Source organism: Lithobates pipiens, unplaced genomic scaffold, assembly GCF_037356315.1.
Source record: "Lithobates pipiens isolate NorthernLeopardFrog02 unplaced genomic scaffold, aLitPip1_a1.2 Scaffold_13, whole genome shotgun sequence".
Lineage (NCBI taxonomy): Eukaryota > Metazoa > Chordata > Amphibia > Anura > Ranidae > Lithobates > Lithobates pipiens.
In genome coordinates, this window is record NW_027507718.1 from 130,610,488 (window position 1) to 130,878,897 (window position 268,410).

At 46.0% G+C, this 268,410-nt stretch overlaps 2 protein-coding genes across 3 annotated transcripts; one reads left to right on the forward strand and one right to left on the reverse strand.

Annotated features, from left to right (window-relative positions):
* Positions 1–32,886: 32,886 nt before the first annotated feature.
* Positions 32,887–68,837, reverse strand: MICOS13 (mitochondrial contact site and cristae organizing system subunit 13). The gene is made up of 4 exons (XM_077475579.1): positions 68,680–68,837; positions 62,197–62,353; positions 37,917–37,968; positions 32,887–33,029 (listed from the first exon to the last, which is right to left on the reverse strand). The coding sequence occupies exons 1-4, from the start codon at positions 68,706–68,708 to the stop codon at positions 32,932–32,934; spliced, it is 336 nt and encodes a 111-aa protein (XP_077331705.1). The 5' UTR covers positions 68,709–68,837; the 3' UTR covers positions 32,887–32,931.
* Positions 68,838–79,729: 10,892 nt separating this feature from the next.
* Positions 79,730–212,428, forward strand: HSD11B1L (hydroxysteroid 11-beta dehydrogenase 1 like). 2 transcript variants are annotated; one of them, XM_077475578.1, is made up of 7 exons: positions 79,730–79,912; positions 84,134–84,264; positions 164,837–164,948; positions 187,182–187,273; positions 187,400–187,493; positions 192,069–192,234; positions 192,883–193,016. In XM_077475578.1, exons 1-7 carry the CDS (start codon positions 79,831–79,833, stop codon positions 192,986–192,988), a joined length of 783 nt encoding a protein of 260 aa, XP_077331704.1. In that variant the 5' UTR covers positions 79,730–79,830; the 3' UTR covers positions 192,989–193,016. The 2 variants fall into 2 exon arrangements, with proteins under 2 accessions (XP_077331704.1, XP_077331703.1); XM_077475577.1 differs by lacking the exon at positions 192,883–193,016 and adding an exon at positions 212,121–212,428 and having other exon boundaries at positions 79,734–79,912.
* The last annotated feature ends 55,982 nt before the right edge of the window (positions 212,429–268,410 follow it).

Sequence of the window (268,410 nt, forward strand, 5' to 3'; positions counted from 1 at the left end):
TGGTGTCCTTGGGGGGAATTGTGTCCTTTATTGGTGTCTTTGGGAGGAATTGTGCCCTTCATTGGTGCCTTTGGGAGGAATTGTGCCCCGTCATTTGTGTCTTTGGGAGGAATTGTGCCCCTCATTGGTGTCTTTGGGAGGAATTGTGCCCTTCATTGGTGTCTTTGGGAGGAATTATGCTCCTACATTGGTGTCTTTGGGAGGAATTGTGCCCCTTGGTGTCTTTGGGAGGAATTGTGCCCCTCCATTGGTGTCTTTGGGAGGAATTGTGCCCCTCCATTGGTGTCTTTCAGAGGAATTGTGCCCCATCATTGGTGTCTTTGGGAGGAACTGTGCCCCATCATTGGTGCCTTTGGGAGGAATTGTGCCCCATCATTTGTGTCTTTGGGGGGAATTGTGCCTCTTCATTGGTGTCGAGGAATTGTGCACCATCGTTAGTGTTATTGGGAGGAATTGTACCCCACCATTGGTGTCTTTCAGAGGAATTGTGCCCCATCATTGGTGTCTTTGGGAGGAACTGTGCCATTCATTGGTGTCTTTGGGGAGAATTGTGCCCTTCATTGGTGTCTTTGGGAGGAATCGTGCCCCATCAGTGGTGTCTTTGGGAGGAATTGTGCCCCTCCATTGGTGTCTTTGGAAGGAATTGTGCCCTTCCATTGGTGTCTTTGTGAGGAATTGTGCCCCATCAGTGGTGTCTTTGGGAGGAATTGTGCCCCTTGGTGTCTTTGGGAGGAATTGTGCCCTTCCATTGGTCTTTGGGAGGAATTGTGCCCCTCCATTGGTGTCTTTGGGAGGAATTGTGCCCCATCACTGGTGTCTTTGGGAGGAATTGTGCCCTTCCATTGGTGTCTTTGGGAGGAATTGTGCCCTTCCATTGGTCTTTGGGAGGAATTGTGCCCCTCCATTGGTGTCTTTGGGAGGAATTGAGCCCCATCATTGGTGTCTTTGGGAGAAATTGTGCCCCATCGATGTCTTTGGAAGGAATTGTGCCCCCATCATTGGTGTCTTTGGGAGGAGTTGTTCTCCTATATTGGTGTCTTTGGGAGGAATTGTGCCCCATCATTGGTGTCTGGGAGGAATTGTGCCCCTCCATTGGTGTCTTTGGGAGGAATTGTGGCCCTCCATTGGTGTCTTTGGGAGGAATTGTGCCCCATCACTGGTGTCTTTGGAAAGAATTGTGTCCTTCATTGGTGTCTTTGGAAAGAATTGTACTCTTCATTGGTGTCTTTGGGAGGAATTGTGCCCCATCATTGGTGCCTTTGGGAGGAATTGTGCCCCATCATTTGTGTCTTTGGGGGGGAATTGTGCCTCTTCATTGGTGTCGAGGAATTGTGCCCCATCGTTAGTGTTATTGGGAGGAATTGTACCCCACCATTGGTGTCTTTCAGAGGAATTGTGCCCCATCATTGGTGTCTTTGGGAGGAACTGTGCCCTCCATTGGTGTCTTTGGGAGGAATTGAGCCCCATCATTGGTGTCCTTGGGAGAAATTGTGCCCCATCGGTGTCTTTGGAAGGAATTGTGCCCCATCAGTGGTGTCTTTGGGAGGAGGTGTTCTCCTATATTGGTGTCTTTGGGAGGAATTGTGTCCCATCATTGGTGTCTGGGAGGAATTGTGCCCCTTCATTGGTGTCTTTGGGAGGAATTGTGCCCCTCCATTGGTGTCTTTGGAAAGAATTGTGTCCTTCATTGGTGTCTTTGGAAAGAATTGTGCTCTTCATTGGTGTCTTTGGGAGGAATTGTGCCCCGTCATTTGTGTCTTTGGGAGGAATTGTGCCCTTCATTGGTGTCTTTGGGGGGAATTGTGTCCTTCATTGGTGTCTTTGGGAGGAATTGTGCCCTTCATTGGTGTATTTGGGAGGAATTGTGCCCCGTCATTTGTGTCTTTGGGAGGAATTGTGCCCCTCATTGGTGTCTTTGGGAGGAATTGTGCCCTTCATTGGTGTCTTTGGGAGGAATTATGCTCCTACATTGGTGTCTTTGGGAGGAATTGTGCCCCTTGGTGTCTTTGGGAGGAATTGTGCCCCTCCATTGGTGTCTTTGGGAGGAATTGTGCTCCATCATTGGTGTCTTTGGGACAAATTGTGCCCCATCGGTGTCTTTGGAAGGAATTGTGCCCCATCATTGGTGTCTTTGGGAGGAGTTGTTCTCCTACATTGGTGTCTTTGGGAGGAATTGTGTCCCATCATTGGTGTCTGGGAGGAATTGTGCCCCTCCATTGGTGTCTTTGGGAGGAATTGTGCCCCAACACTGGTGTCTTTGGGAGGAATTGTGCCCCTCCATTGGTGTCTTTGGAAGAAATTGTGCCCCATCGGTGTCTTTGGAAGGAATTGTGCCCCATCATTGGTGTCTTTGGGAGGAGTTGTTCTCCTACATTGGTGTCTTTGGGAGGAATTGTGCCCCACCATTGGTGTCTTTCAGAGGAATTGTGCCCCATCATTGGTGTCTTTGGGAGGAACTGTGCCCCATCATTGGTGCCTTTGGGAGGAATTGTGCCCCATCATTTGTGTCTTTGGGGGGAATTGTGCCTCTTCATTGGTGTCGAGGAATTGTGCACCATCGTTAGTGTTATTGGGAGGAATTGTACCCCACCATTGGTGTCTTTCAGAGGAATTGTGCCCCATCATTGGTGTCTTTGGGAGGAACTGTGCCCTTCATTGGTGTCTTTGGGGAGAATTGTGCCCTTCATTGGTGTCTTTGGGAGGAATCGTGCCCCATCAGTGGTGTCTTTGGGAGGAATTGTGCCCCTCCATTGGTGTCTTTGGAAGGAATTGTGCCTTCCATTGGTGTCTTTGTGAGGAATTGTGCCCCATCAGTGGTGTCTTTGGGAGGAATTGTGCCCCTTGGTGTCTTTGGGAGGAATTGTGCCCCATCATTGGTGTCTTTGGGAGGAACTGTGCCCTCCATTGGTGTCTTTGGGAGGAATTGAGCCCCATCATTGGTGTCCTTGGGAGAAATTGTGCCCCATCGGTGTCTTTGGAAGGAATTGTGGCCCATCAGTGGTGTCTTTGGGAGGAGTTGTTCTCCTATATTGGTGTCTTTGGGAGGAATTGTGTCCCATCATTGGTGTCTGGGAGGAATTGTGCCCCTCCATTGGTGTCTTTGGGAGGAATTGTGCCCCTCCATTGGTGTCTTTGGAAAGAATTGTGTCCTTCATTGGTGTCTTTGGAAAGAATTGTGCTCTTCATTGGTGTCTTTGGGAGGAATTGTGCCCCGTCATTTGTGTCTTTGGGAGGAATTGTGCCCTTCATTGGTGTCTTTGGGGGGAATTGTGTCCTTCATTGGTGTCTTTGGGAGGAATTGTGCCCTTCATTGGTGTCTTTGGGAGGAATTGTGCCCCGTCATTTGTGTCTTTGGGAGGAATTGTGCCCCTCATTGGTGTCTTTGGGAGGAATTGTGCCCTTCATTGGTGTCTTTGGGAGGAATTATGCTCCTACATTGGTGTCTTTGGGAGGAATTGTGCCCCTTGGTGTCTTTGGGAGGAATTGTGCCCCTCCATTGGTGTCTTTGGGAGGAATTGTGCCCCATCATTGGTGTCTTTGGGACAAATTGTGCCCCATCGGTGTCTTTGGAAGGAATTGTGCCCCATCATTGGTGTCTTTGGGAGGAGTTGTTCTCCTACATTGGTGTCTTTGGGAGGAATTGTGTCCCATCATTGGTGTCTGGGAAGAAATGTGCCCCTCCATTGGTGTCTTTGGGAGGAATTGTGCCCCAACACTGGTGTCTTTGGGAGGAATTGTGCCCCTCCATTGGTGTCTTTGGAAGAAATTGTGCCCCATCGGTGTCTTTGGAAGGAATTGTGCCCCATCATTGGTGTCTTTGGGAGGAGTTGTTCTCCTACATTGGTGTCTTTGGAAGGAATTGTGCCCCACCATTGGTGTCTTTCAGAGGAATTGTGCCCCATCATTGGTGTCTTTGGGAGGAACTGTGCCCCATCATTGGTGCCTTTGGGAGGAATTGTGCCCCATCATTTGTGTCTTTGGGGGGAATTGTGCCTCTTCATTGGTGTCGAGGAATTGTGCACCATCGTTAGTGTTATTGGGAGGAATTGTACCCCACCATTGGTGTCTTTCAGAGGAATTGTGCCCCATCATTGGTGTCTTTGGGAGGAACTGTGCCCTTCATTGGTGTCTTTGGGGAGAATTGTGCCCTTCATTGGTGTCTTTGGGAGGACTCGTGCCCCATCAGTGGTGTCTTTGGGAGGAATTGTGCCCCTCCATTGGTGTCTTTGGAAGGAATTGTGCCCTTCCATTGGTGTCTTTGTGAGGAATTGTGCCCCATCAGTGGTGTCTTTGGGAGGAATTGTGCCCCTTGGTGTCTTTGGGAGGAATTGTGCCCTTCCATTGGTCTTTGGGAGGAATTGTGTCCCTCCATTGGTGTCTTTGGGAGGAATTGTGCCCCATCACTGGTGTCTTTGGGAGGAATTGTGCCCTTCCATTGGTGTCTTTGGGAGGAATTGTGCCCTTCCATTGGTCTTTGGGAGGAATTGTGCTCCTCCATTGGTGTCTTTGGGAGGAATTGAGCCCCATCATTGGTGTCTTTGGGAGAAATTGTTCCCCATCGATGTCTTTGGAAGGAATTGTGCCCCATCATTGGTGTCTTTGGGAGGAGTTGTTCTCCTATATTGGTGTCTTTGGGAGGAATTGTGCCCCATCATTGGTGTCTGGGAGGAATTGTGCCCCTCCATTGGTGTCTTTGGGAGGAATTGTGCCCCTCCATTGGTATCTTTGCGAGGAATTGTGCCCCATCACTGGTGTCTTTGGAAAGAATTGTGTCCTTCATTGGTGTCTTTGGAAAGAATTGTGCCCCATCATTGGTGCCTTTGGGAGGAATTGTGCCCCATCATTTGTGTCTTTGGGGGGGAATTGTGCCTCTTCATTGGTGTCGAGGAATTGTGCCCCATCGTTAGTGTTATTGGGAGGAATTGTACCCCACCATTGCTGTCTTTCAGAGGAATTGTGCCCCATCATTGGTGTCTTTGGGAGGAACTGTGCCCTCCATTGGTGTCTTTGGGAGGAATTGAGCCCCATCATTGGTGTCCTTGGGAGAAATTGTGCCCCATCGGTGTCTTTGGAAGGAATTGTGCCCCATCAGTGGTGTCTTTGGGAGGAGTTGTTCTCCTATATTGGTGTCTTTGGGAGGAATTGTGTCCCATCATTGGTGTCTGGGAGGAATTGTGCCCCTCCATTGGTGTCTTTGGGAGGAATTGTGCCCCTCCATTGGTGTCTTTGGAAAGAATTGTGTCCTTCATTGGTGTCTTTGGAAAGAATTGTGCTCTTCATTGGTGTCTTTGGGAGGAATTGTGCCCCGTCATTTGTGTCTTTGGGAGGAATTGTGCCCTTCATTGGTGTCTTTGGGGGGAATTGTGCCCTTCATTGGTGTCTTTGGGAGGAATTGTGCCCCGTCATTTGTGTCTTTGGGAGGAATTGTGCCCCTCATTGGTGTCTTTGGGAGGAATTGTGCCCTTCATTGGTGTCTTTGGGAGGAATTATGCTCCTACATTGGTGTCTTTGGGAGGAATTGTGCCCCTTGGTGTCTTTGGGAGGAATTGTGCCCCTCCATTGGTGTCTTTGGGAGAAATTGTGCCCCATCGGTGTCTTTGGAAGGAATTGTGCCCCATCAGTGGTGTCTTTGGGAGGAGGTGTTCTCCTATATTGGTGTCTTTGGGAGGAATTGTGTCCCATCATTGGTGTCTGGGAGGAATTGTGCCCCTCCATTGGTGTCTTTGGGAGGAATTGTGCCCCTCCATTGGTGTCTTTGGAAAGAATTGTGTCCTTCATTGGTGTCTTTGGAAAGAATTGTGCTCTTCATTGGTGTCTTTGGGAGGAATTGTGCCCCGTCATTTGTGTCTTTGGGAGGAATTGTGCCCTTCATTGGTGTCTTTGGGGGGAATTGTGTCCTTCATTGGTGTCTTTGGGAGGAATTGTGCCCTTCATTGGTGTATTTGGGAGGAATTGTGCCCCGTCATTTGTGTCTTTGGGAGGAATTGTGCCCCTCATTGGTGTCTTTGGGAGGAATTGTGCCCTTCATTGGTGTCTTTGGGAGGAATTATGCTCCTACATTGGTGTCTTTGGGAGGAATTGTGCCCCTTGGTGTCTTTGGGAGGAATTGTGCCCCTCCATTGGTGTCTTTGGGAGGAATTGTGCTCCATCATTGGTGTCTTTGGGACAAATTGTGCCCCATCGGTGTCTTTGGAAGGAATTGTGCCCCATCATTGGTGTCTTTGGGAGGAGTTGTTCTCCTACATTGGTGTCTTTGGGAGGAATTGTGTCCCATCATTGGTGTCTGGGAGGAATTGTGCCCCTCCATTGGTGTCTTTGGGAGGAATTGTGCCCCAACACTGGTGTCTTTGGGAGGAATTGTGCCCCTCCATTGGTGTCTTTGGAAGAAATTGTGCCCCATCGGTGTCTTTGGAAGGAATTGTGCCCCATCATTGGTGTCTTTGGGAGGAGTTGTTCTCCTACATTGGTGTCTTTGGGAGGAATTGTGCCCCACCATTGGTGTCTTTCAGAGGAATTGTGCCCCATCATTGGTGTCTTTGGGAGGAACTGTGCCCCATCATTGGTGCCTTTGGGAGGAATTGTGCCCCATCATTTGTGTCTTTGGGGGGAATTGTGCCTCTTCATTGGTGTCGAGGAATTGTGCACCATCGTTAGTGTTATTGGGAGGAATTGTACCCCACCATTGGTGTCTTTCAGAGGAATTGTGCCCCATCATTGGTGTCTTTGGGAGGAACTGTGCCCTTCATTGGTGTCTTTGGGGAGAATTGTGCCCTTCATTGGTGTCTTTGGGAGGAATCGTGCCCCATCAGTGGTGTCTTTGGGAGGAATTGTGCCCCTCCATTGGTGTCTTTGGAAGGAATTGTGCCTTCCATTGGTGTCTTTGTGAGGAATTGTGCCCCATCAGTGGTGTCTTTGGGAGGAATTGTGCCCCTTGGTGTCTTTGGGAGGAATTGTGCCCCATCATTGGTGTCTTTGGGAGGAACTGTGCCCTCCATTGGTGTCTTTGGGAGGAATTGAGCCCCATCATTGGTGTCCTTGGGAGAAATTGTGCCCCATCGGTGTCTTTGGAAGGAATTGTGGCCCATCAGTGGTGTCTTTGGGAGGAGTTGTTCTCCTATATTGGTGTCTTTGGGAGGAATTGTGTCCCATCATTGGTGTCTGGGAGGAATTGTGCCCCTCCATTGGTGTCTTTGGGAGGAATTGTGCCCCTCCATTGGTGTCTTTGGAAAGAATTGTGTCCTTCATTGGTGTCTTTGGAAAGAATTGTGCTCTTCATTGGTGTCTTTGGGAGGAATTGTGCCCCGTCATTTGTGTCTTTGGGAGGAATTGTGCCCTTCATTGGTGTCTTTGGGGGGAATTGTGTCCTTCATTGGTGTCTTTGGGAGGAATTGTGCCCTTCATTGGTGTCTTTGGGAGGAATTGTGCCCCGTCATTTGTGTCTTTGGGAGGAATTGTGCCCCTCATTGGTGTCTTTGGGAGGAATTGTGCCCTTCATTGGTGTCTTTGGGAGGAATTATGCTCCTACATTGGTGTCTTTGGGAGGAATTGTGCCCCTTGGTGTCTTTGGGAGGAATTGTGCCCCTCCATTGGTGTCTTTGGGAGGAATTGTGCCCCATCATTGGTGTCTTTGGGACAAATTGTGCCCCATCGGTGTCTTTGGAAGGAATTGTGCCCCATCATTGGTGTCTTTGGGAGGAGTTGTTCTCCTACATTGGTGTCTTTGGGAGGAATTGTGTCCCATCATTGGTGTCTGGGAAGAATTGTGCCCCTCCATTGGTGTCTTTGGGAGGAATTGTGCCCCAACACTGGTGTCTTTGGGAGGAATTGTGCCCCTCCATTGGTGTCTTTGGAAGAAATGGTGCCCCATCGGTGTCTTTGGAAGGAATTGTGCCCCATCATTGGTGTCTTTGGGAGGAGTTGTTCTCCTACATTGGTGTCTTTGGAAGGAATTGTGCCCCACCATTGGTGTCTTTCAGAGGAATTGTGCCCCATCATTGGTGTCTTTGGGAGGAACTGTGCCCCATCATTGGTGCCTTTGGGAGGAATTGTGCCCCATCATTTGTGTCTTTGGGGGGAATTGTGCCTCTTCATTGGTGTCGAGGAATTGTGCACCATCGTTAGTGTTATTGGGAGGAATTGTACCCCACCATTGGTGTCTTTCAGAGGAATTGTGCCCCATCATTGGTGTCTTTGGGAGGAACTGTGCCCTTCATTGGTGTCTTTGGGGAGAATTGTGCCCTTCATTGGTGTCTTTGGGAGGACTCGTGCCCCATCAGTGGTGTCTTTGGGAGGAATTGTGCCCCTCCATTGGTGTCTTTGGAAGGAATTGTGCCCTTCCATTGGTGTCTTTGTGAGGAATTGTGCCCCATCAGTGGTGTCTTTGGGAGGAATTGTGCCCCTTGGTGTCTTTGGGAGGAATTGTGCCCTTCCATTGGTCTTTGGGAGGAATTGTGCCCCTCCATTGGTGTCTTTGGGAGGAATTGTGCCCCATCACTGGTGTCTTTGGGAGGAATTGTGCCCTTCCATTGGTGTCTTTGGGAGGAATTGTGCCCTTCCATTGGTCTTTGGGAGGAATTGTGCCCCTCCATTGGTGTCTTTGGGAGGAATTGAGCCCCATCATTGGTGTCTTTGGGAGAAATTGTTCCCCATCGATGTCTTTGGAAGGAATTGTGCCCCATCATTGGTGTCTTTGGGAGGAGTTGTTCTCCTATATTGGTGTCTTTGGGAGGAATTGTGCCCCATCATTGGTGTCTGGGAGGAATTGTGCCCCTCCATTGGTGTCTTTGGGAGGAATTGTGCCCCTCCATTGGTATCTTTGCGAGGAATTGTGCCCCATCACTGGTGTCTTTGGAAAGAATTGTGTCCTTCATTGGTGTCTTTGGAAAGAATTGTACTCTTCATTGGTGTCTTTGGGAGGAATTGTGCCCCATCATTGGTGCCTTTGGGAGGAATTGTGCCCCATCATTTGTGTCTTTGGGGGGGAATTGTGCCTCTTCATTGGTGTCGAGGAATTGTGCCCCATCGTTAGTGTTATTGGGAGGAATTGTACCCCACCATTGCTGTCTTTCAGAGGAATTGTGCCCCATCATTGGTGTCTTTGGGAGGAACTGTGCCCTCCATTGGTGTCTTTGGGAGGAATTGAGCCCCATCATTGGTGTCCTTGGGAGAAATTGTGCCCCATCGGTGTCTTTGGAAGGAATTGTGCCCCATCAGTGGTGTCTTTGGGAGGAGTTGTTCTCCTATATTGGTGTCTTTGGGAGGAATTGTGTCCCATCATTGGTGTCTGGGAGGAATTGTGCCCCTCCATTGGTGTCTTTGGGAGGAATTGTGCCCCTCCATTGGTGTCTTTGGAAAGAATTGTGTCCTTCATTGGTGTCTTTGGAAAGAATTGTGCTCTTCATTGGTGTCTTTGGGAGGAATTGTGCCCCGTCATTTGTGTCTTTGGGAGGAATTGTGCCCTTCATTGGTGTCTTTGGGGGGAATTGTGCCCTTCATTGGTGTCTTTGGGAGGAATTGTGCCCCGTCATTTGTGTCTTTGGGAGGAATTGTGCCCCTCATTGGTGTCTTTGGGAGGAATTGTGCCCTTCATTGGTGTCTTTGGGAGGAATTATGCTCCTACATTGGTGTCTTTGGGAGGAATTGTGCCCCTTGGTGTCTTTGGGAGGAATTGTGCCCCTCCATTGGTGTCTTTGGGAGGAATTGTGCCCCATCATTGGTGTCTTTGGGACAAATTGTGCCCCATCGGTGTCTTTGGAAGGAATTGTGCCCCATCATTGGTGTCTTTGGGAGGAGTTGTTCTCCTACATTGGTGTCTTTGGGAGGAATTGTGTGCCATCATTGGTGTCTGGGAGGAATTGTGCCCCTCCATTGGTGTCTTTGGGAGGAATTGTGCCCCAACACTGGTGTCTTTGGGAGGAATTGTGCCCCTCCATTGGTGTCTTTGGAAGAAATTGTGCCCCATCGGTGTCTTTGGAAGGAATTGTGCCCCATCATTGGTGTCTTTGGGAGGAGTTGTTCTCCTACATTGGTGTCTTTGGGAGGAATTGTGCCCCACCATTGGTGTCTTTCAGAGGAATTGTGCCCCATCATTGGTGTCTTTGGGAGGAACTGTGCCCCATCATTGGTGCCTTTGGGAGGAATTGTGCCCCATCATTTGTGTCTTTGGGGGGAATTGTGCCTCTTCATTGGTGTCGAGGAATTGTGCACCATCGTTAGTGTTATTGGGAGGAATTGTACCCCACCATTGGTGTCTTTCAGAGGAATTGTGCCCCATCATTGGTGTCTTTGGGAGGAACTGTGCCCTTCATTGGTGTCTTTGGGGAGAATTGTGCCCTTCATTGGTGTCTTTGGGAGTAATTGTGCCCTTCATTGGTGTCTTTGGGAGGAATCGTGCCCCATCAGTGGTGTCTTTGGGAGGAATTGTGCCCCTCCATTGGTGTCTTTGGAAGGAATTGTGCCCTTCCATTGGTGTCTTTGTGAGGAATTGTGCCCCATCAGTGGTGTCTTTGGGAGGAATTGTGCCCCTTGGTGTCTTTGGGAGGAATTGTGCCCCATCATTGGTGTCTTTGGGAGGAATTGTGCCCTTCCATTGGTCTTTGGGAGGAATTGTGCCCCTCCATTGGTGTCTTTGGGAGGAATTGTGCCCCATCACTGGTGTCTTTGGGAGGAATTGTGCCCTTCCATTGGTGTCTTTGGGAGGAATTGTGCCCTTCCATTGGTCTTTGGGAGGAATTGTGCCCCTCCATTGGTGTCTTTGGGAGGAATTGAGCCCCATCATTGGTGTCTTTGGGAGAAATTGTGCCCCATCGATGTCTTTGGGAGAAATTGTGCCCCATCGATGTCTTTGGAAGGAATTGTGCCCCATCATTGGTGTCTTTGGGAGGAGTTGTTCTCCTATATTGGTGTGTTTGGGAGGAATTGTGCCCCATCATTGGTGTCTGGGAGGAATTGTGCCCCTCCATTGGTGTCTTTGGGAGGAATTGTGCCCCTCCATTGGTGTCTTTGAGAGGAATTGTGCCCCATCACTGGTGTCTTTGGAAAGAATTGTGTCCTTCATTGGTGTCTTTGGAAAGAATTGTACTCTTCATTGGTGTCTTTGGGAGGAATTGTGCCCCGTCATTTGTGTCTTTGGGAGGAATTGTGCCCTTCATTGGTGTTTTTGGGGGGAATTGTGTCCTTCATTGGTGTCTTTTGGAGGAATTGTGCCCTTCATTGGTGTCTTTGGGAGGAATTGTGCCCTTCATTGGTGTCTTTGGAAGGAATTGTGCCCCGTCATTTGTGTCTTTGGGAGGAATTGTGCCCCTCATTGGTGTCTTTGGGAGGAATTGTGCCCTTCATTGGTGTCTTTGGGAGGAATTATGCTCCTACATTGGTGTCTTTGGGAGGAATTGTGCCCCTTGGTGTCTTTGGGAGGAATTGTGCCCCTCCATTGGTGTCTTTGGGAGGAATTGTGCCCCATCATTGGTGTCTTTGGGAGAAATTGTGCCCCATCGGTGTCTTTGGAAGGAATTGTGCCCCATCATTGGTGTCTTTGGGAGGAGTTGTTCTCCTACATTGGTGTCTTTGGGAGGAATTGTGCCCCATCATTGGTGTCTGGGAGGAATTGTGCCCCTCCATTGGTGTCTTTGGGAGGAATTGTGCCCCAACACTGGTGTCTTTGGGAGGAATTGTGCCCCTCCATTGGTGTCTTTGGGAGAAATTGGGGCCTTCATTGGTGTCTTTGGAAAGAATTGTGTCCTTCATTGGTGTTTTTGGAAAGAATTGTGCCCTTCATTGGTGTCTTTGGGAGGAATTGTGCCCCGTCATTTGTGTCTTTGGGAGGAATTGTGTCCTTCATTGGTGTCTTTGGGGGGAATTGTGTCCTTCATTGGTGTCTTTGGGAGGAATTGTGCCCTTCATTGGTGTCTTTGGGAGGAATTGTGCCCCTCCATTGGTGTCTTTGGGAGGAATTGTGCCCCTCCATTGGTGTCTTTGGGAGGAATTGTGCCCCTCCATTGGTGTCTTTGGGAGGAATTTTGCCCCATCAGTGGTGTCTTTGGGAAGAATTATGCTCCTACATTGGTGTCTTTGGGAGGAATTGAGCCCCATCGGTGGTTTCTTTGGGAGGAATTGTGCCCCTCCATTGGTGTCTTTGGGAGGAATTGAGCCCCATCAGTGGTGTCTTTGGGAGGAATTGTGCCCCTTGGTGTCTTTGGGAGGAATTGTGTCCCATTATTGGTGTCTGGGAGGAATTGTTCTCCTACATTGGTGTCTATGGGATGAATTGTGCCCCTTGTTGTATTTGGGAGGAATTGTGCCCCATCATTGGTGTCTTTTGGAGGAATTGTGCCCTTCATTGGTGTCTTTGGAAAGAATTGTGCCCTTCATTGGTGTCATTGGGAGGAATTGTGCCCCATTATTGGTGTCTTTGGGAAGAATTGTCCCCCATCATTTGTATCTTTGGGAGGACTTGTGCCCTTCATTGGTGTCTTTGGGAGGAATTGTGCCCCACCATCTTTTGGTGTCAGTGGGGGGCGGGGGGGAATTATGCCCCATTGTTGGTGTCAGTAGTGCCCCAAGGGCTGGATATAAGCAAGCAAATGGCCACATTTAGCCCCTGGGCCGCAGTTTGGAGACCACTGTTGTAGAAGGTGACTAGTCTTGTATCCACCCCTCCTCTATTTTTTTTTTGTAGCCAGTCTGTAGTGGGAGGGGCATGCTAGGTCCCTCTCTGCACAGACTATATACAGCATGGTGATGATTTCACCACTACTTTTTAAAGTAAATATTTGGGTTTGCAAATTAATTTGGTGCACCTAAAGTGGATTTATATCCTTTATGTCTATTGTGGAATATATTATAATATAGGATACATTCACCTTTATTTGTTTATACAGGTATAAAAAAAAAAACTCCATCTTTTGTACAGAACACTGATCAAACTTCATCAAATCTACCCTTCACTCTTCCCACACTGCTGGAGATGTGAAAAGGAACCTGGCTCTCTTATACACCTATGGTGATCTTGTGATTGAAATTCAACCATTCTGGAAGGAAGTCCACAGATTGATTCAACAAATCAACACATACAAACTAGAATATACCCCAGCACAATTCTTACTTCACTTTCCAACAAGCCAAACACGCACATATTTACGCTCCCTCACTATGTACATGATCACCGCAGCAAACATGCGTATCCCCCGTAATTGGAGCTCCCCTAATCCACCGACTATAAAAGATTGGTTCTCCCGTATGCAAAAAAACAGCAGAAATGGAGGAACTGATCCACCAGGCAAAAGATTCACCCACTAAGTTCACTCAAGTTTGGTCCTGTTGGCTTTACTTTACGACAACCTTGGAATATGGTAACATAATTGCCTGAAGTGGACACCCAAACCGAATCTACATAACTACACCAAGCTCCCTTTCCAATCAGCCCTCCCAATCCTACCTCGTTGACCCACCTAAGTACCTCCATTCCTACCCTCGATGGCTGCTATCTTACTGAAATTAGGCATACTTTGCTCATATCTCTGAAGGTCTTAGTTACAATAAATACCATCCATTACTCAGGGACACAAGTCCAACCGAGCCACCTCGCTATTGGACTTATGGAACGAAAAAGCAAACTACCTTCCCTATTTTCCAACACATTGTTTCCCCTGACAATTCCTAAAAAAATATATATATAAAAAAAATCCCATTTATGCTATTATACATCTCTAATTTCTCCAATATACATTCAGAAGATGTTGAGCGGATTCACCCGCTATGATATGGTCATTTGTTCAAGTTTACGAGATAAGTTGTTTTTTTTTTCTCTCGTTCTCATTGTTATTAGCTCTTTACCACAGATTGATAATCAATTGATTATTATTATTTTTTTTATTGGATATCTTTTATAACAGTAGAAAATGTAGTTTTTTTTTTTTTTGGGGTCTTTTTTCGTTTATATTGTAAAAGTTAAAAAAGCCAGCGGTGAACAAATACCACCAAAAGAAAGCTCTATTTTTGTGGGAAAAAAAAAAATTATATAAATTAAATTTGGGTACAGTGTTGCATGATCGTGCAATTGCTAGTTAAAGTAGCACAGTGCCGAATAACAAAAAATGCCCTGGTCATGAAGGGGGTAAAACCTTCTGGAGGGCAAAGAATAAGTTCACCTTTAGCAGTGTGGTACATGTGTGTAACGTGTAAAATTTTAATATGCACCAGCCTCCCTCACCCCCTGAGCCCCGCTTCCCCGTGACAGTGGGCAGGGATTCCTCTCTCTGCAGCTGATGTTACAATTGTAATAGCTACAGTAGGGGCAGTTGATATTGTGTTTCCACAATGGTGTAACACAATTGAAATGGTGTAATTTCCGTGTGAATCCAATCATACCCATTCCTCCTGGAGCGGCAAACATAACATTGGCCCAGTCCCAGTCAGATCCCCATAGGGGTGACTGGGCATTAGGAGCACTTAAATATACACCTTTACGAGCTCCAACCCTAAACATAGGCTAGAACATCAGCCCTTCTGTAAGTAAACCTAGACCTCGTCTCATACCTTTCCATGCTCCACCTATCGGTCTAGACAAGACAATTAACAGCTTCTCTACAAAATTACTCCTGCAGATCATATTTAATAAGAATAGCCTGAAATATTGCATAGACAATTATCTGTTGCATATGTATTCAATATACGTTATATATGTCTTTTTTTTATATTCACCTGATTGTACACTTGTATTACTGTGTCTGTTAACCTGTAGAACGTTAATAAAAATGTATGTTAAAAAAAAAAAATATCCATCTTTTTTATTTTTTACACAGGAGCCTGCAAACAATTGCACCTGCGATCCACTGAGCAACGTTAGGCTCCTGCAGACTCTTTCTGCAGCTCTGTGCTGGTACCTCTATGCGGGCTGTCACTAACTAAACTGTAGGAAGTGTCAGTGCACTACAAGGGCGTTGTGTACTCAAAGTCTAAAGAACTAAAAGTCTCTGTGTCACAACAGCAGACAGGACTTGTAATTTGGTCATTCACAGATCACTGTTAATGAATGGTGCAGACAGAGCCTCTCATACAGCTGTTAGAGGCGAGATTGACACCTGCGAGCCCCGTCGCAGGAGCCAGCGCCGAGCTATGAGGCTCCTCCCGCTCGCCGCCCCCAATACATTCCTATGGATGCACAGCATCTCGTGGGGGTGGCAAGCGTGAGAAGCAGAGCTTGCAGCGTGATTTCCAGCACGATCCCATCTCGCTGGAAACACAATATCAGCTGCACCTACTGTAGCTATTACAATTGTAACATCAGCTGCAGAGAGAGGAATCCCTGCCCACTGTCACGGGGAAGCAGGGCTCAGGGGGTGAGGGAGGCTGGTGCATATTAAAATTTTACACGTTACACACATGTACCACACTGCTAAAGGTGAACTTATTCTTTTCCCTCCAGAAGGTTTTACCCCCTTCATGACCAGGGCATTTTTTGTTATTCGGCACTGTGCTACTTTAACTAGCAATTGCACGATCATGCAACACTGTACCCAAATTTAATTTATATAATTTTTTTTTCCCCACAAAAATAGAGCTTTCTTTTGGTGGTATTTGTTCACCGCTGGCTTTTTTAACTTTTACAATATAAACCGAAAAAAAACAAAAACTAAATTTTCTACTGTTATAAAAGATATCCAATAAAAAAATAATAATAATCTTCATTAATTTAGGCCAAAATGTATTCTGCTACATGTCTTCGGTAAAAATAAAAAATAAATGCCAATAGGTGTATATAAATTGGTTTGTGAAAAAGTTATAGCTAGTTTTTATATATATACACACACACACACACACACACACACACACACACACACACACACTGTAATTTACGCAGCTATAGCCGCTATACTGAAGTGGTAGTGATCAGCGACTTAAGAGTGGGACTGCAATAGGGTGGTGCGCAATCTGGCGCTAACAGACACTAGCTGGGAGGGTCACTAACTGACACCGCTAATGACTCTAACACAGTGATTACACTGACAGTGTACTAATGACACTGGCTGGAAAGGGGTTAACATCTAGGGGAAACCACAGTGTTAACTGTGTGCCTAACACTGTGTAATGTGTGCTTTTACTTTCTGATCTGTTTATTTCCTCCCTGTTTTTGAGAGAGATCAAACAGACAAATTGCTCTTCCTTTGCACACAGAGTGTTTGTAAACACAGAACTCTATGTGTGATTGGGCACAGCCAATCAACTTATTTCAGCCAAAATCTTTGGCCAAACTAGTGGTGTTCAAGCACAGCACGAGTCAGCATAGGCACACCAAACCCGCAAGAAGGCCATGTACCTACCCCCCCCCACCTCCCCCCCAGGTCTACAGTATACTGTGAACAGTCGGCAGGTAGTTAACCCCTTCACATCCGAGCTATAGCCAAAAGACGGCTACAGCGTGGCCCTTAATTGCCGGGAGGGCACCCATGTACATCCTCCTGCGCATGAGCTGCCAGCGCGCTCTGTGATCAGTGAGTCTACGAGACTCGTCTAATCATAGATTGGAGTAAGGGGCAGATCCCAACCCCTTACTACGTGATCAGCTGTCAGCCAATGACAGCTGATCACATGATATAAACAGAGCCCATAATTTTCTTTTTTTTTTCTTCACGCTGTCAGGAGGACATCAGTCCCGAACAGAGCGCAACCACCGTCTAATTTGTGGCCACCAGTGTCACCTGCCAGTGCAAAACAGTGCTGCCAATCAGGGCCCAGTCATCAGCGCTCATCAATGAAGGCACAAAATTACCTGTTTGCTAAATTTTACAGATAAAATTATATTATATTACAAACTATGAAAACTGGGGGTTTTTTTTCAACATTTTTGGTTTCTTTAGCAAAAAATAAAAACCCATAGTGTTTAAATACAATCAAAAGAAAGCTCTATTTGAGTGAAAAAAATAATAAAAAAACTTTCATATGGGTACAGTGTAGCATGACCGTGCAATTGTCATTCAAAATGCAATATCACTTTCATCATTCCTTTAGTCTTCAACCATCTCCTGTTGTGCGTCTGCTGTCTGTGACACTGACTATTATTTGTGGCCTTTGGCATTTCAGGCACTGCACTTAAGGCTCCCCCCACCCTTTTAAGAAAGCTGATCACCACTCCTTTATATAGTAGCAAACAACTGCTAGAACAAAAACTACAATGTAACTAACATTTTCAATGTACAAAAAAACATTACAATACAGTGGCTCATCAATATTGTAGAGATAAACAGTTGCAGAGTCTGCATTCTTTTAGAAGTAAAACTTTAGGAGCATCTCACTAAAGCTGAAATTTTTGTTGCAGGGCATGCCTAAAATCTGACTTAGTGCAGACCTTTGGGGAAAAAAAAATCAGTGAGCCAATCGCACAAATAGTAAAGGACATCTCCAGGGGTGTTCTATATACTGTACCAACTGTGTACGGAATGTCTCTAGGTTGCCATATTGCATTGAGTGTTATAGAAACTGACAGTGCTGCAGCTTGAAAATGAAAGATGATTTTTAAAAATAAATTACAATATGGCTTGTTTGCATTGTATGTTATATTCTTTTTTTATTTGTAATATTTTTTTCTCACGAAAGTGGAGTTACTCTTTAATGTATGAGTAGAGGGGATGTCTCTTTACTTGAGCCCATTGTAACCGGTAGGGAGGGGCAATAGTGAGAATCTTTCATTTGAAACAATTATAGCAAATCCCTAGTAATAGCCTAAATCAGTAATGACATCCAAGGCTGTTTTTAAAGACTTGTGGGGATCTGATAGGAAGAGAATTGTGTAATTTATGGAAAGAGTAAATTTATTCCTCTAGTTCTTAAATCCACATGCCCTGTTTTGTAGGGTGGGCTTGTATTTTTGCCAAACAAAAGCTCAGTTTATATAATATATAATAGGGGAGAACTTAAGGTACCGTTGCTGATTGCAACTTGATTGGGTGAATAAATGATAAATCCAGCTACAGGCAGTCCCCTAGAGGAAATCTACCCCTAGGAAGGGAAATTCACTCCTGTAAGAGTTATCGGAAAAAGGTGTCTCCACTGAAGCTTTATCATCAAGGCTTGTTTCCACAACCCCAAATTTTCAAAATCCAATTGTCACAGGGACAGAAAGTGAGGTGAAATCTTCTGAACAGGGGCACAGACAGAAAAACACATGTTACAGAGGTGTTAACCCTTCTCCATGCTATCCAAAAAGCTTAATATTGTTTTTGGCTGGAGCTAAACTTAAAAAATGTACTTGTTCCGACTTACAAACCAATTGAACTTAAAGGGGTTGTAAAGGGAATTTTTCTTTTTTTTTTTTAAACAACAAACCCGGATGATTGCGGCTTAACGCTGTGCTGTGATGCTGACATCTATCTCCAAGGCACTTCATCCTTGGACTGGTCTTTCCTTAGCCCGTTCGTAATACATGGGCAGGATATACCATTTGTCTTGACGGACATTTTTTCATTTGAAGTCCCTTTGAAGTCCAGCCTTTTTGTTTGATGTTACGCTTTTATCTATTCTTATGCTAATACTCTCTTGCATGCACTCAGGATGCATTGCACTTGTGTTTTATTAGTCTCTTATTGTCACAAAAATTACCGCCCCTGAAGAAGCGTATTCCATGTGCAACATGTCGAGCTTCTTAGAGAAAAAATTGTTATACCTGGACTTAGATCTGGATCCACAGTTTATCGGATATCTATATTTCTGTCAGGAAATAATCTGAGAACTCATCTGGTACAATTCTAAGGATGTGGTTATACTAGTCATTATCTATATCTGTAGGGTATACTAATAATTAATATTATTCTTGTTCTGTACATATGCATGTTTGAAATAACTGTGCCCCAGTTTTATATATATTTTTATCAATAAAACAAGATAAAAATGACTAACAGTTTGAGATGTATTACTCATGTGCCTGTAAAGTCCATCTTGTTTAGTATTTAAACTTCTAATTAAACTATTTCTGGGACGTTGGCACCTTGTTATCTGTGCTTTCATAGAGTCACCCTATATAAAGTACTTTTTTGAAATATACAATCTCCTTTGTCCTCTTTATAGCCCCGTTGTACGTGTTCTATGTCAGCACGTTCTGAACTATCAGATTTTCCGACAACTTTGTGCAACCGTATGTATACAAGACAAGTTTGGGACAAAATTCGTCTAAAAAAATCCGATGGATTTTGTCGTCGGAAAGTCCGACCGTATGTACAGGGCATAATAGCCCTGGTGGAGCGCACTTTGATTAGTAGATTTCAACGCTGCCTGTCCTTTCCTAGGACCTTCAGGCAACACAAAGCATCAGTTTTTCGAATCTGAGCAGTTACTTCCAAATAGATTTTGACTGCTCTCACTCCATCCAGAGAATGTAGTAACTTTTCTTCTGTAGAACAGAGTTCTGGAAAAAAATTAAGATAGAACAATATCCTGGTTTAGATGAGAACCTGAAACCACCTTTGGCAAAAAACTAGGATGAGGAAGCAATACTACTCTATCCTTCTGAATAATTAAATATGGCTATTTGCAAGAAAGAGCAGCCAATTCTTATACCCTTCTTGCAGAAGATATGGCTACCAGAAAAAACTGTTTTCTTGTCAACAGGACCAAGGGAATATTTTGTATCGGCTCAAAAGTCAGTTTCTGTAATGCCAACAGAACTAAATTCAAGTCCCAAGGGTTCAGGGGTGCTCCAACTGGTGGATTAAGCTGCATTACCCCCTGTATAAAGCTTAAGACCAAAGAATGCGAAGCAAGTAGTCATTGAAACAAATCGATAAGGCCGAGACCTGGCCTTTGATGGCACTCAAGGCCATCTTAATTTCTAACCACATTTCCATAAAGGCAAGGATTCTACCTATGAGATACTTTCTGGGATGCCAACCCCTGGATTCACACCAGGAAACATATGCTTTCCAGACTCTATAATAAATGACTCTGGAAGCTGGCTTCCTTGCATTAATCAAGGTAGATATCACTGAGCCTGAAAGACCACGATTCTTCAGAATGTGGGTTTCAATAGCCAAACCGTTAAATTTTGTGTTTGTAAGGTAGGATGGAACACTGGTCCCTGCAATAGTGGGTCTGGCCATGGTGGTAGGGTCCATGGGGCCCCAACCGCCATTTTAACTATCTCTGCATACCACTTGAGCAACAGATGCTTGATGTCGGAAGGCCCAATTTGCGGTTCAGCAGCAGTTTCACCGTGGCTCTGAGAGTCTGCAGCTTGCCTGAAGCGAGAAACACTCTCGCTTCCATGGAGTCCAGCAGCAAGCCTAGGTACTCCAAACGCTGAGTCGGTACGATCACCAACTTTTTTGGGTTCAACAGCCACCCAAATTCCTGCAGGGTCTGCATGGTGATCGCCACATCCTCCTCCAACTCTGAGGCAGAAGATGCTCTCAGGAGATCCTCTAGGTATCCCACAATCACAATCCCGCGTTGCCATAGCAACGCCAAAACAGGAGAAGAATACATTGAAAAAAAGGGAGAGCCACAAACTGGTAGTGTGCTTCCCGGACTGCAAATCGCAGAAACTTCTGATGCCGCAGGCATATGGGTATGTGCAGGTACGCATCCTGGATGTCTACGGATGCCAGGGAGTCCCCTTGATTGAGTACAGGGACTACTGAGCAAACTGATTCCATTCTGAACCTCTGTACTTTCACAAAGTAATTGAGGGCTTTCCGATCCAAGATTGGACGTACCCTTCCTTCTTGGGGACTACAAACAGGTTTGAGTAGAAGCCCTGGAAACATTCCGATTCTGGAACAGGTACTTTCACCCCACGACTCAGCAGGTCCCTTGCCGCCCCCAAAAGGGCCTCCCGGCAAGCTGGGAGTACGGGTATGCTGGAGGGGTAGAATCTGTTTTAAGGCAAACTATCTTGTAGCCGGAGGAAATCAGATCGCAGACCCATTGGTCGGACAGCCGAGAGGTCCACCGGGCTGCAAACTCCCAAAGGTGACCCCCCCACCCGTGTTGCGGATGGGGGCAAACCTTCATGTGGTAGCACTTTTGCTTGCAGGCTTGCGGTTCCAGGGAAGCTTTGGTCCTTCAGTGCTCATCCTGTTGGGCTGGAGACACTTGGTCGAAGCTCCGGGCGGAAGAAAAAGCCATTTGTGAGCGGAAAATGAGGGCCCTTGCCTACGGGGTGGCTCCTTAGCCTTCCTGGCCTGTGGCAGTAGAGTACGCTTACCATCTGTGGCATGTTTAATAATTTCATCCAAAGAGCCGGTCACCAAGGAAGGGAAGATCCATCAGTGCTTTTTTGAATGCCTGGTCAGCAGACCAGCAATTTATCCAAATCAGGTGCCTCAGCACCACTGCTGACACTGGAGCCCTAGATAACAGGGGAAGAGTATTCAGGGCCGCGTCACGAACGTACTTAAGGCCTTGCACTAGTTGGTCTGCTAATTCTACGCAGACAGGAGAAGCCTGTTGTTCTCCCAGCTCGCGGTGCAACAGTTATGCCCACTTAGTGTCTGCGACACAAGTGCGGATGCCAGTACTGGTCGCATGGTTGACCCAACAACCGTAAACAGGGAGCGAGCCACTGCGTCACCCTTCCTGTCCGTGGGGTCCTTAAATGCAGGAGTCCCCTCTACTAAGATTGTGGTTACTTTGTTTAACCTGGATACTAGGGGGTCCACGACCAGAGGAAGCGACCATTTTTTTGAGAAGGCTCTCAAAAGGGTAACACACCGCCATGTATTTGGGGACCGAAAAGGTCCGATGCGGTCGACCACATTCCATGTAAATGACCTTATCAAAATAAGTCAGATACGGGAACACCTTAGGTGAACAGGCTGGCTTACAGGACCCAAAAGGGACCACTACATCAGCAGAGGGATCTGCTGGCTCCTGAATCTTCAGGGTATCACGCACAGCTGTGATAAGTGCTCCAACAAGCACTTTGTCGCGCACGGACCGCTTTTTAGCACCTTTGCGCCCACGCACCGCCTCCATCTTGGCAACGAACGAATTGAGGACCGCCGACAAAGCGTCCAGGGACACTGCACATTCTGCAGGCGAATCGGTTGCAATTGCCTGGATTTCAGGGGAAGAAACACCAGTTTCTGAAGCAATGCTGACCCTACCCTGTCTGCCACCTGATGGGGACTTAGGACAGTGAGGGGCTCTTTCCTGCAGGACTCACCACCCTGACTGGTTTTGCGCTGTCCAGCTAGTAGTGCCTGTGTTCCTTGTCAGCTCTCGGGTGCATAGGAGATCACACTGTGACATCCAGAGCTGCTGCTTATGGCGCTGAAATCGATCTACGTGTTCAGGCTCAAAGGAAATGGCCACCGAGCATCCAGTATAAGGATGCTGCTGCTCCTTGCCCACACCTAAGATGGCCGCTGAACACTGAAATATCATGAGGGACAGTGACAAAAAATTGCGTTGAACAGCGCTGCAGGGATCACAGACAGCCTCATCAGACACCTCCAGGGAGAGTAAAAACACACATCAGGGCACAGCCAGCCAGCGAAGCCCCCCCAGGTGAGAGCCCCTGCACATGACACTCACCGCTCAGCAGCCACATGCAGCATCCCCCACAGGGAAGATAGGGACAGGGAGAGAAGAGAGGGGAGGTGAGGGACCCCCGAATCGACCTCCCAGGGCATGCCCAGCCCCACCGAGGCAGGGAGAGCTGTACTTACCAGTCCTGCAGAGCTGGGAGACATTCCATCACCGACCCACTCTCTGATCAGTACGGGGTGGCTGCTGGCCACGGCACACTGTGATGCAGACATCAGTAGCCCGGTCATGTGTGCCCCGGAGCATTAAAGCTCACTCACCACCTCTGGAGCTGAGGTACGTCGTGGCCGGCCCAGCGCGGGGCTCTGGTCTGCACACGCTCGCTAGCCAGGCTGGGAAGACTACAAGGATAAGGGTATCCAGCCTGTCACCCAGCTGGCTATTGATAGCAGATCACAGGATCCATAGTCTTGCGCAAAAAGCAAAGCTTCTGCAGGAAAAAACCCGGGCCGATGGGCCCGAAGGGTTCCTAGGTCCTTCTTCACTAGGCAAAATAAAACTGAGGCTGCATGGTAGGGGTTGTTACCTAAGGGACCGCCCCTTGGGCGGAACTAAAAGTCCTGTTTTTCATAACGTTATTCCTAGTCTTCTCCTAAAGGTGGCTTAACAACCCAATGGCTAAGAGAGGAGCTGTGTCAGTCAGTGAATATAAGAGAAATACTGCTTTCCCACTCAACCAGGGCCGAGATCTGACTGCATCGGCATGTGGGGGGGGGGGGGGGGGGCAGGGGGGGAGAGCTGCTGGAAGAAAACTGCCGTGCTATGGCGGCAGGAGCAGGGTGGCATACCGATGACTGGTCGGCGTTCCCTCGGCGATGGGGGCTATCTAAAAGAAAACCCCCACTCTTCCAACATCTTACCTGAGGCTTGGGACTGGAGGAAGCATGCAGCTTGTAATGACACCAAGCGAGACGGACAAGCATGGAACAGGTACGTGCTCTTGACAGGCCCCCGGTGGCAACTTTAAGGATGACAACATTTACTTAAAGGAGAAACCCCATTCATGGTGGGCTCCGTTCAAAAAACCTTTAAGGACCAGGGCCCATTTTTATTGGGGGTTCCACACCCATGGACTCATAAAGCACCCCACCCCAAATATGGCTGAAAAAAAACAAGCAAAAAGGGGAGTGTTACAGGCAAAACCTTGTTTCTTCCGACACATGGCCTGTGTACCATTCAATTTGGCCTGGAAAAGACGCTTTGAGTGGGTTCGGTTGCATAGCTTGCCCCAGCAACGGTATATTCCAGTGGAGCTCAGCCCTACACATCTTTACTCCTGACCAACACCTAAGACACTGGCGAAAAAACTAAGGATCTCCCAGTAAGGGGAGGGGGTTATACAGGGAGCTAAACTTCCTGTCTAGTGTGTGCCAGTGTCCATCACCTAAAGGTGCCTATACAGTGCCTTGCAAAAGTATTCGGCCCCCTTGAACTTTTCAACCTTTTGCCAGATTTCAAGCTTCAAACGTAAAGATATAAAATTTTAATTTTTTTGTGAAGAATCACCAACAAGTGGGACACAATTGTGAAGTGGAATGAAATCTATTGGATTTTTTAAACTTTTTTAACTAATAAAAAAAATGAAAAGTGGGGCGTGCAAAATTATTCGGCCCCCTTGCGTTAATACTTTGTAGAGCCACCTTTTGCTGCGATTACAGCTGCAAGTCGCTTGGGGTATGTCTCTATCAGTTTTGCACATCGAGAGACTGAAATTCTTGCCCATTCTTCCTTGCAAAACAGCTCGAGCTCAGTGAGGTTGGATGGAGAGCGTTTGTGAACAGCAGTTTTCAGCTCTTTTCACAGATTCTCGATTGGATTCAGGTCTGGACTTTGACTTGGCCATTCTAACACCTGGATACGTTTATTTGTGAACCATTCCTTTGTAGATTTTGCTGTATGTTTGGGATCATTGTCTTGTTGGAAGATAAATCTCCGTCCCAGTTTCAGGTCTTTTGCAGACTCCAACAGGTTTTCATCCAGAATGGTCCTGTATTTGGCTGCATCCATCTTCCCCTCAATTTTAACCATCTTCCCTGTCCCTGCTGAAGAAAAGCAGGCCCAAACCATGATGCTGCCACCACCATGTTTGACAGTGGGGATGGTGTGTTGAGGGTGATGCTTTTACGCCAAACATATCGTTTTGCATTGTGGGCAAAAAGTTTGATTTTGGTTTCATCTGACCAGAGCACCTTCTTCCACATGTTTGGTGTGTCTCCCAGGTGGCTTGTGGCAAACTTTAGACGAGACTTTTTATGGATATCTTTGAGAAGTGGCTTTCTTCTTGCCACTCTTCCATAAAGGCCAGATTTGTGCAGTGTACGACTGATTGTTGTCCTATGGACAGACTCTCCCACCTCAGCTGTAGTTCTCTGCAGCTCATCCAGAGTGATCATGGGCCTCTTGGCTGCATCTCTGATCAGTCTTCTCCTTGTCTGAGCTGAAAGTTTAGAGGGACGGCCAGGTCTTGGTAGATTTGCAGTGGTCTGATACTCCTTCCATTTCAAAATGATCGCTTGCACAGTGCTCCTTGGGATGTTTAAAGCTTGGGAAATCTTTTTGTATCCAAATCCGGCTTTAAATTTCTCCACAACAGTATTACGGACCTGCCTGGTGTGTTCCTTGGTCTTCATGATGCTCTCTGCGCTTTCAACAGAACCCTGAGACTATCACAGAGCAGGTGCATTTATACAGAGACTTGATTACACACAGGTGGATTCTATTTATCACCATCAGTCTTTATGACAACATTGGATCATTCAGAGATCCTCGCTGAACTTCTAGAGTGAGTTTGCTGCACTGAAAGTAAAAGGGGCCGAATAATTTTGCACGCACCACTTTTCAGTTTTTTATTTGCTAAAAAAGTTTAAAATATCCAATAGATTTCGTTCCACTTCATAATTGTGTCCCACTTGTTGGCGATTCTTCACAAAAAATTAAAATTTTATATCTTTATGTTTGAAGCCTGAAATGTGGCAAAAGGTTGAAAAGTTCAAGGGGGCAGAATACTTTCGCAAGGCACTGTATAACCCATACACTAATTACTGTGGCTGTGTGCCCCGTGATGTACAATAAAGAAAAAAAAAATTTTTCGCTGCTATTTGTAGCTTTGATCCAGAAATTTCCACTGCATTCATTTTTTTTCTGCTGCTAGATGACATAAGTCCAATGGCCAGTGTCACTCAAGCCACCCTGGACTGGATAGGGTGAAGGAAATGCAGCACAGCGACAAGCTCATGACCATACCACTGCTTTTTATTCTTATCAACATGCTTCTTGTCTGCACATGAAACAGTTTGCACCATGTACTGCTTCTTCCTCTCAACTGCAGTTATGCTGTACAGAGACTGAAATAGGCCAATAGCAGGTCAAATTCAGGTACTCGCATTGCTTGCATTTTAAAAATACATTAACATTATTATTGATTACAAAGCTGCATTGATATATCTTTTATATTTGCCCTTTGTTCAGCTTTTAAACAAATTTCAGGCCTGGCAAGTGGTCTTTAAAGCAGATCTTCACCCTCTTTCTAAAGTAGGATTAACATTCATTATTATGTTCCGATAGTACCATGTGTGATTTTTTTTTTTTTTTTACTCAAATAACTTATTTTTCATGAATCCCGTTTCTTCCACATTTGGCAGCCGAAGCGTTTTACGTCATCTGTGTATTCTTGAATGCTGGGATTCTGGCATCATCAATCCCAGGAGATTTCATCATTATCAGCTTGTAACAGTATGTGCCACGCAGTGCGAGTACTGCAAAAGTGCAAGATTTCTACAGCAGGGAAGCGACAGGCCAAGATGGGTGGAGAGTTTGGTTGCCCTTACTTGCACGTTCTCCAGTTTCTCAATGTCCTTTTTTGTGAGCTGGTGCTCAAAACTGAACTGCATATTCCCAGATAAGGCCTCACTAATGATATGTACAGGGGTAAAATTCTCTGGAAACTGCTGCTTGGTATTGCATGGCATTATTAAAGTGGAAGTAAACTCCCCTATCGTTTTCAGCCAAGGAAGCTGCCATCTTTGTCCATGGGTAATCTTCAACTGCTATGGTGCTGCACATGTGATTGGTTATGACACTAGCCATTGGATGGTTTGATAGTTTGGCTGAGAGCACAGCCAATGTGCAGTTAGCATTCCCGGCATGCCTTTTTTTTTTTTTTAACTATTTAAATCAGTGGGTTTACTTCCACTTTAACTGACAGGTGCACGGTCACGCGACACTGTACCCAAATTCAATTGATGACGCCCGCCCCCGCCCCCGCCCCCCCCAGAGCTTTCTTTTGGTGGTATTTTATCACCTCTGCAGTTTTTATTTTTTGCGCTATAAAGAAAAAAATTTTTTTATTTTAAAATATGTTTTTTTTACTCTGCTATAAAACATCAAAAAAAAAAAATCGAATGTCTTCATAAAATTTAGGCCAATATGTAGTATTCTACATATTTTCTGGCAAGAAAAATCCCAATAAGCATATAGTGATTGGTTTACACAAAAGTTATACAGTGCCTACAAACTATGGGATAGATTTATGGACTTTTTTGTTTCATTGTTTTAACTGGTAATGTCAGCAATCAGTGATTTTTAGAAGAATTGCGGCAAACAAATCTGACACTAAGTGACACATTTTGGGGACCAGTGACACCAATACAGTGATTAGTGCTATAAAAAAAAATTAAAATAAAAAAAGCACTAACACTGTATAAATTTCACTGGCAGGGAAGGGGTTAACATCAGGGTTAAGTGTGTTCCCTGGGAGTGTTTGCTAACTGCGTGGGGGATGGACTGACAGGAAGAACAGAGATCAATGTTCCTGCTTACAAGGAATAGAAGATCTGTGTACTTCCCTGTCAGGCAGATCTCCATTCTGCCTCTCTGTGGAGATCGCGACTGGCCAGCGGACACATCCCGATTGGCTCCCCCTCCATGCAGCGGGCGACCCACAGTATCAATTGTATGAAATAACGTACAGCTAATAGAGCAGCCCTGCCACAGTATATATGCGGTGGGCGGGTTTTAACTGGTTAAAGGAACAGGATAACATTTTTTTTCTTTTTAGGGTAAGCTTATGATCTATCAAGTAGGGGTGCTGAAATTACAATCGCTGCATCACGATTTGAGTGTCCCCTGATGCTGCATTGATGCACATGACCGGAAAAATAGATTGCCGGTTGACATCATCCCAACTTGCCCCGCCCCTCCAGAGAGAGCGCTCTGAGTATATAGGTGTTAAAATAATTGATTTTAACACAGGATTTATTAAAACAGTCAAGTGCCCTGCTGTATGTGTTTTTTTTTTTAAATATGCAGCTTCATACCTCATTTCTCAGTGTGTGTACAATACATGCTGCTCATGTGACTGCCTGGCCTGCCTCTCACGTCTCTCCTGATGTCAGCGGGGAATTCTCAGCCCTGCCCGCCTTTCTTCTAGACCAGTGATGGCGAACCTTGGCACTCCAGATGTTTTGGAACTACATTTCCCATGATGCTCATGCACTCTACAGTGTAGTGGGGCATCATGGGAAATGTAGTTCCAAAACATCTGGGGTGCCAAGGTTCGCCATCACTGTTCTAGACTGAAAATTACAGTCAGCGGGCGGGGCTGAGAATTCTCCACTGACATCAAGAGAGATGAGAGTGGCGGGCCAGGCAATCACATGAATGGCATGTATTGTGCACACACTAAGAAAGAGGTATGATTGTAATTGATTGTAACACAGGATTTATTAAACCACAGTAATTTTAACAACAGTAGAGTACAAATTTGTTTGTACTCACGCTCTGTGCTGAGAAGTTCCCTGGCTTCCCCTTTGCACATTCCACTGTGTAAACTCCTAGTGTACTGGATGGTGCAAACAGGAAAGCCAGGGAACTGTCAGCACAGAGACAGTACAGGGAACTTCACAGGGCTGTTTGTCAGCTGTGGATTGTAATCCCTCCTGACCTCCCAGCAGCAGCGAGTGAAAATACCTCTACTCTGTAGTGCATCGGATTAGTGCGCTTTTTAAGTGAGCGAGGTTATTTTTAATTCAAAGTGGAGTTCATCAATTTTTTGTTTATTAAAAAGGCAGCAGCTACAAAAAAAGTGCATCTTCTGACTTTTAATAAAAACACTCACCTGTACCACAATCCAGCGACATGACCACCCAAACCCTCCCTTCTCTCCTCCACCTGTCCACGGCGCTGGCAATGCTACTGTGGGCATCTGTCTGTGACAGCTTTGCCGGGTGTGCATGTCTCACTGCGCTGTCCTGCATAGCCGGGCAATCTTTTGGGACCTGTGATGTGTCCCAGAAGATTGCAGGGAAGAAGGGCCACCTAGGTGGTCCAAGCAGAAGTGGGAGCTTGTTGGTAAGCGTGATTCATCGCAGAATCGAACCGAATCATTGACCAGATAATCATAATCAAATTGAATCTTGAGACCAGTGAAGATGCGCACCTCTACTACAAAGACAAATACTTCACCATGATTCCCCTAGTTTTACTCCCCTTAGTATGTATGATGCATGGATATTCTTAAATCACCAAGTGCATAACTTTACAATTTATCAACATTAAACCTCATTTGCCACATAGTTGCCCAATTAGACAGTGCATTGAAGTCGGCTTGTAAATTGGAGACGTCCTGTAAAGATGTTATTCCTCTGCATAGCTTAGTGTCATCTGCAAAGACTGAAATACTACTAGTACTTTTAATCCCAGACCCAATATAATTTACATATTAAAAAGTAAGGGTCCCAACACTGGACCTTGGGGTATACCACTAACAACTCTAGACCAATCAGAGTAAGAATAATTAACCACTACTCTCTGAATTCAGTCTTAACCAGTTTTCTATCCATTTACAAACTGATTTTTCCAAGCCTGTAAACTTTACCTTACATATTGGCCGTGTGTGGTGTAAAAATTTTTGCAAAATCCAACTATACCACATCCACAGCCACTCCTTTCTCTTGTCCACTTGCCCTGAGTTAATAATATGACAGCATGCAAGACATTTTTACATAGAAATAATCAAGATTATTAGCAATAAGCTCCCTAAATAGGATTATTGCTCTTTTGAAAGCCTGAAGGTGTATTTTTTTGCCTGGAGTGCCTCTTTAACCACTTTCAGACCGGACCATTTTGCTGGTCAATGACCAGAGGTCTTTTTACAATTTGGCACTGTGCTGCTTTAACTGGTAATTGCGCGGTCATGCAATGTTGTACCCAAACAAAATTTGCGTCCTTTTCTTCCCACAAATAGAGCTTTCTTTTGATGGTATTTGATTGCCTCTGCGATTTTTATTTTTTGCGATATAAACGTAAAAAGACCGCAAATTTTGAAAAAAAAAATATTTTCTACTTTTTGTTATTAGAAAAATCCAATAAACTAAATTTTAGTCATACATTTAGGCCAAAATGTATTCAGCCACATGTCTTTGGTAAAAAAAAAGTCAATAACTGTATATTTATTGGTTTGCGCAAAAGTTGTCACATCTACAAACTAAGGTACGTTTTCTGGAATTTACGCAGCTTTTAGTTTACGACTGCCTATCTCATTTGAGGTGCTAAAATGGCAGGGCAGTACAAAACCCCCCCAAATGACCCCATTTTGGAAAGTAGACCCCCTAAGGAAATTGATAAGAGGCATGTTGAGCCCATTGAATATTTTATTTTTTTGCCTCAAGCGATTGCATTTTACACAAAGTTGTCACTAAATGATATATTGCTCACACATGCTATGGGCATATGTGAAATGACACCCCAAAATAAATTCTGCTGCTTCTCCCGAGTACGGGGATACCACATATGTGGGACTTTTTGGGAGCCTAGCCGCGTACGGGGCCCCGAAAACCAAGCACCGCCTTCAGGCTTTCTAAGGGCGTACATTTTTGATTTCACTCCTCACTACCTATTACAGTTTTGAAGGCCATAAAATGCCAAGATGGCACAAAACCCCCACAAATGACCCCATTTTAGAAAGTAGACACCCCAAGCTATTTGCTGAGAGAGGCATGTTGAGTCCATGGAATATTTTATATTTTGCCACAAGTTGCGGGAAAATTACAAACTTTAATTTTTTTTTTTTTTTTCACAAAGTTGTCACTAAATGATATATTGCTCACACATGCCATGGGCATATGTGAAATGACACCCCAAAATAAATTCTGCTGCTTCTCCTGAGTACGGGGATACCACATGTGTGGGATTTTTTGGGAGCCTAGCCACGTACGGGGCCCCGAAAGCCAAGAACCGCCTTCAGGTTTTCTAAGGGCGTAAATATTTGACTTCACTCCTCACTACCTATTACAGTTTTGAAGGCCATAAAATGCCAAGATGGCACAAACCCCCCCCAAATGACCCCATTTTGGAAAGTAGACACCCCTAAATTTAGGGGTACACTAGTGAGACTCACAGGTAAAAAAGCACCTAGGCTGTCAGCGACTGTATCAAAACGCTACAAGAAAAACTGTTAGCGATCGCAGGGATCAGGCCTGACTCTGCGAACGCTGCAGTTATGCGTGTTGTGTTTTGTAAGTGACAGTGATCGATCGATACTGCACTTGGGTGGGCTGGTCTGGGCTTGGCGGAGGGGCTAAACGCAGGTGCTAGCAGGTATCTGGGCTGATCCCGCTAACAATGCGTTTTGGGAAACCTAAACTGCTGGCGACGCCAATATAGATCTGATCAGATACTATATTACTAAGGGAGGTGTATGCTTTGTGCGTGGGTGTTAGCGGTACTGGCACTAACCTGACGCTGCCTGGGGCGACGCAGACCTTATCTGACCCTCAAACTTATATCACCCGCCGGGTGATCAGGGGGTTAAACCTTTATTAGGTAATAAATGGCGGGTGCCCTGAAACTATAAAAAAAATAACTAACCAACCAGCGTCACCTGTAACAGTTATATGGTGATCACTGGTGAAAGGGTTAACTAGGGGGCAATCAGGGGGCTTTATGCGGTAGTATATGGGGGTCCCTGGCGCTATAAAAAGCTGCGGCGAACCTAAATACCTACCTGCCTAACTAGCGTCACCTGTGACACTAATACAGCGATCAGAAAAACGATCGCTTATTAGGCTGGGTTCACACTGGAGTGATGCGGGAACGCCACGAATCCGCGGCGGGTTCCCGCATCGCATGCCTCCCGGCGGCAGTTCACACTGCCCTATGCGAACTGCTGGGAGTGTCAGTGAAATGTTAATGACACCCCCAGATCAGTTCGCATATCGCAGTGCGATCTGCAAACTCGGATCGCATGGTGTGAACACCCATGCGATCCGATTCTGCTGCGGACCAAAAAAAGGGTCCCGTGCGAGTTTGCGGCCGGTGCGACGCGAATTCAGCCATACTATCTGTATGGCTGAACTCGAATCGCACAGAGATCGGATGTGATTTGCACTGCAGTGCGAATCACATCCGTTCTCATAAACCGCTGCAATGTGAACCCAGCCTTAGTGACACTGGCGACGGGGGGTGATCACGGGGTTAAACCTTTATTGGGGGGGTTAGGGGGGTACCTTAGAACTAAAGGGGGCTAACCCTAACAGTTATTACAGTCACAAATGACACCAATGCAAAAAAAAAAAAAAAAAATGCAATTGGTGTCACTGTGACTGGGGGGGGGGGGGGGGGGGGGAAGGGGTAATTGGGGGGGGTGAAGGGGGGGTGTGAGTGTGCCTGGCATGTTCTACTGTGTAGTGTCGTGTTGGTGCAACTCACCGATCCTCTCTCCTCGGTGCCGGAACGAAAAATACAGACACGGAGGAGAGATTACATCACTTCCTCTGCCTGTGTTTACATTACAGGAGAGGAAGTGATGTCACGCCTCACTTCCATTCGTCAGGAGCGATCGCGAGGGGGTGGCCATGAACGAATTGCCGCCCCCTCAACCCGGATCGCTCCTGTACAGATACCGACCGCCGCTGGCACCGGGGGGGGGCCCGATCGGGCCCCCCACCCGCGGGAAGGCAGGGACGTATATATATATATATATATATATATATATATATATATATATATATATATATATATATATATATATATATATATATATATATATGCCCATATGCCTGCCCGTGCCATTCTGTCGACGTATATTGTCATGCGGCGGTCGGCAAGTGGTTAAGGTAGCACAAAAATAATTTAACAACTTTCTGCCTCAAATATGGATAATTAAAAATAATATGCATAGAGTCTAGCTGCAGCACCATCTATTTAATCACTAATAATCAGTCCTCAGATCAACACTTGTGTCCTGGAATCACAAATTTTATTTTTCAAACATCCTTGCAAAGTCAGTCAAATACACATTTTTCAAAAAACTAGAGCACAAATATGTAATGAATTCAAATCATACAAAAGAGAAAATAAAATGTATAAATAAAGTTTATTTTTTTCTTATATACAGAGGAATCACTTCATCAAGTCTTTTATATACTTCCAGCCATCCGCTGTGTACTCACAAGCTTTGGTTGGTGCAGATGAGAGAGCAGAGACAGACTTCTGCACCCCTGAAAACAAGAGGACAGGTACAGAATTAGTTCTGAACAGCTGATGCACAATATATGGTTTGCTGTAAAGGTTTATAAAATGTTTATTTCATATCTTCTGAATCAAGACTTATTGATGTAAAGTTTCAGCAAGAGTTTCAACCCTGATTGTGCACAGAAATCAAATCTGCATAGATGCTGCTTGCCTGGTTAAATACAAACAGATTTGAACTGCACTGATCGCACAAGTAGATGAGCTTTGAACCCTGCAAGAAAAAGTATTAGTCAAATGCTCAGCTTAGGGTCACACAGTGAGGTGGATTTACTGAACAAGCTAAGAAACTTTACTCAAATTGAACAGTCATACACAGATTACATAAATAGTGATTTACTTTTCACATGATTTGATAAATTAAGAGCTAGTTCACACCACATGAGTCCCAGAACCTGAACACATACAATATATTGTCAAAAGTATTTGGACACCTGCCTTTACACCCACATGAACTTTAATGGCATCCCAGTCTTAGTCCGAAGGGTTAATATTGAGTTGGCCCACCCTTTGCAGCTATTACAGCTTCAAATCTTCTGGGAAGGCTGTCCATAAGGATTAGGAGTGCGTCTATGGGAATGTTTGATCACTCTTCCACATTGCACATCAGGCACCGATGTTGGATGAGAATGCCTGGCTTAGTCTCCGCTCAAATTCATCCCAAAAGGTGTTCTATTGGGTCAAGGTCAGGCCAGTCAAGTTCTTCCACCCCAAACTCTCTCATCTATGTCTTTATGGACCTTGCTTTTGCACTGAAGCGCAGTTATGTTGGAAAAAGGAAGGAAGGGGCCATCCCCAAACTTTTCCCACAAAGTTGGGAGCACGAAACTGTCCAAAATGTCTTGGTATGCTGATGCCTTAAGAAGTCCCTTCACTGGAACAAAGTAGTCCACACACACACACACACACACACACACACACACACACACACACACCATAATTCCCTATCCACCAAATGATTTGGACCAGTGCACGAAGCAAGGTCCATAAAGATGTGGATGAGCGAGTTTGGGGTGGAGGAACTTGAGTCCTGACCTTAACTTGATACAACACCAGGACAACCAAGAACAAGGAACCACCATAGTAACACATGCAATGTTAGTGCAACAATCTCCCCTGCTGTGCCTGTGTATTCTGGCATGGTGGTAAACCACTGCAAAAAACACACTGATCAGCACTCGCAGCAATTGTGAGCGCTGATCAGATGCAAGTTTTCCAGCATGTCCCGTCATCAAAAGCCAGTTCTTAGAAAGGCTTCCGTCATAAAGATGCAGACTGTATGATAATTTTAATACAAGTGGTTACAAGCATAACTCACATTTAGTGTCCAAAACCGCTAGGTGGTGTTCAGCTGGCAGCGATGAATGGACATCAGAACGAGGCTTGGGAAACTGACTGTAATCCAGACGGAGGGTGATGACGTTACTGGAAATGTGACGCGTTTCTCGAGCTGGCTGGCCATTTCCAGCAACGTCATCACCCTCCGTCTGGATTACAGTCAGTTTCCCAAGCCTCGTTCTGATGTCCATTCACCGCTGCCGGCCGAACACCACCTAGGGGCTTTGGAGACAAACACAGGGACAGCAAATCCATCCCAGGGATTGACCTCACTGATGATCCCTGTTGTATTGGACCGCGCTATGCCTTACACTTACTACTGAAATGTGAGTTATGCTTGTAACCACTTGTTGTATTAAAATTATCATACAGTCTGCACCCAGGGGCCCCTCTTGTTTTTTCAGTGCTTTGGGAACAAGGTTTCTGTTTCCACTGGATGGCTGCCGTGATTTGTGGACTATGACTCCCCTGTCCTCCCCCTTCCCCTCCCATCCTGCTAACTGACATTGCCATTGAGCAGATTATGTATTTATAATCCTTGTGCTCTTTTCATCATTTAAAGTGGACTTTTAGTGCATAAATTTATGCTCATTCAGCACGTTTTAGTTTTGCACCATTTACTTGTATGTTCCGTCATAAAGACGGCTATACACACACTGACCAAATGTTGGCCAGTTCCTATTGAACCAGCAGAAATTTGGCCCACATACAATGAAAATATTTTTTTTGCATGCTAGTCTCATATCGAAAACTAATAGTTTAGTAGAGTTCTGAAAATTCTCGTAAGACAGAATACCTGTGATGATGTAATGTATTGTACTGCAATGTATTCTTTCCTTTCTGAGCAGGAGTAGCCTTGGTTACTCATGTTTTGCATGAACTGCCATGATCGGCTCTCGAAAGCTGTGTACTAACGAATAGATTATCATTCGATTGCTCCGTAAGATCGATATTTTTCATCTGAATGTCTCATTGTGTGTACTAATACTACTAGGCATAAATGTCTCAAACTATTGAATCAGGAGAGCCAACATGGCATCCAGGAGTTCTGAGTTTGCATAATGAGCCAGCATTGGTAGCCTCAATGCCTTTTCATAGAAACAATTTCATTTAAAGAAATTCAAACCTCTCTCGGCCTAAAATGTAAAAATGGACAATGGAATTTTTACTTTCTAAAGAGTTTAATATAACCTATTTTTTACACTGTGTATTGGCACCTTTATAGAAGGAAAACTCAAACATGTATGCATGCTGAGTGAAAAAAAAAAAAAAAAAAAAAAAAAAAAAAACACACAACCCTCATTGGAGGGTCGGATTTTTTATTTTTTTTGAAAAGTGATCAGGCTTCCTCTATATATTAGATACTTTTCAAGATTGAGGCAGATAAAAATAGGATTTTTGTACTCACTGTAAAATCCTTTTCTCTGAAGTTAATTGACGGACACAGCTCCAGTAATCTTGACCGTAGGGTTATTACGCTCTCTTCAGGAGAGGACTAGGCAGAACATGTAATACATGTGAAAACAGAACTTTACAGTTCTGCCAAGGTGCCGGTCCCTCTAATAACCCATCAGCCTGCTTCCAGCAGCTGATTACATTAACAAGCAGTATAACATAAAATAGGAGGGGAGGGTGCTGTGTCAGTCATTGAACTTCAGAGAAGGATTTTACGGCGAGTACAAAAGTACTATTTTCTCTTTCGTTCATTGACGGACACAGCTCCAGTAATTTTGACTGTAGGGATGTCCCCAAGCAGTGTCATAACGAGGGGTGGGAACAGCAATAAAACTTCACCCACAACCAACGGTGCTCCCTAACAGGGGAGTCACCATCTTAACTAACCACATCAGAACTTGCGGCCAACAAATGCAACAGTGCATTATACTAAAAATTAATGTTTTTTTTTTTTTTTAAACAGAAGAAAAGAGTGCAGAATTGCAACATTACACAGCCAAAATAGGCATCTGACGCCACCCCTTCTCCTCACACATGGAGATGTAGGCCTTGCAGGTACGATGGTATATCTTCCAAGAAGATTTTCGTGCCCTCAACATGGTTGAAATCACTGAGTCCAACAGTCCCTGGTTCCTTAGCACCTGGCTCTCAACAGCCATGCTGTTAAAACCAGCGATGGTAAAGCAGGATGGAGAATCAGACCCCGAGACAGAAGGTCTTTTTGCATCGGTAGTCGCCAGGGAGCGTACGCAACCAGGTGTACTAGGTTGGCGTACCAGGGACGCCGAGGCCAATCTGGGGCAATCAGTATTACCGGAATCCCCTCGTCCTCCACTCTGCGGAGCAGACGACGGAACAGTTTTAGCAGAGGAAAGGCGTAGATCAGTCGGTACGGACCCCATGGAGCCACCAGCTCGCCTGTCGAAGGATCTCATCCTGGATACGAATCTCGGCACCTTCCGATTGAGACAGAAGGCAAGGAGATCCACGGAGTGACGGGTGGGGGTAAACCTTCATGCGGTAGCACTTTTGTTCGCAGGCTTGTGGGTCCAGGGAAGATTTTGTCCCTTAGGAGGTCGTCCTGACGGACTGGGAGCGTTTAGCTGAAGTCCCGGATGGACAAAAAAAAGCCTCTTTTGAGCGGAAAATGAGGTCCCTTGCCTGTGTGGACCCGGACGGGGCTCGAGTCTGCATCAGAGCTCACCCTGGACGACGGGGAGGGGGGCTGCTTTTTACCACCTTTGTGCCCGCACACCGCCTCCACCCTGACAACGAACGTTTCAAGGAACACCAACAAAGCATCCAAAGGCACTGCACTGTTTGCAGACGAGCCGGTTGCAATTGCTGGGAGTTCTGGGGAAGAAACAACAGTTTCTGAAGCCATGCTGACCCACCCTGTCTGCCACCCTTGGGGACTTAGGACAGGTGCACAATCCCACCCTCCTAGCTGCTGCAGACTGACGGGGCTCCCACCGCAGGACTTACCACCCCGACCGAGTGCTGCGCCATTCAGTTACAGGTGTCTGCATCCAGTATCAGCTCCCAGGTATCCTGCGTCAAAAATAAATAAATAAATAAAAATAAAAACACGTACTGATCTAAGCAGCAGGGACCAGCACGAGGATAAAAAGCGCAATGGGCTACAACAAAATGGCCGCCCTGTATAAGGGACAAAGAAAATGGCCCCCCGACCATGATTTCCACTGAGGCACACAGAAAATGGCCAAAAAGCAACTGTACACATTGCATGAACAGAGATAATGGTGGCAGAATAGCGCTATGACGATCAGCACATGCAGACCTCCAGCGGGGAGACCACAGACACCTGGGGCACAGACACCCAGCACAGCACCCAATCTAAGGTCAGAGCCCCCCAGAAAACCCCTGGCTCAGGTACACGCACTGCCTAGTCCTCTCCTGAAGGTGGTGTAATAACCCTATGGTCAAGATTACTAGAGCGGTGTCAGTCAATGAACGAAAGAGAAATAATATATAACGGTTTAACAAAAATGGACAAGACAACTACTGCATGCATTGTAAAGAAACTGCAAGGAAATTTTTACCCCAATTCCATGACTCGCCAACAGAAAAGTCGAGCTTTGGTGTAGATGGAAGCTGTAAAAGGAAAAATAAACATTTACTGGTTTTCCCTTGATGTAAAGCAATGTTTACAAAATTATAATCTCTATACACACACACACACACACACACACACACGTAAAAGTACCATAAAAAAGGTTATTGCAGTACTAATAATAGAAAATTGTATCAAATACCGTAATTTTCCTTTCCTAACACCAATACATGGCAGCATTCATACGATCTAGCTCTGCCCCTATATCCACCCACATGACATGTTTAGCTCTATAAAAGTCTGACTGAGAGCTACCTCACCCATTCTCCTTATAAAGCAAAGATCAGAGGGAGGATTTGTATGCTGCCATGTATTGGCAACAGAAAAGGAAAATTATAATAAATATTGGATACAATTTTCCATTTTCTTGATGCCAACATGGCAGCATACATATAATAACAAGCTTTTGAGAGGAAGGGTTTAATGCTGTAAACTCAGTCTTTATTTAACAATAGACATAGAAGCTTGGATAGTTTTCCTACCAAACTCGACTGTAGCAAGAGCTGCTGGATGCATCCTCTAGTGTTTTATGAACATATGATGTGATGAACAGCTAGCCACTTTGCAGACTGTCTCCAGAGACACTCCTGCCCGTGCTGCCCAATACAACGACATCACCCTGGTTGAGTCTATATGCCCAGTGAATCTTTTTTTTTTACTATCCAGGCTGAGATAGTTCTGGCTGAGGCCCCCTTTCCTTTATAATTTTCCGGTAGGTATGGTGAAAAGTCGGTCAGAACATCTGACTGTAGAAGTAGCCTGGAAACAGGCAATGAGGACTTTGTAATGTCCATCTCGTGCAGATCTGCATCTGATTTTGCTTGGCAGGCTGAAAGCACCCATTCACTGGAGAGATGGAATATCAATGCCACTTTTGGGAACAAAGTGATCGAATGTTCTCAGCATAACCCAGTCTTCTACCGGAGCACAAGGAGGGTTTGAGGACTACTACCAGGTCCCACTGAGAGAACCCATGTCTCTTGGGAGGGCATAGTCTAAGTATCGCTCTCATGAAGTGCTCCACCAGCAGGTTTGCTGCCCCTTTCTTTTGGGTAAAAGCCGAGATGGCTGAAACTTGCACCTTAACCACTTAAGGATCGCCGCATGGCAATGTACGTCGGCACAATGGCACCGACAGGCACAAGCACGTACATGTACGTGCTTGCCTTCCAGCGGGTGGGGGGTCCGATCGGACCCCCTCCCGCTGGCTGCGGTGGTCCGTTTCGCTTCAGGAGCGATCCGGGATGAGGGGATGGCCGTTGGTTTCTGGCCATCCCCTCTCGATCGCTCCTGGCAAATGAGAAGTTTCCGCCGCCTGTGTAGTGTAACCACAGGCAGGGAGGAAGTGATGTCATTCTCCTCGGGGCAGTCTTTTTGACTGGACTGCGAGGAGAACACAATAGTAAGTGCACAAACACTACTCTGACATGCAAGTACACATAGGCACACAAATTGCTGCATTAGTGTCACTGGTGCCGCTAAGTAGCTAGTTCTTTTTTTAGGTTCACCGCCGGGTTTTTATAGCGCTAGGTACCCCCCATATACTACCCAATAAAGGTTTTAACCCCCTGACTGCCCCTAGAGTTAACCCTTTCACCAGCGTTCACCGTATAAGTGTCACTGGTGACGCTGGATAGCCAGTTATTTAGGTTCCCTGTCAGGTTTTTATATAGGGTCCGGGACCCCCATATACTACCTAATAAAGGTTTTAACCCCCCCCCCCCCCCCGATTGCCCCTAGTTAACCCTTTCAACCCCTTGTGCCAGTGTCACTAAGCGATCGTTTTTCTGATCGCTGCACTAGTGTCACTGGTGCCGCTAGGTAGCTAGTTATTTTTTATGTTCACCGCTAGGTTTTTATATAGAGTCAGGGACCCCCATATACTACCTAATAAAGCACAAAGCATACACCTCCCGTAGTGGTATAGTATCTGAACAGATCAATATCTGATCAGATCTATACTAGCGTCCCCAGCAGTTTAGGGTTCCAAAAAAAAACGCATCGTTAGCAGGTATCTGGGCTGATCCAGCTAACACCTGCGTTTTGCCCCTCCGCCCAGCCCACCCAAGTGCAGTATCGATCACTGTCACTTACAAAACACTAAACACAACTGCAGCGTTCGCAGAGTCAGGCCTGATCCCTGCGATCGCTAACAGTTTTTTTTGGTAGCGTTTTATATTTAAAGCCTGAAGGCAGTGCTCGATTTTCGGGGTCCTGTACGTGGCTAGGCTCCCAAAAAGTCCCCCACATGTGGTATCCCTGTACTCAGGAGAAGCAGCAGAATTTATTTTGGGGTGTAATTTCACTTATGCCCATAGCACGTGTGAGCAATATATCATTTAGTGACAACTTTGTGCAAAAAAAAAAAAAAAAAAAAATTTTTTTTTTTTTTAATATTCCTGCAACTTGTGGCAAAATATAAAATATTTCATGGACTCAACATGCCTCTCCGTAAATGGCTTGGGGTGTCTACTTTCCAAAATGGGGTCATTTGGGGGGGGGGGTTTGTGCTATTTTGGCATTTTATGGCCTTCGAAACTGTGATAGGTAGTGAGGAGTGAAATCAAAAATTTGCACCCTTAGAAACCCTGAAAGCAGTGATTGGTTTTCGGGGTGCCGTACGCGGCTAGGCTCCCAAAAAGTCCCACATATGTGGTATCCCTGTACTCAGGAGAAGCAGAATATATTTTGGGGTGCAATTCCACATATAAACTATGGCATGTGTGAGCAATATATCATTTAGTGACAACTTTTTGTAAACTTTTTTTTGTGTCATTCAATCACTTGGGACAAAAAAAAAAAAAAAAAAAATATATTCAATGGGCTCAACATGCCCCTCAGCAATTTCCTTGGGGTGTCTACTTTCCAAAATGGGGTCATTTGGGGGGGGGGGGGGGGGTTGGTACTGCCCTGCCATTTTAGTACCTCAAGAAATGAGATAGGCAGTCAAATTAAAAGCTATGTAAATTCCAGAAAATGTACTCTAGTTTGTAGACGCTATAACTTTTGCGCAAATCAATATACGCATATTGACATTTTTTTTTTACTGAAGACATGTGGCTGAATACATTTTGGCCTAAATGTATGACTAACATTTAGTTTATTAAATTTTTCTTATAACAAAAAGTAAAAAATATGTTTTTTTTAAAAAAAAATTCAGGTCTTTCCTTTTATAATCGTAAAAAAAAAAAAAAAAAAAAAAAAAAAAAAAAAAAAAAAAAAAAATCGCAGAGCCAATCAAATACCATCAAAAGAAAGCTCCATTTGTGGGAAGAAAAGGACGCAAATTTAGTTTGGGTACAACATTGCATGACCGCCCAATTACCAGTTAAAGCAGTACAGTGCGAAATTGTAAAAAGACCTCTGGCCCTTAGGCTGACAATTGGTCCGGGGCTGAAGTGGTTACCGTATTCATCGGCGTATAACACGCACTTTTTTCCCCTTAAAAGCAGGGGAAAATCGTGGGTGCGTGTTATACGCAGATCTCCCGAAAATTCTGAGCCTCTGGGCGGCTTTCAGCCGCCTTCGGCTCTTCAAGGCGACTTTCGGCCGCCTTCGCCCATTCTCGGCCGCTCCAAAGGCTGCAATGGTGGACAAGGCTGCAGATGACACTGATGAGCATATAAATGTAAGTTTTTTTTTTTCCCCTTAAACTTACCTCCTAAAAGTTTTTTTCCTTAAAATTCCCTCCTAAACTTGGGGTGCGCGTTATATGCCGGCACGCGTTATACGTCGATAAATACGGTAAGTGAATTTAGGCTGAGCCCTAATCCAATCCGGATTGTAGGAAAGACAGGATTTAAGATACATTTGGGTCACTAGGACCAAACGTACGTCCAGCTGCAAAGCTTGTGAACCTAGTCCAGATTCTGGAGTAGATGGCATTGGTTGAACTCTGTAAAGTTCTAATAACCTCTGGAGAACATATTAACTCTTGTAACCCCTGCCTTTCAATCTCCAGGCCGCTAAGGCCAGTCGTGATGGTTGGGGATATAGGATATCTCCTTGCGTCTGGAGATAAGGAGTCACCGGCAGAGTGATTGGTGGGCACACTCTGAGATCCATTGGCAGAGAGAACCATGGTCTGCGAGGCCAGTAAGATAATACTGTGATGATTGTCAAATTCTGTGTCGCCAATCTTCTCAGGAAATTCAGGATTAAAGAAACTGGGAAGGCATGGGCTAGTTGCACAATCCAAGGATGGGTCAAGGCATGCGATGAAGATGGCGTGAAAGGAACCAGCTCACCTTGCAGTTGGTTGATGAGGCAAAAAAGATCCAGTTGTGGACACTCCCACTCGTGGATGATCTGTTTGAAAAATTCGGGGTGAAGGGACCATTCGTTGGGATCCTTGAATCGTCTGGATAGGCGATCCGCTTCCAAGTTCTGACAGCCTGGAAGATATATGGCTCAAATCTGGGAGATATTTTTGTGCCAATGTCAGGGTCGGTTCCATCTCTCTGAAGAGGGATTGGCTGTGTCCCACTCTGTTGCTGTATATAGGACACTGCTGCCGTGTTGACGGAGCAGGACAGGGTGACCCTGTATGTGAGGTAGCCAACTCCATGAATGCTGCTCGAAGTTCCAGAATATTGAAAACTAGGCCCCGAGTGGGAAGTTTCCCCTTCACCCTGGATCTTGAGTTGTTCGCAGGTGGTGTCCTATCCTGCTGCGTTGGCATCTGAGTGAACAATGATTCCTGGCTGCAGCCCTAACGGATGATGCTGTTTAGCGATTGTTCTACCACCAGAGACTCTGGTGCATCCGGCTGGTGATCCTGATTGGCTCAGCTAGATGAACTCTTCCACTGCATCAGGAAGCCTTGTTGAAAAACGAAGTTTCCAGTGAGCCCAGGGGATCATCGGGATACATGACTGGTGCAGCCAATGCCTGTTAGAACGTCTTCCTGATTTTCGGAAGTGGCAAAGAAACTGAGTATTGATTTGGGTCCCTAGGTTGACCATATTCTGTGTAGGCTCCAGCTGGTTCTGGTAATGCCTGTCCCCCAACGCAAATCTGAGGAACTGCTGGTATGACTGAAGGATTTGATGGTAGGCACCCTGCAAGTCCACTGAAATCCTCCAGTCTCCTGGTTGAAGAACCTGGATTATGGTATGGAGAGACTCCATCTTGAGTCTCTCTATCTGGTTAAAATGATTCAGCCTCTTAAGGTCGTTCTGGACGCGGTAGTTTGAACAGCCAATACTGGCCTTGCGCCACTGTGGACTGAATCCGCTGATTTTGGCAGTGGTCTTGCCAGAACTGGGCCCTTTGGGCAGCCTAGCTCCAACTGCCACTTAAGTTCGGCCCACATATGAAAATGGTGTTCAACACGTGAGGCATCACCACGAACGTTAGAGCGAGAGCAATAATTCTAGCTAGACCTACTCCAACTCAAAATATGTAACAAGTAAAAAATTTTAAAGTGTCGCAAATGGGGATTTTTAAGTACCGAAGTTTGGCGCCATTCCACGAACCTGTGCAATTTTGATGCACGACATGTTGGGTATCTACTATTTACTCTGCGTAACCTCATCTTTCACATTATGCAAAAAAAATTAATAAAAATTGGGCTAACTTTACTGTTTGTTTAAAGCACTTATTTTTTTGGGGAAAAATAGTATTTTTAAAACAGCTTACCTGTAAAATCCTTTTCTTTGATGTACATCAGGGGACACAGAGCCATAGTAATAACTGTGGGTTATATCAGCGTATCAGGTGCTGGACACTGGCACGCCCCTAAAAAGGTGTGAACTTCCACCATATAACCCCTCCCATTACTGTGAGTCCTCAGTTTTGTAGCCTAGCAATCAAAGTGTATAAGAAGGGAGGGACCTCCGTGTCCCCTGATGTACATCAAAGAAAAGGATTTTACAGGTAAGCCGTTTTAAAAATCCTATTTTCTTACATCATGGGATGTCCTATAGCAATGGCAACTGAAGGGGGGGGGGGCGGAAATCAAGAAACAGGAGGCCAGAGGACGCATACTGCAGTGTATGCTGTGCCCAAATATTGATTTGAAAAAAATAAAAAATAAAAATATCAGATAAACGTCTGAACCAAAGGCCAAGTTGTGGTCTGACCCTGAGGTTGATCAATCACTTGACATATCCATCTGGAAAATAGTGGATCTTGATGCTGCCTGTCCATATCTTGGACCCTCTGGCAGTACAAACAAAACCTGTGTTTTGTGAACCCGAGCGGTCGCCCTTAAATAGATTCTGATCGCTCTTACTACATCAAGAGACTGTAGTGCTTTCTCTTCCCCAGATTAAGGCTTCTGAAGAGAAAGAAGAATGAATAATATCTTGGTTTAAATGAAAACCTGTTTACACTCTTGGTAAGAATTCAGGATGAGGACATCAAACCACCTCATCCTTATGCATGATGAAATATGGCTCTTACAAGACAGACATAGTTCCAATACTCTTCTTGCAGAAGAAATGGCAAGAAAAAAAAGAAGAAGAAGAAGATTATCTTTCTTGTCAAAGAACCAAGAGAATTTCTCGCAAGGTTCAAATGGCCGATTTAACAAAGCAGACAAGACCAATTTTAAATCCTAAGGATTTAGAGGTGCCTTGATAGGGGGAATAAACCGCGTTACCCCCTGAATAAGCTACGCACCAAGAGTGGGAAGAAAGAGGCCGTAGGAAAAGACATTGATGCGGCCTGGATCTGGCTCTTGATAAAAGTGAAGGCCAGCTTAATTTCAGATCCCATATGCAGGAATCCTGCCTATTGACATACTTCCTGGGGTGCAAACCTATGCCTTCCAGATTCTATGGCAAGTGATTCTGGAAGCCGACTTCCTGGCATTAGTCCAAACAGACACTACTGAAGGAGATCACCCACGATCTTTTATAGAGTGGTATTCAGTCAAACCTGTTAAACTCCTTGTCTGTAAAGTAGGATGAAATACCGGACCTTGTTCAAGAAGGTCTGGCTACAATTGCAGAGTCCAAAGGACTCCTACTGCCATCTTTATGATCTTGATAAATTAAGATCTTCCGGGACCCGGCTGGGGTCCCCAGAATCGCCTCCTCTTGTTCCTGCTTAATCCTGTGAAGAAGGCACGGAAGTAGCAGAACTGGAGGAAAAGCATAGATCAGTGAAAACTGATCCCCTGGGAAGACTAATGCATCTGTTCCACCTGCTAGCAGACCCCTTGTTTGACATAAAGTTGTCGACCTTCTTAATGAATCTGGACGCGAATAGGTCCATGTCCAGAGTACCCCATCTGACATACTGCTAGGAAGATGTCGGGGTGAAGAGATCATTCTCCCGGAAATAATTGTTGGCATCTCAAGTAGTACGCCTTAAATATTAAAATTGCCAAAGCTATAACATTATTCCCCTCTTTTTTGGGTTGCACGACTTCCCGTGCCTCCCTTGGTGATTGATGTAAGCCACCGCCATGGCTCTGTCAGACTGAATCCTGTCAGGCCAGTCCTGTAATCTGACCACCAAGATTCTATGGCCAGATGTACTGCCTAAAAACTTCCAAGTTGATAGGCAAGGTCCTCTAACCTGGACCATCTTCTCCTGGACAGAATCTTCTTCCAGGGCTGCTCCCTAGCTTAGAAGGCTGACATCTGTTGTTAACACCTTGCAGGATAAAGATTTTCCCTCCTGCTGGATAACAATCACCAATTTAGGCTCTGACCCATGTCGGGAGCCAAGCGTATTGAAAACTAACAATGCCTGAATCTTCTTTATTCCAGACCGACAGGATGGTGTCTTGAAGCAGTCTGAATAAAACTGCATGTAAGGGACGGCCTTGAAGGAGGCAACCATTTCCCCTAAAAATTTCCTTCAGCCAAAATTAAGGAATTTTGCTTTCCCGATAAGTTGAATTAGTCCTACAATGGAACTGATTCACGTCTGGAGTAAGAATACCTTCTTCTGTATGGCATCTATAACCAGCCCCCAAGTAACCTCCTTGATGGTTTTAGGCTGGGTTCACACTACAGCGATGCGGGAACGCCACTAATCCGCGGCGGGTTCCCGCATCGCATGCCTCCCGGCGGCAGTTCACACTGCCCTATGCGAACTGCTGGGAGTGTCAGTGAAATGTTAAATGACACCCCCGGATCAGTTCGCATATCGCAGTGCGATCTGCAAACTCTGACAGGAATCAGATCGCATGGTGTGAACACCCATGCGATCAGATTCTGCTGCGGACCAAAAAAAGGGTCCTGTGCGAGTTTGGGGTGGGTGCGATGCGATTTGCACTGCAGTGCGAATCACATCCGGGTCTCCTAGCCGCAGCAGTGTGAACCCAGCCTTAAGGAGAATCTTCCTAAGCTGAGAATCCAACCTAGAGATTTGAGCTATCTACAGCTGAGATCAGACTCTGGTTTTAGACCTGAGACTGAATGACCTATTCAAAGTAGATCTTCTAATAGGCTAGGACCACTATGCCTTGAGCCTTTAACCTGGCTAAAGGAGGTGCCAGAATCTTTCAGAACACTCGTAGTGTTGTGGCTAAGCCGAATGGCAGTGCCACGATTGATAAAAATGTTATATTTCAAACCGCAGAGATTTCTGATAAGTGGGAATCTTTGGCACATGGAGATATGCAACTACCCTTTTTGCAGGATGGACACAGCCGATCAAATTATGAAAGGATCGGATGTTTAAGTGCCGATTCAGATCTGAGATCTAGAGTGGGTCTTAGCTCACTGCTTAGCTCTGGGACCTTAAAAAGGTTTGAGCCAAAAACCCCTGTTCCACTAAGGGAATATCTGATATCACGGACTGGGATAACAGCTGATCCAGAAGCCAGAAGAGTTTTTCCCTTTTTTTTTTCTCTCTGGAACCTTTAGGAGCATTCTTTGAGGAGACAGACAATCTTGCATAAAGACTGCAGCATCAGCAGCCCCCCCAAGGACCCCACAGGCAGCAGGACCCGGACCCTCAGATCGAAAGCCGAATGGGCCATCTGGCCTCTTGGGGCTCTAGATGTAACCTAAAGAATAAAACAATTATAATAATAATAATTTGCAGAAATCACTCTGCTCTTAACATTGTTCCTGACAGACTTTGAGAATCGCAGGATCTTTCCCCTCACTCAAACAAGTGTGGATGTACTTATCCACTTTAAATAGCCATACCCCAGGAAGGGACACAGACTGGCTAAGGGTTTTCACCTGGTGCTTCAGCTGACCAATATCTCAGCCATGGACCTCTGCAAAAATGCACTAGTCCAAGTATAAGCCATAGGGCTTAAACGATTGAGTCCTTCTTAGCATCTGTGAGACACAATGCATCAAATACACCAGCCTCCTACCGGGCCTGCTGATCAGGCAGAACTTTCAGGTATCTCACACCTGTTCCTTAACCCCTTGGAGTCCACATTCCAATGCATTGGCATGACTCAAAATGTGCTCCACCAAAATAGTGGAGCACACGTTAAAGAGTTAATGGACCGAGTCCCTGAGCTACTCCAATTGCAGCCAGAACTGCAAAAGATATCTTGTCTTAAAAGAAAAATCCAACCTTAACTTGTTGGATCCTTTAAACATCAGTGCATTATCCACTGGACATGCGAGACTCTGCTCACTGAGGTGATTGCAGCATTAACCGGTTCACGACCAGCGCACGCCAATGTACGTCGGCAGAATGGCACGGGCAGGCATATTGGCATACAGGTACATCCAATCTTCAATGCCGCCCTGCCATGCGCAAACCAATCAATCACTTATTGCGATTTTTTTCCCAAAAATATGTAGAAGAATACGTATCGGCCTAAACAGGGAAAAAATGTTTTTTTTTTTAGATTTTTGGGGGATATATAACAAAAAGTAAAAAATAGAGCGACAATTTTGAAAAAAAACGCATTATTTTTGTTTATATATAGCGCAAAAAATAAAAACCGCAGGGGTGATCAAATACCACCAAAAGAAAGCTCTATTTGTGGGGAAAAAAGGACATCAAATTTGTTTGGGAGCCACGTCGCACTTGTCAGTTAAAGCGACGCAGTGCCGAATCGCAAAAAGTGGTCTGGTCCTTGACCCGCAAAATGGTCCGGTCTGTAAGTGGTTAATAGCTGGAACCCCTCCATTTCTTTCATAGAAATGTTCCCATTCAAAATACATAGCTCTGCACGAATAGGAAAAAAACATCCCCAGGTGGGGGAGGTTCAAATTAACACCATTAGAGGTAGATACCTCAAGAGCCTGTGGCAGGCAACAAAAGGGTTAAGTAAGGGACCCTGTTAGGATCCTCCGAAGAGGGAAAATAAGCCTCTTCCAATATTTGGGAAGATCTACCTGATCCCCAGCCTCCTGCACCTCAACAAAAGGGCCCAGAGGACTAGATGGGAAATCTGCTATGTTTAGTCCTACTATGGAGAGACATAGCAATAATCTTTTAAATGGTAGAAGAAAAAACGCGTTTGTATGAAATACACAGGGACAGAAGTGGCTCATCTGACTGGCCGTATTTTTCTTTTTACCTCCCGGGGAGGAAGACATTCTTTTGGAAGGGTTTTTAGTTTCTTGTATACCATTAACCCCCCCCCCCCCCCCCCGAGAACCATTAGAGGGGTTCCGGGTCCCTTTGTTACAAGAATGTAACACTTGCTAGGCTACAGTACAGTACCTGCTATTAGTCCAAGCTATACAGTACAATGTTGTCAAAAGGAAAATGCCTGTGTCACCAAACCTGACCAGCAACCACTCGGCTCTGTCCCTCCACCGCCAGGCAGCAGCTTCTCTTGCAGAGCTCGAACTACTTCCTACACGTGTGGCCGGCGTCTGACTTGCCAAAAAAAAAAAATAGTTTTTATTTTTTTTTAAAGAAAAAAGAGCCAGCTGGCTGGCATTCAAAAAGATCAAAATCGCCAATCTGGGGGCCCAGGAAGTGATCAGACCCCCCCCTTCTTACCCGAGGGTCTGAGCTGGCTTGAACGGAGAGGAGCTGCTGCTGTTTCCAGAGAGGTGAGTGCTCAATACAGCCTCCAGTGGTGACACAGACATGACATGACAACACAATACATGGAAGGAGAGATTATCTCCCCTACGTTTCCTCACAGCCGGGTTTGTCAGAGATAAACAAAAAACAACAATCTTCGCCCTTCACGGTAGGCTCTGAGACTTTGAAAGGAAACCTTCAGGAACATGGGTATACTCGGGTAATCCCGCAATCCTGGACCTGCGAGAAGACCTTGCCAGTAAACTTTTATTGGCCTTACTACCAAAAAAGTACTGGATCCTAGGGCCCAGCTTTAAAAGCATTCTCAAGCAAAACCTTGCGTCTTCGGATGACGAGGCCCGTTCATTTAGCCCATTACGGAGACATCAGAACGGATCTGGTCAGAGTGGCTGGCTCTCAAAGCATTACTGCCCGTGAAGCTCAGTACACACATCCTTACACGTGCCCAACACCTTAGACACTGGCGAAAAAACTGAGGACTCCCAGTAATGGGAGGGGTTATATGGGGGAAGTTGACGCCTTTAGGGGCGTGCCAGCGTCCAGCACCTGATACGCCGCTATAACCCATATAGTTATTACTATGGCTCTGTGTCCCCTGATGTAAGAAAAAGAAAAAGGGTTTCAAAAATTGCTGCACAAATACCGTGCGAGATAAAAAGTTTCAACGACCGCCATTGTATTCTCTATGGTCTTTGCGAAACACACCACACACAAACACACCATACCTCATATATAATGTTTGGGGGTTCTATGTAATTTTCGAGAGAAAAAAAAAAAAAAAAAATTATAGGATTTTTTTACTCACTGTAAAATCCTTTTCTCTGAAGTTTGACCTTAGAGTTATATTGCCCCTTTAGGAGAGGACTAGGCAGAACATGTTAAAAACAGCACAGTACCACCCAGGTACCCACTTGCGGTCCTACTTGCTATAACCCCTCACACTGCATCCAGCAGCTCAGTTAGTCAAAAGCAATACAAACATAAATAGGAGGGGTGGGTGCTGTGTCCGTCAATGAACTTCAGAGAAAAGGATTTTACAGCGAGTACAAAAATACTATTTTCTCTTTTGTTCATTGACGGACACAGCATCTTCATCTTGACCTTAGGGAGGTCCCCAAGCAATGTAAAAAAAAAAAAAACGAGGGGTGGGAACAGGAAGAAAACTCCATCCATAAAACAACCAGAGCTCCTCCACGGGGGAGTTGCAACCATAAATAGCCGCCTGCAAAACCTTGCGGTTGAAGTAAGCATCCAAAGATGCGCTCACATCAACCTTGTAAAATTTTGTGGAAGTGAACGGATGACCAGGTCGCCGCCTTACATACTTGAGAAACATACGCTTGATGTCGGAAAGACCAAGAGGCACCAATTGCCCTGGTAGAATGTGCCGTGACAGGAAAGGGAGGCGCCCGCCCCCTTATGGCATAAGCCTCAACCACAATCTGTCTGATCCACCGAAAAATGGTGGCTGACGAGACTGTCAGGCCCTGCTTCGGACCAGCCACCGATAAAAACAGCGAGTCCGACCTCTGAAAAAATTAGCCGTAGCAGACAGGTACACCCGCAGAGCCCAGACCACATCCAGGGAATGCAAAGCCACCTCTTTGGGGTGCGACAGCCGAGGACATAAGGACAGAAGTACAATGACCTCATTTAGATGAAAAGCCGAAACAACCTTTGGAAGAAATGAAGGCTGTGGGCGCAGCATCCTTGTGGAGGACCAAATAAGGAGACTTGCATGACAAGGCCGCCAACTCAGAAACCCTCCTGGCAGATGTAATGGCCACTAGAAAGACTACTTTCTAAGAGAGTGTCAATAAGGGAATCTCCCTAATGTTTTTCAAACGGCAGTTTCTGACGTACCGAGAGGATCAGATTTAAATCCCACGAAGGCAGCGGTGGTTGCATCAGAGGGGCCACATATCGAACCCTCTGAACAAAATGTACTCACCAATGAATGAGTCTCCAAGGGTCGCTGAAAAACCCCAAAAAAAAACTAATAAATAAATAAGGGGACAGCCAAAGCTTATATCTGCCCCTTAACTGTGCTTAAGGCAAGTTTCTGATCTACTCCTCGCTGCAAAAACAGCAGGATCCTGGAAACCGAGTATGTGTGCGGACGCCACCCCATCTACTCACACATGGATGTAGGCCTTCCACGTACGATGATAAAAATTCAGAGAAGATGACTTCTGTGCCCTCAGCATAGTGGAAATTACAGACTCCAACACACCTTGGTCTCTTAGCACCTGGCTTTCAACAGCCATACCATTAAAGTCAGTGACGGTAAAGCAGGATTTAGTATTCGACCTTACGACAGACTGTCCTCTCACATCGGCAGCCGCCAAGGAACATCCCCCACCATTCGTAATATGTCAATGTACCACGGACGCCGAGGCCACCTGGGGCAAATCAGAATCACCGGAATCCCCTCGGCCTCCACTCTGGATTTCCTGGGTCCAGCGACTTTGGGCTGACTGTATGCCCCAAACCCCCCCCTCCCCCCCCCAACCGGTCAGGCTGGCATCCGTTGTGATCACAGTCCAATGAAGAGGAAGAAGGAACGGCTTCCCGGACCAAAGGGCCGGCGACCTCAGCCACCAGAGCAGGGAATCCCCAACTAGCTGGCTCACTCGAATTTGACTTTCCAGGGACAACGGAGATTTGTTCCATTTGCACAGGATCTCCTTTTGCAAGACTCGAGTGTGGAATTGAGCATACGGTACCACCTCGAAAGTGGCTACCATGAGACCCAGGCCACGCATGCAAAAACGCATCGACGACCACCTGCGGGACACCAAAAACTTCACTGCAGCTTGAAGAGTCTGCAGCTTGTCTGAAGGGAGGAAGACTCTCGCCTCTAAGGAGTCCAGAAGCAAGCCCAGGTACTCCAGGCATTGAGTCGGTACCAACACAGACTTCTGTAGGTTCAGTACCCAAAGTCCTGAAGAGTGTGCATGGCGATTGCCACATTCTCCCATAAACCTGAGGCGGAAACTGCCCTCAGGAGGAGGTGGTCCAGGTAACCCATGATTGCGAACCCTCGCTGGCTTAGCGAAACCAAAATTGGGGCTAGCACCTTGGTGAAGACCCTCGGTGCCGAAGCCAGGCCAAAAAGGGAGAGCTACAAATTGGTAGTGCTCATTCCCGACGGCAAATAGCAGAAACCTCTGATGCATCTGGGGACATGCAAGTATGCATCCTTGATGTCCAGGGACGCCAAAAAACCCCCCTGATGGAGTGCAGCAACCACTGAGCCATGCGTTTCAGGACTGAAAAGGCCCGCTGCGGTTTTCCCTACTCCCTGTAAATAAACGTATCAAAATAAGTTGGGTGAGGAAACCCCTTAGCCGTGTAGGTCGGCTTTTGGGACTCAAAAGGGACCAACACCTCTGTAGATGTCCCCGCCATATCCTTCATCTTTAGGGTATTGCGCACCACTGTGATAAGTGCTCCTACAAGCGCCTTTTCCTGTGCTGATCCGGACACAGAGTCATTCTCACTGTCCAAACGGTCCTGGTTTGCATCCTCTGACATGTCAGAACATTGGCAGCCTGTCACAGCGGTGCCCGAGTCGGAATCAGAGCTTTCCCTAGAAAGCGTTTTTTTTACCCCCCCCCCCTGTGCCTGCACGCCGCTTCCACCCAGGCAACAAAGGCCTCCAGGACCGCCAACAGAACGTCCATAAGCACCGCAGGTGCCGCGGAACCGGTTGCCATAACAGGGATGTCTGGGGAAGAAGTGCCAGCTTCTGACGCCATGCTGACCCACACTCGTCTGTCACCACTTAGGGACCTGAGGCAAGTCACACAAAATGTCCACCCTCCTAGCTGCCACAGATTGAGGGTCCATCTGCAGGACTCTCTGTGCTGTTGCCTCTCCCCTGTGTTATCCACGAGGTGTACCGTGTAAAAAGCGAGCTGTTCTAGAAGGAAACAGGCACCCAGCGCTAGAGCCAAAACAAGCTGAGGTACTAGAAAATGGCCACCGGCCGCCTCAGCAAAGAACGTCTGAGGGCGCCGGGAAAGTGGATGAAAGAAAGACTGTGGCTGCAGAAAAATGGCCGCGGAGCGCGCGGTGGCCTCCCCACATGGCACCAAAAACAACCCACCATGGCCCAGAAACAGGAAAGAGGACGAGCGGTCTCCCAACACCCAGCGCAGCCCCATGCCAGGACCCAGAGCCCCCCCGGCCAGGTACATGCACCGCACCCCCCATGTGCCCAGTCACACAGTGGCCCATAGCATGGGGAGGAGGGAAGGGACTGGGAGAGAAGAAAGGAAGAGAGTGGGAGAACCCCCCCCAGTCGACATCCCAGGGAATTCTCAACTGCTCCATCCTGCCGAGACAGGTGGAACCATATTTACCCCTCCTGTAGGGACTGCTGGACGTATTCCACAGATAGACCCATCACCCAAGCAGTACGGGGTGACTGTCAGCCAGGGGCACACTTTAACACAGACAGCAGTAGCCTGGTCATACGTGTGCCCCAGAGCATTTGGCTCACCGGCCACCCCTGGATCAGACAGGGCATGTCGTGGCCAAACCAGCGCATAGCTAAGGTCTGCTCATGCTCGATGGCCAGGCTGGGGAGACTACAAGGATCTATATTATCCAGCCTGTCACCCAGCCCGGTTGTTGATTGTAAATCACAGGAATCAAAAATGCTGGAAAAAAAAAAAAATAATAATTCCCTCCCTCCGGGAGCCAGGTCCTTCGCCTACACTAGGCATAAAAAATAAAAAAAACTGGAGTCGCTGGATGCAGTGAGGGGTTACAGCCAGTAGGACCGCTCCCTGGGCGGTACTGTGCAGTTTTGCTGTTTTTAACATGTTCTGCCTAGTCCTCTCCTAAAGGGGCGATATAACCCTAAGGTTAAGATGAAGATGCTGTGTCCATCAATGAACAAAAGAGAAATTATGATTTTTACATGTAGGAGAGAAATGTCAGAATTGGCCTGGGTGGCAAGTGGTTACACAAGGTTGACACCTGCTGACTTTCTTACTCCTGGTCTCTGGCAAGCTGCCTGAAGCAGTTGCTGCAAAGTAGCTTTCCTGGCATAAGGTCATTTCCACATGACCAACATTTGCCTTTCGGGTGCTGAGCCATGAGAGAAGCGGTGTGCTTTCTCTTAAGCGTACATTTGCACCCTTTGTACTGGGGTCTGCCAGGACTGGAGAAGTCACTTTCTGCCCTGGAAAAATACGGACAATCCAGAGGGCCTCTGGACCTCCTAGAGCTGGAATGTGAGCAGCTGGGGCTGCAATAGACAAGAAGGCATGCTCGTCCAGGTATAATGCACTTTTTTTCCCCTCATCTTCTTACTTACCCAAAGCTGGCCCTTACCGGTTATTGCGGTGGTCGACTCATGCTGGCGGAAGAACCGAAAGGTGCAAGGGGGACTGCATGGCAACAGTGGAAAAAATACATATATACCCCCCTGCCCTTTTTTTTGGGCAAAAAAGAGAAACAAATTAAAATAAAAGGGATCTGGGAAACCACCCCCCCCATCCCCTAGTAATACATTCTTCCTCAATCCCTCCCTCTTCTATCCCCATTAATAGAATAGCAAGACTTACCGGTCATCAACTGTTCCTCAGAATGAGATGTCTCTGCATGCCAGAATCGCAAAGGCATTCATTACCTGGCCATTTGTGCCCTTTATATAGAGCACCTGAGAGACTCAGTCCTCCCCAGCCCCTGTTCTAATCAAAAAAAGGGCTAGCACAATTGGAGGGAAGCCAACACCCATCCACACAAAAGGACACTTAAGCTAGCTACACATCATGCAATCCTCTGCAGATTTTTTTTCCCCCCTCAGATTTGCCAAAACCATATAATACGAGGTCAAATCTAAGAGCCTCAATTTGTAAGCAAAATGCACTACATAATCCCGACAAATCTAAAGGAAATCAGACGACAAAAGCTGCCCAGTGTGCATGGGGACTTTAGAGACACGAGAGGAAGGAATAAAAAATAAAGTTTTATATAGATTGACAGCCCTGAAAAGAGTTCCACAGGAGAGAAGACATCATGCAGTTCCAGCTGCTGGATACCGACTCCAAAGCAAGCATGCCACAAGAGGATTGTCATCTGATTAGAGAACACCTCGACCCCAAAAGGTCACCGCATCTAAGAAAGGGTTCCCCACCTTGTTGGTGCATTTAGCAGCCTAAAATGTGAGACTGCATGCTGGGAGAGTCTTGAAACCAGACGGGTTCTGACATAGTTGGCAGGTAAGCGCTTATCCTGAGTGTAACTGTCTGTAGGTGTTGATCTGTGTGAGGACAAAAAGGAGAATGGGGGAAGGTAGCTGCAGTATTCCCAACATACTGCACATGGTAGCAGCAGTCATTGTATCTTCTTTCAAGGAGATATCTGCAGGAGTTTTTTTTTAAAGCCAACTACCTATTTTAATGCAAGTATCACAGGGGCACCATTCCTTTTGGCAACTGAAATGGTGAATTAAAGAAAATGCTAAAAAATTTAATTATTGCTAAAAGTCTTAAAACATTCAAAGATTGCTGAAGCGTGACGATCTGCAGTTGCAGAAGGCAACTTGATAGAACAAAATAAAAAATAAATTCAAGCACTGATATGGGAATGGTAAACCCGTTAAAAAAAATAAAATCTATTGTTCTGATATTCAGCAGCCTGAATACTGATACTGTGGTACTATTTTCTGAACCTGCAATTATTTCTCTGTGTAGCAGACCTCCCACCTCTCAAGAACTAACAATGTGCTCATCCAAGCACCTCCCTAATCTGGTAAGCAAGTGAGAGTAGCTTTCTGGAGAACAGCCTATACAGACTTGGGTCAGATTTACACCACTGCAAGGTGTTACTGTGCATGCATTAACGCACTGCAAGTCCAGATGGTTCACTAAAATGCAAGTGGAGCCATTATCTGGAATGTGTTTTTTTGTACTTACCGAAGGACACAGGAAATCAAATAGTCTGATTATATTGTCAACTACTGAGAGAACTGGAGGCTGGCAAACAGAAAAAATGTTGGGCCTCCCCAGTATAACGCCTCCTACTCCAAGCATGACTCAGGTTTTCAGCTAAAACAGTACCAAGAGCATGACAAACACAGGGGTGTGTCCCTCAATGAACACAGGCGCCTTTCACACCGAGGGCGTTTTGCAGGCGCTATAGCATTAGAAATAGCACCTGCAATCCACCCTCAAACTGCTGCACCATTCACTCCAGTGTGAAAGCCCGAGGGCTTTCACACCGGAGCGGTGCGCTGGCAGGATGTCAGGAAAAGTCCTGCCAGCAGCTTCTTTGGAGCGGTGAACTCACCGCTCCTCCACCGCTGCTCCCCATCGAAATCAATGGGGCAGCGCTGCATTACTGCCAGCAAAATGCCGCTACTGCGGCATATTGCTGGTGGTTTTAACTCTCTCGGCTGCTAGCGGGGGGTAAAAGCGATCCGCTAGCGGCCGAAATGCTCTGCAAATCCGACAGTAAAAGGCCACTAAAAATAGCAGCGTTCTACAGCTGACGCTATGGGTGGCTTGGTGTGAAAGCCATCCAAGAAACGTATTCTACAGTAAGTATAAAAACCGATGGTTACATACCAATAATGGTATTTCTACGAACCTTCAAAGATGGCAACACATGAGAGATGATAGGCTCCTCCCTACAGGAAACAGTCAGTTCATAGCTGTTAAAAGGCCCCACCTTGTGCCTCAGTTGTTGTAATATTCCAACCAATTCACAAGGGGTCTTTAGACACTTACCACCTATTGTTCACACCCTTTCCTCCACCCATAACAGGGCAGGAAGAAGGCCTACTGTCCTGGAAGGTTCGCAGAAATACAGTTTTCGGTAAGTAACCATTGGTTTTCTCACCTCACCTTCTAGGACGGCAACACATGAGAGGATAATCAAGTAATCCGCAGGCCAACTAATGTCCCATACACACAGTCGGACAATCCGACCACAAAATCCGTCAGATTTTTTCCGACGGATTTTGGCTGAAACTTGTGTTACATACACACGGTCGCACAAAGTTGTCGTAAAATCCGACCATTCAGAATGAGGCGACGTACAAAACATACGACGGGACTACGTAGAGGCCAGTAGCCAATAGCTTTCATCTCCAAATTTTTTCTGAGCATGCGTGGTACTTTGTGCGTTGGAATTCTCTACACACGATCAGAAAAAGTCAGATCGGATTTTGTTGTCGGAAAATTTTAGATCCAGCTCTCAAACTTTTTCCGTCAGAAAAAGTCAGATAGAGTCCACAACATAATCCGAAGAAAGGAAGAATGATGTCCTGGCTGAGGCAAAAGGCTAAAACTACTTTGGGAAGGAAGGCCTCAGCGCCGCCTTGTCCAAGACCAGAAAGTTCAGCCACCAACTCCTACTTTTTTCGGCCCAGGTGGTTGCCAGGGCGCTAGTTGAGTGCGCTTTCAACTTTGCTGGTGCAGGGATACCTGAGCTTTCGTATGCTACAGAAATGGCTTGCCTTATCCACCTAGAGACTGAGGATTTTGAGGCCTGAAGTCCCTTCCTTGGTCCAGAAAAAAGGATTAGGAGGTGATTGGATCTCCTAAAATCCCGAACTCTTTCTAGATATAAGGAGGCATTGCCTTACATCTAGGCAATGGAATCTCTTTTCCCCCTTATTTTTAGGGATAGAGATATATATATAAAAATGTTTGGGGGTTCCAAGTCATTTTCTAGCAAAAAATACTGATTTTAACTTGTAAGCAACCAGTGTTAGAAAAAAGGCCTGATCTTAAGTGGTTAAACTGACCTTGTTTGCAGACCGAAGTTCACCCCTTTGATCTAAAAGAACCAAAAAACATTAGTTATCTCAACGCTGAGGAAAGTTAAAACATTTTCCAGAGGCTCTTTTTTTTTTTGACAGCTGTGAGCAGAGAATGACTGTGCGGTTTTCATAGAATCGTGGAAATACCGGATTAAAGCGGAGGTCCAAATGTGGCACTGGAGGGGGAAAGCAGACAAATGAGCGGAAGTTCTACTTTTCAAGATCTCAATTCTTTAACTTAATTGTGCAGCTCTAATGCTTGGGAAGTGAACCCGCACAGCAGAAACTACATCCAAGCAATGGAGGGAGATCCCCTTCTGATAAATTCACCAGAGAGAAAGAAAGGAAGAATAATGTCCTGGCTGAGACAAAAGGCTAAAACTACTTTGGGACGGAAGGCATCAATGCCGCCTTGTCCAAGACCAGAAAGTTCAGCCACCAACTCAGACTCTTGTCTCTCAGAGGTGATGGCAACAAGAACAGCAACCTTGTGAGTGACATCAGAAAGGGAAATATTCCTCATGGGTTCAAAAGGTGATTTTCAAAGTGAACCAAATTCTGATGACACAGAATCACAAGATAGCTCACTGGGGAATCCACACGGGAAACACCCTATTCAAAGGGACGGATCAAAAAGACAGCAGTCTGCGGAACAAAATCAAAAGACAATCTCCTTCATGAAGGTTATGGCAGATTTTGTGGTTTCCATGCAGAATTTCTAGGCCAGAATAAAGACATTTAGGACCTTGGGATCCAGAAGAGAGCAGAGGCTCCTTTTGGTTTGGGAACTGTGTACAGGTTGGAGTAGAACCCCTGGAACCATGGCAATTACACCTTGCTCAAGAAAACCCACCAGGGCTGCATAGAGATATTAATACTATACAGGATTTATCTAGTGCCAACATATTGTGCAGGGCTGCACAACATAATGGGAGACAATACTGCAACAGTACAATTCAATACAAGAGGGTTAGAAGGGTCCTGCTCCTGTGAGCTTACAATCTACTAGGGAGGGGCTGGTGAAACAAAATAACTGAGGGATGAACTGATGAGGGAAGTAGAATATTTGTTTTTTTAGCCGAAGGCAGGTTAGGTCTCCCTGAAGAGAGGCGTTTTCAGGGATTGCCTAAAAAAAAAAAAAAAAAAAAAAAAAAAAAAGTGGACAGAGTAGGAGATAACCAGACAGATTGGGGTAGTGAGTTCCAGAGGATGGGAAAGGGATCTGCTAATCTGTGTGCTGACACAGGCAGGTTGGAAGTAAGGACCTGCAGAGGGTACTGGGAATGAAATTCTAGCCATTTGCCCCTGGAACTGACCTCCCGCACCCTCGCATCTGAAATGTTGGTTGTCCAAATGTCCACCAAGGCTAACCAATGTCCCCCACAAAGTATGCACACATTGCAAGCGTTTTGAAACACAATGAACCAGCTTTACATTAACTGGTACATGTTGTCTTTACTAAACTGACAAAAGATAAAGCAGTATTAAACACAAAACAAAACACGTAATATACTGTATTGCAGTTTACCAATCCCTAGATGTGTGGTGGCTGCATTTGTTTTCTTTTTTAATGCTTTTTTCTTCTGTTTTGACCTAATGATTTAGCTATTAACATAATACACCTCCTGGATTTGCATGCCTCCCCACCTCCCCCACACACTTTAGATGAAGGGGCATGGAGGCACAGCAGCATTGTTAATCTTTGAGTTGTAGTGTCTCTAAATCTGCCAGTACACCTAACAAAAAAATAATATTATATAAAAAAATAAATATAAAAATAAATCTTAAAGAAAAAAAAAAAAATCGAACTCCTCATTAAAGTGGTTGTAAACCCTTACAAACCACTTTGACCTACAGGTAAGCCTAGATTAAGGCTTACCTGTAGGTCCAAGCAATATCTCCTAAACCTATATGGTTAAGGAGATATTTGCCCGAAAACGGGCACCGCTGTCTACGGCGCATGCACCGTAGACAGCGGCGCGCAGGCGCACTGAGCGCGGCATTCTCAGTGACGGAGCTGCGAGACTCCACCAACAAGATGGATGCGGCGGACTACAGGGGACAGCGACGACTTCACTGGCTCCTGTGTCAGGTAAGTGACACCTAATGGGCTACTATGCGATGCATAGTAGTCCATTATGCTTTGCCTTTGCAGGGAATGAAAGAGGAAGTAAACTCATCAGGGTTTACTTCCTCTTTAATCCTTATGCCTCAATGAATACATTAAATGTTCTGGATGACATTTGCCTTTACTTTGTCTACAATAACCGAAATGTAACGATGGCAAACTTGACTGCCTTTTAAAGCTACAGCAATAATTGTGAAAACTTTCTATAAAGAATGCATTAAAAAAAAAAATAAAAAAAAAAAAAATAAAAACACTTTGGCTTTGTCAATCAGGAAAGGACCTAGAGGAGAGAATACCAAAAAAACATTTCTAGGATTGTCCAAAGTAAACATGGAAAGCTTATTTTAACAACTAATGAATACCATTCTTAACAAAAGACCAGTTACTTACTGATAACTGCCTTTCTAGGAAATCTTCCAGGATGGCACAACTGTAGGGAGGAGCCTCTCATCTCTCAGGTGTGCCGTCCTGGAAGATGACATGAGAAAGTAAGCTATTTGGGCTCCTAGATATTTCAGGGGCCACACTCCAGTCCCACTATTTTTAGAAGTTGACCACTGTGTTCTTGAATTACTATGGACAATTACATTTTAAAAGGGGAGGGCCGTTAAAATAAAATAAAAAATAAATTTAAAAAAGTGAGCAGCTGCAAACACTGCAGCTGCTGACTTAATAAGCACACTTACCTGTCCAGGGCGCCCGCGATGTCGGCCGCCCGAGGCCGACCCGTCCCTCGGGTCCCGGCGCCGCCATTCCTTCTAAGGGAAACAGGCAGTGGAGCCTTGCGGCTTCACTGCCCGTTTCCTACTGCGCATGTGCGAGTCTCGCAGCGCTTTGTGAATGGGACGCGCTGTGTTCTGGGACACACAGTTCCCAGAACACAACGCGACGAGGAGAGAAGAAAGAAGAGGAAGATTAGGATTATGTGCCTAGCAACAGGCATTTCTGGTAAGTTTAAAAAAAAAAAAAAAAAAAAAAAAAAAAATGGAGCCCACACACAGTCGGATTATCCGACAACGCGGTCCGATCGGACATTTTCCGTCGGAATGTCCGACCATGTGTATAAGGGCTTAGTGAAAAAAACTCTGGATTTGGGAGACACATCACTACATACACAGCATGTTTGTGCCTGGAGTTTCCATCCAAGGTGGCCACTGGATCTCCTTTTGCTGCACTCACAGAGCCACAATTTTTGATTGACCATCCCCAAATCTGCAGGAATATATTTTTATTAATTTTTTTTTTTATCTATGGTGCCAAAATTGTGATTTCACTCTGCCATAGTGCTTGTCTTTATATTACCCCAGGGATTTTATGTTGATATGTGTGTGGATATGAATGACGTAGCTGTATATTAAAAGCGCTGCGCAAACTGTTGGCGCTATATAAATTCTGAATAATAATAATAATAATAATAATAATAATAATAATATTATATTGACCAGACAGCATTGTCTATTTTAACCATGACTGAGGTGTTGGTGGTGGAAATTTTATCCAGTGATTTTTGTACTACTATATTATATTTTTGTATAATTAAAGTTCCCTTACCCTGAAGATGCATGGTCCTCAGTAATTACTTTAGGTGAGTTCCTTCATCACCTTTCTCTTTTTTGTATACTTTACCTTTGATTACCTGGATAACACCTTACCAGTGAGTCAGCAATCTGAGGAACGCTGTGTCTGCTCGTATACAGAGCCTTCCCAGTTTATATACACCAGTGAGCTACTGGCTATTTATTCCTTGGTTCTTTCTAAATTAATTTGGGGGACTGGAGGACCACAATTATGAGGAACAACTACAAGCACTAAAATGTATTCTTCTTGGAGAAGAGACATGATAGTGATGTACAAATATCTCAATTGTGATTCCAGTGAAAGTATGAAATTGTTCAGTCCCAGGGAGTGTAAGAGGCCACATGATGAGACTGGAAGAGAAACAATTTAACCTTAAGCTGCATAGGGGGTTTTTCACTGCCTGGGCGGTAAGGATGTGGAACTCTCTTCCACAATCGGTGGTGTCGGCAGGAAGTATGGATAGTTTTAAAAGACTCTTGGACATGCATCTTAGCGAAAATATTACACAGGGATATGGGAAATTATTTTTCCACACACACACACACACTGAACTGGATGGACTGTTGTCTCAACCTTACCTTATGTGATTACTATGACAAATAAGAGGGTGAATAAGGAAAAAAAAAAAAAAAAAAGACAGGTGTCCTAATCCCTCTCCATTCTGTCCAAAACAAAGGTGGTTTGCCTTTAGTTATACTTAAATGCCAAGTTTTAAGACCAAGCACTTTAAATACACAAAGGGCCCTATGCACGACTAGTTAAAAGTTCTGATCTGGTGTACTGTACCTGCAAACCAAAGTAGTCTGCCCATTCATGAACAGCAGGAGGTACAGCTGCTGTAGTCTTTTTCAGGGCTTCTTCTCCCTGAGTACCACTGCCCAGCAGCCCATAGTCATATGCTACATAGACAGCTCCTCCAGCCACCGCAACTTTTGTGGTGAACCTGAAATAAAGTACATAGGAATATGAACAGTTAAAGTGATTGTAAAGTCTTGTTTCTTACCCCTATAAAAATAATAAACATGTTATACTTGTTTGCTCTTTTACAGTAGATTTGCACAGAGCAGCCCAGATCCTCCTCTTCTCAGGTCCCTCCTCTGTGCTCCTGACCCCTCCCTCCTGATCAGTGCCCTCACAGCAAGCAGCTTGCTATGGGGGAACCTGAGCTGAGTCACAGCTCCCTGTGTCCATTCAGACACGAAGCCCTGACCCAGCCCCGCCCCCTCTTTTCCCTGATTATCTTACTTTGACAGCAGCGGACGCCAATGCTGTGTTTCAGCCAATCATGAAGGAGAATCTTCGTCGGGTGAGACAGTCGTGGACATCAGGTAAGTGTTAGGGGGGGGGCAGCTGCACACAGAAGGATTTTTATCTTAATGCATAGAATGGAAAAAAATATATATAACCCCTCTTATGCCTCGTACACACGACCAGACTTTTCAACATCAAAAGTCTGATGGAATGATTCCGGCAGACTATTTGATCGTGTGTGGGCTGCAGCGGACTTTTGATTCGCAAAGGTCTGACAGACTTTAGAAATGGAACATGTTTCAAATTTTTCCGCCAGAACTCCGCCGGACCCAGTTCCTACTGAGAAATCCGCTCGTGTGTGTGCTAGTCCGACGGACAAAAAACGTCGTGAGGGCAGCTATTGGCTACTGGCTATGAACTTCCTTATTCTAGTCCAGTCATACATCATCACGTTCGAATCCGTCGGACTTTGGTGTGATTGTGGGTGGCCAAGTCCGTTCATTCGGAAAGTCCGTCAGAACTCTGTCGAACCTAAGTCTGGTCGTGTGTACGCGGCATAAGAACCAAGTCAGATGGAAAGAAAGCAACACGTTTTGAGATAGTTTTAACTGCCCCTTCCTATGCTGAAAATTTTAATTTTTAGACTGTCTGGCCGATGCTTTGGCTGACACTTTCTCCCTGCCCTGGAAGTATGCAGATAAACTCAGTTTACAGTTAACGCTAGTATATTATGGCTCAGTAGCAAAGCCATATGCAGCCAGGCAAATGCCATTTCTGACCTTTCTCTGAGAATGCTAAGCTGTATACTTTTCACAGGGCACTTCAATACTACTTATCACTTTTGGCTCTAAATGTCAGGAAGTATGCCATACTTGTGCATGTGGTCTATGCATAAAGCGTCAAAACAAACCACATGCACATCTGTTTGTTGTTGTCTTAATGAACAGTAAAACAATGCAGTGGCTAAAATGTTTCACTCATGAAAATTTTACTAGGCGCGTGGGAGAATTTTAGCAGTTGACGCAAAAGATTTTCATGTCTTCAAACCAAAGATGTAACAAAACAGAAAATGCAAAAAGGAGGCCTTATATTACCCTGTCCTACTGCCTGTTCCTCTATACTTTGCTTTCTTGTACAGCAATAGCCTCTTCACAATGGACACACATACAGGTTTGTCATATGTCTGGTCCCCTGCTGTGCTCTGTGGTTCTTTCCATAGTTAGAAGACAAGTAATATGGGGGTCAGCAAAAGGAACCACAACGTACAGCTGAGGAACAGAGTGAAGGAATGAGTGACAGAACAGGATATTATATAGCTTCTTCTTTTGCGGGTCCTGCTTTGTAATATCATAAATGAGGCCATTTCAGAATGGGAAAGGTTGGACATATCACAAAGAAAGCTAAATACAGTATCCTAGGGGCAATATGCTGGAGAATAATGGGAATTGAATGACAGCATGTGCAGGAGAGGAGTGCAGAGGCCAAACATTATGTCCAGGAAAGTACAAAAGATATGACTTTGGTCTGTATATGCAAGAGAAGAGGGTGGAGGGTATGATGGTGGAAATCTGTGCAGGAGAGGGGTGGCAGATGATGACTGTCGAATAATTCATTTTTTGACCTACCAATGGTTGTTCCTGATCCTTCCAAATTTTTCAACAAAATCATTAATAAAGTACATGGTCTAAATCATAGATGGGAAAGCCTTGCGAATGGAAGTAGTCATTCACAAGACTAATTCTAGCAGCATGACAGCCAGGGTCTTCTCACAGGGAGCTGTACAGCAGAAGAAGAGGTGGAAATCAGTGTAGGTTTATTTGGGACAGTGGAGGTGGTGGGAAGTGTGTCAGCAGTACTGTGGTCCACATTGCTGACACACTCAACTGCGGTGGTTTGCAGACTGTAAAGGTAGTGGAGGGGAAGCATCCAGAATGGAACAGGAGGAATGTTAGTGCAACTGAGGTGTTGCTGGGGAAGTGGGAGATACAGCAGAGCTTTGTTGCCAGAGAATGTTTCCAGAGGAAATGATACAGTGGGGCTGAGATTACCACTGGACCAGTCAGTATAGATGAGACTGATAGTTGGAGTAGTGCACTGAATAAATGTGAGGGATTATCCTAATTACACTACAGACTGGGAGAGGAGGGGTTAACATACATGCACTGGTCATAGAAGAGTAATAAAACACGTGCTAGCTACTGTTTGCCGATTGGCCATGAAAGGGCAAGTTCAAACATGCTAGGTACTGCCAACTGAGGGATAGATCAGTTTATGATCTAGAGATGAAATCTAACAAGGTATAGACCAATCCGTGTGCTGGAGGGGGGATACAGGGGAAGGCTAATGTACGTGCTGCAGGCAGGATCTCAATGAGGAAGGGCCAATCTCCATGCTGAAGGAGATCTACGATAATACCACCGGTGTGTGTCTTGGAGGCGGGATCTTACCAGGGACAAACCAATGTAAGTGCTGGAGGAAGGATGTTATAGTGAAGGAAATAGTCACACTTATTTATTTTGAGTTAAAGCGGACCTCCGCCCTAAAGTGGAAGTTCTGCTCATGGGAACCCCCCCTCATCCAGGGCCACAATTGGTACCTTTGAGGGGGGGGGGAGTGTGACAATACCTGTGCAGAATAATCCAGGTATCTGCACCCACTTCCGGTAATAAATAGCTGCAGATGCCCTGCCCTCCCCCGTTGTGTTCTGGGAAACACACAGTTCCCAGGACACAACGGAGACCAGTGAAGATGCACAGAGCGACTTGCACATGCGCAGTAGGGAACTGGGCAGTGAAGCCGTAACGCTTCACTTCCCGATTCCCTGACAGAGGATGGCAGCGGGGGCAGCCAAGAGACGAGCGGTTGCTTGTCATCTGCTGCCGATATTGTGAGTGTCCATTTATTAAAAGTCAGCAGCTGCAGTATTTGTAGCTGCTGACTTTAGGTGGCACTCCTCTTTAAGTTGGCCACACACATATAAGCTCAGCCAGGTTATCAGGAGGAACTGACTGAACTTTCTTCAATGGATGGCCCTGCTGGCTGCCTCCCAGCAGATATCCTAAAAATTTATATCGCAGGAGCTGGAGAGAAAATTGTCAGCTGAACAGTGCCTGTGTTCTGACAAAATGTCGAGCTTGGCAGAATAAGCAAACCGTGTCACTGCCGCTTTCTTTAACCACTTGGGTACCGCGCTATTGCCGAATGACGGCATTAGCGCGGACCTAGATTTCCGGGACTACGTCTATTGACGTCGTCCCGGTTACGAGCGGCCTGCGCGCCCCCTGAGGGGCGCGCGCGGCGCGCTCTGTGATCGGCGAGTCTATGAGACTCGCCTGATCACCGATCCGTGCAAGGGGGTCGATCCCGACCCCTTATCACGTGATCAGCTGTCAGCCAATGACAGCTGATCATGTGATAGAACGGAGCCGGTAATCGGCTATTATTCCTCCTCGCGCTGACAGCGCGAGGAGAAAAAAAAAAGCCGATCACCGGCGGCCGTGATCGGGACATCAGTCCCGATCACGGCCAGCAATGCAAGGCACCACATGCCACCTGCCAGTGCCCACCTGCCTCCCGCAGTGCCATCCTGAAGTATAAGTAAAAGTAAGTGCCCCCCGTCTGTGCCCACAGTGCCACCCCACAGTGCCTCAAAGGTGCTGCACCCCAGTGCCGCCCATCAGTGCCGCCCATCAGTGCCCAGCAGTGCCGCCCATCAGAGCCACCTATCAGTGCCACCTATCAGTGCCCATCAGTCCCATCTATCTGTGGTACCTATCAGTGCCCATCCGTGCCACCCATCCGTGCCACCCATCCGTGCCATCTTATCTGTGCCCATCTTTGCCCATCAGTGCCGCCTTATCTGTGCCCATCGGTGCCGCCTTATCTGTGCCTATTAGTGCCGCCTTAACTATGCCTATCAGTGCCCACCAATGCAGCCCATCAGTGCCCACCAATGCAGCCCATCAGTGCCCACCAATGCAGCCCATCAGTGCCCACCAATGCAGCCCATCAGTGCCCACCAATGCAGCCCATCAGTGCCCACCAATGCAGCCCATCAGTGCCCACCAATGCAGCCCATCAGTGCCCACCAATGCAGCCCATCAGTGCCGCCTTATCAGCGCACTTCAATGAAGGAGAAAAATGACCCGTTTGCAAAATTTTATAACAAACTATTAAAACATGATTTTTTTTTTTTTTTTTTTGCATCTTTTTTTGTTTGTTTAGCAAAAAATAAAACTCCGAGCTGTAACTAAATACCACCAAAAGAAAGCTCTATTTGTGGGAAAAAAATGATAAAAATTTCATTTGGGTACAGTGTTGTATGCCCGCGCAATTGTCATTCAAAGTGCATCAGCGCTGAAAGCTGAAAATTGGTCTGGGACTGAGGGGGGTTTAAGTGCCCAGTAAGCAAGTGGTTAAACCATAATTAATTGCAGATTTTGACAAATTGCTGTTTATTTTCATAAACTGTTGTTTGGACACAACACCAGCAACTGAATAGAGTCCAGTGCATGATATTACGAGTGGAGATTGTTACACTGCTCCGAAACTAACCAAGAAAATGGCTGCCTCCGAGGCGGCGACAACTTTGCTGTGAAAACAACAAAATCTTCCTGGACTGTATTCGATAGCCGGTGTTGTGTCCTAACTCCAATTCATCCAAATCAGCAATTACTGATGGTTTAACAAGAGCGGAAGCGACGTGGTTCGAGTTTCTGTTGAGTTGCCCATTTTGTCAGGACACCTGCATACAGTCAGATGGCAAAAAACAAAAAAACAAAACAAACAGAGTGCCACTCTAAATGCAGCATATCACAGAACCAAAAAGTTTATTAAAAGATACATAACTTTCAACATTCAAAAGATAGATGCACTTGTCAGATCCGCTGAGGGTCGGGATTATCACAGCACACCTCTATGTCCCTGTGTACAAAGAGGCTACATGCTAGTGCCCGATCAGCTTTGAGAAATAAGCTGTGGGCACCCCCCCGAAAACACATTAGCCATGCCCACCTATTCCCCCTGGAGGGACATGGCTCCCGGGAACACATTGGTTTCTGGTGGTCCCTCACCTGAGTGAAGCAGCGGATCCTCAGGACTCTACATTTATTCAGTGCAATGATCAGCCCAACCCTCAGCTTTTTCTGACAAGCGACAACCCTTTCTTTTGAATGTAAGTTACCATTTGTGTTCAATTAACCTGTTGGGGTATGTGGCATGCTGCATTGGAGTAGCATCCGGTGTTGGTTTTTGACTGTTGTAGACATTCCTTCACATTTCCTAGGACAGTGATGGCGGACCTTGGCACCCCAGATGTTTTGGAACTACATTTCCCATGATGCTCAACTACACTGCAAAGTGCATGAGCATCTTGGGAAATGTAGTTCCAAAACATCTGGGGTGCCAAGGTTCGCCATCACTGCCCTAGGAGTTGCCTTTTTTTGTTGCCCCCCGCCGTCAGTATTATTGCTTGGGCTTCTCCACCTTTTTCTTTGGCTTGTGAACTCAGTTATCACCTATCTACTATAGACTGTTTTATCCAATCAGATGCAGCCGCTGGGCAGATATTTTGACAGCTAGCAGGGTGGCTGTCAAAATACAAAAGCTCAGCAGGAAATAAATCCATCTGTGCTGTGTAAGAAAAAGCAAAACAAACAAGAAAAAAAAAACAAAAAAAAAAAAACAAAACATGTGTATGGCCAACTGCAGTGTATACAAGGGCAGCATACACACAGTGTGCCCATCTTAGCGAGCTCCATAAAGTGAAAGCTCTCTGGCTGCCATGGGTTACTGCAAACTTCACTACCTGATGTAAACTCAATCCGGACACAAGAAATCTCTTCACATTCCACTACATGCAGTAAGTTCTCAAAGACATCCTCCCACCTTGGTACTGAGAGTCCTACCACACCTGCCAGCTAACGCTAGAATACTCCCTGGGTGTTTCATGCACCACGCTTTTTAGAACAGATAACTCAGAAACGTTTATTGACATTCCTGGTACGATGCGGGACTCACTTGAGAAGTCTCAGCACGGCAGGCGCCATGTTTCTCCCCGGCAAGGACACACCACCACAGGAAATGCGAGGGGAAAGGGTAACGTCGCGATCATGTGACTATGCGAGGAGGCGGGGCGTAGAGCCGGGCAATCCTGAGTAGAGGCCGAGTGCGAGGAGCGTGGTGTAGAGGAGGCGCGGGTACTTTGCTGTGCATTGTGTAGCGCAGGCGCAGCTGATATGTGATGCTGCTGTAGGCGGGAACATTTGTGGTAAGAGAAATGTGAGACCTGCTGTAAAATGTTAACTACCTGTGTCTAGTGTAGCCCTGTTATAGGGGGTTATATGAAGTTGCATAGCTCCCAATGGTCCCTGTATTTCGAGGGACTGTCCCTGATTTGGAGCAATGTCCCTCATTCCTCCTCATTTATCCCTCATTTTGGTCTGATCTATATAGATGTATATAAAAGGCACTTTTTACCTTTCAAAAAGTGTTTTCCAGGGCTAAACCTTTCTTCCAAATTCAAAATTACTGCATTTGTAAATTTCAAAGGCCAGTATAAAGGAATAATAGTGGTAAAATAAATATATATATGTAGCGCTGGTACTCCTGAAGAGTACGTGCTATGTTTTGTAAATTTCGTTTTCTAAGACCGTAGTTGGGTCTTGGGGTTGAATTATGTAAATTGTGATTCTGGCATCAGTTTGGCTGGACCGTACTATGTTCTGCCTGGTCATAGGTGCATGTTTCATCTCTGACAGGCATTGGAACGCAGTCTGGTTGGACGCATTGGGTACCAATCTCTCTCTCTGAGCCAATCAGTGGGTGCGTTGTCTCACTGTGTATTCCGGGAGAGGGTACTTAAGGTGCTGAGGTCACGTGGTTCTGAGTTCCGTTCCAGAAGTATGTTCTGACTCCATGGTCCTGGTCCTCCTGACCAGCCCCCAGAGGCGCTCATGTCCTGGGGTGCGGATCCATCCATGTCTGAGTCTCGAGACTGGCTAGTCCGAGCGCAGTAACTGGAAGGAGGATTTCAAGGTGGTCCGGTGCCGTCTCGAGTTTGGAGAGGCCCAGTAACTCAGAACACAACCAGCGGAGGACTCTTCAGAAGAGAGCCACGCATGAGGCTGGCTGCTTGGTAAGAGCCTGGAAGCTGAGCTGGAAGGACACCAAGTAAATCCGCATACTTATGGTATCGCCGGACCGGCTGCAAGATTCTGGTACTGTAAGAAAGTTCCTAATTTCATCCTTAGGTTACAACTAAGTTCCTGTGAGAGACTTTCTGTGTTCATCTAAAGTTTTACAACCAAATCTGTGGCAGAGACTTTGCTAAGTTTGAATCACTTGTCGGCTGCTAAATCCATAAACCAGGATTTATCCGACACCTGAAGTATCCAGTTGCGAGTGGCTATTCCCTGGATCATCTAGAGAGAGACATCTTTACATGTCAGCAGTTTCCAAACTAGTACCTGAGCTTTCCTACCCATACCCTCTATTCCCAACCGAGAGACTGTGTTTTGTTCAATGTTTTATGCAAATAAAAATTCCTCAAAAGGGATTCAAGTGTCGGTCTCTGTAATTATTGGGCCATCAACCTCGGGAACCCCTATACAAGAATAACGAGGTGGAGAAGGTAAACGGTAAGCCCAGAAAACCAGCCGCTCCTTCGGGGGTCAGTGCTACATATACATAATAAATAACAATATAAATAATACATAAAAGTAAAGTACTTGTGGGTTTAACTAATCCTTTTTTTGGTTACTTCTCCTTTAGGAGGAAGTAAAAGGTGGTGTGTCCTAAGCCTACATACTTTTTCTAATAGTTGTCCGTCATTCCCATTTAAAAAAGTTGGAAGGTATGAAGTTGCCCCCTCCACACAGGCTATAGCGCTAACCTGCAGGTTATCAAATGAGCCAGAGCCTCCACTAAGTCCTCTTTCACACTGAGGCGGTTTTCAGGCTTTTTAGCGCTAGAAATAGCACCTGAAATCCACCTCCCATTCATTCATGTGTGACTTTTCACACCCAGGCTTGCCAGACATTAGAAAAGTCCTGCAAGCTGCATCTTTGGGGCGGTTTGGAAGCGCTGTATTTAGCACAAAAAGCCTTGCCCATTGAAATGAATGGGCAACACTTCCAAAGTGCCTGAAAAGCGATTCAGAAGCGCCGCAACACCAAAGGGGTTAAAAGTGCCTATTAACCACTACAGCCCCGGACCAATAAACCCCTTAAGGACCAGAGGTCTTTTTACAATTTCGCACTGCACTGCTTTAACTGGTAATTGTGCGGTCATGCAATATTGCACCCAAACGAAATTTGCGTCCTTTTCTTCCCACAAATAGAGCTTTCTTTTGATGGTATTTGATTGCCTCTGCGATTTTTATTTTTTGCGATATAAATGGAAAAAGAGCGAAAATTTTGAAAAAAAAAGATATTTTCTTCTTTTTGTTATAAGAAAAATCGAATAAACTAAATTTTAGTCATACATTGAGGGCAAAATGTATTCAGCCACATGTCTTTAGTAAAAAAAATGTCAATAAGCGTATATTTTTTGGTTTGCGCAAAAGTTATAGCGTCTACAAACTAGAGTACATTTTCTGGAATTTACACAGCTTTTAATTTATGACTGCCTATCTCATTTCTTGAGGTGCTAAAATGGCAGGGCAGTACAAACCCCCCCCCCAAATGACCCCATTTTGAAAAGGAGACACCCCAAGGAAATTGCTGATGGGTATGTTGAGCCCATTGAATATTTATTTTTTTTGTCCTAAGGGATTGAATAATGACAAAAAAAAAAATATCACTAAATGATATATTGCTCACACATGCCATGGTTATATGTGGAATTGCACCCCAAAATATATTCCGCTACTTCTCCCGAGTATGGGGATACCACATGTGTGGGACTTTTTGGGAGTCTAGTCGCGCACGGCACCCCGAAAACCAAGCACTGCCTTCCGGATTTAAATATAAAATGCTACCAAAAAAACTGTTAGCGATCGCAGGGATCAGGCCTGACTCTGCGATCGCTGCAGTTATGTGTTTAGTGTTTTGTAAGTGACAGTGATCGATCGATACTGCACTTGGGTGGGCTGGGCAGAGGGGCAAAACGCAGGTGCCAGCAGGTATCTGGGCTGATCCCGCTAACAATGCGTTTTTTTTGAACCCTGAACTGCTGGGGACGCTAGTATAGATCTGATCAGATCAGATATTGATCTGTTCAGATTCTATACCACTACGGGAGGTTTATGCTTTGCGTGTGGGTGTTAGCGGTACTGGCACTAACCTAGCGCTGCCTGGGGCGACGCAGACCCTGACCCTAAAACCTAATTGATATCACCCGCCGGGTGATCAGGGGGTTAAACCTTTATTGGGTAATAAATGGTGGGTGCCCTGATGCTATAAAAAGCAAACTAACCAGAGTCACCCGTACACTTATACGGTGATCAGTGGTGAAAGGGTTAACTAGGGGCAATCAGGGGGTTCAAATTTTTATTAGGTAGTATATGGGGGGTCCCTGGCGCTATATAAAAACCTGATGGGGAACCTAAATAACTAACTGGCTAACCAGCGTCACCAGTGACACTTATACTGTGATCGCTGGTGAAAGGGTTAACTAGGGGCAATCAGGAGGTTAAAACCATTATTGGGTAGTATATCGGGGTACCTAGCGATATAAAAACCCGGCGGTGAACCTAAAAAAATAACTAGCTACCTAGCGACAGTAGCGACACTGATGCAGCGATCAGAAAAATGATCGCTTAGTGACACTGGCAAAATGGGGTGGAAGGGTTAACTCTAGGGGCAATCAGGGGGTTAAATCTTTATTGGGGGGTGATAGGGGGCTACCCTGGACCTAACACTAACTGCCCTGACAGTTTTAACTGTTACAACTGACACTGAATGCATTGATCAGTAAAGAAATGATCAATGCAATCAGTGACACTGTGACTGGGGGGGGGGAGGGGGGGGGGTTTGTGTACCTGTGTGTACCTACATGTCTGTGTAGTGTTGGTGCACACTTACTTTTAGTCTTCTCCTCGTAGTCCGGTCAAAAAGACCGCCCCGAGGAGAATGACATCACTTCCTCCTTCCTGTGTAAACAATACACAGTGGGAGGAAGTTCGTCATTGGCCAGGAGCGATCCAGAGGGAGTGGCCAGAAACCAACGGCCATCCCCTCATCACGGATCGCTTCTGCAGCGAACCGGACCACCGTATCCAGTGGGACGGCAGGCACGTACATCTACGTGCTTGTGCCTGCCTGTGCCATTGTGATGACGTACAATGGCAATACGGCGGTCCTTAAGTGGTTAAACAGAGCTAAAGCGCCGCTAAAATGAGCTGCGGCCCCGGTGTGAAAGGGGTCTAAAGCAAGAGTTGAATATATAATTGGCAATGCCTCCGCCTAGAACAGGGCTCCAGCGTATGCAGAGATGATCCCTTTCTAGGAGAATAACTAGTAATTCATCTAAAATAACCGACAGCAGTAGTACTAATGCACCCAGCATAGATTTCTAAAGGTAAAGATATGCAGACATACCAGCAGTTGATTAGTATAACTTTATATATGATAAAGTGATGGCATTACATACAACCCAAGGAGTAACAGGAAGAATGTACATACAGTATCTCACAAACATGAGTACACTCCTCACATTTTTGTAAGTATTTTATTCTACCTTTTCATGTGACAACACTGAAGAAATTACACTTTTTTACACTGTAAAGTAGTGAGTGTACAGCTTGTATAACAGTGTAAAGTTGTTGTCCCCTCAAAATAACTCAACATACAGCCATTAATGTCTAAACCACTGGCAACAAAAGGGAGTACACCCCTAAGTGAAAATGTCCAAATGTGGTCCAATTTGCCATTTTCCCTTCCCGGTGTCATGTGACTCGTTAGTGTTACAAGGACTCAGGTGTGAATGAGGAGCAGGTGTGTTAAATTTGGTGTTATCGCCCTCACTTTCTCATACTGGTCACTGGAAGTTCAACATCGCACCTCATGGCAAAGAACTCTGAGGATCTGAAAAAAAGAATTGTTGCTCTACATAAAGATGGCCTAGGCTATACGAAGATTGCCAAGACCCTGAAACTGAGCTGCAGCATGGTGCCCAAGACCATATAGCGGTTTAACAGGACAGGATCCACTGAGAACAGGCTTTGCAATGGTCGACCAAAGAAGTTGAGTGCACATGCTCAGCGTCATATCCAGAGGTTGTCATTGGGAAATAGATGTATGAGTGCTGCCAGTATTGCTGCAGAGGTTGAAGGCATGGGGGGGTCAGCCTGTCAGAGCACAGACCATACGCCGCACGCTGCATCAAATGGTCTACATGGCTGTCATCCCAGAAGGAAGCCTCTTCTAAAGATGATGCACAGCAAACAGTTTGCTAAAGACAAGCAGACTAATACGTACACACAATCAAACAATCCGGTGGAAAAGTCCGACGGACAATCCCACCGTGTGTGGGCTCCGGCTGACTTTTTTTTACTCGCATTTCGGGGAACAATCCGACCGTGTGTGTGCCAGTCCGCCGCACTTTTGAAATGAGCGGACTTTTCCCGCCCGGAGAAAAGTCTGCTCATTTTGAGCGCGTCTCCAGGTAGCCAGGGCCAGCGAAGGAGGCGTCGCTGGCCCCGTCACCTGGTATGGACTTAAAGGGGAACCCCTACGCAGAAAAATCGGCATGGGGGTCCCCCCCAGGTCCATATTGGACCCTTATCCGAGCACGCTACCCGGCCGGCCAGGAAAGGGGGTGGGGACGAGCGAGCGCCTCAGGCCGCATGCCCTCAACATGGGGAAGGGGGGGCCGCACGGCCCCCCCACCCCAAAGCACCTTGTCCCCATGTTGATGAGGACAAGGGCCTGCGAGCGGGGAGCTTATCGGAATCCGGGAGCCCCCTTTAATAAGGGGGCCCCGGATCCCGGCCCCCCACCCTATGTGAATGAGTATGGGGTACAATGTACCCCTACCCATTCACCTGTGAAAAAAAGTAAAAAAAAACACAACACACACGGGTTAAAATAGTTTATTGCACAGCCCTGGGGGTCTTCTTCCGTCTTCGGGGGTCTTCTCGCCGGACTCCTCCGCTATCTTCTGCTCTTTTGCTAGCTCTTTCACTAGCGGAGGAGCCCGGCTTTCTTCTTCGCCGCCGCCCTCTTCTTCCGACTTCGGGGTTCTTGTCCCCCTCTTCGGTTCTTCTTGCCAGGCCACCGCGCCTTCTTCTAGCTCTTTTACAAGCGGTGGCCCAGTCTTCTGTCGCCGCTGGCCTTCTGTTCTTCTCTTCTGGAGATGTTGCCTCGTCGCGGTCTCCGGTCACAATGGCAGGGATGCGGCGCGCGGCGACTTATGTAGGGACATCGCCGGATGATGTCACAGTCCCAGCATCCTCTGGGATTAAGGGCGGCACAGTGGTGTAGTGGTTAGCACTCTCACCTAGCAGTAAGAAGGGTCGCTGGTTCGAATCCCAACCACAACACTACCTGTCTGGAGTTTGCATGTTCTCCCTGTGCCTGCGTGGGTTTCCTCCGGGTACTCTGGTTTCCTCCCACAATCCAAAGACATGCAGGTAGGTTAATTGGCTTCTGTCCAAAATTGGCCCTAGTATATGAATGGGGACCTTGGATTGTGGGCTCCTTGAGGGTAGGGACAGATGTGAGTGTGCAATGTACAGGGCTAGGGACAATTGTAGATACTCACTCAGGTTGAACTGGATGGACTGGTGTCTTTATTCAACCTTACTAACTATGAAACTATGAGAGATCTTTTTAACCTGCATGCAGTTAAGTAGTGAGACGTAGTGAGCAATTTTAGCAAGGGGTAACATGGATGCAATCCAGATGTGCTGGCAGTGTGGTGTGATCACAGCTTAGGGTAGTTAAAGTGATTGTAAGGGTTTTTTTTTCTTCTTTTTTTAAATAAGAAAAATGTCATACTTACCTCTACTGTGCAGTTTGTTTTGCACAGAGTGGCCCCCGAATCTCGTCTTCTGGGGTCCACCGGCGGCTCTTGTGGCTCCTCTCCACATCATGTAACCCCCTAGGAAAAGCGCTTTCCTGGGGGGATTACCTTGCGGGGCACACTCCCAAGTGCAGCATTTGTGCCCATAGAAACGAATGCCGGACTCGGCCACGCCCCCCATAGGATGCATTAAGGTGAAAAAACGCAAGGGTTTACAACCCCTTTAAGAGGGTGGTATGGAGTTGGTAGGTGTGTGTGTGTGTTTGTGTTTGTGTTCGTGTGTGTGTGGTTGGCAAAAGTGTAAAATGACTTTGGTGCACTAAGTGTCCTTCTCTTAGCGGCTCAGTTTCTGCTAGCACCAGAAATGTAGGCCAGTGGCCCTCTCACTGACTCCCAGAAGGTGGTGACTAGTGGTGCACTGAATTAAAATTCCTGTGCCAAAACCGTAAAAGATTCAGGATGCACTTGGCTGAAAACCAAAACAGACAGTTTTTTTCTTTAAAAATGTGGCGTTTTTGCATTGAAGTCACTAGGATGGAAATTTGCATTGAAGTCACTAGGATGGAAATTTGCATTGAAGTCACTAGGATGGAAATTTGCATTGAAGTCACTAGGATGGAAATTTGCATTGAAGTCACTAGGATGCGATTTTGCATTGAAGTCACTAGGATGCGATTTTGCATTGAAGTCACTAGGATGCGATTTTGCATTGAAGTCACTAGGATGCGATTTTGCATTGAAGTCACTAGGATGCGATTTTGCATTGAAGTCACTAGGATGCGATTTTGCATTGAAGTCACTAGGATGCGATTTTGCATTGAAGTCACTAGGATGCGATTTTGCATTGAAGTCTATGGGATGCGAATTTGCATTGAAGTCTATGGATTGTGATTTGCATTGAAATCACTAGAGGGCGACATTGCATTGAGGTCTATGGGAGGCAACTTTGCATTGAGGTCTATGAGACGTGACTTTGCATTGATGTCTATGGGACGTGAATTTACATTGAAGTCTACAGGATGTAGCATGCGATTATCAGCACCTTTTTTTTCCATCGGCAAAGTGCTGATAATTGTATTTGCGGACCATATATCGGTGCCCTAATGGTGACAGGCTCTTGTTGTTGAGGGGGTCACTGAAACCTTGTCCTGGTGACTGGGTTTTTCATTGATCTGAAGTAGAGAGTAAGATGAACACTCCAGTTTCTCGGCGTCAACTACAAACGATAGTGTTGTTGACGGGGCTGCTAAATCTCCAGTGTCTCCTCTCCCAGCCTTGAGCTTGAATCTGGCTGCCTACAGACAGGTGCTCCTTGGCCCATGCCAAGAGAGCTTCAAGAGGTCTTTCCTGGGTGATTCAATAAAAAAAAAAACCCTCCTGGCTCCTCCTGCTGCCCAAAGTCTGTTGGAACCTATAGTTCAGCAAGTCAGTTATTCCTTTTACATGGCTGCCATTTTGGACTACATCTTCCAGGATTTCAGACACTCTGCATTAATGTCTATGGGCTCACTTGACTTTATGGTATGGGTCAAAAACCACACTATATTAAGAGCATACTGCATTTTGGTGTGGTATGCCAGTTGCTTAACACTTGACATTGCATAAAAAATCATTATTACAGCACAAAAAAAATTAGCTGTCAGCTCTCTACTACTAGTTCCTGTGCAGAGCAAAATGCATTTTGAGGGATTTTTTGCACCCCAGACATCTTCTGCCACTCCTTGCAGCGCTGTCAGCTTTCTCCCTCCAGCTGCACTGCAGGAGGCTTGGTTCTAGCACATGCGCCCCTTCCATCTGCTGTCTGGGCCCCCGTGTGCCCCTTTCCTTTACAGTGCTTCTGGCTTCCCTCATCTCCTCTTCTCTCCTGCCAGGCTACTGCTGGGGCACACAGGGAGATGTTTCACGATGGATAGTGGGGGAAGGGGCCGGTAAATATGTAATTTACTGGCCCCTTCCATTCCTGAATGACTACAGTGAGCCATGGGTACCAATCACTTCTGTGTCCATTCGCCACTATGCTTCAGTTTGTTAATGAGTAGGAAGCCTCGGAGCGCTTCCTATTCATCTGTACAGCAGAATTTACAGAGAAAGGGACTGATAAATCTATGTCCTCAGTCACTTTTGGCTGGAGGAAGGGGGTCCTGCCAGGTAGGCTGTATGGGGTCCTGTGATTTTCTAACAGCAGCTCTGCCTGTGACGGTTACCTGCAGTTGTCAATTAATCCACCAACTGTTGAATGATCAGTAACCTTTGACACACTGGCTGCTGTGTGATCTCAGCCACCAGGGTCCAAGAGAAGTCCCTTGATTGTAGAGACAAACACAAGCTTTGTAAAACAACTGTTTGCCCCTGTTGCTCCCAGAAGTAGTTTGCTAGAAGAGCATAGACAGTGAGTCATCCATTCCACCAGTCAAGAGGGAGAAAAGAGCAAGAAGAGCGATCTGCCCATCCAAGCAGCTGTTCTGTGACACATTGGTGTGAGAGGTCCAAGAAAGTCTTCTCAGTTTCCAGAAAGGGTGACTCTGGCCCACCCCCGACACACTTTGGTGGGCCTTGCCAATATCAGTGGTCTATGGTCAAGGCAACCCTTCTCACTCTGACCAATGGTGAAAGGCTCTCTTGCCAGGTTCCTGTTTAAATGCTAATTGTTTATATTGATATGTTTACTAACCTAAGGTTGCCCCCTATTGTATTTACAAAGCTTAGTACCAGTTTATGGATGATTGTTACCAATTTCAGGAGGCAGACGGTGGACAATTTGCAGAGATGAGAACTGTGTGCTGTGAGTTTACTGCAAGTTCAATTGAAAACTTTGAGCCCAGGTTCACACCAATGCGATCACAGACATCGCATATGATTCGCACCCGCACCTGCGGTGCCGATCACATGCGATGTCTGTGAGATGCAAGTTCAGCCATACACTGGTATGGTTGAACTTGCATTAGATTTGCACAGACAAAAGTGCAAGGACTTGTTTTTCCCCGCACTAGCTTCTGATCGCATGGGTGTTTTCACCTATGCTATCCAAATCCTGCAGTGGTTTGCAGAAGGCAGTGTGAACTGACTGCGGGAGAGATGCGACGCGTGAACCGGTGCTGTAATTGCGCTGGTTCCCGCATCGCATCAGTGTGAATCCATAGTCAACACGCACAGGACCCTTTTTTTTTTTTTTTTCTCGTACCAAATTCGCAACACAGATGTGAACCAGGCCATGGAATACTATGCTTTTTACATGACCTGCGAATCTGTGTGTTCTAAACACATCAAACCCGCTGTAAATTTGCATCAGTGTGAACCCACGCTCAATTGAACTGTAATTAAACTCGCAGCACACAGGTCACATCTCTGCAAATCGTTCACTGTGCCTCCTGAAATTCGTGGTAAAATTGCAGTAAATTCGCACCTGTCCACCTCAAAATGCAAGGCAAATTCGCACCTCACACATGACAAACTAACGGATCAAATCGCAGTACATCGCAGTAGTGTGAACGTAAGCTTAGCTACAAAGATGTGGGTAACTTATTACCCTGTGTGTTGGTGGGGGAAGAACGGCTTCAAGAGTCAAGAGAACAGAGGACCCATCGTACCAGGCAGCTCCTGTGGGGGGTGGTGGGTGAAGTGCTACAATTATATTAGTTATTAATTTAATTTATGTTTGTGTGCTGTAAAGTTGTGGAGTGTTATATTGTGTTTATGTGTGTAATGCATTGTTTTTAGGTTTCAGTTTTTTTGTACAATGATAATAAAGGCTTTTTCTATTTCTATTATTCCAGTATCTCTGTCCCTTTTTAAACCAATATAATCAAAGCAATGGGTGTAAAAGGCAGAGTGCCTCAGCCTCTGTGTGCTTGCTATTAGGCTGGATTCACATCTATGCATCTTTTGTGCATTTTGCAGTTTTGCACTACAGAACGTGTTCCATAGGAAACCACGTTAAATGGGCTGTCGTGCAAATCTGCAAAATATAAAAAAGCACTGAAAATGCATAAGTGTGAATCCAGCCTTATACTGCCTTATGCAACTGCCGTAATGAGGACATGGGAGCACTTATACAATGAAATACATTTTATGAAGCAAGAACTTTGACCATGTGACACCTCTAGATCTCGTTAGGCTGCATTCCAAGCAGAAGAAAAAGCTTTCACACACACAATATATGTGTTACAGATTACAATTTAGCTGACTGCGAATCTTCTACTTTCCACTATGGGCTACTTTATGAAAGGATGGTGTTTTGTTGCCCTCGTGGCTTTAGTTGGATATCTGTACAGAGACACTTTTGACCCTGGTAAGAAAATGTATGGGATACATAAATGACTATATACTTGATTTGGTTTATCAGGGGCAGGAAGCTGAAATATTGCAAGGCATAGTTTTTATAATTGTGTCATAGTTATGTGTGATTTTATAAGTATATGTGGCATTGCTGTGTTTATAGGGCAATGTTGTGCTGTAATGACATCACACTATTCTTTTTGTTTTTCAACTTTATTTAAATGTCACAAAATGAGACTTCATTTGTCTTTGTGCAGTGCAGTGCATTGCAGCGCCTTGTAGTCCATTACAATGTGCTCAGCTGAAAATAAGCACAGCACTTCCTAATCTTTTTTGAGCGCAGTGGTGTGAATTGAGATCTAGAGGAAATTTGCCTTGGGGCATTGTGTCCACACTGGGCAACACTGCCCTAAAGATTTACTCCCATATACATATAATATGATACTACAATATAATACTACAGCTAGTACAATGTTACTGATTTCTCAAATATGCTATTTTTGTTTATTGTTTAGAAGTTCAGCATTATTTATGAGACTGTTTGTTTGTTTTTCAAGCCCTTTATTTATGAGACTGTTTGTTTGTTTTTCAAGCCCTTTTAGGGTGTAGTGTCACAGTTTGATGCCTATCACAGGATGGTGCGGAAGTGACGTTGTTGCGTACTGCGCATGCGCGATGCGCTCCAAACACTCGCGCCGTGCGTTCCAACATAGTTTCGGCAATACAGTTCAGCGAAACCATCACATAATGTTACGGAAGTGAAGTTACACACAACACAAACACTGGGCCGTTCGTTACAACACTAATACTTCCCTTGTTACCTAGTAGGTTTTGCATTGCTGGGACTTGTAGTGCCTATCCTGAGCTACATGCTTCAATGTTCAGTGTCCTCATCCCTATCCCCATGCTTCAATGTTCAGTGTCCATCCTTATCCCCGTGCTTCAATGTTCAGTGTCCTCATCCTTATCCCCGAGCTTCAATGTTCAGTGTCCATCCTTATCCCCGTGCTTCAATGTTCAGTGTCCTCATCCTTATCCCCGAGCTTCAATGTTCAGTGTCCATCCTTATCCCCGAGCTTCAATGTTCAGTGTCCATCCTTATCCCCGAGCTTCAATGTTCAGTGTCCTCATCCCTATCCGCGAGCTTCAATGTTCAGTGTCCTCATCCTTATCCCTGTGCTTCAATGTTCAGTGTCCTCATCCCTATCCCCATGCTTCAATGTTCAGTGTCCTCATCCCTATCCGCGAGCTTCAATGTTCAGTGTCCTCATCCTTATCCCTGTGCTTCAATGTTCAGTGTCCTCATCCCTATCCCCATGCTTCAATGTTCAGTGTCCTCATCCCTATCCGCGAGCTTCAATGTTCAGTGTCCTCATCCTTATCCCTGTGCTTCAATGTTCAGTGTCCTCATCCCTATCCCCATGCTTCAATGTTCAGTGTCCTCATCCCGATCCGCAAGCTTCAATGTTCAGTGTCCTCATCCTTATCCCTGTGCTTCAATGTTCAGTGTCCTCATCCCTATCCGCAAGCTTTAAATGTTCAGTGTCCTCACCCTTATCCCTGTGCTTCAATGTTCAGTGTCCTCATCCTTATCCCTGAGCTTCAATGTTCAGTGTCCTCATCCCTATCCCCCTGCTTCAATGTTCAGTGTCCTCATCCTTATCCCCGAGCTTCAATGTTCAGTGTCCTCATCCCTATCCCCCTGCTTCAATGTTCAGTGTCCTCATCCCTATCCCCGAGCTTCAATGTTCAGTGTCCATCCTTATCCCTGTGCTTCAATGTTCAGTGTCCTCATCCCTATCCGCAAGCTTCAATGTTCAGTGTCCTCATCCTTATCCCCATGCTTCGATGTTCAGTGTCCTCATCGAAGCAGGGGGATAAGGATGAGGACACTGAACATTGAAGCTCGCGGATAGGGATGAGGACACTGAACATTGAAGCATGGGGATAGGGATGAGGACACTGAACATTGAAGCACAGGGATAAGGATGAGGACACTGAACATTGAAGCTCGCGGATAGGGATGAGGACACTGAACATTGAAGCATGGGGATAGGGATGAGGACACTGAACATTGAAGCACAGGGATAAGGATGAGGACACTGAACATTGAAGCCCGCGGATAGGGATGAGGACACTGAACATTGAAGCACGGGGATAAGGATGGACACTGAACATTGAAGCTCGGGGATAAGGATGAGGACACTGAACATTGAAGCACGGGGATAAGGATGGACACTGAACATTGAAGCATGGGGATAGGGATGAGGACACTGAACATTGAAGCATGTAGCTCAGGATAGGCACTACAAGTCCCAGCAATGCAAAACCTACTAGGTAACAAGGGAAGTATTAGTGTTGTAACGAACGGCCCAGTGTTTGTGTTGTGTGTAACTTCACTTCCGTAACATTATGTGATGGTTTCGCTGAACTGTATTGCCGAAACTATGTTGGAACGCACGGCGCAAGTGTTTGGAACGCATCGCGCATGCGCAGTACGCAACAACGTGGCCCGTGTTTGTGTTGTGTGTAACATCACTTCCGTAACATTATGTGATGGTTTCGCTGAACTGTATTGCCGAAACTATGTTGGAACGCACGGCGCGAGCGTTTGGAGCGCATCGCGCATGCGCAGTACGCAACAACGTCACTTCCGCACCATCCTGTGATAGGCATCAAACTGTGACACTACAAGGGCTTGTTCACACTTGAGCCTTTTGTAACTTGAGCCCAGGTTCACATTGATGCGATTTGAAATGTCAAATCGCATGCCAAATCGTTGGCTATTGCTGGCAATAGCACTGTCTGAATCGGTGCGATGCCTACTTTGCGGTGCCGCACAAATTCACAAAAGTCGTTTCTGTACTACTTTTGGTGACTTTGGATGCGATTTCCATAGACATCCGTGCAGTAACCTGCACAGATGTCTCTAAAATCGCCCCCGAAGTCGGACTGAAATCACACCCAAAGTCAGACTGAAATGCGGGTATGAATTTTAATCCTGCAGTGTGAACCTAGGTCGAAGCTCAACAAACAAAAACCTATTATTTTCAATAGCCCTTGTTTACATCTGAGCATCCTGTCACTTGTAGCAAAATGCCTGTCACTCAAAAAAGTACATATGTTACTTTTCAGACAAAATTGTGCATTTTAGTCCCCACAGAGCTCAATGTAAACGCTTCTAAATGCAAATATGGCAAAACAGACGTTTTAAATGTGGGTTACTATTTGTCAAGTTAAATTGTTCAGGGGAGGTTGTAAATACGTCCTGTGTACATGAAGCCTTAGTGGCTATTTCTAGAGCTAAAACACCTGAAAACTCCCTCAATGTGAAAGGGGTCTTAAAAAAAAAAAAAGTGCAATTCTGCGCAAAAAAAAAAAAAAAACGCTTGAAAAATGCTTGGAAATGTAATGCTTAGGTGTGAACATAACCTAAAACCTGTACATGTGCATCAGTGTCTGTGTTTCACTTGTGACTTTGCATGTTTTTGTGTTTTGAACTTCATGAGATTTCATGCACTCAACGTTCAACTAGGGGGCAGTAAAACCAGACAGTTGACCCATGGTTTTACCACCCTCCCAACTGCCCTCCTGGAACGAATCAAGGCTGTACACATGGCACGGCCATGGCAAAAACAGCATGTTGCACTCAGGCGTTAACGCCACCCTACGTGGCCAATGCAAGTCGATCGAGCCGCAACCACGTGCAATGCACGCAATTGTGACATGGTAGTGCGGAATTTACAGAGTTAAAGCAGACGGTGAGGAGGCAATATAATATCATCTTTCACAAGGTCTCTGAAGAGCAATCCAATGCAAATTCTTCAGAGGGCACTGCACACGTGAATGAGCCCTTAAAGTTTTTATTAGACTTTTGTGCCTATTTGCACATTTTAGCTCAGAGGAAACACTCCGTAATAGTTGTATTGATATTATTTCTTTATTTTTCCTTATTTTTGTAATAAACAGTTGTTGCATGGGTGAATTCAGAAATAAAATGAATAGAAAGACCAGGGTTATGTCATTTTAAATACAATTAATGCATTGTGGTAGTAGTGGATCATAAAAAAGCCACATTGCATAAACTTTTTTGGGAACTTACTTTTTGATCTCTAATTAATATGTGATAGAATACTCACTGTATATGTACTTAAAAATGTACTTTTTGTATTAAAAAAAAAAGATTAATTTAAAACTATGTGATTTGCTTAAATGTTCTGCTCATATTTTTCAGAAAGTCTTGACAATGCTAGGGTCCTAGTTACTGGTGCAAGCACTGGCATTGGCGAAGAAATAGCATACCACTACGCCAGGGCAGGTGCACACATTTTACTAACGGCAAGAAGGGAAGATGCTCTGCTCAAGGTGAGTAATGAAAAAATAATCAACTGCCTGGAGGGTTGTGCAATTTATTCATTTCAAAAGTTCGAACTAGAGAGTTGGGTCAGGATTGGGATGATCTCTAAACTGGCACATTTTCATTAATGCTTAGATAAGGACTCAGACATAAAGATTTATGATGTTACCAGCTTTAGAGAGATATTCACCCTGGCTAATATATTAATGTACCATAAAGTAGATACATTTTAGATGTAGCACCCTGATGTTTAGACAGGGTTGCTATAAAAATGTATTTGCCAAGTAATAGCTGCCTTAGCCCGATTGTTAGGAGGTCAATTGATTTCACCCTAATTCTGGAATTGCTGCACTTCTTTCATTTGTCACTAGATGGCCGGTATTTGGTCACATTAGATAAGACAAGGGCATTGCAAGGGCAGATTAAGAATGGAGTGTCTCAGCCAATAGGCAGGGTTTTTTTTGTTGAGTCCCTTGGCCTGCTGGGAGAACCTATTTATTTGGGTGGAGTCAGGTGATCACTGTTCTGTGCCACCTGGATGGCTGCCTGGGTGGATGTGTGTTGTATTGCCCAGGCTGCTAGGCCAGAAACCTAAGGCCTATCCTGGGGACATCTGGCTGCTAGGCTATCTGAGGGCCTATCCAGAAGTAGTGCAAGGTTAGGACTGCGGTTTTGTAGTCCAGCCAGAAGTAACAGTTCCACCAGCTGGGGAGCCGGTCATGGTCAGAGATGGAGGGGAAGCTGTCACCACTAAGGGACCATCCACCTTGTTACCGGAGACCTTTCTGAGTAAGCTGAGGCCAGTACCAGAGCAGACTTCTCACCAACCGAGGATTGTGAAGAAGTGGGAAAGCATCAGCAAATGCCAAGTCAGGGACCCAGAGGGACAACAGAGATGATGCTTGTTGAGTGCCAAGCCAGGGACCTAATGTGTCAGCAAGTGTGAAGCTTGAGGAGTATCTGTGAGTGCCAAGCCAGGGACTCAGCGGTGAAGTGGGGGAGATGCTTGAGGAAGATACTGAGTGCTAGATTGGAAGAGCTCAGGGGATCCAGTGGCAATGGATCAGTAATTCTAGTGGAAGACTGAGAGGTCCATGGAGTGAAAATAGGAGATTGTAGAAGAAGTGAAAGTTCATTGCAAGCTTTGTTAGAAACTGTTACATGACTGTTGCCATAGGAGACAGCGTTCCTACTCATGCAGACGTGGTGTCTGGCTGGATAACGTTCCCTGCATGTCTGCCTACTGTGTAGGAGGTGAGGTAATGTGAAGGGGGGGGGGGGGGGCAAAAGAAACTACTGTGGAGGTTGATGATTTGAAAGAGTGGGTTGAGGACACTGCCCTGAAAAAAGGTAGTGTGTGATTTGATGGGGGGCCTGAGAAGGGGAAACAGTGAGGTGGAGAACTCTGATTTGCGGGTGACTGAGGACACTGATACAAAAATGGGATTGTGATATAGGAGGAGAGAGCTAGGATCTGAGTCATTGCACAAAATTGTGGTTCAGACCTCGGTTGGAAGAACATTTTACTGATCGGGCCTCCATGAATTTTAATTCGGCTGTACATACAGGGCAGCAAAGGACATCTCAAAGCTACATAATCAATGCACATCTTATGCCGGTGAAAAACACAAGGTGCAGTTATGAAGGTTTATAAAACGTTTAACCACTTGCTGACCCATTCACAGTAAATATACTATGAGCATGTGGCAGATGCGCCCCCCTGGTGATCCGTGCTGTGATTAGACACAGCACAAGTTTGTCAGCAGGTTTCAGCCAATGATTTCAGTTGAAATCTGCTGATCAGCTGTGTTCAATGACAGCAACAGGTTCTGTGTTTACAAACACATAGAACTCTGTGTACACAGAACAGTAATCTGGCTGTTTCTTCTCTCTGACAAGCAGGGAGAAAAAACAGCCAGATCTGTGAGTAAAATTAGCACACATTACACTTGTTAGGTGCACAGTTAACCCCTTGATTGACCCTTGATGCTAGTCCCTTCCCAGCCAGCGTTATTAGTACAGTGTAAAGTATTATATCTGATCACTGTATTAGTGTCAGTATTAATTATTTATTTATTAGAGGTACTTCCAATGCTGTGAAAAATAGGATTTTAATAACAGCTTATCTGTAAAATCCTGTACCTTTATTTACTGATGGGTTATATAGGCACCACTAGGTGATGGACACTGACACATCCTAGACAGGAAGTTTAGCCCCCTATATAACCCCTTCCCTTACTGGGAGTACCTCAGTTTTGTAGCAAAGCAATATATGTGTATTAGAAGAGGGGAGGGACCTCTGTGTCCTGTGATATACTCGAAGAAAAGGATTTTACATGTAAGCTGTTATAAAAATCCTATTTTCTTTTTCGTACATCATGGGACACAGAGCCACAGTAATTACTGATGGGATTTCCCAGGGATGTCCCAGAGCAATGCTATCTGAGGGGAAGGAGACACAACAAAAGTAGGGTGCAATCAGCCCTGAGGACCTTGTACTGCTGCCTGCAGCACACTGCGCCCAAAAGCAATCTCCTCATGTCTTCTCACATCCACCTGATAGAATCTGGTGAATGTATGGACTGAAGACCAAGTTGCGGCCTTGCAGATTTTAGCCATGGAGGCCTGGTGAGGCACTGCCCATGAAGCATTAACAGCCCTTGTGGAGTGCGCTTTGATTTGAAAAGGTGGAACTTTCATCTTCAAACCATAAGCTTGAATAATTACCAGTCAAATCCATTTAGCAATGGTAGATTTTGACACTGCCAGACCTTTTTTAGGACCTTCAGGCAATCTAAGCAGCCGCCTCCAAATAGGTTTTGAGCGCTCTCACTACATCCAGAGAATGTAGTGACTTTTCTTCTGTAGAACAGGGATCTGAAAAAAATGAAGGCAGAACAATATCCTGGTTTAGATGAAAACCTGAAACCACCTTCGGTAGAAAGCTAGGATGAGGACGCAATACTACTCTATCCTTGTGCATGATTAAATATGGCTCTTTACTAGAAAGAGCTGCCAATTCTGATACCCTTCTTGCAGAAGAAATGGCTACCAGAAAAATGAGCTTCCTTGTCCAAAGGACCAAGGGAATATGTTGTATTGGCTCAAAAGGCTGTTTCTGTAATGCTGACAGAACTAAATTCAAGTCCCAGGGGTTCAGGGGTGCTCTAACCGGTGGATTAAGCCGCGTTACCCCCTGCATAAAGCTTTGGACCAAAGAATGTGAAGTAAGTGGACATTGAAACAATACAGACAAGGCCAAGACCTGGCCCTTGATAGTACTCGAGGCCAGCTTCATCTCTAACCCCATTTGCAGAAAAGCAAGGATTATCCCTATGACATACTTTCTGGGATGTAACAAAAAAGGAAAAAAAACAGTGCGCTACTTAAATGAACCTAGCAGCTAACACTCAAACAAACAAAGTTAAAACACATGTGGGGAAAAAAAATGTAGCGCTAAAAAGTGAAATTATAGGTGAACGTGAGCAACCTATGTTTGAAAAAGAAAATTTTGGACTCAATATAAAATGAGTTTAAACAACATCGTACACATAGTATGATAACTCGTGCAATGGGAAAAGACAATACGTGGATAATATAATGAATATAGTGGAATCACATAACGAGTCCTGTCTGGGCAAACTATTATCAGTTCATCAATATATACGTAAGTCTCCTTCTGTGAGGTAAAAATGGACAGTCCTCTATGGAAACCAAGACAGCAGGGACACCGGCAACAGCAATCTGTTTGTCTGTAGTAATCTGCGACACTCTATAGATGTAAAATAGGTACTCTTACCAGAAATGTTGAATACACTGGGCCCCGGTGATACAATTACCCTTGAGTGCGGGAAAACATCGGCTGAGATTCTTTGGCTTCACTTACCCTCATCCGGGACCAAGGACGCTCATAGGAGGATTCCATACCACGACTCATCCTATTAAACGTTGGAACAGACCCTTTTGGGTCTACAAGCTCTTTAGACCCACCGCCATAGGGCATGCGGGTCCAACATTTCCGGTAAGAGTACCTATTTTACATCTATAGAGTGTCGCAGAGATTACTACAGACAAACAGATTGCTGTTGCCGTTGTCCCTGCTGTCTTGGTTTCCATAGAGGACTGGCCATTTTTACCTCACAGAAGGAAACTTGCGTATATATTGATGAACTGATAATAGTTTGCCCAGACAGGACTCATGTTATGTGATTCCACTGTCATTATATTATCCACGTATTGTCTTTTCACATTGCAGGAGTTATCATACTATGTGTACGATGTTGTTTAAACTCATTTTATATTGAGTCTAAAATTTTCTTTTTCAAACATAGGTTGCTCACATTCACCTATAATTTCACTTTTTAGCGCTACATTTTTTTTCCCCACATACTTTCTGGGATGCCAACCCCTGGATTCACACCAGGAGACCTATGCCTTCCAGACTCTAATAAATGGCTCTGGAAGCTGGCTTCCTTGCATTAATAAAGGTAGAAATTACTGGGCCTGAAAACCCACGATTCTTCAGAATGTGGGTTTCAATAGCCAAAGTTTTAAATTTAGCGTTTGTAAGGTAGGATGGAACACTGGTCCCAGCGATAGCAGGTCTGGATATGGTGGTAGGGTCCATGGGAACCCTACCGCCATCTTCACTATTTCTGCACACCAAGATCTGGGCCATGCTAGAAGCACCGACTTCTTTTCCTGCTTGATCCTGCGAAGAAGTCGTCATAGCAGCAGAATAGGAGGGAATGCATAAATTAGTGAGAACTGGTGCCATGGAGTCATCAACGCCTCTGTCCCGCATGCAAGTGGATCCCATGTTCTTGACACAAGGTTGTCGATCTTTTTGTTGAACATGGACGCAAACAGATCTACATCCGGGATCCCCCATCATTGACATATGGCCAGGAAGATGTCAGGGTGAAGAGACCATTCACCTGGGAACAACTGCTGGCGACTTAAGTAGTCGGCCTGCCACTTCTCTACCCCTGGAATAAAAATTGCCGATATGCAGGGCACATGCTTTTCTGCCCAAGTTAGGATCTGGTTTACCTCTCCCTGGGCTGCATGACTTCTGGTGCCCCCTTGGTGATTGATATAAGCCACCCAGTCCTGTCAGATTGGATCCTAACAGGACAACCCTGCACCCTGAATGTCCAGGCCTTTAGGGCTAGGTACGCCGCACGAATCTCTAGAATGTTGATGGGTAAGGTCCTCTCGGTTTTGGACCATCTGCTTTGGACAGTCGTCTCTTCCAGAACTGCTCCCCAACACGAAAGACTGCCATCTGTTGTTACCACCTTCCAGGTGACTGGTAAAAAGGATTTCCCTCTCCGCAGATTCTCGGGTATCAACCACCAATTGAGGCTCCGACGCACTGTTGGTCACAAGCGCATCGGAAAATCCAGAGCCTGCACTTTCTTGTTCCAGGCACACAGGATACAGTTTTGCAGCAGTCTCAAATGAAACTGAGCATAGGGTACCGCTTCGAAAGAAGCCACCATCTTTCCCAACAACCTCATACAGAGGCGAATAGAAGGACCCTTCTTTGCTCTCACTACCTGAACCAGCTCGTATATGTCAGATTTTTGCCTTGGGTAAAAACACCCTCTTCTGGGTTGTATCTATGACCAGACTCAATTACTCTAGTCTTCTTACTGGTTTTAAAGAAGACTTCTCTAAGTTGAGGACCCAAACTAGGTATTCCAGGTAGTTGACTGTGGTGACCGAGTTTTGGTCTAAGCTGGCTACCGACCAGTCTATTAAGAGCAGGTCGTCTAGGTACGCTATAACCGTTATACCCTGGGCCCTTAATCTGGCGGAACCAGGACCTTTGTGAACACCCGAAGTGCCGTAGCTAGAGCGAAAGGCAGAACTACAAAATGAAAATTAGGTTTTTCCACTTAGAAACGCAGATATTTCTGATGAGCGGAGGAAATGGGTAAATGCGGCTATGCATTCTTGATGTCTATTGGTGCCAGAAGTTCTCCTCCTTATAGGATGGAGACTACTGATCGAATTGATTCCATGCGAAAAGATAACATTTTTAGGAACCGGTTTAGATCTTTGAGATCTAGAATGGGTCTGACATCTCCATTTGGCTTTCGCACCGTGAAAAGGTTTGAATAAAACCCCAATCCCTGCTCTTGCTTGGAAACTACCACGATTACTTTTTACGACAAAGTCGCTCCAACGCTTGAAAGAGAGACTTATTTTTCTCTGGGTTTTTGGAAACATTTGGTCTGAGGAAATGAGGAGACTGGAATTCTTGGAACTCTAGTTTGTAATCTAGAGTTATTGTGGAGACCACCCATCTGTCCTGAAAATCCTCCTACCAGACCCTTGAGAACTGTAGCAGTCTTCCCCCCCCAATCGAATGAGCGGGGGCACCCCTTCATAAAGAGGCCTTAACGTTCTGTCTGGTAGATTTCCTCCCTCCGGACTTCTTTTGTCCCTGGGTTTGCCTCTTAGTTTTACCTCTTGAGCTTGACAGTGGAAGCTGTGGTGACTGCCTGGAGGCTGATGCCCCTGGCACTGGAGAAAGAGCCCGTTTTAAATGAGGGATGCTTACTCCTTTTCTTAATTGGCAAAAGTTTACTTTTCCCACTAGAGATTTTTTGGATATAATTGTCCAAATCTTCCCCAAACAGCCTTGCATCACGGAAGGGAAAACCAGCCAGGAGCTTTTTTTTTAAATTCGAAAAAACCAACTTTATTGAAAGAAAAAAAAAGAAGGGAAAATTAAGTATATGCATGGTACAATAAATGACATAGGCCAACACGGCCAGAACAGTAGTACATACATAATGTGTTTATGTTATCTGCGTAATATAGGGTGAAATACCCAACGGAAGCAAAGTCAATGTATAATGAAATGTAAGGGGGAGGGGGGAAACCGACAAGAGAACAGAGGAGGGAAGAAAAAAAAGGGGGAAAGGGGGGATGAGGGATGAACATGTCGGCATTTCAAGTACATGTTTCACCATCTTCCAACCATCTATTCCAGACCTGCTCATATTAAGTGGACATCCTTTATGCACATAAATCAGCTTTTTATATGGGAGAGTATCATTAATTTCTTTCTTCCAGCAATGGACTCTAGGGGGGAGGGCCTGCATCCAATTACGAGCAATCGCTTTTCTCGCCAAGAATAGTGTCTCTTGTAAAAAGGTACGAAGGGGTTTGTCAGTGTCTAAATCTGGTAGTAGGCCGAGCAGGCACATCTTCGGATCTAGGGTAGCAGGAGAGCCCATCTGATCATGCAGGAAGCGTATGACCTGTATCCAGTATGTTTGGATAGTTGGGCAGGACCATATAAGATGATAGAGCCTGAGGTATGGTCGCACAGGCGGCATCCTGGATTGTACATGGGTTTAAAGTGCGCTATCCTCTGAGGAGTCAGATATGTCCTGTGTAGAATATATAACTGTGTGAGGCGGTCCGACAGTGTGGGGGAAACTTTTTTTTTACATCCCCCCCAAGATTTCATCCCCCTCCTCATCCTCAATTATTCCAACGTCCACCTCCCATTTAGTCTTAGCAGCATAAGCTAACGTCGCAGCGTCAGGGAGATGGATGGCGGAGTAGAGGGTGGAAATTAATTTGGCAGGCTCAAAGCCTGTAATTATGTCTACTATAGAGGGAACTGTCAGGGATGGGTTGGATCCAGCAAATTGAGTTTGTACAGCATGTCGGAGCTGTAGGTACCTAAAAAGGAGATAGTTGAAGTGAGAATTCGTCCTTTAGCACTTGTTTTAATCCCTGTGTTGGTCATAATTTGGTGTATGTACAAGATACCATGGCGTATCCAAACTGCGGGGTCTGGGATGGACAATAATTCAGGCAGACGTGTGTTAAACCACAGAGGGGTATGAGAGTGAATCTTCGGGTCCCGAGTTTTAGTAGGGCCGTCCGCTATATCCTCCGATGGTGTGTCAACATGTCTACTTTGTGTTGGGAGGGGCGCCTTGTCAATGGGGCCCTAAGAACTGGGGTATGGGCTGGGTCTTGGGGGTGCTTACAGATTAACAGCTGGTATCTTAGTAGATCGTTCTTGTCAAAGTGATAGAAGTGGGACAATTGGGAAGCAAGAGGATAATCCTGAAAGTCTGGAAGAGCAGCCCCTCCCAAAGTCACTGGGTTCTTCAGAGCCCTCCAAGATAACTTGTGTCTGCTATGACCCCATATAAACGAATTAAGAATTGATTCAATTGTTTAAAAAAAAAAATTGTGGTATATACAGGGGGGCATGCCACACCAAGTAGAGTATCTTTGGGAGGAGTATCATCTTGACCAGACTAATGCGTCCCATAACACCCAGGGGTAGTCTGGCCCAAGTTTGCATCTTGGTCTTAATCAAGGTGTACAGAGGTTGGATATTCAGAGGTGCATAGTCCGTTAGCGATCTAGTAACTTGCACTCCAAGGTACTTGATTGAAGAGACCCTAGGGAGAATCAGAGGGGAGGACGTGGGTACAGGGGGGAAATGATCAAGCGGGAGGATCTGGGACTTAGACCAATTAATACTCAGACCCGAGTGGCTACCAATGCGTTCTATGGAATGGAGGGCTGCAACCAGGGAGGGACCCGAGTCGTCTAAGTATAGGAGTGTATCGTCGGCGTACATCCCAATCTTTTCGTCCATATTCCCTATCCTAAGGCCACGGATATTGGTGTCTGCACGAACCATAATAGCCAGTGGCTCCACAGCCAGTGCGTACAGCATGGGGGAAAGGGGGCAGTCTTGTCGGGTCCCTCTCTCCAGTGGGAATTGGTCAGAGAGCCAGCCGTTTACAAACACCTTCGCCTTTGGGGATTGATACAGGAACCCAGCAAATAAAGTTGGGGCCAAGTCCAAATCCCGTGAGGCACTCCCACAGGTAGTTCCACTCCACGGAGTCAAAGGCCTTGGCGGCATCTAAGGCCACCATGACCCGTGAGCCGACTTCATCATGGGATCCCTGAATGTTTATGAGTAGGCGCCGATGGTTCATAGCAGTGTTTTTTCCCGGCATAAAGCCAGTCTGGTCAGGATGGATCACTGATAAAATAACCTGATTGAGGCGGGAAACGAGAATCTTAGCCAGTATTTTAATGTCGACCTGTAGTACGGAAATAGGGCTATACGATTCCGGATATTTGGGGTCCTTTCCGGGCTTGGGGATTACTACGATTTGAGCTTCTCTCATAGAGGGGGCAGGATTCCTGAGTCAAATATGGATTTATACAGGTCATAGAGTTTAGGGATTTAGAATTTCAGAGTAGGTGGCGTAAAATTCAAGTGGTAAGCCATCCAACCCTGGTGCTTTAGAAGCAGCCAGGCTGGAGATGGCCTCGGAGACATCCTCCTTAGTAATGGGAGCCTCCAAGAGTTCACATTGGGCATCTGTGAGTTTAGGAAATGTAATTCTCGCTAAGTAATTTCTGGTATCTCGGGGAGTGGGGCTGACCTGGGAGGTGTAGAGTGTACGATAGAATCCCGCAAATTCCTCTGCTACTTTCATAATATCGTTCCCCTGAGTGTTTGTAAATGATACCACCACCAGGGGATGTGAGTCTAGATGGGCAAGATACGCAAGCAATTTGCCCAATCTTTCTCCATATTCAAATATCCTTTGCCTACAGAAAAAGATGTGCTGCTTGGCTCTCTCAATATGCAACTGGGAGACCTGCTGTGAGTGAACCATGAGATTGTTGGCAGTGCTGGGGGAGGGTTTCTGTAAAACGCCTCCTACAGCACCTGTAGGTGTTCCACAGCTTGCTGGACAACAAGTTTTGATGACCGCTTGAGCCTAATTATACACGTGGAGAGCAGGGAGTGGGTGTGAAGTTTAAATGTCTCCCATACTATGTCGTACGTAGCTGAGTCCCTGTTGGCTGTAAAATAATATTGCAATTCCACGGGAATATCATCCTGGTCCTGCAAAGCAGTCAGCCAAAACGTGTTTAAGCGCCAAGGACGGGAGGAGCGGCCTTCAAGAGCTGCATCGTAATCCAATAGAGGGCGTGATCCGAGAGAATTGGAGCGAAGCCCACATCTCCCAGCTTGGGTGTCAGGGTCCTTGAGAAATGATACGCCCAACCAATCCAAGGCTTTTTGAGAGAGGACTGAAGATGGCCGGTAACGTGGGTCTCAACAAGTGTAATAATATCAGCACGCTGGGACTTGAGGAAAGTCAGGGCGGCTGTGCATTTGATCTTATTTTGCATGCCTCTAACATTCCATGTGAGGATCTTCAGAGAACTCATGGCGGGTATAGGGCGTATATAATAGACCACAGTTGGACCAGAACCGGCAGAGCAGACATAGCCATACGGATAGCATAAAACACAGTAACAACCAATAACAAAAGTGCATGTATGACAATAACATAGTACCTTTAGTATAAATAAACGTTTGTAAGCATGGTGTTGTGAAAAAAATAAAAAAATAACCACAACATTTCCCCTCCCTCCCAGTCCAGCGCCACCCCCACTCGGCATGGACATTGTATCCCATAACTAGGTATCAACAGGGGACATCCAACGTTGAGGACCCATTGGAGGCAAGGAACTTAATTTCAGAGGAGTATAGATACCCATAATAAAAAGAAAACAAACAGAGGGGAGAAGCAAACAGTCCAGCAAATGGGGGATGAAAAAGTACACAGAGATCCTAAGGGGGCAACTTATTCTCTCAGTAGGGAGAAGCTCCGCCTGTCATCAGGACAATAAATAGAATAGGGTAGAAAAAAATGTTAGTGGCGTTTGAGCTACTATCTTCAGCAAGCATTGCTCGTGTGTATGAGAGGCGGGGATCGTGAGATAGTAGGGTCACCCGGAAACAATAGGTATGCTGCGAGATCCAGTATAGGGCAGGAAGGAATTCCCAGGTCTGTCCCCTGCACCTGCGAAGAACATATACACGCAGTGTGCCTATCAAGGGGCTAATCCATCAGAATAACAACTGGCGGTACCGCAGGCACATGGGGGAGCAGGGAAGAAAGAAGAAGTTCTCACAACTGCTAAATAGGATGGTTGGCTCAGTCCCGGTGTTCCCTCTGATCAATCCAAGTAGATGCCAGCGCAGGGTCTTCAAAAAATGGGTTTGGCCCTCGTATTCCACACGAAGCCTCGCAGGATATAACATAGCGTATTTGAGTTGTAGCACCCGAAGGCGTCGCTTGACACCTGGAAACACCTGAAACCTGGACCGCTGTCATTGTACCTCATTGGAAAAGTCTGGAAAAACGGGCACGCGCGTGTTGGCATGGGGGATGTTTACCCTCTCCTTGGTCAGATGAAGGATTTTGTCACAGTCCTTGAAGTTGAGGAATTTTGCTATCAGAGTGCGAGGTGGGGCCCCCTGGGGAGGAGGACGGGCAGGAATTCGATGAGCTCTCTCCACTGCAAACATCACCGAGAATGCATCTCTTACAAAGTCAATGTCAGGAGGTTTTTAAGGAAACTCTCCGGATCGTTGCCCTCAGCTGTCTCAGGAAGGCCGATAAAGCGGAGATTACATCTCCGGAGACGATTCTCCATGTTGTCCTGCTTTGCGCTGATCTGTTGCAGCTGGCGGCGCACCTCTTCAGTATCATGTTGTAGGGGGTGGATGATGTCTTCTGTTCTGCTAATGCGGGTCTCTGTCTCTGCCACGCGGTCCCACAGGGCGGAGAAATCTTGTCGGATAAGGGACACGTCAATTTTTACCTTCTCGATTTTGGTGGTGAGGGTGCTCTGGCACAGGGCAATAGCATCGAGCACTTTATTAGTGGCCGCCATAGCATGTTTCGCATCCGAGGAGGCACCAGCGCCATCTCTGGCCTGTTGGTCCCCCTCAAGGCAGCGGTACTTGGCAAGCTTATCAGCAGCTCCAGAGACCTTTTTTAGGTGGCGACACGTTCCAGACAATCTGGGGTGTCCCGGGGGAAAAACTAATATGGCCGTCGTTCACTAGGCCGAACTCTGTATGACCCCTCCCCCCCTGGTTGTAGAATGCCGCAGAGGGGACCACAAGTAATAGCCGAGTACCTGTAGTGGCTGCAGCAGGAGATAGTCTGGCCCGGGGTGATCAGGGAGATGTATGGTAACTGTGCAGTTCCCTGGTGGGTGGAGCAAGATGGCCACCACTCCAAGGCCCAGGCCAGATCCACAGACTCCGGTTGCCCCTCTGGTTACTGTGGGACAGAAGGGCGCTGTGTTGTTGTTTATAGGAGGTCTAGTGGCAGTGGCCAATAGAGATTAAAACCAGGGCAGTCAGGTATGCCAGGGAGATCTGCGAGGGCCGCCGCCGGGTGTAGCAAGATGGCTGTTGCTCCGGGGATCAGGCCGGAGCCCCGGACCGTCCCACCGGCAATTTCAGAGTACACAGGCACTGCACTGGGGGCCACAGGTGATCCGGTGGCCGCCGCAAGTAGAAACAAGTCTCCAGGTAGCCAGGGAGGCCAGGAATACTCACAAAGGCCTCCGCTAGGTGCAGCCAAATGGCCACCGCTCCGGAAACTAGGCCAGAGCCGCGGTCTGTCCTACAGGCAGCCCCCAGGCAGGGATATCCTCTGGGAGTATCTCCGAGCGGCATCTAGAGCAGCTGAAAGGCTCCTAGGATCCTGCAGGGAGAGCGGTAGGTCTGCTAAAGGGCAGAGGGCAAGCAGGATGGGCAGGATGAATGCAGGATGGCTGGTAAAGGAGTATGGACAGTGGAGCACCCACTACATGCGTCCTACTCCATTGCACTCCGGGCCACGCCCCCCCAGCCAGGAGCTTTTTACGTGGCGTTTCGGCTGACCAATTTTTCAACCATAAGATTCTATGCATATGCACCAACCCAAGCGTAAGGTGAAAGGTCTGGAGGATAGAATCCCTGATTGCGTCAACTGCAAAACACAAAGCCGCTGGCAGGTTGGGTAACTCCCGAGCCTGCTGTTCAGGGAAAACCTTGAGCACTTGTTTCAAATGGTCTCTCAAGGATTGAAATACCCCAATTGCCACCACTGCAGGTTGGGCTACTGAACCTGCCAAGGAAAAAAAGTTTTTAACAGGAATTCCAATTTTTTATCAGTTGGTGCCTAAGCATTTGAGCGTTGTCAACAGGACAAGTCAGACTTTTATTCACAGAAGATATAGCAGCGTCAATTGCTGGTATACCCCACATCTTTGTGAATTTTTCCTCCATAGGAGAAAGTGTTGAAAACATTTTTGGAGAGAGAAAATGTTTATCTGGGTGATCCTACTCTGAATAAATAAGCTTGAGGAGGCTTCAGTGAACCCAAACAAGTGGGTTTTTCAACCAACTCAGTTACAGGTAACTTAAATGTGGAGCGGACCATTTCAGCAAGAGTTTGCACCAGCAACTTCATATCCTGTGAAGCTAAAGAGGGTCCTTCACCACTTTGATTCCTCAGAGGAGTCATCAGTCTCATCTTGGTCCTCTGAGGAGGATTCGTCTCCCCTTTCCAGAGTTCCTCTGTTTTCGGGGTCCTGGGTGGTAGACGAAGACCTATCGTTTTTTCTTCCACTTTGTGAAGATGCGATTAAGGCCATTAATCTTTCATCTAATCCATTTATGGTTGAGGAAAAAACCTTGAGTAATATATACAGCGGCTGAAATGACAGAAGCAGTTGCAACCCCTGACCTTGACGGATCACCCTGGCCAGCCTCCCCAGATCTTTTGGGGGGCTTGGTGCTGCAGGGGGGGGTGTCCTCAGAGCCTGAGGGAGATCCCTTTGAGCCCCTATTTCTCGGGGTATTTGTACCTCCCCTTCTGCCCATAGTGCCAAGCACAAAATGCAGAGGCACTACCAGAAATGCACCTACTGCTGAGCAATATAGTCCAGCAACTGCCACTGCTATCAAGGCTCAGTCTGATGCTAAGTAAATGTTTGCCTGGGAATGCTTGTGTTACTTACATGCCCCCATCTGCTCTGTGTCCCTCCTTGAGCTGTGTGCACCTGCAAAAGAGTGCACTTTATAGCTTCTATAGCCCGTGTTGTGGACGTTAAACCAACGCCGACGTCACGCTAACACTCCGCCCCCTCCCCCGACCACCCCTTCCACCCCCCCTTGTATTTTTAAAAAAAGACTGCTTTTCCCGCGTGAGCCGTGAGCTCCGATCATGATCGGATCGCACATGGAAGGGAGGCTGGGGCGGAGGAGAGAGGAGGGCCGGTGGATGCAGAGCTGCCGTAATGGCGGCGGGAGGCGGTGTGACATACCACCGACTAACCACCGACTAACACATTGCTTCTTAGCCTGAAGGAAGCTGTGGACTCCCAAAAAGAACCCCCCCACATCCTACCTGGAGCTTGGGCTCGGAGGAGTGTGCTGCTTGGACACAGAAACGAGACTGACAAGCATGGAAGGTACATGCTCTTGACAGCCCCTGGTGGCGACTTTAGGCATAGCATACATTTACTTAAAGTAGAAAACCCACAAGAATTAGAAAAATTCCTCCCTTACCTTATCCAGCTGCAGGGTTCTGCGATAACAGACCCAATCTTCACCTCTCACAGTGGGCTCCGTTTAAAAAAATCTTCAGGGACTGGGGCCCCCTTTTTATCAGGGGATCTGCAGCTCTGGGCTTGTAAAGCACCCCGCCAGGAATATGGCTGAAAAAAACAAATACTGGATCCAGGGGTCCAGCTCTCTAAAAAGAGAAGAGTTACAGGTAAAACACGAGGCCCGGGTACCATTTAATTTGATCTGGAAAATACACTTTGAATGGATCCGGTTGCATGGCTGGCCCCAGTAAGCAATATTCCAGCGGAGCTCAGCACAGCACATCTTTACTCGTGACCAACACCTAATGCTGCGTACACAAAAATAAGGATAAGATGGCGCAAAGGACCAATCACAGTAAAAACTCTTTTTTTCATAAAAAGAAAGGGAGGGAAGGGAAAAAGGGGGAGATTAAAAAAAATATATATAATAATGTCCAAAAAATTATTATAGTTAATAAAAGTTCAAGTTCAAAGCACCAGTGGCAGCATCAATCTTGAGAGGAGAAATATAATGCAAAGAAAGAAGTGCGCCAAACTAAGTGCTGTATGTATAAAATTGCATTTAATATGATAAAAAAACACACAGCCAAATGGCTACTCACCAAAGTTGATAATGGTCAGGCATGTCTATATAATGAAGAGAGAGGTATTCAAGGTCGCTTGTCCATGGAGGAGCGAAGATGGTTGATTGCTGATAAACCCATCAGAGGTGGTGTAGCGGTACGGGCTCTGTAGTTGTTGATTTTCATTTTAAAATCACCGCCTTGTAGATGCTGTAATAGCAGCGGTGCATGGTCTGTGCAGCGTCCGACGAGCCGAGAGGCCGGAACCGAAAGTGCAACTCAGCGTGGAACGCAAGCACCGTAGACAGGAAGTGACGTAACGACCAATCAGAATGCCGTGTACACACGACCGGACTTTCTGGCAGACTAGGTCCGATGGTCTTCCCGACGGACTTTCAGAGGAGTTCCGACGGACTTTCAGAACGAACGGACTTGGCCACACACAATCACACCTAAGTCCGATGGATTCGACCATTATGATATACGACCGGACTAGAATAAGGAAGTTCAAAGCCAGTAGCCAATAGCTGCCTTAGCGTCGGTTTTCATCCGTCGGATTAGCATACAAACAAACGGATTTTTAGACCGGACTCGAGTCTGTCGGAAAAATTTTAAACATTTTCTAAATCTAAAGTCCGTCTGATTTTTAGACAGCAAAGGTCCGATGAAGCCCACACACTATCGAATTGTCCACCAGATTTGTTCCGTCGGACCTTTGCTGTCAAAGTCCGGCCATGTGTACACGACATTATACACTGGGGAAAAAAACTGAGGTACTCACAGTAATGGGAGGGGTTATATAGGGGGCTAAACTTCCTGTCCAGGGTGTGCCAGTGTCCATCACCTAGTGGTGCCTATATAACCCATCAGTAAATACTGTGGCTCTGTGTGTTCTGATGTAGGAAAAAGAAAAGTATTTGCCCCCTTTTCTGATTTTTTATTTTTTGCATATTTATCACACTGAAATGACTCAGATTATCAAACAAATTGTATTATTACACAAAGATAACCCGAATAAATACTAAATGCAGTTTTTAAATGATGGTTTCAATTATTAAGGCAAAAAAGCTGTCCAAACCTGCTTTTGCCCCCTAAACCTAATAACTGGTTGTTACAACAAGGTCTGGGGAATGCCCAGGGAAAAACCAAAGCCTACTTACCACCAGCTCGCAGACAACCAAATTAACCTGTCTAACAGTATGCGTTAAAAACAAGGGTTTAGTCCGCACGCATTTGCAAACGCATGCGTGAGCCACAGAGCCACGTCAAGGCACCCCGGTATCTGTGGTCCTAACACTAACATGGTGTCCCCGCAGTGGAGGCACATGCATTCTGATGGTTAGATGAGGGCAGGTGGACTGAAGGGGAGCCACCCCTCCTTAAAGGTACAGGAACACACCAAACACCCAGCAAGAGCACAATGGCAGCAAAGGTGTTGGTGCACTGCTGGACCAATGCAAACACTACCGTGTTATCAAGAACTTGCCCACTGCCCTCATCTATAGCTGGCTATCGCAGTAAGTGGCTTTGGAAGGCTAAACAAAAGGTAACAACAAGGTCTGGGGAATGCCCAGGGAAAAACCAAAGCCTACTTACCACCAGCTCGCAGACAACCAAATTAACCTGTCTAACAGTATGCGTTAAAAACAGGGGTTTAGTCCGCACGCATTTGCAAACGCATGCGTGAGCCACAGAGCCACGTCAAGGCACCCCGGTATCTGTGGTCCTAACACTAACATGGTGTCCCCGCAGTGGAGGCACATGCATTCTGATGGTTAGATGAGGGCAGGTTGTACCACCCTTGGCAGAAACAACTGCAATCAAGCGTTTGCGATAACTGGCAATGAGTCTTTCACATTGCTGTGGAGCAATTTTGCCCCACTCTTCTTTATGGAATTTTAATTTTTATATTTTTTTAATTTGAAATTTTTAAATTTGAAAGTTTTAATTCAGCCATATTGGAGGGTTTTCCAGCATGAACAGCCTGTGCATGGTCATGATACAGCATCTCAATTGGATTTAAGTCCGGGCTTTGACTAAGCCACTCCAAAACCTAAATTTTGCTTTGTTTGAACCATTTGGAGATGGACTTGTGTTACGGATCATTGTCTTGCTGCATAACCCAAATGCACTTGAGCTTGAGGTCACGAACTGATGGCCGGACATTCTCCTTTAGGATTTTTTGGTAGAGCTCAGAATTAATGGTTCCGTCAATTATGGTAAGTTATCCAGGTCCTGAAGCTGCAAAGTAGCCCCAGACCATCACGCTACCATGTCTGACTGTTGGTATGATGTTCTTGTTATGAAATGCTGTATTCGTTTTTTGCCAGATGTAACAGGACACACACCTTCCAAAAAGAAACATTTTTGTCTCATCAGTCCACAGAATATTTGCCTAAAAGTCTTATGCCTCGTACACACGATCAGAATTTCAGCCAGCAAAAGACCGATGAGAGCTTTTCATCTGAAAATGCGACCGTATGTAGGCTCCATCGGAATTTAGCTGGGCGAATTCCCGCCAGCAAAAATTTGAGAGCATGTTCTCAATTTTCCCGACAGAAAAACTTTGTCAGAAATTCTGATCGTGTGTATGTGTAGCGCCGGTACTCCTAACGAGTACGCGCTATATGTTAAATTTAGTTTTTGCCCAAAACTGTAATGAGTTTTGGGGCTAATTGTGCTAAATTGTACTTTTGCATCAGTTTGGCTGGGCTGTATAGAATTTCTGCCTGGTCATAGGTGGGGTTGTACACCTGTGGGAGGCTATAGAACACAGTCTGGTTGGATGCATTGGGTACCAATCTCTGTCTCGGAACCAATCAGTGAGAGTTTGTCTAACTCCGTAATCCGGGAAGGATTCACAGTGGCTGTTCGAGGCACAGTGACTGGAAGGAGGATTCTAAGGTGTTCTGGTGCCGTCTCAGGTTTTGGAGAGGCCCAGCAACTCTACATGCGACCAGGGGAGAACTCTTCGGTAAGAGAGCCACGCACAAGACTAGCTGCTCGGTAAGAGCCTGGAAGCTGAGCTGCCATGATCATTGATTGAATCCACAATTCTTACGGTATCGCTGGACCGGCTGAAAGATTCTGGTACAGTAAGAAAAGTTCCTACTTCTACCCTTACAGTTGTAACCAAGTTTCCAACCCAGTCTGCGTGAGAGACTTTGAAAAGCTTGAATTACCTGTTGGCTGCTAAACCTAAAACTTAAGGGTTTATCCAACAGTTAGAGTCCAGTTGCGAGTGGCTGTTCCCTGGACTGTGTAAATAAAGAAAGACTTTTATTGAAGTCAACAGTTTCAAGCACCTGGGCTAAACTCTACCCTGATACCCTCTATTCCCAACTTAAAGACTGAGTTTGTTCAACAGTTTTATGCAAAATAAAAATCCTAACAAGGAATTCAAGTGTCGGTCTCTACAGTTACTGGGTTATCAACCCTGGGAACCCCTAGACAAGGACAACGAGTACGAGCTGGAGGAGGTAATGGGTAAGCCCAGAAAAATTCAGCCGCTCCTTAGGGGGTTAGTGCTACATATGCAATTCCGACGCGCAAAAACTCACACGTGCTCAGATTCAACTACGAGAAGGAAGCTATTGGCTACTGGCTATTGAACTTCCTTTTTCTAGTCCCGTTGTACGTCACCGCGTTCCTGGCAGTCAGAATTTGGTGTGACCATGTGTAGGCAAGACAGCTTGAGCCGAATTCCATTGAGGAAAACCTTTAGACCCTTTTCCGACCATAATTCCGATCGTGTGTATGCGGCATTAGGGATAATCAACATTTTTTTTTGGTAAATGTGAGATGAGCCTTTATGACACACACTTTCCAAAAAGTAAAATTTTTCTCTCATCAATCCACAGAATATTTGCCTAAAAGTCTTGGGGATTATCAAGATTTTTTTTGGTAAATGTAAGATGAGCATTTGTATTCTTTTTGGTCAGCAGTGGCTTTGGAACTCTCCCATGGAAACCATTTTTGCCCAGTCTCTTTGTTATTGTTGAATCATGAACACTGACCTTACCTGAGGAAAGTGAGGCCTGCAGTTCTTTAGATGTTGTTCTGGATTCTTTTATGACCTCTTGGATGAGTTGTCAGGCTCTTGGAATAATTTTTGTAGGCCGGTTCACCACTGTTCCAAGTTATCTCCATTTGTGGATAATTGCTCTCCCCGTGGTTCACTGGAGTTCCAAAGCCTTAGAAATGTCTTTGAAACCCTTTGTAGACCGATACATGTACATTACTTTGTTTCTAATCTATTCTTGAATTTTTTTTTAGATTGTCGCATGATGTGTGTTTTTTTTTTTTTAATCTGTTAGCGTGCTTCACTTTGACAGACGGCTTCTATTTATGTTATTTCTTTGTGATTAAACGAGTTTGGCAGTAATCAGGCCTGGGTGTGGCAAATGAAATTTAACTCAGTTTTCCAAAATATTGTGGTTAATCACAGTTCATTCATGATTCAGTATGGGAAGGGGCAATTACTTTCCAGGCAAGTTTGAACAGCTTTGTTCTCTTAATAAATGAAATAATAATTTAAAAACTGCATCTTGGATTTACTCGGGTTATCTTTGTGTAATATTAAAATTTGTTTGATGATCTGAATCATTTAAGTGTGAGAAATATGCAAAAAAATAAAAAATCAGGAAGGGAGCAAATACTTTTTCACAGCACTGTATATAGTGCTGTCAATTTATGCAGTTCTTTTACATATATATTGTACATTCAGTCCCTGCCCTTAAGGAGCGTACAATCTAAGGTCCCTAACTCACATTCATATATACACATTCTAGGGCCAATTAATGTACCAGAATGTCTTTGGAGCGTGGGAGGAAACTGGAGTACCCAGAGGAAACCCGCACAGGGTGAACATGCAAACTCCAGGCAGATAGGGTGATGGTTGGGGTTCAAACTGATGACCCTAGTGCTACTAGATGGAAGTGCAAACCACTTGTGCTGCCCAGCGAGATCACTGCCAGTTAGTGTCCCTTCTAGCCAGTGTCTGTTGGCACCAGATTGCCTGCCACACTATCACAGTCCCACTGTAAGTCGTTGGTCACTGCTATTACCAGCATAGCGTCTATAGCTGTGTAATTCCCAGTATATATACCATAGTTTGTAGACAGTATGGGGGTTATTTACGAAAGGCAAATCCACTTTGCACTGCAAGTGCACTTGGAAGTGCAGCCGCTCTAAATCTAAGGGGTAGATCTGAAATTAGTGGAAGCTCTGCTGATTTTATCATCCAATCATGTGCAAGCTAAAATGCTGTTTTTTATTTTCCTTGCGTGTCCCCCTCGGATCTACAGCGACGTTACTTTCAAGTGCACTTACAGTGCAAAGTGGCTTTTCCTTTAGTAAATAACCCCCTATAACTTTCACACAAACCAGTTAACCACTTGCCTACTGGCCACTTTTACCCCCTTCCTGCCCAGGCCAATTTTTAGCTTTCAATGCTTTCACCCTTTCAATGGCAACTGCGTGGCCATGCAACATTGTACCCATATGAAATTTGTATCATTTTGTTTCTCACAAATAGAGCTTTATTTTGGTGGTATTTAATCACCACTGGGTTTTTTATTTTTTGCTAAATAAACTAAAAAAGACCAAAACTTTTTTCATAGTTAGAAAATGTAGCAAACGGGTAATTTCTTTCCTTCAGTGATGTGCACTGATGAGGCGGGACCAGTGAGCACTGATAGGTGACACTGACAGCAATGATGGGCACTGATTTTCAGCACTGGTGGGCACTGATGTGCAACATTAGTGGCGACTGTTGGGACTGCACTTATAATCAGGACACTGATAATCAGTTCCCAAGTTATCAGTGCAGATGGCTCTTTCACACAAGACGGTTATTGGCTCTCCTCTCCTCACATTGTCCACGTGAGGGAAGGAATGCCGATAACCGGCTTGTAGTTACATCATGATCAGCTGTGATTGAACACAATTGATCACGTGGTAAAGAGACAGTTATTAGCTCCTTTTACCCTAATCCACTGTGTCCGGAGGACCCAGTGATCACAGAGTGCACCCACTGCAGCACCGGCCTCAGGCACGATCATGAGAGGAGGGTATTTGATGCCTTCCCAGAACTGGCCGGCCGCGCTCTAGCATGATCGGCAAGTGGTTCATATACACTTATTGGGATTTTTTTACCAAAGACATGTAGCAGAATCAGGGGCAGACTGACAACTCACAGAGTCCCCGGGCAATAGGAGGTCATGGGGCCCCCAGGTTTAAAGATGACCACCATGGGATAGCTATCTTTATCAGCAACATTAATGTGGCAGGGCCGTATGGAGGGGCACCCTCTCTTTCTCTCTAGCCTTAGCTGCACTGTAGATGAATACATGGGAGACAGAGGATCCTGCCCATTCATGAACTGAAGCAAAGGAAACACAAATACCTGCAGCTGCTGCCGGTGGTAGAGGAAAGGAGGGGGCACTCTGGAGGTTATAACCTACAGAAAGTGGGCAGTGTACAGTAGTGGGAAGCAGTGGCCAGTATACGGGGGGGGGCAGTATAAATGGGTGAGGGGGCCAGTATACAGTGGTAGAGAGCAGTATACAGGGGGATAGGGGCAGTGAGCAGTATACAGGATGAGGGGGCAGTATACAGGGGGAGCACTATATAGGGGGAGGGGGCATTACACAGGGGTGGGAAGCAGGGAGCAGTATACAGAGGGAAGGGGGAAGTATGCAGGAGGAGGTGGGAAGTGAGCAGTATACAGGGGGAGGGGGGGCATTGTACAGGGTGGCAGTATACAGGGGGGAGCAGTATACAGGGGGGAAGTGAGCAGTTTACAGGGGAGGGGGGCAGTATACAGTGGGGAGGCAGTGAGCAGTATATAGGGGAGGGGAGGAGTATACAGGAGGGGGCGGTGAGCAGTATACAGGGGGGGAGGGGAGCAGTGAGCAGTATACAGGAGGAGGGGATAAGTAAGCAGTATATAGGGGGGAGTAGTATACAGGAGGAGGGGGACAGTGAGCAGTATACAGGGGCAGGGGGATGGGAGCAGTATACAGGAGGAGGGGGCAGTATACAAGGGGAAAAGTATACAGGGGAAGCGGTATACAGGAGTAGGGGGCAGTGAGCGGTATACAGGGGGAGGGGATAAGTGAGCAGTATACAGGGGGAGGGGGCAGTGTGGAGGGAGTGGGGGGCAGTGTGCAGTATACAGGGGGAGAGGGGCAGTGAGCAGTATACAGGAGGGGGGGGCAGTGAGCAGTATACAGGAGGAGGGGGGCAGTGAGCAGAATACAGGGGGAGGGGAGAAGTATACAGGAGGAGAGTGCAGTGGGCAGTATACAGGAGGAAGGGGGCAGTGGGCAGTATACAGGGGGAGGGGAAAGGGGGGCAGTGAGCAGCATACAGGGGAAGGGGCAGTATACAGGGGAAGGGGGACAGTAAGCAGTATAAATGGGGAGGGGGCAGTATGGAGGGGGAAGGGGCAGTGGAGGGGGAAGGGGGCAGTGAGCAGTATACAGGAGGAGGGGGCAGTGAGCAGAATACAGGGGGGAGGGGAGCAGTATACAGGAGGAGGGGCAGTGAGCAGAATACAGGGGGGAGGGGAGCAGTATACAGGAGGAGGGGGGTCAATGAGCAGAATACAGGGGGAGAGGAGCAGTATACAGGAGGAGGGGGGCAGTATACAGGAGGAGGGGGGCAGTGAGCAGTATACAGGGGGAGGGGGTCAGTAAGCAGTATACACAGGGGGAGGGGTCTGTGAGCAGTATACAGGGGGAGGGGGCAGTGAGCAGTGTACAGTGGGAGGGAGTATAAAGTGTATTAACCACAATAGGGAGCTGAAGCATTACAGATAGAGGGAATAGCTGTAGCAGCCACTTACCACATTGATGGAGTGGTTGCCATCTATGCTCCTCCTCCCAGTTCTCTATCACTTTCAGCAGCCACCTGTGCATGTAAAGGAGATGGCCACACCCCCAGCCCACCCACCAGCTCGGTCAGCCAGTTTAGAAGCTGCTGGCTGGGAGAGAGATCATCTGGTCTGCCACCCACAAAGGCTGCACTGCACCTGGGGAGAAACCAGAGGTATCCTGTAGCTCCCTGGTTTCATAGGTAGATGTGCTCACGTGGCCCTCCTGCAATATGGCCTAGGCCGCCTGGGTGGGTGGGTCTGCAACACATAGAGGAACTGAACTGTCCAGTTATCTCCTGCCACCGCTGAATACCTGCAGGAGGAGAAGGGAGCATTCAGCATTCAGCGGTGGCAGGAGATAAATGGACAGTTCGGTTCCTCTATGTGCTGCAGAGTCGCCCCTCCTACCCAGGCGGCCCCAAGTGTCTGCTCAGGATGTTTGGCATCAGTCAGGGGAAGGCCCCCTACTGGCCCTGGGCCCTCTGGCAGCACCCGATATATGCCCTAATGGTCAGTCCGCCCCTGAGGCAGAATACATTTTGGCCTACGAGGAAACTGATTTTTTTTTAAATTGTATATGTTTAACCACTTGCCTACTGGGCACTTAAACCCCCTTCCTACCCAGACCAATTTTCAGCTTTCGGTGCTCTCACACTTTGAATGACAATTACTCAGTCATGCAATGCTGTACCCAAATTAATTATTTTTTTCATACAAATAGAGCTTTCTTTTGGTGGTATTTGATCACCTCCTGGGGTTTTAATTTTTGCGCTATGAATCAAAAAAGACCGAACATTTTGAAAAAAAAAAACAAAAACATTTTTCTTAGTTCCTGTGATAAAATTTAGCAAATTATTAATTTTTCTTCATAAATTTTGGCCACAATTTATACTGCTACATATCTTTGGTAAAAATAACCCAAATTAGTGGATATTATTTGGTCTTTGTGAAAGTTAGAGCGTCTACAAGCTGTGGTGCGAATCGCACAAAATTAATCACATCTGATCTGAGGCCACCTATCTCATTTCTTGCAACCCGAACAAGCCAGGGAAGTACAAATACCCCCAAATGACCCCTTTTTTGAAAGTAGACATTCCAAGGTATGTAGTAAGATGCATAGTGAGGTTTTTGATGTTATTTTTTCCCACAATTCTTTCCAAAATTACGTTGTTTTTTTTTTCCCCCCACAAAATTGTCATTGTAATAGGTTATTTCTCTCACGTCAGTGCTCGACAAAACCCGGGCGCCAGGTCGCATTTGCGACTAGAATCAGCGACCTGGGGCAGCACAGCTGGGGGTATCCTGTCTCCGTGGACCCCCCCCCCCGGCGCGATCGCGTCGGGCCGCGCCGCAGGCAGCCGGTAATTGAGCCCCTGGCTTTGAGGCCTTCTGTGATCCTATGGTTCCTTCTGGAATCTGGCGCCCTCTTGTGGTGGCCGTTGGAATTACAACCAACAATGCTAATGGGATTGCCTGCCCTGCCTGCCAGTCTTTCTCCTTCCCTTTACCCCTTTACTTAGAACCCCTAAACAAAATATATATATATATATATATATATATATATATATATATATATATATATATATATATATATATATATATATATGTATATATGTTTTTTTTTTTTTTTTATTTATTCTAACACCCTAGAGAGTAAAATGGTGGTCGTTGCAATACTGTCTGTCACACCGTATTTGCACAGCGGACTTACAAGCGCACTTTTTTTGGGGGAAAAATAATTTATTTAATAAAAAAGAAATAACACAACAGTAAAGTTAGCCCAATTTTTTTTTTATATTGTGAAAGATAATGTTACGCCGAGTAAATCGATACCCAACATGTCACGCTTCAAAATTGTGCCCGCTCATGGAATGGCGACAAACTTTTACCCTTTAAAATCTCCATACGCGACGTTTAAAAAATTCTACAGGTTGCACGTTTTGAGTTACAGAGGAGGTCTGGGGCTAGAATTATTGCTCTTACTCTACCGATCGCAGCGATACCTCACATGTGTGGTTTGAACACCGCTTTCATATATGCGTTTGCTTCTGCACGCAAGCTTGGCGAGACAGGGCGCATTTAAAAAAAAAATTTTTTTCTTATTTTAACTTTTATTTTTATTTTTTTCACTGTTCTTTTAAAAAAAAATGTGTGTCACTTTTATTCCTATTACAAGGAATGTAAAAATCCCTTGTAATAGAAAAAAGCATGACAGGTCCTCTTATATATGAGATCTGGGGTCAGAGAGACCTCACATCTCATATTTACACTAAAATGCAATTTAAAAAAAAATCGTCATTTTGAAAAAAATAAAACAAACAAATGTCCCTCTAAGAGCTATGGGCAATGACTTGGAGACAGGTGGGGTGCTGGGGGCTATCTTCCCCTCACTCATCTCCATGTCAGGCCAGGGACAGGTCCAGATCGCCGTCACGGACCTGGCTCCTAACATTTTTTAGCTGGCTCCTAGATTCCAAGCAAATTTGTCAACCCCTGTCTCACGTGGCATGTGTATACCACAAATGATGCCCCAAAATACATTCTGCTACTCCTCTTGAGTATTACGATACCACATGTGTGGGACTTTTTCACAGCCTGGCCACATAGAGAGGCCCAACATGCAGGTAGCGCCATCATGTGTTCTAGGAGCATAAATTACACATCTAACTTGTTGACTACCTATTACACTTTTGAAGGCCCTGGAGCACCAGGACAATGACACGTGACACTGATGACAGATGGCACTAATATTTGGCACTGATGACAGATGGCACTAATATTTGGCACTGATGACAGATGGCACTAATACGTGGCACTGATGACAGATGGCACTAATACGTGGCACTGATGACAGATGGCACTAATACTTGCCAGTAATGACAGATTGCACTGGGAGGCAGGTGACACTGGGGACAGGTGGCACTGGGGACAGGTGTTACTGGGGACAGATGGCACTGTGTTGTGAGATTTTTCACTCACCGCTGCAGCCGTTCGTCTCTCCCTCCTCACACGCTGTCTCTGTGTGAGGAGGTAGAGCTGGCGATGAGAGATGATCTCATATTTTTATATATGAGACCATCGCTCATCGGAAGCTCCGATCGCGTGCTAAATGGCCGCTGTGATTGGCCATTTAGCACGATCTGTGATTGGCTGTATCCAAGGGACACAGCCAACACAGATTTCCCCCAATGTGCGCCCACGGCGGAGTGCATTGGGGAAGTAAACAGGTGGGCATCCAGGGACGCCCCCCCGGAAATTGGCGTCTGCGATGTAGACGTCTTTCGTCTATAGCGCGGGCGCGAAGTAAAAGTAAATATTATTATTTATTTATTTAAATTTTCAGTCTTTTTTTGTTTATATAATAAAAAATAGAAAAAAACACAGTGGTGATCAAATATTGCCAAAAGAAATCTCTATTTGTGGGGAAAAAATTATATACATTTTATTTGCCAACAGTGTTGCATGAATGAGCTATTGCCAGTTAGGCTCGATTCATATCTATGCATGTTGCTTTTGAGCGTTTCTGCAGTGCTTTTTGCGGTGCTTGGCACCTTTTTGGACATTGCCGCGATTTGCTTTTTGCTTTTTTGCTTTTACACTGTATCTAGCTGGTTGCTAAGGAGAGGGCCGGGAAGCAAGTCATCAGCTGTCGGCTGACTTCCCGTTGAATTTTTTTTTTTTGTTTTTTTAGCTGCCATTTTTTTTTTTTTTTTTACATTCAGCGGGAAGACAGCTGATGACTCATCGGTTACTAAGAACGCGGCGGCTGGCTTCCCGGCCCTCTCCTTAGCAATCAGCTATATACAGTGTAAAAAATAAAAAATAAACAAAACGCAAATTGTGGCAAAATCGCAGTAAAAATGCTGTACTTGCGTTTTGGATGCGGGTCCATTGGATTCTATTACATGAAAAACACTGAATTTTGCGAGGAAAAAAGTCCCCGACCCTTTCCAAAAACAGAGGCACTAAAATGCATTAATGTGAACATGTTCCATAGGAACCCATGTTAAAAAAATTTCCCTGCATTTCTGCAAAATGCATCAAAAAATGCATTAGTGTGAATCAAGCCTTAAAGCAGCATAATGCTAAATAGTGAAAAATGTCCTGGTCATGAAGGGGGTAAAACCTTCTGGAGGTCAAGTGGTTAAAGGGAGTTGAAAAATAAATGCAGCAACCCCATGTAGATTAGAATATTCTACATTTATATGACTTTTTTACTTTTGAGTTAAGACACACTTTATCCACTTGCCGCCCGCCCTATAGCAAAATGACGGCGGCAAAGTGGTTTCAAAATCCTGACCGTGCGTCATATGAAGTCCTCAGGATTTTGAGCCGGTGCGCGCCAATCGATGTTGCGGGGTGTCAGTCTGACACCCCGCAACTACAATCTTGGTAAAGAGTCTCTGACGGAGACTCTTTACCATGTGATCAGCCGTTTCCAATCACCGCTGATCACAGTGTAAATGGTAAGAGCCGGTGATCGGCTTTTCCTCACTTGCGTCTGTCAGACGCGAGGAGAGCCGATCGACAGGGGGGGTCTGTGCTGATCGATTATCAGCACAGCCCCCCGAGGATGCCCACACTGGACCATCAGGGACGCCGCCAGACCACCAGGGATGCCCAGAACCAGGTATGCCACCCTAGACCACCAGGGATGCCAGTCAGTGCCCACAATGGATGCCAATTAGTGCCCACAATTGATGCCAATCAGTGCCCACAATGGGCATCACTGATTGTCATGCATTATTGTTTGGCACTGATAGGCAGCATTATATTGTACTGATGGATGCCAATCAGTGCCCATCCGTACCACCCATCAGTGCCCATCCGTACCACCCATCAGTGCCCATCCGTACCACCCATCCATGCCCATCCATGCCAGCTATCTGCCCATTCGTGTCACCCATCAGTGGCACCTATCAGTGCCCATCAATGCCACTTCATTGGTGCCACCTCATCGTTGCCCATCAGTGCCGCCTTGTCAGTGCAGCCCCATCAGTGCCCATCAGTGAAGGAGAAAACTTACTTATTTACAAAGTTTTGAAACTGAAACAAAAAAAACATATTTTTTTTCATAATTTTCGGTCTTTTTTTATTTGTTTAGCAAAAAATAAAAACCGTAGAGGTGATCAAATACCACCAAAAGAAAGCTCTATTTGGGGGGGAAAAATATAAAAATTTAATTTGGGTAGCAGTGTAGCATGACCGCGCAATTGTCATTCAAAGTGCAACAGCGCTGAAAGCTCAAAATTGGTCTGGGCAGGAAGGTGTTTAAGTGCCCAGTATTGAGGTGGTTCTTTTTGTTTTTTGTTTTTTTTTAGCCAGCAGGCTTAAAAACACACAGTATTTTTGAACAGTTCTGCCACATGCACATTTCCCGATGTTTTATCTCTTTAACCACTTGGGATCCGCGCTATTGCCAAATGACGGCATTAGCGCGGATCTACTTTTCCGGGACGACGTCAATAGACGACGTCAATAGACCTGCGCGCACCCTGAGGGGCGCGCGCGGCGCGCTCTGTGATCGGCGAGTCCATGAGACTCGCCTGATCACCGATCCGTGCAAGGGGTCGATCCCGACCCCTTATCACGTGATCAGCTGTCAGCCAATGACAGCTGATCATGTGATAGAACGGAGCCGGTAATCGGCTATTATTCCTCCTCGCGCTGACAGCGCGAGGAGAGAAAAAAAAAGCCGATCACCGGCGGCCGTGATCAGGATATCAGTCCCGATCACGGCCAGCAATACAGCTGACCACCTGCCCCCTGCCAGTGCCCACCTGCCCACCGCAGTGCCATCCTGAATAAAAGTAAGTGCCCCCCATCAGTGCCACCCAGCAGTGCCCACAGTGCCACCCACAGTGCCATCCAGCAGTGCCACCAACAATGCCACCCACAGTGCCCACAATGTGCCTCAAAGGTGCTGCACCCCAGTGCCGCCCATCAGTGCCCAGCAGTGCCGCCCATCAGTGCCCAGCAGTGCAGCCCATCAGTGCCCAGCAGTGCCACCTATCAGAGCCACCTATCAGTGCCACCTATCAGTGCCCATCAGTCCCATCTATCAGTGGTACCTATCAGTGCCCATCCGTGCCACCCATCCCTGCCACTTATCCGTGCCACCCATCCATGCCATCTTATCTGTGCCCATCTTTGCCCATCAGTGCCGCCTTATCTGTGCCCATCGGTGCCGCCTTATCTGTGCCTATTAGTGCCGCCTTAACTATGCCTATCAGTGCCCACCAGTGCAGCCTATCAGTGCCCACCAATGCAGCCCATCAGTGCCCACCAATGCAGCCATCAGTGCCGCCTAATCAGCGCACTTCAATGAAGGAGAAAAATGACCCGTTTGCAAAATTTTAGAACAAACTATTAAAACGTGATTTTTTTTTTTTGCATCTTTTTTTGTTTGTTTAGCAAAAAATAAAACTCCGAGCTGTAACTAAATACCACCAAAAGAAAGCTCTATTTGTGGGAAAAAAATGATAAAAATTTCATTTGGGTACAGTGTTGTATGACCGCGCAATTGTCACTCAAAGTGCATCAGCGCTGAAAGCTGAAAATTGGTCTGGGACTGAGGGAGGTTTAAGTGCCCAGTAAGCAAGTGGTTAAAGTGGTTGTATGCCCACATTTTTTACTTTTACCTACAGGAAAGCCTATAATAAGGCTTACCTGTAGGTAAAAAAAATATCTCCTAAACCTGTACGGTTTAGGAGATATTCCTCTCGGTATGCGCCGCTGACTGCAGCGGCGCATGCGCACAAGGGGTTTCTCGCCGTCAAAATCCGGCAGCAGCCGAGCGGCCGGACTGAAATCTCCCGCGCGCATGCGCGGGAGTGACGATATTGCGGCTCCGGCCACTCACAGCGCCAGAGCTGCGATACCCGGAAGAAACGCCAAGGGAGCATGTCAGCTCCCTCGGCGTGGATCGGGCCAGATGTCGGGGCCTCGTTCTAAGGTAAGTATTTCATAATGATCTAGTATGCGGTGCATACTAGCTCATTATGCCTTTTGCTTTGCAGGTTTAAAAAAAAAAAATGTGCGGGTTTACTACCGCTTTAAACATGCTGCACATAAATAAAAATAACATTTCAGATGCTAGAAATATACTGGGGAATTCAATAGAGCATATACAAAAATGTTGCCAGTTTTTTGGGCAGTTGTTCTCTTTAAAGCTACCTGCGCCTAATTCAGGGAAACGTTGCTATGGTTGTGTCAGATTCTTAAAGAATTATTGCCAGTTTTCAGATGTCTGAGCTAGGAAGCTGTTATGAATGTGTCAGCTCCTCGCACAGGGCTCTATGCCTGGCCATATTTATCTGTCAGGCGGTAGATTCCCTGGGGGTAAGCTGAATGTTAACAAAGGGGCCTGGGTCACTGATGATGTCATTACCAAATATGGCAATGTCCATATATGGTAAATGATGAGTCACAGGAGAGGCAAATCTGATGGGGAGCAGTTATTCCTGCCAAACCATGAAAAGCAGTCTTTGCCCCACTGTTGGTAGTGTTTGTGTATAATTATATATGTGTTAAGTGGTGTTGCGCTCCACTATTAATATAAATAAATGAAATAAATAAATATGAATATAAGTGTCAGTATACGATGTGCAGTATAAGATGTGCAAATAATTTTCAACAGTAAGTGGATGCTCCTTCAAAGACTTAAATCCAAACACATATAAACTATCATAACATCCATCTATCACAAAAGTGCATCTAGTGACAATAAATAGTAAAGTGCATTAAGTGCCAAATAAATATTTCATATAATATTGAATATAAAATATAAATCAATCCATAGTGCACAGATTTCAGTGGTATCCAGAGTCTGAAACGTGACCAAAACAATGAATAATTCAATGTCCAATAAAGTGCAACAAAGTAAAAAGTGAAAGTGTCTAATTCTGTAGACAAAAGAAAAAATTATAAAGAAAAAATTCACAGTCCGTATCAAAGCATGCACTTAAAATATCCACTCTGTGTCATAAATATATGATGATTCCGTGAGTAAGCAGTAATTCCACCGGTGATCACGTGCAGAGGTGTCCACACACTGGGTGCAATGGCTACCTTACCTTACTGCTGTAAGGTAAACAGCAAATATTCCTTTGGGCAGGCAGTTGGTATAAGCAGCATGGGTGGCCACATCTAGGTCCTCAGTCCCAAAACAGTATACACATCCATAGGAGAAAGAAAGCTCCAATAGTGAAGTCACTTCCGGTATCCTCCTAGTCCAATCCTACACGTATTGTCACTTGGACATGTGACTTCATCAGGAAATCCTGAAGTCACATGTCCAAGTGACGATACCGGAAGTGACGTCTGTAGTACGAACTTGCTGTTCGTTCGTCTGATGCTGCTGCCTTGTTTATAGTTTGCCTATATGTTTTTATGTTAAATGTGAGTACCCTGGACTATGTCCCTTTTAGAATAAAGTTTGAATTTTATTACATACTTCACTATTGGAGCTTTCTTTCTCCTATGGATGTGTATACTGTTTTGGGACTGAGGACCTATATTTATATATTGTGGCGCGAGGATAATCTATAAATACTAGTTTGTGTATAATTATTGAGAAAAAGAGCGAAGTTGGCATCAAACTTCTGAGCAATGGTTGGGGTACTTTAAATTACCAAATAACTGAAGGAGGCGATTGTCCATTTAAATAGGACATTTTCCTGGATAGCATCCATATGATGCCTGGTACTGATAAGATCATGACTTGGGACTTTTGGATATTGACATTAAATTGTGATATCACTTATCTACATATTATTGTTTCTATAACCATTTACTCAAAATGGGCAGACTACTGTCGGATAAATGTCTCTCAGCCTCCTGAGCATTACACAAGATTTATAAATTGTACACTAAGACCCCTTTCACACTGAGCTGCCACCGGCATCAGCGGTAAAGCGGCTCTATTTTTAGCGGCGCTATTCGGCCACTAGCGGGCGGTTTTAACCCCCCCGCTAGCGGCCGCAAAGGGGTTAAATCTGGTATCGCAGCGCTGCCCCATTGATTTCAATGGGGAGTAGTGGTGGAGGAGCGGTGAGTTCACCGTTCCTTCACCACTCCAAAGAAGCTCCTGGCAGGACTTTTTCTGATGCCCTGCCAGCGCACTGCTCCAGTGTGAAAGCCCTCAGGCTTTCACACTGGAGTGAATGGAGCAGCTGTTTTAGTGCATTTTGCTGGCGCTATTTTTAATGCTATAGCGCCTGCAAAATGCTCCAGTGTGAAAGGGGTCTTAGTGGTCATTTACATGTGCGTCAATACCCTTAGTTTATACTGCATTTAACCACTTCACATCCCGTCCGCAGGAGGGATCTCCCATCCTGGCCGGGCGCATATCACGTCCTGGGCTCCCTGGCCGTCTGGGGGGGGGGGGGAGGGGGGCGTGCGGCGCCCCCGCTGCGTCAACCGGGAGCCGATACGCATGGCCGGCACCCACGATTGCCCATTAACTGAGCAGGACTGTGGATCTGTGTGTGTGTAAACACACAGATCCACGTCCTGTCAGGTAAGAGGAGACCGTTGGTGTGTTTCCAGTACAGAGGTACACCGATCGGTCTCCTCCCCTTGTGAGTCCCCTCCCCCTACAGTTAGAATCACCCCCTAGGCAACACAGATAACACCTTCACTGCCAGTGACATTTATACAGTAATCAATGCATTTGAATAGCACTGATTGCTGTATAAAATGTAAATGGTGTCAAAAGTGTCCGATCTGTCCGCCGCAATGTCACAGTCACAATAAAAATCGCAGATCGCCGCCATTACTAGTATAAAAAAATAAAATAATAAAAATGCCATAAAAGTATCCCCTATTTTGTAGATGCTATAACTTTTGCGTAAACCAATAAATATACGCTTATTGCAATTTTTTTTTAAATCAAAAATATGTAGAAGAATACATAGTGACCTAAACTGAGGAAAAACATTTTTTTATAAAAAAAAATATGGGATATTTATTATAGCAAAAAGTAAAAAATACCAAATATCAAATACCACCAAAAGAAAGCTCTATTTGTGGAGAAAAAATGATAAATATTTCATGTGGGTACAGTGTAGCATGACCGTGCAATTGTTATTCAAATTGCGACAGCGCTGAAAACTGAAAATTGGCTTGGGCAGGAAGGGGGTGAAAATGCCCTGTATTGAAGTGGTTAAGCATTGTTTTTAAAACCTCATAACTGCCCATCAACGCCTGCCATGAATATTTCAATGGAAACTACACAGGTACGGTAGTGTTAAAAAGTAAGCAATATGTTGCTTTCATGAGGCATCAACAATTGTCAGGCGCCTCCATTCATTGCAATTGAAACGCACTGTTACTGCACCTATAGCATTTATGGCATGTTAATGAAGCATTTTTAAATGGCCTACAACTATAGCAAGGACATTATTTAACTTTTATCAAAGCTGCACAGTTTTTTTTTATCTACAGAAAACTTGACTTGATTGAACTCTTGACCCCAACATCTAAAAATAGATTGAACTCTTGACCCCAACATCTAAAAATAGATTGAACTCTTGACCCCAACATCTAAAAATAGATTGAACTCTTGACCCCAACATCTAAAAATAGATTGAACTCTTGACCCCAACATCTAAAAATAGATTGAACTCTTGACCCCAACATCTAAAAATGCATTGAACTCTTGACCCCAACATCTAAAAATGCATTGAACTCTTGACCCCAACATCTAAAAATGCATTGAACTCTTGACCCCACAATCTAAAAATAGATTGAACTCTTGACCCCACAATCTAAAAATAGATTGAACTCTTGACCCCACAATCTAAAAATAGATTGAACTCTTGACCCCACAATCTAAAAATAGATTGAACTCTTGACTCCACAATCTAAAAATAGATTGAACTCTTGACCCCACAATCTAAAAATAGATTGAACTCTTGACCCCACAATCTAAAAATTGATTGAACTCTTGACCCCACAGTCTCAAAATAGATTAAATGTTTAGGCATCTACAAAAGCTCAGAGATGGGGAGATACAGTAAGTGTTCCCTTTTACACCCCTTTCACACCAGGGCATTTTGCAGGCGCTATAGTGTTAGAAATAGCGCCTGCAATTCGCCCTAAAAAAGCTGCACCATTGTGTGTAGTGTGAAAGCCCCGAGGGCTTTCACACTACAGCGGTGCGCTGGCAGGACATCAGAAAAAAGTCCTGCCAGCAGCTTCTTTGGAGCGGTGTGTTTACCGCTCCTCCACCGCTGCCTCCCATTGAAATCTATGGGGCAGCGCTGTAATGCCGCCGGCAAAACGCCGCTATTGCGGCGTATTGCCGGCGGTTTTAACCCTTTCGCGGCCGCTGGCGGGGGTAAAAGTGTCCCGCTAGCGGCCGAAATGCGCCGCAAATCCGGCGGTAAAACGCCGCTAAAAATAGCGTTGTTTTACCGCCGACGCAAAGGGCGGTGTGGTGTGAAAGGGGTCTTAGGGTAGTGCCTCTTTAAACACTTGAGCCCCACATATAAAAATCGATTGAACTGTTTCACACAGGATCTAAACTTAGACCGAACAATAGATCTCCGGATCTAAAAATGGATTGAACAGTTGAGCCCAGGATCTAAAAATATGATAAATGTTCATGCATCTACAAAATCCTCAGAGAGTCCCCAATAGGTATGCAACAATGCTTACAATACAATAAGTTATGGAAAAAGGGGTTGAAAGGCTACGTCTCTGCACTGTCACGTGCAAGTAAATAGCATTTGTCCAGCTAAGCATGTAAAAGCCTAGGCCTATATGTTGGAGCATGGCTTCATATACGGTATTTCAAATTCGCTCTGTTGAATACTTTTTCAGCATTGGAAGATATTTGCAAATGTGGAATTCAACAGGAGGTAGCTCTATTGTTAATGTGCAAAAGTGTTTAAAGGGATAATGAGCACATTGGTTTACCTGGGATGGGTAAAACCTACTTAACCACTTTCAGACCGGACCATTTTGCTGCTAAATGACCAGAGGTCTTTTTACACTTTGGCACTGCGCTGCTTTAACTGGTAATTGCGCGGTCATGCAATGTTGTACCCAAACAAAATTTGCGTCCTTTTCTTCCCACAAATAGAGCTTTCTTTTGATGGTATTTGATTGCCTCTGCGATTTTTATTTTTTGCGATATAAACGTAAAAAGACCGCAAATTTTGAAAAAAAATGATATTTTCTACTTTTTGTTATTAGAAAAATCCAATAAACTCAATTTTAGTCATACATTTAGGCCAAAATGTATTCAGCCACATGTCTTTGGTAAAAAAAAAGTCAATAATTGTATATTTATTGGTTTGCGCAAAAGTTGTCACATCTACAAACTAAGGTACGTTTTCTGGAATTTACGCAGCTTTTAGTTTACGACTGCCTATCTCATTTCTTGAGGTGCTAAAATGGCAGGGCAGTACAAAACCCCCCAAAATGACCCCATTTTGGAAAGTAGACCCCCTAAGGAAATTGATAAGAGGCATGTTGAGCCCATTGAATATTTTATTTTTTTGCCTCAAGCGATTGAATAATGACAAAAAAAAAAATTTTTTTTTTTTTTTACACAAAGTTGTCACTAAATGATATATTGCTCACACATGCTATGGGCGTATGTGAAATGACACCCCAAAATAAATTCTGCTGCTTCTCCTGAGTACGGGGATACCACATATGTGGGACTTTTTGGGAGCCTAGCCGCGTACGGGGCCCCGAAAACCAAGCACCGCCTTCAGGCTTTCTAAGGGCGTAAATTTTTGAGTTCACTTCTCACTACCTATTACAGTTTTGAAGGCCATAAAATGCCAAGATGGCACAAAACCCCCACAAATGACCCCATTTTAGAAAGTAGACACCCCAAGCTATTTGCTGAGAGGCATGTTGAGTCCATGGAATATTTTATATTTTGCCACAAGTTGCGGGAAAATTACAAACTTTTTTTTTTTTTTTTCACAAAGTTGTCACTAAATGATATATTGCTCACGCATGCCATGGGCATATGTGAAATGACACCCCAAAATAAATTCTTCTGCTTCTCCTGAGTACGGGGATACCACATATGTGGGACTTTTTGGGAGCCTAGCCGCGTACGGGGCCCCGAAAACCAAGCACCGCCTTCAGGCTTTCTAAGGGCGTTACAGTTTTGAAGGCCATAAAATGCCAAGATGGCACAAACCCCCCCCAAATGACCCCATTTTGGAAAGTAGACACCCCTAAATTTATCCGATCCGATTCTGCTGCGGGCCAAAAAAAGGGTCCCGTGCGAATTTGCGGCGGGTGCGGCGGGTGCGGCGAATGGCTGAACTCGAATCGCACAGAGATCGGATGTGATTTGCACTGCAGTGCGGTGCGAATCACATCCGTTCTCATAAACCGCTGCAATGTGAACCCAGCCTTAGTGACACTGGCGACGGGGGGTGATCATGGGGTTAAACCTTTATTGGGGGGGGTTAGGGGGGTACCTTAGAACTAAAGGGGGCTAACCCTAACTGCCCTAACAGTTATTAGTCACAAATGACACCCGCCGGGTGATCAGGGGGTTAAACCTTTATTAGGTAATAAATGGCGGGTGCCCTGAAACTATAAAAAAATAACTAACCAACCAGCGTCACCTGTAACAGTTATATGGTGATCACTGGTGAAAGGGTTAACTAGGGGGCAATCAGGGGGCTTTATGCGGTAGTATATGGGGGTCCCTGGCGCTATAAAAAGCTGCGGCGAACCTAAATACCTACCTGCCTAACTAGCGTCACCTGTGACACTAATACGGCGATCAGAAAAATGATCGCTTATTAGGCTGGGTTCACACTGGAGCGATGCGGAAACGCCGTGAATCCGCGGCGGGTTCCCGCATCGCATGCCTCCCGGCGGCAGTTCACACTGCCCTATGCGAACTGCTGGGAGTGTCAGTGAAATGTTACTGACACCCCCAGATCAGTTCGCATATCGCAGTGCGATCTGCAAACTCGGATCGCATGGTGTGAACACCCATGCGATCCGATTCTGCTGCGGGCCAAAAAAAGGGTCCCGTGCGAATTTGCGGCGGGTGCGGCGGGTGTGGCGGGTGCGGCAAATGGCTGAACTCGAATCGCACAGAGATCGGATGTGATTTGCACTGCAGTGCGGTGCGAATCACATTCGTTCTCATAAACCGCTGCAATGTGAACCCAGCCTTAGTGACACTGGCGACGGGGGGTGATCACGGGGTTAAACCTTTATTGGGGGGGTTAGGGGGGTACATTAGAACTAAAGGGGGCTAACTCTAACTGCCCTAACAGTTATTACAGTCACAAATGACACCAATGCAAAAAAAATAAAATAAATAATGACATTGGTGTCACTGTGACTGGGGGGCAGGGGTAATTGGGGGGGTGATCGGGGGGTAAAGGGGGGGTGTGAGTGTGCCTGGCATGTTCTACTGTGTGTGTAGAGTGTTGGTGCAACTCACCGATCCGCTCTCCTCCGTGTCGGAACGGAAAATACCGACACGGAGGAGAGAATACATCACTTCCTCTCCTGTGTTTACATTACAGGAGAGGAAGTGATGTCACGGGGGATTTCTATTCGTCGGGAGCGATCGCGAGGGGGTGGCCATGAATGAATGGCCGCCCCCTCGTCCCGGATCGCTCCCGGACGAAAACCGACCGCCGCAGGCACCGGGCGGGGGCCCGATCGGGCCCCCGACCCGCGGGAGGCAAGGGACGTACATGTAAGCCCTTATGCCTGCCCGTGCCATTCTGCCGACGTACATCGGCGTGCGGCGGTCGGCAACTGGTTAATTGAGGTTGATAAGTGTACTGTAGAGTGATGAGGTAGGAGTTTGTGGTATAGGATTTAGATCAATTCTTCAGGATTGTATTAAGTAGGGAGATTGGTCATTGGCAGGAACAAAAAGATAGGTAATTCTCCACTTTGGGAATGACCATGATTTGGGCATGTAGAGTGTCCTGTGGAAAATTCTCTTTTTTAAGATGTTGTTATATGACCTGACACATTCTGGACCAGTTAAAGACTAAAAAGTTTTGTAATAATGTCCTGTGAAGCCATTAGGACCAGGGGCTTTATTAGAGAGGGCTGGCATGCCCAAATCTTTAAGCAATTCAGCCCCAGAAGGATTTACCCCTTTCCTGACCAGAGCATTTTTCTCTTTCGTTCATTGATGGACACAGCTCCATTAATCATGACCATAGGGTTATTACACCACCTTCAGGAGAGGACTAGGCAGAACATGTAATACATGTGAAAAACAGAACTGTACAGTTCCACCCAAGGGGCGGTCCCTCTGGTAATAACCCCTCAACCTGCTTCTTGCAGCTCAGTTTTTTTCTGCCAAGTGAAGAAGGACCTAGGCTCCCTGCCGGAACCATCAGCCCTGGGGATTTTCCTGTTTTTTTGCCTTTTGCACAAGATTTTAAGATCCTGTGATTTTTCTATCAACAGCCGGCTGGATGACAGGCTGGATAATATAGATCCTTGTAGTCTCCCCAGCCTGGCCATCGAGCGTGTGCAGGCCCTAGCTACGCACTGGGTCAGCCACGACATGCACCTCAGGCTCCAGGGGCGGCCGGTAAATGCAATGCTCCGGGGCACACATATGCCTGTACTGATCGGGTGTGGGTCTGTGATGGGATGCCTCCCGCTCGTCTGGATGGTAACTACAGCTCTCCCTACCTCGGCAGGACAGAGCAGCTGGACATTCCCTGGGAGGTCGATTATGGGGGCCCTCTTCTCCCTTTCTTCTCTCCCTATCCTTGTTCCCCCCCCCCTCTGTGGGGAATGCTACATGAATGGGCTGTCGTGCGGTGTGTGTACCTGGGCCAGAGGTCCTCCGGGGGGCTCTGATCCTTTATTGGGGGCTGCGCTGGCTGTCTGTGTCCCTATGCTGTCATCTGTCTTGCTGCTGGTGTCTGTGGGCTCTGCATGTCCTGCCGCCATAGCTCTGACTGCCGCCATTGTCTGTGTATACGCTCTGTGTAAAGTTGTTCGTCGGCCATTTTCTGTTAGCCTCTGTGAGAAGCATGGTCAGCGGCCATTTTCTCAGTTCGGTGGCCATTTTCCCTGTGATTTTTTTTCTATACAGGGCACCCGGCAGCCATTTTCTTGTAGCCCCAGCGTGGTTTTTCTCCCCAGCGCTGGTTCCTGTGCCTCAGAACAGCGTTTTTTTTTGTTCCTGTACACTTGGGAGCTGAAACTGGACACATCCATCAGTAACAGCACGGTGCAGCACTCGGTCAGGGTGGTGAGTCCTGTGGTGGGGGCCCCTCAGTCTGTAGCAGCTAGGAGGGTGGGATTGAGCACCTTGTCCTAAGTCCCCAAGGGTGGCAGACAGGGTGGGTCAGCATAGCGTCAGAAGCTGGTGTTTCTTCCCCAGACCTCACTGCAATTGCAACCGGCTTGCCTGCAAAGAGAGCGCGGCCTTTGGATGTTTTGTGTGTGGTCCTTGAAATGTTCGTTGTCTGGGTGGAGGGGTGTGCTGGGCGCAAGGGGGATAAAAAACGGTCCCTACCCCCCCATCCTCCGGGGAGAGTTCTAACTCAGACTGGCGGCCCCTGCTCTGATGTGTCAGAAGACGCTGACCAGGACCGATTGGACAGTGAGGATGATTCCGTGTCCGCGCAGGAAAATGCGCTAGTTGGAGCACTTATCACCGCTTTGTGGGATACCCTGAAAATACAGGATGCGGCAGGATCCTATGTCGAAGTGGTGGTCCCTTTTGGGTCCCATAAGCCAGCGCGTACACCTAAGGTGTTCCCGAATCTGACTTACTTTGATAAGTTCATATACAAGGAATGGGGCAGCCGCAACTGACCTTTTCTGTCCCAAAAAGAATGGCGGTGCGTTACCCCTTTGAGGAGAGCCTTCTTAAAAAATGGTCAGCTCCCCTGGTCATGGACCCCCCAGTATCCAGATTAAACAAAGTGGCCACAATCCCGGTAGAAGGGGCTCCTGCATTTAAGGACCCTACCGACAGGAGGGCCGAGGCAGTGGCTCGGTCCACTTTTATGGTAGTGGGGGTCAGATCTGCGACCGGTTCTGGCCACAGCATTAGTGTCGCAGACCCTTAGTGAGTGGGCAAAACGATTGTACCATGAATTGGAGAAGCAGCAGTGTCCTCCAGTCTACGTGGAACTAGCAGACCAGTTAGTGCACGGCCTTAAGTATGTCTGCAACGCGGCCCTGGATACACTTCCCTTGCTCTCCAGAGCATCAGTATCAGCAGTGGTGCTGCGGCGCCTGATCTGGCTGAAATGCTGGTCTGCGGACCAGGCATCTAAAAAAGCCTTGACCGATTTGCCCTTCCTTGGTGAGCGACTATTTGGAGCCTCGCTGGATGACATTATTAAGAATGTCACAGGTGGAAAGAGCACGTTGCTCCCACAGTCCAGGAAGGGCAAGGAGCCCTCCTTTTCGACTCAAAATAGGCTTTTTCGTCCGGCCGGGACCTCAGGTAAATGCTCCCAGTCGGACAGGGCGACTACTGAGGGACAGAAGCGTCCCTGGCCACGCAAGCCTGCGAGCAAAAGTGCTACCGCGTGAAGGTTTGCCAATGCACGACATGTGCGTGGGGGGGTCGCCTTCGGGAATTTGCAGCTCGGTGCGCCTCTCGGCTGTCCGACCAATGGGTCTGCGAACTGATTTCATCGGGCTACAAGACAGAGTTTCTCTCTTGGCCACCAAACAGATTCTTTCCCTCCAGCATACCCTTACTCCTGTCTCGCTGGGAGGCCCTGTTTGGGGCAGTAAGGGACCTGCTCAGCCATGGGGTGATAGTGCCTGTTCCAGAAACCTGAAAGGTTTCAGCGATTCTATTCCAATCTGTTTGTAGTTCCCAAAAAGGAAGGGGTATGTCCAATCTTGGACCTAAAAGCCCTCAATTGCTTTGTAAAAGTACAGAGGTTCAGAATGGAATAAGTTTGCGCTGTAGTCGCTGCACTCCATCAGAGTGACCCCCTGGCATCTCTGGATATCCAGGACGCCTACCTGCACATACTCATATGCCTCAGGCATCAGAGGTTTCTGAGATTTTATCAGCAAAGAGGTACTCATCGAGGCCAAGATGCAGAGAGCGGTGGCTGTTGCGACTCAGCGCACACCACCCCTGGAGGTGATACAGGGTGTGGGTTGCACCAAGAGGCACAAGCCTCCAGCGGGATACCTGACTTGTGTGAAGGTCTGGAAGAGGGCTCGTGCAGGATGGACCGGATCAGAAGGTAAGTAACAAGCAAGTCTGTAAAACAGGTAAGAAAAGTGCAGAAGCAGAAACAGGCCGAGGGTCAAACACAAGTAATCAGTCCAGGAGCCAGCATGGCTGAGTGCAGAGGATAATCCAGAGGCAAGCCGAGGGTCAAACACAGGTATCAGTCCGGGAACCAGCAAGGCTAAGTGCAGCAGAGGATAATCCAGAGGCAGGCCAAGGGTCAAACACAGGTATCAGTCCGAGAGCCAGCAAGGCTAAGAGCAGGAAGTCCATTAAACAAGCCAGGGGTCAGGTCAGGAGAGAATCAGCATAGTCTTCAGGCAATCCGGGTCACAACAGGAAGTGGTAAGCAGAGGAACACAGGTGAGCTGAGACAAACCAGCAACTTGTAGTCAAGTCAGTAGGGCCGCGAATGTATGTGTGCCGGAGCGCGAATCCATGGCGAATTTGTGTGTGTCTTTGCGCAGGGAGATGGTGAGCTTGATCCAAATTACTTCCCTGATAGATTTGCAGTAGGGGAAGACCACTCCCAGTTTGTGGCTCTCCCCTTTAGCCTGGCTTCAGCACCCCGAGTCTTTACCAAGGTATTGGCTCTAATTTTGGCGTTGTTGCGACAACGTGGGATCGTAATCATGGGTTACCAAGACGATCTCCTTCTGAGCCACCTCAGAATTAAGGGAGGATGTGACGATCACCATGCAAACTCAGGAATTTGGGTGGGTGTTGAACCTCAAAAAGTCGGTACTAGTGCTGACTCAGCCCCTGGAGTACCTAGGCGTACTGCTGGACTCCGTGGAAGCGGGAGTGTTTCTCCCTTCAGACAAATTGCAGACTCTCAGAGACGCAGTGAAGCTGTTGATGAACCGCAGGTGGTCATCGCTGCGTTTCTGCATGTTAGTTCTGGGCCTCATGGTTGCCTCTTTGAGCACCCATTTTCACACCAGAGTCTTGCAGAAGGAGAAATTGTCCAAATGGGACAAATATCCGTTATCCCTGGATCGGCAGATTCGGGTGAACCAGTTAGTCAGGCACTCTCTTCTCTGGTGGCTGAGATCCCCGGTCCTTCTGTCCAGGAAATCGTTCCCGTCTCTTCATTGGACGGTGATCACAACGGACGCCAGCCTGACCAGCTGGGGTGGAGCGATCAGGCTATGCCTCTCCACATGGTCGATGACACGACGAGGATGTCCGATCAGAATACAGTCAGACAATGCCACGGCAGTGTATCAAGGAGGAACAAGAAGCTCGGCTGCAGCATGGGAGCTCGCTCACATCCTTCGGTGGGCAGAGCGACAAATACCGGTTCTGTCGACCATACACATCCCAGGAGTAGAAAACTGTCAGGCGGACTATCTAAGTCACCAGATGCTGAACCCAGGAGAATGGTCACTGCATCAGGAGGTGTTCAGGCTGCTTTGCCTGCGGTGGGGCACGTCAGATGTGGATCTTCTGGCCTCTCGGCTCAATTGAAAGGTGCAGAGGTTCGTGTCCAGGACAAGAGATCCTTGGGCGGACGCTTTGGTGGCTCCATGGGAGCGGTATCGGCTGATTTACGCCTTCCCTCCGCTCAAACTGTTACCATGTCTGCTCCGCAGAGTGGAGGCCAAGGGGATTCCAGTAATACTGATTGACCCAGATTGGCCTTGACGTCCTTGGTTCGCCGACCTGGTACGCCTGGCGGTGGATGCTCCTTGGCAGATGCCAATGCAAGAAGACCTTCTGTCACAAGGTCCAATACTCCATCCTGCTTTACCGTCGCTGGTTTTAGCGGCACGGCTGTTGAAAGCCAGGTGCTAAGGAACTGAGGTCTGTCGGACTCTGTAATTTCCACTATGCTGAAAATCTTCTCGGAAGATATACCATTGTACTTGGAAAGCTTATATCTCCATGTATGAGGAGATGGGGTGGCGTCCATGCACCTATTCAGTGTCCAGGATCCTGCTGTTCTTACAGCGTGGAGTGGATCAGAAGTTGGCCTTAAGCGCCATCAAGGGACAGATATCAGCCTTGGCAGTTTTTTTCCAATGACCCCTATCGTCTCACTCATTGGTGAGCACCTTTGTGCAAGGGATCCGGCACGTAGTCCCTCCGGTGCGTCCACCCCTACCTCCATAGGATCTAAACCCGGTGCTATCGGCGCTTCAGAAAGCGCTGTTTGAGAACATCAGGGAAATTCCCTTGTTGACTTTCTCAGAAAGTGGTATTTCTAGTGGCTATTACATCTGCCAGGAGGGTTTCTGAACTGGTGGCCTTGTCTTGCAAGTCGCCCTATCTGGATAAGGTGATGTTGCATCTGCAAACTTCTTTTATGCCGAAGGTGGTTTCAGCCTTCCATCTCAATGAAGACATTGTGTTACCTTCTCTGTGTCCTAAGCCGACACATCCTAAGTAGGTGGCCCTCCATTCCCTGGACGTGGTCCGAGCTCAAAGGGTAGATCTTTCTGCTACGGCTCCCTTCCGGAAGTCAGATTCTCTGTTTGTTTCTGTGGCTGGTCCGAAAAAAGGGCTGGCAGTCTCGTTGACCACCATTTCCAGGTGGATCAGACAGATCGTGGTCCAGGGTTACGCCTTGAAGGGGCAGGCGCCCCCCTTTCCTGTCACGGCCCATTTCACCAGGGCAATTGGGACCTCTTGGGCCTTCCGACATCAAGCGCCAGTCTCCCAGGTGTGTAAGGCGGTGACTTGGTCGTCTGTTCACACTTTCACAAAGTTCTACAAAGTTGATGTAAGCGCATCTTCTGATGCCTGCTTTGGCCGCAAAGTTTTGCAGGCGGTCATGTAATGTTGCAGTTTACACTCTTTCTTCTTGTTAGAGAAAGTTACTTTTCGATTGTCAATGCATTCTGATGCATATGTTAACCGCAAGTTCTGATGCGGTTGGTTCAGATGGTGACTCTTCCCTTGGAAAGCACCTCTGGTAGTTTTGTACTCGCCGTAAAATCCTTTTCTCTGAAGTTCATTGATGGACACAGCACCCTCCCCTCCTATTAGTTTACGTTATACTGCTTGTTCACGTACTGAGCTGCAGGAAACAGGCTGAGGGGTTATTACCAGAGGGACGCCCTCTGGTTTTTCACGTGTTACATGTTCTCCAAAAGAAAGGCTGTGCTAGAACTTATAAAGTGCCAGAATAATAATATAACATAATATATCCTGTTTACAAAAAAGAAATTAATATAACCACAAATAGTGCAGAAAAAATTAATTTAAAATTAATTTAGAAAACATGAACAGTCCAGAGAAGAGGGAGAGAGACAAGGAGATGAATTTCAGTCCATTAAAGTGACTCCGTAAAACACCCTTCAGGTATATAGCAGGTGCACCCAGAGAGAGAGGTTCATCCACCACCAGATTCAGTGAGGCTTACCAGCTGACAAGATCTCTTTTTAGGGAGATCATACGAGCTTGCAAACAAGACAATCACCCCTGGTCCCTTTAATCGGCTCTGCTGGTGTCTCCAACTCCTGTATCCCCTTCTCAAAGCGTCTCCCGTTCCACCATAATCATTTAGTAAGATAAAACAGAAAGGCTCCCATAGCGTAACTCCATATAAAATTTTAATTCAAACACAGTAAAATAAAAGTAACAAACTCACAAATTTCCAGCTGAATATAAGCGTGTGTATAATAACGAGCCGGCCGGCTCTCTCTTGTTTACACTGCCCGCCCTTCCTGGCCAACGGGGAATGGCGGTGACGTCAGCACGCCACTCATCCTACGTCGTTTCGTCAAAAGTGACCTCTTTCTGGGGTACAGGTTACATGTTCTGCCTAGTCCTCTCCTGAAGGTGGCGTAATAACCCTTCGGCCAAGATTAATGGACCTGTGTCTATCAATGAACTTCAGAGAAAAGGATTTTACGGTGAGTACAAAAATCCTATTTTTGTGATTGGGCACTGAGTCGCTTTAGCTGACAACTGCGCAGTCATGTGATGTTGTACCCAAACAAAATTTAACATCCTTTTTACCCCACAAATGGAGCTTTCTTTATTTGATCACCTCTGTGGTTTTTATTTTTTGCGCTATAAAAAAAAATGTTTTACTCTTTGCTATAAAAAATCCCCCAAAAATATATAAAAAAACACATTTCTTCACAGTTTAGGCCTATATATATATATACTACATATTTTTGGTAAAAAAAATAAAATAAATCGCAATAAGTGTATATTGATTGGTTTGCGCAAGTTATAGCATCCAAAATAGGGGATACATTTATGGCATTTTTATTATAAATTTTATTTTTTACTAGTAATGGTGGCAATCTGCGTTTTATTTTTTATTTTTATTTTTTATCATGACTTAGACTTTGCGGCGTACAGATCGGACACTTTTGACACTATTTTGAGACCAATGACATTTATACAGCGATCATAGCTAAAAATAGCTACTGATTACTGTATAAATTTCACTAGCAGGGAAGGGTTTAAACACTAGGGGGCGATCAAGGGGTTAAGTGTGTTCCCTCTATGTGTTCTAACTGTAGGAGGGATGGGCTCACTACAACATGGCCGAGATCACTGCTCCCAATGACAGAAAGCAGTAGATCCCTGTCATGTTGCTAGGCAGATCAGGGAAATGCCTTGTTTACATGCATCTCCCTGTTCTGTCTCTTCACCGCAATCACAGGCCGCCAGTGAACATCGAGTTTTCAGGCGCGCGTGGCGGGCGACCACTAGGCGGGAATTTCAAAATGCCGTATGCCCTTTTACCTGCCCATGCCATTTTTCCAACGTAAATATGTGTGGTGGTCAGCATGTGGTTAATGTTATATTGCAATCGTAAGAAAGTTGATCGTCCTGGTCTTGGGAAAGGGATTGGGGAGGGAATTATATATAGCTTTTTGTAGCCATTTGTAAAGCAGCGGGCTATATCAACTGATGACAGACACCTCGATTGACATACTTCGTTATAGACCAGCGACTGCGGAAAGAGTCTGCAGGAGTCTGTGCATTGCACTTGTGAACCACTAATCACAGTTGCAACTATTTGCAGGCTCCTATGCAAAACAAATATATAATAAATGCACTTTTTTTTCTGAAAACTTGCATGCATTTATAATTTTTTTTTTGCAAAAGGTGGATTTAGTAATCTGACAATATTGCCCACATGGCCAGCATATGCTCTTAATAAACATGGAGGTAGTTTAGTGCAGTCACTCCAGAGTTCCTTTTCATAAAAACAGCTGGTAGTTCCATCACCATGGCAACAAAGTCTGGCCCAAAATGCTCTAGTATTCCCTGCAGATCAAATCTGTTTGTTCAAGCATACACATTTACAATACAGAGAACACACTTCCCAACTTTAGAATTTGGAGGAAGGTATAAACAGAGTTACTCATGCATGGTTTAACCACTTAAGCCCCGGACCATTTGGCTGGCAAAAGACCAGAGCACTTTTTGCGATTTGGCATTGCATCACTTTAACTGACAATTGCAAGGGCATATGTCGTGGCTCCCAAACAAAATTAACCTTTTTCTCACAAATAGAGCTTTCTTTTGGCGGTATTTGATCACCTCTGCGGTTTTTATTTTTTGCGCTATAAACAACAAAAAAGCAACAATTTTGAATAAAGTGCATTTTTTTTTACTATTTGCTATAATAAATATCCCCCAAAAAAATATAATTTTTTTTCCCTCAGTTTAGGCCAATACGTATTCTTCTACATATTTTTGGTAAAAAAAAACAAAAAAACGCAATAAGCGTTTATTGAATAGTTTGCACAAAAGTTATAGCATCTACAAAATATGGGATTGTTTTATGGCATTTTTATTAATAATTTTTTTTTTTACTACTAATGGTGGCGATCAGCAATTTTTATTGTGACTGCGACATTATGGCAGACAGATCGGACACTTTTGGTGCTATTTTGGGACCATTCACATTTATACAGTGATCAGTGCAATTAAAAATGCATTGGCGCTGTAGGGGTTAAGTATGTCCTAGGGAGTGATTCTAACTGGAGAGAGGGGAGGGGCTATGTGATACGACACTGATCACCGCTCCCGATTACAGGGAGCGGTGATCAGTGTCACTAGACAGAACGGGTAAATGCTTGTTTACATCAGCATTTCCCCGTTCTCCCTCTCCTTGAGACGATCGCAGGTATCCGCGATCGCACTCATGGCACTTGCGGTATGCACTCATGCAAACCGCTTCTTAAAGGGGAATGTACAGGTACATTAATATGCCTGTACGTGCCCTTCTGCCAACATATATCGGCGTGAGCCAGTCGGCAAGCGGTTAAAGCGGGGGTCAGCAATGGGGATGATCTTGGTCAAACATGAGTGCCTTTGGCCAATCATGGCTCAGGGGGACTAAGTCCATGCCCCACACTATATAAGGCTGCCTGCACGGTGGCCCTGTGTATTGTTGTTGTACATTCTACAGTGCATTCCATGGTGTACTATTTCTAATCTACTTCAGGCGGTGTATTTGATTTTATATATATATATATATATATATATATATATATATATATATATATATATATAATATATACACAGTGCCTTGCGAAAGTATTCGGCCCCCTTGAACTTTTCAACCTTTTGCCACATTTCAGGCTTCAAACATAAAGATATAACATTTTTATTTTTTGTGAAGAATCACCAACAAGTGGGACACAATTGTGAAGTGGAACAAAATCTATTGGATTTTTGAAACTTTTTTAACTAATAAAAAAAATGAAAAGTGCAAAATTATTCAGCCCCCTTGCGTTAATACTTTGTAGAGCCACCTTTTGCTGCGATTACAGCTGCAAGTCGCTTGGGGTATGTCTATATCAGTTTTTCACATCGAGAGACTGAAATTCTTGCCCATTCTTCCTTGCAAAACAGCTCGAGCTCAGTGAGGTTGGATGGAGAGCGTTTGTGAACAGCAGTTTTCAGCTCTTTCCACAGATTCTCGATTGGATTCAGGTCTGGACTTTGACTTGGCCATTCTAACACCTGGATACGTTTATTTGTGAACCATTCCTTTGTAGATTTTGCTGTATGTTTGGGATCATTGTCTTGTTGGAAGATAAATCTCCGTCCCAGTTTCCGGTCTTTTGCAGACTCCAATAGGTTTTCATCCAGAATGGTCCTGTATTTGGCTGCATCCATCTTCCCCTCAATTTTAACCATCTTCCCTGTCCCTGCTGAAGAAAAGCAGGCCCAAACCATGATGCTGCCACCACCATGTTTAACAGTGGGGATGGTGTGTTGAGGGTGATGAGCTGTGTTGCTTTTACGCCAAACATATCATTTTGCATTGTGGGCAAAAAGTTCGATTTTGGTTTCATCTGACTAGAGCACCTTCTTCCACATGTTTGGTGTGTCTCCCAGGTGGCTTGTGGCAAACTTTAGACAAGACTTTTTATGGATATCTTTGAGAAATGGCTTTCTTCTTGCCACTCTTCCATAAAGGCCAGATTTGTGCAGTGTACGACTGATTGTTGTCCTATGGACAGACTCTCCCACCTCAGCTGTAGCTCTCTGCAGTTCATCCAGAGTGATCATGGGCCTCTTGGCTGCATCTCTGATCAGTCTTCTCCTTGTCCGAGCTGAAAGTTTAGAGGTGACGGCCAGGTCTTGGTAGATTTGCAGTAATCTGATACTCCTTCCATTTCAAAATGATCGCAACCGTAGTGCAGTTGCTACTTCTTTTCTGGTGGTGTACACATTACAAAATACAGTGCAGCCGTAGTGCAGTTGCTACTACTTTTCTGTTGGTGTATACATTACACAATACAGTGCAGTGTGGTGTTTCCAAACAAAATATACATCCTAAAGAAACAGGAAAGGGTGGGGCAAGGGGATGGTTACTGAAGCTGACCCTATAGCGCTCCCACCCAATGAATTGTCGGTACTAGTAAAAAATAATGCAATGTTATGTAAAAAGGAGATTTATTACATATAGGGAAGCATACAGTTTACATTTAAAATTGAAAACATAGATACTCAGGGTTCCCAATGGGGTATCTGTAGATGCAGATTATAGATTGATATGGGTCTCTACTACTACTTTGCAGTGTTGCACTGCTTCCTCAGGAGAACCAATCTATAAGACAAATAAATAATACTATAAAGTAAACATAATATGGTTCAACAATAATAATGCAGCGTATAAAATATAATTAGCAGAGGTAGCTTACCCAATGCATAGATGGTCATATGCGGAAACAGGCCACCCAACAAAGGTCCCCCTGGAGCAGACCAGGGGGATTATGCGTAAATCTCTAGATAGAAGGCATAATATTGGTGGAAGGTCCAGTATATTGGCTAATTGCAAGGAAGGAGGGAGATTAGGGCACATGGGGGGGGGGGGGGGGGGGGAGAGAGAGAGGGAAGAGAAGGGGTAAAAAACCCAAAATTAGTGGAAAATTAGACAAGGTCAAATTAGAATGTATCTCTCCAAAGCAATTACATCAGTGGGTAATTGAGGAGCCATAGCCAGGGAAGGTAAAGGCTCCTGTTATTGTAGAGGCAGGGTGACAGGTTGAGAATGAGGATGCCAGCTAGTACAGTTGAATAGGGAATCATAAAGGGTACAGAAGTATATGAGTCCAGCATTGCAAGTCTGTCAAGAATAAAGTGCCGATATAAGTAACGCCAGGTGTAAATTAATACATGTAAAAGGATAACAAGTAACCGTACCCTTGGAGATCCTAATAGACTGCCAGTTGCTTCCTTCCTGTCCCGTGCCCCACACATAATACCGCCACTGGAGAGATCCGCAATGCTCATCCACGGACCCAAAGGCCCGTTAAATGAGCTCCCCAATCAGAAGACGTCCAAGATGCCGCCAACTGGTGGCATTCGACATCACCAGGTCAGTTTACCCGCACTGGGCAGATGCGCGAACAACGCTCTACTATGTATGTGCGTTCGGACCGAGCCCGTGAGCAGGGAGCCCTGGGTTCGGAGAGAGAGCAAGAAGGGGGTGGACTCACTGAAGGACACCCCTACCAGGGGAAACACAAGTCCGCCACTGTGAGAAAGGTACAGATAGCCGGGGACCTCACAGGACCTTCAAGGGATCGCTAGATGCAGAAAAAAAAGGATAAACCAACTTACAACATTATAATATAGTATATATACTGTACAATTAATTAGAATAGTGTGCGCGTGAGTCCCACAATGATGATTACTATGTTAGTCGACATATAGGAATTGTCACACGGTTAGCGGCTGAGGGACGAAAGGACAGTGTCATTACTGAAATAAAACCCATATGGTGGGGCAGATTATAAGGTTGACGCATACATAACAAATTAATCGGAAGTTAAATTGGGCATTTCTATTGTGCAGTAAAAGTAAGGGGAAGGGGGTACACATACAAAGGTGTGCAAAGGAGGGCAAAGCGTCCTCCCAAGCCTCTTCAACATGGAGGGGCATGGGGTCACGGGGCGCCAGGAACCCAGCCATGCTGGGGTATCTCGTGCTCTCTGAAAGCCCACACTAAGGATACAATTGTGCTAGTGAGAGTGCATAAAACCAAACAGTAATTGAAGTGCTAGGAACATCCTAGGTGAATGAGTGAGTTTGAAATAATAATGGGGGGGGGGGGATGTGTGAGTGGGGAGTGAGTGGCAATAGGGGTTTAGGGACATAATGGTCCGAATTCCCCCATTGTATGTTTGAGATATATAAGGTTAGGTCTTCATTAATATAAGTGTTTGATAAGGCTGACGTGACCAACCGAATGCTAAGAAACGAGTGCAAGGTAAGATAGAATAAAATTACTAATCGTCCCAATGCTTGGGGCCAGGGCCTTCATCATAAAGGAAATTCAAGGTGCCTCTGGAGTTCTTGGAAATGAAGGTCTTTAATATCTTGGTTAAGGTTAGTAGGAGGTGTATCCCCACCCTTTCAATATCTTGAACATAAAGAGATAGTCGCAATGTGTGATCATGAAACACATATTGTTATACTCAAAAAAGGGGCAGATGACAAAAAAGTGAATTCACCTTCAATAGCGGAATAATAAGTGTGGGTAACACATGATTCCTATTCAAAATGGAAAAATTATCCTGTCTGTTTATACACATAGCCTTGCGTAAAGGTTAGTGAATCTTGGCTGAATTAACCCTTCTTGTTGAGTATAATCAATGGGTGTTTGTGATATAGGTATATAATTCTCGACATCCTCGTAGGTTTGGGTGACTATTAAAACAAGCTAACTGTATCGGTCATAAAGTCTGTCTAATCAGTGCCAAGAATGTCCATTGTCCAAACAACCCAGAGGGCAATGTCCATACTACATCAACATGCAATCAATAATTTGAAAGTTAGTTTAGATAAAGAGAGTTATACAATAGAGGCACTCAGAGAGGGGAAAGAGGGGTGTGTTATCCACCCAATGAATATGGAAACATTTTAAATTGAAAACACAGATACTCAGGGTTCCCCAAGGGATATCTGTAGATTCAGATTATAGATTGTATGGGTCTCTACTAGTTTTGCGGTGTTGTACCGCTTCCTCAGGAGAACCAATCTATAAGACAAATAATACAGTAAAATAAAACATAATATTTGTTTTTTTATATGTTGTTACTGTATTATTTATCTTATAGATTGGTGCTTCTGAGGAAGCTGTACACCCTTAGCATCTGTTTTCAATTTAAATGTAAACTCTATGCTTCTCTATATGTAATAAACCTCCTTTTTACATAACAATGCATTATTTTTTTACCAGTCCCGAGATAGTCCCCCCTCCTGTTTCTCTATACTAACCTGGATGATGAAACTATGGTATGACTAATTATGTTTTTTATATGAGGCTATACTCTAAATTTTTCCAAAATATACATCAGGTCATGAAGGCCACCAAGGAGAGGCAGGCGCTGACAGGCCACTAAAAGAGGGCAAGCAGACTCTGTCTACAGTCAACAGTGCTGGTTGTGGACATGGTGCATCCTCTGCAGGTGGCCATAGGGCATGCTAGTGCTTTTTTTCTGCTGCTGGCCATGTTATTGAGCCAGGACATGCAGAAGAGTTGGTGGAGTGGATAACAAAGCCATCGTCATCCTCCTCATCCTCTGTCACCCAGGCTCAGAGTAGTTTGTGTTCCAATACAGCTGCCAAAGTGGCCTATTCCATCGGCTCCTTGTCCACAGTCACTCCTTCTGTAGCCCCCCCATCATGCACGGAGGAGTCCCCCAAACTATTCGACCACAGTGTCGGGTACATGCTAATGGAGGATGCGCATCGATTAGAAGGCTCCGATATTGGTTCCCAGGTTGAGGAAGGGAGTAACGTGAGCCTAGAGAGAGGGGGTGCCCAAGAAGGATGAGAAGCTGGCAGTCATGTTCCCCCAGCCGCAGCATACTGCCAAGTTTGCTCCAGTGATGAGGAGGGAGGGGCTGGTGAGGTCACTGACTCTACTTGGGTGCCTGATAGAAGAGAAGAGGAGGCACAACTCCAATGAGGCAGGGTGTCCTCTAGGGGGCAGCTTAAGGGCAGCCACCCTACTGCATCACACCGCAGAGCTCCGCAGGTGCAGGGCGCTGCTGACTCCCCGCTGATTTTGAAAAGTTCCTTGGTGTGGGCCTTTTTTGACACATGTGCAGCAGATCGCATTATTGCTGTTTGCAACCTATGTCTGAAGCAGATCAAGCGTGGCCAGAACAGCAGCCACTTGGGCATCCCATGCGTGACCAGACATTTGACAACCTCCCATGCAGTCCGTTGGCAACAGCACTTGAAAGACCCACATCAAAGAAAAAGGCGGACTTCTCTTTGCTCCTCATCTGGGATCTCCAACCCCACTATACCTCCAGTCCTCTCAAAACCTGCACTGAGAGGAATGAAAGTATAGCAATAGGTGTTCCAAGTTCTTGCAGCCAATCTGCTGTCAGTACACCTCCATCTGATTTTAGCAGGCAAATTTCCCTACCCTAGTAGCTAAACCGTAAAAAGAAATTTGGTCCCAGCCATCCACATGCTCAGCGTCTGAATGCCAGCTTGGCCAAATTGCTAGCATTGCAACTGGTGCCTTTTCAGCTGGTAGACTCTGCCCCCTTTCGTGAATTTGTGGAATGTGCTGTACCTCAGTGACAGGTTCAAAAACGCCATTCCAGCTCTCTAGCATCATGTGGAAGGCAATGTTTTGACCTCGTTGGACAGGGCGGTCAGCAGTAAGGTGCATATTACCGCTGACTCATGGTCTAGCAAGCATGGGCAGGGACGTTACCTTTCCTTCACGGTGCACTGGGTAACTCTGCTGGCAGCTGGGAAGGATGCAGGACAAGGTTCAGGATTGTTTGAGCTTGTTCCACCACCACGCCTCCAAAATGCTAGTGGTCATTCGGCCACAGCTCTCTCCTCCACCCCCTCTTCTTCTCCCTCTATGGCCTCTTCAGATTTCTCCTCTGAACCAGTGGTGCTCCATAAGCGGTCAAGGGCCTACGCAAGCACTCGGGCAAAAAGAAACCATGCAGTGCTTGAGTTGGTCTGCTTAGGGGACAGGAGCCACAATGGGGCAGAGATTCTGTCAGCTCTGCAGGGGCAGGCTCAGAGGTGGTTGATGCCACGCCAGCTTCAGCCAAGAATGGTTGTATGCGACAATGGCACCAACCTTCTCTCCGTCCTCCGACAGGGACACTTGACCCATACCCCATGTTTGGCACATGTCCTGAATTTGGTGGTGCAGCAGTTCTAGAGCAGGTACCCAGGCTTACACGATCTCCTGAGGCAGGCCAGAAGTCAGTGGTCATTTCTGCCGGTCATACAATGCCAGTGCTTGGCTGGCTGACATGCAAAGGAAATGTAACCTGCTCACCAACCGCCTCATTTGTGTCATGCCCACCAGGTGGAACTCAACGTTGGCAGTGCTGCAGTTGCTGCACTCGCAACAGAGGGCCATCAACGAGTACCTGTGTGAGTATGGCACCAGGACAGGGTCAGGGGAGCTTGGCTTTTTTTCGCCATGCCAGTGGCTACTGATCAAGGATGTATGCACTGTCCTGTCACCATTTGAGGAGGCCATGAGTATGGTGAGCAGTGACAATGCATGCATCAGTGATACTGTCCCTCTTGTCTTCCTGTTGGAGCACATGCTTTGTGGAATAATGGACTGGGCACTTGAGGTAGAACATCGGGAGGAAGAGGGGGACTTCCATACCTTTCAAGACCCCCTTTATCCAGATAGCATTCCTGTGGGCCCGCCAAACACACAGGAGGAGGAGGAATAGGAGGAGGATTGTGTCAGCATGGATGTAGAGCATAACACTCAGCAGCAGTCTTCAAGGGATGGTTTTCAGTCCTCAGAAACCCAAGGAGTTGTACATCGTTGGGAGGAGGTAGTTCCTGACAACGTCATCCTCAGTGACCCAGAGGACTGACAATCAAATCTGCAAACTTACGCTGCATGGCCTCCCTGATTCTGCAAAGCCTGCGAAAGAACCCTAGGATTCGTGGTATCAAGGAGAAGGATCATTACTGGCTGGTAACCCTTCTTAATCCACATTACAAGGGTAAGGTTGCAGAACTCATCCTGCCTTCGCAGAGGGAGCAGTGGATGAAACGTCTTCAGGAGGCCATGAAGAAAGGTTTGTGCAATACGTTTCCAGACCCAGGGAGGTTACAGTTTCCTGGTGCTGGACAGCGTGTTGCTGAGTTTTCGTTCAGACAGAGAAAGAGCAGTGTAGAAGGTGGCCAACTGACCGATGCCTTTAGACAATTTTTCAGTCCTCCGCTCCAAGGTCTGATTGGTTCAAGCAACCATCGCCAGCGTCTGCATTACATGGTGCAGGAATATCTTCGGGCAAGAGCAAACTTGGAGACCTTTCCAACAGACCATCCACTAGGTTACTAGGTATTGAGGATGAACCACTGGCCAAAACGTGCTCAATATGCAATTGAGCTACTAGCCTGTCCTGCATCCAGCGTTCTTTCTGAACGCACATTCAGTGCTGCTGGAGGGTTTGTAACAGATCATAGACTCCGTTGATAGGCTCACATACATAAAAATGAATCAGTCTTGGATCATCAGCAGCTATCAAGCACCTGATGCTGGTGTAACTGATTGATTTTTCTATGGATGTGGGATCCCTTGAAGACTGCCTATGCTGAGTGACTATCCTATTCCTCCTCAATCTTGATGATGCTAGCTTCCAACAATATTTTTGGTTTAGGGCACCACCACCACTGCCGAAGGCCCAATTTTTCTGCCCCTGTTTAACAGAGGCATGTAATTCTAATTTTTATTCAAATATTTCACAGCAGGGCCCATTCCTGCACCCAACAAGCGTAACTGTGAGTGGTTACAGTGTTGTGGCACCACCACTGCCTAAGGCCCAATTTTTCTGCTCCTATTTAACGGGCATGTAATTACAATTCTTGATATAATATTTAACATTAGGGCCCGTTCCTGTGCACAATAAGAGGGGTTACAGTGTTCTGGCACCACCCACACCTAAGGCCAAATTTTTGGAGCATTTAGGACTGGCTGTATAGTATATATATTTCTGTTCAGAGTATATAGTGCCTGGGGCCCCCCATGCCATTTTATTTTTTTTAATTTGGGTGTGGGGGTTCCCCTTAATATCCATACCAGACCCAAAGAGCCTTGTAATGGGCTGGGGGTGGGGCATGCCATTTTTCTCAATGATTTTCATGCATATTGCTGGGATCCAACAATACATTACAGCCGCAACCAGTTTTAAATTAAGTTTTCTCTTTCGTTCATTGACAGACACAGCTCCATTAATCTTGACCGTAGGGTTATTACGCCACCTTCAGGAGAGGACTAGGCAGAACATGTAATACATGTGAAAAACAACAGAACTTTACAGTTCCACCCAGGGGGGGTCCCTCTGGCAATAACCCCTCAGCCTGCTTCCTGCAGATCAGTTTTTTCTGCCTAGTGAAAGAAAAGGACATAGGCTCCATGTGGGACCATCGGTCATGGGTATTTTTTCTGGATTTGTGCCTTTTCAACAGTCGGCTGGGTGACAGGCTGGATAATATAGATCCTTGTAGTGTCCGCAGCCTGGCAATCAAGTGTGTGTAGGCCCTAGCTACACACTGGGTCAACCACGATCTGGGGGGGGGGCTCTGATCCTTGATTGGGGGCTGTGCTGTCTGTGTCCCTGTGCTGTCATCTGTCTCTCTGCTGGTGTCTGTGGGCTCTGCATGTGCTGCCAGCATAGTGCTGACCACCGCTATTGTCTGTGTATTCTCTGTGTACAGCATGATCGTCGGCCATTTTCTGTTAGCCTCTGTGAGAAGCATGGTCAGCGGCCATTTTCCCTATGATTTTTTCTATGCAAGGGTGCCCGGCTGCCATTTTCTTGAAGCCTCTGCGGTTTTTCTCCACAGCGCTGGTTCCATGTGTCTCAGAACAGCGCGGTTTTTGTTCCTGGACATTTGTGAGCTGTCACAGCCATCAGCAACAGCACAGTGCAGCACTCGGTCGGGGTGGTGAGTCCTGCGGTGGGGGCCCCTCAGTCTGTAGCAGCTAGGAGGGTGGGATTGAGCACCTTGTCCTAAGTCCCCAAGGGTGGCAGACAGGGTGGGTCGGAATGACGTCAGAAGCTGGCGTTTGTTCCCCAGACCTCCCTGCAATTGCAACCGGGTTGCCTCCAAATAGTGCAGTGCCTTTGGACACTTTGTCGGCGGTCCTTGAAACATTTGTTGCAAGGGTGGAGGCAGTGTGCGGGCGCAAGGGGGGTAAAAACCGGCCTCTGCCCCTCCCCCATCCTCCGGGGAGAGCTCTGATTCAGACTCGGGCCCGCAGTGACTGGCGGCCCCTGTTCTGATGTGTCAGAGGACGCTGACCAGAACCGATCGGACAATGAGGATGATTCCGGGTCTGCACAGGAAAAAGCACTAGTTGGAGCACTTAACACCACTGTACGTGATACCCTGAAAATACAGGATGCGGCGGGATCCATTGCCGAGGTGGCAGTCCCTTTTGGGTCCCGTAAGCCAGCCCATACACCCAAGTTGTTTCTATATCTGTCTTACTTTGATAAGTTCATATACAAGGAATGGGGAAACCTGCAACGGACCTTTTTGGTCCCAAAAAGAATGGCCCCATTACCCCTTTGAGGAGAATCTTCTTAAAGAATGGCTGGCTCCCCCGGTCGTTGACCCCCCAGTATCCAGGTTAAATAAAGTAACCACGATCCTGGTAGAAGGGGCTCCTGCATTCACGACCCCTACCGATACAACCGGTCGCAGACCCTTACTGAGTGGGCAGAACTATTGCACCGTAAATTGGAGAAGCAGCCGTCTCCTCCACTCTGCGTGGAACTAGCAGACCAGTTGGTGCACGCCCTTAAGTATGTCTGTGATGCGGCCCTGGATACACTTCCCTTGCTCTCCAGAGCATCAGTATCAGCAGTGGTGCTGCGGCGCCTGATCTGGCTGAAATGCTGGTCTGCGAAAAAGGCATCTAAAAAAGCCTTGATGGATTTGCCCTTCCTTGGTGAGCGGCTATTTGGAGCCTCGCTGGATGAAATTAGAAAGAATGTCACAGGTGGGAAGAGCACGTTGCTTCCACAGTCCAGGAAGGGTAAGGAGCCACGCCGCAGGCAAGGGCCCTCCTTTTCTGCTCACAAGAGGCTTTTTCATTCTCCTGGGACCTCAGGTAAATGCTCCCAGTCCGACAGGCCTGGGAGCCTCTGACCAATGGGTCTGCGAACTGATTTTATCGGGCTACAAGATGTAGTTCCTCTCTTGGCCCCCAAACAGATTCTTTTCCTCCAGCATACCCTTACTCCCAGCTCGCCGGGAGGCCCTGCTTGGGGCAGTAAGGGACCTGCTCAGCCGTGGGGTGATGGTGCCTGTTCCAGAAATGGAAAGGTTTCAGGGATTCTATTCCAATCTGTTTGTAGTCCCCAAAAAGGAAGGGATATGTCCAATCATGGACCTGAAAGCCCTCAATTGCTTTGTGAAACTACAGAGGATCAAAATGGAAACAGCTCGCTCCGTTGTTGCGGCGCTCCATCAGGGGGACTCCCTGGCGTCTCTGGATATCCAGGACGCGTACCTGCACATACCCATATGCCTCAGGCGTCAGAGTTTTCTGCGATTTGCAGTAGGGGAAGACCACTACCAGTTTGTGGCTCTCCCCTTTGGCCTGGCTTCATTCCCTGAGTCTTTACCAAGGTATTGGCTCCAATTTTGGCTTTGTTGCAAAAAACGTGGGATCGCAATCATGGGTTACCTAGAAGATCTCCTTCTGAGAGTAGCTTCCGCCTCAGAATTAAGGGAGGATGTGGTGATCACCATGCAAACAGGAATTTGGGTGTTTGTTGAACCTCAAAAAGTTAGTGCTAGTGCCGACTCAGTGCCTGGAGTACCTAGGCGTACTGCTGGACTCCGTGGAAGCGAAAGCGTTTCTTCCTTCAGACAAACTGCAGACTCTCAGAGCTGCGGTGAAGCTGTTGATGAACCGCAGGTGGTCGTCGCTGCATTTCTGCATGCGAGTTCCGGGCCTCATGGTTGCCTCCTTCGAGGCGGTACCGTACGCCCAATTTCACACCAGAGTCTTGCAGAGTTGCATAATTAATTGTCAAGAATCGCGATCTTGACTAAAGTGTCTCAATTCTTTCTATGCAAAGAATTCTCTCTTCTCTTCTGAAGCCACAGCCTTCAAAAGAAAAGAAGAGAAAAACTGGGCAGTCTGCCAAGAATCACAACAGTCTTTATCTGTTGAACTTAAGTATAAAACATTGTAACAATTTGTCAATGGAATCAACTTTGTGTGTAAGTGAAAAAAGTTTAACCACTTAAACACCAATGACGTGTACACACGATCGAATTGTCTGGCGGACTTGGTCCGCCGGACCACAGTACGCCGGACAATTCGATCGTGTGTGGGCTCCAGCGGACTTTTTCATCGTAAAAGTCTGGCAGACTTAGAAAGTAGTTTTTACTCAAAATTTGTCCACCGGACTTGGCTTTCAGCGGACAATCCGTTCGTCAGTGTGCTAGTCAGGCGGACTAAGAATGACGCATGCTCTGAAGCAAGTACCAGAAAGAAGCTATTGGCTACTGGCTACTGAACTTCCTTTTTCGAGTCCCGTCGTACATGCTGTACGTCATCGCGTTAGAAATCGCCAGACTTTCGGAGTGTCCGTGTGTGGCCAAGTCCGTTCGTTATAAAGTCCGATTGTTTGCCGGACCAAGGCCGCCAGACAATTTGATCGTGTGTACAAATTGGCATAAGCCTTTTTCTGACATTTGTTGGTTTTAAGTTAGAAAAAGTTTTTTCTTTTGCTAGAAAATTACTTGGAACCCCCAAACATTATATATATATATATATATATATATATATATATATATATATATATATATATATATATATATATATTTTTTAGTAGAGACCCTAGAGAATAAAACTGTGGTTGTTGCAATATTTTTTGTCACACTGTATTTGCGCAGAGGTCTTTCAAATGCAATTTATAAAAAAAAATACTTTAATGAATAAAAAAAAAAACTAACCAGTAAAGTTAGCCCTTTTTTTTGTATAATGTGAAAGATTTTATGTCGCGAGAATCATGATCTTTTTATTCTAAGCAAAAAAAAATTGTGATTCTCATTTTGGCCAGAATCGTACAGCTCTAGAGTCTTGCAGAAGGAGATTTTTTCCAAATGGGACAAATCTACGTTATCCCCGGGTCAGCAGATTAGGGTGAGACAGTTAGGGACTCTCTTTTCTGGTGCCTGAGATCTTCGGTCCAGGAAATCGCTGGTGGCTGAGATCTCCGGCCTTTCGGGCCGGGAAATCGTTCCTACCTCTTCATTGGACGGTGATCACAACGGACGTCGGCCTGAATGGCTGGGGTTGAGTACTGGGAGTACAATCGACCCAGGGCCTCTGGTCGAGGGAGGAATCCCAGTTACCGATCAATGAGCACGGCTTCGAGCGACCAGGCTATGCCTCTCCACATGGTCGATGAGACTACGAGGACGCCCGATCAGAATCCAGTCAGACAATGCCACAGCGGTGGCATATGTCAATGATCAAGGAGGAACAAGAAGCTCGGCTGCAGCACGGAAGGTCGATCACATCCTTCAGTGGGCAGAGCGACACATACCGGCCCTGTCGGCCATAAACATCCCGGGAGTAGAAAACTGTCAGGCGGACTATCTAAGTCGCCAGATGCTGGACCCAGGAGAATGATCACTGCATCAGGAGGTGTTCAGGCTTCTTTACCTGCGGTGAGGCACACCAGATGTAGATCTTCTGGCCTCTCAGCTCAGTTGAAAGGTGCGAAGGTTCGTGTCCAGGACAAGAGATCCTTGGGCGGACTCGACAGACGCATTGGTGGCTCCATGGGAGCGGTATTGGCCGATTTACGCCTTCCCTCCGCTCAAACTGTTACCACATCTGCTCCACAGAGTGGAGGCCAAGGGGATTCCAGTGATACTGATTGCCCCAGATTGGCCTCGGCATCCTCGGTACGGCGACCTGGTGGCAGATGCTCCTTGGCGGTTGCCGATGCGAGAAGACCTCCTATCGCAAGGTCTGACTCCATCCTGCTTTTCTGTCGCTGGTTTTGACGGCATGGCTGTTGAAAGCAGGTTCTAAGGAACCGAGGTCTGTTGGACTCGGTAATTTCCACTATGCTGAGGGTACAAAAATCTTCTTCTCTGAAGATATACCATATGGAAGGCTTATATCTCCATGTGTGAGGAGATGGGATGACATCCCCGCAACTATTCTGTGTCCAGGATCCTGCTGTTCTTACAGAGTGGAGTAGGACAGAAGTTGGCCTTGAGCACCATCAAGGTACAGATTTTAGCCTTGGCTGTTTTTTTCCAACAACCCCTGGTGTCTCACTCAATGGTGAGCACCTTTGTGCGAGGGGTTGGGCATGTAGTCCCTCCGGTGGGACCATCCCTACCTCCGTGGGATCTGAACCTGGTGCTATCGGCGCTTCAGAAACCACAGTTTGAAAACATCAGGGATCCAACAACACATCCTTGTTGGCTCTTTCCCAGAAAGTGGTCTTTCTAGTGGCTATTACATCTGCCAGGAGGGTTTCTGAGCTGGCAGCCTTGTCTTGCAAATTGCCCTATCTGGTTTTCCACAGGGATAAGGTGGTGTTGTGTCCGCAACCTTCTTTTCTGCCGAAGGTGGTTTCAGCCTTTCATCTCAATGAAGATATTGGGTTACCATCTCTGTGTCCTAAACCAACACATCCTAAGGAGGTGGCTCTCCATTCCCTGGATATGGTCCAGGCTCTAAGGGTATATCTGTCTGCCACGGCTCCCTTCTGGAAGTTAGATTCTCTGTTCATTTCAGTGGCTGGTCCGAAAAAAGGGCTGGCAGTCTCGTCGACCACCATTTCCAGGTGGATCAGACAGATCGTGGTCCAGGCTTACACCTTGAAGGGACAGGTGCCCCCCTTTCCTGTCATGGCCCATTCCACCAGGGCAATTGGGACCTCTGGGGCTCTCCAACATCAAGCGTCAGTCTCCCAGGTGTGTAAGGCGGCTACAGTGCCTTGCAAAAGTATTCGGCCCCCTTGAACTTTTCAACCTTTTGCCACATTTCAGGCTTCAAACATAAAGATATAAAATTTTAATTTTTTGTGAAGAATCGCCAACAAGTGGGACACAATTGTGAAGTGGAACGAAATCTATTGGATAATTTAAACTTTTTTAGAAAATAAAAAACTGAAAAGTGGTGCGTGCAAAATTATTCGGCCCCTTTACTTTCAGTGCAGCAAACTCACTCCAGAAGTTCAGCGAGGATCTCTGAATGATCCAATGTTGTCCTAAATGACTGATGGTGATAAATAGAATCCACCTGTGTGTAATCAAGTCTCTGTATAAATGCACCTGCTCTGTGATTGTCTCAGGGTTCTGTTGAAAGCGCAGAGAGCATCATGAAGACCAAGGAACACACCAGGCGGGTCCGTAATACTGTTGTGGAGAAGTTTAAAGCCGGATTTGGATACAAAAAGATTTCCAAAGATTTAAACATCCCAAGGAGCACTGTGCAAGTGATCATTTTGAAATGGAAGGAGTATCAGACCACTGCAAATCTACCAAGACCTGGCCGTCCCTCTAAACTTTCAGCTCAGACAAGGAGAAGACTGATCAGAGATGCAGCCAAGAGGCCCATGATCACTCTGGATGAACTGCAGAGAACTACAGCTGAGGTGGGAGAGTCTGTCCATAGGACGACAATCAGTCGTACACTGCACAAATCTGGCCTTTATGGAAGAGTGGCAAGAAGAAAGCCATTTCTCAAAGATATCCATAAAAAGTCTCGTCTAAAGTTTGCCACAAGCCACCTGGGAGACACACCAAACATGTGGAAGAAGGTGCTCTGGTCAGATGAAACCAAAATCGAACTTTTTACCCATAATGCAAAACGATATGTTTGGCGTAAAAGCAGCACAGCTCATCACCCTCAACACACCATCCCCACTGTCAAACATGGTGGTGGCAGCATCATGGTTTGGGCCTGCTTTTCTTCAGCAGGGACAGGGAAGATGGTTAAAATTGAGGGGAAGATGGATGCAGCCAAATACAGGACCATTCTGGATGAAAACCTGTTGGAGTCTGCAAAAGACCTGAAACTGGAACGGAGATTTAGCTTCCAACAAGACAATGATCCCAAACATACAGCAAAATCTACAAAGGAATGGTTCACAAATAAACGTATCCAGGTGTTAGAATGGCCAGGTCAAAGTCCAGACCTGAATCCAATCGAGAATCTGTGGAAAGAGCTGAAAACTGCTGTTCACAAACGCTCTCCATCCAACCTCACTGAGCTCGAGCTGTTTTGCACGGAATAATGGGCAAGAATTTCAGTCTCTCGATGTGCAAAACTGATAGAGACATACCCCAAGCGACTTGCAGCTGTAATCGCAGCAAAAGGTGGCTCTACAAAGTATTAACGCAAAGGGGGCCGAATAATTTTGCACGCCCCACTTTTCATTTTTTTATTAGTTAAAAAAGTTTCAAAAATCCAATAGATTTCGTTCCACTTCACAATTGTGTCCCACTTGTTGGTGATTCTTCACAAAAAATAAAAATAAAATTTTTATATCTTTGTTTGAAGCCTGAAATGTGGCATAAGGTTGAAAAGTTCAAGGGGGCCGAATACTTTCGGCCGTTCACACTTTCACAAAGTTCTACAAAGTTGATGTAAGCGCATCTTCTGATGCATGCTTTGGCCGCAAAGTTTTGCAGGCGGCCGTGTAATCGTTTTGTAGTCCCAATTTACACTCTTTTCTTGTTAGAGAAAGTTACATTTTGGTTGTCAGTGCATTCTGATGCATATGTTGGCCACAAGTTCTGATGTGGTTGGTTCAGGTGTTGACTCCTCCGTTGGGGAGCACCTCTGGTGGTGTGTGAAGTTATTTTTAGCTGTTCCCACCCCTCATTATGACACTGCTTGGGGACGTCCCTATGGTCAAGATTAATTGTGCTGTGTCAGTCAATGAACGAAAGAGAAAATAGGATTTTTGTACTCACTGTAAAATCCTCTTCTCTGAAGTTCATTGACGGACACAGCACCCACCCCTCCTATTAGTTTACATTATACTGCTTGTGTCAGAAACCATGAACCAGACTGAGACAGAAGTACAATTAAATCACACTTTATTAATAAAAAGGTAAATAGAGTAGGCGTAGTCAAAGCATAGCCAGAGTCCAGTAACCGGATAGAGTAGTCAGCCAGGCCAGAGTTCAGTAACCAAATCGGGTAATCAGCCAGGCCAGAAGTCAGGGATCCAAGTAGAGGAACAGCAAGCAGGATAAGGAGCCAGAAGGGATGTCAGCAAGCCAGTCTTTAAACAGGAAGGCAGGAGATGGTTTCTTGTGATGGGACCAAGGCAAAGGCAGAGATGAAGTGAGCTGGACAGCTTTAAGTAGGTCAGACGAGCAGGATCAGGAACAGCTGGGTAACTGGAGAGAGATGAGAGCTGGCAATTGGCCAACAGCTGAGCAGCCAGCCCAGAGAAGGAAGGGCTAAGCCAGCCCTGACAGCTTGTTGACGTAATGAGCTGCAGGAAGCAGGCTGAGGGGTTATTGCCAGAGGGACCGCCCCCTGGGCGGAACTGTACATTTCTGTTGTTTTTCACATGTATTACATGTTCTGCCTAGTCCTCTCCTGAAGGTGGCGTAATAACCCTATGGTCAAGATTAATGGAGCTGTTTCCATCAATGAACTTCAGAGAAACCGGAAAATTGTATACTTACCTTTCCATAATTTTCCTTTCCTGTCGCATCTTCATGGCAGCATACACTCTGGGTTGTGACTCTGCCCCCACAACCTGATAGGACCACATAGCTATAAGATGACGATACGGCCCCCCCCCCCCGGTATTCTCTGTATATATGAATCACCTTTCGCCGGTGGGTCATTGTATGCTGCCATGAAGATGCGACAGGAAAGGAAAATTACGGAAAGGTAAGTATACAATTTTCCGGTTTCCTGTCGCATCAGGGCAGCATACACTTTGGGGAGTAACTCGCAGACTGGGTGGGAGATGCAAAGGTAAAGGTTTATTAGCAAGGAATAGAAGAGTTGGCTTGAATAATGGACTTTCCAAAATCCACGGTTGATAGCCGTGCCGAGTCCACCTTGTAGTGAGATATAAAGGTGTTCCTGGAGGACCAGGTGGCCGCCCTGCAGATGGTTTCCGCTGAGACCCTACAATAAGCTGCCCAGGAGGTGGCCACTGCCCTGGTGGAATGCGCGCTCAAGTCTTCAGGAATTTTCAGAGCATTCAACAAGTAGGCCTTCTTAATGGTTTTCACCATCCATGAAGCAATGGTTCAGGCTGATGCTGCTTGACCTTCCCTAAGGCCGTAGGGAATGATGAAGAGGTTCTCTGATTTCCTAATAGATTTGGATGCTGAAGGGTACTTTAGGATGTTGCCCTTGACATCCAGAGGGTGAGGGTTGCCCTGGTCTTTGATGAGAGCTGGCAGGTTGATTTCCTGGTTGAAGTGGAATGAGGATGCCACCTTAGGGATAAAGCGATCCGAAGGTCTTAGAACTATCCTGTCTGGATGGATGACCAGGTATGGCTCTTTAGTCAGTAAGGCTTGCATCTCTGAAACCCTTTTCACTGACGTTATAGCAACCAGAAATGCAACTTTTAGCGTCAGGTCCCAGAGGGAAATGTTTTTCATCGGAAAGAAAGGTTCTTTAGATAGGGCCTCTAAGACGACCGATAGGTCCCATGTCGGAAAGGAGGGTTTTCTAGTAGGTCTTAGTTTAAGGCAGGCCCTCTGAAACTGCATGACAAGAGGGTCATGATCCCATTTAACCCCCGTCAGGGTGGATAGAGCTGACACTTGTACCTTCAGAGTACTGGAACTTAGACCTTTGTCCAAGTCTGACTGCGAGAACTCTAGGATTTGTGATGCCGATAGGGAGGATAGATCCCAGCCTTGGTCCTGGGCAAAGGCATCAAACTTTTCCCAGACCCTTCGATAGGTGCAGTTGGTGGTAGGTTTCCTGGCTTGGAGTAGTGTATCAACTACCTTCTGGGAGATACCTAGCCCTCTCAGTCTCCAGGCCATCAAGTGCAGTTTCTCTGGATCTGGATGGAGTAGCTGGCCGTGGGAGAGCAAGTCGGCTGACAGCGGGAGAGGAAGTGGGTCTGCCATGTTGAGCTGTAGGAGGGTGGTGAACCATGGCCTCCTGGGCCAGAAGGGAATCACAGCTACCACCAATGCTGTCGATCTCTTGAGCATCAGGAGGAATCTCGCTATGAGGGGAGTCAGAGGGAAGATATATCCGAGATGGAAGTTCCAGGGGTGCTGGAGGCAATCTGTCCCCTCTGCTGAAGGAAAGGGGATCCTCGACAAGAATCTCTAGCACTTCAAATTCGCTGGTGTCGCAGCAAGATCTATGTCCGGAGGGCCCCAGGTCTGAGAGATGAGGGTGAAGGCTTGTGGGCTCAGGGATCACTCGTTGGAGACAAATTTTCTGCTGAGAGTGTCGGCTAAGATGTTGTCGGTACCCGGAATGTAAGCTGCCTTCAGGTCTGACAGGTTCAACTGTGCCCATTCCATCAAAGGGAGAACTTCCTGCATCACGGAGGAGCTCCTGGCCCTCCCTTGCCTGTTGATGTAGGCGACAGCTACCCTGTTGTCCATTTTTAAGAGAACTTGCTTCCCCCTTAAGTGAGTGCTGAAGGCCAGAAGGGCTTGGAAGGCTGCCTTCATCTCCAGCACATTTGAGACCGAGTCCTGTACTTTGAATGCCCAACGGCCCTGCACCGCATGAGACTGGTAGTGTGCCCCCCATCCCTCCAGACTGGCTTCTGAGGTTACTATCCCTTGAGGAGGGGTGACTATATACTGTATCTGCAAATGCTCAAGTTGCAGGGACGAGTCCACCAATGTAATGACTGTTTGACTCCCTCCGAGATACGGATCATTTGGGTCATAGACGATCCGTCCCACTGGCGTAGGAAAGAGGTCTGTAGAGGTCTGGTGTTTCACTGTGCCCATTGGACCATTGGGATGGTCGCTGATAGAGAGCCTAGGAGGCTGAGGCATACCCTGGCTGATAGGGATTTTGCTAAAATTGCCCTTTTCACTTTCTGGATTAATAGGGAAGACTTCTCTGGAGGCAGCTGTATTGTATTAGTCCGGCTATCTAGTCCGGCTTCTAGGAAGACCATTCTCTGTGTGGGTTGAGCATTGCTCTTCCCCCAGTTTTTTAGCCACCCTAGTCTCTGCAGAGTGGAGACTAGGATTTTTCGGTGTTGTATCAGGGACACCTGGCTGTCTGAGAGGAGGAGGATGTCATCCAAATAGTGGTGGACTCTCAGTCCTCTCTCCTTCAGGTACGCGATGACGGGAACAAGGACCTTTGTAAATGTCCTGGGAGCTGTAGAGATTCTGAATGGAAGGCTTTGGAATTGGAAGTGCTCCTCATTCACCGAGAATCTGAGGAATTTTTGGAATGCTGTATGGATAGGGATATGAAGGCAAGCGTCCTGCAAGTCTATGGAAAGCATCCAGTCCCCCAGGTTTATAGCCTGGAGGATTTACTGCAGACTTTCCATTTTGAATGCCTCTACCCAGATAGAGTGGTTGAGGTTCTTTAGATCCAGGAAGGACGCAAGTCTCCTGACTTTTTCTTGAGTAGGAAAAGTGGGGAATAGAACCCCCGGCCTATAGGGGTACTTCCACAACTACTTAGTTTTGGACATATTCGGTTAGAACTAACCTTTTTTCCCGGGATGACGGGAGGTTTGTTGGGCAAAAAAGATCCCCCGGGGGGGTGTCCCCTGAATGACCATCTATGCCCGACATGGACGGTGGCTATCGTCCAGGGATCCCTTATTATTTCTGTCCAGACCAGCGTGAACTGTGAAAGTCTGGCCCCCACAACAACTGGTTGGGTGGGCGCACCTTCAAAAAGACTTCTGGTCAGTGGATGCCGGGGTCCTAGGATTTTGGAACTTCAGGAAGGATGTTTGAGGGTTCTTCCAATTCCTCCTATATTCCCTACCAGGCCTGTAGGTCTTAGCATCCCTGTACCTATCCGGGAGATTACGTTTAAAGGGAGGAGGCCTCTGTAGCTTCGGCTTTCTATCTGAGGGAATAAGCCCTGATTTCCCGCCAGTTACCTTCGATATGGCTGAGTCCAATTTTGCGCCAAAAAAGGTTCTCGCCATCATATGGGATGCGGCACCAGTTGGACTTGGAGGCAGGGTCTACCGCCCAGGGTTTTAGCCAGAGAGCTCGTCTGGCCATCACAGAAGACAACATGGCCCTAGATGCAGACTTAATTGCATCTACAGAAGCCTCTGCTACAAAATCCCCTGCAAAGCTTAGCTCCTGCAAGGCTGTAATTATCTTATCCTGGTCTGCGCCCTCGGAAACAAGCTTTTCTGTGTTCGCCGACCAGCTGGCAATAGCTTTACCCACTGCTGCGAGCACCACGGCTGGCCTGCACGCGCCTCCTGCCGCTAGGTAAGCTCTCTTTAGATCTGTATCTATCTTCCTATCTAGGACATCCTTGAACGTCACGGCGTCCTCGATAGGGAGTGTCACGTGCCTGGCTAGACGCATGAGGGATGCATCTACAATTGGCGGAGAAACCAGAGATTTAACTTTAGGCTCTTTAAGGGGGTATAATTTGGCAAGTCGGTTGTTTAGACTTACTTTCCTCTCGGGTTTCTGCCACTCCTAACTGATCAGCTCCTCCAGCTCTTCCATGAATGGGAAGGCTTCAGGTTCCCTCTTAAGATTTGGGAAATATTTTTTCCGCTTTTGCTGGGCCTCCTGAGGTTCCTCCCAATTAATGGCCTCCTTCACTGATCTAACGAAGGGCTCTATTAAAGAGAAATCAGAGCCAGGTGATTCCTCCAGTTCTTCCTCATCTGACAGGGAATCTTGTTCTCTAGATGTACTTGGGGGGAGCCGGTGAGGCACTTCGTAGTGACAATTCCGTGTCAGGATCGATACGTGGGGTAGAGGCCTCCGCAAGCTCTCTAGGTTCTTGCCCTTTTCTCCCTGGTGGCTTCATCGAAGCATCTGCGACAGGCTAGTCTGCCTGGAAGAGCTATGGCCCCACATATCCAGCAGGCATTTCAGGATGGACGGGAGTGGTGTGCTGGCAAATGATGCCTATGAGCAGGGGACCTTCTGCAGTGGGAGTGGGTGCGTCTTGAACGTGGCCTGAAGCGACTTCTCCTGTGACTCCCTTTGTCTGAGCATCTCCTTCCGCCTGAGTGGCTCTGCCTATGGCCAGAACGGCTTCTCCTGTGGGAGGATTCTCTGCGTCTTGATCCAGAAGATCTTGAGGACCTGATGGGGCTAACCATTTAGGTAACATTAGTGGTGTCCTGCTCTCTTTTTCGATCTTCTCTACTTACCAAGCTCCTCCCCTCTTACCTATTAGGCTGACGGTGATCTGCTGGGGCAGTGGTCTCCATAGATAGGGAATAGAGGAAGCCTAAGGGAGATAGGTAACACAAGGGGAAGAGGGATAAAGAAATGGGCAGAGAAAAAAGAGAGGGAGAAAAAATAGATAATTTACCAAATGCAGGATGGTGACACTGAGGAAGAAGCTGAGACAAGGTTTGCAGCAGAGGAAAAACATCAATCTGACACAGGAGGGCATTGGCATGGAAAAAGAGTTCTTTCCCTTTTAAAATTGGCGTCGGGGGCACATCCCGCTCGCGCATGTGCAGTAGCGCCGTGCGGCGCCATCTTGGAAACTGGAACAAGGCCATAGAATGCCCAAACCTGCGTACTGAGCATGCGCGAAAGCGGCAGGACGCTCGGGCAGTGACGGCTGACGCTGGGGGACTACAGAGCACAGGAAGCTGTAAAAAAATAAAAAACAAAGAGGGACTAAAAGGCAGCCAAGAGGAGGGAGGATAACACCAAGAAAAAATAAAAGCTGGAGACCACTGCAGGTAACTAAGCCTATTTAAGGCTTATAGGTTAAGGGTACTGTATGCCTTCAGCCTATTTAAGGCATACAGCGGCTGTAGTAATAATGCTCTTGCCTGTTTAAAGCACATCAGGCTGCAGAGAAATAGTATTAATACCCCTGAGATCACCAGAGTGGGGTTCCTTCCATTTAGCTTCCTTTAGAGGCTGTACCAGCAAGGACTTCCACCCAGGAAAGGCTAGAACCTGGCTGGGGCGAAGCGGTAAAAGGGTGATGATCCATGCGGTCCCAACAGGTGAGGAAAAGTAAGAGAATACCGGGGCAGGAGTCCGTATCGTCATCTTATAGCTATGTGGTTCTATCAGGTTGTGGGGGTGGAGTCACAACCCAGAGTGTATGCTGCCATGATGCAACAGGAAAAGGATTTTACGGTGAGCACAAAATCCTATTTTCTCCTTGGAAAACTGTGCCACTTTACAGGCATATTATAGACACCCCCTAGGCATGATATTTAAAGGAATATTTCATTTTTATTGTTTCACTTTAATCAGTCTTAAAATCACTGCTCCCGAAAAAATGTAAGTTTTTAAAACTTTTTTTTGCATTGATACATGTCTCCTGGGGCAGGACCCGGGTCCCCAAACACTTTTTAGGGCAGAAACTTGCATATAAGCCTTTAAAATTAGCACTTTTGATTTTTCACGTTCATGTCCCATAGACTTTAACGGTGTTCGCATGTTCAAACAAACATTTTTGCATGTTCGAACCGTGGTGGGGGGGGGGGGGGGGGGGTGAGTTTGGCTCATCCCTATTCAGCAACCAGTAGATTGCGGTCTTCTAGTAGATCGTGGACAGGTGACTGGTAGATCATGGTCTGGGCTTGCTAACCCACCATTCCAGAGTATCAGAGTACAATGCAGAGGTACTACCTGTAAAGTTGGAGGTGTAGTAGGGAGCAAGAGCCACATAAGCCAATGCCTCCTTTTGTAGTGCTGGCTCCTGTCCCATGTGGAGTGATACCAACTGCACTCCAACTCTTATCCCGGCTAGTGGCCTCCAGAGTGGTGCCAGCAGCAGGAAAGAAGAGATCTACAGATTAGTGTGAAGCAATACACTGGGCATAATAGTATAGGGCTGATTTCACACTTTCCTGTGGGTTTGCTGCACTTAGCCATAGACTTCTATTATATGATTCAGGTTTGGTGCACTTTTTGAAAGCGCACCAAAACTCCTGAGTTTTGGTGCGCTTTTAGAAAGTGCACCACACCTGCAGGATATAATAGAAGTCTATGGCAAAGTGCAGCTAACCCAAGAAATTTGCAGATGCACTGTGCTGCACCAGCGGTGTGGGTAAACCGCTGCACCTCAGTGTGAAAGCAGGCTTATAGTGGCCTCAGAATAGTAACGGTTCATTCACAAGTTTGGGCAGCACAGTGGTGTAGTGGTTAGCACTCTCACCTAGCAGTAAGAAGGGTCGCTGGTTCGAATCCCAACCACGACACTACCTGCCTGGAGTTTGCATGTTCTCCCTGTGCCTGCGTGGGTTTCCTCTGGGTACTCCGGTTTCCTCCCACAATCCAAAGACATGCAGGTAGGATAATTGGCTTCAGTCAAAAAAATTGGCCATAGTATATGAATGGGGACCTTCAATTGTGGGCTCCTTAAGGGTAGGGACCGATGTGAGTGTGCAATGTACAGGGATAGGGACAATTGTAGACACTCAGGTTGAACTTGATGGACTGGTGTCTTTATTCAACCTAACTAACTATGAAACTATGAAACAAGTGCAGCAAGCACTGCTGCTCCCTAAAGGATGCAAAATGTAGATCTATATGCAAAAGTCTTTACTCTGTGATAGGATTACTTCTACAGTTTGAGAGAGCTCAAACCTTAAATATAAAAACTGGTCTTTAGTGTGCAGGAGAGGTGTAGGCAAAGCTTAGGTATTTTTTTAGGGGCTAGGGTAAAACATGCCAGCAGCATGGTAGCCCTCTTAAAACAGCAGTACAATACCTCCTGTAATCAAGAGATTGAGACAGATATCAACCATTATTAGATGAAAAGATGTAATTAAGCCTGGGCCTTGGTGTTTATGGGAGAAGGAATGTCCTGGCCTTGGTGTAAATGGGTGGAGGAATGTCCTGGCATTGGTTTCCATGGGAGAAGGAATGTCCTGGTTTTGGTGTCTATGGGAATAAGAATATTTCATCACTGGTGTCAGTAACAGAACAGAGTTACTATACATTATACTGTATGCCCTATTGTTGGAATGAGGAATGCCCAGCATTGGTGCTCAATGACTATATACCACAGAAATGTTCTGTGTCCCGCATCAATGCTTTTGATTATGCTAGATGATGTTGATACTGGAACTATGCAGACACTGTTATATATCTATAGTGTAAGATCTCAGGCACTGCTGCACCTGATTTCTAGTTTCATGAGATTATGAACCAAGATGGCTGATGTCACACATTGCAGAATAAGGCATAGTCAGACAGCAGTGGAGAATGATCAGCTGAAGGGATTTAATACACAATAAAGGTGGCTAATCTTTTGTCCTCTACCTATGTTCACTTATCGCTCATTGCCAAATCTTAGCCTTACCTATCTAACCAAGCCAATATCTCTTACGTTCACCTTTAATCTTGACCTTAGGGTTATATTGCCACCTTCAGGAGAGGACTAGGCAGAACATGTAAAAACAGAAAAACTGCATAGTGCCACCCAGGGGGCGGTCCTACTGGCTATAACCCCTTATTCTGCTTCCAGCAGCTCAGTTTTTTTATGCCTAGTGTGGGAGAAGGACCTGGCTCCCGGTGGGGACCCTTGGTCCTTGGAATTTTTTCTTTTTTCTGCATTTTTGATTCCTGTGATCTACAATCAACAGCCGGGCTGTGTGACAGGCTGGATAATATAGATCCTGGTAGTCTTCCCAGCCTGGCCATGGAGCGTGAGCAGACCTTAACCAAGCGCTGGGTCAGCCACGACATGCCCCGTCTGATCCAGGGGTGGCCGGTGAGCTATATGCTCCAGGGCGCACATATGACAGGGCTACTGCTGTCCGTGTCACAGTGTGCTGTGGCCGACAGCCACCCCGTACTGCTCGGGTGATGGGTCTGTCCATGGAATGTGTTCAGCAATCCCTGCAGGAAGGGTAAGTATGGTTCCACCTGTCTCAGCAGGATGGAACAGCTGGGCATTCCCTGGGAGGTCAACTAGGGGGTCTCTCCCTTCTCTCCCTGTCCCTTTACCTCCTCCCCATGCTATGGGGAGGAGGTATGATTGGGCATAGGGGGTGTGGTGCACGTACCTGGCCGGGGGTCCTCTGGGGGGCTCTGAGTCCTGGCAGGGGGCTGCGCTGGGTGTTGGTGGTCCACTCATCCTTTTCCCTGTTTTTAGGCCACGGGGGGCCCCTCAGTCTGTGGCAGATAGGAGGGTGGGCATTTGTGACTTGCATTAGGTCCCTAAGTGGTGACAGGCAAGAGTGGGTCAGCATGGCGTCAGAAGCTGGCGCTTCTTCCCCAGACATCCCTGTTATTGCAACTGGTTCTTCTGCACCTGCGGTGCCTATGGACGCTCTGACGGCGGTCCTGGAGTCCTTTGTTGCCAGGGTGGAAACGACGTGTGGGCGCAAGGGGGGTAAAAAAGCCCCCTCCCCCTGCCGACTTCTAGGGAAAACTCTGATTCAGACTCGGGTCCCGCTGTGGCAGGCGGCCCCTGTTCTGAAGTTTTGGATGCAGACCAGGACTGTTCAGGCAGTGAGGATGACTCCGTGTCCAGGTCAGCACAGGAAAAAGCGCTAGTAGGAGCACTTATCACTGCGGTGCGGGATACTCTAAAGATGGTAGATACAGTGGGGGCATCTACAGAGGTGTCAGTACCTTTTGGGTCCCACAAGTCGGCCCGCACTGCTAAGGTGTTTCCCTATTTAACTTATTTTGATACGTTTATTTACAAGGAGTGGGGAAGCCCGCAGCGGGCCTTTTCAGCCCCGAGACGGATGGCGGTGCATTACCCCTTTGAGGAGAGTTTCCTGAAAAAATGGACATCTCCGATTGTTGACCCCTCGGTATCCAGGTTAAAATAAGGTAACCACGATTACGGTGGAAGGGACCCCTGCTTTCAAGGACCCTGCCGACAGAAATGCAGAGGCGGTTGCCCGGTCCATGTTTACTGTGGTGGGGTCAGCATTGCGGTCAGTGTTGGCCATGGCCCTGGTGTCACAGACACTTACTGAATGGGCAAAATTGTTGCACAGTGAGTTGGAGAAGCAACAAGTTTCCCCAGTCTGCGTGGAACTGGCAGACCAGTTGGTGCAGGGCCTGAAGTATGTCTGTGATGCGGCCTTAAATAAGGCCCCCTTGCTTTCTAGAGCCTCAGTATCTGCTGTGGTGCTACATCGCCTGATTTGGCTAAAATGCTGGTTTCAGGACCAGGTATCTAAGAAAGCACTGGCAGATTAAACCAGATTTGATACCTCAAAGTGAATGGGATTTTTAAGGCAATATACAAAAAATATATAATTCTTATAAAAAGATATTTTTATTATAAATACAAAAAACAAAAAAAGAGAGACACTATATATATATATAAAAAATCAATAATGTAACATGATTATATAATCATACAATCATGCATTAGACAATACAGCATACATGAATATATACAACAGATGAGCGGCTATTCCAACGTGTTTCGAAAAGTGCATGTAAATAGTTTTTTCTTTAGGGAAGCAACTCTCTGAAAGCACATAATAAACAATAAATATTACACAATCAAAAAATACACATAAAGAAGGAAAACACATGTTTTATATATCACCATTTACATAGATAGCACCAACATTTGACTACTCATATGTTCGCCCTTTACATCAAGGAGACAATTCTCTCTCCCTCACCAGAACAGCTGAAAAAGGACAGCCGAAAAAGGAAGGATCATCTGTTGATTTACCACTGTACTGCAAAGCCCAGGAGTCAAGAGGACTCAATAATAGATGGACCAAAAACTTCCTTTTAACATGTCAAACGGCCCAGGTGTGAAAAAACAACTGAGCCCTCAATCTCCGGGAAAAAGGGCAAAACCTAAGGCAGAAAGAACAATAAAGATACTTTTAACTTTACTTCTACTTTGCCATTTCTTTCGAAAGTAGAAAAAATATTACTATTACTTACGGCAATATTGAGGTCTGAGGCCTCATCCAAAGTCCAAAGACCAAAAATCTAAATTCCCACGTCTTTCTGCCATTGCACCCTAGTCTTGGAGACATGTGAGGTGTTACCACCTTTTTGGGCTCCTGGCGCCTGCCTTAAATAGCCCGAATCAGGATAACCGGCACCAAATAATCCTCCAATCAAAGGGGCTCTTTAGATGGAAAGGGAGGAGCCTGCGGCACTTTGTTTACAACCAATAATGCGTGTACATCCAAACAATCTAAGACATTAACATTCACCAACTCACCAAAAGTATATTGCCCACACATCGGAAAGCCCATCTTTGCCACCAACATACCCCATCGGCGGAGGGCCTCTCCGTGGAATCCAGCCCCGCCTTCTTCTCATTCTCTTATTGGATTAGAAAGGAACAAAAAGTATCTAAAGTCCTATATTAACTCTATTTAAAGTGATATCACCACTCTTTTGGGGATTATCATATGGTCTATTTTGAGTGATATCGCCACCCTTATGGGGACCATTTTCCGATCAATTCTAAATGGGCCACATGGATATAATATCCATGTAGGATGACAAATTCATCACAAACAACTCCAAAATATGCTTATCTGGTGTGATGTGTCAACCAAGGCACAACTCAAAAAACCACCCGACACAGCAAAAAGTTGAATAAATCTAAGATAACCACATTAACTGAAGTTAACAAAAAAAAAAATCCAAAGCCCACATAACAACCACAAAAAAGGAAAGAAAACCATTACCTTCCCTTGAGTCATATATGTGGGCTTACCTGTCCCGGGAGTACAGTGACAACAGATCCCGCTTGGGAGACTCATGTCCTGATGATTACTTAGATTAAAGGGGAAAAAGAAAAGAACCATGTGACGATAATGATGTTTACAAAAAAATATGATATTTATATGGAAAACCCATTATGATAAAAAAAATTAAAAAATAAAAACAACCCCCACATCCTATATCCAATCCAACCCATAATCGGCCACCATATTTTTCACTCAGTTTTACCTGAAATGAAGCCATCCAAGAATGGCCTGAAGCTCTCTGTCTCATTGAGACCTGGGGGGGTTGTGGCTTCTAAATGCCTAATCCAGCGCATTTCGCGCTGCAAAAGTATCTTGTTCCAGTCCCCACCTCTAAGTGGTATATGTACCCGATCCACAACAGTGAAGTTCACAGAAGGCATCCTATAGGCATGTGCCTTTGCTACATGTCTACCCAATGGAAGATACAAATTACAAATCCTCATACTAGAAAGATGTTTATTTATACGTTGGCTAAGTTCTTGTTTGGTCTTTCCAATGTAAAAAGCACCACATTCACATTGGAAAAGATAAACTACTCCTCTCGTTTTACAATTCGCAAAATGTTTTAATTGAAATTTCTCACCATTGGGTAACTTAAAAGATGTATGTTGTCTTATTACCTCACAGAAGGAACAGGACCCACATGGGTAAGTTCCCCAGGTTCTACAGGGATCTAGGCATTGACTTCCTTTTGTATTCACTTTGTGTCAGTGAATCTCCAATGGAGCCAGCCTTCCGATAGGTAATTTGAGGTTTTTTAGTGATCAAAGTTGACAGAACTGGATCATCGGTCAACACCGACCAATATTTAGTGAGGACCTTCCTCACTTTCTCGTGTTCGTTAGAGAAACGTAGTATTAGTCTAGTTGTGTCCTCTACATTTTTGAATTTCTTTTTCCCAAACAATAACGCCTGTCTATCTTGATTCTTTATGTGGTTAAAAGCCTTTTTCAGACATGTTTTGGTATAACCTCGTAGTAACAATCTCTTATTTAGTTTATCTGCCTCCAAACACTGGCAGATTTGCCCTTCCAGGGAGAGAGGCTATTTGGAGCCTCGCTGGATGACATTATTAAGAATGTTACCAGGGTTAAGAGTACATTGCTCCCACAGTCCAGGAAGGGTAAGGATCCACACTGTAGGCAAGGGCCCTCCTTTTCTGCTCAGAAGCGGATTTTTCATCCGCACGGGTCAGCGGGTAAGCATTCCCAGTTCGACAAAGTGCCCGCTGAAGGACAAAAGCGCCCTTGGTTTCGCAAGCCAAACAAACCTGCAAGCAAATCTGTTGCTGCATGAAGGTTCGCCCCGTCCGACTCTCGGGTGGGGGGGTCGCCTTCGGGAGTTTGCAGCTCGGTGGACCTCCCTACTTTCCGACCAGTGGGTCTGCAAACTAGTTTCATCAGGATACAAGATAGAGTTTCTTTCTTGTCCACCAAACAGATTTTTTCCCTCCAACCTTCATCTTCTTCCGGCTCGTCGGGAAGCCCTGTTCGGGGCCGTAAAGGACCTGCTGCTGCGCGGGGTGATAGTACCTGTGCTGATGCCAGAAAGGTTTCAGGGATTCTACTCCAATCTGTTTGTAGGCCCAAAGAAAGGGGGGGTTCGTCTGGTCCTGGATCTCAAGGCCCTCAACGGCTTTGTGAAAGTACAAAGGTTCAGGATGGAATCAGTTCGCTCCATGGTTTCTGAACTCCATCAGAGAGATTTCCTGCCGTTCTTGGACATCAAGGACGCATACTTGCATGTCCCCATATATATGTCAGGCATCAGAGGTTTCTGCGATTTGCGGTCGGGGGCGAGCACTACCAATTTGTAGCTCTCCCCTTACACCTAGCGTCAGCACCAAGGGTTACCTGGACGACCTCCTTCTGAGAGCAGCTTCTGCCTCAGAATTAAGAGAGAATATGGCGATCACCATACAGACGCTTTGGGAGTTTGTTTGGGTACTGAACCTCCAGAAGTCGTTGTTGGTGCCAACTCAATGCCTGGAGTACCTGGGCTTGCTTCTGGACTCCTCAGAGGCGAGAGTCTCTCCCTTCGGACAAGCTGCAGACTCTTCAAGCTGCAGTGAAGTTGTTGGTGTCCCGCAGGTAGTCGTCGCTGCGTTTTTGCATGCGAGTCCTGGGTCTCATGGTAGGCACTTTCAAGGCCGTACCGTATGCTCAATTCCACACTCGAGTCTTGCAGAAAGAGATCCTGTCCAAATGGGACAAATCTCCGTTATCCCTGGATGGTCAAATTCGGGTGAGCCAGCTAGTCAGGGAATCTCTTCTCTGGTGGCTGAGGTCTCCTGGCCTTCGGTCCGGGAAGATGTTCCTTCCTCTTCATTGGACAGTGATCACAACGGACACCAGCCTGACCGGTTGGGGGGGGGGGTTTGCAGCGTACAGTCAGCCCAGGGTCACTGGACGCAAGAAGAATCCCGCCTGCCGATCAATGTGCTGGAGCTTCGGGCAATCAGGTGGTGCCTCTCCACATGGTTACAGAGGCTGCAGGGGCGTCTGGTCAGGATCCAGACGGACAACTGGTGGGGTATGTCAACCATCAAGGAGGAACAAGGAGCTCGGCTGCAGCACTAGAGGTCACTCACATCCTGCGGTGGGCAGAGAGACGCGTGCCGGCTCTGTTGGCTGTATACATTCCGGGCATAGAAAACTGGCAGGCGGACTACCTAAGTCATCAGATGCTGGACCAGGGGAGAATGGTCACTGCATCCGGGTGTATTTTGGCTCCTTTGCCTAAGGTGGGGCACAACAGATGTGTATCTCTTGGCTTATTGATTAATTCGGAAGGTACAGAGGTTTTTGGCCAGGTCAAAAGATCTCTGGGAGGACACGGCAGACTCGTTGGTGGCTCTATGTGGGCATTATCGGCTGATTTATGCCTTCCCCCCACTCAAACTTCTACCATGTCTGCTACGCAGAGTGGAGGCCGAGGGGATTCTGGTGATTCCGATTGGCTCAGATTGGCCTCAGCGTCCTTGGTACGCCGACATAGTGCGAATGATGGCAGATGTTCCTTGGCAGCTGCTGATACGAGAGGACCTTCTGTCGCAAGGTCCAATACTTCATCCTGCTTTACCGTCGCTGGCTTTAACGGCATGGCTGTTGAAAGCCAGATGCTAAGGGACCGAGGTCTGTCAGATTCGGTCATCTCCACTATGCTGAGGGCACAGAAGTCATCTTTTCAGAAGATTTAACAACTTACGTGGGAGGCCTACGGCTCCATGTGTGAGTAGATGGGGTGGCGTCCACGCACATACTTAGTCTCCAGAATCCTGCTGTTTTTGCAGGGAGGAGTGGATCGGAAACTTGCATTAAGCACCATTAAGGGGCAGGTATCGGCTTTGGCTGTCTTTTTTCAGTGACCTTTGGCGACTCATTCGACTCATTCATTGGTGAGTACGTTTGTTCAGGGGGTTTGACATGTGGCCCCTCTGATTCGACTATGGCTGCCTCCGTGGGACTTGAATCTGGTGCACTCGGTGCTTCAGAAACCGCCGTTTGAAAACATTAGGGAGATTCCCTTATTCACACTCTCTCAGAAAGTTGTCTTTCTATTGGCTATTACATCTGCCAGGAGGGTTTCTGAGTTGACGACCTTGTCATGCAAGTCTCCCTACTTGGTCCTCCATAAGGATAAGTGCGTCCGCAGCCTTCATTTCTTCCAAAGGTTTTTTTTTGGCTTTTCATCTAAATGAGGACATTGTGATCCGTCCTTATGTCCTTGGCTGTTACATCCCAAAGAGGTTGCTTTGCATTCCTTGGACGTGGACTGGGCTCTGCAGGTGTATCTGTCTGCTACGGCTTCTTTCCGAAGGTTGCACTCACTGTTTGTATTGTGGCTGGTCCTAAGAAGCGCCTGGCGGTCTCATCGGCCACCATTTCTCGGTGGATCACACAGATCGTGGTTCATGTCTTAAGGGGGCGGGCGCCCCCCTTTCCTGTCACATCACATTCTACCAGGGCAATTGATGCCTCCTGGGCTTTCCGATATCAAGCGTCTGTTTCCCAGGTGTGTAAGGAGGCGACCTGGTCGTTCGTTCACACTTTCACAAAATTTTACAAGGTTGATGTGAGCGCATCTTCGGATGCTTGCTTCGGCCACAAGATTTTGCAGGTGGCTGTTTAAGGTTGCAACTCCTCTGTTGAGGAGTTCTGGTTGTTATGCGTGGAGTTTATCTTCCTGGTGTTCCCACCCCTCGTTTTTTTGACACTGCTTGGGGACGTCCCTAAGGTCAAGATTAAAGGTGTTGTGTCCGTCAGTGAACGAAAGAAAAAATAGGATTTTTGTACTCACCGTAAAATCCTTTTCTCTGAAGTTCATTAATGGACACAGCACCCACCCCTCCAATTAATGTTTGTACTGCTTTTTGACAAACTGAGCTTCTGGAAGAAGAGTGAGGGATTATAGCCAGTAGGACCGACCCCTGGGCGGTACTGTGCAGTTTTGCTGTTTTTACATGTTCTGCCTAGTCCTCTCCTGAAGGTGGCGATATAACCATAAGGTCAAGATTAAAGGTGCTGTGTCCATCAATGTACTTCAGAGAAAAGGATTTTACGGTGAGTACAAAAATCAAAAATTTTCCTACAAAATCATTTCTGTTCTTGTATGTTGCACCTGTTAAGTAGTCCAGCAATAGTAATTGTCCAACAGAATCAGGGCTCTTTCACATGGGCTGTCCGCCCGGCGGACTCTGCTTTGCTCAGCAGGGGAACGCTCCGCTGATCCCTGCTGAGCAGGCGGGTGGCAGGTCCGTCTCCGCTCACTGTGCAGAGATGGACCTGTTATAGCCCCGCTCTCCTCTATGGGGATACCAGATGAAAATGGGCCACCTGTCCATTTTCATCTGATCCACCAGACGGATGAGTCCTTATCCTTCTCGATTTTGCGGAGAGTATAAGATCGGATAGCAGATAGTGTCAGCGGACATGTCAACGCTGACATCTACTGCTCCATGGGGCTGAATGGAGCAGGCGGACCTGATCGGAAAGCCTGTGTGAAAGGGCCCTTAGAAATAACAGAAGCTGTGACCTAGTAAACAATTAAATCAGCAAATACAGGACATTTGTTGCACAAGGTATAGCGTTAGCCTTCCTAGCTGCTAACACGCTGAATGTGGTAATAAACTCAACCTTCTTTTGAATACAGGTGAAAACCAAGTGCCTGGACCTTGGAGCAAAGAGTGTGTCACTGGCCCTTGCTGACATGGCCTCATCAGAAGCTCGTGAAAAAGTGATGGAACAAGCTATAACTGCCCTGGGTGAGGGAAATGATTGATATAGCAACTCACATGCTGTAAAAATTTAATGGCAGGTGTCACCAGAGCTAGATTGTTGTCATGTATGGCTGTAAAGAAAATCACATTGGTACAGTGGGAACTGAACCCAGTGCAGTTGGAAATCGGCCATGACTGGAAGATATGGATACCAAAATGTACAACAAAAGAAACCAGCGCACAAGAGCAGGGAGAAGCTGAGGGCATCCATGAATGGGGAAAACCTGGCAGTGGGGGTGGCATCAATGTCCCCACTGCGCTGAGCCGAACTGGGGACTCACTCACCGGCGGGCTCTGGGTAGCTAGGCGTGCTGGTGATGGAAGGGAAGAAGCAGCAATCAGCGGGAGCTCCGTGCTCCACGTGTCAGAGTACTGGGCCAGCTGGCATACTGTCAGGGAGAGGAGTGAAGCCGCAGTCCACTGGTAGATATTACAATGCTTTCTCCGTCTGAGCTCAAGCTGGCATGTGGTTGCTCCAAGAGTTGGGTGGGAATGCCCTGGTCCAAGTACGGAAGCCGGGAGGAGAGAACCGAAGCACGGTCGGTTAGCATGGATAGCGTCCAGTGCTGGTCGAGACTATGGTGGATAGTCAGGCTCTTTTTAAGCAGGGTCCACTCCCTGACAGTATGCCGGCTGGCCTGGTACTCAGACATGTGGAGCATGGAGCTTTTGCTGATTGCTGCTTTCTTCCCTTCCATCACCAGCATATCCAGCTGCCCACAGCCCGCCAGTGAGTGAGTCCCCAGTTCGGCTCAGCGCAGTGGGGACAATGGTGCCACACCCACTGCCAGGTTTTCCCCATCTGTGATTGCCATCAGCTTTTCTCTGCTCTGGGATCCCTCCAGTGTCACCGTAAGCTTTTATCTTCTATCCGTTTTAACATTACAACTACTTTGACGTTTGAATTTTTTTGAATAAACTGTCCACATCATTGTATTACTGCTATTGAGACATTTTTCATTGGTTTTAACCCATTGTACGCTGGTTTATTTTGTTGTACATTATACTATAAAAATTCTAAACATTAATCTTTTTCTCCTATGATGGAAGGCTTCAAGTGAAAGTAGGCATCCCATAACAGCCTCAGATGACTGCATTTCGTTTGCTACTATTACAGACATTCTCTCATACTATTCTGACAGTTGTGATAATACTGTGATGTTTCAGTCATAGTTAAATACAATGCTTTCAAGTAAATGGATGAAAATTGTGTATTTACCACACTTTGCTAAATGTATCCTTTCCAGCCTTTTCTGTCCATTTTGCAATATTCTTTCCACTGCCTGAAATAGAGATCTGCATGTTCTGTTTAAATAGATGTACCTGTTCACATTTTATTTCCACAGTTAGTATGTCTAGTGGCCCTTCAGCAAATCTTCCATTGAACCTAACATTTAAAAGAAAAGTATAGGGCTTTCCTTTTATTTCAGAATCACACTGTACTTACCTAGGTGGATGCAGGTTCTCTAACACTGAGAACTGAGCGATCTAATACTGCTGCTTGCATGGTTCCCAGAGCTCCCTAAGCAGAGGGCTTCTGACTGTCAGTCAGTAGCTCTCTGCTATGCCCCCTCGCACTTTCTGGAGCACTGGGCTGTGGCAGGAGCAGTCAGTTAAGGCTCTCAGCGGCTCGCTGGGAGGCTGAGCCAGGTGCCAGTCCAGGAATGTGGGCGGATCCTGACCATATGGTCGTGATCCTTCCCAAGCCTGGACCGGCTTCAGCCCACTGTCTGCTGAAAACATGTTACAGGAGTGCAGAACAAACTGCACTCCTGTGATCCACAGGAGATGTACAGCCAAGCAAAGTGTCCAAATATTAAAGTGGGATACCCCCTAAAAAAAAAAAATTAAAAGTCAGCAGCTACAAATACTGCAGCTGCTGGCTTTTAATAATCGGACACTTACCTGCCCCAGGGTCCAGCGATGCGGGGGAACGAAGCCCCCCCCCTCGCTCCCCGCTCCGCTCGCGCCGCCGTCATGCATACTGTGGGCACCCGGCTGTGGCTTCACAGCCGGGCACCCACTGCGCATGCGCGAGCGGCGCAGGGCGCCGTGATACGCCGTACAGTCACCTGGGACACATGACAGGTCCCAGGTGAATGTGCGGCGCGAGGGGAAGTGATGTCACCAGCCCGGGCAATGAGGAAGGCAGATTACGAGGGACCCCCTAGCAACCGGTATTTAGAGGTGAGTAAAAATGTTTTTTTTTTTTGCCAATTATTTTTTTTTTTTTTTTTTTACGAATTTTAAGCAGTTTTAATTTTTTGGTGGCAACACCACTTTAAGCTCACCCTCAATCAAAATACGACATGAATAGAATTGTGTGAACTGTAGTACAGTTTGATACAGAACAGTTTAGCTAGATAAACTGTTTTAGTTTAAAGCTGACATTTAGTTTTTTTAAACAGTACAAGGGACTGAATGAAGTGTCCCATGTGTCCCTTGTGCTGATGGCTGCTGTGTTTGGTTGAAATTCAGAGTCCTCTGCTCCCGCAGCAGTGATCTTCCGGTGCTGCAGGGGTTAATATGACCGGCTGCAGCTGTGACAGGCACTGGCCAAGTGGTGATTATGCCTTGTTTGTGCTTGATGAGTGTCTGTCAAAGGTGCAGCTTCTAATATTAATCCCACAGCACCTAAATGGACTCTGCTGTGGGGAAATCCAGAGTCTAGGGGATTTCAGATTGCAACCTAAGACAGCAACCACTCTTCATTCATGGTAAGTACCATCTCTGGCGCTGTAAAAAAAAAAAAAAAAAAAAAAAAAAAAAAAAAAAAATATATATATATATATATATATATATATATATATATATATATATATATATATATATATATATATATATATATATATATATAAAGCTAAGAAGTTCTTGCTTTACTTGCTGCATGTTTGTTAAGGAAAACTCATTGGAATGGTATGACAGCAAGCAACAAGCATTTTTAAAAGGAATTCAGCAATGTCATTCCATATTTCTCTGAGCACAGGAAATAACAATTCAGCCTACAAAGTTTTTTTTCAAAATTCATTCATTTGGCACCTGCTTCATACTTTCGTTTTTAAATACGCCTCATTGATCTACAAGGAACAGCCCCATTTCAACCCTTGAGAAAAATGAACCTTGTCACTGATAAGTGTGCTTTATCTGGTGTCTCTGCGTTATTACCTACAGAAATTATCCATTGGCTGTTTGTCTCCCGTAATCAGGGTGGACTGATGTTTGAATAGATTAATTAAGATTGTCAGAGATTTTACAAAGGAACATTGCATGTCAGCGAGATCACATATAGTAGATACTATGGCACTTAGATTAGGTGTGTTTGGTTTGCTGAACAGATGTATGCAGTTTAGAGTCCATGCACATTAGAAGCAGAAAAAAATGGCAGAGCCTCTGGCACAAAAAGTGCCATAAAAAAATGCTCAGGGTAGCTCATATTGAACAAGAGTTTAGGGAAGTTTATGGGCTTTTGCTTTTATAAGCATTTCTTCCAAAAGCTTCTCATATTTTTTCAATGTACACTTGAAAACACCAAATGTGTTTTATACGCTGTTTATAAGCGTTTAGTGGTTCTTTTTCTGCCTGAAAACTCCTCTCAAAAACACACTTGTGATGGGGGCTTTTTTTCTGCCTCTAAACTCTACTCTTGAAATATGCCTCTAATTGCCCTAACCTAATGTGTAAGACCGGTGTGCACGGACCCCTAATCAAGAACTAGACCCATCAAGTTAAAGAGGAAGTAAACCCTGATGGGTTTACTTCCTCTTTTTTTCCCTGCAAAGGTAAAGCATAATGGACTACTATGCATCGCATAGTAGCTCATTATGTGTCACTTACCTGACACAGGAGCCAGCGAAGTCGCCGCTGTCCCCTGTAGTCCGCCGCATCCATGTTGCTTGTGGCGTCTCGCAGCTCCGACGAATCACAGCGGCGCAACCACGATGACGTCACTCCCGCGCATGCGCACGGGAGTCGCGCCTCGCAGCTCCGCCGCTGTCATACGGCGAAGCCGCGATGACGTCACTCCCGCGCATGCGCACGGGAGTCGACAAATTTGGCAAATCCATTCTTGGATTTGCCGCATTTAGTGCGCCTGCGCGCCGCTGTCTACGGAGCATTCGCCGTAGACAGCGGTGCCCATTTTCGGGCAAATATCTCCTAAACCATATAGGTTTAGGAGATATTGCTTGGACCTACAGGTAAGCCTTAATCTAGGCTTACCTATAGGTCCAAGTTGTTTGGAAGGGTTTACTTCCTCTTTAAAGTGTTGTTTTAAAAAAATAATAATAAACATGTTATTGCCTCCTCTGTGCAGTTGTTTTTGCACAGAGCAGCCCAGATCCTCCTCTGCTCAGGTCCCTCTTTGCTGCTCCTGGCCCCTCCCTCCTTTTAAGTTCCCCTCAGCCAGCAGCTTGCTACAGGTTGTCACCCAAGTCAGAGCTCCGTGTATCCATTCAGACCCTGAGCCCTGACCTGGCCCTGCCCCCTCTCCCACCTGATTGGCTGACTGACTTTGATTGACAGCCACTGGAGCCAATAGTGCCGCTTCTCTGTCTCAGACAATTAGTAGGAGTGTACTGGATGGCTGAGGGGATCTTGGACTTTGGAGACAGAATGAGCTCAGGTAGGTAATGGGGGGGGGGGGGGGCTGCTACAAACAGAAGTTTTTTTTTATCTTAATGCATAAATGAATTTAGATTAAAAAACTTTCTGCCTTTTATAAGTCCTTTTAACTGTTTCCCTAAACAGTTCCATTCAAGGCATGCCATGAATGATAACTGTCACAGATACTTCTGCTCTCAACCAAACAAGCCATCGAATGGCTGCTGTCATAACTGATCACATGAGCAACACCAGTTGCAGATTAAACATAGGCTAAGATGGAAGCTTCCTTGGCAGAAAGGAGAGGAGGATTTAGTTCCACTTTAAAGCGATTGTAAAGGATTTTTTGAAAAATAACAGACATGTTCTATTTACCTGCCCTACTTATCCTCCCTTTCTGGGGTCCCCTGCTGGCGCTTTCGAGTACCCCCCCATGGAAGCTGGTTGCTGGGGGATTATTCATGCACCTTGATCCCAAGCTGCACTTTGTGCATCTATCTCGGCCTGGCTCCCCTCTCCCTTGTCACTGGATTTGATTGAGAGCAGCAGGAGCCAATAGCGCCAATGAGGAGGGAGAGAGAGAGCAGCGCTACTGCTCTCAGGCACAGTGCTAGGCCAATATCGGGCTCAGGTAAGAATTAAGGGTGCAGGGGGAGCTGCACCTAAAAGATTTTTTTACCTTAACCGCTTAAGGACCGGGCCTATTTTTGACACTTGTTTACAGTATTTTTTGCTAGAAAATTAGAAAATTACTTAGAACCCCCAAACATATTTTATATATATATATATATATATATATATATATATATATATATATATATATATATATATACATACATGCATACCCCACTTTTAAGTGCACAATGGAGTTTATTCCCTAAAGCTGGAAAGTGCAAAATCAGGCTCACTTCTGCATGGAAACCAATGAGCTTCCAGGTTTTATTACCAAAGCTAAATTGAACAAGCTGGGGTTAGAAGCTCATTGGTTTCTATGCAGAAGTGAGCCTGATTTTGCACTTTCCAGCTTAAGGGAATAAACTTCATTGTGCACTTAAAAGTGAGGTATGCGTGTGTGTGTGTGTGTGTGTGTGTGTGTGTGTGTGTGTGTGTGTGTGTGTGTGTGTATATATATATATATATATATAATATATTTATACATATACATATACATTTTTTTTGCAGAAACTCTGGAGAATAAAATGGTGGTCCTTGCAATATTTTATGTCAGACGGTATTTGCAAACAAATTTTTTTGGGGAAAAAAATACACCTTTTTGAATTAAAAAAGAAAACAGTAAAGGTTTGAAAATTGCGCACACTCGTGGAATGACGACAAACGACAGTACCTAAAAATCTCCATAGGCGATGATTTCATTTTTTTTTTTTTTTTTACGGTTACCAGGTTAAAGTTACAGAGGAGGTCTTCTGCTAGAATTATTGCTCACACTTTGATGATCGCAGCAATACCTCAAATGTGTTGTTTAACTACTTAATGACCGCAATATAGCCGAATGACGGCTACAGCGCGGCTTGATAACTCTAGGGTGGCGTACATTGACGTCCTCCCAGAATCTTGCTCCCGCGCACCCCCTGGAGGACCTGGCGTATCACGGATTGCGGTAAATGGCCGCTGCCAGTGTCGGGTAACTGCTAGCCCACCCCCCCACACAGTTAGAATCACTCTCCAGGACGCACTTAACCCCTCCCCTGACCCCTAGTGGTTAACCCCTTCACTGCCAGTGACATTTTTACAGCAATCAATGCAATTTTATAGCATTGATCTCTGTATTAATGCCAATGATCCCAAAAATGTGTAAAATTGTCCGATGTGTCCACCATAATGTTGCAGTCATGATAAAAATTGCTGATTGCCACCATTACTAGTAAAAAAAATATATATATATTAATATATGTAGAATATGTATTGGCCTAAACTGAGGAAAAATATATATATATATTTTTTTTTTGGGGGGGGGGGGGGATATTTATTATAGCAAAAAGTAAAAAAAAGTGTTTTTTTTTTTCAAAATTGTTGCATTCTTTTGTTTATAGCACAAAAAATAAAAACCACAGAAGTGATCAAAGACCGCCAAAAGAAATCTCTATTTGTGAGGAAAAAAGGACGTCAATTTTGTTTGGGAGCCACGTCGCACACCCGCCCAATTGTCAGTTAAAGCGAATCGAAAAAAGTGCTCTGGTCTTTACGTGATTGCAAACACATCATGCTTCCCATAGCACCTGTGTGTGTCTGGTGTCCCACACACTTAAAGGGCCAAAGTAGCTTTGGGGAGGGGGAGCCGCTGCACCCCCTATTGACAGGCCACCACTGGTTAACAGCCTGTTTAATACCTTAAAGGATAAGTTCTCCTTTGGAACATGGTCCATGTTCCACTCTAAATAACATGTTCCAGCTCCTACAGCCTCTCCCTCCGATCCCCCCCCCTCACTGTGACAGCGGCGGGTGATCTTCTCCCCATGCCCACTGTCATAATTTAAAAACTGCATGGCCGTGTGGGGCTTCACCCACGTGTCTGCGTCATTCGTTTACAGAGTCCTGTGAATGAATGAACTACAACTACTGTTGGCCACCTCGGCCAATGGCTTGTTATCCTCAATGAACTGTGAGGATGCTAGTGAGTGCCCTGGTAGTTCATGAATTCTTCCTGCATGCAATTCAACTGCCCGCTTGTATCAAACGTATGGAGAGACAGTGTACTGAAATTCTGTAGGATCCTGGCATTGCACCTGCAATTTTCTGATTGCGATTGCAATGCTGTACAGGCTGAAGTACAATAAAATAATAAATGCACTTTTTTTTTTTCTATAATTTAACTTTTATTGAAAAATACATCACATTCCCATTGCCATCAGTATAAGTGGCTCCAATAGACCTAGACTCATCAGGCCTATGCACAGCAGTAGAGCAATATACATGAAACAACCTTGAAAACTGGACCACAATGAGGCTGAGACCAAATAAAGGGAAAAACTAAATAAAACAAAAGAAAAGCCTGTATTAAAGCAGTTGTAACCCTAAAAGAAAAAAAAAAAAAGATCCTGTTCCTTTAAAGCACGATAAACTGCATATCGTGCTTCTGCAGTGTCATTTGTCCCATTTTTATTAATTTTTTATTCTTTTTATTGGGTTTCAAGTTTAGATACAAAACAGAGCCTATTGGGCATACCCAGGTTCAGTCCACAATACATCACAATAAAACAAACATTATATATAAGAAAATAAAAATCTTAACAGTAGTGCTGTTATTGGCACTAGAACAAAACTCCATGCTCCAGTAACTGCTGAGATTGTTAGAGTATTGTAGGTATCAGCTGCTCAGGGGTCGTAGTAAGCCACATTTTAATAAGATGGAAGTCACAATTTTTAGACATGTGGATTGGACGTGGGTTAAATTACGTACAGTATACATGTCCACCTGGTCTTTTGTAAGGTAATCTACTAATTAGGAGATTCAGGGTCAGTATTGGTAGACAGATCCTCTACCCAAATGTCCCAGACCCTGTGGAATTTTTTGGGGCAACCTCTTGCTAGATAGGTGGCCCTGTACAGTGGTAAGTTGATATTAATACATTTTTACTACGAGGTTAGGGTTGGAGCTGATGGGGATTTCCATTGGAGAAGAATATTTTCCTTGCATAGTACAATAGTAATCCTATCAGCGTCCTGGAGGCCCGAAGATGAGCCAGGGTGTCCACCAAACTCAGCAAACAAACCTCCACCAACCGGGCACATGAATAGTGGTCATTGGTCACAGAGTGCATGTCCAAGACCACCGCTTCCCAGAAAATGTGGATATTAGGGCATTTGCAAAAATACGTGGATAAAGTCTGCTGAGTCCGCTGCACACTGCTAACGCTCTGCAGCAATTAAGGTATATATTCTGTGTAAACGCACAGGCGTGAAATAGAACCTATGTAGGAGTTTTTACTAAATCAACCTGTCCCTTGCAAAAACCAGCTCTAAAAATGCACATTCCCAGGTTTCTTCCCATGCTTCATCATCTAGTGCTCATTTAGATTTAAGAGCTTTCAACCCTGAGTGTACAGAGGGAGAATAGGTCTTATAAATAGTTGAGAGGGGTTTAGTGAGGGTATCATCTCTAAGTACATCCTCTAGGGTTGAGGTACAAAAAGCTACTAGTTGTTTAAATTGGATTTGAAAGGCATTTCTCAATTGTAAATATCTAAAAAGGTATACATTAGGCAGGTCAAATTGAAATTTTAAGGTGTCAAAGAGTTTCAGTTCTCCAGCTATACATATCTGCTCTAAATATTTCATGCTCTCCACTGCCTAAATCTGCGGATCAGGTATAGAGGCAAATTCCATTAATAATAGATTGAGCCATGGGGGGTATGTTGTGAGATATGATCAGAGGGGCTAGGACGTATAGCTTGGGACAGCAACCAGGCTTTCAATACGACTTTCATGGCTGCAGTCAAAAGAAGGGAAGCAGAGGCCCCTATGTATAAGAGGTTTTTAAGAGCCTCAAAAGAGCCTACAAGGGAAGCTTCTAATACTACCGCCTCATTGGTCTCATTCTGTGCGAGCCAATCATGGGAATGTGTGAGCATGGCAGCTAGGGAGATCCGGGCACGCCAAACCTCCCTGCAGCCATGGCTGTTGCAGACTGTAAACTCAAACCTCAGTTGTTGTGAGCCCCAAATGAAAGTAGTTAAACTAGAATGAATTATTTTAAAATATTTTTTGGGAATCCACACTGGCCCATACCGGAGCACATAGAGAAAACCAAGTAACTTAATTTTAAACAGGTTTATGCGTCCTTTTAAAGTGAAATGGAGATTGGCCCATGCCCTCAATTTAGCTTTTATATTGTCAATAAGTGGAACTAAATTTAAGACACAATATTCTGAAGTTTTTTGGGAAATCTCAATACCCAGGTATCTGATACTGGATGACCATAATAGAGGTAGGGTAGGATCCGCTCCGTCTCGGGCCTCTCTGTCAATAGGTAAAATTTGTGATTTTTTATTTTTTTTCCCCCCAATTAATTTGTAGTCCTCAATGAATGTAAAATTCAGACAGTATACGTAACGCTTCTTTAAGAGATGGCCCTGTGTCATTTAGAAACAATATGAGGCATACATTGCTATCGTTTCCACCAAGGTTCTCAAATGGAAGATGCTACTAAGGCTTTCGACAGCCTGGAGTGGGACTACCTCTGGGGCGTATTGGAACGTTTTGGCTTTGGCCCCCAATTTATCCAATGGGTAAAACTACTATACAGGGGACCCAGGGCCAAGATTAGAATGGGGACCCTATTTTCTGAAGTGTTCTACCTAGAAAGGGGTACGAGGCAGGGATGCCCGTTGTCTCCCCTCCTGTTCGTGCTAGCTATGGAACCCCTGGCTGTGATGGCGAGATCACGCTCGGACATCCGGGGATTCCGGCGCGGACTGGAGGAGGAGAAGCTGGCTTTGTTTGCAGACGACGTCTTGTTTTTTCTTGACGATGTGCGCTTCACTCTGAATAGTGTAGTACGGCTGATGGATGAATTTGGGCAGCAATCAGGCTTGGTCATCAATTGGAGTAAATCAGCCCTTATGCCACTATCGGAGTTTGAAGACCAAACATCGTCTATAGTCGAGGGACTAGAAGTGGTACCTAAGCTGAAATACTTGGGTGTCTGGATTCCCAGAGAGATAGACCGGTATGTTGAGGAGAATTTGGTACCATTACTGGCAAAGCTGAAGCAGAAGGTCAATAGCTGGTGTTGCCTTCCCCTGTCGGTGGCGGGGCATTGTAACTTTGTAAAAATGATTTGGCAGCCACAGATCCTATATATCCTCCACAACTCCCCAGTCTGGATCAACCAGAAATTTAACAGACTGGAGGGATTAATTCGAGAATTAATATGGAAAAAGAGACAGCCTTGGATTCGGCTGCGGACGCTGCAGCTCCCTGTGGAAAAGGGAGGAGTAGCGATGCCACATTTAAGAACATACTTTCTATCAGCCCAGCTCCAGCATTTGACTGGGGCTGGACTGGAAGAGGGTGGCTGCCCAAACCACAAATTGATGATTAACAATGCATATCATAGAACTCTAGCTGAAGTCCTGGAGGCTAACTCATTTGCTTGTAAATGCCCCACCAATGCTTTGGCGAGGAAAGTATGGCAGATAGCTAAGCAACTCTTGGCCTATGGGGGGGGTAACTGAGTATACCCCCCTATGGAACAACGGAGAACTGGCCGAATTAAATAGTATAGCCCGGTCCCTGGAGTGGGAGAGGAGGGGGATTAGAAGACTGGTGCATCTCTATCAGGGGAACACTATAAAATCTTTTGAAGACCTTCGACAGGAATTCGGCATCTCCAATAAAACATTTTATATATATTTGCAAGTGAGGCATGGGAAACATTCACAGTATGGCACATTTATTATCGAGAGGACAAAGAATCCCCTGTTACAGAGATTCCTCGAGCAAGGACAAACAAAGGGCCAGATCTCTAGCCTATATACAAAACTCAGGGATAAAGTTTTGAATGGAGAGGGACCGGATAAGAGTAGGAGGGGATGGGAGGAAGACCTGGGACCAATTGAGCAGGAACAATGGGACGAGATCCTAGCACAGGGGAACCTGGTGTCTATCTCCCCATCGCAGCGTATGTCCCACAAGCTCTTTCTATATAGGGCATACTACACCCCCAAAAAAATGCGGAGGATAAGTAGAAAGTCTAACGGGGAGTGCCCTAGATGTGGAGCACCAGGGGGGTCTGCTTCATATGGTATGGAAGTGCCCAAAACTATACCGGTACTGGATAGAAATTGTACACAGAATTAATAGGATCTTTAACATCACCTTAGAACCTGAAGCTAGGACTTGTCTATTAGGGATTATGGAAAGGGATGGAATCTCTGCTGTAACAAAAATATCTATATTAAGATGCCTGTATCGGGCCAGACGCTTAATTGCGATGAATTGGCAGGCAAAGAATCCTCCAGCACTGCAAGCATGGATAAATGCCATCAATTCTATAATTTGGTGCGAACGGGCAATGTATATTAGACAAAATAACCTTAAAAAATTCAAGCTGCTATGGAATCCATGGCTGAGGGACATCGGCTTCCCCCTAGACGAGATAGCGGAGGATAGGATCTAGGGCGCACCTATTGGTCTCAGGCCTGGTGCGGTCTGGGAGCCTACTGGAAGCTCCTTATTTCTGTTCCTGAATGGATTCACCACTCCGCTATCGGCTAGCCAAATAGGCTTGATTGGATTTAGCAGCGTGTGTTCGAAGAACAGGGTTATGGAGGGGAGGAGGGGATAGTCTTACAGGGGTGCTAGCGACAATTAGAGGGTCAGGTATGGCTACGTCATAGGCGCTAAGTAGTACCCTTGGAAGTAAAACTCTGTATTCTTTGTTGATATGTACAGTTCCTCTATGTTTGGAAAATCATGTTTTATTTATGTATGTATAAGTTAAATCTCTTTTTCAATAAAAAAACAATTAAATTAAAAGGTTCTCAAATGGATACCAACAACATCAGAGTCCCTCTTTATGGCCACTGCCACCGGCTCCATCAGAATAGTAAACAGATGCAGAGACAATGGACAACCCTGTCTCGTACCCCTCCTAACTGGAAAGAATTCTGAGAGCTCGCCCCCTAGCTTAAAGCGGGATTCCACCCTAAAGTGGAACCTCCGCTGATCGGAACCCCCCCCTCCGGTTACACAATTGACACCTTTCAGGGGGGAGGGGGGTGGAGATACCTGTCAAAGACAGGTATTTTCACCCACTTCCGGGCATAGACTCCCACGGGAGTCTACGCCATTTCCTGCCCTGCCGTGCTGTCTGCTGGGACACACACGGGTCCCAGTGACAGCGCGGAGATTTCCTATTGCGCGGCTCGGCTCGCGCATGCGCAGTAGGGAACCGGGAAGTGAAGCCGATTTGCTTCACTTCCTGATTCCCTCACATAGAATGGCGGCGGCAGCAGCCGAGGCCCGAGCGGTCGATCGGCCTCGGCTGCCGGCATCGCTGGAACCCGGGACAGGTGAGTGTCCATTTATTAAAAGTCAGCAGCTGTAGTATTTATAACTGCTGGCTTTTAATATTATTTTTTTTTTTGGCGGAATCCCTCTTTAACCTGGGCTCAAGGGCAGGAATGAAGCAACTGCACCCATTTCAAAAACTCGGACCCAAACAACATAGCCTCCAGCACTTAGAGCATATAAGGCCAGGCCACAGAGTCTCAGTGTCGAGTGATGCCAAGATTCTAGAGGTGGATTCAGTTGGGGGTAGCTGTAAATGAGTGAAAAACCGGTTGATGTTGATATCCGTGGACTTCCCCGGTATAAACCGTTTGATCTATGCTGAGTAGGTCAAGAATAATTTTCATCAATCTAGTGGCCAAAATTTGTTAAAATCTTTTTAGATCGTAATTCGACAAAGAAATGGGCCTTTAGGAGGCACATTTGGAGTGGTCCTTTCCTGGTTTGGGAATTAAGACTATATGGGCCTGATACATAGAGGGAGGGTAGCATCATTTTTTTTTTTCTAAAGATTCAGAGAACAAGCTGTGTAGTTTGGGTGCCAGGGTAGAAATGTACATCCTATACTACTCCCCCGGGATACCGACTGGACCCGGAGTTTTCTTACTGGGAAAAGAGTATATAGCTGCTTCAATTTCCTCTAATGAAATGGGTTTATCAAGAAGTACTACTTCTGGTGAAAAGTGTGGGGAGGTCTAAGGTACTGAGTAATTCCTGGATAGCGGTTTTGGGCAGGCCTGAGACTGCGGAATACAACTGGCTAAAATAGTCTGTGATTTTGTGTAACATGCTAGTGGGATCAGATGTTACAGGGTCATCTGCATAGCGTATGTTCAAAATTACCATTTGAAACCTATGATCCACCACAAGATTAGCCAGCAGTTTTTCATTTTTGTCTCTGGACTCAAACACCCTGCCAGCCACAAAGCACGGATTAAAATGCGTAGCCAAATCCATATGTAAAGACAATTCTCGTCTGAGGAAGTAGCTCGAAGTTATCCACAGACGTGAGCCAAAAAAAAGGTTTCTGCTGCTTTCACCTCACCAGGTGTTGTATTTGTGATGACAAATCTGATTTGACTGCTTTAATGGCAGATATATATTCACCTGAATATGTGCCTTAAAGGCATCCCATACCATAGCTTGTGAGGTAGATCCCTCATTAGTTCTCCCACCTTCTGGGCCTGTATCCTTTTGGGTGCTAGATGCAAACTCCTAGCATGCTTCAAAGCAATACACAGCTTTAGGGGGGCAGGATCAGAGAGACCAGAGGGAAGATAGAATACATTTTTAACCATAGTCCATGCTGGTGCATTGCCAAAGGCTAGATCAATCCGGGAGCCTTATTTATGGGTAGAAGAGAAACAGGAGTAGGTCTTGATTCCCGGATGTTTCCATCGCCAAATTTCGGTATAGTCTAAAGCTTAAGCCCAGTTACATAGATCAGGAGTGTAAGCTCTGGAAGGATTGGATGAGTCAAGCTTTACATCCATAATGGAATTAAAGTCTCCAACTATATACAGCCAGGAGAAAGATAGAGATGCCAATTTATTATATATGATGTACAGGACCTGATGGTTAAAGGGAGGAGGTACGGTATGTAAATATTGACAAAGGCAAATACCATAGCATTATTTTACAATAACCTGATAATATATCTTCCCAGTGGATCACTAATGAGATGTAACACCTTTATACAGCAGGGATTTGTTCAGAAGGATTTCCACACTCCTATCATAACCTGAGTAGGTAGCGTGGAAGGCCTGTTGAACCCATGGCCCGTGTAATGCCAAAATCTTGTTGCCTGTCAAGTGGATTTCCTGTAAAAAAAGAATATGGGGTCTCTGGTAATTCAGATATTTGAACATTAGCGCCCTCTTAAACTTGTAATTGAGCCCCCTAACGTTCCATGATAATTTAAAATTCATAGATCAAATAAGGAAACACCTGATCTGAGCAGGAGAGACCCAAAGACATGTACATATAGTACATATTGTATGAGGCATGAAGAGTTGATATCTTGGAGAACCTTGAAAAAAAGGTGCGGCAATGATGCATAAATTGAAGAGCTGACCCAAAAAGAATCAGGAGCATAGTTTGTGAAACAAAAAAACTTGGTTAAAAAAAAAATACAACTGTAAACACCCTACTGACCATGCGTCCCCAACAAATAACTAGGTCAGTTTCAATCCCAGAACAGTCCTTAGTTGAGCGTACTCTATGAAACTATGAGCACCCTACTAACATCATACTGCCAAACAACTAGGTCAGTTTCCATCCAGGATGAGGGGTTACATCCCAAGCATAAATTTCAATTATCACAGAGATAAGCCAATAGAAGGGAGCCTTATTTTGTAGAGCCTCATGTGAATAGCTCACTTAATGTAGGCTCTCCTAGACATGAGGATGGTAAACTGGCACCTGGGATGGGAGCAACATGGAAGTCTTTTCAGAGACAAGTCCCAAGTTGACAGAAATCCCACGGGTCTCTCGAATAATTTTTAAGGGAGTGACTTTTGGAGGGTAAGCCATGATCCGGTCCACACAAATACCAGGAACCACAGCCCCAAGCACCATAGAGGATGAAGATAAAAGTCTGAGGAATAAGGGAGCATGAACCCCAGGCAAAATAGAACCATGTAGATATAAACATACCATCTTAGCTCAGGAGAAACATGCCTTGAAGAGCCCCTAAGACTCGCATGGCAGAGTAGCACACCGTGTCTTCAATGTAACATAGTGAGCCAGGCGTCTGCTTCAGCCGAGGTGTCAAAAAACTTGATAGTGCCCTCATGTTGAGCTCGCAGGCGGCTAAGATAGAGCATTCCATATTTAATCTTATGGTCTCATAGTCTGCGACGAATGTTGGTGAAGGTTTGCCATTTAATTTTTTTTAAGTTCTGGAGAGAAATCGGGGAACAGCATATGTGCGCATTATCATATTACAGATTCGGGTGCTTTCTGGCTTCTGAAAGTATACAATCCGGATCTCGGTAGTTAAGGAAACATACCAGGAAAGGGCACGGAGAGGTACCTGGGATAGGTCGACCCACTGGGAGCCTATGGGTACGTTCTGCCACATATGTAGGGGAGACATTCTCAGCAAGTCTTTAAAGAAGGCCTCTGCAAAGTCTCCCGGTCGATCTCTCTCCGAGCCCTCTGGAAGGCCCAGCACCCTAACATTGTTACATCTCATACGATTTTTTTTGCGTCATCAGATTTCGCCACCAGAGATTTTATAGTGTTTTTCAGGTCGATGAGCTGGTCAGTATGTTGCCCCGTTCGATCCTCCACCTCTGAGATCCGATTTTAGGATTCTGAGAGGCGCTCCCGCATTTTATCCAAATCATTATGGATAAAATTGCACTCTTCGCAGATGCACTCTTGCCAGATGATCGATCTGCACCAATAGAGATGTCCTACTGCTTTTAATCGCTGCTAAGATCATGTTTGTGTCACCTGTGGGGGACTGGGTGGAAGGAGGCACCGGGGTGTCAGCAAGGGAACTGTCCTCCATATGCACCAATAAGGCCTGTAATTTCTTGAGTAAGGTGAAATCCACGCATGTGGATGGGGATGCAGTCTGTACCCTGGACTGTTGTTTACCTTTGGATTGCTTTTTTGGAGGCATCAGATGGCTCCATGTCAGGCAGGAAAATTCTGGAGCTGGGATAAAGCAAGGGTCAGGCACAGAGAAGACGGGGGGGGGGGGGGGGGCGGGGGGGGGGTGGGGCTAAGAGTGAGTGCTGTGATGTAGTAAGATGGCCACAATTCACAAAGTTGGTGTTTTGAACCGTCCTTCAGGTGGCTTTGGAAGAAGGGGAATGCTTCTATGGAAACTGTAGGTTGCAGTTTGACAGGCTGGGCAGCTCCGGTGGCAGTGAGTCAGGTGCAGAGGAGTCAGGGAGACCAAGATTGATTGTGGACACTGCAGCAGGGTGGAGCAAGATGGCCGCCACATGTGACACTGGAACCAGGACTAGGGCTGGGGCCGCTACCTTTTGCATGGATGAATATGGTCACCCTCCACTGGGGGTCGCGCTCTGACAGGCTGGAGTGCTCTAATTGCTGGCATCGGCTTGGAGGCAGGCATAGAGGAGTCAGGAGGGCCTAAAATGATCACCCGGGTGTAGCAAGAGGTCTGCTACTCACAAGGCCGTATTCGCGATTCATCCTCCAGGCTGCTGTTAAGGGGTGACACGATGGTAACTGCAGGCATCGGTCAGCAAGCGGGTGAAGTCCAGTGGTTGTACAAGGAGGAATTCAGCTCAGGGCGATCAGGGAGGCCAGGAGAAATTGCTGGGGCTGTGGCTGGGCCGGAGCCATGATCTGTCCCTGAGGCAGCTATAAACTCAGAGAAACGCCCCAATGGAGGCCTCGGGCGGCATGTTGACAGGCTGGGAAGCTCCGAGGTATATGGAGAGAACAAGGCAGGCCTGCTGGAGGAAGAAAGCTAAGGATAGGTATCAGGATGGCAGGAGCTCTTCACACACACGTCTGTTCAGGCCACAATCCGGCCACTCCCCACCCCCATTTGTCCCATTCTATGCTGTAAAATACCTTGTTGATCCTGCCTGTTCCTGTATCCCCCAGCTGTGCTGGCCACGGTAATCATTGCTGATTATCCATGGTACCATTGTTCAGTTTACCTGCCTCTGTCATCCCACTGTATTCAGAGTCTATCCCCCTCCCTCCCTGCCTGTCAATTCCTAGTGTGTGAGCTGATCCCAAACGGAATTCTGCTGAAACTGTCTTGCGTACACATGATCACACCAAATTTCGATCGTCAAGAATGCAGTGACGTACAGCACGTACGACGGGACTAGAAAAAGGAAGTTCAATACCCAGTGCGCCACCCTTTGGGCTCCTTTTGCTAATCTCGTGTTAGTAGAAGTTTGGTTAGAGATGATTTGCGCTTTTCAGACTCCTGCTGTTCAGTTTGTGCTTGTGGGGTTGTATCTGTTTTTCAGTGCGTTCTTGTCCGCTCGTTGCTGATTTTTTAGCTTGCTCTTCACAGGCCTTGCTGTTCTTCAGTGCATTCTGTTAAGTTCGCTCTAAACAGCTTACCATTTTGAAACCATGGTGCGGGTACGTACTCGTCGTACAGTGTTCGTGCTGTGTGGGGGCTTGGTGTTGGGGTTTATACTTTGACCCAAGCCCAGTCCATGAACTGGACAAGGAGGAGTTCATGGACCAAGAATTGGTTACTCCAGCGTGACCAATTCTCGCACATGCCTTTGCTTCGTGATGATACAGGAGAATAATCCTGATGATTTAAAGGGGTTGCAAAGGTACATTTTTTATTTTCTACATAGGTTCCTTTAAGCTAGTGCATTGTTGGTTCACTTATCTTTTCCTTCGATTTCCCTTATAAATGTTTTTTTTTCTTTGTTTTCTTTGTCTGAATTTCTCACTTCCTGTTCCTCCTCAGTAAGCTGTTCAGTAAGCTGTTCTGGCTGACTAACCACCAGCTCGAATGTAGGTGAGAAGTTTACTGAGGAGAAACAGGAAGTGAGATATTCAGACAAAGCAAAAAAACATTTAGAAGGGAAATCAAAGGAAAAGGTAAGTGAACCAACAATGCACTAGCTTAAAGGAACCTATGTAGAAAATAAAAAAATTGCCTTTACAACCCCTTTAAGGAATTATCTCAGGATGACAGACCCCGTTTTTCACCACCTCTTGGCTTTGCTGACCCCTTATATTAGCAGGCAGGGATACCTGCATGTGGCAAGCCATCACTCCGGAGCAGAGGCTAGTCACCCAGTTTTGGTACTTGACAACTGGGAGAAACCTGCAGGACCTCAAGTTCTCGACTCTCCGTCCCTGGGCCTTCCATCCTGGAAGAAGTGGATGCGTCCAGCAGGAGCCAGGTATATTATTTGTAGACATATTTATTGTCCTAATATTAATGTTAACTAGATGTTATAATTGATAACTAATTCATGATTTTAAACAAAGTGGTTTACATATGGCCAAAATGTTTGGGACAAGAAAGAAAAATGCTGGGGTCATAATGATAGTCTTTTCTATTTATTAACATTCAATTTGCAAGTCAGGAGCTAAAAATTGTGTGTGATTGATGAAGCAAAAACTAAAACGATGTCCCTTTTTTATACACAGGATGAGCTCAGCCAAGAGGAGGATCTGGAAAGCGGCAGCCAGGAGAAGACCGTGCCCAGTGGCAGCCAGGAGGTGGACCCAGTAGGAGCCTCACCCTATACCAGGTGCCTCCCCTCTGCCTTACAACCAAAAGGCCCAGGATGGGGACGATGATGGAGGAGGCAGCACTGGGGCTCATTAGGGAAGCCAGCGATTTCCTCAGGAGCCCCCCCCCCCACAATGCTGAAGAGGCCTATGGCTGCTATCTAGCCACCAGGTTGCTAGAACTGGAGAAGGGCCAACACCAGGGGGAATTATGAGGGAATTATGTTTGATGCCCTTCAGAAGGGGTTGAATGGCCAGTTGACTGAGAACAGCCACATATATGAGCAAGCCCATCCTCCTGCCACAAGTCCACCACCAGTGCCACAGCCTCTAATGAAGGCTGCAGGGAAGCGTGGAGGGAAGGCTAAAGGGAAGAGAAGAAAGGGATGGCCTGTGTTCAATGTGATCTGACGAAGAAGTCGGAGGATGTTGTAGTACCACTGCCTGGGGACAGATATGTCATCTGCTGCTGGTCCTGATCTCTGGGATTCCTGGACCAGATTGTGCTCCCTATTATATGGACTCCTCAAGCTTCCAATTTTCTTTTCCACAGACTTGATGTGTGCCCTGGGGGCCAAAAGGCTTCGCAAATTCCAAAAGTTTTTCCAGTGTTGACTTCCTCTTTATTTTGTTACCCAGAATAAATGGATATTTTATTTTCAGAAAATACTTTCCTATGTGTTTTTCTTCAAATAGGACAGTTTGTTTGTGAGTAGGCAGGTGCATTTCAAAAAGACAATGTCAAATTAACAAAGGACACCGACCTCCTTGAGGTTAATAAAAAATACAAGATAATAATGTTATTGTGGTAACTTGACACACACAAAAAAATAATTATGTGGAGATCACTAGAAAAATTTTAAGTAATCCTAAAAAAAATCTTGATGAAATAAAAAATTTATAAAGGATGACTATAAAAAATAATTGTAAACATTATTATGGAGATCGGGCTTTTAAAAAATAGAATATTATTCATGAGATGTGTATAAATAATGAAGAAATAAGTTTGTGAGAACTCTGTGTGAATATGAGCAGCAAAACAACTTCGTTGTTCTAGCATTCTAAAGAAGAAAAGAATGCGCTGCATTAAAAGATCACGGAATTGGCAGTGTGAGGAATGTGCTAGCTCCAATACGAATGCTAGTTTTACCACACCGAGCGTTTCCATGTCGTACTTGCTTCAGAGCATGCGTCGTTTTTGGTCCGTCAGAACAGCATACAGATGAGCGGTTTTCCCGATAGAAATTGGAAATAATTAGAACATGTTCTATTTCTAGGTCAAAATTCGTTGAAAAGCTTCCGTCAGAATTTTTCTGTCGGGCATTCCGCTTGTGTGGCATTAGACAAGAACAACACACAGCGCAAAAGTAGACAGAATGGAACCACAGGAAGGGGTGACAGTGTGCTGTCCAAACCCGGGGGGGTGGGGAGGGGGAAATGAGACAGCCAGCAGCCGTACCCGCCCCCTCAGCCCCAAGCTCTAGGAAACACGGGGGGCAGGGGGGCCCACAGAAGAGGCCACAAATCCACCACAAGGTCAGCCATAGCTTGGACCAATGCTGCTAAATAGACATTGTTATTGTTATTATTATTTTTTTTTCTAGGAAAGACAAGCTTTTCATTTAAAAGCTTGTTATTACCTGTTGCTAATGCATCAAAACTCATGTTATATGCTTTTTAATGCACTTTTATTGACTTCGCTAGCTGCTTGCTGCCCGCCCACCGTCAAATGAAACATTCATTATGAAATCGAATTATGAAATCTCGAAATGCAGCGCACATTCTCTTCTTCTTTAATGGGATAATAATGAAGCTGCTTTGCTGGTGATACCGATGAATTTTCAGGTTTTTTTTTTCTGGCGATATCAAGAATAATAATATTATGCTTTTTTGGAGGTTTTTTTTGGGAAAGTTATCATGACACCATTATCCTGTAGTTTTAGAGATGAAAGATACAACTATGTTGGTATCCCTTGTCAATTTCACATTGTATTTTTTTAAATGTAACTGCCTACTCCCAAACTGTCATCTGAAGTAAAACACATAGCCAAGTATTATTCTTCAAATTTTTTTTATTGTGCATTAAAAAAAAAATTAGACATGCTATCTGCCAATAGAACTTAACCCAAAAGTGCATTCTATGCGTCCAAAAATATAACAAATCAAATCATTATTATTCAACCAAAAATAAAATTAAAAGCCTCATGCATGTGTTCTGCTTCTTAATATAGGGGGTCAACGGTGCCAAGAGTTGGTGAAAGGGGTCCGTCGTACGGAGATGATTCCTAAAATCATCTGGATTATTATCCTGGGGCTCCCGCAGCAATAGCATATGACATAATTGGTCACGATTAATTAAGCAACCAATAAGTAGGTAAGGTAAAACACTTACATATACCCAGTAAAGTGACTATCCTCAGGTGATACAGGTGATACACAGAGAATGAACAAATCCTCCTACTTAAAGTGATGTTAAAGGATCGTTCTTTTATTTTTTTTAAATAACAAACATGTCATACTTACCTCCACTGTGCAGCACATTTTGCACAGTGGCCCCGAACATCCATTTCTGGGGTTCCTCAGTGGCTTTTGCGGCACCTCCAGCATTCGGCATCCATAGAGGCCGAATGCAGGACTCGGCCCGGCGCCAATGGTTGCGCTGCAATGAATCTATCCAATCAAGAGCCAAGAACCCGTGGAGAGGTAAATTCCGCCGCTGCCAGAAATTCAGAGCTCGTGTAAGTAAAACGGGGGCTGGGGGGCCGGTGACTGCAAGGTGTTTTTTCACCTTAATGCATAAGATGCATTAAAGGTGAAAAAAACACGAGCCTTTACAACCCCTTTAAGTTGTACCTGTTTATCCGCATCATCCCTTCTCTACAGGCAAGTTTCCAAAACACACATTTTACATAGCATTTCTCAGCTCTGAAAAGCAGGGGTTGGAGGTCTGAACTTTCAATGCAGAGAACAGACACAACCCCTTCCTCACATTACACAGAGAACATCCAAGTTGTGGCTGTCAAATACAGGCTGTGTGCTAGAGCTCCCCTCCCCTGTCACCCATTAACTCTTGGAATCTGGAAAAGCTGTCAGAAGTGACTCCTGCAGATTAACAGAAGAAAAGGGCAGCAGAGAGAAATCAAACTCAGAGCTTTGGATAGAGACAAATACACAGTATAGAAGGATGTGCTTTGTTCATATTTCATGTCTAAGGTCTAAAAACACTTTAGGGTAAAACACATTTTGGCTTTAGAATAACTATAATGTGCAGTGTGGTAAACCATGTGAAAGTTTGAACACAACCTTAATGTTTTATGAATCGCTTCTTATGTTTTCTAGGGGAAAAAAAGTCTAACAAGTCACTGTCTGTATTTTTTGCAGGTGGTTTGGACTATTTGGTGTTAAACCACATTGGTTCAAGCCCATTTCAAATGTGGGATGGAGATATCCAGCACACCAGGTGGCTAATGGAGGTTTGTTTTGATTTTACTACTCCGAATATTCGATCTAATATTGACATTTTAATCTCGTACACCACAATGAAAGCACTTTTTTGCAGTCGCTTCATTTGCAGATTATAACTTTCACTATGCTTATAGGTGAACTTCCTCAGCTATGTCCATCTTGCCACCATGGCTCTCCCTCACTTGACAGAATCAAAGGGCTCCATTGTTGTTCTATCGTCTCTTACAGGTGATTTTTGGTTATTGAAAGTTACAGTAGATGCACACTATGTATATTTGATTTATTTTTATTTTTTGTCTTTGTTAATTTATAATTATAATAGTTTACTCTGCTCAGTTATTGCAGGACACGAGCGATCTTGCTCACTGTGTCCAATTCCTGACAGTTCCCCCCGCAACCAGTGGGAGAGGAGGGGAGCCGGCTGCGGGGGATGAGGGGGGCTGATGAGGAGGACAGGAGGGGCAGAGGAGAACACAGGGACCGGAGAAAAATGGGGGGGCAGAGAAGGACACGGAGGGGGCTGGGAGAGCAGCACGCAGAACAGCTGGGAATGATCAGTGCAGCGGGAGGGACAGCTGTGAACACTGATCTCCTTGTATGTCTTTTTAGCTGACAGCCGTGGAAGGGAGAGAAGTAGAAGCAGCTGTCAGCTAAAAATGTATACAAAGGAGATCGGTGTTCACAGCTGTTCCCTGCAGCACCGATCATTCCCGGGAGATCGCAAGGTGCTTGCAGGTGTGCGGGAGCCGCCGCAGAAATCCTGCTTTCCAGCCAAAGACCCCAAGCACATGTGCCCTAAACATATATACAGTCACCCAACATGCCTTGAGGTACCTGCTTCTGCCAATGGCCAGGGCTGTAACTATGCCTATGCTCCCATTTGTCAGGTTTCCTCCCACTGTCCAATATGCCTTGTCCTATTAGACCAGTGTGATACTGGCAGACAACATGAGCAGCATCTGAGCACAATGAGCAGACTCTGTCAATGGATCACTGCTCCCTGGTAGGCAGAGAACACCTACATTTACCCAATAGCCTCCCTGGTAGGCAGCGAAACCCAAAACTATACTCTCATTAGCACCTACCTAAGAGGGTGCTACAGATTTTTTTGGGTGTAAGTATTTTAAGAGGAATAAAGACCTAAATGGGGGGAGGTTCAAGCTGAAAATAAAAAATGTTAGTTTAAAGGGTAAGTTTATCTTTTACATAAACTGATCCATGTAGGCAAGGACCAGTTTAGACAAAGACCAATAGTTTAAAATACTCTGCATCATTTGTACAAAATATTGTTTCATGCAAATGCTATACCTGTAGGCCTTTTTCCTCAACCACGCCTGGTCGAAATACTCCCAATCAGGGCCAGATTAAGAACATCATGGGCCTGGTGCTGAGGATTTTGGTGGGGCCTTTTATAAACAATAAATAAATAAAAATGCAAACTATTTTTTGTGATAACAAATTAAATTAAAGAGAGAGAGGGAGGATGAGAGAGAGAGAGAGAGAGAGAGAGAAAGGGGGTGAAAGAGGGGTAAGGGAGGGAGGATGTGAGAGAAAGGGGGGGTGAGAGAGAGAGGACGGGAATGACATCAACGCAGCCTGGCCAAGGCAAGTGACCGAAGGCACAGAACCCAGAAGGAAGACCGGGTGAAGATGGAAGTGCCCGGGGCCCCGCCGGTTGATCACAGCACAGCACTGGAGGGCTCAGTCTGACAATTTAAGTGTACCCTAATGTGCTAATATGCTGTGCATACTTGTACATTATGGCATAACCTACCCCAGGGCCTCTAAAAAGTCGTAATGTTAGAAAAGTTTACTACCGCTTTAATATCACGAGCCTCTCATGGGGCCCCCTACTGACCCTGTGGCCCTTGAGCAGTGCCTAAGTGCATAGTTGTCAACATTTCAAAAATATTTTCAGGGACGCTTTTCTTTACAAGTGCTATATTTATAGTAGCTGACATCCCCCGTGTTACTCTATACATCACAATAGTAATTACAAAATGAAATAAGTACTAATAATGGGGCGGAACAAATATGAGGACTGTGAGGTTTCCTTTAGTTGAACTGACAAAGGTGCCCATTCTAGAGCTGGTAACATTGAGGATATTCAGTATAATTTTAAAGAACAGTTTTTGTGGGTAAGAGGCATAGGGGAGGAGTTTGGATGGTATACAAGTGGGAAGTATGTGCAGGTGAGGGAGAGGAATGTGGAGGGTCTAACAGTGGGCACTATGTACACGAGAGGAGTGCAGAGGGTATGGGAGAAGGCACGTTGTACAGGAGAGGAGTGTGAAGGGTATGACAGTGGGCAGTATGTACAGCAGAGGAGTGTAGAGGGTATGACATTGGGCACTATGTATAAGAGAAGAGTGTGGAGGGTATGACAGTGAATATGTACAGGAGTGTGGAGGGCATGACAGTGGGCACTATGTACAGGAGAGAAGTGTGGAGAGTAGGACAGTAAGCAGTAATTACAGGAGAAGATTGTGGAGGGAGGGTATGACGTGGGCACTATGTATAGGAGAGGAGTATGGAGGGTATGACAGTGAGTAGTATGTACAGGAGAGGAGTGTGGAGAGTATGACAGTGGGCGCTATGTATAGGAGAGAAGTGTTGGAGGTATGACAGTGGGCACTATGTATAGGAGAGAAGTATGGAGGGTATGACAGTGAGTAGTATGTACAGGAGAGGAGTGCGGAGGGTATGACAGTGAGTAGTATGTACAGGAGAGGAGTGCGGAGGGTATGACAGTGGGTAGTATGTACAGGAGAGGAGTGCGGAGGGTATGACAGTGGGTGCTATGCATAGGAGAGAAGTGTTGGAGGTATGACAGTGGGCACTATGTATAGGAGAGGAGTATGGAGGGTATGACAGTGAGTAGTATGTATAGGAGAGGAGTATGGAGGGTATGACAGTGGGCAATATGTACAGGAGAGAAGTGTATGACAGTGGGCACTATTTACAAGAGAGGAGGAGTGTGTAGAATATGACAGCGGGCGTTATGTATAGGAGAGGAGTGTGTAGGATATGACAGTGAGCAGTATGTACAGGAGAGAAGTGTGGAGAGTATGACAGCGGGCACTATGTACAGGAGAGACGTGTAGAGAGTATGACAGCGGGCACTATGTATAGGAGAGAAGTGTAGAGAGTATGACAGCGGGCACTATGTATAGGAGAGAAGTGTGGAGAGTATGACAGTGGGCACTGTGTATAGGAGAGGATGAAGTAATCTGGGAAGGAAAAATGTAAAGGTTTGTGGAAGGATGTTTAGGGACTGCGTAGTGGTTAAGTGGGCGAGACATGGATTGAAATTACACCAATTAAGCAGAGACCAGCCATAGTCGATCTATGTATGGGCTAGCTGGTTTTACACAAGTCAACCTATTAACCAACTTGAGTACAACCAGCCTGTCAGGTTTTCCCCAAAACAATCAGTGCTGCCAGCTATAGTTAGCAACACTAATCATTGTATTGACTGGCAGAACACAATAACACTGTGGGAGTGATTGCCCCATTCACAGGTCAGCAGGTGAGAGGGTGTGTGGGGACAGGCTGGGGAGAGATACTAGTCAGTCCCTGGGTAGGCTCTGGTTAGTATCAGAGTCAGATACACACAGGTTCCATATGCCACGATTGTTAGAGCGAGAACAATAATTCTAGCACTAGACCTCCTCTGTAACTCTAAACATGTAACCTGTAAAAAATGTAAAGCAAAATCGTGCTAACTTTAGTGTTTTTTTTTATGAATGAAACAGTTTCTTTCCAAACAAAAGTTTGAAAAATTGCTGCGCAAATATCGTATAACATAAAAAGTTGCAAAGACCACCATTTTATTCCATAGGGTGTCTGCTAAAACAATATATAATGTTTGAGGGCTCTGAGTAATATTCTAGCATTAAAAAAATGATGATTTTTACATGTAGGAGAGAAGTCTCAGAATGGGCCTGGGTGGCAAGGGGTTAATTATCATAAGTTATCTACAAATAATTATTATAAGCACTGTGAGTTCATTCTCTCCGTCTGCTGCAGAGTGTTCCAGCTTGTATTTATACTGTCGCTCTGTATGCAGCTTCTGACAGGCTGCGCAAGGAGCCCTGTATCTCCGGAACCATAGATGATGGCAGCCTCATATTTGAACCAGTGCTGGAGTGGGTCTTTAGCTACCTACCCCCCAAAGGTGGGGTCTCTGTGACTCCTGATCGCCGAGCTACAATTCTCGAAGTCGATCTTTATTTTTTATTTTTTTTTGGGGCAAATGGGCCTATCTTGAGAAAGGGGCCTGGAGCTGCAGCTCCAATAGCCCCTATGTTAATCCGGCCCTGCTCCCAATATTTACATATCTACATCCTGGATTTTTTCAAACTAAATGGCATCTGAACCTTCTTTGAGGACAACTAAAATGATAATCTATTTAATGACCTCAAAAAAGGAGGGTTGTTATTCATTTTGTTGTAGCCCAAAATATGAGATGGAAAGGAGCAACAACAATGTGAGAATCCTGGTGGGGATTTGTAACTACTGCAAACGGAGAAAGAAGGTGTGCTTTGTTGTCCTGGAAATAAGCCAAGGTATGGAAATGTAAACGGTGCATATTGCAAATGCTGTGAATGTGGCCTTACATCATGGCTCAAGTAAGAATACACATGGCTCTTCTCTTTTAGACGAGATTTGTTATCCTAGTTATCCGCTTTAAAAGATAACTTAACTTTTGTTACAAATTATTAGTACATGAATTAATGTTGAGGGTGTTGCATAAGTTACATTACATGAGAGTTTGTTCTGATATGTTATTTGATCATCCAGGTAAAGTTGCAACCCCATTTACCACTTCATATAGTGCAACAAAGTTTGCATTGGATGGTTTCTTTTGGTCTCTGCGACATGAACTAGCCATGAAAAATATACCTGTCTCCATCACGTTGTGCATCCTTGGCCTTATTGATACCCAGTCAGCCATGGAGAAAATCAAGTGAGTAAAAAGTTTATTTTATTGAAATTTTGCTTGCATAAATAAAGTATAATAATACCTTGAAGGACAAGAAGGGGGAAAAAATACAACTTGGAACACAGAACCCAAGGGGAAACAATGGGGGACATTTACTAAAACTGGTGCACACATAATTTAGTGCAACTGTGCATAGTAATCAGCTTTTAACTTCAGTTTGTTCAATTGGGCTTTGAAAAAAAAAAACAGAAGCTGATTGGTTACTATGCACAGTTGCCCCTGATTCTGTGTGCACCGGTTTTAGTAAATCTCCCCATTGATTTATCATGAGAACTACCTAAATTAAAATAAATACAGAACATTAAAAGGAACATAGGCATTTATGAAAGCATAACAACTGCAGCAATAATCCCCAGAAGAGCCCCTGGAAATAAATGATGTCCCCCTTACCTGTTCAAAGGCTGCCCATCCTGGTTTCAACCCCAGAGTCACAGTGACACATATAGGCTCATTCTAGGGGTCCTATTAAAGTGGAGCTTCACTCTCTCAATCAACATTGATTATTTTTAATCCTCATGCTAACATTAGTAAAGAAAAGGGAAAAGTATAGTAAAGGATAGGAAAGTATATCATCTTTACCTGTTTCAAACTTTTGTTTTTTTTACGTTTTAGTTACTTCCGGGTTTCCTGCCTAGGCAACTTATGTCATACATCACAGGAGTCTTCAGCAGGGTTTTTCTCAGCTAAGCACACTCTCCTGCATGCATACTTGAGCTAAGAAGTAAATGCTACATTAAAGTGGTTGTAAACCCTCCCCCACAACAACTTTGTCCCATGTAAAATAAACATAAAAAACCCTAATGAACACTGCTTGTAGATATCTCCTTACTTGCTTAGTATTGTTGTAATCCTTGTTGTTCTATAGAATGAAGTCACTGAGCATGCCAAGATCTCCCCTGATTTAAGGCACACTCTCTTATCTATCTGTTATCAGGACTTCCTACGGCACAACACTGAACTCTACTAATCACTCAGAGCTTCCTCCTACACACCATGTGACCTCACATACAGTCTAAACTTGGCCAATACTGCAGTCTTATCAGCTGAAGCTGATAAGTCTGACAAAGGGAAACATTAGACATCGGCACAAGTAAATACTATGAAATAAACAAGTAAGCTATGAACAGGGAAGCAGGGTTGCCATAGAAACATTGGATTGAGAAGGAGGCTTGGTTAACAGTACAGGAAGTGGTCAATGTAAGGGCGGAAATGCACTCCACTGTGGACTCAGAAAATAATACTTAAGATGGCGCTGCCTTACCCCTGGAAACAAGTTTTTTTAAAGTTTCTTTAAACAGTAAGTAATATGCGATTTGGGCTGGATTACAGTGGCTATAGTCTGATAATGACTTATTATAATGGACTAAATGAAAAGAAGCATCAGAGTGGGAGGGTTTACTTCCTCTTTAATCATTTGTCCTTACTGAAGGTGGCCATGGCCAGAAATGCTAGGGGGATGTTTTTCAAAGTGATTTCTCAGTTTTTGGTTTGGGGTGCTCAGATTAAGCCCTATAATAGCCTCAAAATGAGGCTGATGAAAGAGGGGACAGTTAGTAAATCTGAGACCCAATTCGAGCAGTCAGTTGTTTGCAGCCACTTCTGGCACCTCACCCTCAAGAAGTACTTTCACACCTGAAGCTACAGACGAAAGACCCTCACCTCTCCAACCACGCTTCCATAGGCCAGTTTCCTCCAGCAAGCATCCTTCGGTCCCTCAGCACATGGCACTTGCTGAGACTCAAAGGCTCCCGCTGCTGTTAATCAAAGTCAGTGAGCCAATGAAGAGAGAGGGCCGATCCGCAGCTCCATGTCTGAATGGGGCTGTGCTGTGGGGGCACTCGGCAGGAGGGAGGGGCCAGGAGCATCAGCAAGGGGACAGAGAAGAGGATGATTCGGGCTGCTCTGTGCAAGACCACTACACAGAGCAGGTAAGTATAACAGGTTTGTTATTTTTAACCAGGGCACTTTTACCTCCTTCCTGCCCAGGCCAATTTTTACTTATGGGAAATGATTAGGTGGCACTGAAGGGCATTAGGTGGCACTGATGAGGCACTAGTATGCCACACTGATGGGTACTGATAGGTAGCATTGATAGGCGGCACTGACTGGCATCACTTATGGGCACGGATTGGTGTCACTGCTGGGCACTACTGGGGCTGCACTGATCATCAGTGCCCTGATTACCTGTACAGTCTGATCGGCTCTCCTCACCCCACACTCTGTCAGTGTGAGGCGTGGAGAGCTGATAAATAAACAGTACTTTTGTGTTTACATGTGATCGGCTGTAATTGGACACAGCTGATCACATGGGTAAAGAGCCACATCATCGGCTCTTTACAGAGATCAGGGTCACAGCGTGACTGCGATCACTGCGCTGCATGCACGCAAGAGCGGTGACACTGGGGCGACATCATATGACGTTGCTCCACAACGAGAGGGGATACCACCCTCCTTGATTTTACTATACAGCGGATGAGTTAGTTAAGCAAACAAAACAAGACTTTGGTATCATTTTAATTGAACAAACTGAATTTAGAAACCGATTGGCTACCATGCACAGCTGCACCAGATTGAATGCTCCAGTTCTAGTAATCCCCCCCCCCCCAAAGAGCCCATTCCTGATCTCTGCACCCAGCCTTCGTTGTCACCACTTTGTCTTAAATCTCTTCAGGCTCCGACTGTCCCTGTAGCTTACCAAAAGACAGGAGACTCTTGATTTTGATGTGGTTTGAGTACAATAGATCTTTGTGTGCCTGATTCTGCGCTACAGCTTTGAGCAAAAGTGTGCAGTGGGGTGAGATCTAACTGGCTTTTCCTGTAGACCTCATCGAAGTGCAGCCTTCTCACACTTTCTAACAGTTGGCTGGCAGCTTCATTCTGCTCTGTGGACAAGTACAATTTATTTTGATCTGAATGTAAATTTGGACGAATTTTTGATCATTCAGATATATCTGAATCTCCAAATGAAATTGTAACGAATTTCATTGAAATTTGTGTCATTACATTTAATTTTCAAATAGCTGGTTGTTAAGGAGAGGATCAGGTCTGGAAAGCCGGCTGCCGATTTCCTTAACAACCGATGACTCATTGGCTTCCCCACTGGGGGGGTGGGATCTGGGGGCCCGCTTTCAGATTCCGATGAGCCCCCTGCCCGCAGACCTCCACAACCATGCAATAGCCTGTGCTCCAGTCCACCCTGAAAATATGTGGGGATAGGATGCTTGGCAGCAGAACCAGCAGTGCTTTCCCACAATGCTTGCAGTGGCTCCAAGCCTTTATGAGCGTGGTCAGCATCTTGTATTTTTCAGCAGACAATATTCAAATGCTTCATCCCCTTCATGCTGCAAAGGGCTAAGCACCCAATGTGTGTCAACTACACACCAGTGTCCATTAGGTACTCTTTGCGTAAATCTGTCAGCTGGTCAGAATGTCCCTAAAGCCTAAAGTCTGACGGAATGATTCTGTCAGACTTTTCGATCGTGTGTGGGCTGCAACGGACTTTTGATTCGCAAAAGTCTGACAGACTTTAGAAAATGGAACATGCTTCAAATTTTTCCGACGGAACTCCGCCAGACCCAGTTTCTACCGAAAAATTCGCTCGTGTGTATGCTATTCCGACGGACTAAAACCGACGCTAGGGCAGCTATTGGCTACTGGCTATGAACTTCCTTATTCGAGTCCAGTCGTACGTCATCACGTTCGAATCCGTCGGAGTTTGGTGTGATTGTGTGTGGCCAAGTCCGCTCATTCGAAAAGTCCGTCAGAACTCTGTCGGAACTCCGGCAGAACTCCGGCAGAACTCCTTCGGAAGTCTGTCAGACATAAGTCTGGTCGTGTGTACGCGGCATAAGAGTCAGCTCTCCCAGATCCAACCACAGTGCAATATCCGAAAAAAACAGTAATATACCATGTTGCTCCATGTGCGCTCTGTTTCAACAGACTACACCACTTGACCAGTGGCTTATAACAAGGTACCTCTTCTTCGTTGTTCTGGTGCCCATTTCTCCTGCCAGACACTGGACTGCTCCTATTGTGTCAAAGTAGAGAGCCGCTGACTGTCCTCACCAGCTCTCCGCTCACGGAGAACTAAGCAATCAATGGGATTTGATCGCTCAATTCTCAGTCTTCAAGCTAGCGGGGGACAGATGCAGCATCAGACCTATGCTGCATCCTCCTAGATAAGTGTGATTTAAACAAAACCAAAACGTCTCTTTTAAGCGGGGCATCAGCACCAGGGCTACATATACAGAGTGAGGGGATTTACAATGACAGCTGTCGCCTCATTGGAAGATTTACCCTCACTACTTGTTCTATTGACAACTGTAATATCCTAGAGTTCCCATCACTTTCTCTCTGTGACAGTGGTCACCTGGACACATACTTGGTTGAATCTCCATAGTAGTGATACGGACAGCAATACAAATTTGCAAACTAATTTAAGTCTACCACTACCATGGGAGAGAAGCCCATCTACTAGGAGTGGTAAGGGTAGTGCAGGTAGGCCTAGACAGTTAGTGGTAATGGGGATTCTATAATCGGAAGGACTGAATAATTTGTTGGCAGGATCGCCTCACCGAATGGTTTGCTGTCTCCCTGGTGCCAGGGTTCGGCGTGTTGTGGACGGGGTTGATAAATTACTGGGAGGGGCTGGGCATGACCCAGCCGTTTTGGTCCACCTTGGAACCAATGACCGAAAATATGGAAGGTGAAGGCTCCTTAACCACTACCGCACCGCCGCACGCTGATATTCGCCCTAACTTTGAAGAGGAATATTGTTGTTATGGCAGCAGCTAGCTGACATAACCCTGGTATCCTCTTCTTCAGCCGGTGGTCCGGTTTTCGATAATAGTGGTCTCTGCAGCAGATTCACCGCAAGATCACTTTTAGCGGAGGAGGGCCACTCCCACCACGCTCCGGTGCCCTCTGCCGCTTACCAGAGCCATCGGCGGCAGAGGCAATAGAATGTTCTTCCTTGCTGGGTATGGAGACGAGCGAGGGGAAGATGGCCCCCACCGGTATCCATACCATTGCAAAACGTCACTTCCACCCATAGCTCTTAAAGGAAAAAATTTTTTGTTATTGCATTTTAGCATAAATATGAGATCTGAGGTCTTTTTGACCCCAGATCTCATATTTAAGAGGTCCTGTCATTCTTTTTTTCTATTACAAGAGATGTTTACATTCCTTGTAATAGGAATAAACGTGACACAATTTTTTTTTAAAAGAACAGTTTTAGAAAAACATTTTTAAACGCTCCCTGTCCCGCCCAGCTTGCGTGCAGAAGCAAACGCATAGGTGACTAGCGCCCACATATGAAAACGGTGTTCAAATACATGTGAGGTATCACCATGATTGGTAGAGAATTTTGAAGCGTGACATGTTGACTATCAATTTACTCTGCGTAATATTATCTTTCACAATATAAAAAAAAAATTGGGCTAACTTTACTGCTGTCTTATTTTTTAATTCAAAAAAGTGTATTTTTTTTCCCCAAAAAGTGCACTTGTAAGACCGCTGCACGAATACGGTGCGACAGAAACTAATGCAACGACCGCCACTTTAGTTAGAAAAAAAAATTATACTATATAATTATCGCAGCATTTTTAACTGCGTTTTTTACTGTGATTTTGTGCAGGGCAAAAGGTCACCAATGTTAAAAGAAGAAAAACGCCCAAATCTGCTCAATTCGAGCGAGAAAAAAGGGTCCGGAACTTATTTGAGCTTCAGGCGTTCGGCTTCAAGCGACATGTAGTGGAGATGTGAACCATCTCCATTGAGAATAATATAATTTTTCCCTTCTAGCATTTTGTAGCTTCAGGCTTCAAGCTACAAAACGCTCAGGTGTGAATGGGGTCTAAGAGAATAAGCATAAACTTATCTGCCAGTCTTCTCTACAGTGGGTTTGTTGTCTACATTCCACAGTCTCCTTATCTTCCTTAACAATTTGCTTATATTTTGTAATATAGTGGAAATGTTCTTTAAACATGAGCTGGGAACAACAGTAATGATTATGGTTTTAAGACCACCGTGGCAATCAGGCAATTCATTTTCTGCCACAGATGTGCTTTCCCTGCCTGCAATGAACTGAAGCTTGATAAAAACTGACGAGGTTAGCTCTAAGGCATCATCCCAGAGAGTGTCACTGTGTCCTCATTTCAAAAGTATCCAAACATGCAGATCAGTTTTTAACATTGCTTTCTTGTCATCTACAACTTTTCTTTCCAACGTCCAGCATACTAATGCTTTGCAGTAGAAGGCAGTTAGTATCCTGCCTCTGCAGCTTTACTTGTATGTAACCATGATAGTACTGTTATCAATACTAATCACTTTTGGATATTTAATTTGTCCATTCAAATCTTCGTTGGCAGACTCATCCATTGCCCTACTGGACTGGAAAGCTTTATAAAACCATAGAAAGGCGAAAACACCACTTTTTTTTTTTAACCACTTGCCGACCGCCGTTTGTCAATGTAGATCAGCAGAATGGCACGGGTGCACAAATGGGTGTACCTGTACGTCCCTCTCTACCGCAGGCAGGGGGTGCGAGCGTGCCCCCCACCCCTGTGCCTGCAGTTGTCGGATTTGTTACAGAACTGATCAGTCTTCATTCCTGGACCTACTGATCGGTTCTAGCAAATGAAATGCCTCCCCTGCCTGTGTAAGTGTAAGCACAGGCAGGGGAAGTGATGTCTTTTCCTCTTGTGGAACTCTTCCATTCCACTCCCTGTCAGTGTGTCGTGGTTATGCAATAGAGTTTGCTTACCTGTTTCCATGTGTTCATCTCTAGAGACCAGCCGACCCTCACCTGACTGCTTTTGTAATCCATCCTCTGGCATGACTCCACCCTAGCTCCTATCACAGAACTCTATATTAACCTGTGCACTGCAGGCCAACCCTGCTGATCAACCATTGTGTATTCCTTTGTGTGTTTAGCTTCCTGTTACCTGCCATGTGCTCTTTTGTTGTTCCGTTACCGACTTTGGCGTGTCCTTGACTATCCCTGTTTGCCTGTGATCCTGACCTATTGGCGTGTCCCTGACTATTCCTGTCTGCTTGTGGCCCCGACCTTGGCTTTATCTCTCACTATCCCTGTCCTCCTGTTGCCTACTGTGGGTGCGAGCTGGGGACCCTGGGGGTCACGACCTGGAGCCAGTTGCAGCCAAGTCCATCCTCACCACTAGAGGCTCTGGTGAACACCTGCTGGCTCTTAGACTCCGCGCCCCAGGGAATCTTATGCTCTAACCTCGGTGGGATCTGTCTCCCGCCCGCAGCAGTCAGCCTTAGGGTCCACAACCTTGCGGTGCACTCCCGATCCCTTCGGTGTGCATCTGCCACCTTGCCTCAAGGTGACCTGACACAGTGTCACCAAGTGCAGTTTTCTGATTTTTCACTGAGCACTGTATTGGTGTCATTTGTGACTCTAATCAGTGTTAGGGCAGCTAGTAGTAGCCCCAGGTAGCTTTAGGGTACCCCCTTAAACCCCCTGATTGCCCCTAGTTAACCCTTTCACCCCCTGTCACCAATGATCACTGTATTATTGTTACGGGTGACGCTGATTGGTTAGTTCATTTTATATAGTGTCAGGGTACCCACCATATATTACCCAATAAAGGTTTAATCCCCTGATCACCCGGTGGGTGACATCTGGTTTTAGCGTCAGGGTTTGCGTCAGCCCCAGGCAGTGTTAGATTAGTGCCAGTAGCGTTAACACCCACGCATGCACCATACACCTCCCTAAGTAGTATAGTGTCTGAATGGATCACTGTATTTGAGCTGATCAGATCTATACTAGCATCCCCAAGAGTTTAGGGTTTCCAAAGACATGGTGTTAGCGGGATTAGCCCAGAAACCTGCTAGCACCTGCGTTTAGCCCCTCCGCCCAGCCCAGCTCACCCAAGTGCAGTATCAATCGATCACTGTTACTTACAAAATGCATAAGTGCAGAGTTCGCAGAGTCAGGCGTGATCCCTGCGAACGCTAACAGTTTTTTTGGTAGCGATTGAAGCAGGCTCTGACAATCAGGTGCTCTTTTTGCATGTGCATTTCACTAGTTGTACCAGTTAATTTAGAAGCTACAATGTCCAATCGAAGGTACACTAGTGAAGAGGCCTACACATTTCTGAGCATGACAGATGAGAGTGAAGAGGAAGTCATCCATCTGTCAGATTTAGGCTCAGAATACAATCCAGTAGACAGCAGCTGCACCCTGACAGATAGCTCTGGCGACAGAGTAGTGGTCCCTGCTAAGGTCAGACGTACCCGACCCCGTTCTTCTGTTGTTGAGGTGCAAGAACCACAGGGCTCTTGTATGAAGCAGAAAGCCAGTACTAGTGACGCTCATCCTTCTGGTGAACTGGCAAGCACCAGGGCCTAGTACACCCAGGTTTTAGTCAAACCAGCACTGCGGTAACATGCGGTCATGTGGCGAGTCCCATAGGTGCAGTTCAAGCTGGTGCGATGGATAGCTCAAGTAGTGCCCCGCAGCCACCAAGAAGGCAAGCACAGGCCCGTCGAGCCCATATTGCCCTTCCTGCTGCATTTGCCAATCCTAATTGGGAGCCCACCACTTCTGCAGCACCCGTACTTCCCCCATTCACTGACTAACCTGAAATTCAGGTGGAAACAGTTGATTTTACGTCACTTGATTTTTATTAGCTGTTTTTCACTGAAAATCTCTATAGCTCTATTGTGGACCAAAGCAATTTGTATGCTGGTCAATTCATCGCCGCAAATCCCCATTTGGCCCTTGCCAGGGAATGGAAACCTATTACGGTTTCCGAAGTTAAGACCTTTCTGGGCCTATCCCTCCTCATGGGCATAACTACAAAAAGTGAGTTGCGGTCATATTGGTCCACTGACCCAATTCATCATATGCCCGTGTTCTCTGCATCCTTGGGGTGACCCTGAATATGATCGGCTCCACAAAATTCGGCCCCTCGTAAACCACTTCAATAGTTTGCAGCCTTGTTTACTTCCCATCAAGTTATCTGCATTGATGAGTCCCTGATTTTAAGTTTTCTGGCTGCTTGTCTTTCAACAGTATCTTCCCAGCAAGTGTGCCAGATATGGGGTCAAGATGTATAAGCTCTGTGACAGGGCAACAGGCTATACATATAGTTTTATGGTTTATGAGGGAAAGATAGTCACGTGTAGCCAGAGAACTGCCCAAACTACATAGGGAGCGCTGGTAAGATTGTGTGGGACTTGGTGTCACCCTTATTTGGAAAGTGGTACCACTTGTACACGGACAGTTATTACACAAGCCTGCCACTTTTTATTGACTTGTTTGATCATGGAATTGGTGCATGTGGCACCGTGCGATCTAAGCGCCGGGGCTTACCCCAGCGGCTTGTAGATTTCCAACTTAGGCTGGGGGAGAGAGCCTGCTGGAGAAGTAATAATTTTCTCGCAGTGAAGTGGAGGGATAATCGGAATGTTTTCCTTCTGTCCTCCCTTCACACAGATACGACAGTCCAAATTCAAATGGCGACTGGTATTGTGGACTTATTCTAATTGGCTCTGCTGAACGCTTATGTGCTATACAAAGCTTCAGGATGAACTGGATCCTTCAATAAAATTCCAGGAAGAGATTGTCACAGCCCTTCTGTTTCCAGACGGTGCTGTGCCCCACCTTCCCAATGCAAATGCAGTGAGCCAGCTGCATGAGAGGCATCTTCCGTATGTCCTCCCTGGTACCCCTACTCAACGATCACTCCAAAGAAAATGTTGTGCCTGTAGGAAAACGTGGATATAGGCGTGACACCCGCTATTATTGGCCCTCCTGTCCTGGACAACCTGGTCTGTGCATCGGTGAATGTTTTAAATGCTACCACACACTACTGGAGTATTAGCGTAGGGTACAGCAATGCACAGACTAGGGCACACTTCAAATAAATATATATATTATTATATATAATATATATATATATATATATATATATATATATATATATATATTAAAAAAGCCAAAAATAGTTGTAATTTTATTCCATTCTCTCTGTATTGTTCTCTCTCTATTGTTCTGCTTTTTTTTACTGTATTTTATGCTTAACTGCAATGTTTTATTGTTACTATGTTTTATTATGTTTGCTTTTCAGGTATGTAATTCTTTTATACTCTACTGTTTACTGTGTTTTATTGTTAAGCATTATTTTCTTTTCAGGCACGCCATTCAATAGCAGCACTGATTTATTTTGACAGCAACAGCGTTTGCTCTCACGATACGTAAATCAGTGACTCCAGCACTGTAGGAGATGATTTCACCACTACAGTTAAAAAAAACAAAAAAAAAAACGGTGCATGTCTTAGAAATGGGAGGATGCAGGGTGGTCTTCTAATGGTGGACATACCCACCGATCAATCTTTTTTCTATCAGCCCACAGGCTGATTGAAAAAAAATAGCATTACAATATATGACCAACAAGGACCAGCAACGTACTTGTATGTTGCTGGACTTTGAGTGGCTATTATGATGCCTGCAGCTTTAGGTATTATCTTGGTGTCGTTCTTTCAGCCAGAGGTCAGCTTTCATGTAAAAATAATCCTAGCGGCTAGACTGTTTTTCAAGCAGTGGGAGGGAACAACCCATTCCCCCCCCGCCGTCTTCCATGGTTTTCTCTGGCTTTTCTGTCCCACCGGGGAACCTGATAATGCAGCCGGTGGTTCTGCCAGCTAACTATAGAGCTGATCAGAGACCAGAACGGCTCCAATCATCTCTATGGCCTAAGAAACTGGAAGCTACGAGAATTTCATGACTTTGCGCCGGATATAAACAGCGCCATTGGCAAAAGAATCTTATCACACCGATCTTGGTGTGGTCAGATGCTTTGAGGGCAGAGGAGAGATCTAGAGTCTAATGGACCCCAATTTTTTTTTTAAAAGAGTACCTGTCACTACCTACTGCTATCATAGGAGATATTTACATTCTCTATGATAATAATAAAAAAAAAAATATGAAAGGAATAGTATAAAAAAAAAAAAAAAAAAGCAAAATAAATAATAAAATAAAAAAAAATAAAACACCCCTGTCCCCTGTGCTCGCGCGCAAAGGCGAATGCAAGCGTTGGTCTTGTGTCATATGTAAACAGAAATTGCATCATGCATGTGAGGTATGGCTGCAAATGTCAGATCGAGGGCAGAAATTTTAGCAGTAGACCTCCTCTGTAAATCTAAAGTGGTAACCTGTAAAGGCTTTTAAAAATGTATTTAGTTTGTTGCCGCTACACAGTTGTGCGCAAAGGTTAGCATAAGATCATCTTTTATATTTTACCAAACATTTGGGCAATAAAGTGTGTTTAAGTGCATTAAAATTCAAAAAAGTGTTTGTTTTCTTTTCCAAAAAAATGCTTTTGAAAAATCGCTGAGCAAATACTGTGTGAAAAAAAAATTGCAACACCCGGCATTTTAATCTGTAGGGCCTTTGCTTTAAAAAATATATAATGTTTGGGAGTCATTTTCTAGCAAAAAAAATATATATTTTCATGTAAACAAAACGTCTCAAAGGGCTTTTTCTTCAAGTGGTTAGCAGAGTGGGAGATGTGTGACATAAGCTTCTAATGTTGTACATAAAATGCCAGGATAGTTCCACCCCCCTCCCCTCTTTTTGAAAAGTTGACACCCAAAGCTACTTTCTATTTGCTGAGTCCATCTAATATTTTATATTTTGACACACGTTTCGGGAAAATGACAATAATTATTTATTTATTTATTTTTTAACAAGGTTCTCACTAAATAATATGATGCTCAAACAGGCCACGGCCATATGTGAAATTACACCCCAAAATACATTTTGCTGCTTCTCCTGAATATGAGGATACCACATGTGTAGGACTTTTTGGGAGCCTAGCTGCGTATAGGACCACAAAATCCAATCACTGCCTTCTGGCTTTCTAAGGGCGTGATTTTGCTCCTCACTACCTATCACAGTTTCGAAGGCCCTGAAATGACAAGATGGCACAAAACCCCCACAAATGACCCCTTTTTGGAAATTGAACACCTCAAGGTATTTGCTAAGAGGTGAGTATTTTGCAGCTCTCATTTGTTTTGGAAAATGAAGAAAGAAAAGGATATTTTTTTTTTTTTCAAAATTTTGTGACAAAAAGCGAGATCTGCAAAATATACCCATGGTATGTTTGAGTAATATATCATTTAATTACAATTTTGTGAAAAAATTTATTGTAATTTTGCCAAAACTTGTGCCTGTAGGCGGTGCTTGGTTTTCGGGGTCCTGTACGCGGCTAGACTGTTAAAAAGTCCCACACATGTGGTATCTCTGTACTCAGGAGAAGCAGCAGAATGTATTTTGGGGTGTAATTTCACATATGCCCATGGCGTGTGTGAGCAATATATCATTTCAGTGACAGCTTTTTTTTTTTTTTTGTTATCTTTCAGTCACTTGTGACAAAAAAATAACATATTCAGTGTGCTCAACAAGCCTCTTAGCAAATTCCTTGGGGTTTTTACTTTCCAAATGGGGTAATTTTTTGGGGGAAGGGGGCTTATACTGCCCTACAATTTTAGCACCTCAAGAAACGGCATAGGCAGTCATAAAGTAAAAGCTGCGTAAATTCCAGAAAATGCAGCATAGTTTGTAGATGCTATAATTTTTGCGCAAACCAATAAATATATGCTGAATTTTTTTCTCTTTTGTTCATTGACGGACACAGCTCCAGTAATCTTGACCGTAGGGTTATTACGCCACCTTCAGGAGAGAACTAGGCGGCACAGTGGTGTAGTGGTTATGGCGGCACAGTGGTGTAGTGGTTAGCACACTCACCTAGCAGTAAGAAGCGTCGCTGGTTCAAATCCCAACCACGACACTACCTGCTGGAGTTTGCATGTTCTCCCTGTGCCTGCGTGGGTTTCCTCCGGGTACTCCGGTTTCCTCCCACACTCCAAAGACATGCAGGTAGGTAAATTGGCCCTAGTATATGAATGGGGACCTTGGATTGTAGGGACCAATGTGAGTGTGCAATGTACAGGGATAGGGACAATTGTAGACACTCACTCAGGTTGAACTGGATGGACTGGTGTCTTTATTTAACCTAACTAACTATGTAACTATGAAGAACATCTATAAAAAAATATAATATATAAAGTCAATAAATCAAGGTGTACACACCGATGTGTGAAAACAGTGAAAAATAGGAGAAAAGGCGGGACCAGCTGTTCAAAAATAGATAAATCCAGGCTCTCAGAACTCTCACCTCAAAGATGGAATAATCAGGCAAAGTAAAATAACCCCAGAAGATTCTCCTTAATATTTCTCTATGTAATAACCAAGGAATAATAGATGAAGCCTGTAGTATATCCTTCTGCCACTAGAGGGCCATTTCCAATACTTGAATACAACACTGCAGCTTGTAATTCCGTGGTATAGAGCTTGAAAAAAACACAGAGGAGAGGGGGAGAGGGAGAAAGAGAGGGGGACTCCAATAGTGTAGTAGTTGAATGAATGGACAAACTTATTAAAGCATAAAAATGGACTCTCACATAAGCAAAAAAAAGGGTAACACAGAGCAGATAAAAATGAAGACCTGGCGTTTTCAGCCAGTCTTACGCTGTTTCCGGTTGTCCTACGGCCACTCCCTACGCGTTACGTCACGTCATGTGACTTCTTCAATGGGGAAGTCACATGACGTGACGTAACGCGTAGGAAGTGGCCGTAGGACAACCGGAAACATTGTAAGACTGGCTGAAAACGCCAGGTCTTCATTTTTATCTGCTCTGTGTTACCCTTTTTTTTTGCTTATGTGAGAGTCCATTTTTTATGCTTTAATAAATTTGTCCATTCATTCAACTACTACACTATTGGAGTCCCCCTCTTTCTCCCTCTCCCCCTCTCCTCTGTGTTTTTTTCAAGCTCTATACCACGGAATTACAAGCTGCAGTGTTGTATTCAAGTATTGGAAATGGCCCTCTAGTGGCAGAAGGATATACTACAGGCTTCATCTATTATTCCTTGGTTATTACATAGAGAAATATTAAAGCGGGAGTCCACCGGGACTCCGCGTTTTTTTTTTTTTTTTTTTAAAAGCCAGCAGCTACAAATACTGCAGCTGCTGACTTTTAAATAGTGACACTTACCTGTCCAGCGCGCCCGCGATGTCGGCACCCGAAGCCGATCGCTCGCTCGGCTGCCGGGTCCCGCCGCCATCTTGGGTATGGGAATCAGGAAATGGAGCCTTTCGGCTTCATTTCCCGGTTCCCTACTGCGCATGCGCGAGCCGCGCGGCGCAATCCGGACGGTCCCCGCTGCCTCTGGGAGCTGTGTGTTTCCCAGCAGGCAGCGGGGCACTTGCTGAAGGGGGCGGGCGCTTGCGGAACGTACGCCCCGTTCCGCAGAGAGCTAGCCCGGAAGTGGGTGCAGTTACCTGGATTATCCAGGTAACTGCACCCCCCTCCCCCCTGAAAGGTGCCGATTGTGGCGCCGGAGGGGGGGGGATTCCGATGAGCGGAGGTCCATTTTAGGGTGGACCTCCGCTTTAAGGAGAATCTTCTGGGGTTATTTTACTTTGCCTGATTATTCCATCTTTGAGGTGAGAGTTCTGAGAGCCTGGATTTATCTATTTTTGAACAGCTGGTCCCGCCTTTTCTCCTATTTTTCACTGTTTTCACACATCGGTGTGTACACCTTGATTTATTGACTTTATATATTATATTTTTTTATACATTTATATTTCTTTATACATTTATTTTTTAGTGGCACCATTTGCGCAGGACTTTTTACTTTGTTTATTCTTATGTGATAGTTGGTGTTAACTAGTTTGTCCCGCTGCATTTTTTAGCAACACTTGCACTTTTGTATCACTTTCACTGTGGATTTTGTATTGCTATAATTTTTACTTTTCCATTTTTTGACACGTATTTAGTCATTTTTGCACGTTTGAGCACTTAATAGCGCGAGGGTCCATTTTTCACATTTTTACATATGAAGAACATGTAGTACACGTGTAAAACAACAGAACTTTACAGTTCCACAACTTTACAGTTTCGCCCCTCTGGTAATAACCCCTCAGCCTGCTTCCTGCAGCTCAGTTTTTTCTGCCTAGTGAAGGAGAAGGACCTAGGCTCCCTGCGGGAACATCGGTCCTGGGAATTTTCTGGATTTTTGCCATTTGTGCAAGATTTTAAGATCCTGTGATCTGCTATCAACAGCCAGCTGGGTGACAATCTAGATCCTTGTAGTCTCCCCAGCCTGGTCATCGGGCGTGTGCAGACGCATGCCCCTCAGGCTCCAGGGGCAGCCAGTGAGCTCCAGGGCACACATATGACTGGACTACCGATGTCTTTGTCACAGTGTACTGCTCCGGAGTGGGTCTGTGATGGGATGTCCTCAGCTCGTCCGGATGGTAAGTACAGCTCTTCCTGCCTCAGCGGGATTGAGCAGCTGGGCATTGCCTGGGAGGTCGATTAGGGGGTCCCTCTTCTCCCTCTCTTCTCTCCCTATCCCCCCCCCCATGGGGGAAGCTGCATGGCTAGGCTGCTGAGCGGTGTGTACCTGAGCCAGGGGTCCTCCAGGGGGCTCTGACCTTGGATCGGGGGCTGCGCTGGATGTCTATGTCCCTGGGTGTCTGTGGTCTCTCGTCTGGGTGTCTGGAGGCTCTGCATGTGCTGTCGCCATAGCGCTGTTCTGCTGCCATTATCTCTGTTCATTCACTCTGTACAGTTGCTTGTCGCCCATTTTCTGTGTGTCTCAGTGGAAAGCATGGTCAGAGGCCATTTTCCCTGTGATTTTCCCTTTATACAGGGCGGCCAGCGGACATTTTGTTGTAGCTCAGCGTGGTTTTTATCCCCAGCGCTGGTCCCTGTTGCTCAGAACAGTGCATTTTTATTTTTTTGCTCTGGACACCTGGGATCTGATACTGGACAAAGGCACCTATAACAGAACAGCGCAGCACTCGGTCACGGTGGCGAGTCCTGCGTTAGGGGCCCCTCAGTCTGCAGCAGCTAGGATGCTGGGATTGTGCACCTGTCCTAAATCCCCAATGGTGGCAGACAGGGTGAGTCAGCATGGCTTCAGAACTCCCTGAAATTGCAACTGGCTCGTCTGCAAACAGTGCAGTGCCTTTGGACACTTTGTCGGTGGTGCTTGAAACGTTCGTTGCCAGGGTGGAGGCTGTGTGCGGGAGCAAAGGTGATAAAAAGCGGCCCCTGCCCCTCCCCCCTCCGTCCTCTGGGGAGAGCTCAGACTTGGGCCCCGCAGCGACTGGCACCCCCTGCTCTGATGTGTCAGATGACGCTGACCAGGACCGACTGGACAGTGAGGATGATCCCTGTCCAGGTCCACGCAAGATAAATCGCTAATTGGAGCACTTATCACAGCTGTGCGTGATACTCAGAAAATTCAGGATACAGCAGGATCCTCTGCTGAAGTAGCGGTCCCTTTTGGGTTCCGTAAGCCAGCCTGTACAGTTAAGGTGTTTCCCTATCTGACTTATTTCGATAAGTTCATATACGAGGAATAGGGAAGCTCGCAGCGGACCTTCTCGGTCCCCAAAAGAATGGTGGTGTGATACCCCTTTGAGGAGAGACTTCTTAAAAAAACACGGTCCCGGTAGAGGGTACTCCTGTATTTAAGGACCCTACCGACAGAAAGGCAGAGGCAGTGTCCTGTTCCTTGTTTACGGTTGTGGGGTCAGCACCGTGAATTGGAGAAGCAGCAGGCTACTCCTGTCTGCGTGGAATTAGCAGACCAGTTAATGCCAGGCCTTAAGTACGGTTGTGACGCAGGCCTGGATACGCTTCCTTTGCACTCCATGGCTTCAGTGTCAGCAGTGGTGCTGCAGGGCCTGATTTGGCAAAAAAAAAAAAAAAGCCTTGACGGATCAACCATTCCTTGGTGAGCGGCTCTTTAGAGCCGCGTTGGATGACATTATTAATGTCACAGGTGTGAAAATCACCTTGCTCCCACAGGCCAGGAAGAGTAAGAAGCCACACCGCAGGCAAGGGCCCTCATTTTCCGCTCAAAAGATACTTTTTCATCCGTCCGGGACTTCAGCTAAATGCTCCCTATCCGACTACTGAGGGACAGAAGCGTCCCTGGACTCACAAGGCTAGCAAGCCAGCGAGCAAAATTGCTTCCGCATGAATGTTGACTTCGGGAGCTTGCAGCCTGGTGGGCCTCTCGCCTGTCCGACCAATGGGTCTGCGAACTGATTTCATTGGGCTACAAGATAGCATTCCTCTCTTTGCCACCAACAGATTCTTCCCCTGCGAGAAGACCTTCTGTCTCAAGGTCCGATTTTCCCATCCTGCTTTACCATCACTGGTTTTAACGGCATGGCTGTTGAGAGCCAGGTGCAAGGAACCGAGGCCTGTCTGACTCTGTGATTTCAACTATGTTGAGGGCACGGAAATCTTCTTCTCGAAAGATATACCATCATACATGGAAGGCCTATATCTCCATGTGTGAGGAGATGGGGTGGCATCCACGCACCTATTCCGTTTCCAGGATCCTGATGTTCCTACAGTGAGGAGTAGACCAGAAGCTGGATTTAAGCACCATTAAGGGACAGATATCAGCCTTGGTTGTCTTTTTCCAATGACCCCTGGCATTTCACTCTCTAGTGAGCACCTTTGTACAAGGGTTCCGGCATGTAGTCCCTCAGCTGCGTCCACCCTTGCCCCCGTGGGATCTGAACCTGGTGTTATTGCCGCTTCAGAAACTGCCGTTTGAGAACATCAGGGAAATTCCCTTGTTGACTCTTTGTCAGAAAGTGGTCTTCTTAGTAGCCATTACATTGACCAGGAGGGTTTGGGGAACTGGCGGCCTTGTCTTGCAAGTCGCCCTATCTTGTTATCCACAAGGATAAGGTGGTGTTGCGTCCACAACTTTCTTTTCTACTGAAGGTGGTTTCGGCTTTTCACATCAATGAAGACATTGTGTTGCCATCTCTATGTCCTAAACCGACACATCCTAAGGAGGTGGCTCTCCATTCCCTGGACGTGGTCCGGTCTCCAAGGGTATATCTGTCTGCCACAGCTCTCATCTGGAAGTCAGACTCTCTGTTTGTTTCGGTAGCTGGTTGGGAAAAAAGGATGGTGATCTCGTCAGCAACCATTTCCAGGTGGATCAGACAGATTGTGGTCCAGGCTTACGCCTTGAAGGGACAGGTGCCCCCCTTTCCTGTCACAGCCTATTCCAGCAGGGCAATTGGGACCTCTTGGGCTTTCCGACATCAAGCGTCAGTCGCTCAAGTGTGTAAGGCGGTGACTTGGTCATCCGTTCACACCTTTTACAAGGTTCTACAAAGTGGATGTAAGCGCACAGTGGTATAGTGGTTAGCACTCTTGCCTAACAGTAAAAAGGGTCGCTGGTTCGAATCCCAACCACGACACTACCTGCCTGGAGTTTGCATGTTCTCCCTGTGCCTGCGTGGGTTTCCTCCCACACTCCAAAGACATGCAGGTAGGTTAATTGGCTTCTGTCCAAAATTGGCCCTAGTATATGAATGGGGACCTTGGATTGTGGGCTCCTTGAGGGTAGGGACCGATGTGAGTGTGCAACGTACAGGGATGGGGACAATTGTAGATATTCACTCAGGTTGAACTGGATGGACTGGTGTCTTTATTCAACCTTACTAACTATGTAACCATGTAGCATCGTCTGATGCCTGCTTTGGCTGCAAAGTTTTGCTGGCGGCAATTTAATGTTACAATTTTACACTCTTCTGTTAAGAAAAAGTTACCTTTTGAATATTAATGCACCTTGCTGCATTTGTTGACCGCAAGTTCTGATGCGGTTTGTTCAGATGGTGACTCCCCTGTTAGGGAGCACCACTGGTTGAGGGTGAAGCTATGTTGCTGTTCCCACCCCTCATTATGACACTGCTTGGGGACGTCCCTGCGGTCAAGATTACTGGAGTTGTGTCCGTCAATGAATGAAAGAGAAAATAGGATTTTTGTACCCACCATAAAATCCTTTTCTCTGAAGTTCATTGATGGACACAGCACCCTCCCCTTCTATTGCTTTACGTTTATACTGCTTGTTGACATACTGAGCTGCAGGCTGAGGGGGACCTCCTCCTGGGCGGAGCTATAAAGGTCTGTTGTTTTTCTCATGTATTACATGTTCTGCCTAGTCCTCTCCTGAATGTGGTGCAATAACCCCATGGTCAAGATTACTGGAGCTGTGTCCGTTAATGAACTTCAGAAAAAAAGAATTTTACGGTGAGTAAACAAATCCTATTTTTTTTTACCCGAGACATGTGGCTGAATGCTTTTTGGCCTAAATGTATGACTAAAATTGAGTTTATTGTATTTTTTTATAGCAAAATTAGAAAATGTTGTTTTTTTTTTCAAAATGTATGGTCTTTTTTCATTTATATTGCAAAAAATAAAAACTGCAGAGGTGATCAAATACCACCAAAAGATAGCTCTATGTGTGGGGAAAAAGGATGCAAATTTTCGTTTGGGTACAGCATTGCATGACCGCACAATTACCAGTTAAAACAGCACAGTGCCAAATTGTAAAAAGTGCTTTGGTCAGGAAGGGGGTAAAACCTTCCGGGGCTGAACCGGTTAAAGCTTTCTTGGGTACATCAAAACCCCTATAGCTGTAGTATTTTTTTAAATCAGTGTGAGTGTATTCTAAAGCGGGGGTGGACAACTACAGCTCTCCAGCTGTTGTGAAAGTACAAGTCATATCATGCCACGGCCACTGGGAGTCATGTTTTTAACTATCAGTCTTGCAATGCTTCATGGGACATGCAGTTCCACAACAGCTGGAGTTCGCCATTGCCCAACCCTGCCCTCTTGAGAGAAATATCTAAAGCTGTTCAGTACAAAAATGTAGACCGTGTAAATTGGTGGCTTAATTTTTTTTTTCAATTTTATTTCATCTCTTGTAGAGATAAGATCTCCATGCCTGCTTACCCTGCCCAAGATGCTGCCTTAGCAGTGGTGTCCGCTGGGGCCAGCCGTGTGTGGGAAATGTATTATCCTTGGTATGTAAGACCCATCTGCTTTATCAGAGACTGGTTTCCACAGGGTAGAGACTGGATGATACAGAAGTCATACCAACAAGCATCTGATGAGAAGCAGAGTGTACCGAAATGAACCTAACAAATATAAAATAACTAGAAACATATTTTTATTATATGCAAGTCTTGCATTATGTCTGTGGTGCTTCAATGTAAAATTTGTTTTCAATACCAAACTGCTTTCTAGTCTTTCTTTCTACATTTTTAAAGGATAAGTTCACCTTTTCCAAAATAAATGCACATCTTTTTGCAGGTAAAATTGTGCATTTATTATAATTTTTTTTGTTTGGAAGCCTGTAAAATATTGCATCCATGATCACCCGAATACCAGTGTAGCATGTAATATATTAGAAAAGGTAAACTTCTCCTTTAAGAAACTCTTTTTTCCATAATCCATTGCATGAAGAAAGCTTGTAATTTTTAAAATAACCTACAAATACACAGTAGCAAGTGTGTTGTGTACTTGGATACAGAGCAGGCCCAGACTGTCCAGGCCCAGTGCAGTATTAAAACCACCTGACTGCTTTAAGCTTCTGTATTATATTTTGGAAAATATTGTAAATGTAAAGTGTAACTAAAGTAGAAATCTTTTTTTGTTTTGATAAAGATGGGAGAGATTATAATACCTGTCAGCTATTTATTTATTGCTGTCTATTTATCATTATCACAGGGAGTGCTTTGGCAAAACTTCTCTTCACTTCCTGTTGTGGGTATGGGACATAAAGTGTTGGGGGGGGTCTCCCTGAGATAGCACAAAAAAAAACGAACAAAAGTAAATAAATAAAAAAAAAAAGTGAGGGGATATCTTCTCCAGCTAACAAACCTGATAAAGGGTCCTAAACCTTCTCTGCTAAATCTAAAATAAAGAAAGAACGTTTTAGATGGAGTTACATTTTAAAGCAAAGCCTATCACATAAAGCATAATTTTTAATTTATTCCGGAAAGTACAGCCAGCAAAGTTTTTTTTGGCCCAACTTCTCCTATGGATCACAGGAGTGGAGTTCATTCTGCATTCCTGTGACACGTTTTCACATCGGATGTCACTCAGCTGGTCCAGGTGTTGGATCGATCCCAACTTTTCTCTTAGCTGGCCTATGGGAGACTGAGCCAGCCACTCTCACCCCCTGCACCACTCAGCACTCCAGTGAGAGTGGAGTGGAGAACTGAGCGTTCTGTGCGGTTTGATCAGTTCTCCGTGCAGAGGCTGCGAGGGACAGATGCATCATCGGACCAATGCTGCATCCACCTAGGTGGAGTATAATTTTTTTTTTGTTGGGGGGGGGGCCCACACTTCTCTTTTAACTATATATATATATATATATATATATATATTGTAGCAGAAGGTCCCAGAGGGAGCCAGGAAAAGGAAGGATAGACTGGCGTTAACTGCGAGATCCCTCCCGGTAACGCCTAAGGGCACTGAGTCCCCTCTGATCCCTGAGGTCACAATTCCTGATACCTTGTCATGTTCCCAAAAACCGGAAACTAGAGAGTTCCTGATAAGGAATAGAGAGACATTTTCAGAGTTACTTGGCATGACTTCAGCAGTTCAGCATGATATTGTTACTGAACCTGGGGTACGTGTCAAGCTCAAACCATACAGAATCCCTGAAGCGAGGAGAAAAGACATCAGCACGGAAGTTAAAAGAATGTTGGAACTGGATGTTATTGAGGAATCCAATAGTGATTGGTCTAGCCCCATCGTGTTAGTCTCAAAACCGGATGGCACTTGGAGGTTCTGTAATGACTTCAGGAAGCTTAATGCAGTGACAAAGTTTGACACATACCCAATGCCCAGAGTAGACGAACTTATAGACCAACTTGGCTAGGCTCGCTATATTACCACTTTGGACTTGACAAAAGGGTATTGGCAAATACCCCTGACTGAAAGCGCCAAAGAGAAGACTGCATTTGTGAACCCGGAGGGTTCATTTCAATATATAAAAAAATGCCTTTTGGGTTGCAAAATGCCCCCGCGACATTTCAGAGGGCCATGGACAGGACCCTAAGACCCCACCGACGATATGCAGCAGCCTATTTAGATGACATAGTGGTATATAGCACTGACTGGGAGTCTCACTTGCCTCGTGTCCAGGCTGTCCTTGATTCCCTCTTCAAAGACGGTTTTACGGCAAATCCAAAAAAATGTGCCATTGGTTCAGAGGAAGCCAAGTATTTGGGCTACACTATTGGCCGTGGTGTCATAAAACCTCAAGTGAGTAAAATAGAAGCCATCCAGGAGTGGCCACATCCTGCAAACAAGAAGCAGGTCAGGGCCTTTCTTGGCATTGCGGGGTATTATAGAAGATTTATTCCACATTTTGCAACTATAGCGGCCCCTCTGACAGACCTGGCAAAAGGTAAAAACTCTAATGGTGAAGTGGTCCTCAATAGCAGAGGAGTCTTTCCAAGTCCTGAAGAAGGCTCTTTGTGCACAGCCAGTACTGTACTCCGCCGATTTCTCCAAAGATTTTTTGGTTCAGACGGATGCGTCTGATGTTGGCATCGGGGCAGTACTATCGCAGGTACACAATGGGGAACAACACCCTGTGGTGTACCTAAGCAGAAAGCTCAATGACCATGAGAAAAAGTATGCAGTCATTGAAAAGGAATGTTTAGCCATAAAGTGGGCCGTGGATGTGCTCAGATACTATTTGTTAGGGCGCCAGTTTGAGTTAGTAACTGACCATGCTCCCCTGAAGTGGATGGCCCAAAAGAAGGAGACTAATAGATGGGTGAACCGGTGGTTTTTGGCTCTACAGGATTACTCCTTCACAGGCCAGGTGTTGAGATGGGGAATGTAGATGCCCTGTCCCGTGTTCACTTCTGTTGGGCCACAGGTGTTCCAACCCTGGGGTTGAAACAAGGGGGGAGGATATGTAGCAGAGCATCCGAGAGGGAGCCCGGAAAAGTCCTGTTCGGGGTTTATACCTCTCCCAGGCTCCTCTCATACACATTCAGGAATCTGTGATCCAGTTCGGGTCTTGGTCCTCCTCCCCAGGCTAATTTAGGCTCACCTGAGCAGACAGCCTTTGCTGTCTGCCTGGGACATTCACACAAAGTTGGTCTGTGAAGAGAGTAAGGTTGGTAAAACCTGTTAAGCAGTTCTTTGTAGAGACTGACAAGCAGTAGGCTTGTTCAGCCTGGTAGTGAGGGCCTGCAGACTGTATAGCTAGAGCCGTGACCCGGCTAGGTTTTGTGTTTTGCTACTTTGCCCTTTATTTTGTTTTCTGGAGCACTGTACAGCACCTGTATATGGGTATTTTTTTTTTTTTTTATTAATTTATCTTTATTAAATTTCTAAGCACAAATAAACAATGAATTTCACACTTCATAAAAGCCTTCAACTCATGCATAAATATCACAAAAACCCCCCCACCCAACCCACCCCCTCTTCGAATACACACTGTTAGCTCCAGCCACTCCAGTAATGGTTGACAGGTTGGGCAGTAAAGGACGCCGCCAAGAGCAGGGGAAAAAGGGGTAAACCCTCCCCCACACCCCCGAGCGACACACCCATAGGGTGGTCCAACAGAGGGAGAGCGGCAGAAGCCCCCCCCCCAAACGCAAACCAGCCGGATGGGTGCTAAGCCAGCCCCTCAGTGGCCCCACCGAGGGGGTAGCCCATGTCGCTCAACCAAGGGTTCCACAGTGCTCCGAATTTCTTTAAGTTGTTTTGCTTTATAAACATCACTCTTTCACACCAAATTGTAGAACTAATTGCATTGACCCATGTTTCAAATGCGGGGGTATTTCTGGCTTGACAGTTTATTGCTATTAACCGCCTAGCCTGGTACAGGCACCTTAGTACAGACGTCCTTATTAGGGAGGGAGCTGCACCCTCTAAAATCCCCAGTAGGCAAATCTTAGCTTCTGGTTTCAAGGTAGTCTTAAAGATCCTATTTATTCTATCTACTATTTCTATCCAGTACCTATACAATTTTGGGCATTTCCACACCATATGGAGAAGGTCCCCTGACGCCCCACATCTGGGGCAATCATTGCTAGGTTTCCTGCCCATTTTCCACATCTTTTGTGGGGTGTAATATGCTCTATAGATAAGGAGCAAGTGGGACACTCGCTGTGATGGAGATATGGATACCAAGCACCAAGTGTTAACTTTTCTGTTTCATTTTCATCAATAGTGGTGCCAAATTATCATTAACATACTGATTTACTTCTCCAGAGATCCAAATCCCCAAGTACTTCAGCTTAGATACCACCTCCAGGCAAGTAATTATAGGCGGTAATAGATCCCCGGATCTAATCAGCAGAAGGAGGGCTGATTTGCTCCAATTAATTGCCAGCCCCGATTGTTGCTCAAATTCCCCCATCATCTGCACCACATTGTTCAAGGTAGAGTTCATGTCCCTAATAAAGAACAGAACATCGTCCGCAAACAAGGCGATCTTATCCTCCCCCGATCCACGTCGGAATCCCTGGATGTCCGGGCGCGATCTCGTCAGGACAGCCAGGGGTTCCATAGCCAGAACAAACAGGAGGGGAGACAATTTTACCCATCGAATAAACAAAGGGCCAAAACCAAAGCGCTCCAACATCCCCCATAAATAACTCCATTCCAGGCTATCAAAAGCTTTAATGGCATCTAGAGCTAATATAGCTCCAGGTCCATCATTATCCCTGGGTATTTGAATATTGAGAAAAACTCTCCTGATATTAGTACTAGTTGCCCTGCCCGGGATAAAACCAGACTGGTCTGGGTGTACTAGCTTATGGATATAATTGTTTAAATGGGCCGCTAGGGCCTTAGCTAGTATTTTAACATCGGAGCATAGTAGGGATATTGGCCGGTATGATGAGACTTCCGGTTGGTCCTTCCCCTCTTTAAGTATTAGAGTGATGTTGGCCTCCAGCATTGAGGCGGGAAGTTCACCCACCTCCAATGCATGATTTAGTGTTTCCAGGAGTTCTGGCAACAACACTTTGCCATAGCGTTTATAGATTTCTATTGGTAGCCCATCCGGGCCTGGGGATTTGTAGTTGGGCATTTCAGCAACTGCGTTTTTTAGCTCTTCCAGCGTAAGTGGTAATTCAAGACTCATTCTATCATGTTCTGATAGAGTTGGAATTGCTGTTTGATGTAGAAAATCAATAACTGGACTACCCTGGCCCCATGTGACTGATTTATATAACTTTTTATAATAGTCAGCAAGTACCTTCATAATCTCCGAAGGGCTGGAAACAAGATCCCCATCCGGTGTTTTAATCACCTGTAGCGCTGTAGAGGAGCTATTGGTTTGAACCAGTAGGGAGAGGGCACGACCCACCCTCTCCCCTTCGCCAAAGTAATGTTGGCGTTGGAATATGCGCCTATTTTCCGCCTTCTTCAGGAGTGCCATTTTGTATACTTGCTGACTATCCAGCCATACCTTCTGCCTATCAAATGATGGATCTTCTATATACGCTCGCTCTGCATGAGTAACATCGCTTCTTATTGCCTTCTCCTGCTCTCGAGTTTTCCTCTTAGTTACTGCAATTTGCTGTATTAGTATACCTCTAATATAGGCTTTTATGGAATCCCAAACTATTCCAGGCACTGCTGAACCTTTATTAACCTGAAGAAATTCCCTAATCTTATCCAAAGGGGAGCTTGAACTGCCGATCAGTTCCAACCAGGCAGGGTTTACCCTCCACTCCCTCGGGCCAATTCTATCTCCCATACTCACGGTGATAGACAAAGGGGAATGATCTGAAATCCCCCTAACACCATATTCTATGTCCTGTACCAGCCCCGAAGCCTCCTTATTCCCAAGGACCATGTCTATTCTTGATAAAGTATGGTGGGTGTTGGAGAAGCAGGAATATTGCCTCTCCTGGGGATGTCGCGTTCGCCATAAATCACTCAGTCCTATTTCTGATAAAAATCCTTGTAACCGACCTACCCTAATCCCATCAGGGCTAGGAAATCTATCCAAGCTCCTGTCCAATGTTTCGTTAAAGTCGCTTAATATTATCCACGGCACACCTGGTTTATCCAAGCTGAACGCAAATAGTTTATACATAACCTCCAGCTTGAAAGGAGGGGGTATATAGATATTAGCTAGAATATAATTTTGCCTACCAATCATACAGTACAGAAAGACAAACCTACCTTCCTCATCAACAGAGGACTCCTTACATAGGAAATCCATTCCCTTCCTTACTAAGACACTCACTCCCCTTGAATACGATGAGTGGAAAGAATGATAATATGCCTGGAATTTCCGACTACCCCCCTACCCACCCCCCCCGCCCACCCCTGCCCATCAGAGCGTCCCCTAGGGGTCTCTATTGTGGCCCTCTTACTCAATGCACATCAAACATCACCCGGACCCTCCACCCCCCCCTAATTGGGCTGTAGGCCCAGCCTCCCCAAGCTAGGAATGACACCAAATGTCCTGGCCATTTTTGTGGCATTTAATTAATCCCCCTTCATCTCTCAATCACAAGAAGGGGAAGAAAGGGGAGAAGAAGGAAGAGGAAGAAAAGGAGAAAGGAAGAGAGAAGAAGAGTGGGGAGAAAAAAAAAAAAAAGGAAGGGAGGGGGGGGGCACCCCCCATCCGATAAATGAGAGTCCCCCGCTAATCAAAGTCCGTTTGTCACGTCCTTCACAGCTTGAGTATACCATGTCGTTCGCACTACATAGTCTCTCGTTTCATACCTAACACCCAATGATCAGTAAAATATTCACCCTCCCCAATCTATTTATCCCCAACATCACTCAAATGTTACATTCCTAAAAAAAAAAAACATATATAATATTATTTGTGCCTCAAGTCTATCCACATCTCCCCCCCTCCCCCCCCCCCCCAACCCCATAGTAAATACCAGTTGATAACAAAACATGCTCCATCAATTAATTACAATTATTTGTGAAATCAATATTTCCAATAGTGCAAAAAAAAAAAAAAAAGGGGGGGGGAGCCCCCTACCAATCAAATTCCAATGTAATTCACACTATTTAATCAATCATTTTGTAGCTAGCACCCTAATCTTAATTGCCCCCCGTGTCATACATAATACTATTTGTGCCACAATTCTATCCATTCCTTCCCCCCTACCCCATAGTAAATACCAATTAGTGACATAACATACCTTATCAATTAATCTCAGCTATTTATAAATTCAATGTTACCCATAGTGCAAAAAAAAAAAAAACCCTCTCCTCCTCCTCGCTAAGATTAACCTTATAAGCAAAGTAATGCTACATAGCTCTACAGGGTCCCTTTATGTTCCTCCAACCAACTTGCAGCCTCAAGTGGTGTATTAAAAAACAGGGTTGAGCCCAAAGCAGACACTCGCAGTCGAGCAGGGTACAATAATGCATATGATATCTTGTATTTTTGCAAGGTGCGTTTGATGGAAATAAACTCAGCTCGCTGTTTCTGCAAGTCCGATGAATAATCCGGATAGAATGATACTCTAGTCCTTTTATAAAAAATGTCTCCCAGTTCTCGAGTTCTTCGCATTAAGATCATTCGGTCATTATAACTGACAAATTTCAATATCAACGGCCTACAGCGTTCCTCCAATGACCGAGACCTAGAGGGAATTCTGTGGGCCCTTTCTATAGAGAAGAGTGGGGAAAAAGAGGCATCTCCCAATAACTCCTCAAACCAACTCTCCAGAAAGGCTATGGGGTTAGAGCCCTCACTTCCCTCTGGCAGGCCAATTAGACGCACGTTGTTCCTGCGATTTCTATTGTCCATGTCATCTATTTTTCATGCCTGTGTGGCGATTTGTTTCTGTAGTCCAGTTATTTTTTGCTGTGATGGGAGGAGCTCATCCTCCACCGTACTTAATCTTCCCTCGAGTACAGTCGTTCTATCAACAGTGTTACTCAACAATTGTGTAATTCATTTTTGATATTACTCAGTTGGTTATCAAGACCAGAAATAAAGTCCTTGCACTCATTAACTGCCTGCAATATCTCTCTCAACGTGGGTTCGCCAGCCCCCAACTCAGGGGGTTCTGGCGGTTCCACAGGCATGTAAAGCGCCTTATTCTCCCCTGGGGGTAGATTACTTGCCTTGCTTCCTGAGGATGGAGTAACAAGATTTAAGGGCAAATGACCAGTGCTTCTCCTATCCCCAGTTGTCGCCTGTGGCCCCATTTGACCCGCTGAATGGGAGCGTCCCTTCCTGCTTGGAGAAGACGCATGGGCAAAACGCTCAAGTTTGGCTGCTGCTGCGGAAGCTTGATTTAGTTTTTCCTTGGCAGCTCGAGTTTTATGGTTCCCTTCCCCATGCGACACACCCTCAGTGGCTCTTTTGCTAAGCATGACGTTATCAGCGTAATGTAGGATGGATCAACAATATATATATAATAAAAAAAAAAAAAGGGGAATAACAGTGTAACAAGCCCTCACAGCAGAAAAGAGCGCAGCCAGTGATAGGGGAAAGGGAAACAAGGCAGCTGTTCCTTCGTTGATTTTACTCAGTTCCTCACCTGCCCCAACTATAATCAATCAATGATACAGTCAGTGAAATATAGTGTCCTTGACCCAAAAAAGAAAAAACTCCCACAAGCTGACCACTAAAGGAGGGAAAAAGGGAGGGGGTGGACAATGCACCAGGGAAGAGAGAGTACCAGGTCACTTTCCTTCTTCTCAGGTATTAATAGTGCCCATAGTCCATAGTCCCAGCTTTCACCTCTCCCCCACCTCGATCCCCCGGGTTATTGTTCGCCTAGACTGCTGTCTTAGGCTATACGCTGTCCAAGTGCTCCACTGCTCCCATCCAGTCTTGCTCACAAGTCATGCGAGGCTCAGGACTCGAATAGTGTCCACCATAGCATATAAGCCAGCTAGCTAGCAGAAGCAGCCCCGTTCCACTGGTCTTCCGCGGGGCGTCCTGTGTCGGCTCAAGTCGGCAGCGTGCCCTCTTCCGACCTGACCTCGGGTTGCCTTCGGGTATTTACTCGGGATCTCGCGATAACCCGAGTCGACAGCGGGACCTCCTTCGGATGCTTTCGGCTGTGTCCGCAAAGGTAGACGGAAATAGGCACAGCAATCGTCCCGAAGACCGTAGGGCTCAATGGGCAGACATCGATGGAGAGTGAGGGCGAAAAAGTCAAGCAGCAGGGATGCTAGTCACACAAGCAGCGTACATTTTCCCAATCAAAGGGAGAGGGGAGAGACAGAGGCAGAGAGCCAGGGTGCTCTCATCTCACTCTCACTCACTCACACACGCCTCCATTCCCGCCACGCCCCCCTCTACTGCTGGCCTTATTAGGTAATTTTACCCGCAGCACCTGTATATGGACTTGTATATACCACAAATAAACACAGCACTGTTGGTCACTTCATTTCTGGACTTGGTATCTGTGCCTGAGAAACTGCTCATCCCAGGGAGCTTTATACCTGCTACCTGTCCCCCAGGTTACAATATATAATATATAGTGATGACAATTTTACAAAGCGCTTTTACAAAGGGCCAATTTAGAAAGGAGCCAATTCATCTACTAACATGTTTTAGAATGGGGGGGGGGGGAACTAGGGTACACCCACCAAAGTGCGTGGAGAACATACAAACTCCATGAACAGTGTTCTGGTTGAGATTAAAATCTAGACCATAGTGCTGCTGGGTATACATGCTAACCACTAAGCCACCATGTTGCCATGGGTAGAGGGTGGGTAAAGGGAGGGTAGCCAACAGTTTCACTTCACTGTATGAGGGTTGCAGCTTGCATAGCTCTAATACTTGCATTGCTGGAAGCACAGCACTGGCTGTACTTCCTGCCATTAAGATTTTTAGGTAGATTGCATACAAATTCAAAGTGTTTTAGACTCTTATTATATGGTTTTGGTAAATCTAAAGGAAAATTGTAAAAGAGAATTGTATAATGTGTAGCCAGCATCAGAGTGGAACTGATCCATTGATTTAACTCTTTACCCAAAGTTACATTCAAGGCATGCCATGAATGAGTTGCTTGTGCTCTCAACTGAACTGTCTAGCCATCAAATATTAAAACAGATTGCATGTGCAGCACCATGGAAACTGCAGATCAAACAGAGATTAAAATTGGTTGTAAAGGATAGGAGGTTTAGTTCTGCTTTAAACCACTTACTGCAAACCGCCGTAGCTGTACGTTAGTACTTTGACTTAGAATATCTGCTGCCATAACCCCGGTATTTTCTAGAACAGTGCGCAGTCCTCTTTGAAATAAAAGTGGTCTCTGCAGCGGATTTGTCGCAAGATCACTTTTATATCGGCGGCGTGAAAGGTGCCCTCCCACCACGCTCCAGTTGTCTCTGTTGCTTACCGGACCTGCCAGTAGGGACGGAGATGATCCAGTGCTGTCCCCCTCAATAGCATGGAGCTGAGTGAGGGAAAGATGGCCCCCACCCAGCTCCATACCATTGGATGACGGAAGCAACGTCAAACGTTACTTCTGCCCAATGATCTTAAAGAGGATTTTTTTTTGTTAAATAAATAAAAACACACTTATTTATTCTTTATTGCATTTAACCACGTGCGCTTGCCGGTCGGGACCCCCGTGAGTCTGGTCGCAGGTCCCGCGGACTCGATCGCCGCGGGGATACCCACGATCGTTTCGCGGGGAGGCTGAACAGGGGAGATGCCGATCTAAACAGCATCTCCCCATTCTGCCTAGCAACAAGTGACACTGATCTCTATTCCCTGTGATTGGAACAGAGATCAGTGTTCACTAACACACAGCCCAGCCCCCCACAGTTAGTAATATGCCCCTAGGACACACTTAACCCCTACACTGCCACCCCCTGGTTAATCCCTTCACTGCCAGTGTCATTTACACAGGAATCAGTGCATTTGTATAGCAGTGATTGCTGTATAAATGACAATGGTCTCAAAAATGTCCGATGTGTCCGCCATAATGACGCAGTCACAATAAAAATCGCTGATCGCTGCCATTACTAGTAAAAAAAAAAATATTAATAAAAATGCCATTAAACGATCCCCTATTTTGTAAACACGATAAATTTTGCGCAAACCAATCACTAATCGGTTATTTTATTTTTTTTACCAAAAATATGTAGAAGAATACATATCAGCCTAAACTGAGGGAAAAAAATGTTTTTTATATACTTTGGGGGATATTTATTATAACAAAAAGTAAAAAATAATGTGGTTTTTTTTTCAAAATTGTCGCTCTATTTTTGTTTATAGCGCAAAAAATAAAAACCGCAGGGGTAATCAAATACCACCAAAAGAAAGCTCTATTTGTGGGAAAAAAAGGACATCGATTTTGTTTGGGAGCCACGTTGCACGACCACACAATTGTCAGTTAAAGTGCCACAGTGCCGAATTGCAAAAAGTGGTCTGGTCTTAAGCCAGCAAAATGGTCAGGTCTGAAAGTGGTTAAGTGTAAATGAAAAGCCGTGTACACACGGGCGGACTGTATGGCCAACTTAGTCCGTCAGACAATCCGACGGACAGTCCGTCCTACTTTCGAATAAACGGACTTGACCACACACGGATGCACAAACAGTCCATCGAAAGCTTGCGCGATGACGTGTACAGCACGTACGACGGGACTAGAAATAGGAAGTCCAATACACAGCAATGCAACCTTTTGCCGTGTAAACCCTTTCTGAGCATGCGCCATACTTAGTCCGTCGAACTAGCCTACTCACGAGCGGATTGTCCGCTGAAACCAAAGTATGACGGACAGTATTACGGAAATTCCGAAATACTTAGTCCGCCAGACTGCACGCTGAAAAAGTCCGCTGAAGCCCACACACGAGCGGACTGTCCGCTGAAATGTGTTTCGACGGACTAAGTTGGCCAGACAGTCCGCCCGTGTGTACGCGGCTTAAGATCTGAAATCTTTTTGACTCCAGATCTCACATTAAAGAGGTCCTGTCATGCTTTTTTTCTATTACAAGGGATATTTACATTCCTTGCAATAGGAATAAAAATGACCCAAAATATATATATTTTTTAAAAAGACTGTAAAAATAAAAAGTAAAATAAATAATAAAAAAAAAAATCGAAAAATTTTAAGCGTCCCATCCCTCCGAGCTCGCGTGCAGAAGCAAACTCGTACTTAAGTCAGGCCCGCATAGGAAAACTGTGTTCTAACCACACATGTGAGGTGACGCTGCTATCGTTCGAGTAAGAGCAATAATTGTAGCGCTAGACCACCTCTGTAACTCAAAACTGGTAACCTGTAGAAATTTGTAAACGTCGCCAATGGAGATTTTAGGGATCCAAAGTTTGTCGTCATTCCACTTTGGGCGCCATTTTGAAGCATGACATGTTTGGTATCAATTTACTCAGTGTAACATTATTTTTCACAATATAGAAAACAAATTGGGCTAACTTTACTGTTGTCTTATTTTTTTTATTCAAAAAATAGGATTTTTCTGTCATACTTGCCTGTAAAATCCTTTTGAGTACATCATGGGATACAGAGTCAGGCTAATATTCATTACCTGCTGGGTTATACTTCATCATTAGGTAAATTGACACTGGAAGACCAAGATCTTCAGACAGGATGTTATCCCCTATATAACCCTTCCCATACAGGAAGTACTTTAGTTTTGTAGAAAGCACTAAATCATCAAAAAAGGTGAGAGATCACTATGTCCCATGATGTACTCAAAGAAAAGGATTTTACAGGTAAGTATGATGTAAAAATCCTATTTTCTTTTTCATACATCATGGGACACAGAGTCAGGCTAATATTCATTACCTGCTGGGATGTCCCAGAGCAATAGCCTTGAGGGGAGGGAGACACCCTGCCAAACAATAGCCATCAGAACTTATACGGCAGCCTGCGATACACTGGCCGAAAGCTGAATCCTCGGCTGCTCAAACATCGACCTGATAATATTTTGTGAATGTATGCACTGAAGACCAGGTAGCAGCCTTACTAATCTGAGTCAAAGATACCAGATGGCGAAAAGCCCATGAGGTTCCTACAACCTAAAATGAGGAGCTTTATGTTTCAGACCATAGGCCTGAATGACCAATTAATGGACCCAATTGGCAAAACAAAAAGAGTCTGATCCTCGGATCTCTGCAGAGCTAGACAAATAAACCCTGACAGCCCGGACAACGTCCAAAGAATGCAGTCATCTCTCTTCCGCGGAATGAGGCTGAGCGAAAAGAGAAGGCAAAATAATGTCCCAATTTAAATAAAAGGCTGACACCACTTTTGGCAAAAAGGATGGAACAGGTCATAACATGACTGTCAATTTGAAGGATCAAGTACGGTTTCCTGCATGAAAGGGCCGCCAACTCCGACACCCTTCTAGCCAAGGTGATAGCCATCAGGAAGGCTAGCTTGACAGCAGGTCTAATGGAATTTCCTTAATAGGTTCAAATGGTTGTTTCTGTAACACAGACGGCACCAAGTTCAAGTCTGAAGGACACATAGGTGACCTAATGGGGGAATCCCCTCTCTCCGAATCCTGCACAAAAAATCTGGAAGGAGAGGGATCGGAGGGAAAGCATAAACCAGAGAGTACTGGCTCCATGGAACTATCAGAGCATCTGCTCCAATTGCCAGACAATCTCTTGTTCAAGACACAAACTGCTGTAGCTTGTTGTTGATCCTGGATGCCAGTAGATCGACCTCTGGCCATCCCCAACATTGGCAAATTTCCTGGAACCATTCCCCCAGGCAGATCTGCTGGTGGCTGATATAATCTGCCTTCCAGTTCTCTACTCCCGAGATATGGACTGCCAATATTATTGGCACGTGTTCCTCTGCCCAGGCTAGTATGTAGTTTACCTCCTTCAAAGCGGAACGACTCCTGGTACCGCCTTGGTGGTTTATATAGGTCACTGCCATGGCCTTGTTGGACTGAACCCTGATGGGGCAGTCCTGAAGCTCCACCGTCCAGGATCGTAAGGCAAGACGTACTGCTCGTAATTTTAGGACATTGATGGGCAGGGTCTGCTCTGTCCCTGACCATTTCCCCTGGACTGTGAGCCCATCTAGGGTCACTCCCCAGCCTGAGAGACTGGCATCTGTAGTCAGTACTCTCCAAGTTACCGGGAGATTGCTGTATAAATGACAATGGTCTCAAAAATGTCCGATGTGTCCGCCATAATGACGCAGTCACAATAAAAATCGCTGATCGCTGCCATTACTAGTAAAAAAAAAAATATTAATAAAAATGCCATTAAACGATCCCCTATTTTGTAAACACGATAAATTTTGCGCAAACCAATCACTAATCGGTTATTTTATTTTTTTTACCAAAAATATGTAGAAGAATACATATCAGCCTAAACTGAGGGAAAAAAATGTTTTTTATATACTTTGGGGGATATTTATTATAACAAAAAGTAAAAAATAATGTGTTTTTTTTTTCAAAATTGTCGCTCTATTTTTGTTTATAGCGCAAAAAATAAAAACCGCAGGGGTAATCAAATACCACCAAAAGAAAGCTCTATTTGTGGGAAAAAAAGGACATCGATTTTGTTTGGGAGCCACGTTGCACGACCACACAATTGTCAGTTAAAGTGCCACAGTGCCGAATTGCAAAAAGTGGTCTGGTCTTAAGCCAGCAAAATGGTCAGGTCTGAAAGTGGTTAAGTGTAAATGAAAAGCCGTGTACACACGGGCGGACTGTATGGCCAACTTAGTCCGTCAGACAATCCGACGGACAGTCCGTCCTACTTTCGAATAAACGGACTTGACCACACACGGATGCACAAACAGTCCATCGAAAGCTTGCGCGATGACGTGTACAGCACGTACGACGGGACTAGAAATAGGAAGTCCAATACACAGCAATGCAACCTTTTGCCGTGTAAACCCTTTCTGAGCATGCGCCATACTTAGTCCGTCGAACTAGCCTACTCACGAGCGGATTGTCCGCTGAAACCAAAGTATGACGGACAGTATTACGGAAATTCCGAAATACTTAGTCCGCCAGACTGCACGCTGAAAAAGTCCGCTGAAGCCCACACACGAGCGGACTGTCCGCTGAAATGTGTTTCGACGGACTAAGTTGGCCAGACAGTCCGCCCGTGTGTACGCGGCTTAAGATCTGAAATCTTTTTGACTCCAGATCTCACATTAAAGAGGTCCTGTCATGCTTTTTTTCTATTACAAGGGATATTTACATTCCTTGCAATAGGAATAAAAATGACCCAAAATATATATATTTTTTAAAAAGACTGTAAAAATAAAAAGTAAAATAAATAATAAAAAAAAAAATCGAAAAATTTTAAGCGTCCCATCCCTCCGAGCTCGCGTGCAGAAGCAAACTCGTACTTAAGTCAGGCCCGCATAGGAAAACTGTGTTCTAACCACACATGTGAGGTGACGCTGCTATCGTTCGAGTAAGAGCAATAATTGTAGCGCTAGACCACCTCTGTAACTCAAAACTGGTAACCTGTAGAAATTTGTAAACGTCGCCAATGGAGATTTTAGGGATCCAAAGTTTGTCGTCATTCCACTTTGGGCGCCATTTTGAAGCATGACATGTTTGGTATCAATTTACTCAGTGTAACATTATTTTTCACAATATAGAAAACAAATTGGGCTAACTTTACTGTTGTCTTATTTTTTTTATTCAAAAAATAGGATTTTTCTGTCATACTTGCCTGTAAAATCCTTTTGAGTACATCATGGGATACAGAGTCAGGCTAATATTCATTACCTGCTGGGTTATACTTCATCATTAGGTAAATTGACACTGGAAGACCAAGATCTTCAGACAGGATGTTATCCCCTATATAACCCTTCCCATACAGGAAGTACTTTAGTTTTGTAGAAAGCACTAAATCATCAAAAAAGGTGAGAGATCACTATGTCCCATGATGTACTCAAAGAAAAGGATTTTACAGGTAAGTATGATGTAAAAATCCTATTTTCTTTTTCATACATCATGGGACACAGAGTCAGGCTAATATTCATTACCTGCTGGGATGTCCCAGAGCAATAGCCTTGAGGGGAGGGAGACACCCTGCCAAACAATAGCCATCAGAACTTATACGGCAGCCTGCGATACACTGGCCGAAAGCTGAATCCTCGGCTGCTCAAACATCGACCTGATAATATTTTGTGAATGTATGCACTGAAGACCAGGTAGCAGCCTTACTAATCTGAGTCAAAGATACCAGATGGCGAAAAGCCCATGAGGTTCCTACAACCTAAAATGAGGAGCTTTATGTTTCAGACCATAGGCCTGAATGACCAATTAATGGACCCAATTGGCAAAACAAAAAGAGTCTGATCCTCGGATCTCTGCAGAGCTAGACAAATAAACCCTGACAGCCCGGACAACGTCCAAAGAATGCAGTCATCTCTCTTCCGCGGAATGAGGCTGAGCGAAAAGAGAAGGCAAAATAATGTCCCAATTTAAATAAAAGGCTGACACCACTTTTGGCAAAAAGGATGGAACAGGTCATAACATGACTGTCAATTTGAAGGATCAAGTACGGTTTCCTGCATGAAAGGGCCGCCAACTCCGACACCCTTCTAGCCAAGGTGATAGCCATCAGGAAGGCTAGCTTGACAGCAGGTCTAATGGAATTTCCTTAATAGGTTCAAATGGTTGTTTCTGTAACACAGACGGCACCAAGTTCAAGTCTGAAGGACACATAGGTGACCTAATGGGGGAATCCCCTCTCTCCGAATCCTGCACAAAAAATCTGGAAGGAGAGGGATCGGAGGGAAAGCATAAACCAGAGAGTACTGGCTCCATGGAACTATCAGAGCATCTGCTCCAATTGCCAGACAATCTCTTGTTCAAGACACAAACTGCTGTAGCTTGTTGTTGATCCTGGATGCCAGTAGATCGACCTCTGGCCATCCCCAACATTGGCAAATTTCCTGGAACCATTCCCCCAGGCAGATCTGCTGGTGGCTGATATAATCTGCCTTCCAGTTCTCTACTCCCGAGATATGGACTGCCAATATTATTGGCACGTGTTCCTCTGCCCAGGCTAGTATGTAGTTTACCTCCTTCAAAGCGGAACGACTCCTGGTACCGCCTTGGTGGTTTATATAGGTCACTGCCATGGCCTTGTTGGACTGAACCCTGATGGGGCAGTCCTGAAGCTCCACCGTCCAGGATCGTAAGGCAAGACGTACTGCTCGTAATTTTAGGACATTGATGGGCAGGGTCTGCTCTGTCCCTGACCATTTCCCCTGGACTGTGAGCCCATCTAGGGTCACTCCCCAGCCTGAGAGACTGGCATCTGTAGTCAGTACTCTCCAAGTTACCGGGAGAAAAGTTTTTCCCTTTCGCAGATTCTGATCCTGCAACCACCAGTTTAGGCTTAAGCAGGCCTGAGGAGATAAACACATTGCATAATCCAGGGCTTTTCCTTCTCTGTTCCAAGCCAACAAGAGGTCTTGTAAAGGCCTGGAATGGAACGTGGCATAGGGCACTGCCTCGAAGGAGGATACCATCCTCCCTATAAGACTCATACAGAGCCAAATGGAGGTGTGGTGCACCTTATCTGACGCACCTGAGCCTTCAGCGCACAGATCCTTATGGGTGGCAAGAATACTCTTACTTGGACTGTGTTTAGAATCAGACCTAAATATTTTAGATTTTGAGCTGGTCTCAAAGCTGACTTTTCGGTATTCATGATCCAGCCTAAGCTTTTCAAATGGCTCACTGTGTACATCATGCTCTGTTCTAGAGCCTGTACTAAGTGATCTCTGAGCAGGAGATCGTCCAGATACCTGAGCACCAGGATCCCTTGGGCCCTTAAAAGACCCAGTACTCGTTCTAGGACCTTTGTGAACACCCGGGTTGCTGTAGCAAACCCGAAGGGTAGAGCCGCAAACTGAAAATTACATTCCTCTACTGCAAAACATAGGAACCTCTGATAAGGCTGAAAGATAGGTATGTGTAAGTACGTGTCCTTTATATTGATGGAGGCTAAAACGTCTTCCCTCTGGAGTGAGGTTACTACTGAGCAGACAGACTCCATCCGAAAGGATTGTATCAATAGATACTTGTTCAGGGACCTTAGGTCCAAAATGGGCCTTATGGCCCCATTTGGTTTCTGAACCCTAAACAGGTTTGAGTAAAACCATGTGCCCCTTTCGTATACCGGAACCTCTACAATCACTCCTTGATGCACTAGTGCCTGAAGCAATAAGTTTCTTTTTGGAGAATCCATGGGAACGATCTGAGCAACCTCTGAGGGGGCACCCCCTGTAACTCCAGCTTGTATCTGCGAGATACAATTAAGGTGACTCACTTGTCCTGAATTGTTGTTCTCCAAATGCCCGGAAAGTGCAGCAGCCTTCCCCCCACCCAATGGAGTGGGAGAGTCCCCTCAAAAGGAGGGCTTGGTGCTGGGTTTAGAAGAATTTTGGACGCAGGGCTTTTTCTGGCCTTGGGGCTTGCCCCTGGCCCTAGCGTCCTGTTGGCGGCGGAACCACCCTGACACTGAGACATTTGAGGAAGCAGCTCCTGGGTTTTTAAACAAGGGACGTTTGGTGCTTTTCTTCACAGGAAGTAGAGAACTCTTCCCTACGTAAATCTTTTGGATATATTTGTCCAAGTGATCACCAAATAAACGTTCCCCATGAAACCTGACAATAACTTTTTACAAGGAAGCTTGGCTGACCGGTTGTTAAGCCGTAAAAGTCTGCGCATAAGTACAGACAATAGAGCCAGCATCAACAACAAAACAGCGCTCAAGGAATATCTGTCTTACTTTCAGGCAGATCACCCTCCTGGTTAGGCCTATCCGCCCATTTGACTTGATCTTTTATGGACTGGCAAATACCAATTGCTGCAAAAGCTGGCTGAATGGCTGAACTGGCCAAAGAAAAGGAAGCCTTTAATAGTAACTCCAATTTCTTGCCCTGTGCATTATCTACCGGACATGTTAAGTTCTTTAAGAAGGAGACTGCTGCCTCTATGGCTTGCATGCTCCATTTTTTAAAAAACTTTTCAGCCATGGGATATAAAAGGGAAAACCTTTTAGGCGGCAAAAAAATCCTGTCATGATGTTCCCAATCAACATACACCGCCTGTTCCAACAGGGGATGTAGTGGGAAAGTGAAATCTCTGAGACCCTTTCAGGTCGCACAAAGAGGACCAGAGGGGCTCAGTCACCTCTGCAAGAGGCAGTTTAAAGACAGAACGAACCATTTCGGTCAGAGTCAGGATAAAAAACCTCTGCGACTGATAGGCAGACATCGAGTGCATATTTTCTTGTCCCGATTGCTCGGAAGCAGACTCATCTGCTGGACACTCCACCAAATCCTGAGCTTTAAGATCCTCCCCATTCTCAACCCATTCCTGCTCCAGATGAGGAGACTCCAGGAGGGGGATCTGTCATGTTTCCTGCTACCCTGCGGGATGGAGGCAATCACGCCGGCAATCCTGTGCTCTTACCCGGCTAAGGCTGAGGACAGTTCATCCTAAGAGATAAAGGGTGAAGCAGTGTCACGTACCTAGTAGTTGAGCCTGGAATGCAGGGAGCGGCCCCTCGTATCCCCTGGTTAAAGAACCCCTGGAGGTGGAGACAGGTATTCAATAGCTCAGGGGGCACAAGTGCCTGGCAGGTAGCACTGGTCCGGAGAATCAGCTGGGCACCGACAGCAAGTTGGCAGAGCAGGAGGTGCTTGGCTGTAGCGGGCAGGCACAAGTGCGGAGACTGGCTGGAGAGCAGACGTCCGGTAACACAGGAACTCAGACAGGCAACAGGAACAGCGGAGTCGGGTACAGGCCGGGTCAGCAGGAATCGGTCAGCAAGGTACAGAGGATGAGGCAGAGACGTGGTCAGACAAGCAGAGGTCGTAGGCAGGCAGCAACGGATCAGGGTCAAGGAACAAGCCGGATATCAGGAACCAAGGTAACGGGTACAGATACTGGAAGCAAGATCACGGACACGCTGTAGGCTGGACAGCACGGGTAGGAGGGAGCCAGTGACTAAAGAAGGCCTTAGGGCGCCAAACGGACGTACGACGGGTCAGCGCGCCCTTGCACGTACACGTGCACCCGTTCGTGGCGTGCGTGTGTGTGCGCGTTCGCGTCGACGCGAAAGCGTTCGTTCGCTTTAGCGCGCGTCCAAGGGGAACGACGGACTCTCCACGACGGGTTCCGACGGGTAAGACTCCTGTGTTTGGCCGAAACGTCAGAGTGGTCGTGACATTGCCCCCCCCCAAGGGGCAGCCCCCGGATGCCCAACCGAGCCCACTTGTCCGGGTGGGAATTCTTGAAGGCACGGATGAGTCTCTTGGCATGGATATTAGCCTCTGGCTCCCAGGAATTCTCTTCGGGTCCGTACCCCTTCCACTTGACTAAGAATTGGACCTGGTTTCTTCTCTTTCTACAGTCCAGGATGGCCTCAATTTCGAACTCCATCTCCCCATCGACCAACACAGGTTCCGGAGGACGGGAAATCCTGTCAGAGAAGGGGTCCTTGACTGCAGGCTTGAGAAGCGATACGTGGAAGACCGGATGAATTCGGAAGGACTCAGGGAGTTCTAGCTCAAAAGCCACGTCATTTAGCTTCCTTTTGACCGGAAAGGGACCCAGGAATCTTGGGCCCAATTTCTTGGAGGGACAGGATAGTCTGAGGTTTACGGTGGACAACCAGACCCGATCCCCGGCCTTAAGGTCCAGCTCCCCTCTTCTCCTTCTGTCGAAGACTTCCTTGTTATGTTCTTGCGACCTAGCCAAGGTTTCCTGTAAGAGCTTATTATTCTCTTCAAAGAAATTAAGCCTCTTCTGAACCGCTGGTACCGAACATTCGGGAAGATTGCCAGACAAAAACAACGGGTGGTACCCGAAGTTCGCATAGAAAGGAGACTGCTTGGTAGCTGAATGGGCTGTGTTATTATAGGCGAACTCGGCCATGGGTAGCAGGGAGACCCAATCGTCTTGTGAGAAGGACGAGAAGCAGCGAAGATACTGTTCTAAGGTCTGATTCGTCCTCTCGGTCTGACCGTTGGTCTGCGGGTGGTAGGCCGAGGACATGCAGAGGTCGATCTTCAGAGTTCCACAGAGTGCCTTCCAGAATCTGGAGGTAAACTGCACCCCCCTATCAGATGTGATGTTGGCGGGGATGCCATGAAGTCTTACTATTTCCTTTATGAAAGCGTTAGCTGTCTCCGTGGCTGAGGGGGTGCCCTTCATGGGCAAGAAATGAGCCATTTTAGTGAGCCTATCGACTACGACAAAGATCGTTGTATGGTTCTCTGAAGGGGGAAGTTCAACGATAAAATCCATGGAGATCATTCTCCATGGTCTATCAGGAACAGGTAGTGGTCTTAGTAAGCCCCAGGCTCTAGACTTGTCGCCCTTACTCCGAATGCAGGTAGTGCAGGCCTGTATGTAACTCTTGCAGTCTTCCTTCATCCGCGGCCACCAGAAATTGCGCCTGAGCAATTCTAGTGTCTTGAATATTCCGAAGTGGCCAGCCATGGGATGGTCATGACAGGAGGCCAGAACCAGGGTCCGAACTGCCTGGGGGATAAAGATCCTGTTCCCATGCCACATAAGGTCATCGTTGGAAGACAGCGGAATGCCGGGTGGAGGTAAGGCGCCCATGGAGGCTTGCTTGACTTGAGAGATCACATCTCCTTGGAGTAAGAGAAAGTTTCCAGCAGGGAGAATGGTGTCGATGGGAGATGAATCTTCCGGCTGGCTAAACATGCGAGACAACGCGTCAGGCTTCGTATTCTTGGATCCGGGACGGTAAGTTATATGGAATACGAACCTCGAGAAAAAGAGTGCCCACCTGGCTTGACGAGGTTTCAACCTTTTAGCTGTTTTCAGGTATTCTAAGTTTTTGTGGTCCGTGTAGACCAGAATTGGATGGATAGCCCCCTCTAGCAGATAGCGCCACTCCTCAAGTGCAGACTTAATTGCTAAAAGCTCGCGATCACCAACGTCGTAATTTCTTTCGGCTTCAGCTAATTTGCGGGAAAAAAAGGCGACTGGGTGAAGTAAGGACTTGGGTCCCTGCCTCTGGGAGAGTATAGCTCCGACTGCTACTTCCGAAGCGTCAACTTCAAGGGTATACGGCAGAGTGGGATCAGGGTGCTTCAGGATTGAAGCAGAGACGAACAATTTCTTCAGGGTCTTGAAGGCCTCTTGTGCCTCAGGAGTCCAGCGGAACTTAGAGCCCTGCTTGGTTAGCCCGGTAATGGGGGCGATGATAGAGGAGAATCCTTTTATGAACTTGCGATAAAAGTTCGCGAAGCCCACGAATCGCTGAACTCCCTTCCTATCGGAGGGGGCAGGCCAGTCCTGGATTGCAGAGATCTTCTGGGGATCCATCTCTACCCCTCGAACTGAGATAATCAGGCCGAGGAACTGAATACTCTCTTTTTCAAAAACGCATTTTTCGGGCTTGGCGTACAGGCCGTGGAAACGGAGGCGGGTCAGAACCTTCTTGACATGTTCTCTGTGGATGGCTAAAGTGGAGGAAAAAATTAGTATGTCATCCAAGTAAATAATCACAAACAAATCAAGAAAGTCTCTAAAAATGTCGTTGACAAAATGCTGGAACGTAGCCGGGGCGTTACACAGCCCGAATGGCATCACTAAGTATTCGTAGTGTCCGAAGCGGGTACGAAAGGCTGTTTTCGTCGCCCTTTCTGATACGGACGAGGTTGTAGGCACCCCGAAGATCCAGTTTTGTGAACAGCTTAGCGGAACCCAGTCTCTGGAAAAGTTCAGGTACTAATGGCAGAGGGTAGCGATTTTTAACGGTGATCTTGTTTAGCGCCCGATAATCTACGCATGGGCGCAGAGAATGGTCCTTCTTTTCCACGAAGAAGATCCCAGCGCCGGCTGGAGAGGTAGAAGGTCGGATGAACCCCTTTTCGAGATTATCGTCCAAATAGGTCTTTAGGGTATTCAGCTCGGATTCGGATAGGGGGAAGATCCTTCCGAAGGGGATTTCCGCCCCCGGGAGCAGTTCAATAGGGCAATCATAAGGCCTATGAGGCGGGAGAGTTTCTGCTCCCTTCTTACTGAAGACGTCCAGAAAAGCGTGGTATTGCTCAGGCACGGCTTGTCGGGTTTCCTCATCAGAATCCAAACAGAGAAGGACAGAAGGGTCCCCGTTGGGGGTCGGGCAACAATGCCGGTGGCAGTAGTCCGAGGAAAATTCAATTACTCCGGTGGCCCAATCAATGCGTGGGTTGTGTGCCTTCAACCAGGGCATGCCTAGGATGATGGGGAACAGAGGAGACTGGATGACATCTAGGCAAAGGAGTTCTTGGTGAGTCCCGGCGATGACAACGGGTAGAGGACTGGTCTCCTGGGTTACTGGTCCAGATTCCAAGGTAGACCCGTCGGCCAGGTATACCGAGAGCCCCTTCTCCCTTGGTCTAAGAGGGATCCTGTTCTTTCGGGCGAAGGACGAATCTACAAAGCCACTGCATGCCCCGGAATCAATAACCGCGTGGGTTGAGACAGTCCTTCCTGGAAGCTGTAAGAGAACAGGAACAGCTAGATGGGAGATGTTATCAGGCAACACAGGTGAGGGAACAGGTGGGACAAGGAGGCACTTACGCGTCTTGGCTGGGCAGGAATGAACAAAGTGCCCTGGTTCTCCGCAGTATAGGCAGAGATTGTTGACCCGACGACGCTGGCGTTCTTCTGGAGTCAAAGATGGGCGGAGTAGCCCCAGCTGCATGGGCTCCGGGGTGTCCAATGTGGATGCGACTGGAGCAGGCGGAGTTGGGTGACTAGGCACCCGTGGTAGCATCCAAATCGGACGGGAAGTTGCGGAAGATCGTTCTTGGCGGCGCTCCCTCAAACGCCTGTCAATCTGGACAGAAGCGTCTATCAGGGCCTCCAGGGTCTCGGGAACACCCACACGTGCCAGCTCGTCCTTCAGAGCCTCGGAGAGACCCGTGCGGAACTGGTACCGCAAGGCCGCGTTGTTCCAATCTGTGTCTGCACTCCATCGTCTGAACTCTGAGACGTAGTCCTCCACAGGTCTGCGACCTTGTTGCAGGGCATGTAGGGCTGCTTCTGCAGTTGCGGCTAACTGGGGGTCCTCATAGAGCCTGGACATTGCCTGGAAGAAGATGTCCATGGAGTCTAAAGATGAGTCCTTCCGTTCCAACAGACGGTGTGCCCAGGCCTGGGGTTCGTTGCTTAGCAGGGAGATGACAAATCCCACTTTCGTCGCTTCAAGAGAGAATGTTCTGGGTTGTAGGGCGAAATAGAGTTCGCAAGAGTTGCGGAACGCCCTGAACTTGCTCCGGTCTCCTGTGAATCGTTCCGGAGTTGGGACCCTGGGCTCAGGTGGGAGCATCACGACTGACGGTGGGGCATGGACCCCAGGAGCCACTGGTGCAGAGGCGGATAGCGCCTGGATTTGTTCCTCCAGTCTACCGTAGCCCTCTTGAAGGTTCTTAACTGCCTGGGTAAGGCCGGCCAGATGGTGGCAGAGCTCGTCCATGGGGGAGGCTCCCTGCGCAGGCTCGGACATGGCTGTCCAGTACTGTCACGTACCTAGTAGTTGAGCCTGGAATGCAGGGAGCGGCCCCTCGTATCCCCTGGTTAAAGAACCCCTGGAGGTGGAGACAGGTATTCAATAGCTCAGGGGGCACAAGTGCCTGGCAGGTAGCACTGGTCCGGAGAATCAGCTGGGCACCGACAGCAAGTTGGCAGAGCAGGAGGTGCTTGGCTGTAGCGGGCAGGCACAAGTGCGGAGACTGGCTGGAGAGCAGACGTCCGGTAACACAGGAACTCAGACAGGCAACAGGAACAGCGGAGTCGGGTACAGGCCGGGTCAGCAGGAATCGGTCAGCAAGGTACAGAGGATGAGGCAGAGACGTGGTCAGACAAGCAGAGGTCGTAGGCAGGCAGCAACGGATCAGGGTCAAGGAACAAGCCGGATATCAGGAACCAAGGTAACGGGTACAGATACTGGAAGCAAGATCACGGACACGCTGTAGGCTGGACAGCACGGGTAGGAGGGAGCCAGTGACTAAAGAAGGCCTTAGGGCGCCAAACGGACGTACGACGGGTCAGCGCGCCCTTGCACGTACACGTGCACCCGTTCGTGACCTGCGTGCGTGTGTGTGCGCGTTCGCGTCGACGCGAAAGCGTTCGTTCGCTTTAGCGCGCGTCCAAGGGGAACGACGGACTCTCCACGACGGGTTCCGACGGGTAAGACTCCTGTGTTTGGCCGAAACGTCAGAGTGGTCGTGACAAGCAGCAACATTGACCGTAGGCACAATACCAGATAGGCGCAGCGGCTCCGATTGCCCGGCAGCCTCTGGTCTTTCAGGGGATACAACACTAGGGATTATGACTAGGTTCAGCAGGAACTACTGCTGACGTAGGTGTGCCCTTTCCCATGGTGTTAGTCCCACTCCTCTTTTTGGAAGACATTCAATGCTGCAAACAAAGAGTTCTTGGGTGTAGTTAAAACACCTCAAAAGGGAGACCCTTTAATAGGGCTCACCAAGCCCCTATGCAACAATCCTGCTAGGCACCTTTAGCCTGCCAAGTAACACCTGTTGACTCACGTGACCCGGGTAAGGAGAAATGAACCACTGCAAGTGCCTGTTCAGAGCTTGCTCTGTGTCCCACAGCTGCCTTCTGGAAGCACCACATGCTTGGCATACACAGCTTAAATAAGCTGGATGTGTGCCAGGAATGTTCTATGCGTGCACACGCATGTGTGCGGTCCCAGCGAGTGGGCATGACACCTACAGCTAGCCCAGAAGTCCCCCGTATGGTCACTGCACACAGGTGTTCAGCCTTTAGCTAGCTTGACTGATTGTTACATTCAGTGGGACACCCCACAATAATAAAATAAAGGGGTTTCACTTTCCCGTCCAGGCACAGGAATTAGGAACTAAGGGCCCAATCTTCACCCTTCACGGCGGATTCCTGTCACTTGGACCTTCAAGGACTGGGTACCCTTACATGTTTAGGGTCCACTCCCTTGGACCTGTCCAGGATTTCCCCTCTGCAGGGTTCAGCGCCCGGAGGCCACATTACAGGCAAAACCTTGCAGGATCTTGAGTCTTCTTTGTGAGTCTCGGGTACCATTTATCTAAGCATAAAAGCCTGCATCAAATGGATCTGATCGGTCAATCCCTTGATTCTTTTTTGGAACCGTTTGTGGGACAAGAGACCTGGAGCTCAGAGAGCTCAAACAAATCGTGCCATCCACCTTGCGGACACTGGTAAAAAAGTACTTCCTGTATGGGAGGGGTTATATAGGGGATCACTTCCTGTCTGAAGACCGTTGGTCTACCAGTGTCCATTCACCTAATGAGGAAGTATAAGCCAGCAGGTGATGAAAATTAGCCTGACTCTGTGTACCATGATGTATGAAAAAGAAAGTGTATTTTTTCCCCCAAAAAATTTGCTTGTAAGACCGCTGTGCAAATACGGTGTGGCATAAAGTATTGTAATGATCGCCATTTTATTCTCTAGGGTGTCTGAAAAAATATATATAATGTTTGGGGGTTCCAAGTAATTTTCTAGCAAAAAAACCTGATTTTAACTTGTAAACAATAATCTCAAAAGTCCTCAAGTGCCATGCACTAGCTTTTTAAAAACGAAATAGAAACTTTACAGTTGTTTTATGTTTGTATGACAAATATGAATGCAGCTGTGTCATGCCATGTACAGAAAAAGGCACAGTTTGTAATGTAGTTTGAATAAAATTCTCAACGATGAGCATAGCTTTTGTCAGTTTGAGCTTTTATTGGGTAGTATACAGGTCATTTAGTTCACAAACCAGTTTTACGGATCACTTGGCTTATTTGAAGTTTTCCAAAACATGTAACTTGGAAAAATTCAATATATTGTTTACTGCTCTTTTTGTACTAATATGAAAGCAAGTGATGTCAAAGCCAGCCATGCAGAAGAATTGATGCACTTGTGTTTGAAGGGGTAGACTGGCCTTGTATTTCTGTTCTGAGTTCACTGGCAGCAAATAATTATCTACATAGGACTCAAGCATTAGGCTTGCCACCAGCTAATTATGGCCTCTTTCATAAAGCCACTCCCTCTTTCTGCTGCATGTTAATTGCGGTTACATAGTTCTCGTTTATTTCAGTGTAATTAAATAGTATTTCTACAATCTCAAGTACATGCACTGCCCCAAGCAAAGCCAAGATACAGTAGATCTAAGTTATAGATGTATAATATGGTGCTTGAAGTTGGCGAGGATGAATGTACAGGATTAGCAAGAGGAGAGATGGGATGAGTGCTATGGAATTGGATGGACTGGTATCTTTTTCCAACCCTACAGACTATGACCATTAACCACATACCTCCCAACATTTTAACTTCAGAATGAGGGACACTTGAGGGAAGGAGTGACCTACTGTGACCTGCTGTGCGTGGCAAAATGAGGGGGATTTGTCTGAACCTACCTTAAAGAAGAACTTAATTAAAATAATCAGGGACTGCATAGCAACCCAGTGGTGGAATTATAGGGGTTGCTGAGATCGCCAAGGCGACTGGGCCCCATGCTGCAGGGGGCCCTTGAGGGCCCCCCTGTATATCTCAAGGAGGGTGGCTGAGACGAGCTCCCGATCTTCAGCCTAAGTGTAATCGGCACTGTGCGGAGAGCTCAGAATCATCACACTGCTTATTACTAAAGTGAAAGCAGTGTGTGCTCTTTTTACAGTGCAGTACCGGGCAGGAAGAGGTAAGATAGAGAAAGCAGCACTGCCGTTTTTGAAAAGATTTTGTGTGTGTGTGTGTATGCATTTGTGTGTATTTGTATCATGGGCGTCCGCAGCAGGGGGCAAGGGGGGTCAAGTGCCCCCCCCTGGAATCCCCAAGGTGTTGCAATCGCCACCATGCTGGCGGCTGCATCCTAAGCTCTCTCCTCTGGATCACAGCACTGGCTGGCTCTGTGTTCGGCAGCCGCTCTGTAATACAGTCCCACCCCCCCAGACCTGCTCGTGTGATAGTAGAGAGAATCAACGTTCTGCCTATCACATGAGCCGGTCTGGGGGGGTGGGACTGTGTTACAGAGTGGCCGCCGAACACAGAGCCAGCCAGCGATGTGATCCAGAGGAGTAGATGCCCATCTGTACAGCCCTCTCTGTGTGCCACAGTGCCTGGATAGGAGGATCGAGGGAGGGAGGTGCTGCAGTGCTCTCCTCCACCACCACACTCTCCTGCCCCCCCCCCAGTGCTCTCCTCCACCACCACACTCTCCTGCCCCCATCAGTGCTCTCCTCCACCACCACACTCTCCTGCCCCCCCCCCAGTGTTCTCCTCCACCACCACACTCTCCTGCCCCCCCCCCCAGTGCTCTCCTCCACCACCACCACACTCTCCTGCCCCCCCTCCCAGTGCTCTCCTCCACCACCACCACACTCCCCTGCCCCCCCCCCCCCCCAGTGCTCTCCTACACTACCACCACACTCTCCTGCCCCCCCCCCAGTGCTCTCCTCCACCACCACACTCTACTGCCCCCCCCCACAGTTCTCTCCTCCCCTGTTCTTGCTGCCCCCCCTGCTCTCCAGCTCTCCCCATCCTTCTCTAGCTACCATTCCAGTGCTCTCCACTCCCCCCGCTCACCCCCAGTGCTTTTCCCCCCAGTGCTCTCCACTCCCCCCAGTGCTCTCGCCCCTGTTCTCCCCCCACAGTGCTCTCCACTCCCCCCAGTGCTCTCCTCCACCACACTCTCCTGTCCCCCCCCCACAGTTTTCTCCTCCCCTGTTCTTGCTGCCCCCCCTGCTCTCCAGCTCTCCCCATCCTTCTCTAGCCCCACCATCCCAGTGCTCTCCCCCCCTGCCCCCCCCCCCCAGTGCTCTCCCCCACAGTGCTCTCCACTCCCCCCAGTCCTCTCCCCTCCATGCTTCCCCCGTTCTCCTCCCCAGTCCTCCCCAGTGCTCTCTCCCCTGTTCTCCCCCCAGTGCTCTCCACTCCCTTCAGTGCCCCCCCCCCCAGTGCTCTCCCACCTGTTCTCCCCCCAGTGCTCTCCTCTCCCCCCCAGTGCTCTCCCCCTGTTCTTCCCCCCCCCCCAGTGCTCTCACCCCAGTTCTTCCCCCCCCCCCCCCAGTGCTCTTCAGCTCTCCCCATCACTCTCCAGTCCCTCATTCTCCCCACCCCTGTTCTTTCTTTCCCCCAGTGCTCTCAAGTCCCCCCCAGCACTCTCCACTCCCCACCCCTGTGATCTCCACTCCCCCTCGCTCTTTGCCCCTACCCATGTGTTCTCCAACCCCGCCAGTACTCTTTGCTCCCCCTTCTCTCCAACTCCCACCCAGTGCTCTCCACTTCCCCAGGACCAGAGGGCAGGCTGACTGGGGCTGGAAAATGAGGACGGCTGAAGGTGCAGGTGGCCAGGGACCACTCCATCTCACAGCAGACAGATCCTCTGGAAGGAGCGCCGTCCCCATCCAAAATGAGAACAGACCCTGCCTGCTGCTGCCCATCATGGATAGCCTGCTGGCATGCAAGGTACCATACCGAGCATCAACAACACACCTTCCCACAGACAGGGACTGCAGACTGGGACATGGGGCACAGGAGGGGCTGCAATGATGGGCACAGTGAGACTGCATTCACGGCACAGTAAAGCTGCATTTGATGGACACAGTGAGGCTGCATTTGATGGACACAGTGAGGCTGTATTTGATGGACACAGTGAGGCTGTATTTGATGGACACAGTGAGGCTGCATTTGATGGACACAGTGAGGCTGCATTGGTGGGCAAAGAGAGGCTGCATTGGTGGGCACAGTGAGGCTGCATTGGTGGGCACAGTCAGTCTGCATTTGATGGGCACTGGTGAGGCTGCATTGAGCTCTTGCATCAAGTCTGCAGTCTCTGACCATCTCCTGTAGCATGTCTGCAGTCTCTGAGGGAGTCTGGAGAGGAGTCAGGAATGGGAGCACCGCCGGGATGGGGGTCATGGGAGAAGTCAGACTTGTGTGGACAGGAGACTATAGGATAAAACCAGAGCCACCAAGCTGGAGCCGACTGACTGAGCCCTGCACAGTGCACCTAAGAGGAGGTCAGTGACAGCACCGCCAGGCCAGTCGGGGGGGGGGGGGGTCACTGATGTAAAGGGGGAGTGAATACGATAATGTAAGGGGCACTGATATAAAGGGTTTCCTCCTTATATTAGTAACCCACCCCCCTTACCTTAGAGTATTCTTTCTGCAGAAAGTGGTCCCCCCCACGTTCTGAGTTTCTGGGGTCCCCCTTGATGATTGATCACTTACCACTATTAACTGGAATTTGAATATATATATATATATATATATATATATATATATATATATATAAAGCCCTATGTGATTTTATATCTAATACTCTCTTCATCAAATGTGCTTTAAAATGTATGGTTTTCCCTTTCATGAACAAGAAAATAATGACGTTATGCTGTTGGGCTGGTATAATAATGCTGTGAGGCTGGTATGAAATTTTCTCCAGGGCTGGTTTTTGAAAGCATGGGTGTTCGCAAGGTTACTCAGGTGGCTGCGTACCATGTCCATATAGCCTATAGAATGTACATCTTTTTACATTTTCAATACATCTATTGTTGCCATATTTTTATCTTGATGAAAACAGCCTATACAGTGACAGTATGAGATCAAAATATGGCCACAACAGATGTATTGCAATGTAAAAAGATGTACATTCTCTAGGCTATATGGGCATGGAACACAGCCGCCAGAGTAACTTCCAATACAAAGTGAAGCTGAATTATCTGTTATATAACACATATGTATTTCCAGTGGAAAGATTTTCATGAGATTGTCGAAAAGAGGCAGAGCATGAATGGCCTTAAAATGATGCCCCCCCTTGGAAAAAGTTCTGCGGACGCCCATGATGTGTATGTATGTGTATGTGCATGTGTGTGTGTATGTGTGAGCATGTTTGTGTATGTGCATGTGTGTAGATGGCGAGCAGGCGGGGGGCACACTAGCAGCATATGATAGCACAGTAGCAGCATTTAATGGCACAATGGCTGCAATTGATGGCACAGTGCCAGTGTTTGGCACAGTGGGTGCGTTTGATGGCACGGTGGCTGCAATTGATGGCACAGTTGTAGAACTTGTAGCATTTGAGGGCACAGTGGCAGTGTTTGATGGCACAGTGGCAGTGTTTGAGGGCACAGTTGTAGCATTTGAGGGCACAGTGGCAGTGTTAAATGGGCACAGTGGCAGCATTAAATGGGCACAGTGGCAGCGTTTGATGGCACAATTACAGCGTTTAATGGCACAGTGGCAGCGTTTGTTGGGCACAGTAGCAGTGTTTGGGCACAGTGTGAGCATTTGACGGAACAGTGGCTGCATTTGATGATTTTTTTTTTCAAATTTTTTTTTGCGGCCCCCAAAAATTTTGAGCACCAGCCGCCGCTGTTAATATGTAGGTATGCACATTTTATGTATGCGCGTTTAATCCTGCCCCCCCTCCCAATATTACAGCTGGGCAATTTTCTAAAAAAATAAAATATAAAAATCTGTAATTTAAAAAAAAAAAAACTTGATTCACAAATCGAATCGAGTTTTTTTTTTTTTGATGGACACCACACCAGTCCTGAGGAGCTGCGTGCAGGAGTTTTTAGGCGAGGCCGCGGCTTCGTCCTAGTCCACGGGTCCGGCCTCGCAGACTAGGCCGAAGCCGCAGCCTCACCTAAAAACTCCTGCCCGCAGCTCCTCAGGACCGGTGCGGTGTCAGCACCGATCCTGGTGAAAAAAAAAATCAAAAAAAAAACTATTTGCTGAAAATTTGAATCGATTTGACCTCTCAACTCGATTCAAGATTCAAATCTATTTTTTCCCCAGCCCTACCCCATATGTGTACAATCAGAACAGTTTTTTTTTCTTGCTTGTTCAAAGTACCAGCAAAAAAAAATGCTGTTCCTCTGAAAAGCGACCTGTGCTCAGATCGCTTTTCAGAGGCATTTGACAGCCGGTAAAGAGGCAATATGTTGCCTCCTGACCACCTGTTTTAACCCCTTAATGTGGTTGTAAAGGTTTGCTTTTTTTTTTTTAATAACAATCATGTTATACTTACCTTCACTGTGCAGCTCGTTTTGCACAGAGTGGCCCTGAACTTCGTCTTCTGGGGTCCCTCAGCGGCTCTCGTAGCTCCTCCTCTTATCAGATAACCCCCTAGGAAAAGCGCTCTCCTGGGGGGGGGTTACCATGCAGGCGCCCCCGGCGCCCGCATCATTGGATTTGATTAACAGCAGCGGGAGCCAATGGCTGAGCTGCTATCAATCTATCCAATCAGGAGCCGAGAACCCAGAGGAAGAACGCATCGCCACCTGGTGAAGTTCCAGGGCTCAGGTAAGTAAAATGGGGGGGGGGGGGCTGGGGTTCCGGTGACTGCCAGGTGTTTTTTAACTTTAATGCATAGGATGCACTGAGGGTTTACAACCCCTTTAAATGCATCGTCACTATGCTGCAACTGTATGCAATGCACACAGTTGCAGGGGGGTTGCAGTGCAGTCCCATTCACCTAGGGATGTACTTAAAGGGTGCCCTGACTGCAACCCATCTCTCCATTTTCCTCCGGCAGTCGCTGAACGCCTGTGGGAGGGAGAGGTGGATAAGCATCGGGAAACTGAGAAATTGGTTCCTTTACACGCAGCCACCCACTTGCAACCGGGCCCTGTTGTTCCACCACCGAGCTCGGAGGAAAGGGCCCTGTCAGGGGGGCCCTTCATGGTTTCTTGCAACGGGGCCCTGAAGGTTCTAGTTACGCCCCTGTAGCAACCAGCAACTGTTGAGAAAACAAACACTTTGGTGAGAAGTATATAATGTACAGTATTGTGTATACAGAGCAGGAGGGCGTTAGACAGAGCACAGGGGTTGGGGAGTGCTGCAGTCAGTGTCGGATTTAGGATACATAACACAGAGTTCAGGGGTCCAGGGTGTGTCCAAGGATCAGGAATATGTAACACATAGAGGGCTGTAGCGTAATGCATAATAGGAGTCATAAGTACGAAACAAAGAGTGCAGGAGTCAGGAGTGTGTAACGCACAGTGTAGGGGAACAAGAATGCAACCCCCCCCCCGCATGCAATATTCTCTTCCACTTTACCTTTCCAGTAAAAAATCCCGGTCCCTCCCCTTCTTAGAATAAATCCTCTTCCACCATTCAAATCCTTCGTCCCAGCACAATTCCACCCCCCCCCCCCCCATTCTAGGACTGTACAAACCCTCTCCCACTCAAATCCCCCAGCACAAATCTTTCCCTCACCAATCCCCCAAATGTTTTTTTCCCAGCAAACATTATCTCCCCCTTTCAAGCAAAAATCCCCTCCACCTTATTTTAGCACAGATCCTCCTCCTCCCAGCTTAAATCCTTTCTCCACTTCTAGCGCAAATCCTCTCCCCAAATTCCCCCTACCCAGAACAACTCCTCATCCTGGCACAAATAACCAAACCCCAAATACCATCCCAGCACAAATCTTCTTCCTGCTTCTAGAACAAAGCCACCCACCCCTCCATCCCAACACAAGCCCTCTTTCCCCCCTCTTCAAAACCCTCCAGGACAAATCTTGCTCCCCTCCCATCCCCAAATCTCCCTCCCAACAAAAATCCTCTCCCACTTATAGCAACAGATGCTCTCTCTCAATTCATCCCTTCCAGCACAACCTCCCCCGCAATCTTGGGTAAAAGACTCTCCCCCCTCCCCATCACAAATCCTCCCACTCAAATTCCCCCTCTCAGCACAAATTTTCCTCCCTATCCCCAGGACAAATTTTCCTCCACCATCCCCAAATCCCCCTTCCCAGCACAATCTACCCTTCTTCCCCATCTCTGCAGAAATCCATAGACACCTCAGCCCCCCCCCCCCCCGAACTAATCCTTTTCCACTCCAATTTCCCCATAGCCCAATCCTCCTTCTCTCCAATCCCTCCTTCCGGAATAAATGCTCTTCTACCCCACAAATCCTCCCTCATAGCACAAGCCCAGCATAAATCCTCCTTTCCTCCAAATCCCCCTTCCAACCAAATTTCTCACCCCCTCTTCAGGCACAAGTCCCACATATCTCCATTTCTAGCACAAATCCTCTACCTCCCCCCCCCCCCCCATCATTGAGCTCCCCATCATAAGCAGTAAGGCATGTCCCAATAGGAGCTGCACATACACAGGCAGCCTATAATTGGTGGTGTGCAGTACCGACTTCCTGCCAGGAATTGATCCAAACACGCCCCAGCCAATTCTTAAATAAGGCAGAGTGCAGGCGTTAGTAGCAAGTAACAGGGTTTAGGTATGCCGACCTAGTACGCCTGGTTGCGGACGCTCCCTGGCGACTACCGTTACGAGAGGACCTTCTGTGTCAAGATCCGATTCTCCATCCTGCTTTACCATCGCTGGTTTTAACGACATGGCTGTTGAGAGCCAGGTGCTAAGGAACCGGGGCCTGTCAGACTCTGTGATTTAAATTATGCTGAGAGCACGAAAAGATATACCATCGTACCTGGAAGGCCTACATCTCCATGTGTGAGGAGAAAGGGTGGCGTCCGCGCTTCTATTCCGTTTCCAGGATCCTGCTGTTTCTACAGCGAGCCGTAGACCAAAAATTGGCTTTTTAGCACCAATAGAAAGTAACATAAAGTTCATGTGGCTAGTAGAAGAGTGCATGGGACAATAGTATGTAATGCAGAGTGTTAAGTACTGTAGATTAGAAGACATTAATAACACAGAGGTACTGACAGTTCAGTAGGCAATGTAGAGTACAGGACCACAGAACAAATACCCCCCCCCATTTCTGAAATGTAGTCTCAGACCCCAGATGCAGTGGCACCATAAAGGCCAGCATGATTTACTGTATGTATGATTTAAAGAAGTATAACTTGATTTGCACTTCTTTGCTGAGGTGACACCCTGATATTTCCTATTGCCAATACTACTTGTCAATGCATATAATCAATTCAATGCACTAACACAGAATCAATCCTTTAAGTCGCACATACTAATGGTTTTCCTTGTTTCCATACAAGCACACATCTTATATTTTTCCTTTTCAATGCACTGCCCCACTGCACTGTATAACAATGGCATGCGCATTTAATTGGTGGCAATAAGCAATATCATATATTACCCTAAAGTTGCCTTCACATTAGAAATTGTGGGGAACAGGAGCCTGTCCGGCTGATGGTCAAGTTGGAAAGAGAGTCATACTTGAGAAGATGGGGGGATACTAACCATATCGCTGCCTGGGCTTGCAGAGGCAGTGTAGAGGATGGCTCCACTCTCTGTGCTTCTCTCAGGATCCCTCCTGATCACTGCCTGTCACTGTTTTTGGAGATACTTCACGGCTCCTCTTGCCACGCAGGAGCCGCTGAGAGACAGGAAGCTGGAGGCAGTGGGCGGAGCTGGGAGGTGGCCTGCAAAAAGTAATCGGTTGTTAGGACGCTGGCGGTCCTAGCAACAAATTACAGTGAATATTGCAGGGGGAGAATGGCTCTGCTCACAGGAATCCTTACTCGGTGCAGTGTGCAAGAACACACATTTCATCCATCCAGAATACCGCCACTGAATAGAGCCCAGTACAAAGGTCTAGACGAGTGTGAGGTTGCTGAGATGATATTCCATTTTGCAATCGACTCAAAGTGTCAAGTTGCTGATATAATATTGCCTGGCTTTCTTTTTTTTTTGTTAAAATTAAAACGACTGCAAACGAAACGCTGCTAAATGCGAGTTACTGCGTTTAGCAGCGTTTACAAGCTGTTACAGGCATTTGGTGTTTCAAATGCCTCTGAACATCCTTCTGAACCCATTTTTATTTTTTTTGTTGCTTTCCAAAAAAAGCTTCTAAACTCAACTGCCTAGAAACGATTATAAATGACCCTGTGTACAGTGCCTTACAAAAGTATTTACCCCCTTGGCTTTTTACCTATTTTGTTACATTACAGCCTTTAGTTCAATGTTTTTTTTAATCTGAATTATATGTGATGGATTAGAACTCAATACTCACTGGAAAATGCACCTACAGTTTGATTCTGATAACCCCAATCTTACAGTATTTATTCACCCCCCTTGTTATGAAGCCCATAAAAAGTTCTGGGGCAACCAATTACCTTCAGAAGTCACATAATTAGTGAAATGATGTCCACCTGTGTGCAATCTAGGTGTCACATGATCTGTCATTACATATACAACCTTTTTGAAAGGCCCCAGAGGCTGCAACACCTAAGCAAGAGGCAACACTACCATGAAGACCAAGGAACTCAAAACCAAAACAAGTTAGGGACAATGTTGTTGAGAAGTACAAGTCAGGGTTAGGTTATACAAAAAATATCCAAATCTTTCATGATCCCTAGGAGCACCATCAAATCTATCATATTCAAATGGAAAGAACATGGCACAACCGTAAACCTGCCAAGAGATGACCACACATCAAAACTCACAGACCGGGCAAGGAGGGCATTAATCAGAGAGGCAGCACAGAGACCTAAGGTAACCCTGGAGGAGCTAGTTAGGCTTTATGTCAGAGTGGCCAGAAGAAAGCCATTACTTTCAGCAAAAAACAAAATGGCACGTTTTGAGTTTTCGAAAAGGCATGTGGGAGACTCCCAAAATGTATGGAGGAAGGTGCTCTGGTCTGATGAGACTACATTTTAACTTTTTGTCCGTTAAAGAAAACGCTATGTCTGGAGCAAACCCAACACATCACATCACCCAAAGAACACCATCCCCACAGTGAAACATGGTGGTGGCAGCATCATGCTGTGGGGATGTTTTTCAGCATTTGGGAGTGGAAAACTGGTCAGGGTTGAGGGAAAGATAGATGGTGCTAAATACAGGAATATTCTTGAGCAAAACCTGTATCACTCTGTGTGTGATTTGAGGCTAGGACGGAGGTTCACCTTCCAGCAGGACAATGACCCCAAACACACTGCTAAAGCAACACTTGAGTGGTTTAAGGGAAAACATGTAAATGTATTGGAATGGCCTAATCAACGCCCAGACCTCAATACAACAGAAAATCTGTGGTCATACTTAAAGATTGCTGTTCACAAGTGCAAACCATCCAACTTGAAGGAGCTAGAGCAGTTTTGCAAGGAAGAATGGGCAAAAATCCCAGTGCTAAGGTGTGGCAAGCTCATAGAGCATTATCCAAAGCGACATGGAGCTGTGATAGCCACAAAGGGTGGCTCTACCAAGTATTGACTTAAGGGGGGTACATAGTAATGCACATTTACTTTTTCTGTTCATTTGTCCTATTTGTTGTTTGCTTCACAATAATAAAAAAAAAAATCTTCAAAGTTGTGGGCATGTTCTGTAAATTAAATGAAGCAAATCCTCAAACAATCCATTTTAATTCCATGTTGTGAGGCAACAAAACACGAAAAATGCCAAGAGGGGGTGAATACTTTTGTACATATACTGATAAGATAACATAGAGGAGAGTTCAGGGGCAGCTGAAAAAAAATGCCCAACTGCTCCTAAACGTCTGTTTACCAGCAGCAGTGTACATGAGGCCTAAGACCAGTGGTGGCTGGTGCTCAAAATTTTAGGGGGGGGGGGGGGGGGCGATCAAACGGAAGAAGTCTGAAAAAAAAAACCATCAATTGCGGCCTCACTGTATCAATCGCAGCCACTGTGCCCATCAAATGCAGCCACTGTGCCCCATAAAACACAGCCACTGTGCCCATCAATTGCCGCCACTGTGCCCATCAATTGCTGCCACTGTGCCTATTAAACGCAGCCACTGTGCCCCATCAAACGCAGCCACTGTGCCCCATCAAACGCAGCCACTGTGCCCCATCAAACGCAGCCACTGTGCCCCATCAAACGCAGCCACTGTGCCCATTAATTTACGTCACTGTGCCCATCAAACACAGCCACTGTGCCCCATAAAATGTAGCCACTGTGCTCATCAATTGCTGCCACTGTGCCATCAAACACAACCACTGTGCCCATCAATTGCCACCACTGTGCCCATCAAATGCAGCCATGATGCCCCATAAAATGCAGCCACTGTGCCCATCAATTCCCGCCACTGTGCAATCAAACGTAGCCACTGTGCCTATCAATTGCCACCACTGTGACATCAAATGCAGCCACTGTGCCCATAAGTTGCCACCACTGTGCCATCAAATGCAGCCACTGTGCCCCATAAAATGCAGCCACTGTGCCCATCAATTGCCGCCACAGTGCCATCAAACGCAGCCACTGTGCCCATCAGTTGCTCCCACTGTGCCCCATTAAAACGCAGCCACTGTGTCCCCCGCCGGCCTGCACTTACCTCAGTGGGACAGCTCCTCGATGTCTTCTCCCGTCCTCTTCTATGATTGGACACCTGGCATCCAATCACAGCGCCTGTCGTTTCAGCCAATGACAGGTAACAGATCCGAGCACCTGATTGGCAGTTTAGTGTTAGGAAAGCGAATATTCATTTGCTTTTCTAACGCACAACTGAGTGACACGTGAGTGTCCAGCATGGCACTCGCAGGTCACCTTTTTTGATGCCTATTAGAGCCTATGGCTCTAATCAAGTACTTCAAAACCACCCTCCGCCGCTGTAATTCAAGCACCCTGCACCCGAATAGGGGGTGGCAGGGGCAGCCATAGATAGATAGATTCATGCAATGCATGAATCTCTATATTGATGATAGAGGGGGTGGCAGGGGAGAGGAGGGCGTCGCCTGTGCACCCTTAATGCCTAAGACTATTTGTCTGGCTGCAAGGGTCTCAATGATTGTCAGGTTGTTGGGTCGAGACTGTGTGGTTTCAAAGGTCTTGATGAGTGGGAGGTTGCTCAAGACATTATTGCTTGGTTGCAGTGGTCTCGATGAGTGTGGGGCTGCAGAGACAGTATTGCATTTGCACAGGTGTCAACAAGGGTGTCAGGCTGCTGAGATGATTTTGCGTGGTTGCAAGGTGTCAACAGGTGTCATGTTGCTGGGCAAAGATTGAGTGGTGACAAATGGGGTATAATATATATATTATATATTTTTTTTATTATTATTATTATTTTTTTTTTGAGAAGTGAGAGGTTGCTGAGACATTGCTTGGTTGCAATGGTCTCAATGAGTGTGGGGCTGCTGAGACGGTATTGCGTTTTGCAAGGGCCTTAACAAGAATGTCAGGCTGATGAGACAATTTGCATGGTTGCAAGGGTCTCAACAGGTGTCAGGTTGTTGGGCCGAAATTGCGTGGTGGCTAAGGGCCGGTTCACACTGCAGGCGATGCGAGGCGACACCGACTTGCCTCGCCGCGACCTGCCGCGACCTCAGCGGCAACTTGCAGATGACTTCTGTATAGAAGTCAATGCAAGTCGCCCCCAGGTCGCCCAGAAGTAGTACAGGAACCTTTTTTCTGAGTCGGAGCGACTCGAGTCGCTCCTCTCAGAACGGTTCCATTGTACAGAACGGGGGCGACTTGTGAGAGCGCGGCGAGGCGAGTCGTGTCGCCTCGCATCGCCCTCAGTGTGAACCGGCTCAAAGGGTTTTTTATTTTTATAATGAGTGAAAGGTTGCTGAGATGGGTCTCAACAAGAGTGTCAGGCATGATTTTGCATGGTTACAAGATTCTAAACAGGTGTCAGGATGCTGGGCCAAGGTTGCGTGGTGGTAAAGGTTTATTATTATTTCTATTTATTTATTTAATGAGTGAGGGGTAGCTGAGACGATACTGCGTTTTGCAAGGGTCTTAACAAGAGTGACAGACTGCTGAGACAGTTTTACATGGCTGCAAGGGTCTAAACAAATGAGAATTGGGTTACTGAGAAAAGGATAGAAACACCTGGTTTGGTGGCTTACCATACCCTTAAGCGAGCAGGTATAAGGGATAAGGACAGCGTCCGTTTGATTCGTAGGTTCCGTAGAGGCAACTAAAGAATCATATGGGAGACAATGAATGGTAAAGAATTTATAAGACATAAAGTGGTGGTAACAAATCTTACTTGTGACAGTGGGCCTTGTGAGTGAGTTTGCGGCAGACTGTGGCTGGAGTGCAACATATATCGGAAAGGTGTGGCGTGATGCCGTGCATGAGGCAAAACAACAAGGTTAGGTGTAGAAAATATAACGTGAGAAGTGCGTACGAATAATTTGTAAGTTCCACTGTGGGAACCAAACACATGGTACGGGCGACACTGCAGGTGGCCACAAATTTTGACATAACAAGCAGGTAATGAATCCTACCTGTGACAGTGTGCATGCGACAGGGTTTGCATTGGACTCGAGCGGGTATGCAAAACACCCAAAGAGAGTGGTGTGGTGCCATGCATGACGCACAGAAAATAACTTTGGTTTGGTAAATAAACAAGAGAAGAACCGTGTACAAATGATTTGTAAGTTCCGATGCAGGAACTAAAACACATGGCATGGGGGAAACAATCAATGGCAACGGTAGAAAGTATGCAATGTATCTGATACAAATCTGTTGTAAAGAGAAATTACTCTGATACGCATCGGTTGTAAAATGTATGAAATTAATCTGATAGGAATCGCTAGTAAGGAGCATTAAATTAATCTGCAAATTGGTTGTAGAGTGTATGCCACCCTTTGCTCTGAAGCCGAACACTAGGGATGATCTCCGGCATGTTCGCACACTCCACATGCAGAGCTCGCCAGGAAGTCAGCACAGCTCTGCGCTAATCACAGGCAGTGAGACATTGTCCCGACCTCTGCAGCCGCACATTGGGAGATGTCTCACTGCCTGTGATTAGCGCAGCGCTGTGACAACTTCCTGGCGGGCTCTGTACCTGGAGTGTGCGAAGACGCCGGAGCTCATCCTTATCAAACACATACCAACCACCCAGCCCCCCAGACTAATCAAGTGCAAACAAGGCACCAGGTGGGTCTAATTGCCACCTCAATCAGCCAAAGAACTCGTACAAACAATACATGCTCATCTGCAAAATGGATGAGCTGGCAACCCCATGGACAGTGACTCTTATAACCAGTGAAGCCTATGGTGAGTGATATCGGACAACGACCAACAGCGGCTCGGATTTACAAATGAATCATGTTTGGCAAAAAGAACTTACGAATGTACTACGCCTGTGCCGAATGATGTCGGGACATGAGCGACAACAACTTGGAGGCAGGTTTTTTTACGAAAGGGATGCAGAATAGGAAGCATAACTAATTGCAAGATTGCACATGATACGAAAAGGTTTGAATACTACCTGCAACAGTGAGCGGGAACTGCCTAAGAAGACCACGAATGGAGAAGCCGCAATGCACTTGCGTTCAAATGCGCAGACTCACGAACATAAGGGGAGCTGGGAAGAGTCGGCCCAATGACGTATAGAATCGCGCACTGAACCAACAAAGAGCATGGGCAATTGGGCTGCTTAAATACCCTCCAGGCTCCTCCCATAAATTCAGGCCACCATACTGGCCTTCTTATAAATTAGGAATGGGCTCAGGCATGTTCGCACACTCCACGTGCAGAGCCCGCCAGGAAGTCGGCACGGCGCAGCGCTAATCAGAGGCAGTGAGACATTTCCTGATCTCTGCAGCCGCACATCGGGAAAATGTCTCACTGCCTGTGATTAGCGCAGCCCTGTGCCGACTTCCTGGCGGGCTCTGCACGTGGAGTGTGCGAACACACCTGAGCTCATCCCTACTTATAATAACATTCTACAATGGATTACACACATCAATACTGTCCATGTCACCGGGAAGTAAGGATGAGCTCAGTTCCCAAACAGCACATGCAGAGCCCGCCAGGAAGTCGGGACTGGGAATCGCTAATCACAAGCAGTGAGACATTTCCCGACCTCTGCAGCCGTGCAACGGGACAATGTCTCACTGCTTGTGATTAGTGCACCGTACAGCTGGTAATATCCAGCACCAATTAGCAGTACCCCATGGTACAAATTCTCCTAACGCAGGAGAGGACGCCAAGATATACATGGGCTGTACACTCCATGATTCTAATATTTCTTTGAGCATGTCCGTCATCACAAAACAAATTACATCATTTTTTCCTTTGTGAGTTGTGGGCACAATTTCTGCTTCATGATCCTCAGACCTTCTGTCAGGAGAGGTTTAATCTCTGCAAAAGCCAATGCACCATGGTCTATAGGCTGTTCTGCAGCCTCTTCTCCTGGCACAGCAGCAATAGTGTCCATCTCACTTTTACACCACATAGCCTTATAAGGCATAGTCACTTCATTAAATATTGTGGGTGCTTCCCTGTGTCACTCTTCCCAGTCTGTTTTAAAGTGGAACTTTAGTCAGAAAATTAAGTCCTACTAGATCACTTCAGGTAGGCCTCTTTTGCGGGTATAGCTATGTAAAACATAAAAAAAAAGTTCCTATAGTGTTTAAAACCCAATAATACACTGTCTGATCCTGTTCTGCACATGTTCAGTTGCTCTCCATTTTAGGCACTACTGAGTTTGTAGAGGAAGATCTGCTGACAGCCTTAGGGCCAGTTCACATAAAATGAAGTCCAGTGCGTTTTTGTTCTGCATCAATGCATATGGTTTCCAATGACATTTACAGTTCACACCAGTGCAGTCAGTTCCAATGCTTTTCAGTTCCAGAAATAAAGTAGAACATGCTGCATTTTTCCTACACTGGACTGTACTGTAACGCATTAAAACACATAAAAAACCATAGTATAGTGAAAAAAAACCCAGGAAAACAGCACCTGAATGCATCTGGAAACACATCAAAATTCCACTGGAAATCATCAAAAACGTGCAAGCAGCAACGCATTCGGAACAGATCTGGAGTGCGTTTTTGTGGTGTGAACTGACCCTATGCCCAGGTTGACACTGAGCTGCAGGAATTAAGCCGTGCAAGTTTCACTCCCGCATGTCAGTCCCGATTTGAGCCGCAATTCCAGAAACATCTGTGCAGATGTCAATGTTGGAAACTACTTTTTGAATCGGTGCAGCGTCACAGATGCGGTGTCACACTGATTAGGATGGTGCTATTGATGACAATTGCCACCGATTTGACATGTCAAATCTCAGGTCAAAACGCTCCGCTTAACGTGGAATTAAACCCCCCTATCCTTTACAGCAGGGATATGCAATTAGTGGACCTCCAGCTGTTTCAGAACTACAAGTCCCATGAGGCATAGCAAGACTCTGACAGCCACAAGCATGACACCCAGAGGCAGAAGCATGATGATTTTGCAACAGCTGGAGGTCCGCTAATTGCATAGCCCTGCTTTACTGCCAAGGAAGCTGCTTCTGTTTGAACTGCAACTGCCATGGGGCTGCACATGTGATCAGTTAGGACACCAGCCATTTGATGGTTTGACAGTTTGGCTGAGGACACAAATCAAACTGTTTTTTGAAACTGGCAAAGCAATGGGTTTAGTTTCGCTTTATGATTTACAGCTGGGGCTTTGGGCTTCAGCAAAATGGCAGCCTCCAGCAAGCGGAAACAGGAACACCGCTGAAGACAATTTACAGCACATGGCAAAAAGAGGAACTGCGCTATTAAATGGAGTGCTAAAGCTGCAACTCAAGGTGATATACAACACCAGCACAACTATAAAACAAAAGGAGTTGTGCTAATGGTGAAAAGAAAATTGAATACAGAGGAAAAATATATATCACACACATATAAAAATTATATATACATATGCATCACTCCAGGAATGCAAAAATGTTAAATGGAACCTCCAGACACAATATCAAAAGTGCTAAAGGTTCAAAAGTTAATGTGCACAAATAACATAAAGTCTATTGTGATTGTAGTCAACACGTTGATAGTGTTGCAGCACCCTGTGGCAAATCTTCACAAAATGTGAGACAGTGTAATCCACCACCTTAAGAAATGTAGGCTTTCCAGGTAGGCTCACCTATAAATTAGGCATGTCACCCACTCTGGAGTAGTGAAGATCTCCTGCTGCCGTCTGCAACCACTGTGAGCTATCCACCAACCTGGCGTGCTCATTGACTTCCGGCTAAGGGGATCCAGCAGTCTCAGTATAGCTGGCAGGCTCAATAGCTGGTATTACGGCACTCAATCTAGCGAGTGAGGAATTGGTATAGGTGGATAATCTCATCACATGTAGGTGACCATGGAAAAAAGACGAGAGAGTTCCGCCATAGGTAAAATCTGATGGTTTAATGGTCAGAAACATACAAAAAAGCACAGAAGAAAGACAGAAAAAACACACCCGTGTAATACGAAGCGTCAGTACGTCGCTCACTCTGCGTGTTTCGTCACATAGAGGACGTCATCTTTACAGCACACACTCATTTTGGTAGCATAATTAATAATGTAGAATGTATGTACCTTGCTAAAGAACATTATTTTTCATCAAGTTGTTATGGGTAAAGTTCCACTTTAAGATCACCTTGCATTAACTCATCTTCAGAAATCATTGGTTGCAATATCACCGTTTAACCACTCTGCACTGGCAGTGTTTCACTCCTAACAAAGGCTTTTTGCACTTTCAGGTGGAGGAGGCTCTATTAACCCTCTATTTACCACAACATTTTTAACCTCATTAGTAAGCAATGCATTATACTCAGTTTTACCCTGTTTTTCCTTGATACACACAAAACAGCAGGAAGATAAGTTCTCATCAGTCCTCAGTCTTGCTGCAGGTTCAGCATTAACCCATGTTTCCCCACTATGCAGGATACTACACAGCAGCAAGTCTCTCTTGGAAGCAGATCTCCCCACCGGACTTGCCACCACTTTAACTGGTACAAAGATCAAAAACAGACTCTTTAACATTTTTATCAGGCACAGTCTAACCACTCCATTTGGCATTTCTCCAGAATTCTCTCCCCAGGTAGCCAGCGGACCACACACTCCCAGCAGAGCTTTCCCAGCTCTCTCTAGACCGGATTGCTTCTTTATACCTATCGTAATCATCTCAGTCAGGGCCCATCAAACAGGGCATGCCTCCGAACTCCTCTGTCAAATGGTTGCACCAATTCAGCCCAGCGACCTGAATAAGACCATATTCTCAAATTCAGCCCAAAAGTCTTCAATATGCTCATCGGGTAACATAGGCTGTATGAAGTCAGGCACGCAGATCGCCCCTTTATTGCCACTGGCAACAGCACTCATCTTTGCAGTCCAGGACATACAGTTCTTCAGGAAAAAATGTTGGCGTACTGTCTCCTTAAGGCTGCGAGACAACATCCATCACTTTGCTCTCACAGAAATCGAAATAGCAAGACAGGTGGCATCTGGCACTCACTGTTTTTGGCATGTGAGTATCTGGAACGCCTCTATCAGCTTGCCCATAGCATTCATCAACCAATTGTGATTTGGGGTATTTTAGCGCATTGTTAGCGCCAACCAGTGAGTCCACTCCACTCCACAAAGTCCATTTTAGGGCATTTTCCGCCTGCTTTTATTGGAAAAAAAGCAAAAATTTGCATTAAAGTACTCTGGCTCTTCTCTGCAGTATCTCTGCTTAGGCCTCCTGCCCTGGTCATTCAGACCTTCAAACACACAGTCCCCGTGCTTGTGCACTAAACGCTGAACTTTCCTCAGCTGTGATTGATTCTCCTGCTGCTACATCCTCACAGGCTCTGCCTTTCATGGCTCACTATGGACAGTAGAGAACAAAGTTCTCCTAACAGCTCTCTTTCACAGACTGACCCCCTCAGGAGGGTGGGGTCACTCACCTCTAATCCCAGCTGTAACATAAGCCCAGCGCACACCTGGCTCATTAGTGTGCCTGTTTTTGGCAAAACCTGGCCTAAACTGCCAAAATAAACAGTGGCATGGGCTCACCCCTCTATAGCCCATATCTCTTGTGGGGTGCCCAGGGTGCGTGTTGCCATGATTATGGCATCGCTTTGATTTGGGGGAGGGGGATAAGAGGATACATGCAAGGGGGCGCTTTGGAAGGGGAGAGGACTTGTACTAGCAGGGGGATGGGGAGGGTTCTGATATGTGCTGTTGGGGCACTTTGGGAGGGGGAAGGACTTTTGCTAGTAGGCAGGTGAGGGGGTCGGAAATGTGCAAGGAGGCACTCTGGGATGCAAAAGGTGCTTTGGGAGAGGAGAGGACTTTGTGCTAGTAGGGAGGTGGGGGGGTCCTTTGAGGACTGGAGGGGCGCATTGGGAGGGAAGAGGGCTTGTGGGGGGGTCAACTTTTAAATCCAACCCCCACATCTAGCATGGGTCCTCTCCCCTCCCAAAGTGCCCCCTCAGCACATATCCTCTTAACCCTTCACATCACTCCTCCATCTTTTTTTAACTTTCCCCCTTTCTTGGTCACTCTGTCCCTCTTTCCTGTCCATGTACAGTATAATAAACATAGTACAGACCAGATCAGTGTGGCACATGCAGAGCCTCCTCACACCTCCTCCTTCTGTCTTTGTACATTACAGCTGAGGAAGAGTAGGCAAGTTTGGTCCGCTCTGCTGTGTGAGACAGGAAGCCAACAGGGAGGGGGGGGACATATTGGCCATGCAGAGATACAATGGCTGAGTGGAAGCCCAGACCCCCAGCGAGAGAGTAACACTTGTAAAGGTTGAGAATGAAGGTGTAGTACTCACAGAGGAACTTCCCAATCTTGATATAAAATATAGGAAAAAAGGCCCCATACATTGCTGGTCAGTAAGGACTACTGTATGTACACCTACATCGGTGGTCAGTTGGAGTAAATATACACCCTTACATTGGTATTCAGTGAGAAGAAGAATACCCACTTGCATTGGTAGTTTAGACACTGGCCAGGCACAGGGGAGATATGTGCTGGTTAGCAGAGCCATACATGGCACCTTCACTGGTAACCCATCACCTATTGGTACTACTATGGCTAAAGTTTCATTAGTGGTCAGTAGCTGGTGTATATTTTTTGTATTGTTTGGTAAGGTCCAAAAAAACTCCATGGAAGAAGTGAATGCAAGGGGACATGAAAACTACTAACCCCCCAGGCTGATGTTGGATTAAATAAGGAACACAGATGTCTTGGAAAGAAACATACGATGCATTGCTTCTTTCTCCTTTTTTTTTTTTTCATTTCAGCCCATATTAGGAGTGGTTTATTCTGCAATGATATGATTATTTTTAAACCAAGCAGATTATGATTGTTATCATTTCGATTGTTGATGTATAATTTCCATTGTTGTTTAATGTTTAAACCCTTTGTACACATAGTTGGTATTTATTAAATTTGAGAACACTAGGAGTGCTAGGCTATACACTTACAGCATTCATTAAACCAAACAGTGACCACCATTACTGCAACTAATGTGGGTATCTTTCACTTTATTTTACTGTGTCAATATAGTAATCTTTTAACCACTTGACAACTGAGCACTTAAACCCTCTTCGTGACCAGACCAATTTTCAGCTTTCGGTGCTCTCACACTTTGAATGACAATTACTCAGTCATGTAATACTGTACCCAAATAGATTTTTTGTCCTTTTTTTCATACAAATAGAGCTTTCTTTTGGTGGTATTTGATCACCTCTGGGTTTTTTATTTTTTGCGCTATAAATGAAAAAAGACAGAAAATGTTGAAAAACTAATTTTTTTTCTTGGTTTCTGTGATAAAATTTTGCTAATTATTAATTTTTCTTCATACATTTTGGCCACAATTTATACTGCTACATATATTTGGTAAAAATAACCCAAATTAGTGTATATTATTTGGTCTTTGTGAAAGTTAGAGAGTCTATAATCTATTGTGCAAATCATAAAAAATTGATCACACCTGATGTACTGGTGGCCTATCTAATTTCTTGGGACCCGAACAAGCCAGGAAAGTACAAATACCCCCCAAATGACCCCTTTTTGGAAATTAGACATTCCAAGGTACTTAGTAAGATGCATGGTGAGGTTTTTGATGTTGTAATTTTTTCCCACAATTCTTTGCAAAAGATGAAGATTTTTCTTTTTCCACAAAATTGTCATTGTAATAGGTTATTTCTCTCACATGGCATGTGTATACCACATATGACACCCCAAAATACATTCTGCTACTCCTCCTGAGTATTACGATACCACATGTTTGGGACTTTTTCACAGCCTGGCCACTTATAGAGAGCCAACATGCAGGGAGTGCCGTCACATGTTCTAGGAGCATACACATCTAACTTGTTGACTACCTATTACACGTTTGAAGGCCCTGGAGCACCAGGACAATGACACGTGACACTGACGTGGCACTGATGACAGATGGCACTGATACCTGGCACTGATGACACGTGACATCGATGTGGCACTGATGACAGATGGCACTAATACTTGGCACTGATGACACGTGACACTGATGACAGATGGCACTAATATGTGGCACTGATGACACGTACCACTGATGACCGATGGCACTAATACGTGGCACTGAAGACAGATGGCACTAATACATGGCACTGATGACACGTGACACTGATGACAGATGGCACTGATACGTGGCACTGATGACACGTGACTTTGATAACAGATGGCACGTTATATTGACAGGTGGCACTGATGACAGATGGCACTGATACGTGGCACTGATGACAGATGGCACTAATATGTGGCACTAATGACACGTGACACTGATGTGGCACTAATGACAGAAGGCACTAATATGTGGCACTGATATGGCACTGATGACAGATGGCACTTATACGTGGCACTGATGGTAGATGCCATTTATACGTGGCACTGGGGACAAATGGCACTGACAGGTGGCAGTGGGGACATATGGCACTGACAGGTGGCAGTGGGGACAGATGGCAGTGGGGACAGATGGCACCGACATGTACTGTGGGTACTTTATTTTCCTCTTTTTTTACGCTCACCGCTGCAGCCGTTCATCTCTCCCTCCTCACACGTTGTCTCTGTGTGAGGAGGGAGAGCCGGCGATGAGAGATGATCTCATATGTTTACATATGAGATCATCTCTCATTGGAAGCTCCGATCACGCTGTAAATGGCCGCTGTGATTGGCCATTTACAGCGATCTGTGACTGGCTGTGTCCAAGGGACATGGTTAGCACAGAATTTCTCCAATGCACGCTCGCGGGAGCGCGCATCACAGAAGTAAACAGCAATTGGCGTCCACGCTGTAGCCGTCTTTCGGCTATAGCGCGGGTACCTAGTGGTTAAAGCTGTATTAAACCCAAAATCAAAAATGTAATATGTTGCAGCTTACCAATCCCTAAATGTGATGGCTGCATTGTTTTTTTAGTTTTTTTTTCCGCTTCTGGTAACACACCTCCTGTATTAGAGTGCATCCACTCTGAGTGAAGGAGTACAGGGGCACCTTTGGACAGCAGCATTGTTAATCTGGGGGAAATGTTATTTAGATGTTTTAGCAGATTTAAATGCACTAACAAATTAAGGTCAAACTCCAGCTTACACTTTTTAACCACTTGCCGACCACGCTATAGCCGAGTTACAGCTACAGCACTGCTGGCCAGTTCTGTGAGGCCAACATATGACAGCCTCTTGGGATTCCGGGCAGTGTGCTCTGTGATTGCACTGCCGATCACAGATTGAGGTAAAGAGACAATCAGTGTCCAGCACTCCTTTCCTCGCGCTTACAGCGAAAGGAAAGGCGATAACCGGCTCCTGTAAAAGGGACATGTACACTGATAATCAGGGCAAAAAGGAGAAAGTTACCTGTTTGCAAGATTTTATAACTTACTATGAAAAAGTTTTTTTAAATTTTTTTCGGTCTTTTTCCATTTATTTAGAAAAAAATAAAAAACCCAGTGGTGATTAAATACCACCAAAAGAAATCTATATTTGTGTGAAAAAAAATTATAAACATTTAATATGGGTACAGTGTTGCATGACCGAGCAATTGTCATTCAAAATGTGACAGCACTGAAAGCTGAAAATTGGCCTCGGCAGGAAGGGGATAAAAGTGCCCAGTAGACAAGTGGTTAAACAATGATCGTGTTTCTTCATTTTTATATTTTGAAAAGCTCTTTTCTTATTTATAGTTTGTTAACATGGGATCGTTAGTATGGTGCTTTTGACAGCCGATTCCAGTTTTTCATAAGACAAAAGATGGATGTGCAGACTATAACATTTTTGTCGTATGTGAACTCAAAGTCCGATTTTCATTTAATCAGTGCAGTTTTCGAACAAAAAAAATCATAAGAGCAAGACTATACATGCTCAGAGAAGAAAGAATACGAACAAAACAATTCAACATATTACATCACTTCTGATGTTGTATTCTGTCGTCTGAAAATTTTTGTATGGAGAGTAACCTCTTCACTTTCAACATGAGACTAGCATGCAACAAAAAATGGACAAACGGTCGTCCGAAAATCTGATCGCATTTACGAGGCTTTAGTCTTGGAGAGCAGCCCTCATCCTTGTAAAATGTGCTCTCTTAAATTTGTGTTTTTATATTTCCTGTATGTGGTGCTTACAGCTAACATTAAATTAAATCATGTTATGGTTACTGTTACCTGGATGTTCTTTTATATGAACAGTAGTAGTAATAGTAATAAGCTCTGCATGGTTTGAGACAGGGCTGTCTTAATGAGTGGGCACACCTGGGCACTGCCCAGGGGACCCAGCTGCATTGGGGGCCCTGCACTTTCTCCAAAGCAGCTGATCCTTGAGCCCATGCTGCTCCAAAATTGGGGGCCCCATGATGGCACTGAAAGTGATGGATACACAGGGGAGGCAGGCTGGCAGCGGTGTGCCGTGCTGTGCAGAACTATAACTATTATTTTACAGACAGCAGGGAGGGGCAGGGCCGGAGCACCAGTAATGCTCTGACCCCACCCCATGCAGCTTGAATGCTCGGGACTCAAAAGGCTGTGGGGTAAGAGCTGGAGTGGGAGCTGCTGAGTTGCAGCACTGAGAGCCCACCTGTGGAAGTAGAGTTGTGGATGCTGTCATGGTGAGCCCAGCTGTCTAGCACTGTTTGCACTGAAGGGCTTGGAATGCCCGGAGGGATGCTCCCTCCTCTGCCCCTCCTTCTGCCTGCTTGATTGCTATAGGTGAGTCCAGTGCTGGAGGTTGGCACAGTGGGTACTACATGGATGGAATAATGGTGCTGGGGGATATCAAGGGTGTATGGGGAAAACAATGCTGAAGAGGGATCTTTGGTGTATAGGGGGTAGCAATGCTTGGGGTAGCTTGGGTGGCTATGGTGCTAGAGGTATCAGAGATGTAGAGAGGTCCCAGTGTATGGGGTATCAAGGATGTAGTGGGGTCACAATACAAGTGGTATCTAATGGTAACAGTGCTGGGGGGAATATCTAGGGTGTAGGGGGTCAGAGTGCTGGGCAGATATCTAGGGTGTAGAGGGGTCAGAGTGCTGGGGGGATATCTGGAGTGTAGAGGGGTCAGAGTACTGGGGGGATACTGGGATGTAGAGGGGTCAGAATGCTGGGGGGATATTTGGGGTGTAGAGGGGTCAGAGTGCTGGGGTGTAGAGGGGTCAGAGCGCTGGGGGGACATCTAGGTTGTAGAGGGGTCACAGTGCTGGAAGGATATCTGGAGTGTAGAGTGCTTTGTTACTTTATGTATGTAGTATTTTCCCATAGTTTTTTGCTGTACAGAATTTTTGTTTGATGTACTTAATGCGGAGCTCCACCCAAAAGAGGAAGCTCCGCTTGTGTGCCTCTTACCTACTTGGTGTCTGTTTACCTGCGCTGTCTCCATTGTAGGGGCCCCAGAGCATTACTACCCAGGGCCCATGGTGCTATTAAGACAGCCCTGGTTTGAGATCACCAGGTCCAGCAGAGCATCATTCATGGTCGGGCCTCTATGAACTGTACCATAAAATTTGTAATAGGTTTATAAATGCTTGCCATTTAACTGTTCCTGTAGAGCCATTGCTCCAGTGAGTTTCCAGGTAGTTAAAATCCCCCATTATTATCCCTATCCCAGCCCTTGCAGCCCTTTCTATCTGTGCCAGGAGCTGAGTCTCCACCTCCTCATTAACACTGGGTGGCCCATAACAAACTCCAGTGATTACCTTTGTAGTAAAACAAAATAATAGTAATGTTTGTATTTGCAGTTCCACCCATAATGCTTCAGCCTCATCACACTCTCCATCAACTAGGTCGCTTTTACGTTTCACCCTGTCTTCCTGACAGGGCCGCCATCAGGAGGGTACAGCCCACACTTATGTAAGGGGCCCGGTTATTCCTAGGGGTCTGGATGTCCAGAGTGACTTGGGCTCTCAAGGTATTTCCACCTGCTGCCTGACAGCCACTTTCGGTAACTCCGCCAAACTTTCTGGTTGTCGGGGTAACACCAAGCTCACTCCTCACAGCGCCGCTGATTTGACACCTTGAGATGCACTTCTGCTGGGATTGGTGGAGAGAGAGGTGGGCGGAAAAGGGCTTTCACATTGGAGAGACAGCAGCGGCTCTTTCAGGGTGTTTGCAGGCACTATTTTTAGCGTTATAGTGCCTGCAAAGCGCCTCCGTGTGAAAGGGGTCTTACAGGGAGTGTCTGAATTACTTTGATCTCACAATTTAAGTATCCCCCCCCCTCAGGTAACTTTTCATGTGGGTCTGCTAATTATAGAATCTGTCCTGTTAGGCTACTTTCACACTGAGGCATTTTAAAGGCGTTTTTGTGCTAAAAGTAGCACCTGTAAACTGCCTTCTCTGCAGCCCCAGTGTGAAAGCCCGAGTGCTTTCACACTGGAGCGGTGCTCTTGCAGGACAGGAAAAACAAATTCTGCAAGCAGCATCTTTGGGGTCATGCGGAAGCGGTGAATACAGCGCTCCTAAATCGCCCCGCCATTGAAAACAATAGGCAAAAAACAGTTATAAGCACCTGCAAAGCCATTCAGCAGAGGCGCTTTGTGGATGCTTTTAAACTTTTTTTGCCCGCTAGTGGGGGTTAAAAGCGCCCACTGAAAAGTGCTGCTAAAACGACGGTAAAGCGCCGCTAAAACTAGCCTAAAGCTGTGTAAGGGGCCCAAAATTTCTGATGGCTGTACTGCTTCCCGAAAGCGAACATAGCCAGGAATGCTAATAGCCCAGTCATGAGAAGAATGAAGCCAAGATTCAGCAATACCAATTAAATCATAGTTCTCTTCATGCACCAACCCTTCCAACTCACCTATTTTGCTTGGCAGACTTCTGGCATTGGTGAACAAATGCTTGAAATTATTGTCACATATTGCACACATATTTTGCATATCTTTTATTTTAGTATAATTACTACAATTAGTACCATTTCCAATGGTTGTTTGTAACATGGGAACCTTCTTATCATCTGCCATAGCCCTCCCCCCATCTTTCCCCATTCCTCCCACCAATAGGGACTGGCCCTTGTCTGACCTGTTTACCTCATTATAATCAAATTCTCCCTTTCCCCTCAATCCTAGTTTAAATACTCCTCCAGCCTCCCCATAAACCTCTTCCCCCAGCACAGCCAGTGATGTAAGTAACTGAGTTAAAATAAACGGAGTTACGTAACGCAGTTACTTTCGAGGGTAACTTATTACTCTTCCCCTCATGGTAACTCAGTTCCCATTACTTGGGCGGCGTTACCTCAATTACATCTACCGCCCGGGAGGCCCCTGCCTGGCTGTTCGTTCCGCCGTGGGGAGGGGGGATTTTGCCCGCTGAGCTGAGAAGAGGCTGAGACTCAGAGAGACTGTCTGGACCGCCCCATCCCGCCCTGCCTATCCAGAGAGAGAATGTAGGGAGACAGGGCGGACACTGAAAAATGAAGTCAGCTGACCAACTGATGCCAATCGAGTGAAGGGGAGGGTCTCTCTCTCTCCCCTTGAGGAAAGGCATCCCTGGAGGCATTCAAGTGACTGATAATTCGAATTGCAGTCCAATCAATCCATCCCAAGTCCTCCACCACCTCTGCTTCTTACTGATCCAATCCCTACCCACCCACCATCACTTCTACAACAGAGATGATGGGGGGATAGGGTAGGGATGAGATCAGTGGTGGTGGGGGATGGCATCAGTAAGAGGCAGAGGTGGTGGTGGTGGGAGAGAATGGCACCACCACCGCTGCCACCCCCCCAAGTACCACGCTGCCTGACACCCCCCCCAAGTACACCACCACTTCCACCCCCCAAAGTACCACCGCTGCCACCCCCCAAGTACACCACCACCACTGCCATCCCCCAAATACCACTGCTGCCACCCCCCAAAGTACACCACCACCACTGCCACCCCCAAGTACCACCGCTGCCACCCCCTCAAGTACCACTGCTGCCACCCCTCAAGTACGACCGCTGCCACCTCCCTCAACATTTGGGTTCAAATAAATACCAAATGTTCTAAAATACTGTATATAGTGTTTTCATTCTTCAGTCAGTTAATATAAACATCTTTGATATTAAAGATGTTATAAAACGTAATTGCATTATAGAATATTTAAAAAAAAGTCACAGTTACTTTGCGAGTAACTAGTAATTGAGTTACTAACACAATTACTTTTTGGAAGAAGTAATTTGTAACTTAACTAATTTCTTTTTTAAAGTAAGATGACCAATACTGAGCACAGCAGACTCCCTTTTCTTTGAGGTGCAAACCATCTGTAGAATACAGATTGTACCCCAATGAAAAGTCAGCCTAGTGCTCTAGAAACCAAAATCCAGGACTTCAGCAATGCATTCAGTTCACTAATCTCCCCGTCTTTTCTGTTTTGCACCTGGCACAGGCAATATTTCAGAGACTATCACCTTGGAGGTCCTTCTCGTCAACTTGCAGCCTCGTTCAACTCCGGAAGATTTCACCCCCTCTTGACCAGAGCATTTTTTGCAATTTGCCACTGCGCTAATTTAACTGGTAATTGTGCGGTCATGCAAAACTGTACCCAAACAAAATTTGTGTCTTCTTTACCACAAATAGAGCTTTCTTTTGGTGGTATTTTATCCTCACTGGGATTTTTCTTTTTTATGATATTTTTCTTATAAAAAATATCCAATAAACTCAATTTTTGATATACATTTAGGCAAAAATTTATTCAGCTACATGTCTTTGGTAAAAAAAAAAAAAAATACCAATAAGCATATATTTATTGGTTTGTGCAAAAATTATAGTGTCTACAAACTATGGTAGTCATTACGCAGCTTTTATTTTCTGACTACATATCTAATTTCTTGAGGTGCTAAAATGGCAGGGCAGTACAACTCCCCCCCCCCACAATGCCCCTTTTTAATATATTTTTTTTGTCATGAGTGTTTGAAAAATGATGGGGGTTTTGTGCTATCTTGGCATTTCAGGGCCTCTCCGAAACTGTGACAGGTAGTGAGAAATAGTGATGGACGAACTTCCGACGGGACGTTTCGCGAACGCGGGCCCCATTCGCGAACCGTAACGTTCACGGCGGGCCCCATTAACTTCAATGGGAGGCGAACTTTGCAAACCTACAGGTCAAATTTGCAGCCACAAAATAATTACTAGCTGTGCAAACATAGTCCCACCACATGGCCAATGACATAACACATGTATGAGGTGAATCTGGGATCGACAACTACAAGCATTCTTTTTTTATATGGGAAATTGTGACAATTCAGGACTGTGGAGCGCATGAAGGCAATGGAGGAGAGGGAAGGTCAGGGTAGGCAAAGAAGAGGGTGCAGGAGATGATCACCAGCAGCGTGACATACAGCAATGACACCTGCACCGTGATAGAGTGATCTGACACCAGCACCGTGATAGAGAGCACTGACATCAGCAGCGTGACATACAGCAATGACACCTGCACCGTGATAGAGTGATCTGACACCAGCCCCGTGATAGAGAGCACTGACATCAGCAGCGTGACATACAGCAATGACACCTGCACCGTGATAGAGTGATCTGACACCAGCACCGTGATAGAGAGCACCGACATCAGCAGCGTGACATACAGCACTGACACCAGCACCGTGATAGAGAGCACTGACATCAGCAGCGTGACATACAGCAATGACACCTGCACCGTGATAGAGTGATCTGACACCAGCACCGTGATAGAGAGCACTGACATCAGCAGCGTGACATAAAGCACTGACACCAGCACCGTGATATACAGCACTGACACCAGCACCATGATAGAGAGCACTGACATCAGCAGTGTGACATACAGCAATGACACCTGCACCGTGATAGAGTGATCTGACACCAGCACCGTGATAGAGAGCACTGACATCAGCAGCGTGACATAAAGCACTGACACCAGCACCGTGATATACAGCACTGACACCTGCACCATAAGCAGCCCCAGGAGGAAGTCAGTATAGCACAGGGATGGTGGGAGCCCCTCATAATGAGCATAGCACAGGGATGGTGGGAGCCCCTCATAATATGCACAGCAGAGGTACAGCCCCAAGAGGAAGTCAGCACAGCACAGGGATGGTGGAATCCCCTCATAATAAGCAGCCCCAGGAGGATGTCAGCACAGGGATGGTGGGAGCCCCTCATAATGAGCATAGCACAGGGATGGTGGGAGCACCTCATAATATGCACAGCAGAGGTACAGTCCCAGGAGGAAGTC

Coding starts and splice junctions, on each gene's coding strand:
- HSD11B1L (XM_077475577.1), top strand. CDS start 79,831: ATGGGCTACTTTATGAAAGGATGGTGTTTTGTTGCCCTCGTGGCTTTA. Junction 187,494..192,068: donor TGTTCTATCGTCTCTTACAG/GTGATTTTTGGT, acceptor TTGATCATCCAG/GTAAAGTTGCAACCCCATTT. Junction 192,235..212,120: donor TCAGCCATGGAGAAAATCAA/GTGAGTAAAAAG, acceptor CATCTCTTGTAG/AGATAAGATCTCCATGCCTG.
- MICOS13 (XM_077475579.1), bottom strand. CDS start 68,708: ATGGCGCCTGCCGTGCTGAGACTTCTCAA. Junction 62,354..68,679: donor GCCGTGCTGAGACTTCTCAA/GTGAGTCCCGCA, acceptor ACTTTATTTCAG/GTTCACCACAAAAGTTGCGG. Junction 37,969..62,196: donor CAGACTACTTTGGTTTGCAG/GTACAGTACACC, acceptor TTCCTTTTACAG/CTTCCATCTACACCAAAGCT.